Raw genomic sequence first — 288,358 nt, 5'->3', positions numbered from 1 at the left:
TTGACCAAATACCTAAAGCCAAGCACACCATTATTTTTCTTATGAAATTCTCAATAAGTTTGATGTGTCACATGACCCTCTTCCCATTGAAAAAAATAAAGTTGGATCCAAAATGGCCAAATTCAAAATGGCCACCAGGGTCACCACCCATCTGGAAAAGTTTTCCCCCTCCCATATACTAATGTGCCACAAACAGGAAGTTGATATCACCAACCATTCCCATTTTATTTAGGTGTGTCCATATAAATGGCCCACCCTGTATACAGCAGAGACTGTATCCTATGTGATGTATTATCAGCAATCTCAGTGTATGGTATATGATCTATACAGCAGCCTCAGTGTAACCTATGTGATGTATGCAGCAGTCACAGTATCTCCAATGTGATGTATAGAGAAGTCTGTGTCTCCTTTGTGATGTACACTGCTCAAAAAATAAAGGGAACACTTAAACAACAGACTATAACTCCAACTAAATCAAACTTCTGTGAAATCAAACTGTCCACTTAAGAAGCAAGACTGATTGACAATCAATTTCACATGGTGTTGTGCAAAAGGAATAGACAATAGATGGAAATTATTGGCAATTATCAAGACACCCTCAATAAAGGAGTGGTTCTGCAGGTGGGGACCACAGACCACATCTCAGTACCAATGCTTTCTGGATGATGTTTTGGTCACTTTTGAATGTTGGTTGTGCTTTCACACTCATGGTAGCATGCGAAGGACTCTACAACCCACAGAATTTGCTCAGGAGGTATGGCAGCTCATCCAGGATGGCACATCAGTGCGAGCTGTGGCAAGAAGGTTTGCTGTGTCTGTCAGCGTAGTGTCCAGAGGCTGGAGGCGCTACCAGGAGACAGGCCAGTACACCAGTAGACGTGGAGGGGGCCATAGGAGGACAACAACCCAGCCGCAGGACTGCTACCTCTGCCTTTGTGCAAGGAGGAACAGGAGGAGCACTGCCAGAGTCCTGCAAAATGACTTCCAGCAGGCCACAAATGTGCATGTGTCTGCACAAACGGTTAGAAACTACTCCATGAGGGTGGTATGAGGGCCTGATGTCCATAGATGGGGGTTGTGCTCACACTGAGCACATGTGACAGACGTGACAGAGTCTGGAGACGCCGTGGAGAGCGATCTGTTGCCTGCAACATCCTTCAGCATGACCGGTTTGGCAGTGGGTCAGTAATGGTGTGGGGTGGCATTTCTTTGGAGGGCCACACAGCCCTCCATGTGTTCGCCAGAGGTAGCCTGAATGCCATTAGGTACCGAGATGAGATCCTCAGACCCCTTGTGAGACCATATGCTGGTACGGTTGGCCCTGGGTTCCTCCTAATGCAGGACAATGCCAGACCTCATGTGGCTGGAGTGTGTCAGCAGTTCCTGCAAGATGAAGGTATAGAAGCTATGGACTGGCCCGCCCCTTCCCCAGACCTGAATCCCATTGAGCACATCTGGGATATCATGTCTCGCTCCATCCACCAACGTTGGACCACAGACTGTCCAGGGGTTGGCGGATGCTTTTGTCCAGGACTGGGAGGAGATCCCACAGGAGACCATCTGCAACCTCATCAGGAGCATGCCCAGGCATTGTAGGGAGGTCATACAGGCACGTGGAGGCCACACACAATTCTGAGACTCATTTTGACTTGTTTGAAGGACATTACATCAAAGTTGGATCAGCCGGTAGTGTGTTCTTCCACTTTAATTTTTGGGGTGACTCCAATTCCAGGCCTCCATTGGTTAATAAATTTGATTTCCATTGATGATTTTTGTGTGATTTTGTTGTCAGCACATTCAACTTTGTACAGAACAAAGTATTCAATGAGAATATTTCATTCATTCAGATCTAGAATGTGTTATTTAAGTGTTCCCTTTATTTTTTTGAGCAGTGTATACACAGCAGTCTATGTATCCTATGTGATTTATACTGCAGACCTCCCACTGATTGAGTACTATAAACATTACATGAGCGGTGATGAACTTCCCACTTTAAGGAGACATACATTGAAATATACATATGCGTTTGAAACAATTTACTGCTGCGAGCAATTTTTTTTCAAAATTTGGTCAAGTGTGCTCCAGACTGACCGACACAAATCTGGAAAAGCAATTGCAAGTAGCAGCATCATTAATACCACCTAACATCACACATCTTACCAAAGAGAAGCATTCCAGCCACCATATTAAATGTGAGTTATTTAAATATTTGACGAAATATAGCAGGCTAATATTTAAGATGATTATTTTTTATGGCCTGCGAATGATGTAATAAATATCCACCTCCCCCTGCTAATCTCCCTCTTTTTACCTGCATGCCGCATGCTGTTTAAAGAATATCCATATACATTGGAATAAAGGACTTTTAGCCATGATGATCTGTTGTGTGCTGCTTTTCTATGCTTTTCTTTGCAATAAATATCCAAAAGGCCCATGACGATAAAAGGTTTTCCAATCCTGCCATTGGGCATAAATTGTGCACAGGAACAATTCAGGATGTTTATAGAAGTGTTTCATTTCTTTTGTGTACTTTAAGGACATTACCCCAGTTTATTGCAATAAGATCAACTTCCTGAAATGTATTGCTTTTGCAGCCCATCTACTAAACATATTATTAAAGGATAAGTGAAAACTCATTATTTTGTGATAAATATTACGTAACTCAACCCCAAAGCACATATTTGATACACTGTCTGGCCTATTGGTTCAAATTATGTTTAAAAATGTTCCCCCCTCCCCCTCTTGTTGGGTCCTACACCAGATACGAAAGATAAGTGTCTTTTATCATTGTACAGTTACGTCATATGTTGGCTCCCTGTCTTTGATGCAGGCTCAGGAACTGAGCGTACTCACAGTGTGCATGAGATTTCTTTGAATTGCTCTACTTTACTGGAACTGTAAGGCGCTGCATTTTTGACTCAGCGAAAATACGCAACTCATTGTGGGGACAAAGCCTCAAAGAGGTATGAAATGACAAGTCTACACTCACTCTATGTGACTTCAGACTTGTGAATCCTCCCAGCACAGGCACTTCACGCTGTGAGAATTCTCTGATACCAGCATCGGGAGGGGCAGTCACATGACCGCAAGTATGCGATATGGACACTTCTGGTCAGAACCCGACCACACTGTTTCTAGCCTTGTGCAATCCTCTTGTATTGAGCATAACGGAAACAGTCTAGTCTGGTTCTGGCCAAGAGTAAGTATATTGCATACTTGCAGTCACGTCACCACTGTTCCTAGCACTGACACCGGAGAATCCTCACAGCGTGCAGTGCGCTGGGAGGACTCACAAGTCTGCAGTTACATAGAGTGATTGCAAACTTAATATTTTAGACCGGACAACCCCTTTAAGGTCCATTTAGATGAGCTGATAATCAGCGAATGAGCGTTTATGAGAATGATTGTTTCTGATTATCAGCCCATGTAGACATTTCGATGATCCCCCAACAAATTAGCTAAATCAGGGATGTCAAACTCAAATACACAGAGGGCCATAATTAAAAGCTTGCACACAGTCGCGGAACAACCTAAAATTGTTCTAAAAAACAATGTCTACAATTGAAGAAGTTTTTCCTTATCAAATATAACGATGGAAACAAACTTAAAGTGGTTGTCCTATGAACAAATTAAAATTAAATTAACAGATCTTAAAATAAAATATTGGAATAATATAATATGTTATGTTAGAGCAGTGAAAAGCATATGGCCCAATGGCTAATTTAAATATGTAATAACAATGGATAAAAACCTTGAACACAGATGATAAACTATGATGCCAACAATAGTGCCTTCCAAATAGGTAAAAATAGTAAGATACCCCCACAGTGAATTCCTTTTCATGCATGGTATGATGACCCTGCACAGCCCTACGCACAGTATAATGGCTTCCACATAATCCTCCATACATTATACAGGGCCCCAAATAGTCCTCCATGCAGAATAATGGCCCCACATAGTCCTCCATACAGTATAATGAGCCCCACATAGTCCTCCATAAAGTATAATGAGCCCTGCATTGCCTTCCATACAGCATAATTGGCCTCATATAGTTCTCCATACAGTATAATGGGCCCTACATTGCCTTCCATACGGAATAACGGGCTTACATAGTGCTCCATACAGTATAATGGGCCCCACATAGTTCTCCATACAGTATAATGGGCCCACATAGTGCTCCATACAGTATAATGGCCCCACATAGTTCTCCATACAGTATAATGGCCCCACATATTGTTCCATACAGTATAATGGCCCCACAAAGTCCTCCATACAGTATAATGGGCCCTACATTGCCTTCCATACAGTATAATAGGCTCACATAGTGCTCCATACAGTATAATGGGCCCACAAAGTCCTCCATACAGTATAATGGGCCCTACATTGCCTTCCATACGATATAACAGGCTTACATAGTGCTCAATACAGTATAATGGGCCCCACATAGTTCTCCATACAGTATAATGGCCCCACATAGTGCTCCATACAGTATAATGGCCCCACAAAGTCCTCCATACAGTATAATGGGCCCTACATTGCCTTCCATATGGTATAACAGGCTCACATAGTGCTCCATACAGTATAATGGGCCCACAAAGTCCTCCATACAGTATAATGGGCCCTACATTGCCTTCCATACGATATAACAGGCTTACATAGTGCTCAATACAGTATAATGGGCCCCACATAGTTCTCCATACAGTATAATGGCCCCACATAGTGCTCCATACAGTATAATGGCCCCACAAAGTCCTCCATACAGTATAATGGGCCCTACATTGCCTTCCATACGGTATAAAAGGCTCACATAGTGCTCCATACAGTATAATGGGCCCACAAAGTCCTCCATACAGTATAATGGGCCCTACATTGCCTTCCATACGGTATAACAGGCTCACATAGTGCTCCATACAGTATAATGGGCCCCACATAGTTCTCCATACTGTATAATGCCCCCACATAGTTCTCCATACAGTATAATGGCCCCACATAGTGCTCCATACAGTATAATGGGCCCCACAAAGTCCTCCATACAGTATAATGGGCCCATGTACTACTCCATACAGTATAATGGGCCCACATAGTCCTCTATACAGTATAATGGGCCAAAATAGTTAACCATATAAAATAATGGGCCCCACATAAAAAAAAATGCTCACCTCTCCTCGTTTCCCCGCTGCTCCAGTCTCTGCAGCCCATATTCTGATTCTCTGCACTGTTCAGCACAGCGTGCTGTTGTAACGCTAATTGCGCCTGCTGCGCTGAGACATCAGATGCAGAGGGAGAATGATGGCGGAGGCAGCGTCAGCTGACACTCCCTCCATCATCATTACTATCAACTGTACCAAGGGCCCGCCCGCTGTCGTGGGCCAAATATACTCACCCTGCACGCTAGATTTGGCCCGCAGGGCACAGTTTGACATGTGTGAGCTAAACGCTTGTTGTTGGTGATCGGATCGTTTATGCCGGCATATAAATCATACTTATCAGCAGTTCATCAGGGGTTGTAAACATGAGATGTGCTGCCGATAACATGATGCTATATGGAGACAGAACAATTGTATTAATGATCATTCTGTTTCCATCAGTATTCATAGACCCGTGTTTACAGACCAGTAAGCTAGCGCAAATAGACATGTGTATTATCATAGATTCGACCAAAAGAGATGTCAAGAAGATGTTCCACAAAATAAAACTGTAGATTGTCTCTGTGATGTGCTCAATATGAAGAAACTCATACAAAGAAAATGGAATTAGTGATTCATAGTTTCATCCTGCTATTATTATTATTGTTTAGAAAAGATAAAAGCTATTAAAGCATACGTTTAAGCCCCCGTCTCACATAGCGATATCGCTAGCGATATCGCTGCTGAGTCACGGTTTTGGTGACTCACCAGCGACCTCACCAGCGATGTCGCTATGTGTGACACTTTGCAACGATCAGGCCCCTGCTGTGAGGTCGCTGATCGTTGCAAAGTGTCCTGGATCATTTTTTGGTCGTTGGCCTCCCGCTGGCCAGCACACATCGCTGTGTGTGACCAGCGGGACCAACGATCTGGCTGGTAACCATGGTAAATATCGGGTTACTAGGGGCACGCGCGCACTTAGTAACCCGCTGTTTACCATGGATACCACTCTGCTACGGTGCACGGAGGCTCCCGCGCACCGTAGCAGAGTGGTATCCATGGTAAACAGCGGGTTACTAGGGGCACACGCGCACTTAGTAACCCGATGTTTACCATAGTTACCAGCCTGCTCCTGCTTGCAGCAGGCTGGTAACGGGAGCAGGACATCGTGGAACGATTCTTTCCACGATATCGCTGCTCCCCTGATCGCTGGTGAGCCTGCCTGTTTGACAGCTCACCAGCGATGTATTAGCGATGCAGCAACGATCCCTGACAGGTCGTATCGTTGTCGGGATCGCTGCTGCATCGCTTAGTGTGACGGGGCCTTTAGTCCGCGAAGCGCACTGCTACCTACACTACATTGCATTAGAGCACTTGAAGTTATCCGAGTCTGGAATATAAAGAAAAGCTATTTTAGGAACACATTATCTGTAGCAGCCTCATTACTATTCAAGTTCTAAATGTTTGTAAGAAAACAATTAACCTTCATGCTCAAAGACACTATAATAGCATAGCTTGAAAAATGAACGTTTTAAGGTCTACACATTGCTTTAGTATTCCACACTCCCTAAAATTGTGCAGCAAAACTACTTGTTCTACCACAAGTTGCTGCTGTTTTTCAGTGTAATTATTGGCCCTGCAGTTTTTACAGGTGACACTTTTTAACTTTTCACTTCTAAAAACCTCATAAACCAATAACTGCATTGCAAAACAGAGGCAACTTGTATCACACACACTATATTCTTTACTCTGCAATGTGTGAACCTAATCTGATTATTACTCCAAACACAGCACTGTAAGGCCCCGATCACACATCAGTATTTGGTCAGTATTTTACATCAGTATTTGTAAGCCAAAACCAGGAGTGGAACAATCAGAGGAAAAGTATAATAGAAACAAGTCACCACTTCTGCACATTTCACCCACTTCTGGTTTTGGCTTACACATACGGTTGTGAAATACTGACCAAATACTGAATGTGTGAACATGGCTAAAGGATAAAACAGAGGCCACCTGGGTGTACAACCACTGTAACTTTAGAATTGATTATTAAGTATAGAAATTTTTTCTGCAAAATAGCTCAAACGGTTTTGGAAAGTGAAACAGCTGTTTTCATAAAAAATCAGGTGCCAATTATATATTCAATTAACCCCTTGAAGACATCGGCCATAAATATACGGCACCGCGAGAGGTGGTACATTCCTGCAAACTGCCATACATGTACGGCATGACGATCGGACGGGCTCACGCCGAGCGTTGGTGCAATCAAATGCTGATGTCAGCTCTATATAAGAGCTGACACCCTGCAGCAACACCCACGATCAGTGGTAGAGCCAATCACCGACCTGAAACCCCTTTGATGCCGCTGTCAATAAAGACAGCGACATCGATCGGCATTGCAAAGGGGGGTAGCTCCCGCTATACTTTGATCGGCACAACGAAATTGCGAGCCGAAAGATGACTGCGGGGTCCCCCAGGGGTGGTGGCCTGTAAGCTCCTGCTCAGATCAGGAGCTGACACGCCTCCTCCCTGTCTGCGATGCGCTGAGCTAATGCTTTGCAATGCAAAATCATTGCAGAGTATTAGATCAGCAATCAGGGCAGAGAAAGTTGATGTCCCATCCTGGAACAAGGTAAAAAAAAAAAAAAAGTTTAAATTGTAAAAATATCTAAAAAAAACTAATCATAGAATAAAGAATAAAAAAAAATGCAAAACTATTAATCCAATAAATACATATATTTATGTAAAAACAAAAATAAACAAATAAAGCAAACATATTTGGTATCACCGCGTCGAGAAAGACCTGACCTATAAAACTGTCCTACTAGTTAACCCCTTTAGTGAACACCATAAAAAAATTAATAAATAACTTGGTGAAAAACAATGCTTTTTCATCATACTGCTGAACAAAAAGTCGAATGTAAATAAAAATGGTATCTCTGAAAACATCATCTTGTCCCGTAAAAAAATAAGCTGCTCTATCAAAGGGGAAATAAAAAAGTTATAGCTCTCAGAATAAAGCGATGCAAAAACAATTATTTTTTCTATAAAAAAGTTTTATTATGTAAATACGCCAAAACTTTATAAAAAATTATATAAATGTGGTATCGTTGTAATCGTACTGACCCGAAGAATAAAGGTGTCTTATCACTTTTACCACACGGGGAACAGCATAAAAAAATCCTGAATTACTGTTTTTTGTTTATTCTGCCTCCCAAAAATCGGAATAGAAAGTGTCGTCACTGCATTCTGGGTCTTCTATCCTTTGGATTACGGTATCGGAGAGAATGAGACACAGGACAGGATGTTTGTGTCTAAACATGCTCTAAACTTTATTACAAAACACAGGGCTAATATACACCCTGAAGGCAGGAAACGGATTTACCATATATGGTTCGATTATACAGTTTAGCTGAACAAGCGAAAAAGCTAGCTTCTGTATGCTTTAAATATTTAATTAGACGTATCTGGTTAGCAAGGCCACGTTATCTTCTTGTAAGAACACATTATTGCTACAAGAAGAAACATCTGGCCAGGGAGGACACGTTATCTTCTTAGCAAGGACACACTATTGATACAAGAAGGAACATTTCAGCTTGCTGTTGTTTTCACCTAAAATAACTGTCAGACTTATATAGCATAGATGGGGCCTTTAAACTTGAGGGACTCCATCTTCTGCTATAACATTCCATCCTTTTGTTCCTTCATTTATCAATACGAATCTCTATATTTTCTTTTAGTACAACACTGAATACACATTAGAAAAAGCTTAAAAACCAAATAAACCGCAAGACACATTAGCAAAACCTGTAAAATAGCTTGTACTATACCAGCCAACCACCCACCGATACCTTTAAACCAATTTGCGGGATTTAGAAAGGAAAATCTCTGTGTGGAATTATTGGCCAAAGTATCTGAACAGTTCACCCAAAAGTTTATCTCTTCCCGTGAGACTGGGACAGCGAGAAAGGGTATGCTGGTGGATGTCACAGGGGCATGTGTACATATCCAACAATTAGCAATGGTCTGGTTTTGCTTCTTTTAGTCTATCGATTAGAGCAAGATGGTGTCTAATGAATCTATTGTCATCTCCATCCATGGTGCCTAACGTAGTCCATGCACCTGTGGTCGCAAGGATGCAGGTAAGTATAAACAATGTCATCATTCTTTGTCCGCTGGTTCTCCTAGTATCTTTTTGCAATGGGACGCGTGGATCCAGGCCTCTTTTCCCTCTAGCTTAACGGCTGTGCTTGTGGTCAGCAGAACTTGAAAGGGTCCGTCAAACCGTGGATCTAGGCTTTTCCTCACCTGTCTTTTTATAACCACCCAGTCTCCAGGTTGCAGCGTATGGCTGCTAGAGTCTTGATCTGGATCTGGAAGAGAACTGAAGACATTATCATGTACTTGCTTAATCTTTTTGTGTAAAGCCCTCACGTAGGAACTTAGCACATGGTTATTCATTTCTAATGCTTGCGGATAGAAACACCCTAGGCTGGGTACGTTGCCAAACAATATCTCATATGGAGAGAGTCCAGTCTTTCTATTGGGCGTGTATCTTACTGAAAACAGAGCAAGCGGTAAACAGTCCGGCCATGGTTTTCCTGTCTCAGCCATGGCTTTCTGAATTTTTAATTTCAATGTCCCATTCAGTCTTTCCACTTTACCACTACTTTGCGGGTGATATGGGGTGTGGAATGCTTGTTGAATTCCTAGAGCTGACATGACTTCATTCATTATTTCACCTGTGAAGTGTGTACCTCTGTCACTCTCAATTACCTCTGGTACCCCATACCTGCAGACCACTTCCGCAAGCAGTTTCTTTGCGGTTGCCGCAGCCGTGGCTTTGGCAATTGGGAAAGCCTCTGGCCATCCTGAGAACAAATCAATACAGACCAACACATATTCCCATGATCCTGACTTTGGCAGCTGAATATAATCAATTTGCAGTCTCTGGAATGGATAGAGGGGCCGGGGGGTGTATTTGAGTGGTGTTTTAACTACTCTACCCTGATTATGTGTAGCACATATCATGTACCCTTGTACCAGGTTTTCAATACAGGTGGAGAATCCTGGTGCCACCCAATGTTTCTGCATCACACTCATCACACCCGTTTTAGATTGGTGTGTCGGCCCATGTAGCATCTGGGCAGCTGCTGGGTACAGTGCCCTTGGAAGGCATCGTCGTGTCCCTTTCCCCCATACCCCATTTGCTTCATTCAGGCATGCACCTTCCTTTAACCACTTATCAACCTCCTCCTTTTGAGCCTGAGCCTGCATTTGGGATAAGATGTCCTCCGACACAAAGGGGTTTTTAGGGGCACTTAACTGACGTACTGTTGACCCTTGTTGCGGCTTACAGGCTGCTGTTTTTGCCGCTGCATCTGCCATCGCATTACCTCTGCTTACCTGGTCGGTGCGTCTGGTATGTGCTCTTACCTTTATGACAGCTACCTTTTTGGGTAGTTGTAGTGCATCAATTAACTGCTGGACCGCATCAGCATTCTTAATGGGGTGTCCTGCTGCCGTCAGGAAACCTCTTGACTTCCATATGGGACCAAAATCATGCGATATACCGAATGCGTACCTAGAATCTGTGTAAATGTTAACAATACTACCTTCAGCTAGTTTACAGGCCTCGGTTAGGGCCCTAAGTTCGGCCTCTTGAGCCGATTGGTGTGGGAGCATTGGTTCTGCCTTGATTAGTGCATTGAGGGAGACAACTGCATATCCAGTATGGAAGGTACCTGAATCGTCCTGATGACGGGATCCATCTACAAAAAAATTCAAAATCTGCATTTTGTAATTCATGTTCAAATACAGTAGGTAAACCTGCCGTTTCTTGTGCCATTATTTGTACACAGTCATGAGGAACTTCCTCTCTTGGATCTTCCCTAAAAAGCACAGTACCTGACCCCTCCTTCAGATCCGAGAGAGGTATTTAAGTTGCTGGGTTCAAAGTAGTACACCTCTGTAAAGAAACATTGGGAGGCATTAACAGTGCACATTGTAACCTAAGATGACGTGCTGCTGAGAGATGAGCGGGTTGCACTTGGTTCAATATAGTGTAGACATCATGAGGTGTTAGAACGGTGAGCGGGTGGTCAAGAACAATGTCTGCGGATTTATGGAGTAATAGTCCAACAGTATGTAGAGCACGTACGCAGGATGGTGCACCTCTGATTACCGCATCTAATCTGCCACTAAAATAGGCAACAGGTCGCTGATTATCACCGTGTGTTTGAGTTAAAACTCCTGCTGCATGTCCAGCTTGCTCGTGAAGGTACAGAGTAAATGGGAGCTCATAATTAGGGGTACCCAAAGCTGGAGCAGCCAAAATACGGTTCTTGAGAGAATAAAAACAGTCTATTGCCTCTGGTGTTAGTACAAAAGGTGTTGGGGTAAGACAGTCATAGAGGGGCTGCATTAAAACAGAGACGGCATGAATCCACTGTCTGCAATAGGAAACAAGTCCAAGAAAAGTTCTGAGGGCTGCAACATTAATGGGGACGGTGAATGCCTGTACTGCTTGTTTGCGTGCATTTATTAAATGATGAGCTTCTGGTGTAATGCAATGTCCCAAAAAGGTGACTAAAGATTTACAAAACTGAAGCTTATCTTTCGATGCCTTGCAGCCAGCGTGATAGAGAAACAACATAAGTGTAACGGGTCTGGGAGGCGGAACCTCTGAGCTACTATACAAGGGGGCAGTCCTTGTAAGGGAGCGGGTGGCGACCAGGGAAGACGGGCAGGAGGTCACAGCAGGTGACCGGGACAGTCTCTGAGTGAACGGGCTGGAGGTCACGGCAAGTGACCGTGGCAGTCTCTGGATGAACGGGCTCATGGTCACGGCAAGTGACCGGGGCAGTCTCTGAATGAACGGGCAGATGGTCACGGCAAGTGACCGGGGCAGTCTCTAGGTAAAGGGTTGGTACGACCTGTGGCGGCTGATGATAGACGTGAGCTCCCAGGTGAGCAGGCGAGAGTCTCTGGATGAACGGGTGGTCACAGCATGTGACGGCGGAGCCTCCAGGAAGACCAACAGACAGGCGGCAGATGAGCGCTCCCAGGTGAGTGGGCAGAAGTCTCTGGACAGGCAGGTGGTCACAGCACATGACGGCAGAGCCTCCAAGTAGGCTAGCAGGCAGGTAGCTGGTGTGTGCTCCCAGGTGAGCGGGCAAGCTGGTCCATAGACAGACTGACAGCAGTTGGAAGGCAGACCGTCGGACCTCAGGCAAGCAGGCAGGTGGCTGATGTGCGCTCCCAGGTGAGCGGGCAGGCTGGTCCTTAGACAGACTGACAGGAGTAGTAAGGCAGACCGTCGGACCTCAGACTAGCAGGCAGGTAGCAGATAATCAGGCAGGAATCTGGCAGGTAACTGGCAGGTAACTGGCAACGGGACCTGAGGGCTGAAGCAGAGTAGTGAACAGTGCAACAACATTGCTCGGGCACCTCCATTTTGGAGGAGGTGCCTTATATATGGTGAAGTCCTCCGGCCATTGGCCGGGGACTCCTTAGGATGGCGCGCGCGGCCCCTTTAAGAGGGAGGGAGAGCGCGCGCGCCCTAAGCACAGTGGACAGGAAGGAGCGCGCTCTGCCAGCAGAGCGGGAGGAGGACGCCGGGCACGGAGCAGGGAGGTGAGGGGAACAGCGTCCCTGCCTAGCAGAGGGCAGGGACGCCGGCGCTACAGTACCCCCCCCTTTAGGCCCCCCCTTTTTTAGGCCAGACAGAAATTTAGCTAGGATAAGAGGGGCATGGATGTTCTCCCGGGGCTCCCACGTTCTCTCCTCAGGACCAAACCCCCTCCAATCTACTAGAAAAAAGGTCTTTCCTCTTACCCTTTTGGTGGTCAGAATGTTCTCTACCTCAAACTCGTTTTCAGCAGAAACCGGAGCAGGGGGCGTACCTGTAGACTTGGAAAAAGAGTTAAGTACCACAGGTTTGAGGAGAGATACATGGAAGGAGTTAGGGATCCGTAAGTTGGCCGGGATTTTTAATTTATAGGCCACCGGGTTGATCTGACTGATGACCTCCAGAGGACCGATGAACCGAGGCCCTAACTTGTAAGAAGGTATCTTGAGTCGGACATATTTAGACGAGAGCCAGACTTTATCTCCAGGATGAAATTGTGGAGGATCCAGGCGTTTTTTGTCAGCGTGTCTTTTCATTCGTTCGGACGACTGGAGGAGTGCGGATCGGGTACTCTCCCAAATGGAGGAAAATTTGCTAACGAGAGATTCCGCAGCCGGGTTGTCCACAGAGGTGGAGACAGGAAAAGGAATCCGAGGATGCTGACCGAAGACTACAAAAAACGGGGATTTGGAAGAGGATTCGCTCTCGTGATTGTTATAGGAGAACTCGGCCCATGGTAGGAGATCCACCCAGTCAGAATGATGGGCATTAACGAAGTGCCGGAGGTAACTGGTCAGGTTCTGATTGATCCGCTCCACTTGACCATTAGACTGTGGGTGGTAAGCGGAAGAGAAGTCCAGGGTGACGTCTAGCAGTTTACAAGTGGCTCTCCAGAAACGTGAGGTGAACTGTACCCCACGATCCGACACGATGTGGAGGGGCAGGCCATGAAGACGGAAGATGTGGAGGATAAAGTCTTTAGCCAGCTCGGGTGCAGACGGGAGACCAGGCAGGGGAATAAAGTGAGCCATCTTGGAAAAGCTGTCAGCGACCACCCAAATGACCGTACAACCGGCAGAGACGGGGAGATCAGTTATGAAGTCCATAGCAATATGCTGCCAGGGGGCAGCAGGCACAGGAAGCGGAAGAAGGCGACCGGCTGGCAGGTGTCTCGGGACTTTGTTGCGGGCGCAGGACACACAGGCAGAAACAAAGTCTATTACGTCCTTGTGCAGGGTAGGCCACCAGTAGTGCCGGGCAATAAGCTGGAGGGTCTTTTTCTGACTGGCATGGCCAGCTAGTTTAGACGAGTGACCCCAGTGTAGGATCTTCTCCCGATCAGGTACTGATACGAACGTCTTACCGGGAGGGAGACGATTTAGGCTCACGGGAGCCACCTGCATTACTCTGGCGGGATCGATGATATGTTTAGGTTCTTCCTCGAGATCGGACACCAGAAAGAATCGGGACAAGGCATCTGCTTTGACGTTTTTGTCAGCCGGGCGAAAATGAAGAACAAAATCAAAGCGAGCAAAAAAACAAGGACCACCGGGCTTGGCGCGGGTTAAGTCTCTGGGCATGCTGGAGGTAAGCCAAGTTCTTGTGGTCAGTGTAAATTATTACCGGGTGAAGAGCCCCCTCGAGTAGGTAACGCCACTCCTCCAATGCCAGTTTGATGGCCAATAACTCTCGGTCTCCTATGGAGTAGTTGCGCTCAGAAGAGGAGAAGAGTTTGGAGAAGAAGCCACAAGTTACCATTCTCCCGGAAGATGATTTTTGAGTAAGTACCGCTCCGGCTCCAGAGGAGGAGGCGTCAACTTCCAGGAAGAACTGCTTGTTGCCGTCCGGGCGATGCAGCACCGGGGCGGAAGAGAAGGCCTGTTTTAGGGAAAGAAAGGCCTCCTCTGCTTCGGGTGGCCACTCTTTGGGATTAGTGCCCTTACGGGTGAGCGCGGAAATTGGTGCAGTCCGGGAAGAGAAGTGTGGTATGAAGAGGCGGTAGTAGTTGGCAAAGCCCAGGAATCGCTGAATGGCCTTCAACCCCTCCGGTCGAGGCCATTTCTCGATGGCAGACAGTTTCTCTGGATCCATTCGTAGGCCGGTCTGAGAAATAATGTAGCCCAAAAACGGAAGCGAGGTCTGCTCAAAGAGGCATTTCTCGTATTTAGCGAAGAGGTGATTCTGCCTGAGCCTGAGCAGGACCTGACGAACGTCCCTCCGGTGAGTCTGGAGATCCGGAGAGAAGACCAAGATGTCGTCCAGGTACACCACTACGCAGGAGTAGAGAAGGTCCCGGAAGATGTCATTGACCAACTCTTGAAAGACGGCAGGAGCGTTACAGAGACCAAAGGGCATTACCAGATATTCATAGTGGCCGTCCCGGGTGTTGAATGCCGTCTTCCATTCATCCCCCTGACGGATACGAACCAGGTTGTACGCCCCACGGAGGTCCAGTTTGGTGAAGATTCTAGCCCCCCTCAGACGATCAAATAACTCCGGAATGAGCGGAAGGGGGTACTTATTCTTCACCGTGATCTGGTTAAGGCCTCTATAGTCTATACAGGGACGGAGAGAGCCGTCCTTCTTTTTGACGAAAAAGAAGCCTGCTCCCGCCGGGGAGGTAGATTTCCGGATGAATCCCCTGGCCAGATTCTCCTCAATATATTCGGACATCGACCGGGTCTCAGCAGCGGATAAAGGATAAATACGCCCACGGGGAGGAGTAGTACCAGGTAACAGGTCGATAGGGCAGTCGTATGGTCTATGAGGAGGTAGTGTCTCTGCCTCCTTTTTATTAAAGACATCAGCATAAGACCAATAAGGAATCGGAAGTCCAGGTAGATTAGCTGGGGTAGGAGAAGGACGGACGGGATGGACGGGAACCAGACAGGTATTATGGCAGTCCTGTCCCCAGCGAAGGACTTCTCCGGTCTGCCAGTCAAGCACGGGTGCATGTCTCTGGAGCCAAGGTAGGCCTAGCAAGAGGGCGTGAGAGAGTCCAGGCAGAACATGAAAGGAGATACTCTCAGAATGCAGCATTCCCACCTGCAGAGTAATGGATTCGGTGATGAGTTGGATGGGGCGAGGTAAGAGGCCCCCATCCACGGCAGCAACAGACAAGGGTACAGCCAGAGGTTTGGTGGGGATGCGGTATTTCTCTACCAGGGACTGTGAAATAAGATTCCCGGCTGCTCCAGAGTCAAGTTGGGCTAGTTCGAAATAACGGTTCTCCCCGCAGACGATTGAGACTGACAGCAGCAGAGATGAAGAGGATTTATTCTTGTCTAGGTTGACCTCTCTGAGCGAACCTAGACACAGGCGTTTCCCGACCTCTCCGGGCAGGCACGGATCCGGTGCTCCTTACTGCCACAGAAGAAGCAGCTCCCTTCGGCACGGCGTAAGTCCTGACGGGTTTTGACCATCTTGGTCTGGTCAACCTGCATAGACTCAGGAGAGTGTACCTGGGTAGAGACGGAGGGAGTGACGGGTTTCTGAAAAGTAGGAGCTAGACATGGTAACCTCCTCTCACGGGTGACCTCTTTGGCACGCTCCTGGAACCGTAGGTCAATCCGGGTGGCAAGTTCATCTTTAATACGGCCGGACAGACCCTCCCAGAAGACGGATACCAGAGCGTCGTTATCCCAGGCCAGCTCGGAGGAAAGGGTACGGAACCGTATGGCATATTGGCCCACGGTGAGACTTCCCTGACGGAGGCGTAGCAGTGATGATGCGGATGAGGTCTTCCGTCCGGGTTCGTCGAAGACTTTCCGGAAAGCCGTGAGAAAAGCAGGCAAGTTGGACACCAGGGGGTCTCCTCTCTCCCATAGAGGATTTAGCCAGGCCAGGGCCTCCCCGGTGAGATGGGACATGATGAATGCAATTTTGGCCCGGTCGGAGTTAAACTGGTGGGACAATAGTTCAAAGTGCAGGGCGCACTGATTTATGAAGCCCCGAGCCTGGGCGGAGTCGCCTCCGAAGCGAGGAGGTGCAGAAAGCCGGGGTCCGGGGTAGGATACCATGGTATTAGTGGGCAGCGGAGCTGCCGGATTGCGAGACATGGCACTGGCGGAGGTTGCTGGTGGAGCAGTCAGAGTGTCCAGGCGAGTATTGACATTCCGCAGGTGACCCAGGATGGACTCCTGTTGGGACCTTTGACGGGACAGTTCATGACACAGGTCCGAGAGCGAGGGAGCTTGGGTGCCACCGGGTTCCATGGCCCGAGCAAACTGTAACGGGTCTGGGAGGCGGAACCTCTGAGCTACTATACAAGGGGGCAGTCCTTGTAAGGGAGCGGGTGGCGACCAGGGAAGACGGGCAGGAGGTCACAGCAGGTGACCGGGACAGTCTCTGAGTGAACGGGCTGGAGGTCACGGCAAGTGACCGGGGCAGTCTCTGGATGAACGGGCTGATGGTCACGGCAAGTGACCGGGGCAGTCTCTGGATGAACGGGCAGATGGTCACGGCAAGTGAGCGGGGCAGTCTCTAGGTAAAGGGTTGGTACGACCTGTGGCGGCTGATGATAGACGTGAGCTCCCAGGTGAGCAGGCGAGAGTCTCTGGATGAACGGGTGGTCACAGCATGTGACGGCGGAGCCTCCAGGAAGACCAACAGACAGGCGGCAGATGAGCGCTCCCAGGTGAGCGGGCAGAAGTCTCTGGACAGGCGGGTGGTCACAGCACGTGATGGCAGAGCCTCCAGGTAGGCTAGCAGACAGGCAGCAGATGAGCGCTCCCAGGTGAGCGAGCAGGAGTCACTGGACAGGCAGGTGGTCACAGCACGTGACGGCGGAGCCTCCAGGTAGACTAGCAGGCAGGTAGCTGGTGTGTGCTCCCAGGTGAGCGGGCAGGCTGGTCCTTAGACAGACTGACAGGAGTAGTAAGGCGGACCTCAGACTAGCAGGCAGGTAGCAGATAATCAGGCAGGAATCTGGCAGGTAACTGGCAGGTAACTGGCAGGTAACTGGCAACGGGACCTGAGGGCTGAAGCAGAGTAGTGAACAGTGCAACAACATTGCTCGGGCACCTCCATTTTGGAGGAGGTGCCTTATATATGGTGAAGTCCTCCGGCCATTGGCCGGGGACTCCTTAGGACGGCGCGCGCGGCCCCTTTAAGAGGGAGGGAGAGCGCGCGCGCCCTAAGCACAGTGGACGGGAAGGAGCGCGCGCTGCCAGCAGAGCGGGAGGAGGACGCCGGGCACGGAGCAGGGAGGTGAGGGGAACAGCGTCCCTGCCTAGCAGAGGGCAGGGACGCCGGCGCTACAATAAGCGATATAGTTGCACTATGACATTGTTTCCTGGAGGGGGCACAAATGAGCAGGTCATCGACATATTGCAAAACAACGATATGTGGTTCAGACCATCCCTCCAGTATTTCCTGCAGACTTGCAGTGTACATTGTGGGTGAATTCTGGGCACCCTGTGGCAACACTGTCCAAGTATATTGACTACCCTGGAATGTAAAAGCAAACAAGTACTGGCAGTCAGGATGTAATGGTACACTGAAAGATGCATTTGCCAAATCGACCACTGAAAAACAGAGAGAGTTAGAAGGTATCTGTGACAGGAGAGTATGCGGGTTGGGCACAACTGGTGTTAGAAGTTCTGTGGCTTTGTTAACCAACCGGAGGTCATGGACCATTCTATATGCGGCTGGTTGTCCTGGCACACTCTTTTTCTTTACTGGGAACAGGGGAGTGTTGCAAGGGGACTGGATTTTGACTAGGACGCCCCTGTGTAGTATCCCCCCGAGCTAAGGGGATACTGCCTCTGTTGAGGCAAGATTGCTCCTGGTTTTAATTTCACCATTACTGGTTGAACTCTTAACCTACCAACATCTGTTTTGTCTGAGGCCCAAAAATCATGTGGCACAGCATGCTCCAATATCGGGGGAAACTCATTTGTCTCTTCTATGCTGGCAATATCTAGTGACATAATTTTGCAAAGGGTACTTGGTTTTAAACCTGGGGTCATGGTGACGGTGCCATCGGGATGATACTCAATATGTGCTTGTAATTGGGACAACACATCATTTCCCAAAAGGTTACATTGGCCTCGGGGCGATACCATGAGCTGGCTATGTACAGTAGCTCCTTGAATTTGCAGGGGAATTCTCTTGGTGACAGGAAGCAGGACAGACAGGGAATTGAAAGGGGTGGCAATGACATGATGTGAAAAATCAGTGTCAGTGTATGGCCAATCACCTTGCGTAATTACTGAATTGTCGGCCCCCGTATCTACTTGGAAATCGATTTCATGTCCCCCTGGTAGGTTCACCTGCACTGTACAACTGGGAGTTGGGGGTAAGGAGATGAGGGGGTTCATGTGCAAGCTACCCTCATCCTATGGGGGCGTTGTTTGGTCGGCTGGAGGACCCGTACTCTGAGCATTTGGATACGGGTTGGTCCTACAGTTCTTTCTAAAATGTCCTGGCTTTTTACATCCATAACACAGTTTCTGTCCTCCTCCTTCAGTCCGTCCTCTGCCTCTGTTGTTTCTGGGGGTCGTCTCTACTATATGTATTCTGGCAGCTCTTTTTGCCTGCGCTATGTCATGCTGTGCCCCCTGAGCTAATCTAGCTAAATCTTCTGCCTTCACTGATCTCCAGTCCGGTCTACTTGCTTTTACCTTCTCTGCAATCTCTTTCTTTAGTCCATTCATGAAAGCACTTGCTAATACCCTCTCACTAGTCTTATTCCCGGGGTTGAACCCCATTTCTGACCAGGTTTTCTTTAGTGCATAGAAATAATCCTTAGGATCTTCCTCCTTCCCCTGCACTCTATCTTCTAGTGTAACTTTCTTTTCTGCTTGCCTGTCTTGACATGCTTTTACCAACGCTTTTGCGTACAGAACCCCGGCTGCTGCATCATTAGCCTCCGCTACATCAGGGCCCGTTCTACTGTCATATTGTTTATAAGTTTCGTCCGTCAGTCTGTCATACCGAGCTTCATCTGCCAATTTCCCCTTAATTACCCCTTGCAGATCTATTCTAGTGGCATGGTACGTATCCTGTATGGTGGTGATCATTCTAGCGAAACCCATAGGGGACTGGGACGGATCCGGCAGCTGGGAGATCAGTGCCAACTGCTCTGAGGGACTCCATGGTCTATACATTAACATTGTATGAGCTTCCTGACCTGGAACCACTGCATCCCCCCCTGCTGCTGCTGCTGCTCCCGGTGCTCCTGGCACAACTACCGTCCTCATTGGGAATAGACTAGCTGGGTGGGGTCTCGGTCCTCCACATGCCACACAGATGTCTACTGTCAAGGGGTTCTGCTGTCCACATCTGGGGCAAACCCAACAATTGGGTTCCTGAGAATTCTGGTACTGGGGTGGGGGTGACGTCGGGAGCGGACAGGGAGGAAAATCTGTCATTCCAGTTTTTGTCAGTCTGTAACATCCGTCTCCTAGTTCTTCAATCTTTCCTTCAAAATAAGCGCATGCATTCATCCATACATCCACTGTCCCTAACAGACCCTTATCTTTCAGCCATCCATGATAGGAGTTAAAGAAGGATTTCCATTTCTCTCCATTCATCTCTCCATTCTCATTCATTCACGCTTTACACAATATTTTGTCAATTCCAATCAGTGCCTGTTTCCCTTCTCTGCGTACTACTAAGTCTTTGGCTATAATGCCTTCCTTGGCATTTTGGTTCCCCATTCTTTTGGTTCTCCTCACCTAGAAGAGACTCCTCAGTCACTTAGACAATGGTCACTTAGACAATGGGCCACAAAGGTTTCTGAACCATTCCACTACTAGCCTTCCAGGACTTATACGCCAACCAGAAAAACAGACCAAAAACACCAATTCCGAGACACACCCACAACACAATCATTGGATCCATACTTTCATTCTTAAGTTCTCCAAAGGATAGAAGGCAGGACTGTCAATTTGTCTGAGGGATTCTACTGGTTCAAAGGGACCTGAGCTTGACAACAATCTGTGAATTACTTAAACTTTATTACAAAACACAGGGCTAATATACACCCTGAAGGCAGGAAACGGATTTACCATATATGGTTCGATTATACAGTTTAGCTGAACAAGCGAAAAAGCTAGTTTCTGTATGCTTTAAAATATTTAATTAGACGTATCTGGTTAGCAAGGCCACGTTACCTTCTTGCAAGAACACATTATTGCTACAAGAAGAAACATCTGGCCAGGGAGGACACGTTATCTTCTTAGCAAGGACACGCTATTGATACAAGAAGGAACATTTCAGCTTGCTGTTGTTTTCACCTAAAATAACTGTCAGACTTATATAGCATAGATGGGGCCTTTAAACTTGAGGGACTCCATCTTCTGCTATAACAAAAGCGATCAAAAAAACATTATGTGACCAAAAATGGTGCCAATAAAAATGTCAACTCGTCCCACAAAAAACAAGCCCTCACATGACTGTCAGCAGAAATATATAAAAATCATAGCTCTCAAAAAATGGGGATGCAAAAGCTTGTTTGAAAAATAACATAGTAACATAGAAACATAGTTTGTAAAGCCGAATAAAGACTTGCGTCCATCAAGTTCGACCTGTTAGTTCTGTAATTGCTAAAGTTGATCCAGAGGAGGGCAAAAACCCCAAATGATTTGGCCAATCTTCACCTGAGGAAAAATTCCCTCCCGATTCTGAAACCAGCAGTCAGAATAAATCCCTGTATCAACCTACTATTTTATTTTATTTTTAAGTATATGCTGAAATCTGCCTGGTATCTAGAAATGCATCCAGTCCCCGCTTGAACTGGTGTAGTGAATCCGACATTACCGTCTCCTCACTCAGTGAATTCCATATTCTCACTGCTCTTACCGTAAAGAACCCCTTCCTATGCTGGTGCTGAAACCTTTTCTCTTCCAGTCTTAGTGAGTGCCCTCTTGTTACCGTAATATCCCTCCTTTTGAACAAATCCCGGGCAAGATCTCTATACTGTCCCCTAACATATTTGTACACATTTATTATGTCCCCCCTCAACCTTCTCTTTTCCAGGCTGAATAGTCCTAATTTTGCCAACCTCTCTGGGTATTGCAGTCCCTCCATTCCCTTTATTAATTTTGTTGCCCTCCTTTGTACCTTTTCAAGCTCATTTATATCCTTTCTATATATTGGGGCCCATAACTGAGCACAGTATTCCAAGTGTGGTCTGACCAGTGCTTTGTACAGTGGAAGAACAATGTTCTCATCCTTTGCAGCTATACCTCTTCTGATACATCCCATTACCCTGTTTGCCCTTACAGCAGCGGCCTGACTTTGGGCACTCCAATTTAGTTTGCTATCAATCAAGATGCCTAAGTCCTTCTCCATCTCTGAATTCCCCAATGATTTCCCATTCAGTGAGTACTGGTGACTTCCATTTTTCCTTCCCATATGTATGACCTTACATTTCTCCTCGTTAAACCTCATTTGCCATTTAATGCTCCACCTACCCATCTTATCCAAATCCCTCTGTAGGTCTGCACTGTCCTCTTTTGTATTAATTGTTTTACATAACTTTGTGTCATCTGCAAATATTGATATTTTACTATTTATCCCGTTGACTATGTCGTTAATAAAGATATTAAATAACATTGGGCCTAGTACAGACCCCTGTGGTACCCCACTAGTGACGCTTACCCAATCTGAGTATATTCCATTTATAACCACCCTCTGCCTTCTATCCTTTAGCCAGTTAGCTACCCACTTGCAGACATTTTCCCCCAGCCCCATCATTCTCATTTTGTATACCAACCTATTATGTGGCACGCTATCGAACGCTTTTGAGAAGTCGAGATACACGACATCCACTGGTTCCCCCTGATCTACTCGAGAGCTAACCTCCTCGTAGAAGTCAATCAGGTTTGTTTGGCAGGAGCGATTCCTCATGAATCCATGTTGGTTCGGGATTTAAAGATTATTAGCATCAAGATGCTCCGTAATTGCCTCTTTAATGAAGCTTTCAAAAATTTTGCCCACAACGGACGTCAGACTCACCGGCCGATAGTTTCCGGCGTCACTTTTCGCTCCCTTTTTGAATATTGGCACTACATTCGCCTGTCGCCAATCAAGTGGCACAGACCCAGTCTCAACAGAGTCCTTAAATATAAGATATAACGGTCTGTCTATCACATTACTTAGTTCCCTTAGTACCCGTGGGTGTATGCCATCAGGTCCTGGTGATTTGTTTATTTTAATGTTACTGAGGCGTTTCTGTACCCCAGCTTGGGTTAGATTTGTCATACTTAGTGGAGGATTAAGTTTGTCACTTCTCATTTCTCCTGTTAGTTTGATTTCCTTTGTGAAAGTTGTCGAAAAAAATTTATTTAATAGATTAGCTTTATCCTCATCTTTCTCTATGATTTTGCCTTCCTCACTTTTTATCGGTCCAATATTATCCGATTTAATCCTTTTACTATTTATATACGTAAAGAACAGTTTGGGATTTGATCTACTTTCCCTAGCAATACGTCTCTCTGTTTCCTCCTTCGCTATTTTTATTTGTTTTTTACAGGTTCTCGTTTTTTCCTTGTAACACATTAGTGCTTCCTTACCGTTTTCCTGTTTTAATCTCTTGAATGCCTCTTTTTTGCTATTTAACGCCCCTTTTACGTTCTTGTTCAACCATATTGGTTTCCTCTTATTTCTGGCCCTTTTATTCCCATACGGTATATATCTCTCGCACTGAGTATTCAGAATTCTTTTGAAGGTTTCCCATTTACTATTCGTATTCCTTTGATTAAGAACTTTGTCCCAGTCAATAAGTTGAAGGCTTTCTTTCAGCTGATCAAACTTCGCCCTCCTAAAGTTTAATGTTTTTGTTGTTCCCTTATTGATAACCCTACTGAAGGGCATTTTGAAGTCGATAATATTATGGTCGCTATTACCTAGGTGCCCCCCTATCTGTACCTCAGTTATTCTATCAGGCCTATTAGTCAATATTAAGTCCAACACTGCCTTCCCTCTCGTTGGTTCCTGCACTAGTTGGGAGAGATAATTATCCTTAATATTTGTCAAGAACCTTTTTCCTTTCTGAGATCTACAGGTTTCTGTTTCCCAGTCAATATCCGGGTAGTTGAAATCCCCCATTACAATCACTTCATTATGTTTTGCTACTTTGTCTATTTGTCCTAATAGCAGATTTCTCATTCTCCTCTGTTATATTTGGTGGCTTATAGCAGACCCCCAGTAATATTTTATTATTATTTTTAGTTCCCTCTATCTCTACCCACATGGACTCGACCCCCTCTTCTCCCTCTCCTATATCTTCCCTTAGTCTGGGTTTTAGACATGACTTTACATATAAGCAGACTCCTCCGCCTTTCCCCTGTTTCCGGTCCCTTCTAAATAAACTATAATCTAATAAATTTACCGCCCAGTCGTAGCTATCGTCTAGCCAAGTCTCTGTTATACCTACGCTGTCATACCTCTCCTCCGATATAAGCGCCTGCAGCTCATCCGCCTTATTGGTCAGGCTTCTTGCGTTGGTCAGCATGCAAGATAAAACTTTGGGGTTATTTAGCATCCTATTCTTCTCTAACGATCTAACTGTACTATCCCCACCCCCCTCTCCACCCTCATTATATTCACTTCTCCCCTTCCCCCTTGCTTGCCTCACATCCCACCTATTTCCTTGGTTCCCCCCCGTCTCTAGTTTAAAAACTCCTCCAACCTATTAGCCATCTTCTTCCACAGCACCGCTGCACCCTCCCCATTGAGGTGCAGCCCGTCCCTACGGTAGAGCCTGTAGCCGACCGCGAAGTCGGCCCAGTTCTCCATGAACCCAAACCCTTCTGCCTTGCACCAACTCTTTAGCCACTTATTCACCTCCCTAACTTCCCGTTGGCGCTCCTGTGTGGCTCGCGGGATTGGTAGTATTTCTGAGAAAACTACCTTGGAGGTCCTTGCCCTAAGCTTCCTACCTAGGTCCCTGAAATCATTTTTAAGGACCCTCCATCTACCACTCACTTTGTCATTGGTGCCGATGTGGACCATGACCGCTGGGTCTTTGCCAGCCCCACCCAGTAACCTGTCAACCCGATCCGCGATGTGCCGGACTCGAGCGCCAGGGAGGCAGCACACCGTTCGGCGATCCCGGTCTTTGTGACAGATTGCCCTGTCTGTCCCCCTAATAATAGAGTCACCCACTACCAGAACCTGTCTTGCCTGCCCTACACTTCCCCTCTCCCCCTCATTACTGGAGCATACACTCCCCCGGCGGTCAGAGGATCTGTCGTGCTCCAATAATGCCGGTTCTGAACCAGCCTTCCTATACTTCTTCCCTCTATCCCTCCTAACTGTTATCCAGCTCACATCTCTCGCAGCAGTATGGATCCTCGAGCGGTTGCTCACGGAATGCATACATTGCGCAAGATGTACACTGCACGGCTCCGGCCAACATGGACGTCATTCTAAATATGGGGATACAGTCAGTATATATATACAAGTACAAAACACAATTATTTATATATAGTTGTATGGACGGGGATCAATTAGTGATGTGCAAGTGTATCAATTAGATATCGGCGGGGGATCAGTTAAGTATCAAGTATGGACGGGGGAATCAGATAAGTAGGTCAGGTGGATTAATTAAGTAAAAAGTAAAGTAAAGAAAGAATGAAATACAGTCAGCAATTCAGTCCTAAGTCCTCCCTTCCAAACTCCCTGAATCCAAAGTCACTGAAAAACAAGTCACACACTTACTTTCGTTCGCACTTACGCTCCGGACACACGCAGCTCGTTCACACTCGCAAACTAAGAGATTTAAAGAGTTTTTTTTGTTTGTTTTTTTTGGCGCTTTTTTTTAAGCGTCTTTTAATGTGTGACAGCAGCCAAACATAAAAAAAACTGTATAAATCTGATATCGCTGTAATCGCACCGGCCCGAAAAATATACTGCAGAAGAAACGTCATTGAAAAAATAAACAGCAGGTAAAAAATTGGTTTTATTTATTTTTATTCTGCCTCTCAAAGATCGTAGTAACTTAAGGCTCGGCTCACATTTATCCTGCGCTCTGCACTGAGCGCTTACACCGGGGTTTCCATGTAAATCTCTGAAATACGTGATTCATACATAGTTACATAGTTACATAGTTTTTAAAGTTGAAGGAAGACTAAGTCCATCTAGTTCAACCCATAGCCTAACATGTTGATCCAGAGGAAGGCAAAAAAAAAACATGTGGCAACACTAAGCTCCACATTGGGGAAAAAAATTCCTTCCCGACTCTATACGACAATCAAACTAGTTCCCTGGATCAACGCCCTATTAAGGAATCTAGTATTTATAACCTGTAATATTATACTTTTCAAGAAAGGCATCCATGCCCTTCTTAAATTTTAACAGTGAATCACTCATTACAACATCATGCAGCAGAGAGTTCCATAGTCTCACTGCTCTTACAGTAAAGAATCCCCGTCTGTGATTATGTTTAAACCTTCTTTCCTCCAGACGTAGAAGATGACCCCTTGTCCCAGTCTCTGGCTTCAGAGTAAAAAGATCAGTAGAAAGGTCTTTGTACTATCCCCTCATATACTTGTACATAGTAATAAGATCACCCCTAAGCCTTCTTTTTTCCACAGTAAATAACCCCAAGTGTAATAACCTGTCTTGATATTGCAGGCCCCCCAGTCCTCTAATAACCTTGGTCGCTCTTCTCTGCACCCGCTCTAGTTCAGCTATGTCTTTCTTATACACCGGAGACCAGAACTGTACACAGTATTCTAAGTGTGGTCACACTAATGACTTGTATAGAGGTAAAATTATGTTTTCCTCATGAGCATCTATGCCTCTTTTAATGCATCCCATTATTTTATTTGCCTTTGCAGCAGCTGCCTGACACTGGCCACTAAACGTGAGCTTGTCGTCCACCAATACACCCAGGTCTTTTTCAGTTACAGTTTTGCCCAGTGTTTTACAATTAAGCATATAATTCTACATTTTATTTCCTCTGCCCAAGTGCATTACCTTACATTTATCCCCATTAAAGCTCATTTGCCATTTATCAGCCCAAGCTTCTAGTTTACATAGATCCTCCTGTAATATAAAATTGTCCTCCTCTGTATTGATTACCCTGCAGAGTTTAGTGTCATCTGCAAATATTGAAATATTACTCTGTATGCCCCCTACAAGGTCATTGATAAATATGTTAAAAAGAAGCGGGCCCAATACTGACCCCTGTGGTACCCCACTGTTAACTGAGACCCAGTCTGAGTGTTTTCCATTAATAACCACCCTTTGTTTCCTATCACTGAGCCAATTCTTAACCCACATACATATATTTTCCCCTATCCCCATTGTTCTCATTTTATGTATCAACCTTTTGCGTGGAACCGTATCAAAAGCTTTTGAAAAGTCCATATACACAACATCCACTGCATTTCCTTGGTCCAGTTCCGAACTTGCCTCCTCATAAAAACTGATCAGATTAGTTTGACAGGAACGGTCCCTCGTAAACCCATGTTGATATTGGGTCATGAGGTTATTCTTCTTTGGATACTCTAGTATAGCATCTCTTAGGAAACCCTCCAGGATTTTACCCACCGTAGAGGTTAAGCTTACCGGCCTATAATTTCCAAGTTCGGTTTTTGTCCCCTCTTTGAATATTGGCACCACATTTGCTATACGCCAGTCCTGTGGTACAGACCCTGTTATTATGGAATCTTTAAAGATTAAAAATAATGGTCTATCTATGACGTTACTTAATTCCTGCAGTACTCGCGGGTGTATCCCATCTGGGCCCGGGGATTTGTCAACTTTAGTGATTTTTAGACGCCGCCGTACTTCCTGCTGGGTTAAGCAAGTGACATTTCATGGAGAATTTTTGTTATCACTAATCATGCTTTCTGTCATGCGATTTTCTTGTGTAAATACGGTTGAAAAAAAATCATTTAGCATATTGGCTTTTTCCTCATCCTCATCCACCATTTCACCCAGACTATTTTTAAGGGGGCCAACACTATCATTTTTTAGTTTTTTACTATTTATGTAGTTAAAGAATATTTTGGGGTTATGTTTACTTTCTCTGGCAATGATTCTCTCTGCCTCAATCTTTGCTGCCTTGATTTGTTTTTTACATAATTTATTTAAATTTCTATATTTATTTAATGCCTCATCACTACCTACTTGCTTTAGTTCTCTAAATGCTTTCTTTTTGTCACTTATTGCGCCCCTTACAGCTCTATTTAGCCATAGTGGTTTCCTCCTATTTCTAGCATATTTATATTGTGCACAGGTACTATTCAGGATGTTAATAAATGTCTCCCATTTGCTTTGTGTAGTTTTTTGTTTCATGATATCGTCCCAGTTTATTGCACTAAGATCATCTCTCAACCGTTGGAAATTAGCCTTCCTGAAGTTTAGTGTCCTTGTAACCCCTCTACTACACATCTTATTAAAGGTTACATGAAAACTTATTATTTTATGATCACTATTAGCCAAGTGGCCCCCAACTCGTATATTTGATATGCGGTCTGGCCTATTGGTTAATATTAGGTCTAGCAGTGCCCCCCTTCTTGTTGGGTCCTGAACCAGTTGTGAAAGGTAATTGTCTCTCATAGTTGTCAAAAACCTATTACCTTTGCTTGAACTACATGTTTCTGTCCCCCAATGTATTTCAGGGTAGTGGTAGATCCAGTATCTGGGCTTCCAAACGCACAACGTGCACACATCTCGCGCAGCAGTAAGCAACCCCGACCGGCTGTTCAAGGATTGCATACATGTGGCAAGATGTACACTGGATAGCATTGTCAATAATGGAGCTCATTTCCTAATGGGGATTGCAATAGACAGAATATTAAGTAAAAAGAAAAACAAAGAATTAATGAAATACACACAGCAATTCAGTCCAAAGTCCTCCCTTCCAAACTCCCTGAATCCAAAGTCACTGAAAAACAAGTCACACACTTACTTTCGTTCGCACTTACGCTCCGGACACACGCAGCTCGTTCACACTCGAAGATTAAGAGATTTAAAGAGTTTTTTTTTTTCCCTTTTCCAGCAATGCACCCTTCACCTCAATGCACTTCCAAAGGACTGGATGCCCAACCAGCTGCCCCTTATAAACCCTTAATTATGACCCATTCACCTTAATTAACCCCTTGTGAGTAAAGCTGCACCTCAGGATTTTAGTGCAATGTAGTTAACCCTTAAATACAAAGGTAGTAAACTAAGAAACTAAAACTGTAGTGAGAAAATAGGTTTTAAAAAGCCCAATAAAACTAAACAGGTAGAAAAGCACTCAGCAGGTCACAATGCAGCAACTCACCGCAATTCACACAGGTAATTTCTGCAGGATTCCCAAATACCTCTTCACTGAAAAACAAGTCACACACTTACTTTCGTTCGCACTTACGCTCTGTTCACACTTAGCTCGTTCACACTCGCAGATTAAGAGATTTAAAGAGTTGTTTTTTTTTCCCCTTTTCCAGCAATGCACCCTTCACCTCAATGCACTTCCAAAGGACTGGATGCCCAACCAGCTGCCCCTTATAAACCCTTAATTATGACCCCTTCACCTTAATTAACCCCTTGTGAGTCAAGCTACACCTCAGGATTTTAGTGCAATGTAGTTAACCCTTAAATACACAGGTAGTAAACTAAGAAACTGAAACTGTAGTGAAAAAATAGGTTTTAAAAAGCCCAATAAAACTAAACAGGTAGAAAAGCACTCAGCAGGTCATAATGCAGCAACTCACCGCAATTCGCACAGGTATTTTCAGCAGGATTCCCAAATACCTCTTCACTGAAAAACAAGTCACACACTTACTTTTGTTCGCACTTACGCTCTGTTCACACTTAGCTCGTTCACACTCGCAGATTAAGAGGTTTAAAGAGTTTTTGGGGTTTTTTGTTTTTTTTTCCCCTTTCCAGCAATGCACCCTTCACCTCAATGCACTTCCAAAGGACTGGATGCCCAACCAGCTGCCCCTTATAAACCCTTAATTATGACCTCTTCCCCTTAATTAACCCCTTGTGAGTAAAGCTACACCTCAGGATTTTAGTGCAATGTAGTTAACCTTTAAATACACAGTTAGTAAACTAAGAAACTAAAACTGTAGTGAGAAAATAGGTTTTAAAAAGCCCAATAAAACTAAACAGGTAGAAAAGCACTCAGCAGGTCACAATGCAGCAACTCACCGCAATTCACACAGGTATTTTCTGCAGGATTCCCAAATACCTCTTCACTGAAAAACAAGTCACACACTTACTTTTGTTCGCACTTACGCTCTGTTCACACTTAGCTCGTTCACACTCGCAGATTAAGAGATTTAAAGAGGTTTTTTTTTTTTTTTTCCCTTTTCCAGCAATGCACCCTTCACCTAAGTGCACTTCCAAAACCCCCTGCAGAAAATTCCGTATAATGGAGGCAGATGGAGACACTGTGGACGCCGTCTGGACATTCATCCAGCGGTGTCCATCTTTTTAAGTTTGCACATAAGCGTGATTGACCACAGTTTTGTGCACCTCCGAAAAGGACACCGCTGAACAGAGGTCAGACAGAGTACAAAGTAACTCTGCTGCCGCATTATACTGAATGGATCCCTCGGGGTTTCATCTGAACCACGTAATTCAGAGATTTAGATGGAAACCCCAAAGCACAGTAAGTGCTCAGCGTAGAGAACAGGATAAATGTGATCCAAAATGTTATGTAAAATGTTCCCAATAAAAGCTTCAACTCAATCCACAAAAAAAGCGAGTTCCCACTCAGATCCATCATCTGACAATGGAAATATAGGGTGCTACCACATTACTAATAATACAAAGGCTCTGGAAAGCGCTATAGCTCCTTGCTCCCCAAAAGAAATCCAGTGAACTCTGCACTCCCAAATCCTAATACCACCCTCCTTTCTGAGCCCCAGTGTGCCTAAACCGCAGTTAGCATTCATGTTTAGCATTTCTGTAACGATGACAGCCCGCTTAATTTACAGGTGCATGTCTCCAGAATCACGAGCTGGGCACAATGTATGGGCACTACAATGTACGGGCACTACACTGGCAGATATGCAATTTACACTCAGCAACATTCACTGCTGCTTGTTTCTGGCAAACACCCATGGAGTCAAAATCGTCACTACACCTGTAGATAAATTTCCAGAGGGGAGTAATTTCCAAAATGAGGTCACTTGAGGAGGGATTCTGCTCTTCTGGCACTTAGGGGCTCTGTATATAGAGACCGCAAACTATTTAACGATAATTTGTTCTCCAAAGTAGTCAAATAGTGCTTCTTCCCTCCCGAATCTTGCAGTGTGGCCAAGTAGTACAGTAGAGGCACATATGGGGTATTGTCATGTTCAGCAGATATTGTGTGACAATTTTTCGTGTAATTTTTACCCATTTCCCAGTGTGACAATGTAAAATCTGGGGCTAAAACTAAATTTTTATGGTAAAAATGTAATTATTTTTTTTTCACCACCCAATGGTGTAAGGTTCTGTGACACACCTGTGGTGTTAATATGCTAAAATTAAAAAAGGGGGAATCCAGCACCTTTAATCCAGAAAAATGTTCTGAATGAAGAAACAACATTTATTGAAAAAAATGTAAAAATGTTTCATATTAAAAAGCGCTGTGTCAGAAGCACGCGTTTCGAACACAAGGTTCTTAATCCTAGTTGTGCATGATTTTGGCGCCATAGAAGTTGTTTAAATAGGATCGAATAGAGGAAATGACGTAAGGAAGTGAATCAATTTTAAACATAATAAATATACATAATAGTAAATCAAAACCATCTGGTTTTCGACTGTTAAATTTTAAGATCCATGCTGCTTCCCTATATCGTAAACTCCATCCGTGCAAAACGCTGATGCACTCTGGATGTACAATATGAAAAAGAGTGTATTGCCATTGATTCTCATTTTGCAAAAAGAGGATATTCTGATAAGATATTACATTTAGCCAAAGATAAAGCAAATTCTAAAACTAGACAAGAATAGCTGGCACAAAATAAAAATAGTGGCAAACATAATTCAAATAATCTAGATTTTTTTTATACAAATTACAGTAAGACTACTATCAAATAGTTAATATTATTAAAAGAAATTTGCCTATCTTATGCACTGATGACAGTTTAAGGACAATTCTCGATCATGGATGCCGCTTTATATCCAAGAGGGGACTCACTATTGGAAATAGAGTTGCCCCTAGTGACCATACAAATTTAGATAATCATACTAATGCCCAAAATTGGCTTTCTATTAATGGTTCATACCGATGCGGAAAAAAGAGCTGCGGCTTATGTGTTTATATGCTTACTACTGTCAAATGCATTTCAACAAGAGGAAAAAAAGGAATACCCTATCAAAACTTTTATAAATTGTAGTAGCACCTATATTGTTTGTTATTACTTGTGACAAATGTCAGCTGCAATATGTAGGGTGCACTACAAGAACTCTCAGAAAGCACATTTCACAGCATACAGTGGTGGCCAAAAGTATTGGCACCCCTGCAATTCTGTCAGATAATACTCAGTTTCTTCCTGAAAATGATTGCAATCACAAATTCTTTGGTATTATTATCTTCATTTAATTTGTCTTCAATGAAAAAACACAAAAAGAATTGTCCTAAAGCCAAATTGGATACAATTCCACACCAAACCTAAAAAAGGGGGTGGACAAAAGTATTGGCACTGTTTGAAAAATCATGTGATGCTTCTCTAATTCGTGTAATTAACAGCACCTGTAACTTACCTGTGGCACCTAACAGGTGTTGGCAATAACTAAATCACAGTTGCAGCCAGTTAACATGGATTAAAGTTGACTCAACCTCTGTCCTGTGTCCTTGTGTGTACCACATTGAGCATAAAGAAAAGAAAGAAGACCAAAGAACTGTCTGAGGACTTGAGAAACCAAATTGTGAGGAAGCATGAGCAATCTCAAGGCTACAAGTCCATCTCCAAAGACCTGAATGTTCCTTTGTCTTCCGTGCGCAGTGTCATCAAGAAGTTTAAAGCCCATGGCACTGTGGCTAACCTCCCTAGATGTGGACGGAAAAGAAAAATTGACGAGAGATTTCAACGCAAGATTGTGCGGATGGTGGATAAAGAACCTCGACTAACATCCAAACAAGTTCAAGCTGCCCTGCAGTCCGAGGGTACAACAGTGTCAACCCGTACTATCCGTCGGCGTCTGAATAAAAAGGGACTGTATGGTAGGATACCCAGGAAGACCCCACTTCTTACCCTGAGACATAAAAAAGCCATGCTGGAGTTTGCCAAAACTTACCTGAGAAAGCCTAAAACGTTTTGGAAGAATGTTGTCTGGTCAGCTGAGACAAAAGTAGACCTTTTTGGCAAAAAGCATCAACATAGGGTGTACAGGAAAAAAAGATGCATTCAAAGAAAAGAACACGGTCCCTACAGTCAAACATGGCGGAGGTTTCCTGATGTTTTGGGGTTGCTTTGCTGCCTCTGGCACTGGACTGCTTGACCGTGTGCATGGCATTATGAAGTCTGAAGACTACCAACAAATTTTGCAGCATAATGTAGGGCCCAGTGTGAGAAAGCTGGGTCTCCCTCAGAGGTCATGGGTCTTCCAGCAGGACAATGACCCAAAACACACTTCCAAAAGCACTATAAAATGGTTTTAGAGAAAGCACTGGAGACTTCTAAGGTGGCCAGCAATGAGTCCAGATCTGAATCCCATAGAACACCTGTGGAGAGATCTCAAAATGGCAGTTTGGAGAAGGCACCCTTCAAATATCAGGGACTTGGAGCAGTTTGCCAAAGAAGAATGGTCTACAATTCCAGCAGAGCATTGTAAGAAACTCACTGATGGTTACCGGAAGCGGTTGTTCGCAGTTATTTTGGCTAAAGGTTGTGCAACCAAGTATTAGGCTGAGGGTGCCAATACTTTTGTCTGGCCCATTTTTGGAGTTTTGTGTGAAATGATCAATGATTTGATTTTTGCTTCATTCTCTTTTGTGTTTTTTTCCTTGCAAGCAAATTAAATAAAGATAGTAATACCAAAGAATTTGTGATTGCAATCATTTTCAGGAAGAAACTGGGTATTATCTGACAGAATTGCAGGGGTGCCAATACTTTTGGCCACCACTGTATATATGACTCGCAGAATAACACTACGCGAAGTCTATCAGGTGCTTCAAAGCACTTTGCTAATTGCCATAATGGAGATGTCAGTTCTCTGAGAGTGAATGGAATATAGAGGGTTTTTTCTCCTAAAAGAAGAGGAGACAGACTTAGGAGTTTATGATATAGGGAAGCAGCATGGATCTTGAAATTAAACAGTCGAAAATCAGATGGTATGAATATCAAAACTGATTTGATGTACAGTACAGACCAAAAGTTTGGACACACCTACTCATTTAAAGATTTTTCTGTATTTTCATGACTATGAAAATTGTACATTCACACTGAAGGCATCAAAACTATGAATTAACACATGTGGAATTATATACTTAACAAAAAAGTGTGAAACAACGGAAAATATGTCTTATATTCTAGGTTCTTCAAAGTAGCCACCTTTTGCTTTGGTGACTGCTTTGCACACTCTTGGCATTCTCTTGATGAGCTTCAAGAGGTAGTCACAGGAAATGGTTTTCACTTCACAGGTGTGCCCTGTCAGGTTTAATAAGTGGGATTTCTTGCCTTATAAATGGGGTTGGGACCATCAGTTGTGTTGTGCAGAAGTCTGGTGGATACACAGCTGATGGTCCTACTGAATAGACTGTTAGAATTTGTATTATGGCAAGAAAAAAACAGCTAAGTAAAGAAAAACGAGTGCCCATCATTACTTTAAGAAATGAAGGTCAGTCAGTCCGAAAAATTAGGAAAACTTTAAGTGTCCCCAAGTGCAGTTGCAAAAACCATCAAGCACTACAAAGAAACTGGCTCACATGAGAACCGTCCCAGGAAAGGAAGACCAAGAGTCACCTCTGCTTCTGAGAATGTTTATCTGAGTCACCAGCCTCAGAAATCGCAGGTTAACAGCAGCTCAGATTAGAGACCAGGTCAATGCCACACAGAGTTCTAGCAGCAGACACATCTCTTCAACAAGTGTTAAGAGGAGACTTTGTGCAGCAGGCCTTCATGGTAAAATATCTGCTAGGATCCACTGCTAAGGACAGGCAACAAGCAGAAGAGACTTGTTTGGGCTAAAGAACACAAGGAATGGACATTAGACCAGTGGAAATCTGTGCTTTGGTCTGATGAGTCCAAATTTGAGATCTTTGGTTCCAACCACCGTGTCTTTGTGCGATGCAGAAAAGGTGAACGGATGGACTCTACATGCCTGGTTCCTACCGTGAAGCATGGAGGAGGAGGTGTGATGGTGTGGAGGTGCTTTGCTGGTGACACTGTTGGGGATTTATTCAAAATTGAAGGCATACTGAACCAGCATGGCTACCACAGCATCTTGCAGGGGCATGGTATCCTATCCGGTTTGCGTTTAGTTGGACCATCATTTATTTTTAAACAGGACAATGACCCCAAACACATCTCCAGGCTGTGTAAGGGCTATTTGACCAAGAAGGAGAGTGATGGGGTGCTACGCCAGATGACCTGGGCTCCACAGTCACCAGACCTGAAGCCGATCGAGATGGTTTGGGGTGAGCTGGACCGCAGAGTGAAGGCAAAAGGGCCAACAATTGGTAAGCATCTCTGGGAACTCCTTCAAGATTGTTGGAAGACCATTTCCGGTGACTACCTCTTGAAGCTCATCAAGAGAATGCCAAGAGTGTGCAAAGCAGTCACCAAAGCAAAAGGTGGCTACTTTGAAGAACCTAGAATATAAGACATATTTTCAGTTGTTTCACACTTTTTGTTAAGTATATAATTCCACATGTGTTAATTCATAGCTTTGATGCCTTCAGTGTGAATATACAATTTTCATAGTCATGAAAATACAGAAAAATCTTTAAATGAGAAGGTGTGTCCAAACTTTTGGTCTGTACTATATATTTATTAGGTTCTGATTTACTATTATGTATATTTATTATGTTTAAAATTGATTCACTTCCTTACGTCATTTCCTCTATTCGATCCTATTTAAACAACTTCTATGGCGCCAAAAACATGCACAACTAGGATTAACAACCTTGTGTTCGAAACGCGTCAGTTGCATGATTCTGACACCGCGCTTTTGTAATATGAAACATTTTTAAAAATTTTCCAATAAATGTTGCTTTTTAATTGAGATAATTTTTTTCCAGATTAAAGGTGCTGGATCTCCCCTGTTTTCATTTTTGGATTCTTTACTTGTTGCTGATTCAAGTCTTTCGGTCCATGCACCATTGGAAAACCTTGATACAAAAGGACTGGGGAGTTGGATTACAAACTCTTTTGACTTTATTGGTGTTAACATGCTGACTGCAACCCTAGATTAATTCATTATGAGGTATACTTTATAAATGGGGTCACTTATGGGAGGTTCTGTTGTTCTGTCATCTCAGGGGCTCTGCAAATGTGACATGGTACCCTCAAACCATACCAGCAATGTGCACTACAATATGGCAATCATATGTAAAAGGAGGAAGGGGGAGGAGGAAAGGAGTTCGGCTCACCAAGTGCAGAAAAAATGTTACCTCTATAAATGAAGTAATAGCGACATTAAAAATATCTACGATCAACAAACATAAAAAATAAAATAGAAAGGGGGGGGACAACAGAGGGGGGACACAGGTCTACATATTTCAGATTCACAGTCCCTTAGTCCTGATAAAAAGACTAGGGGAGAAGAATAACACGGAGGCAATAGAGGGAAGATAAAGTGCATCTGGTACAGTTAAAGGTCCTTGTGCAAAGTAGCAAAATTGGGACCCAGTATTACGACAAGGGATATAACAAGGGAAGAAAAATCCGTCCCTATAGCCCTCTCTAAAGTGCTAATAGGTCCCCAAATGTAAATTATTGCTCACCCATACTGTATCCAGGAGTCGTGCGTCCCTCCGTGTCAAAGTGCAGCCCTATACTACCTGTGCTGCACTTTATTGGAAAAACTAATGTGCTTCATAAGGTCTGTTATGGATCTAATGGGTATATGCTTATTGATATAAGAACCGATTTTCTGATACATCTTATTCTTGGTGCACTTTACTGGAATAACCAATGGGGTTAATATGATGGCTGGTTTTTACTGTTTATAAAATTATTCCCACCTTATTTTCTGAATAACATTCTATATGAATTGGGAATTGATTTGACACTTGATTCTCTTTCTTTTTTTGAGAACTACATGCAAATCTGATTACGATACTGATGTTTACACCCACCAGGGGATGGGCATCTGATAACATGAAGTGTAGCACAAGTAGTAAGTGTGAACCAGGGTCCCAAGGGATAGACGCCGAGGAGCAGGGAGCACCACATCGCACATACTAGGGTGTCAACCTTCGCTGGCAGGCAGGGAATTTATTGGGGAATTCTAGGGTGATCTAGTCCCTACATATTATACTATACTAATTTGTTTCCCTTGAATACCATTTTTTTTATATATATTTGTACATTTTTCTGTTTGTTTTTGTATTTTTTGTGTACTATAATCTAATAAAGATGTGCATAAGGGTATACACCCACTAACTTGGTTTGTAAAGTTTTCGGATTTTAATTTAGTCATTAAAAGTTATATTTTAGGGGTCCATCTGTATGTGGTTTTATAAAGTTGATTGGGGCCCTACTTTTGAATTTTTTTCTGGTCTTATTTTTTCCTGTTACCCTTGAGAAAATTAAATATTTGGGGCTAAAGCAACATTTTTGTCGGAAAAATGTATTTTTTCATTTTCACAGCTCAATGTTATAAGATTCTGTGAAGCACCTGTGGGTTGAAGGTGCTCACCACATCTCTAGATAAGTTCCTTGAAAGGTGTAGTTTCCAAAATAGGGTCACTTTTTGGGAAAGATTCCACTGTTAACGCAGATCAGGGGCTATGTAAACGTGACATGGCGTCCGCTATCTAATCCAGGCAATTTTGCACTCCAAAAGTCAAATGGCGTTCCTTCTGTTCCGAGCCCTGCGCTCAAACATTAGTTTCCCCCCCCATATAGGGTATCTGTGTACTCAGGAGAAATTGCACACCAAATTTTGAGGTCCATTTTCTCCTGTTAATGTTGTGAAAATAAAAAATTTGGGACTAAAGTAACATTTTTGTGAAAAAAAGTAAAATGTTCATTTTTTTCCTTCCACATTGCTTTAATTCCTGTGAAGCACCTGAAGGGTTAATAAACTTCTTGAATGTGGTTTTGAGCACCTTGAGGGGTGCAGTTTTTAAAATGGTGTCACTTTTGTGTATTTTCTGCCATATAGGCCCCTCAAAGTCTCTTCAAATGTGATGTGATACCAAAAAAAAAAAAAAAAAAAAAGGGTTTTGTAAATTATGTTGGAAAAATGAGAAACTGATGATAAACTTTTAACCCTTATAATTTCCTGACAAAAAAAAATTATGTTTCAAAAATTGTGTTGATATAAAGTAGACATATTGGAAATGTTATTTCTTAACTATTTTGTGTGATATAACTCTCTGGTTTACGGGCATAAAAATTAAGAGTTTGAAAATTGACAAACTTTCAAAATTTTTGCCAAATTTCCAATATTTTCACAAGTCATATTGAACAAACTTTACCACTATCCTGAAGTACAATGCGTCACGAAAAAACAGTCTCAGAATCACTGAAATACATTGAAGTGTTCCAGATTTATTATCTCATAAAATTACACTGGTCAGAATTGAAAAAATGGGCCTGGTCAGGAAGGTGAAATTAGGCTTTGGAATGAAGGGGGGTAAAAAACTGTATTGGCTAAATGCTCCTGCCGTTTTTGGCTGCATCATGGCCATCCTCTCTGTTCTTACCCTTAGTGTTCATAGTCCCCTAGTTTGCTAGAAGTCTAATTACAATAATAGTACACCACCTCTCATTTATTATAGTAACCCAATCCAAATGGCAAAACATTATTTTCTTCTACAAAAGCTTTATGGTGTGAAAAGTAAACAAGAAGGGGCATGCCATTGTGCTCTACAAAGATAGCTCACAAGGTAAATAGGTCACTTAACAGAATTGTTGAAGTGCTTTTTTCATGCAATTTGACATGAATTCACCTTGCAGAACATGAATATTACACTTCATACATTTTAAAATAGATCTCTTTGGCCTGATGAGGCCATTGTAGTTACGTTGAAAGTCCAAGACAGAATACGTATGTAATGCTGATATTATGGTAAGCATAAAACTAAATTTACCTAAATTTGAAATGTAACATATAATAATACTAGAAAAACAATAAAATCCTCCAGCGGTAGCCAAAAATATAAAAAGTGAAAACTGTAGTAGTAGGTCACCAAATGATTAAGGCATTAAGATGAAACTAGTTGGTCTGTTTCTCCTATGTCCATTGGATCTCATTTGGTGACCTGCTGCTACAGTTTCTAATGTGATCAGTAAACGTCACTTTTTATATCTTTGGCTACCGCTGGAGGATTTTCTTGTTTTTCTGCTATTTGTCTCCACGTCCGAGACTGGGACGGCTCCTTGCGCTGATTAACAGATGAAGACTGCTAATCAACGTTTGGTGAGCTGACTATTCCTTTAGCCCATATTTCTCTCTGTTCTTTTTGTATATAATAATACTATACTGCACATATACACAAGTAATACTACAGCACACACATTCATAATACTGCTTATCGCTCCCATACTACAGTTATACCACACACATATAGAGTAATACTGCATGTTGCACACATATATACATTGCTTATAATCACAATCGTATATATACAGTACAGACCAAAAGTTTGGACACACCTCATTTAAAGATTTTTCAGTATTTTCATGACTATGAAAATTGTACATTCACACTTTACTGTTAGAGCCAGTTTCTTTGTAGCTCTTGATGGTTTTTGCAACTACACTTGGGGACACTTTCAAAGTTTGCCCAATTTTTCGCACTGACTGACCTTCATTTCTTAAAGTAATTGTAACGGGTCTGGGAGGTGGAACCTCTGAGCAACTATACAAAGGGGCAGTCCTTGTAAGGAAGCGGGTGGCTCCCAGGGAAGGCGGGCAGGCAGTAACGGCTAGTGACGGGGACAGTCTCTGGGTAAGAGGGCAGGAGGTCACGGCAAGTGACGGGGACAGTCTCTTGACAGGCGGGTGGTCACGGCAAGTGACGGCAAATGACGGGGACAGTCTCTTGACAGGCGGGTGGTCACAGCAAGTGACGGCTAAGCCTCCAGGTAGGCTAACAGGCAGGTAGCAGGTGGACGCTCCCAGGTGAGCGGGCAAGAGTCTCTGGACAGGCAGGTGATCACAGCAAGTGACGGCTGAGCCTCCAGGTAGGCTAACAGGCAGGTAGCAGGTGGACGCTCCCAGGTAAACGGGCAAGAGTCTCTGGATGGGCAGGTGGTCACAGCACGTGACGGCAGAGCCTCCAGGTAGGCTAGCAGGCAGGTAGCAGGTGGACGCTCTCAGGTGAGCGGGCAAGAGTCTCTGGACGGGCAGGTGGTCACAGCACGTGACGGCAGAGCCTCCAGGTAGGCTAGCAGGCAGGTAGCAGGTGGACGCTCCCAGGTGAGCGGGCAAGAGTCTCTGGACGGGCAGGTGGTCACAGCACGTGACGGCAGAGCCTCCAGGTAGGCTAGCAGGCAGGTAGCAGGTGAGCGCTCCCAGGTGAGTGAGTAAGAGTCTCTGGACAGGCAGGTGGTCACAGCACGTGACGGCAGAGCTTCCAGGTAGGCTAGTGGGCAGGTAGCAGGTGAGCGCTCCCAGGTGAGCGGGCAGACGGATCCATAGACAGACTGGCAGGGCTGGTAGGCAGACTGTCGGACCACAGGAATGTCAGCAGATAGACACATATCAGGCAGGTATCAAGCAGGAAACTGGCAGGTAACTGGCAGGTAACTGGCAGGTATCTGGTAACGGGACCTGAGGGCTGAAGCAGAGTGATAGGCTATGCAATAACATTGCTCGGGCACCTCCATTTTGGAGGAGGTGCCTTATATATGGAGAGATCCTCCGGCCATTGCCCGGGGACTCCTTAGGACGGCGTGCGCGGCCCCTTTAAGAGAGGGGAGCGCGCGCGCCCTAAGCACAGTGGCCGGGAAGGAGCGGGAGGAAGACGCCGGGCACGGAGCGGAGAGGTGAGGGGAACAGCGTCCCTGCCTAGCAGGAGGCCGGGACGCCGACGCTACAGTACCCCCCCCTTTAGGCCCCCCCTTTTTTAGGCCAGACAGAAATTTATCAAGGATGAGAGGGGCATGGATGTTCTCCCGGGGCTCCCACGTTCTCTCCTCAGGACCAAACCCCTTCCAATCTACTAGAAAAAAGGTCTTTCCTCTTACCCTTTTGGTGGTCAGAATGTTCTCTACCTCAAACTCGTTTTCAGCAGAAACCGGAGCAGGGGGCGTACCTGTAGACTTGGAAAAAGAGTTAAGTACCACGGGTTTGAGGAGAGATACATGGAAGGAGTTAGGGATCCACAAGTTGGCCGGGAGTTTCAATTTATAGGCCACCGGGTTGATTTGTTTGATAACCTCCAGTGGGCCGATGAACCGAGGCCCTAACTTGTAGGAAGGAACCTTGAGCCGGACATACTTAGACGAGAGCCAGACTTTATCTCCAGGACGGAATTGTGGAGGATCCAGGCGTTTTTTGTCAGCGTGTTTTTTCATCCGCTCGGACGACTGAAGGAGTGCGGATCGGGTACTCTCCCAAATGGAGGAAAATTCGCTAGCGAGAGATTCCGCAGCCGGATTGTCCACCGAGGTGGAGAAGGGAAATGGGATCCGAGGATGCTGACCGAAGACTACAAAAAACGGGGATTTGGAGGAAGATTCGCTCTCGTGGTTATTGTAAGAGAATTCGGCCCATGGTAGGAGATCCACCCAGTCTGAATGGTGGGCATTAACGAAGTGCCGGAGGTAACTGGTCAGGATCTGATTGATCCGCTCCACTTGACCATTGGACTGTGGGTGGTAAGCGGAGGAGAAGTCCAGGGTGACGTCTAGCAGCTTACATGTGGCTCTCCAGAAGCGTGAGGTGAACTGAACCCCACGATCCGACACGATGTGGAGGGGCAGGCCATGGAGACGGAAGATGTGGCGGATAAAGTCTTTAGCCTGCTCGGGTGCAGACGGGAGGCCCGGCAGGGGAATGAAGTGAGCCATCTTGGAAAAGCGGTCAGCGACCACCCAAATGACCGTACAACCGGCAGAGACAGGGAGATCTGTTATAAAGTCCATAGCTATATGCTGCCAGGGGGCAGCAGGTACTGGAAGAGGAAGGAGGCGACTGGCTGGCAGGTGTTTCGGAACCTTGTTGCGGGCGCAGGACACACAGGCTGAAACAAAGTCTATTACGTCCTTGTGCAGGGTAGGCCACCAGTAGTGCCGGGTAATAAGCTGGAGGGTCTTTTTCTGACCAGCGTGGCCAGCTAGCTTAGACGAGTGACCCCAGTGTAGGACCTTCTCCCGATCAGGTACAGTTACGAATGTCTTACCGGGAGGGAGACGATTTAGATTCACGGGGGCCACCTGCATTACTCTGGCGGGATCAATGATGTGCTTAGGTTCCTCCTCTAGATCAGACACCAGGAAGGATCGGGACAAGGCGTCAGCTTTGATGTTTTTGTCTGCCGGGCGAAAATGAAGAACGAAATCAAAGCGAGCAAAAAACAAGGACCACCGGGCTTGGCGCGGGTTAAGTCTCTGTGCACTCTGGAGGTAAGCCAAGTTCTTGTGGTCCGTGTAAATTATTACCGGGTGAAGAGCCCCCTCGAGCAGGTAACGCCACTCCTCCAGTGCCAGCTTAATGGCCAATAACTCTCGGTCTCCTATAGAATAGTTGCACTCAGAAGAGGAGAAGAGTTTGGAGAAGAAGCCGCAAGTTACCATTCTTCTGGAAGGCGACTTTTGGGTAAGTACCGCTCCGGCTCCAGAGGAGGAGGCGTCAACTTCCAGGAAGAATTGTTTGTTGCCGTCCGGACGATGCAGCACCGGGACGGAAGAGAAAGCCTGTTTTAAGGAAAGAAAGGCTTCCTCTGCTTCGGGCGGCCATTCTCTGGGATTAGTACCCTTACGGGTGAGCGCAGAGATTGGGGCAGTCCGGGAAGAGAAGTGCGGTATGAAGAGGCGGTAGTAGTTGGCGAAGCCCAGGAACCGCTGAATAGCCTTCAACCTCTCTGGTCGGGGCCACTTCTGGATGGCAGACAGTTTCTCAGGATCCATTCATAGGCCGGTCTGAGAGATTATGTAGCCCAAAAACGGAAGCGAGGTCTGCTCAAAGAGGCACTTCTCATATTTAGCGTAGAGGTGGTTCTGCCTGAGCCTGAGCAGGACCTGACGAACATCCCTCCGGTGAGTGAGAAGATCCGGAGAGAAGACCAAGATGTCGTCCAGGTACACCACTACGCAGGAGAAGAGAAGGTCCCGGAAGATGTCATTGACCAACTCTTGAAAGACGGCGGGAGCGTTACAGAGACCGAAGGGCATTACCAGGTATTCATAGTGGCCGTCCCGGGTGTTGAATGCCGTCTTCCATTCATCCCCCTGACGGATACGGACCAGGTTATAGGCCCCACGGAGGTCCAGCTTGGTGAACATCCTAGCCCCCCTCAGACGGTTAAATAATTCCGGAATGAGCGGAAGGGGGTATTTATTCTTCACCGTGATCTGGTTAAGGCCTCTATAGTCTATACAGGGATGGAGTGAGCCGTCCTTCTTTTTAACGAAGAAGAAGCCTGCTCCCGCCGGGGAGGTAGATTTCCGGATAAATCCCCGGGCCAGATTCTCCTCAATATATTCAGACATGGACCGGGTCTCAGCAGCGGATAAAGGGTAAATACGCCCACGGGGAGGAGTAGCGCCGGGTATCAGGTCGATTGGGCAGTCGTATGGTCTATGAGGGGGTAATGTCTCTGCCTCCTTTTTATTAAAGACGTCCGCATAAGACCAATAGGGAACCGGAAGACCAGGTAGATTGGCTGGGGTAGGAGAAGGACGAACAGGATGGACGGGAACTAAACAAGTCTTATGGCAGTCCTGTCCCCAGCGAAGGACTTCTCCGGTCTGCCAATCAAGCACAGGTGCATGTTTCTGAAGCCAAGGTAGGCCTAGCAAGAGGGCGTGAGAGAGTCCAGGCAGAACATGAAAGAAGATGCTCTCAGAGTGCAGCATTCCCACCTGCAGAGTTATGGATTCGGTGATGAGTTGGATGGGACGTGGTAAGAGGCCCCCATCCACGGCAGTGACAGATAAGGGTACAGCCAGAGGTTTGGTGGGAATGCGGTATTTCTCTACCAGGGACTGAGAAATGAGATTTCCGGCAGCTCCAGAGTCAAGTTGGGCTAGTTCAAAATAACAGTTCTCCCCGCAGATGATAGAGACCGACAGCAACAGAGATGGAGAGGGTTTACTCTTGTCTAGGACGACCTCTCTGAGCGATCCTAGACACAGGCGTTTCCCGACCTCTCCAGGCAGGAACGGATCCGGTGCTCCTTACTGCCACAGTAGAAGCAGCTCCCCTCGGCTCGGCGTAACTCTTGACGGGTTTTGACCATCTTGGTCTGGTCGACCTGCATAGGCTCGGGTGAGTGCGCCTGGGGAGTAGCGGGAGAAGTGACGGGTTTCTGAAAGGTAGGGGCTAGACATGGAAACCTCCTCTCACGGGTGACCTCTTTGGCGCGTTCCTGGAACCGGATGTCAATCCGGGTGGCAAGAGTTATTAAGTCGTCGAGAGTGGTAGGAATGTCCCGACCGGCGAGTTCATCTTTAATACGGCCGGACAGACCCTCCCAAAAGACAGACACCAGGGCGTCGTTATCCCAGGCCAGCTCCGAAGCAAGGGTACGGAACCGTATGGCATATTGGCCCACGGTGAGATTTCCTTGACGGAGGCGTAGCAGAGATGATGCGGATGAGGTCTTCCGTCCTGGTTCGTCAAAGACTTTCCGGAAAGCCGTGAGAAAGGCTGGCAGGTTGGACACCAGGGGGTCTCCTCTCTCCCATAGAGGATTTAGCCAAGCCAGTGCCTCCCCCGTGAGATGGGACATGATGAAGGCTACTTTGGCTCGGTCGGTGGAAAACTGGTGTGCCAACAGTTCGAAGTGTAGAGTGCACTGGTTAATGAAGCCCCGGGCCTGGCAGGGATATCCGCCAAAACGAGGAGGGGTGGAGAGGCGGGGACCGGGAAGAGATGCCATAGTGTTGATAGGCAGCGGCGGTGCCAGGGAAGTAAGTGTGCGAGTGGAGGCAGCTCCCGATGAGGTAGTCAATGTGTCCAGGCGGGAGTTAACACTTCGCAGGTGACTCAGGATGGACTCCTGTTGGGACCTCTGACGGGAAAGTTCATGACATAGGTCCGAGAGCGAGGAAGCTTGGGTGCCACCGGGTTCCATGGCCCGAGCAAACTGTAACGGGTCTGGGAGGTGGAACCTCTGAGCAACTATACAAAGGGGCAGTCCTTGTAAGGAAGCGGATGGCTCCCAGGGAAGGCGGGCAGGCAGTCACGGCTAGTGACGGGGACAGTCTCTGGGTAAGAGGGCAGGAGGTCACGGCAAGTGACGGGGACAGTCTCTTGACAGGCGGGTTGTCACGGCAAGTGACGGGGACAGTCTCTTGACAGGCGGGTGGTCACGGCAAGTGACGGCAAATGACGGGGACAGTCTCTTGACAGGCGGGTGGTCACAGCAAGTGACGGCTAAGCCTCCAGGTAGGCTAGCAGGCAGGTAGCAGGTGGACGCTCCCAGGTGAGTGGGCAAGAGTTTCTGGACAGGCAGGTGATCACAGCAAGTGACGGCTGAGCCTCCAGGTAGGCTAACAGGCAGGTAGCAGGTGGACGCTCCCAGGTAAGCGGGCAAGAGTCTCTGGACGGGCAGGTGGTCACAGCACGTGACGACAGAGCCTCCAGGTAGGCTAGCAGGCAGGTAGCAGGTGGACGCTCCCAGGTGAGCGGGCAAGAGTCTCTGGACAGGCAGGCGATCACAGCAAGTGACGGCTGTGCCTCCAGGTAGGCTAACAGGCAGGTAGCAGGTGGACGCTCCCAGGTAAGCGGGCAAGAGTCTCTGGACGGGCAGGTGGTCACAGCACGTGACGGCAGAGCCTCCAGGTAGGCTAGCAGGCAAGTAGCAGGTGGACGCTCCCAGGTGAGCGGGCAAGAGTCTCTGGACGGGCTGGTGGTCACAGCACGTGACGGCAGAGCCTCCAGGTAGGCTAGCAGGCAGGTAGCAGGTGAGCGCTCCCAGGTGAGCGGGTAAGAGTCTCTGGACAGGCAGGTGGTCACAGCACGTGACAGCAGAGCCTCCAGGTAGGCTAGCGGGCAGGTAGCAGGTGAGCGCTCCCAGGTGAGCGGGCAGACGGATCAATAGACAGACTGGCAGGGCTGGTAGGCAGACTGTCGGACCGCAGGAATGTCAGCAGATAGACACGTATCAGGCAGGCATCAAGCAGGAAACTGGCAGGTAACTGGCAGGTAACTGGCAGGTATCTGGTAACGGGACCTGAGGGCTGAAGCAGAGTGATAGGCTATGCAACAACATTGCTCGGGCACCTCCATTTTGGAGGAGGTGCCTTATATATGGAGAGATCCTCCGGCCATTGGCCGGCGCCCTAAGCACAGTGGCCGGGAAGGAGCACGCGCCGCCAGCAGAGCGGGAGGAAGACGCCGGGCACAGAGCGGAGAGGTGAGGGGAACAGCGTCCCTGCCTAGCAGGAGGCAGGGACGCCGACGCTACAGTAATGATGGCCACTCGTTTTTCTTTACTTAGCTGCTTTTTTCTTGCCATAATACAAATTCTAACAGTCTATTCAGTAGGACTATCAGCTGTGTATCCACCAGACTTCTGCACAACACATCTGATGGTCCCAACCCCATTTATAAGGCTAGAAATCCCACTTATTAAACCTGACAGTGCACAGCTGTGAAGTGAAAACCATTTCCGGTGACTACCTTTTGAAGCTCATCAAGAGAATGCCAAGAGTGTGCAAAGCAGTCATCAAAGCAAAAGGTGGCTACTTTGAAGAACCTAGAATATAAGACATATTTTCAGTTGTTTCACACTTTTTTGTTAAGTATATAATTCCACATGTGTTAATTCATAGTTTTGATGCCTTCAGTGTGAATGTACAATTTTCATAGTCATAAAAATACAGAAAAATCGTTTTGGTCTGTACTGTAAAACCTGACCAGCACCTCCTAGTGTCAACTGGTGCCAGCTGCCGCAACTATAAATGTATAAAGAAATAATGCAGCAGCACTCCATATGGCCAAAATACGTCTTAACAATGAAAATATTAAATCAAAACCGTTTTTTTTTGCCGATTTTTGCTCAGCAACAAGTACTTACAAAAAATGAAGGTTTTTAGCGCATAAATCGGCCAATTCATGTGTGCCCATGAAGTGTAACTACCTCTTGCCTGATTCTGCACTCCTCCCATTAACCAGCAGGTGATGCATAAACAGCTCTACTTGCCCTTTAATTGTAGGTGTTTTTAGCCCAGAAAAAGACATGTTTGTCCGTTTAGTTGTACTTGTTGCTGAGCAAAAATCGGCAAAAAAAAACGGTTTTGATTTAATATTTTCATTGTTAAGACGTATTTTGGCCATATAGAGTGCTGCTGCATTATTTCTTTTATTTTTATATATATATATATATATATATATATATATATATATATATACACACAGGTGCATCTCACTAAATTAGAATATCATGAAAAAGTTAATTGATTTCAGTTCTTCAATACTAAATGTGAAACTCATATTATATAGAGTCATTACAATGAGAGTGATCTATTTCAAGTGTTTATTTCTGTTAAGGCTGATGATTATGGCTTACAGCCAATGAAAACACAAGAGTCATTATCTCAGTAAATTAGAATACTTTATAGCAACAGCTTGAAAAATGTTTTTAAAATCCGAAATGTTGAACTACTGAAATGTATGTTCAGTAAATGCACTCAATACTTGGTCAGGGCTCCTTTTGCATCAATTACTGCATCAATGTGGCGTGGCATGGAGGCGATCAGCCTGTGGCACTGCTGAGGTGTTATGGAAGCCCAGGTTGCTTTGATAGCAACCTTCAGCTCCTCTGCATTGTTGGGTCTGGTGTCTCTCATCTTTCTCTTGACAATACCCCATAGATTCTCTATGGGGTTAAGGTCAGGCGAGTTTGCTGGCCAATCAAGCACAGTGATACTGTTGTTTTTAAGCTAGGTATTGGTACTTTTGGCAGTGTGGACAGGTGCCAAGACCTGCTGGAGAATGAAATGTCCATCTCCAAAAAGCTGGTCAGCAAAGGGAAGCATGAAATGCTCTAAAATTTCCTGGTAGACAGCTGCGCTGACTTTGATCTTGATAAAACACAGTTGACCTACATCAGCTGATGACATGGCTCCCCAAACTGTTATGTTCTGCTACCAGAGCTAAGGAAAGAGAGGAGATCTGTCCCTACGATAGAACTCAGCTTAATCCCTATGATGTAACAGGGAACCTGATCCTGCGATCAGACCTGCTAAAGTCCTAAGCTAGTCTGTACGGAGACCTATAGATATGGGGAAGGAATCCCTACAAGTACTAAGGACTGGGAGGAAAATGGGACACCTCCTAACAGAAATAGTAGCAGACAGACGAACAAACAAAATATATAGAACAAAGAGGTCCGTAGACCAAGCAAACTAACAGAGTAGATACAGAGCACAGGCTAGCTAGAAAGTAGTTATACAATGAAGTCCAGCAAAGCCAGAAGGGCGGAGCAGGATTAAATAGGCCAACAAGGTCATGTGACCAGCAAAGGAAAAAACCTAAGAGCAAGGTTCTAACAGTACCCCCCCTTCTAAGAGGATCCTCCGGATCCCCTAGGACCAGGCTTATCAGGAAATTTCCTGTAAAACGCTCTGATAAGTCTGGACGCGGAAACATCATCCGACCTCACCCAAGAGTTATCCTCGGGTCCGAAACCTTTCCAGGCCAAAAGATACTGCAAACTACCTCTATACCGTCTAGAGTTAAGGATGCGAGAAATTTCATATTCCCCGTCCTCCACCACCGGAGGAACAGAGGCAGAGGCGTCACAATCTGATACAACAGCTTTTTTCAACAGAGAGACATGAAATACCGGATTAATTCTCCAGGAGGTAGGAACCTCCAACCTAACAGCAGATTGGTTGACAACCTGAAGCATCTTAAAGGGCCCTACAAACTTGGGACCCAATTTCCTAGAAGGAATCCTCAACCGCAGATTCCTAGAGGACAACCAAACCATGTCACCAACAGCGAACAAAACCTCCTGTCGTTTCCTATCAAAGTAGTCTTTAGATTTTCTGTTAGCCTCCTGAAGATTACCACGCACATCCGTCCAAACTCTCTCCAAATCACCGGAAAAATTCTCCTCCTCAGGCACGGCAGATCCCAACTTGGAGAACGACCCAAACGACGGATGTCTCCCAGAACAACAAAAAAAAGGCGAACAACCAGCAGAAGAAGATGTATGATTGTTCAGAGCAAATTCAGCAAGTGGCAGAAACTCAGACCACCCCTCCTGATTGTCTGCCACAAAACAACGCAAGAACTGCTCAACATCCTGGTTTTTCCTTTCTGTCTGGCCATTAGATTCAGGATGATATCCGGACGAGAACGACAAATGAACTCCCAACCTGTCACAAAAGGCACGCCAAAAACGAGCCACGAACTGAGGACCCCTATCAGAAACAATGTCAGTAGGAACGCCATGAAGTCTGACAATTTCCTTGACAAAGGCCTTAGCGCAGGGCAGTTTGATGAAGGGAACCAAGTGACACATCTTGCTAAAACGGTCCACGACCACCCAGATGACAGTAAAACCCTCAGAGGGGGGAAGGTCAGTTATAAAGTCCATAGCCAAATGTGTCCAAGGAGCACTGGGAACCTCCAAAGGACAAAGCAACCCCGCAGCAGGAGTATGTGAGGACTTAGATCTAGCACATATAGTACATTGACGCACCCACTTAATGACTTCCTTCTGCCATCCAGGCCACCAAAAACTGCGACCCACCAGTCTCTTGGTCTCAGAGATTCCGGGATGACCTGCCAACCGAGATTCGTGACACTCAACAAACAAATCTCTCCTAAAGGTCCCAGGCACAAACAACCTCCCATGAGGAGTGTTAGATGGGGCATTCTCCTGTGCTTTAAGAATCTCATCTTCCAAAACGGAGTCCAAAGCAGCTATCACAACACCTTCTTGTAAAATGTTCTCCTCTTTCTCAGCACCGACTATGGGAGAAAAACTGCGAGACAAGGCATCCGCCTTAACATTCTTAGTACCAGGGATGTAAGTAACGGAGAAATTAAACCGCGAGAAAAACAGTGCCCACCTAGCCTGACGGGCATTCAGGCGCTTGGCAGCATCAAGATATATCAGATTTTTATGATCCGTAAGAACCTGAACGGGAAATTCCGCACCTTCCAAGAAGTGGCGCCAGTGTTCAAATGCGAGTTTAATAGCCAATAATTCCCGATTACCAATATCGTAATTCAGTTCAGTCTCCGAAAAAATTTTTGAAAAAAAGGCACAAGGATGTAATCCATCCCCGTTATCCTGAGACAATACTGCGCCAACCCCCAGAGAGGAAGCATCAACCTCAACCAAAAATGGCTTAGTCACATCAGGCTGCATAAGGATGGGAGCAGAGGTGAACCTCTCCTTGAGATACACAAAAGCTTCAATGGCCTCAGAAAACCACTGAACCGCATCAGCACCTTTCCTGGTGAGATCGGTCAGAGGTTTGACAATACTAGAAAAATTTTTTATGAATTTTCTGTAATAATTGGCGAAACCTAAAAACCTCTGTATCGATTTCAAACCAATAGGCCTAGGCCATTCCTGTACAGCTTGAACTTTAACCGGGTCCATCTCAAAACCTTCGCTGGAGATAATGTAACCCAAAAAACTAATTCTCTGTACAGCGAACTCACATTTCTCCAGCTTAGCAAAAAGCGAATTGTCCATTAATAACTGTAATACCTCACGTACGCTTCGCCAATGAGACTCCAGATCCGGCGAATAAATCAAAATAAATCAAAATGTCATCCAAATACACAACCACATTTTTGCCGATCAAAGGTCTAAGGATGTCATTAATAAGATTCTGAAAAAATGCAGGAGCATTAGTAAGACCAAAAGGCATAACCAGATTCTCAAAATGACCCACAGGAGTGTTAAAAGCAGTCTTCCATTCGTCACCCTCCTTCATGCGCAACAGATTGTATGCCCCCTTAAGGTCAATTTTAGAGAACCACTTGGCCCCCATTAACTGGTTAAACAGATCAGGAATCAATGGCAGTGGGTAAGGATTGCGTACAGTAATTTTGTTAATCTCACGAAAATCCAGACAAGGATGTAAACCGCCGTCCTTTTTTTTTACAAAAAAAAATCCAACCGCCACAGGAGACTTAGAGGGCCTAATGTGACCGGCGGCCAAACTTGTCTGTATGTATTCCTCCAAAGCCTTCCTCTCAGGAATAGTAAGGTTAAATAAACGACTTTTAGGAAGAGTCGCTCCAGGGACAAATTCAATAGAACAATCATAGTCTCTATGGGGAGGCAAAACCTGCGATTCCTTCTCAGAAAAAACTCTCCAAAAATCCTGAATAGGAACAGGCAATTCTCCCCTATCCAAAGCTGCAATACGCCCGTTACAACACTTGTCATAACATTTATGGCTCCAGGATTTAATTTCACTGGTAGACCAATCCAGTACAGGATTGTGAAATTTTAACCAGGGCAATCCCAATATTACTGGAGAAGGCAAGTTATTCAAAACTACCAAATCCAATTTCTCATGGTGAACACCATTAATAGTGAGAGGATATTCACAGACCTTGAGAGTAATATTCTTCAAAGGGGAACCATCCACAGAAACCACAGCAATGGGGGATGATAAAGGTTCGGGTTTTAAATTGAGTCTTTCCAAGAATCCCCCATCAATTACATTCAGAGTAGACCCACAATCAACAAACACCCGAAATTCCATTAATTTTTCCTGAGCAATCGTGGAAGCAGCTAAAAATACACCCTTGGAATTTAAACAGGCAATACGGGCATGACTGACCATTTTTTTTTCTTTCTTCATACGAAGCTCACAGCCTTTAATCAAATGACCAGATTTTCCGCAATAGAAACACAATCCTTCAGAAAATCTACGGTCTTTTTCTTGAGAGCGAGGTGCCACCGATCCAATCTCCATCGGTTCACCACTGTTAGTACACACATTCTCATAACCAGAAACTGACATAGCAGAGGATTTGCTCTCATTAACCCTTGCACGCAGTCTCCTATCCACCCGTATAGCTAATTGCATAGCCTGTTGGAAATCTTCAGGTGTAGGATAAGCAATTAGCAGGTCTTTAACCCTTTCATTGAGCCCAGCAAGAAATAGACTTTTCAGAGCAGAATCGTTCCACCCTGTTTGAGTAGACCAACGACGGAAATGAGTACAATATTTTTCCACATTACCTGATCCCTGTTTCAAACGTCTCAACTCAGTCTCGGCTGATGAGACACGGTCAGGATCATCATATAATAGTCCCAAAGCAGAAAAAAAACTATCCACTGATCTGAAGCATATATCACTAGGTTGCAAAGAAAAGGCCCACTCCTGAGGCTCTTTGCGCAAAAGTGACATTATGAACCCTATGCGCTGGGATTCATCCCCAGAGGACTTGGGTCTCAAACGAAAATACAATAAGCAAGCATTTTTAAATGAAAAAAATTCTCGGTGTTCACCAAAAAATAAATCCGGCAAACATACCTTAGGCTCCAAGAAATGTGCTCCAGGACACTTACTCACGTGCTGACGGAGCTCGGCCACCTCCAGAGAGAGTCCCTGCAGGCGATGAGCCAAATCCTGAACCGACACCATGATGGAACAGAAAAATCTTTCCTTAGAGAATTTGCAGGCTGGACTTACTGTTAGGTTCTGCTACCAGAGCTAAGGAAAGAGAGGAGATCTGTCCCTACGATAGAACTCAGCTTAATCCCTACGATGTAACAGGGAACCTGATCCTGCGATCAGACCTGCTAAAGTCCTAAGCTAGTCTGTATGGAGACCTATAGATATGGGGAAGGAATCCCTACAAGTACTAAGGACTGGGAGGAAAATGGGACACCTCCTAACAGAAATAGTAGCAGACAGACGAACAAACAAAATATATAGAACAAAGAGGTCCGTAGACCAAGCAAACTAACAGAGTAGATACAGAGCACAGGCTAGCTAGAAAGTAGTTATACAATGAAGTCCAGCAAAGCCAGAAGGGCGGAGCAGGATTAAATAGGCCAACAAGGTCATGTGACCAGCAAAGGAAAAAACCTAAGAGCAAGGTTCTAACACAAACCATCAATGATTGTGGAAACTTCACACTAGATCTCAAGCAGCTTGGATTGTGTGCCTCTCCACTCTTCCTCCAGACTCTGGGACCTTGATTTCCAAATAAAAATTGGAACTCTGTGACCTTGTGGATTGTGTTAATGACTGCCTTCTGGACATTTGTCAAGTCAGCAGTCTTCCCAATGATTGTGGAACCTACTGAAACAGACTAAGGGACCTTTTTAAACGGCTGAGGAAACCTTTGCAGGTGTTTTTTGTTAATCATTTTAATTTACTGAGATAATAACTTTTGTGTTTTCATTGGCTGTAAGCCACAATCATCAACATTAACAGAAATAAAAATTTGAAATAGATCAAATTTACAGTTTGTAATGACTCTATATAACATATGAGTTTCACTTTTTTTATTGAAGAACTGAAATCAATTAACTTTTTGATGATACTCTAATTTAGTGTATCCCCTGCTCAAAAAAAATAAAAGGGAACACTTAAACAACACAATGTAACTCCAAGTCGATAACACTTCTGTGAAATCTACCTGTCCAGTTATGAAGCAACACTGATTGTGAATCAATTTCTCCTGTTGTTGTGCAAATGGAACAGACAACTGGTAGAAATGATAGGCAATTAGCAAGATACCCCTATAAAAGAGTGGTTCTGCAGGTGGTGACCACAGACCATTTCTCTGTTCTCATCCTTTTTGGCTATTGTTTTGGTCACTTTTTCATTTTGCCATAGCTCTCACCCCTAAAAGTACAGTAGCATGAGGCAGTGTCTACATTACAACCCACAGAAGTTGCTCAGGTTGTGCAGTTCATCCAGGATGGCACATCAGTGCGAGCTGTGGCAAGAAGGGTAGCTGTATCTTTCAGCACAGTGTCCAGAGCATGGAGCAGATACCAGGAGATGTGGAGGGAGCCATAGGAGGGCAACAACCCAGCAGCAGGACCGTTATCTCCTCCTTTGTGCAAGGAGGAACAGGAGGAGCACTGTCAGAGCCCTGCAAAATGACTTCCAGCAGGCCACAAATGAGCATGTGTCTGCACAAACGGTTAGAAACCGATTCCATGAGGGTGGTATAAGGGCCCGACGTCCACAGATGGGGGTTGTGCTCACAGCCCAATACCGTGCAGGATGCTTGGCATTTGCCACAGAACACCAGGATTGGCGAAGTCGCCACTGGCGCCCTGTGCTCTTCACAGATGAAAGCAGGTTCACACTGAGCACAAGGGACAGACGTGACAGAGTCTGGAGACACCATGGAGAGCGATCTGCTGCCTGCAACATCCTTCAGCATGACCGTTTTGGCAGTGGGTCAGTAATGGTGTGGGGTGGCATTTCTTTGGAGGGCCGCACAGCCCTCCATGTGCTCACCAGAGGTAGCCTGACTGCCATTAGGTACCGAGATAAGATCCTCAGACCCCTTGTGACACCATTTGCTGGTGCGTTTGGTCCTGGGTTCCTCCTAATGCAGGACAATGCCAGACTTCATGTGGCTGGAGTGTGTCAGCAGTTCCTGCAAGATGAAGGCATTGAAGCCATGGACTGGCCCGCCCGTTCTCCAGACCTGAATCCGATTGAGCACATCTGGGACATCATGTCTCACTCCATCCACCAATGTCACATTGCACCACAGACTGTCCAGGAGTTGGCGGATGCTTTAGTCCAGGTCTGGGAGGAGATCCCACAGGAGACCATCCGCAACCTCATCAGGAGCATGCCCAAGCATTGTAGGGAGGTCATACAGGCTCGTGGAGGCCACACACAATACTGAGACTAATTTTGACTTGTTTTAAGGACATTACATTAAAGTTGGATCAGCCTGTAGTGTGTTTTTCCACTTTAATTTTGGGGGTGACTCCAAATCCAGGCCTCCATTGGTTAATAAATTTGATTTCCATTGATGATTTTTGTGTGATTTTGTTGTCAGCACATTCAACTTTGTACAGAACAAAGTATTCAATGAGAATATTTCATTCAGATCTAGGATGTGTTATTTGAGTTTTCCCTTTATTTTTTTGAGCAATATATATATTGTAAGGTAGCGCTATTCATCATGCTGGGGTACTCGCTTCACCGGGTCAATTAAAGCACACATGCAACGTTTTCCGGTAATATGTAGTCCAGCAGTTTATTACACATCATAAACCGCACATAACATAGTCCATCTCAGTGGCTCACAGGAATGTTACACATGTATCCTAGAGCCTTTTCAGTGGCAGCTATGCCCGCTTGGCTTCAAATACAGTCTTCAGCAAGGTACAGCAACAATATTCACTTATAGAGCCGATTTACCTTTGCCGGGTCTCAGCTGCTTCTGTCAGCTCGGTTCTGCCACAGCTGTGGCTTTAAGGCTTCCCAGATGTGGCCTCCAGGCCACGTGCCTTCCAAGGCTACTGGTATCTCAAACACAGGGATCCAGCCTCTGCCTTCCAGGCTAGTGAAGTCCCACACAGGGACCAGGCCTCTTGACTTCCAAGGCTACTGGTATCCCAAACACAGGGATCCAGCCTCTGCCTTCCAGGCTTCACCAGGCCTCTCTCTCTCTAGTTTCAAAAACCACCAGGATTTATATATCCTTTTCTGCACACAGGACCTGTGATTATGTCACAGTCATGTGATCAGTCACCTGAGGGGGAGGTAAATGGTCAGCCAGAACACACCCCCTGGACATTTTAGCAATGCAGCAAGCCGCTGCATTACAATATATATATATATATATATATATATATATATTATATATATATTTGTTATATATATACACATACATACATATACACATACATACATACAGGGTGGTCCATAAGTAGGTGGACAGAAAGTGTAATAAGGTTATGAAAGGGGAGATTTATCAAACATGGTGTAAAGTGAAACTGGCTCAGTTGCCCTTAGCAACCAATGAGATTCCATTTTTCATTCTTCATAGACTCTTTGGAAAATGAAAGGTGGAATCTGATTGGTTGCTAAGGGCAACTGAGCCAGTTTCACAGATCTAATTTTCACAGATAGATCTCCCCCAAATCTGCTTTATTTTCAGACAATTCAGATAACACATAATGGCAAATAATTTAAATACAGATCAAAGAAAATGGATTTTAACAGAGTATTGGAAATCTCAAAATGCTGAAACTGTTAGAGCAAATTGGGTTGAAACATTTGGTACTCAAGGTCCAAAGAGACAAACCATTTACCTCATTCGTGACAAATTCAATGCCACTGGCTCAATCCTTAATGCTCCAAAAACTGTTCGACCCAAAACAGTCTGTACACAAGATAATAAACAACTTGTTGCTGAAACATTTGTTCAGAGTCCAAAAAAGTCCACCAGAAGAGTCTCTTTGAATTGGGAATTTCACAAGCTTCTATCATGTGAATCCTGAAATCTATTGGGTGGAAAGCTTATCGTCCACGTCTAATTCATGGTTTATTGGAGGATGATCCAGACAGGCGGCTGCAATTTAGTGTTTGATAAATCTCCCCCTTCATGACCTTATTACACTTTCTGTCCACCTACTTTTGGACCACCCTGTATACATATATACTGTATATACATACACATACATACACACGCGTATATACTGTACATATGTATCACACACAAACACACAATACATGCATACTTTCATATACATTACTTACAAATACATACATAATAACATATGCAAAGATATTTCACATGCATACATAAATATTACAGAAAAAAAGAAAAAAAAAACAGACATGCAGCTGTCAGGTACACATGAATTGGCCAATTTATGCGCTAAGATTTCTCATTTACTTCTATTTTCTACAGCAGTAATGCTATTCATATTTCATACTTCATATTTATGTACTTAGCGTTACAGAGTGCTACTTTGTTAATTGTATATGGAGGTAGCTTCTCCTAGTAAGCACCTGTTCACACCTATTTCTTGTATTGGAAGTGCCCTCAGTTTTTTCTGTTTCTATATTTAAGCTTTGACTGAGCACTCCATCCCGATGCCGCAGGTGGTTTTAATTGCAGTAGGATCTTACTTCCCCACACATAAGCAGACGGATGTCCCTTAGAGAGGTATTCACATTGGTAGGGTCCTGACATCGAGAATCGCCTTATCACGGCTGTCAGGTACACATGAATTGGCCAATTTATGCTCTAAGATTTCTCATTTATTTCTATTTTCTACAGCAGTAATGCTATTCATATTTCATACTTTATATTTACGTACTTAGCGTTACAGAGTGCTACTTTGTTTGTTAATTACATAAATATCACATACTCACTTATCAGTGAACAGAGGAGAAAGACTCTGTGCAGACTCCTTCTTTAATGACATTTTATTTAAAAAAAAATCATATAAAATCAACATCCTTAGCATTGTCTTCACGTTTGGAAGAGATTTGGCAACTATTATGTATGTTCACACACCATCTTTTTCATGTGGATTGCGCTCAGAAACCCCCCTGAAAAAAATAAACATTCAAAAGAAATGAACAGAAAGTCATTTTAGAAATGCATATATTCAATTTTCTCTCTCTTGAATGACTTTTAAGCGCTTCAAGTTTCCAAAGTTTACAAAGCGTTTAAATAAAGTGAGCTGATCATTTTTCAGGTGTTTCCATTCTGAAGACGCTCTAATCTTTATACTACAAGTCAATAGGAAGACTAAAGGGCGCCTGGAAGACGACTGAGGGGGTCTAACTGTTTTGCCAGCGTTTTTGCTTCAAAAAAACGCTAACAGTTTCTTCATTGTTGAATGGAGTTAAAAAACGACTAGCATGTGTCTGTCAGTAAAAAAAAAACATAGAAATGCTATAAAATGATCAAAATTCAATCGATGGTCCAAAACATTGAAAAGCACTGGGGAATCGACTAAAAAATGCTAAAAAAAACACTTCAATGAAAAACAGAAGCCGGCATTTCCTAAAGGATCGGTTCACCCACCAGCCCACCGTTGTAGTGTAAGTTGTGGGCTGGTTCTCTTACTGTTGACATTCATCTCAAGCAGTAAATTGAGTCAAAGAGAACATATTATCAAAAAATTAATCATTGATTAAATCATAATTCTGTTTTAATTTTTTTTTTTTTTTAATTTTAGATTATTTTTTTAAATTTTCATATTACTATCTATAATAAATAAATCAGAAATTTTGCAATTTCCACACTTGCCTTTGGTGTGGGGCAATCTGTACTGTATGGCAATAATTATAAGGGAACCATGTCACATTATTTAGGCACTGTGTTGATTATAATTAAGGTATTACTGCACTAACGCTATTTATGTGGACAGCGTATGTACTATTTATATGAACAATGTGGGCAGTATTTATAAGGGTAACTTATGGCACTATTCTTATGGTCATTATACGCAGTACTGGATTATAGACTGTGAAATCACCTAGGACTGCAGGAGAGTCTATATCATTATTGCTTCTGAAGTTATTGACCATCACTCATGTCATCTCTCAGTTATCAGGAATGTGAAATTAGAAATCCCATTTAATTTAGAGGCTTGCTAGCTTGTAATTTTCCTTAGTATGGCTTATAATTCTGATTGTAAATCATTTGCAGACATATTATGGTATGATCAAGAGTTATATCTCACAAAGTATCACAAATAGGTGTAATACAAAATATTTTTTATAATGATATTTTATATACTGGCTCTACTCTTGTAATGCTCCACTGCAAAGCAATGTAAGCAGAACGGTTACAGCTGAGAACAGAGATATCTTGTCCTATTAAGTCTTGGAATTTTCTGTCCCTGATGCCCTTCAGTAAACATTTAAGAACCCAGAAGTTTCTTCATCGTATAAAATATGTATAGGACTTTGATCACAGTTTTTATAAAGCCACCAAAAGTTTCTAAACTTTTTAAAATTGCATGGCAAGTTTATTATTTGAATTTATTACAGTGACAGCACAATATGAGTCAATATTTGTAAAACGTTTAGTGCTTAGTAGACTTAAGAACTGGAACTTTATACATTTTTTCTAAGCTTCACAAGCAGTCAGTGTGTTCGTATACAGTACATTGAAAAATAATTCATACCCCATTAATTTTTCCACATTTTTTTCAGGTTACACCAGCAAACTTAAATGTATTATATTGGGATTTTATGTGATATACCAACACAAAATAGTAAGTATTTGTGAAGTGTGAAGGAAATGATACATTGGTTTTTAAATATTTTAAAAATATAAATCTGAAAATTGTGACGTGCATTTGTATTCAGCCCCCTGTACTCTGATACCCCTAAATAAAATCCTGAGTGACCATTTGCCACCAGAAGTCATATACCGTATTTTTCGGATTATAAAAAGCACTTTTTTAACCCCAAATTTAAGGGGGAAATGGGGGTGCGTCTTATAATCTGAACGCTTACCGGCGTTGGTGGAGCGGGGTCCCAGAGTCGCTGCTGCCGGAAGCTTCGACCTTCCGACAGATGTAGGAGTCAGGAGATGGCTGCAGGACCCACGCTGCGGGCCTCGCGCTGCTGGCCCTATGTTTGTAGCAGGAGGTGTTCAGTGGTGCGGGGGCTCTGCCGACATTTAGTAAAGCCGGAGCCCCGCACCTTCCATACTCTTCTGTGACACCCCAGGAGTCTGGTTGCCACAGTAATAGAGATATTATGTCTGAGAGCAAGTGGGAGGTTTCTCTGGTCAGGAGCCCTAAGCATGCAACATGGCCCACCCAGACCTGGGAGGGGAGGAATCTGCCTTTATAAACTGGGTCTGGGGCGGGATTAAGAGAGACAGAGCCTGCAGAACAAGCAGAGCAGTCAGAGCCTGGAGTAAAGTTCCAGACACAGGAAAAGATACATCAGGAGCTCTGTAGGAGCAGAGGCAGAATGCCAGGGGCTGTGAGCAGAGATATAGCTCGCCCTGGCTGAAGTTACTAAAACCGGACACAGGAGTCCGAAGCTGTGGGGACTGATATATACCCAGCAGCAGAAACCAGCCGGCAGGGGATTCCAGGTCCTCTGGCCATAGAAGCCCGGAGGCTCAGTCACAAAGAAGGGACCAGCGCCGCCATCCAGGAGCGGAGGCTAACAGAAGGCCCCAAGTCACCAGCCATACGGGTGAGCACCACACGGTATACTCAGGGACGTGGGCTACTTGTAACCGCTGACAGCAAGGTAGCCAGGAAGAGTGCAGACAGACGGGGAGGCCAACAACTCCACCTGGCCAGGGGAACTCCTGCTTGCTCGCAGACTGTCCAGGCCCCTTATACTAGCCAGTACTCCCGGGAGGGTCTGCCTTGTACCATCAGTAAAGACCCTGAACTGCACCTCACGTCTCTGTGATTCCTTGCCGCACCAGCACCATTAGCACTGGGACCCTCACACCATCACTCCCATCATCTCTCACATTAGCTGCCCTGAGGCAATACTTCTCCCATGGGGAGTTATCCCATACTCGGCTGCGCAAACAACATCAGCCTCAGCGGTCGGCAGCGCAGCGGCGGTCCCCACTGACCGCAATCCACGGGTGGCGTAGTCGGACATTTGCTATACATTAAGACTGCCACTGGTTTGACCACCCTGGGCACGGACCGGGTCACCGCCACACGGAGACTACAACCCCCAGCATTCTACAACAGGCCCGGTTCCGGGTTCCCCTGCACAACACAGGCCCAGAGGGCGCGTCAACTTTGGCGTAGTCGGCAGGATTTCGTGCCCGCAACCACCGGGTACTGCGTGCCTGAAAAAGAGACTTTTATACTTACCTGTGGTGAAGTTTCCCGCCGTCCGGAGTCGTTTCCCGCCGTCCGGAGCCGATTCCCGCCATCAGACGCCATCTTGGACCGTTTCCCACCGTCTTCTGCCTTCTTCCCGCCATCCGCAGCTGCTTCCCGCCTTCGGACGCCATCTTCGGGACGCCGCACGGGAAGAAGAGGGGCGTGGACGCCGAAAGCGCGCGAGATCCGAAGCTCCGCCCCACGCTCCGCCCCACACTCTGACGCTGCGCAAGGTCCTGGAAGGGAGGAAGAGCGATGCTGATGTCATCGGAGCGCGACGCCAGGTCCTCAACCCCGACGATCGACTGCGGAGCCGCGGCCTACGGAAGAAGAGCATCGCAAGGTAGGCCACGGTCCACTAGGGGGGAGGAGGATGCCAGATACCGAGGGGAGCTCCACTGCCACAGCCACCGCCAGCGCAACCGCTGCAGCAGTCATGCCATTCACCATGCCCTATATCCCGGGGGCAACCTGGCTACCCCAGTACTCAGGGGAGTCACATACTCTAAATGACTTTAGAGAAAGACTGGATAGCCTCTTCCAGGTGTACCCCCTCACAGAAGAGCAAAAAGTGAGCATCCTGGTGGCCCAATTAATCGGGGCAGCCCAAAGGGAGGTAAAGTCCTGGCCACCTGGGAGGAAGAGGACTGTCAGAGAAATACTAGCCCGGCTAAAAGACACATTTGATACCCGCACCTCAGCCGAAATAAAGCTCAGATTTTACGGGTGTAAACAGCGGGCACATGAGAGTATAAGAGACTATGCTCTAAACCTACAAGAGGCCCTGAGAGCCATTAAGCAGGCAGACCCTGACAGCATGGGAAATGAAGATAAGCTGTTAACTGAACAATTTATTGAGGGTCTACTGTGCAATGCCCACCGAACCCAGTTGCGGGCAATGGCCTTACAGGACCCTGACCTGGACTTTGCACAGTTCAAGGACAGAGCCATCCGGGTGCTCCGAGAACCGGCACCAGGTGGCGCTGTGACCCACAGGCGCCCTGCTATCACTTACCACCAGGAGACGGCGCCCTTGTCTGCAGGGCCTGTGGGAGCTGATGCGCAGGCTTTAAACAGTGACCCGGCTACAGACCTGCACCATCAGGTCCAAGAGCTGACTAAGAGCGTTGCCGCGCTAACCAGAACTGTGCAGTCTTTACAGGTCTCTTCTCCAGGAAAGATCCAGCTGGCATCAGGACCGGAGGACGTCCCGTGGCGCCGACTGAGGAGGACCCCACCGGCCAGAGGAAGACCCAGCGACAGATACAACGAGGACGGACGACCTATCTGCCGCCGCTGCAATCAACCCGGACATGTGGCAAGGTACTGTCATTTAAACGGGCACAACCTGGGGTAGAGGGCCAACCCCAAGGCATAAGACCATCAGGCCCATCAAACTGGCGTAATAAATACGTAGGGGGACGTCCAATCTTGCCTGTGGTACTGGATGGCATTCCTATGAGTGCCCTACTAGACACTGGGTCACAGGTGACCACCATCCCGTACGTGCTCTTTAAACAGTACTGGAATGACTCGGACATAACCCGCTACCCAGATGACGACCTGAGTATCATCGCCAGCAATGGTCAGCCCGTGCCGCAGGTGGGATTCAAAGAGGTGACCATTAAGATCGGTAAAGTCGAACTGGCGGCACAAGGACTGATTATAGTGGACATAGACCATCATGAGAGTCACCCTAGAATAACCTTAGGAACTAATGTGTTTGAAAATTGTCTTGCAGAGGTGATTCTCATTTTACAGCAGGTTGCCAAGAACGCCAGTTCCGGCCAGCAGCGTGTGCTCCAAAAAGAGATCCGGGCACTGATGAAGCGGCAACAGGTGGAACTATCTGGTGGTGAGATAGGTAGCGTGAGAATGTGTGACCCGTTCCCTATTGCCATGCCCCCAAAAAGTGAGATGATGATTTGGTGCCGGGCAGCTATTGGTCTAAGAGGTAGAGACTACCAAGCAATGGTAGAACCCGTCTACTCAGACAGTAGGCCCACCATTTTGACAGCACGGGGGGTGGTCGATGTATGCCATGGGAGGGTGCCCGTTCGCATCATAAATATCGGGGAGAGAGAAGTATACCTGCCCCGGTATGCCACGCTAGCCAAATTGTTCACCATAAACCAGAATTCTGTAAAGGCCGTGGAACCCTTGCCTCCATCTCAACCAGAGGAAGGTAACGGCTCTAAGAAACCAATGGAGGACTGGTGTCAGCAACTGCATTTGGGTACTGACTCCACTCCCTCACACCAGAAACAGGGAGTCTATCGGGTGGTTCGAGAGTACGAGAGAGTGTTTAGTAAACACCCGCTAGACTTCGGGCGAGTAAAGGGGGTAGAACACCACATCCCCACGGGAGACCATCCTCTCATAAAGGAGAGATACTGACCCGTACCCCCGGCACACTACCAACACGCCAAGGGGATGCTTAGAGACATGAAGGAGGCTGGGGTAATCAGGGACAGCTGTAGCCCCTGGGCAGCTCCACTAGTCTTAGTGAAAAAGAAAGACAACACCATGAGAATGTGTGTAGACTACAGGAAGGTCAACCATATCACACACAAAGATGCGTACCCGTTACCAAGGATAGAAGAGTCCTTAGCTGCATTAAAATCTGCTAACTTCTTCTCTACTTTGGATCTCACTAGCGGGTACTGGCAGGTTCCTGTAGCAGAGGCGGACCGGGAGAAGACCGCATTCACCACCCCGATGGGTCTCAGCGAATTTAACTGTATGTCGTTCGGGCTCTGCAACGCACCAAGAACCTTCCAACGGTTGATGGAATGCTGTCTGGGACACCGGAACTTCGAGACGGTCCTGTTATACCTGGACGATGTCATCGTCTATTCCAAGACCTACGAGGACCACCTGAAACACCTGGCAGAAGTGTTCGAAGCTCTGGCAAACAACGGCCTAAAGGTGAAACCCTCCAAGTGTCACCTCCTGAAACCAAAGGTGCAATACCTGGGACACGTGGTGAGTGCTGACGGAGTGGCTCCTGACCCTGATAAGATCACCGTGATTCAGGACTGGCCAAGACCCTCCAGCATAAAGGAAGTGCGGCAGTTCCTTGGGTTGGTAGGCTACTACCGAAGATTCATTCCCGGTTTCACCAAAATGGCAGCCCCTATGCAGGACCTCCTGATAGGTCAATCTCGGAAAGCCAAAAACCAGAAGCCGCCCTTTAGGTGGGAAAAGCTGGAAGAGGAGTCCTTCTGCCAGCTGAAGATGGCCCTCACGGGGGATGAAATCCTGGCATATCCAGACTACAGCCAGGCCTTTATCCTCCACACGGACGCAAGCAACATCGGGCTAGGAGCCGTACTGTCCCAGATCCAGCAAGGGAAAGAACGGGTAATCGCTTACGCCAGCCGAAAGCTACGGCCCACGGAGAGGAACCCTGAGAATTATAGCTCATTCAAGCTGGAGTTCCTGGCAGTAGTGTGGGCAGTGACCGAACATTTCAAGCATTACCTTGCCTCCTCCAAATTCACCGTGTACACGGATAACAACCCGTTGACACACCTGGACACTGCAAGGCTCGGTGCCCTGGAACAGAGATGGATGGCCCGCCTGTCCAACTTTGAATTCACCATCAAATACCGGGCAGGACGCTCAAATGCCAACGCGGATGCCCTGTCTAGAATGCCGAACTTACCGGACGTAGGGGAAGATCCAGAAGATCTGGAAGAAGTTGAGCTCCCTGCGTTCCACCGTCATGGGATTACCCTGTATTCCCACCGTGTGAAGGACAGGCGCTCCGTGACGTTCAATCCCTTGCCCCACTACAACTGGGCGGAGACGCAAGACAGTGATCCCGCAGTCCATTTGGTGAAGGAAATGCTGACCCAGGCCGATGCCCGTCTTGACCCAGATGCTCCGGAGGAGACCAAGCAACTGTGGAAGGAGAAAAGTAAGCTGTTCCTCTACAGGGAGAAGCTGTGCCAGAGAATGGTTAACTCTCGAACACATGAGTTGACCTGGCAGGTAGTGGTCCCAAGACGAGACGCGGCTATGGTTCTGGAGGCATACCACAATGGAGCAGGGCATTTCGGATGGAAGAAGCTGGAGTTCTTGTTGCGTGAACGGTTCTACTGGGTAGGCATGAGAGAAGCCATCGAGAGGTGGTGCAGAGACTGTGGCCCTTGCCACCTGAGAAGAAAAGACCGAGCCAGCCAGAAGACTCCCCTGCAGCCCATCATCACCAGACAGCCACTAGAACTGGTAGCCCTGGACCATGTGAAACTGGCTCCAAGCAGATCTGGGTATGTCTACGCCCTCACAATCGTAGATCATTACTCCCGGTTCCTGGTGGTGGTCCCGGTCAAGGACTTAACGGCTCAAACAGCAGCTAGAGCCTTCCAGCAGCACTTCTGCCATCCACACGGGTACCCGGACCAAGTGTTGACAGACCAAGGACCAGCCTTCGAATCGGAGGTCTTCCAGGAGTTCTGCAACCTGTATGGCTGCAAGAAGATAAGAACAACGCCCTATCACCCTCAAACCAATGGACTCTGCGAGAAGATGAACCAGGTGGTGATAGATCTGCTAAAAACATTGCCCCTGGAAGAACGCAGTCTGTGGCCTGAGAAACTGCCCGATCTGGTGGACCTGTATAACCACATCCCTGTAGGTTCCACCAACTGTACCCCGGCTTACCTAATGAGAGCAAGACCTGGTAAGCTGCCTATTGACCTGGATATGGGAGTCCTGACGCCTGAGGACACCTCGCCAGAGGCAGACTGGGATACAGAACGGCAGCAGCAGTATCGGAAAGTACAGGAGAGCGTCGAGCGAAGTCTGTCTCAAGCTAGAGAAAGGCAAGAGAAGGCTTATAACCAGTATGCTCCCGCTGTTCCCCTGGTACCTGGAGAGCAGGTCTTGAAGAGGAAGAGGCGGCTCCACAAGTTGGACGACCAGTGGGAGAAGGACCCGTACACCGTACTGCCATCAAGCCATGAGAACCCAAAAATCTGCGTAATCAGTAAGGATGGAGGAGAAACCACAGCCATTGTCTCCAGAGACCACCTGAAGAAGTGTCCCGAGCAGCTGCAAAGCCCTGAAGAAGATCAAGGAAACCCTCAACCCGCAGAGGAAAGGGAAGAAATGATCAGTACCGTACTCTGAGACTTCCCCCAGTCTTGGACACAAGTAAACGGCGCTGTCGTGGTACCCGTCCTCACCTTTCTCCAGCCAGCCCCGCAAGTGCCTACAGAGGAACCGGTAGAGCTGGAAGAGCAGCCGGCCCAAGAGGCAGAGGAGTCCACACCAGCAGTACAGGAGGATCAACCCTCTGCTAGTAGTGAGTCTGCCGTGCCCCTAGTGAGCCAAAGAGTGCGCAGACAGCTGCCCAGCTTGCCCATAACACCTCCTACACCCTGTAGTGCAGAACCAGTTAGTGAGCTCCGTAGGTCCACTAGAGTCACTAGAGGTCAGATGCCCGCTCGCTGGAGAATCTAAACTAATGCACTGTGAATTTATCTGTTAACTGTTTATGGTTTATGTTTGTTGCCTGTTATTAATTATGTTTCTCAGTTACCCTGCAGATTTTTATGGACTAACAGGTTATGGACAGTTTTGTAGATAGGTGCACCTTGGTGCCTCTTGCGAAGACGGCCGCGGAAGAGAAAACCTGTCTGGCGTGGCCTCCTTGCGGCCCAAAGTAGTTAGTCTACCCTTGCAGCCATGCCCAAGGCCAACGCAAGGGGTTTGCTTTGGACAGGTCCCCTACTTCGCTTAAAGCTTCACCTTGGGTGATATGGACACCCGGTTGCGGACACGCCGTGACCTTTAAAAAAAACTAAAGCTTCTTGTAAATATGCTATTGTGTTATTGTTATACCCTGTATTTATGTTTTAAAAATGTGTTTAGTCCCGGAGTACTAAAATTTACTAGGGGGGAATGTGACACCCCAGGGGTCTGGTTGCCACAGTAATAGAGATATTATGTCTGAGAGCAAGTGGGAGGTTTCTCTGGTCAGGAGCCCTAAGCATGCAACACGGCCCACCCAGACCTGGGAGGGGAGGAATCTGCCCTTATAAACTGGGTCTGGGGCGGGATTAAGAGAGACAGAGCCTGCAGAACAAGCAGAGCAGTCAGAGCCTGGAGTAAAGTTCCAGACACAGGAAAAGATACATCAGGAGCTCTGTAGGAGCAGAGGCAGAATGCCAGGGGCTGTGAGCAGAGATATAGCTCGCCCTGGCTGAAGTTACTAAAACCGGACACAGGAGTCCGAAGCTGTGGGGACTGATATATACCCAGCAGCAGAAACCAGCCGGCAGGGGATTCCAGGTCCTCTGGCCATAGAAGCCCGGAGGCTCAGTCACAAAGAAGGGACCAGCGCCGCCATCCAGGAGCGGAGGCTAACAGAAGGCCCCAAGTCACCAGCCATACGGGTGAGCACCACACGGTATACTCAGGGATGTGGGCTACTTGTAACCGCTGACAGCAAGGTAGCCAGCAAGAGTGCAGATAAACGGGGAGGCCTACAACTCCACCTGGCCAGGGGAACTCCTGCTTGCTCGCAGACTGTCCAGGCCCCTTATACTAGCCAGTACTCCCGGGAGGGTCTGCCTTGTACCATCAGTAAAGACCCTGAACTGCACCTCACGTCTCTGTGATTCCTTGCCGCACCAGCACCATTAGCACTGGGACCCTCACACCATCACTCCCATCATCTCTCACATTAGCTGCCCTGAGGCAATACTTCTCCCGTGGGGAGTTATCCCATACTCGGCTGCACAAACAACATTAGCCTCAGCGGTCGGCAGCGCAGCGGCGGTCCCCACTGACCGCAATCCACGGGTGGCGTAGTCGGACATTTGCTATACATTAAGACTGCCACTGGTTTGACCACCCTGGGCACGGACCGGGTCACCGCCACACGGAGACTACAACCCCCAGCATTCTACAACAGGCCCGGTTCCGGGTTACCCTGCACAACACAGGCCCAGAGGGCGCGTCAACTTTGGCGTAGTCGGCAGGATTTCGTGCCCGCAACCACCGGGTACTGCGTGCCTGAAAAATAGACTTTTATACTTACCTGTGGTGAAGTTTCCCGCCGTCCGGAGTCGTTTCCCGCCGTCCGGAGCCGATTCCCGCCATCAGACGCCATCTTGGACCGTTTCCCGCCGTCTTCTGCCTTCTTCCCGCCATCCGTAGCTGCTTCCCGCCTTTGGACGCCATCTTCGGGACGCCGCACGGGAAGAAGAGGGGCGTGGACGCCGAAAGCGCGCGAGATCCGAAGCTCCGCCCCACGCTCCGCCCCACACTCTGACGCTGCGCAAGGTCCTGGAAGGGAGGAAGAGCGACGCTGATGTCATCGGAGCGCGACGCCAGGTCCTCAACCCCGACGATCGACTGCGGAGCCGCGGCCTACGGAAGAAGAGCATCGCAAGGTAGGCCACGGTCCACTAGGGGGGAGGAGGATGCCGGATACCGAGGGGAGCTCCACTGCCACAGCCACCGCCAGCGCAACCGCTGCAGCAGTCATGCCATTCACCATGCCCTATATCCCGGGGGCAACCTGGCTACCCCAGTACTCAGGGGAGTCACATACTCTAAATGACTTTAGAGAAAGACTGGATAGCCTCTTCCAGGTGTACCCCCTCACAGAAGAGCAAAAAGTGAGCATCCTGGTGGCCCAATTAATCGGGGCAGCCCAAAGGGAGGTAAAGTCCTGGCCACCTGGGAGGAAGAGGACTGTCAGAGAAATACTAGCCCGGCTAAAAGACACATTTGATACCCGCACCTCAGCCGAAATAAAGTTCAGATTTTACGGGTGTAAACAGCGGGCACATGAGAGTATAAGAGACTATGCTCTAAACCTACAAGAGGCCCTGAGAGCCATTAAGCAGGCAGACCCTGACAGCATGGGAAATGAAGATAAGCTGTTAACTGAACAATTTATTGAGGGTCTACTGTGCAATGCCCACCGAACCCAGTTGCGGGCAATGGCCTTACAGGACCCTGACCTGGACTTTGCACAGTTCAAGGACAGAGCCATCCGGGTGCTCCGAGAACCGGCACCAGGTGGCGCTGTGACCCACAGGCGCCCTGCTATCACTTACCACCAGGAGACGGCGCCCTTGTCTGCAGGGCCTGTGGGAGCTGATGCGCAGGCTTTAAACAGTGACCCGGCTACAGACCTGCACCATCAGGTCCAAGAGCTGACTAAGAGCGTTGCCACGCTAACCAGAACTGTGCAGTCTTTACAGGTCTCTTCTCCAGGAAGGATCCAGCTGGCATCAGGACCGGAGGACGTCCCGTGGCGCCGACTGAGGAGGACCCCACCGGCCAGAGGAAGACCCAGCGACAGATACAACGAGGACGGACGACCCATCTGCCGCCGCTGCAATCAACCCGGACATGTGGCAAGGTACTGTCATTTAAACGGGCACAACCTGGGGTAGAGGGCCAACCCCAAGGCATAAGACCATGAGGCCCATCAAATTGGCGTAATAAATACGTAGGGGGACGTCCAATCTTGCCTGTGGTACTGGATGGCATTCCTATGAGTGCCCTACTAGACACTGGGTCACAGGTGACCACCATCCCGTACGTGCTCTTTAAACAGTACTGGAATGACTCGGACATAACCCGCTACCCAGATGACGACCTGAGTATCATCGCCAGCAATGGTCAGCCCGTGCCGCAGGTGGGATTCAAAAAGGTGACCATTAAGATCGGTAAAGTCGAACTGGCGGCACAAGGACTGATTATAGTGGACATAGACCGTCATGAGAGTCACCCTAGAATAACCTTAGGAACTAATGTGATTGAAAATTGTCTTGCAGAGGTGATTCTCATTTTACAGCAGGTTGCCAAGAACGCCAGTTCCGGCCAGCAGCGTGTGCTCCAAAAAGAGATCCGGGCACTGATGAAGCGGCAACAGGTGGAACTATCTGGTGGTGAGATAGGTAGCGTGAGAATGTGTGACCCGTTCCCTATTGCCATGCCCCCAAAAAGTGAGATGATGATTTGGTGCCGGGCAGCTATTGGTCTAAGAGGTAGAGACTACCAAGCAATGGTAGAACCCGTCTACTCAGACAGTAGGCCCACCATTTTGACAGCACGGGGGGTGGTCGATGTACGCCATGGGAGGGTGCCCGTTCGCATCATAAATATCGGGGAGAGAGAAGTATACCTGCCCCGGTATGCCACGCTAGCCAAATTGTTCACCATAAACCAGAATTCTGTAAAGGCCGTGGAACCCTTGCCTCCATCTCAACCAGAGGAAGGTAACGGCTCTAAGAAACCAATGGAGGACTGGTGTCAGCAACTGCATTTGGGTACTGACTCCACTCCCTCACACCAGAAACAGGGAGTCTATCGGGTGGTTCGAGAGTACGAGAGAGTGTTTAGTAAACACCCGCTAGACTTCGGGCGAGTAAAGGGGGTAGAACACCACATCCCCACGGGAGACCATCCTCTCATAAAGGAGAGATACTGACCCGTACCCCCGGCACACTACCAACACGCCAAGGGGATGCTTAGAGACATGAAGGAGGCTGGGGTAATCAGGGACAGCTGTAGCCCCTGGGCAGCTCCACTAGTCTTAGTGAAAAAGAAAGACAACACCATGAGAATGTGTGTAGACTACAGGAAGGTCAACCATATCACACACAAAGATGCGTACCCGTTACCAAGGATAGAAGAGTCCTTAGCTGCATTAAAATCTGCTAACTTCTTCTCTACTTTGGATCTCACTAGCGGGTACTGGCAGGTTCCTGTAGCAGAGGCGGACCGGGAGAAGACCGCATTCACCACCCCGATGGGTCTCAGCGAATTTAACTGTATGTCGTTCGGGCTCTGCAACGCACCAAGAACCTTCCAACGGTTGATGGAATGCTGTCTGGGACACCGGAACTTCGAGACGGTCCTGTTATACCTGGACGATGTCATCGTCTATTCCAAGACCTACGAGGACCACCTGAAACACCTGGCAGAAGTGTTCGAAGCTCTGGTAAACTACGGCCTAAAGGTGAAACCCTCCAAGTGTCACCTCCTGAAACCAAAGGTGCAATACCTGGGACACGTGGTGAGTGCTGACGGAGTGGCTCCTGACCCTGATAAGATCACCGTGATTCAGGACTGGCCAAGACTCTCCAGCATAAAGGAAGTGCGGCAGTTCCTCGGGTTGGTAGGCTACTACCGAAGATTCATTCCCGGTTTCACCAAAATGGCAGCCCCTATGCAGGACCTCCTGATAGGTCAATCTCGGAAAGCCAAAAACCAGAAGCCGCCCTTTAGGTGGGAAAAGCTGGAAGAGGAGTCCTTCTGCCAGCTGAAGATGGCCCTCACGGGGGATGAAATCCTGGCATATCCAGACTACAGCCAGCCCTTTATCCTCCACACGGACGCAAGCAACATCGGGCTAGGAGCCGTACTGTCCCAGATCCAGCAAGGGAAAGAACGGGTAATCGCTTACGCCAGCCGAAAGCTACGGCCCACGGAGAGGAACCCTGAGAATTATAGCTCATTCAAGCTGGAGTTCCTGGCAGTAGTGTGGGCAGTGACCGAACATTTCAAGCATTACCTTGCCTCCTCCAAATTCACCGTGTACACGGATAACAACCCGTTGACACACCTGGACACTGCAAGGCTCGGTGCCCTGGAACAGAGATGGATGGCCCGCCTGTCCAACTTTGAATTCACCATCAAATACCGGGCAGGACGCTCAAATGCCAACGCGGATGCCCTGTCTAGAATGCCGAACTTACCGGACGTAGGGGAAGATCCAGAAGATCTGGAAGAAGTTGAGCTCCCTGCGTTCCACCGTCATGGGATTACCCTGTATTCCCACCGTGTGAAGGACAGGCGCTCCGTGACGTTCAATCCCTTGCCCCACTACAACTGGGCGGAGACGCAAGACAGTGATCCCGCAGTCCATTTGGTGAAGGAAATGCTGACCCAGGCCGATGCCCGTCTTGACCCAGATGCTCCGGAGGAGACCAAGCAACTGTGGAAGGAGAAAAGTAAGCTGTTCCTCTACAGGGAGAAGCTGTGCCAGAGAATGGTTAACTCTCGAACACATGAGTTGACCTGGCAGGTAGTGGTCCCAAGACGAGACGCGGCTATGGTTCTGGAGGCATACCACAATGGAGCAGGGCATTTCGGATGGAAGAAGCTGGAGTTCTTGTTGCGTGAACGGTTCTACTGGGTAGGCATGAGAGGAGCCATCGAGAGGTGGTGCAGAGACTGTGGCCCGTGCCACCTGAGAAGAAAAGACCGAGCCAGCCAGAAGACTCCCCTGCAGCCCATCATCACCAGACAGCCACTAGAACTGGTAGCCCTGGACCATGTGAAACTGGCTCCAAGCAGATCTGGGTATGTCTACGCCCTCACAATCGTAGATCATTACTCCCGGTTCCTGGTGGTGGTCCCGGTCAAGGACTTAACGGCTCAAACAGCAGCTAGAGCCTTCCAGCAGCACTTCTGCCATCCACACGGGTACCCGGACCAAGTGTTGACAGACCAAGGACCAGCCTTCGAAGCGGAGGTCTTCCAGGAGTTCTGCAACCTGTATGGCTGCAAGAAGATAAGAACAACGCCCTATCACCCTCAAACCAATGGACTCTGCGAGAAGATGAACCAGGTGGTGATAGATCTGCTAAAAACATTGCCCCTGGAAGAACGCAGTCTGTGGCCTGAGAAACTGCCCGATCTGGTGGACCTGTATAACCACATCCCTGTAGGTTCCACCAACTGTACCCCGGCTTACCTAATGAGAGCAAGACCTGGTAAGCTGCCTATTGACCTGGATATGGGAGTCCTGACGCCTGAGGACACCTCGCCAGAGGCAGACTGGGATACAGAACAGCAGCAGCAGTATCGGAAAGTACAGGAGAGCGTCGAGCGAAGTCTGTCTCAAGCTAGAGAAAGGCAAGAGAAGGCTTATAACCAGTATGCTCCCGCTGTTCCCCTGGTACCTGGAGAGCAGGTCTTGAAGAGGAAGAGGCGGCTCCACAAGTTGGACGACCAGTGGGAGAAGGACCCGTACACCGTACTGCCATCAAGCCATGAGAACCCAAAAATCTGCGTAATCAGTAAGGATGGAGGAGAAACCACAGCCATTGTCTCCAGAGACCACCTGAAGAAGTGTCCCGAGCAGCTGCAAAGCCCTGAAGAAGATCAAGGAAACCCTCAACCCGCAGAGGAAAGGGAAGAAATGATCAGTACCGTACTCGGAGACTTCCCCCAGTCTTGGACACAAGTAAACGGCGCTGTCGTGGTACCCGTCCTCACCTTTCTCCAGCCAGCCCCGCAAGTGCCTACAGAGGAACCGGTAGAGCTGGAAGAGCAGCCGGCCCAAGAGGCAGAGGAGTCCACACCAGCAGTACAGGAGGATCAACCCTCTGCTAGTAGTGAGCCTGCCGTGCCCCTAGTGAGCCAAAGAGTGCGCAGACAGCTGCCCAGCTTGCCCATAACACCTCCTACACCCTGTAGTGCAGAACCAGTTAGTGAGCTCCGTAGGTCCACTAGAGTCACTAGAGGTCAGATGCCCGCTCGCTGGAGAATCTAAACTAATGCACTGTGAATTTATCTGTTAACTGTTTATGGTTTATGTTTGTTGCCTGTTATTAATTATGTTTCTCAGTTACCCTGCAGATTTTTATGGACTAACAGGTTATGGACAGTTTTGTAGATAGGTGCACCTTGGTGCCTCTTGCGAAGACGGCCGCGGAAGAGAAAACCTGTCTGGCGTGGCCTCCTTGCGGCCCAAAGTAGTTAGTCTACCCTTGCAGCCACGCCCAAGGCCAACGCAAGGGGTTTGCTTTGGACAGGTCCCCTACTTCGCTTAAAGCTTCACCTTGGGTGATATGGACACCCGGTTGCGGACACGCCGTGACCTTTAAAAAAAACTAAAGCTTCTTGTAAATATGCTATTGTGTTATTGTTATACCCTGTATTTATGTTTTAAAAATGTGTTTAGTCCCGGAGTACTAAAATTTACTAGGGGGGAATGTGACACCCCAGGGGTCTGGTTGCCACAGTAATAGAGATATTATGTCTGAGAGCAAGTGGGAGGTTTCTCTGGTCAGGAGCCCTAAGCATGCAACACGGCCCACCCAGACCTGGGAGGGGAGGAATCTGCCCTTATAAACTGGGTCTGAGGCGGGATTAAGAGAGACAGAGCCTGCAGAACAAGCAGAGCAGTCAGAGCCTGGAGTAAAGTTGCAGACACAGGAAAAGATACATCAGGAGCTCTGTAGGAGCAGAGGCAGAATGCCAGGGGCTGTGAGCAGAGATATAGCTCACCCTGGCTGAAGTTACTAAAACCGGACACAGGAGTCCGAAGCTGTGGGGACTGATATATACCCAGCAGCAGAAACCAGCCGGCAGGGGATTCCAGGTCCTCTGGCCATAGAAGCCCGGAGGCTCAGTCACAAAGAAGGGACCAGCGCCGCCATCCAGGAGCGGAGGCTAACAGAAGGCCCCAAGTCACCAGTCATACGGGTGAGCACCACACGGTATACTCAGGGACGTGGGCTACTTGTAACCGCTGACAGCAAGGTAGCCAGGAAGAGTGCAGATAAACGGGGAGGCCTACAACTCCACCTGGCCAGGGGAACTCCTGCTTGCTCGCAGACTGTCCAGGCCCCTTATACTAGCCAGTACTCCCGGGAGGGTCTGCCTTGTACCATCAGTAAAGACCCTGAACTGCACCTCACGTCTCTGTGATTCCTTGCCGCACCAGCACCATTAGCACTGGGACCCTCACACCATCACTCCCATCATCTCTCACATTAGCTGCCCTGAGGCAATACTTCTCTCGTGGGGAGTTATCCCATACTCGGCTGCGCAAACAACATTAGCCTCAGCGGTCGGCAGCGCAGCGGCGGTCCCCACTGACCGCAATCCACGGGTGGCGTAGTCGGACATTTGCTATACATTAAGACTGCCACTGGTTTGACCACCCTGGGCATGGACCGGGTCACCGCCACACGGAGACTACAACCCCCAGCATTCTACAACAGGCCCGGTTCCGGATTCCCCTGCACAACACAGGCCCAGGGGGTGCGTCACTTCTATTCGGGGACTCTGGGAAAATGGCTGTCAGAGACGGCGCATGCTCAGATTGAGATCTCATTCTCACATGCGCCTCCTCCGGCGGCCATTTTCCCAGAGTCACCGCATAGAAGAGTATGGAAGGTGCGGTGCTCCAGCTTTTACAAAATGTCGGTGGAGCCCCCGCACCACCGAACACCTCCTACTACAAGCATGGGGCCTGCAGCCATACCCAACTCCTGCCTCTGTCGGAAGGCAGAAGTTTCCGACAGCAGCTATCTCCTGCCTCCGAACACCCCGTCCTGCCTCGACCTTGCCACCTGGGACCCCGCTCCACCAACACCTCAGCCAGCCAAGGTAAGCTGATTATAACACACAACAGTTTATAAAAAAGACATTTTTTTCCTATTCTCCCCCAAATGTTGGGTGCGTCTTATAAACTGGTGCGTTTTATAATCAGCAAAATACGGTAATTTATTCTCAGTATAACCACAGCTGTTCTGGGAAGGCCTCAAACATTTGTTTGAGAACATTAGGGATCAAACAGCATCATTAAAATCAAAGAACACACTAGATAGGTCAAGTCAATTGAGGAGAAAAGTAGGGTTAAGGTTATAAAAAATAGCTCACGCTCTGAACATCTCCTGTTCAATCCATCATCCAAAAATGGAAGGAGTATAGCACAATTGCAAACCGAGCAAGACATGGCCATTCACCAAAACTGATATCAAAGCAAAGGGAGCACTAAGAGTAGCAGCCAAGAGGCTCATGGTCACTCTGGTGGAGCTGTAGAGATCCACAGATCATGTGGGAGAATCTATCCACAGAACAAACTATTAGTCATATACTCCACAAATCTGGCCTTTATGGAAGAGTAGCAAGAAGAAAGTCATTTTTGAAAGCAAGCCATAAGAAGTGCCTTTTGAAGTTTGCAAAAAGCCATATAGGGGACACAGCTAAAATGTGGAAGAAGGTCCTGTGGTCAGATGAGACCAAAGTAGATCTTTTTAAGCTAAATGCAAAATGCTATGTGTAGTGGAAAACTGACACTGCACATTACCCTGAAATAAACATCCCCACTGTCAAGCATGATGGTGGCAGCAGCATGTTGTAATGATGCTTTTCTTCAGCAGGGACAGGGAAGCTGTTCGGAGTTGATGGGAAGATGGATGGAGCTAAGTGAAAGGCAATCCTGGAAGAAAACATGTAAGAAGCTGCAATAGACTTGAGACTGGGGCTTAGGTTCACCTTCCAGCAGGACAGCGACCATAAACATACTGCCAGAGGTACAAAGAAATGCTTTAGATTACATCTGTCAAACTCCAGCCCGCAGGGTGATTATATTTGGCCCGTGATGCCGGCACCGTCTTCCACCAGTTAAAAGCAATGATGGAAGAGGGAAGCGATCCACTCCCTCTACCATCATTCTCCCTCTGCATCTGACGTATCGGCGCAGGTGGGGCAACGAGGTCACAGTTTTGCTCCTGCTGTGCTAAGCAGTGAAGAGCTTCAGAACACACGCTACAGAGGCCAGAGCAGAAACAGGCAGAGGTGAATATTTATTTTTTTATAATGTGGGGCTCATTAAACTGTATGGAGAACTATGTGGGGCCCAATATACTGTATGGAGGACTATGTGGGACCCATTATACTGTATGGAGAACTATGTGGGACCAATTATACTCTGTGGAGGACTGTGTGGGAATCACAGTTGGGGCATCATACTGTGTTAGGGTCACCATACTTTGCTGAAGGAGGATACAGTAGGGTCATCATAATATGCATGTGGAGGGCACTGTGGAGGAATTCACTTTGAGGGTATCACACTGTGTTTTGGGGGCACTTTTGTTGGCATCATACCTTATTATCTGTATTATTTATTAATTCAGATTTTTTTACCCTTTATTACATATTTAAATTAGGCCATTGGGTCATATGATTTTTACTGCTCTTACATAACATATTATATTATTCCAGTATGCCCCATTTGTGATTATGTGTTTATTTTAATCTAACAACTATCAATCAAAATGTACTTTGTTTGTGGAACAACCCCTTTAAGTTTGTTTCGATATAAAAAGGTTCATTGTTAGATTTGATGATAAAGGAAAATCTTCCTCAATTGTAGACATTTTTTAAATAAAGATCACAGTTGGCCCAGGCTTTGTCCAATTTTGGCCTTCTGTATATTTGAGTTTGACATCCCTGCTTTAGATCAAAGCATATTCATGTATTTGAATGGCCCAATCAAAGTCCAGACCTAAATTTTATTGAGAATCTGTGGCAAGACTTGAAAATTGCTGTTCACAGACGCTTTTCATCCAATGTCACTGAGTTACAGCTAGTTTGCAAAGAAGAATGGGCAAACATTTCAGCCTCTAGATGTGCAAAGCTGGTAGAGACACACCACAAAAGACTTGCAGCAGTAATTGCAGCAAAAGTGGTGCTAAAAAGTATTGACTCAGGGGGGCTGAATACAATGCACGTCACAATTTTCAGATTTATATTTTTCAAATATTTAGAAAACCATGTATCCTTTACACTTCATAAATATGTGCTAATTTGTGTTGGTATATAACACATAAACTCCCAATAAAATACATTTAAGTTTGTGGATGTAACGTGAAACAATGTGGAAGCATTCATGGGGTATGAATACTTTTTCAAGGCACTGTATTAAAGTGAATCTGTCACCAAGTTTTTGCTACCTATTCTGAGAGCAACATAATATAGAGGAAGAGACGCAGATTCCAGGAATCATGGTCTCTTCCTCTACATCAGGTGTGCACAAAATGTTTTGGTCCAAGGGCCTCATTATCATATTGAACCAATCCTAGGGCAGCAAAAAATTCTAAAGGGGTACTTACATGAATACATCATCAGAACCACCAACAGTACATTAATACATCATTAGAACTAAGTGTTGAGTATTTGAAGAAGATTTGGAGAGTCTTTGCTCCAAAAAAAACAAGCTAAGTTAAACAGAGTTTTGGGAGCAGAAACTCGTCAAATCTTACTCATAATCTTAAATGTCTAAGTCTTGAGGATTTTTAAGTTTTTATATAGCCATGAAGCACATTACTACATATGTACAAAATTAGAAACATCATCAGCACATGAGTGTGGTGCTAGAACCACCATCTGCACATGAATGTGGAGCCACAACCACCATCAGTACATGAATGTGACGCCAGACCACCGTCAGTGCATTAATGGGGTGCCATAACCCCTGTCAGTACATGAATGCGGCGCTAGAAACTACCGTCAGTACATGTACATGAATAAAGAGTCAGAAACTACCATCAGTATATGAATTTAGCACCAGAATCACCGTTAGTACATGAATACAGCGTCAGAACAACCATCAGTACATGTATATTGCACCAAGCATACATTTGTATTGCATGAACCCATAATTCCCAGTGAGTCCTTAAGAATGGTAAGGAGATACTGGGAGTTGTTGCTATTACTCATTATCAGACTGCGGGCCACACAGGAACCACAGTACTGATGAGACATAGTACATATCACAAATAAACATTTACATCCAATAATCTCAAAGTTTTGAGGCTTTTTAAGTTTTTATATAGCCATGAAGAACATTATGGATAACTACATGTGTACAAAATCAAAACCAGCAACAACACATGAGTGTGGTGCCAGAACCACCATCAGCACATGAATGCGGCACCAGAACCACCGTCAGTAAATGAATGCAGCACCAGAACCACCGTCAGTAGATGAATGTAGTGCCATAACCACTATCAGTACATGAATGCGGCGCTAGAAACTACCATCAGTTCATGAATGTGGTGTCAGAACAACCATCAGTACATGTACTGTACATAGCACCAAGCTTATTACAGCGATCAATTGCAATATCAGGTCAGACCCATATACAATTGTATTGCATGAACCTAAAATTCCCAGTGAGTCCTTAACAATGGTAAGGAGATACTGGGAGTTTTTGTTATCAGTCATTATCAGACTGGGGACCAGACAGTAACCACAGTACTGATGAGACATAGTACATATCAAAAATAAACATTTAAATCCAGGTACCCTATAGACGACATTTTCTCTTATTTGAGTCATTCTCCTTCTTTCCTTCTCTATTTTGTCCAAACGTCATGATTATATTCACCACCCAAAGCTAGTCTCTGCAGATTTCCCTTTCTCCATCTTCAGCAGCACTTCCCGACACGATGCCCATAAAAATGAAGTATCATTATTTCCTGACCCTAAATCAAAAGATCTCCCATGCTGTGTCCCTGAATAAATAATTGTCCCTCACCATGCTTCCTGCTAAAAATATCCCCCCACACACAATGCCCCTCTCCAAAATATCACCCCAAACTGCCCATTTTCATATCTCACCCACAATGCCTCTCTGCATAATATCCCCACTGCCCCACGCTATACTATGATCCCTTTCACAATCCTTCAATTGCCCCATAATGTGCTCCCTTGTCCCATAATTTATCCTCGTCGTAACCCAAACCCTTACCTCATCTCCCCCGGCACTCTCATCTAAAATGAAAGCACATTTCATCTTCGGCTCCTCCTGAAGCACTTTCCAGTGCCCACCACATCCTCACTATTTCTACGGCCCCGGCCCAGCAGCAGTGTGATGAGGTCAGTAGCGTGCTTACGACATCACGCCGCTGCAGGTCGGGCCGGGGCTGACAGTCGCCCTGCTCTGCCCCAGTTCCGCTGCAACACAGTACTGAAATGTATTTGCATCTTTTACATCATACTGCTCTCACATGGGGTAGCAAAAGCCTAGTGAAAAATTCCTTTTAAAAAGAACTCGTCAGCAGGTTTTTGTACCCAGACTAATATAATCTAATCACATAATTCCAAGGAATAGAAAAGAAGTGCAATTACAATCCACTACATATACAACAATTATTTATTAAACCACTTTTACAATTTATAGAAAACAATTAAAAGGCAAGATAACCTCAGGGAGCACACTAGATTCAGACAAATTAGAAATTTCTATAAAGCATAGCAATCTCAAATATAATATGGCATTGAAAACAATAAACCATGCTATTATATATATGTAGAAAGTGAAATGCTGCATAGGGTAAGTAATATTTCAACTAATATGACTTAAATTATTTTCACAAGTCAAAATGAGGGCATTATAAATTCTGACCATATTATGGTAGATGGACAATACAATGACTTAAAAAATTGTTCAGATATAAGTATGTCCAAAACAGAGTACACATGGCAGTTTCACCAATAATATTAAAGGAAGTGGTTCATAATATTATATATGTATATGAAGTCAGTGAAACCTAATGATACATAAGGCAATTCTAGGCTTAGATGGTATAGTAATTAGTATCTAAGGGATCATTTTGCCTAGTTGCCATAAACCCTCATGAAAACCTTGCAAAAGGTGAAAGAATCAATATGCCAAGAAAAGCAATCTGTAGATATAGATAATGGTTGGAATGGTAGATAAACAAATGCAAATCTGTCAGGAGGTAGCCTTACTAGTGATGTCCGGAGCCCCGATGCACGTTTCACCCTGCTTCCTCAGGGGGCATTTTCAAAATCCATGTTTCCATTTCACAAAAATCCCTTATCCAATTTTTATACTAATGAGCAGCAAGTACAGGGGGCTTGGCCCTACACTTACAGATGTGTGGCCTCTCTCACTGTTTCCTTTCCCGCATCCTGTCACTGACTGACAGCTTAATCTTCTCTCGCTGACCTGCTCACCCACCCAAGTTCTCACACAAGAGTGGCACATACACGTCTCAATAGTCTAGTTCCTGCAAAATCCTCAGGATCTTACTGCGCATGTGCCGCTTCAGGAATGAAGGCACTCATGAAAGATCTTGGGCAGGCTAGCAGGTCAATGGTGGGTAAAGAAGGAGAGAGGCCGAAGAACTTTAAGTGCAGGGTCAAGCCTCCTGTACTTGCGGCTCATTAGCATAAAATCAGACAAGGGATTTCTCTGAAAACTAAACTATGACTGGTAAAACGAAGGTATGGATTTAACATAGATGATATTAATTTGGAGTACAAAAACCTGTTTACAGGATCCTTTTAACAGAACAAGAAAAGGTGACACATTTTCATTGCAGGAGCAAAAAAACTTTCAGTGATGCATAAAACGCTGTTTATATTTTTTCTTTATTGCAGTGTTTTTAAGGAACAAAATACATCTGATAACTGCAATATAAAAATCTTTAACAAAATACACTTGATGTAATTCTTATAGAGTGTTAGAAAACAAAAATAGGTAAGTACAATGAATGTACTCGGTTCCATAGCTTTGATCAAACAGAATTACAGAAAAGGGAGTGTAATGTAGTTTGCAACAAGGTTTTCTATTCCACTTGCTACTTTATTAACTCTTTAATGACATGGGAATTTTACATTTTTTGCAGTTTCGCTTTTTCCTCACCTTCTTCCAAGAGCCATAACTTTTCATTTTTACATCAACATAGCTGTATGAGAAATTGTTTTATTTTGCAGGACAAGCTGTAGTTTTGAATGACACCATTTTAGTTTACATATAATGTACTGAGAATTGGGATAACATTTTCAAATGTGAGGAAATGGTAAAAATGCAATTGCATCGTTTTTTGTTTTCTTTTTACGAAGTTCATTGTGTGATATAAATGACCTGGAAATATGATTCTCCAGGTCATTTCAATTACGTTGACATCAAACTTGTATTGTTTTATATATATATATATATATATATATATATATATATATATATATATATATATACATATACAGTTATATGAAAAAGTTTGGGCACCCCTATTAATCTTAAGCTTAATGTTTTATAAAAATTGGTGTTTTTGCGACAGCTATTTCAGTTTGATATATGTAATAACTGTTGGACACAGTAATGTTTCTGCCTTGAAATGAGGTTTATTGTACTAACAGAAAATGTGCAATATGCATTCAAACAAAATGCTGTGTTCTGCATTAAAAGCATGTGTTTTGGGACTATGCAGATTTACCGCATCTAATGATTGTCCATTGGGACAATATGCACAGGAGACTAGCATCTCTGCTACAGAAATTGACATGCTGCGGCTTGGAAACCCACACCACAGGTGAGTTTATGCAACGTTAAAAGGAAGAAAAGTGGGCATGGGATGGGATTTCTATAAATCCCATCCACTGTGCTTGTAATGTAGAATGCAGCGTTGTGGTCGCAGCGAAAATACGCTGAGTTCAGAATGCTACTATTCCTGATCGTGGGCATGTAGCCTAACAAGGTTTCTTATGTTAGTTTGTATTATTGATTTCTGTAAAGTTTCTTGACAGTACAGTTATGATTTAACTAACAATATTATTACTTTCTAGATAGACATCCACGCGTCTTTTAAACAACTTTTGTGAATTAACCATGACAACTTCCTCCGTAATCTCACTTCTTTCCTTTAAACATAGTGGATGCTTTTTTCTAAATATACAGTCCTGGGAATAAACAGATCATTAGTCAGATTTTTGTATTGTGCGCATGTAAATTTATACAGTTGTGCTCAAAAGTTTACATACCCTGGCAGAATTTTTCCTTCTTGGCCTTGTTTCAGAGAATATGAATAATAACAAAAAAACATTTTTCTCCACTCATGGTTATTGGTTGGGTGAAGCCATTTATTGTCAAACTACTGTGTTTTCTCTTTTTAAATCTTAATAACAACCAAAAACATCCAAATGACCCTGATCAAAAGTTCACTCACATACCCTGGTAATTTTGGCCTGATAACATGCACAGAATTTGACACAAATGGGTTTGAATGGCGACTAAAGGTAACATCCTCACCTGTGACCTGTTTGCTTGTAATCAGTGTGTGTGCATAAAAGCTGAGTGAGTTTCTGGGATCCAGACAGACTCTTGCATCTTTCATCCAGCCACTGATGTTTCTGGATTGTGAGTCATGAGGAAAGCAAAAGAATTGTCAACGGATCTACGGGAAAAGGTAGTTGAACTGTATAACACAGGAAAGGAATACAAAAAAATATCCAAGGAATTGACAATGCCAGTCAGCAGCGTTCAAACTGTGATTAACAAATGGAAAATCAGGGGCTCTGTAAAAACCAAACCACGGTCAGGTAGACCAATAAGAATTTTGGCCACAACTGTCAGGAAAATTGTTTGGGATGCAAAGAAAAACCCACAAATAACATCAGCTGAAAATCATGACTCTCTGAAAACTAACGGTGTGGCTGTTTCAAGATGCACAATAAGGAGGCACTTGAAGAAAAATGGGCTGCATGGTCGAGTCGCCAGAGGAAAGCCATTACTGCGCAAATGCCACAAATTATCTCGCCTACAATACGTCAAACAGCACAGAGACAAGCCTCAAAATTTCTGAAACAAGGTAATTTGGAGTGATGAGACCAAAATTTAACTTTTTGGCCACAACCATAAACGTCAGATTTGGAGAGAGGTCAACAAGTAATTCACGGAGGTGAAACGCTGATGTTTTGGGGGTTTGTGAACTACAAAGGCACAGGAAACTTGGTAAAAGTTGAAGGAAAGATGAATGCAGCACGTTATCAGAAAATACTCGAGGCAAATTTGCACTCATCAGTCCAGAAGCTGCGCATGGGACATACTTGGACGTTCCAACATGACAACGATCCAAAACACAAGGCCAAGTTGACCTGTCAGTGGCTACAGCAGAACAAAGTGAAGGTTCTGGAGTGGTCATCTCAGTCTCCTGACCTCAATATAATTGAGCCACTCTGGGGAGATCTCAAGCTCGCTGTTCATGCTAGACAGCCCAGGAATTTACAGGAACTGGAGGCTTTTTGCCAAGAAGAATGGGCAGCTTTACCATCTGAGAAAATAAAGAACCTCATCCACAACTACCACAAAAGTCTTCAAGCTGTCATTGATATTAGAGGGGGCAATACACGGTATTAAGAACTGGGGTATGTGAACTTTTGATCAGGGTCATTTGGATGTTTTTGGTTGTCATTAAGAATAAACACAGTAGTTTGACAATAAATGGCTTCACCCAACCAATAGCCATGAGTGGAGAAAAAGTTTTTTTGTTATCATTCATATTCTCTGAAACAAGGCCAAGAAAGGAAAAATTCTGCCGGGGTATGTAAACTTTTGAGCACAACTGTACATAGTCATTACATCAATCCTAATTAGTCGTCTTGTTTCCAAACTAAATCATTCACATTTTGATCATTTATTTAGTACCGCAGTCCTTCCATTCCTTTTAATATGTTGGTTGCCAGGCTTTGAACCTGCTCAAGCTCAATTTTGCCTTTTTCATACATTGTCGCTCATAATTGCTCTCTCTAATTTATAAGCAGTGTCTCGAACACCACCTACTCTCTGCACACGTGACTCGTATGTGACTGCAAAGGGGCACTCCGCTTCTCACACTCACTCGTCCACTCACCTATCGCAATAGGCTGTTAATGAGCCAAGCGCATCCCACAGCCAGGTCACACATCCACACCACTCTTCTTGCTGACACCACTTGCTGTTTTGATAGGCTAACGAGACGCCTACCCTAGGTGGCACACCAGCAAAAATGCACACCCAACTTTCCCAAGCACCTGATAGGTACTCTTCTTGGACCCCGGCATACACAGAATAACACAACCAAGCTATTCTTTCCCTCTTTCAGGTTCTGAGTATGTTTAGAGCAGTAAGGAACATACATATCACATTTTAGATTTAATATATGACAAAAAGGTGCACACAAGACAAAAACAGTAACAAAAAGTAATAAACAATGTCCTTACATATAAGATTCGTGGGTGATTCTTCTCAGAGGAGTCACCACAAAAATTTGGGCAGATCTACAATTCACATTGTCTCTTCAGGTTCTATCAATGAGATTTTCTTGAGATGTTAAAGAGGGTCTCATGCACTCACGTCACACCTCACTCCTGGTCAGGTGAGAGGAGGATGGCTAATTGTATGCACGGAAACATGGAGGCAAAGACATGATTCAAATTGATCATATGATCATATTTTCCCACTGGAATCTCCTAGTAGAATAATATGACTGCCATGTTTCTGAGCATACTTACACCACACACAAACACCAAACACACTATCCTTCGGTTGCTCTTAATGTGGACCTGGTCACCCCATTTACCTAGCACCACTTCTCCCCACCATTGAGTTAGGATGAAATCCTATAATGATTCCTGCCCTATAATGATAATTTTTATTCCTATAGTGCTAACATATTCCGCAGCACTTTACATTTTAGAGGGGACTTGTACAGACAATAAAATACATTACAGAATAACAATCACATAAATCAACAGATACCAGGAAGAGAGAGGACCCTGCTCGCAAGCTTACAATCTATGAGGAAATAGGGGAGACACGAAAGGTGGATGGTAATAATAGCTTGTATTGTATGGTCAACCATCAATGTAATAAATAGGGTAATCACAGAACGCTGCATGAATCGGTCACCAACTAGTAGGTGTACAAGCACAGACACAGAGGTCTTAGTCTTAGGCTGCGTGCCCACGATGCGGATTTAATGCGTTTCCGCGGTTGCATTTCTGCCGCAAAAACGCATTAAAAATGTATGTTAAGTTGTCTGCCATGTTTCCCAATGATAATCCGCATGCGCTGTGCACATTCTGCGGAAATTTCTGCTGCGGATTATCATTGCGGAAAAATCCTTAGCACTACCATTAATTTTGCGGAATCGCGGCAAAATCACCGCCATTGACTTGCATTGAACCGCATAACATCCGCATGCATACATGTATGCATGCGGATGTTATGTGATTCAATGCGCGGATGGTACCCGAGTCTGGAGAAGAGGAGACTCTCCTCCAGACCCGGGTACCATAGTACCTGTAGTTAGAAAAGAAATAAAATAAAAAAAAAAAAAAACATATACTTACCTTCTGATGGCCCCCCGTCTGCTCCCGGCGGCACTGCTGGCTCTTCAGCTGCTCGCGGTGGTGTCAAAGGACCTTCCACGACGTCATTTAGTCACGTGACAGGTCACGCGACCGCTGACGTCGGCGGTCGCGTGACTCGTCACATGACTAAATGACGTCACGGAAGGTCCTTTTTAGAGCACCGCAAGCCGCCAAAGACACCGGACGCACATTAGAATGAGACAGGGGGCCATCGGAAGGTGAGTATAATGTTTTTCTTTACTTTTCAACATTTTTATTCTTTTTTTTTACTATTGATGCTGCATTTGCAGCATCGTAGATTGGTCACACAACATAAATCCATGCCGGTTGCATGGATTTATATAGTGTGACCAAGTTGTCAAGCACTTTTCCAAGTGATGCTAAAATCGCTTGGAAAAGCGCTTGACAACCCGCATGCGAAATCGCATGTTCAAAACGCTTCTACCTGGCAGAAAAACACATGTAAAATCCGCATGCGTTTTTTCTGCCAGGGAGATGCAGAAACGCTCCACAGCATTTCTGCATCGTGGGCACTTAGCCTTAGAGTGGTACATTTCTGAAAATTATTTGATCCTCAGACTCATATATTCCAGCATATACTATCTTGCACCTGATATCCATGTTCAGTCTGATCTGTGCAATTTATTAACTTGATTGTAAAAAATGCACAATTCTGCACAATATTAATTTTAGCACTTTGTAAAAAGCAGTTGATTATAAGGTTTTGATTAGCTGCTACTGATAAACTTGAGTTTAAATTAGCGAATAAAAACATCATTTGATTTTCATCCAGAAAAAGACGATTTTTTATCTGTATTGTCACCTGTATGGCATTCATTTTTATACATAAATGAATAAAATTTACAAAAACAAATAGTTTCCAATGTTGGTGATGGAAATGAATCCATTAAAAAATATCAGATGCTATATGGATGATTCATATACGATCCAATTTTTATTTTTTTTTGCACACCCATAGACTTCATTAGGCGAGTCTCATCCAAAATAGAGACGATACCAGTGTGTGTTGTGATATTTTTTTTCACATGGACACGGTCTGTATTAACCCCTTCACGACCTTGGATGTATAGACACGTCCAGGGTCGTGCCCCTGCATTTGGGCTTGCTCACACTGGCGTATAATACAGAGAAGTGCAATGCTAGAAAACATCGCATTGCACTATGACCAATGTTACTAAATGAGTAAGTGCTGATCTGTGAGTTTTTTCTCAGCTCGGACTGAGATCGCTGCGATTGTCTGTAAAAATCAGATCGCAATCGCCAATGCTGGTCAATGAGTACGAGAAAACAAATCGCTTTTCAATTTTTACGCACACATCTCAAAAGAAACTCGACAATTCATTAATACAGTAAATTCACAGCCTGAACCGTCAAAATAGAGAGATAGAATAGATATATGGATTGATTAGATGGATGGAATAGATATACACTGTGTTCCAAATTATTATGCAAATAATATTTTCTCAGATTTTCCCAAATTACCTATATGAATTGCAGTCATTGTAATTTTCCAGTCAAATAACTATTAGAGTACAATTGAGAGGTTTTTGTACAAACTGCCTATGATAACAGTATATTTTAAAAAAATAAAAAACTCAAACTGCACTCAAAATGCATGTTCCAAATTATTATGCACAGCAGAGTTTTCAACCTTTTCATTTTAATAAAGAACAAAAAAATGGTCATTTTTGAAATTATAAGCATTAGCAGGTTATTACAAACTGAAATCAAACAGTTTTCAACTCAAAACTTTATTCTAGGTATGTTACATTTGCACATAGGACCCCTTGTTCGAAAGGAGCTTCTGAACTCTCTCGTCCATTGAATTTGTCAGGTTTTGGAGGGTTTCTGCTTCAATTGTTTTGTATGAGGACAGAATACCCTCCCAGAGCTGTTGCTTAGATGTGAACTGCCTCCCGCCATCATAGACACTCCTTTTGATGATGCTCCAGAGGTTGTCAATGGGGTTGAGGTCAGGGGAGCATGGGTGCCACACCATAAGTCTGTCCCCTTTTATGCCCATAGCAGCCAGAGATGTAGATGTGTTATGTGCAGCATGAGACGGGGCATTATCATGCATGAAATGATCTCGATGGTCCAGATGGATGGAGTGGAGGATGGCTGGTTGATGGACACCCCATGCAAACACGGCTACGGCGCTAACAAGGAGGAGGTGGAGTAATGTTTTGGGCTGGAATCATGGGGAGAGAGATTGTCGGCCATTTTAGGATCCCTGAATGGGTAAAGATGAACTCCATAATGTATGTTGAGTTTCTCAAACAGCACTTCCTTCCATGGTTCAAGAAGAAGAACCGTGCATTCCGCAGCAAGATCATTTTCATGCATGATAATGCCCCGTCTCATGCTGCACATAACACATCTGCATCTCTGGCTGCTATGGGCATAAAAGGAGACAAACTTATGGTGTGGCACCCATGCTCCCCTAACCTCAACCCCATTGAGAACCTCTGGAGCATCATCAAAAGGAGTCTCTATGATGGAGGGAGGCAGTTCACATCTAAGCAACAGCTCTGGGAGGGTATTCTGTCCTCATGCAAAACAATTGAAGCAGAAACCATCCAAAACCTGACAAATTCAATGGACGAGAGAGTTCAGAAGCTCCTTTCGAACAAGCGGTCCTATGTGCAAATGTAACATCACCTAGAATAAAGTTTTGAGTTGAAAACTGTTTGATTTCAGTTTGTAATAACCTGCTAATGCTTATAATTTCAAAAATGACAATTTTTTTGTTCTTTATTAAAATGAAAAGGTTGAAAACTCTGCTGTGCATAATAATTTGGAACATATATTTTGAGTGCAGTTTGAGTTTTTTATTTTTTTAAAAATATACTGTTATCATAGGCAGTTTGTACAAAAACCTTTCAATTGTATTCTAATAGTTATTTGACTGGAAAATTGCATTGACTGCAATTCATATAGGTAATTTGGGAATATCTGAGAAAATATTATTTGAATAATAATTTGCAACACAGTGTAGTGGGGAAAAAAGTATTTACACTGTGTGCAGAATTATTAGGCAAATGAGTATTTTGATCACATGATACTTTTTATACATGTTGTCCTACTCCAAGCTGCATAGGCTTCAGAGCCAACTACCAATTAAGTAAATCTGGTGATGTGCCCCTGTGTAATGAGGAGGGGTGTTGACTAATGACATCAACACTCTATATAAGGTGTGCTTAATTATTAGGCAACTTCCTTTCCTTTGGTAAAATGGGTCAGAAGAGAGATTTGACGGGCTCTGAAAAGTCCAAAATTGTGAGATGTCTTGCAGAGGGATGCAGCATTCTTGAAATTTCCAAATTTTTGAAGCGTGATCACCGAACAATCAAGCGTTTCATGGCAAATAGCCAACAGGGTCGCAAGAAGCGTGTTGGCCAAAAAAGGCGCAAAATAACTGCCCATGAATTGAGGAAAATTGTAGCATCGGCGTCTCTGCCTCTTGCCAGGCAGAGACGCCGTCCCTCTCACCTCCCCGCTCCCCGCGCGGCGTCCTCCTGCGCTCTTCTTTCTGCAGCGGCCGGCGAGCGTTCTTTCCCGGGCACTGTGCTTAGGGCGCGCACGCGCGTGCTCCCTCTCTCTTAAAGGGGCCGCGCGCGCCGTCCTAAGGAGTCCCCGGCCAATAGCCGGAGGACCTCCCATATTTAAGGCACCTCCTCCAAAATGGAGGTGCCCGAGCAAAAGTTGTTGCACAGTTACTTATCTCTGCTTCAGCCCTCAGGTTCCGCTGCTAGCCTGACTCCTCATCCTGCCTGCCAGCCTGTTATCTGCCCGTTACCTGCCGAGCCTGCCAGCCCGCTCACCTGGAGCGCTCACCTGTTACCCGCCTGTTACCTACTGTGTCTGTCAGCCCGCTCACCTGGGAGCACCCGCCTGTTACCTGCTGTGTCCGCAGCCCGCTCACCTGGGAGCGCTCACCTGTTACCTGCCTGTTACCTGCCTTGTCTGTCAGCCCGCTCACCTGGGAGCACCCGTCTGTTACCTGCTAGCCTACCTGGAGGCTCTGCCGTCACTTGCTGTGACCACCTGCCTGGTAAACCTAGAGACTACTACTTGCTCTGCTGTCACGTACCGTGACCACCTGTCAGTTAACCAGAGACTTCTGCCTGCTTGCTGTGTCCATCCATCATACCGGTCAGTCCCAGCCATCTGACCCGTGGGAGCCACCTGCTCTCTTACAAGGTCGTCCCCAGAGTAGCACTTGGTCCCTCTGCCCAGATCCTCCCTGGTCACGGAGTCGTTAGCCGCCGTCCGACCAGGGTCGGTTCGGCTTGATACTTAGTTTCGCCCCTCTGGGTCCCTCCTTGCACCGCGGCACAGAGGTTCCACCACCCGGACCCGTAACAAAAATCAAGCATGAAGCTGCCAAGATGCCATTCGCCACCAGTTTTGACATATTTCAGAGCTGCAACGTTACTGGAGTATCAAAAAGCACAAGGTGTACGATACTCAGGGACATGGCCAAGGTAAGGAAGGCTGAAAAACGACCACCTTTGAACAAGAAACATAAGATAAAACGTCAAGAATGGGCTAAGAAATATCTTAAGACTGATTTTTCAAAGGTTTTATGGACTGATGAAATGAGAGTGACTCTTGATGAGCCAGATGGATGGGCCAGAGGCCGGATCAGTAAAGGGCAGAGAGCTCCACTCTGACTCAGACGCCAGCAAGGTGGAGGTGGGGTACTGGTATGGGCTGGTATCATCAAAGTTGAACTTGTGGGACCTTTTCGGGTTGAGGATAGAGTGAAGCTCAACTCCCAGACCTACTGCCAGTTTCTGGAAGACGACTTCTTCAAGCAGTGGTACAGCAAGAAGTCGGTATCGTTCAAGAAAAACATGATTTTCATGCAGGACAATGCTCCATCACATGCTTCCAGCTACTCCACAGCTTGGCTGGCCAATAAAAGTCTAAAAGAAGAAAAAATAATGACATTGCCCCCTTGTTCACCTGATCTGAACCCCATAGAGAACCTGTGGTCCATCATAAAATGTGAGATCTACAGGGAGGGAAAACAGTACACCTCTCGGAACAGTGTCTGGGAGGCTGTGGTGGCAGCTGCATGCAATGTTGATCGAAAACAGATCAAGCAACTGACAGAATCTATGGATGGAAGGCTGTTGAGTGTCATCATAAAGAAAGGTGGCTATATTAATGACGCGCCCCCTGGGCCTGTGCTGTGGTGCAGCGTTGCGCACGCGGGGAATACCCGGAGCCGGATCTGTTGGGGGTAGTAGTCCTCGTGGCGGTGACCCAGTCCGTGCCCAGGGTGTCAAACTAAATGGCAGTCTTTAGCAGTAGATGTTAGAGTGTTCGACTACGCCACCCGTTGAATGCGGCTATGAAGCCGCCGCTGCAGGGCAGACCGCTGAGGCCGGTGGTAAGGTTGTGCAGCGTAGCTGGTAGAACCCCCAACTGGAGGGGTATGGCCTCAGGGCAGCCGACGTGTTTGAAGGGGGTAGCAGGAACCACTCAGAGACTGTGCGGTGTAGTTCAGGGTCTTTACTGGTGACAAGATAGACCCTCCCGGAGTACTGGCTAGCGATCGGGGCCTGGTCAGTCCGTGAGCTGATGGGATCTCCCCTGGCCAGGCGGAGTTGTTGGCCTCCCCAACTAATCGTACTCTTCTGGCTACCTTGCTAGAGGCGGGTAAAAGTAGCCCACGTCCCTGAGTGTACCGTGTGGTGCTCACCCGTATGGCCGGTGACTCGGGGCCTTTTGGTAGCTTCCGCTCCACGTCGCAGTGCTGGTCCCTTGCGTGTGACCGTGCCTTCGGGTTTCTTGACCAGAGGACCTGAAATCCCCTGCCGGGCGGTTTCTGCTGCTGGGTAAGGATTAGTCCCCACAGCCTCGGACTCCGGGTCCGGTAAGAACTCTTCAATCAGGCCGAGCTCTACAGCTTCCAGCCTCTGATCTCTTTTAGCACAGCTCCCACAGAGCTCCTGATCTTTCTTGTTCCTAAAGCTGCTCCACTACAGACCAGACTGTGTCTCTGTCTGTGTTCTCTGCTCTTTCTCTCCCTAACCCTGCCTCAGCCCTAGTTTTATATAGGGGAAGTTCTTCCCCTCCCAGGACTGGGCAGGAGGTGTGGCATGCATAGGATGTCTGACCAGGAAACCTCCCACCTGCTCACAGATGTAATATTGCTATTACTGTGGAAATCAGACCCCTGGGGTGCCACATTCCCCCCTAGTGAAATTTAGTACTCCGGGACTAAACATATTTTTGTAAAACATAACAAGTAAAAACAGAAACAGTACAATAAAGAAAAACACATTAGGATGGTCACGGCATGTCCGCAACCGGGTGCAGTCTTTGAAGAAAACAAAGGTGTCCATTTCACCATGAGACCGGGAGCCGTAACCAGGTAGGGGTCTGTCCTGCCCCGAGTCCTTAACAGTCTTTAGTCCATTCCTGGGTTACGCTCCAACATATGTACAAAGGATTCCGGATAATCCCTAAACGACACCTATAAAATAACTAAAAATACACAATTATTTACAAGTAACAGAAAACAGGTAAATACAAATAAACAGTTTAAACACCTAGATCCTCCAACGTACGGGCAACTGGCCTTTAGTGACCCTAGTGGACCTACGGAGCTGACTGACTGGTCCTGAGCTACGGGTGGTAGGAGCTGTCAAAACTAAACTGGGCAGCTGTCTACGGGCTCTTTGCCTCACTAGGGGTACGGCAGGCTCACTATAAGCAGAGGGTTGATCCTCCTGGTCTGCTTGTGTGGGGTCTTCTGCCTCCTGGACCGGCTGCTCTTCCAGCTCTACCTGTCTCTCCGTAGGGACTTGAGATGCTGGTTGGAGGAAGGTGAGGACGGGTACCACAACAGCGCCATTGACTTGAGTCCAAGACCGAGGGAAGTCTCCGAGCACAGTACTGACCATATCTTCCCTTTCCTCTGCGGGTCGAGGGTCTTCTTGCTCTTCTTCAGGGCTTCGTAGCTGTTCGGGACACTTCTTCAGGTGATCTCGGGAGACAATGGCTGTGGTTTCTCCTCCGTCCTTACTGATTATGCAGACTTTCGGGTTCTCATCGCTTGAGGGCAGTACGGTGTACGGGTCCTTCTCCCACTGGTCGTCCAACTTGTGGAGGCGTCTCTTCCTCTTCAAGACCTGCTCTCCAGGTACCAGGGGAACAGCGGGAGCATACTGGTTGTAAGTCTTCTCCTGTCTTTCTCTAGCTTGACAGAGACTTTGCTCCACGCTCTCCTGTACTTTCCGGTACTGCTGCTGCCTTTCTGTGTCCCAGTCTGCTTCTGGTGAAGTGTCCTCGGGTGTCAGGACTCCCATCTCCAGATCAACAGGAAGCTTACCAGGTCTTGCTCTCATTAGGTAAGCCGGGGTACAGTTGGTAGAACCTACCGGGATGTGGTTGTATAGGTCCACCAGATCAGGCAGTTTCTCAAGCCACAGACTGCGTTCTTCCAGGGGCAATGTTTTCAGAAGATCTATCACCACCTGGTTCATTTTCTCGCAGAGCCCATTGGTTTGCGTAGGATAGGGTGTTGTTCTTATCTTCCGGCAGCCATACAGAGTACAGAACTCCTGGAAGACTTCCGCTTCAAAGGCAGGTCCCTGGTCCGTCAGCACCTGCTCCGGGTATCCGTGTGGACGGCAGAAGTGCTGCTGGAAGGCTCTAGCTGCTGTTTGAGCCATTAAGTCCTTGACCGGGACCACCACCAGGAACCGGGAGTAATGATCTACGATTGTGAGGGCGTAGACATACCCAGATCTGCTTGGAGCCAGGTTCACATGGTCCAGGGCTACCAGTTCCAGTGGCTGTCGGGTGATGATGGGCTGCAAGGGAGTCTTCTGGCTGGCACGGTCCTTCCTTCTTAGGTGGCACGGTCCACAGTCTCTGCACCACCTCTCGATGGCTCCTCTCATGCCTACCCAGTAGAACCGCTCACGCAATAAGAACTCCAGCTTCTTCCACCCGAAATGTCCTGCTCCGTTGTGGTACGCCTCCAGAATCATAGCCGCGTCTCGTCTGGGGACCACTACCTGCCAGGTCAACTCATCTGTTCGAGAGTTAACCATTCTCCGGCACAACTTCTCCCTGTAGAGGAACAGCCTACTTTTCTCCTTCCACAGTTGCTTAGTCTCCTCCGGAGCGTCTGGGTCAAGGCGGGCATCTGGCTGAGTCAACATCTCCTTCACCAGTCGGACGGCGGGGTCACTGTCTTGCGTTTCCGCCCAATTGTAATGAGGTAAAGGGTTGAACGTAGCGGATTGCTTACCCCTTACACGGTGGGAATACTGGGTAGTCCCATAACGGTGGAACGCGGGGAGTTCAACCTCTTCCAGTTCCTCTGGATCTTCCCCTACGTCCGGTAGGTTTGGCATTCTGGACAAGGCATCCGCGTTGGTATGGGAGCGTCCTGCCCGGTATTTAATCGTGAACTCATAGTTGGACAGGCGGGCCATCCATCTCTGCTCCAGGGCACCGAGTCTTGCCGTATCCAGGTGTGTCAACGGGTTGTTATCCGTGTACACGGTGAACCGGGAAGAGGCGAGGTAGTGCTTAAAGCGTTCGGTGACTGCCCACACCACTGCCAGGAATTCTAGTTTGAATGAGCTGTAATTCTCAGGGTTTCTTTCGGTGGGTCGCAGTTTTCGGCTGGTGTAAGCAATTACCCGTTCTTTCCCCTGCTGGATCTGGGACAGTACGGCTCCTAGCCCGATGTTACTTGCGTCGGTGTAGAGGATAAAGGGCTGGCTGTAATCAGGGTACGCCAGGATTTCATCCCCCGTGAGGGCCATCTTCAGCTGGCGGAAGGACTCTTCTTCCAACTTCTCCCATCTGAAGGGCGGCTTCTGGTTCTTGGCCTTCCTGGACTGGCCTATCAGGAGGTCCTGCATAGGAGCTGCCTTTTTGGTGAAACCGGGAATGAATCTTCGGTAGTAGCCTACCAACCCGAGGAACTGCCTCACTTCCTTTACGCTGGAGGGGCTTGGCCATTCCTTAACTGCGGTGATCTTATCAGGGTCGGGAGCCACTCCGTCAGCACTCACCACGTGTCCCAGGTACTGCACCTTTGGTTTCAGGAGGTGACACTTGGAGGGTTTCACCTTTAGGCCGTAGTTTGCCAGGGCTTCGAACACTTCTGCCAGGTGTTTCAGGTGGTCCTCGTAGGTCTTGGAGTAGACGATGACATCGTCCAGGTATAACAGGACCGTCTCGAAGTTTCGGTGTCCCAGACAGCATTCCATCAACCGTTGGAAGGTTCCTGGTGCGTTGCAGAGTCCAAACGGCATGCAGGTAAACTCGCTAAGTCCCATCGGGGTGGTGAATGCGGTCTTCTCCCGGTCTGCCTCTGCTACAGGAACCTGCCAGTACCCGCTAGTGAGATCCAAAGTAGAGAAGAAGTTAGCAGATTTTAAAGCAGCCAAAGACTCCTCTATCCTTGGTAAGGGGTACGCATCTTTGTGTGTGATACGGTTGATTTTCCGGTAATCTACACATATTCTCATGGTGTTGTCTTTCTTTTTAACCAAGACTAGTGGAGCTGCCCAGGGGCTACAGCTATCCCTGATTACCCCAGCCTCCTTAATGTCTCTAAGCATCCCCTTGGCGTGTTGGTAGTGTGCAGGGGGTACGGGTCGGTATCTCTCCTTTATGGGAGGATGGTCTCCCGTGGGGATGTGGTGTTCTACCCCCTTTACTCGCCCGAAGTCTAACGGGTGTTTACTAAACACTCTCTCGTACTCTTGAACCACCCGATAGACTCCTTGTTTCTGGTGTGAGGGAGTGGAGTCAGTACCCAGATGTAGTTGCTGACACCAGTCCTCCATTGGTTTCTTAGAGCCGTTACCTTCCTCTGGTTGAGATGGAGGCAAGGGTTCCACGGCCTGTACAGAATTCTGGTTTATGGTGAACAATTTAGCTAGCGTGGCATACCGGGGCAGGTGTACTTCTCTCTTCCCGATGTTTATTATGCGAACGGGCACCCTCCCATGGCGTACATCAACCACCCCCCGTGCTGTCAGAATAGTGGGCCTACTGTCTGAGTAGACGGGTTCTACCATTGCTTGGTAGTCTCTACCTCTTAGACCAATAGCTGCCCGGCACCAAATCATCATTTCACTTTTCGGGGGTATGGGAAAAGGGAAAGGGTCACACATTCTCACGCTACCAATCTCACCACCGGAGAGTTCCACCTGTTGCCGCCGCATCAGTGCCCGGATCTCTTTTTGGAGCACTCGCTGCTGGCCGGAGCTGGCGTTCTTGGCAACCTGTTGTAAAATGAAAATCACCTCTGCAAGACAATTTTCAATCACATTAGTTCCTAGAGTTATCTTTGGGTGACTCTCGCGCTTGTCAATGTCTACAATGATCAGTCCCTGTGCTGCCAGTTCGACTCTACCGACTTTAATGGTCACCTCTTTGAATCCGATCTGTGGCACGGGTTGACCATTGCTGGCGATGATACTCAAGTCGTCGTCAGGGTAGCGGTTTATATCCGAGTCATTCCAGTACTGCTTAAAGAGCACGTACGGGATGGTGGTGACCTGTGACCCGGTGTCCAGTAGGGCACTCATAGGAATGCCATCCAGTACTACAGGCAAGACTGGACGTCCTCCCACGTATTTGTCACGCCAGTTTGATGGGCCTGGTGATCTTATTCCTGGGGGTTGGCCCTCTACCCCAGGTTGTGCCAGTTTAAAGGACAGTACCTTGCCATATGTCCGGGTTGATTGCAGCGGCGGCAGATGGGTTGTCCGTCCTCGTTGTATCGGTCGCTGGGTCTTCCTCTGGCCGGTGGGGTCCTCCTTGGTCGACGCCACGGGATGTCCTCCGGTCCGGATGCCAGCTGGATCTTCCCTGGAGCAGCAACCTGTAAAGACTGCACAGTTCGGGTTAGCGCAGCTACGCTTTTAGCTAGCTCTTGGACCTGATGGTGCAGGTCTGGAGCCGGGTCATTGTTCAAAGCCTGCGCGTCAGCTCCCACAGGCCCTGCCGACAAGGGCGCCGCCTCCTGGTGGTAAGCGGTAGTAGGGCGCCTGTAGGTCACAACGCCACCCGGTGCCGGTTCTCGGAGCACCCGGATGGCTCTGTCCTTGAACTGTGCAAAGTCCAGATGAGGATCCTGTAAGGCCATTGCCCGCAACTGGGTTCGGTGGGCATTGCAATATAGTCCCTCTATAAATTGTTCGGTCAACAGCCTGTCCTCGTTTCCCACGCTGTCAGGGTCTGCCTGCTTAATGGCTCTCAGGGCCTCTTGTAGGTTTAGTGCATAGTCCCTTATATTCTCATGTGCTCGCTGTTTGCACCCGTAGAATCTAAGCTTAATCTCAGCTGAGGTGCGGGTATCAAAGGTGTCCTTCAGCCGGGTTAATATCCCTGCTACAGTCCTCCTCCCAGGTGGCCAGGACTTTACCTCCCTTTGGGCTGCCCCGGTTAGTTGGGCCACCAGGATGCTCACTTTTTGCTCTTCTGTGAGGGGGTACACCTGGAAGAGGCTATCCAGCTTTTCTCTAAAGTCATTCAGGGTATGTGACTCCCCTGAGTACTGGGGTAGCCAGGCTGCCCCCGGGATATAGGGCATCGTGAAAGGCATGACTGCTGCAGCGGTGGCGCTGGCGGTGGCTGTGGCAGTGAAGCTCTCCTCCGTATCCGACATCCTCCTCCCCCCTAGTGGACCGTGGCCTACCTTGCGATGATCCTCTTCCGTAGGCCGCGGTTCCGCAGTGGATCGTCAGGGTTGAGGACCTTCCGTCGCGCTCCTGTGACGTCGGCGTCTGCTGGGCTCCTTCCAGGACCTTACGCAACGTCCGGACGTGAGGCGGGGCTTCAGTTCTCGCGCGCTTTCGGAGTCCACGCCCCTCTTCTTCCCGCGCGGCGTCTTCAAGATGGCGTCCAACGGCGGGAAAACTCCACAGATGGCGGGAAGAAGGCAGAAGATGGCGTCCAACGGCGGGAAAACTGCACGGATGGCGGGAAGAAGGTAGAAGATGGCGCCGGATGGCGGGAAAACTTCACCACAGGTAAGTTTAAAAGTCTCTTTTCCAGGCGCGCAGTACCCGGTGGTTGCGGGCACGGGATCCTGCCGACTACGTCAAAAGTTGACGCGCCCCCTGGGCCTGTGCTGTGGTGCAGCGTTTCGCACGCGGGGAATACCCGGAGCCGGATCTGTTGGGGGTAGTAGTCCTCGTGGTGGTGACCCAGTCCGTGCCCAGGGTGTCAAACTAAATGGCAGTCTTTAGCAGTAGATGTTAGAGTGTTCGACTACGCCACCCGTTGAATGCGGCTATGAAGCCGCCGCTGCAGGGCAGACCGCTGAGGCCGGTGGTAAGGTTGTGCAGCGTAGCTGGTAGAACCCCCAACGGGAGGGGTATGGCCTCAGGGCAGCCGACGTGTTTGAAGGGGGTAGCAGGAACCACTCAGAGACGGTGCGGTGTAGTTCAGGGTCTTTACTGGTGACAAGATAGACCCTCCCGGAGTACTGGCTAGCGATCGGGGCCTGGTCAGTCTGTGAGCTGATGGGATCTCCCCTGGCCAGGCGGAGTTGTAGGCCTCCCCAACTAATCGTACTCTTCTGGCTACCTTGCTAGAGGCGGGTAAAAGTAGCCCACGTCCCTGAGTGTACCGTGTGGTGCTCACCCGTATGGCCGGTGACTCGGGGCCTTTTGGTAGCTTCCGCTCCACGTCGCGGTGCTGGTCCCTTGCGTGTGACCATGCCTTCGGGTTTCTTGGCCAGAGGACCTGAAATCCCCTGCCGGGCGGTTTCTGCTGCTGGGTAAGGATTAGTCCCCACAGCCTCGGACTCCGGGTCCGGTAAGAACTCTTCAATCAGGGCGAGCTCTACAGCTTCCAGCCTCTGATCTCTTTTAGCACAGCTCCCACAGAGCTCCTGATCTTTCTTGTTCCTAAAGCTGCTCCACTACAGACCAGACTGTGTCTCTGTCTGTGTTCTCTGCTCTTTCACTCCCTAACCCTGCCTCAGCCCTAGTTTTATATAGGGGAAGTTCTTCCCCTCCCAGGACTGGGCAGGAGGTGTGGCATGCATAGGATGTCTGACCAGGAAACCTCCCACCTGCTCACAGACGTAATATTGCTATTACTGTGGAAACCAGACCCCTGGGGTGCCACATTAATCACAAATTTTTTTGGTTTTTGTTTTTGCATGTCAGAAATGTTTATTTTCATCAGGTAAACCAATATCAGTGCACAACATTTAGAAATAAACAAGTGAGATGGGATTATATTTGGTTTTTATTAAGTTGCTTAATAATTCTGCACAGTAATAGTTACCTGCACAAAGAGATATCCTCCAAATCTAAAAAAAAAACACTCCAACTTCCAAAAGTATTAAGCTTGGATATTTATGAGTCTTTTGGGTTGATTGAGAACATAGTCGTCGATCAATAATAAAAATAATCCACTACAACAACTTACCTATTAATTCTGCACACAATGTAGTCAGCCACCAATTGTGCAAGTTTTCCCACTTAAAAAGATGAGAGAGGCCTGTAATTGACATCATAGGTAGACCTCAACTATGAGAGAAAATGAGAAAACAAATCCTGAAAATCACATTGTCTGATTTGGAAAGATTTTTTTTTCAAATTTTGATGGAAAATAAGTATTTGGTCAATTACAAAAGTTCATCTCAATACTTTGTTATATATCATATATATGTTATACAGTTATATGAAAAAGTTTGGGCACCCCTATTAATCTTAAGCTTAATGTTTTATAAAAATTGGTGTTTTGGATATATGTAATAACTGTTGGACACAGTAATGTTTCTGCCTTGAAATGAGGTTTATTGTACTAACAGAAAATGTGCAGTCTGCATTCAAACAAAATTTGACAGGTGCATAAGTATGGGCACCCTTATCATTTTCTTGTTTTAAATAATCCTACCTACTTTTTACTGACGTACTAAAGCATATATTACATATATCAAACTGAAATAGCTGTTGCAAAAACACCAATTTTTATAAAACATTAAGCTTAAGATTAAAAGGGGTGCCCAAACTTTTTCATATAACTGTACATGACAGAGGTCAATTTTTTCTGTAAGTGTTCACAAGGTTGGCACACACTGTTGCTGGTATGTTGGCCTATTCCTCCATGCAGATCTCCTCTTGAGCAGTGATGTTTTGGGGCTGTCACTGGGCAACACAGACTTTCAACTCCCTCCAAAGGTTTTCTATAGGGTTTAGATCTGAAGACTGGCTAGGCCACTCCAGGACCTTGAAATGCTTATGAAGCCACTCCTTTGTTGCCCTGACGGTGTGCTTGGGAACATTGTCATGCTGAAAGACCCAGCCACGTTTCATCTTCAATGCCCTTGCTGATGGACGGAGGTTTGCACTCAAAATCTCACGATAAATGGCCCCATTCATTCTTTCATGTACACGGATCAGTCGTCCTGGTCCCTTGGCAGAGAAACAGCCCCAAAGCATGATGTTGCCACCCCCATGCTTCACAGTAGGTATGGTGTTCTTTGGATGCAACTCAGCATTCTTTCTCCTCCAAACACGCCGAGTTGTGTCTACCAAACAGTTCTACTTTGGTTTCTTCTGACCATATGACATTCTCCCACTACTCTTCTGGATCATGCAAATGCTCTCTAGAAAACTTCAGATGGGCCTGGACATGTAATGGCTTAAGTAGGGGGACATGTCTGGCACTGCAGGATCTGAGTCCCTGGCAACGTAGTTATTATTATCTGCAACAAGTACTAAGGAAAGATAAGGGAAAACTGTCCCTACAATAAAACTAAGCTGAATCCCTACGATGTAGCGGGCTGCCTGTTCCTAGCGAACAAAGACCCTCCTTTGTCCTCGGCTAGTCTGAACGAAGACCTATAGCATAAGGGGAGGGGTCCCTAAACAGAGAAGTTGTTGCAGAATATAGTAACATAGTAACATAGTTTGTAAAGCCGAATAAAGACTTGCGTCCATCAAGTTCGACCTGTTAGTTCTGTAATTGCTAAAGTTGATCCAGAGGAGGGCAAAAACCCCAAATGATTTAGCCAATCTTCACCTGAGGAAAAATTCCCTCCCGACTCTGAAACCAGCAGTCAGAATAAATCCCTGTATCAACATACTATTTTATTTTATTTTTAAGTATATGCTGAAATCTGCCTAGTATCTAGAAATGCATCCAGATCCAGAACACAAAAAGACAAACAGACAAAAAAGTACTAGAGATCCCAGAAGGACCAAACGCACTGACAGAGAAAGACACAGAAGCACCTGGCTAGAGAAACAGTCAAACACTGAAGTCCAGCACAGCCAAAAGGGCGGAGCTGGAATATAAAGGCAGATGGTCATGTGACCGCAAAACACAAGATGGAAAAAACAAACATGAGGGTTCTAACAGTACCCCCTCTTTTATGAGGATCCTCCAGGCCTAACCGGAAACCTCTTGTGGAAAGCTTTAACAAGCCTAGGAGCAGAGACATCATCCGTCCTTACCCAGGAGTTGTCTTCGGGACCGAAACCCTTCCAGGAGACAAGATACTGTAATCTCCCTCTATGCCATCTAGAATTCAAGATACGAAAAATTTCATATTCGCCGTCTTCCACCACAGGAGGAACTGTGACAGTGGCATCCCTATCTGACACATCAGCCTTTTTCAACAAGGAAACATGAAACACAGGATTAATCTTCCAGGAAGCAGGGACATCCAACCTAACTGCAGACGGATTAACAACCTGAAGCACCTTAAATGGACCCACAAACTTAGGACCCAGTTTTTTAGAGGGAATCCTCAACCACAGGTTCTTTGAGGTCAACCAAACCTCCTTACGTTTCCTGTCAAAATACTTCTTGGACTTCTTGTTAGCATCTTGAAGGTTGCAATGTACATTAGTCCAAACTCTCTCCAAATCACCGGAAAAATTCTCCTCCTTCGGCACCGCCGACCCCAATTTGGATAACGAACCAAAAGACCGATGTCTCCCAGTACAACAAAAAAAAGGAGAACACCCAGCAGAGGAGGATGTATGATTGTTAAGAGCAAATTCTGCGAGAGGCAGAAACTCAAACCACACCTCTTGATTGTCCGCCCCAAAACAGCACAAAAACTGTTCAACATCCTGGTTCTTTCTTTCAGTCGGTCCATTAGACTCAGGATGATACCCAGACGAAAATGACAAATGGACTCCCAATCTGTCACAAAAAGCATGCCAAAAGCGAGCCACAAACTGAGGTCCTCTATCAGAAACAATATCCGTGGGAACGCCATGGAGCTTGACAATCTCCTTAACAAACGCCTTTGCGAGTGTCTTGGTGCAGGGCAACTTAATGAATGGAACCAAATGATACATTTAACTAAAATGGTCCACGACCACCCAGATGACAGTAAAACCCTCGGACACAGGAAGATCAGTAATAAAATCCATTGTGAGATGCGTCCAAGGTGCACTAGGAACCTCCAGAGTGCAAAGCAACCCTACAGCAGGAGTATGTGAAGCCTTTGACCTAGCACACAGAGTACATTGACCCACCCACTTGATGACTTCCTTCTGCCATCCAGGCCACCAAAAATTGCGACTGATAAGTCTCTTAGTCTCCGAAATTCCTGGATGACCTGCCAACCAAGACTCATGACACTCCACAAACAAATCTCTCCTAAAGGCTCTAGGCATGAACAACCTCCCATGAGGAGTGTTAGATGGAGCATCATCTTGAGCTTTCAGAATCCCATCCTCCAAAACGGAGTCCAATGCCGCCACCACAACTCCTTTCTGTAAAATGCTCTCCTCCTCCTCGGCACCGACCGTAGGAGAGAAGCTGCGAGATAAAGCATCGGCTTTAACATTCTTAGTACCAGGGATATAGGTAACAGAAAAATGAAACCGAGAAAACAAAAGTGCCCACCTAGCTTGACGGGCATTCAAGCACTTGGTAGCATCCAGATCAAATTCTTATGATCTGTGAAAACTTGAATAGGAAATCTAGTGCCTTCCAAAAAATGACGCCAGTGTTCAAACTCAAGTTTAATAGCCAGCAACTCCCAATTTCCAACATCATAATTCAGTTTGATTTCCAAAATTTTTTTCGAAAAGAAGGCACAAGGATGTACTCCATCCTTGTTCTCCTGAGACAAAACTGCTCCGACCCCCACCGATGAAGCATCGACCTCGACCAAAAAAGGCTTGGTCTCATCAGGCTGCATAAGGATAGGGGCAGAACTGAACCTCTCTTTCAGATACTCAAACGCTTCAATGGCCTCAGTAGTCCACTGGACCGTATTTGCACCTTTCCTGGTGAGATCGATCAGAGGCTTAACAATTACAGAAAAATTCTTAATGAATTTCCTGTAATAATTGGCAAAACCCAAAAATCTCTGTATAGATTTCAAACCAATAGGCTTAGGCCATTCTTGCACAGCCTGAACCTTCACCGGGTCCATCTCAAAGCCCTCGCTGGAGACAATGTAGCCCAAAAAACTAATTTTCTGCACAGCGAACTCACATTTCTCCAGCTTAGCAAAGAGTGAATTATCACTCAATAACTGCAAGACTTCACGTACACTCTGCCAATGGGACTCTAGATCTGGTGAATAAATCAAAATGTCATCCAAATACACAACCACATTCTTACCAATCAAAGGTCTCAGGATGTCATTAATAAGGTTCTGAAAAAATGCAGGTGCATTGGTAAGATCAAAAGGCATCACCAGATTCTCAAAATGACCTACCGGAGTGTTAAAAGCAGTTTTCCATTCATCACCCTCCTTCACTCGTAACAAATTGTATGCCCCCAGGAGATCAATTTTAGAGAACCAATTGGCCCCCACCAACTGGTTAAACAAGTCAGGAATTAACGGCAATGGGTAGGAATTGCGTACGGTAATCTTATTAATTTCACGTAAACCCCAGTCCTTTTTTTTAATAAAGAAAAATCCAACTGCCACAGGCGACTTAGAAGGTCTAATGTGACCAGCAGCCAGGCTCGTCTGTATGTACTCCTCCAAGGCCTTTCTTTCAGGGATAATCAGATTAAACAATCGACTCTTGGGAAGAGTAGCTCCAGGAACAAACTCAATGGCGCAATCATATTCCCTATGAAGTAAAACCCTCCAAAAATCTTGAATTGGTACTGGTAATTCCCCTTTTTCCACAGCCACAATGCGACCATTACAACATTTATCATAGCACTTAGGACTCCAAGACTTAATCACATTAGTAGACCAGTCCAGCAAAGGATTGTGCAGTTTTAACCAAGGCAATCCTAGAACGACCGGAGAGGTTAAATTATCTAAAACAACCAAGTCCAAAATTTCTTGGTGAACTCCATTGATAGTGAGAGGAAATGCAGCAACCTTGTGAGTAATACATTTCAAGGGAGTGTTATCAATTGCAATCACAGAAATAGGTGATGACAAAGGTTTGGATTTCAATTTAAGGTTTTCCAAAAACCCTTTATCAATCACATTAAGTGTTGAACCACAATCCACAAATACCTGAAATTCAATCAAATTTTCCTGCAAAGTAGTACTCCCAGAAAGAAATACTCCTGCAGAGCGTAAACAAGCTATACGGGCGTAACTGACCTTTTTTTTTTTTCTTTACTTAAACGAAGCTCACAATACTTAATCAAATGGTCAGCTTTACCACAATAAAGACACAATCCCTCGGCGAACCTCCGGTCTCTTTCCTGAGAGGGGAGCGACTTCGCCCCAACCTCCATCGGTTCTCCGCCGTCAGAGTAGATGTTCTGGGAACTAGGACTTAGCCTTACAGGAGTCTTTACCTCATTCTGTCTAAATCTCAGTCTCCTATCCACACGAACAGCTAATTGCATGGCATCCTGCAGAGTCTCAGGTGCGGGGAATGCAATTAGCAAATCCTTAACCCCTTCACTCAGACCAGCAAGAAATAGACATTTCAGAGCTGAATCATTCCTTTAACCTCTGAGGCCCATCTTCTAAACTGTGTGCAATAATTTTCAACATCACCTGACCCCTGATTCAAACGCCTGAGTTCTGCCTCAGCAGATGAGATTCGATCAGCATCGTCATATAATAGCCCCATAGCAGAAAAAAATTCTTCTACAGATCTTAAACATGAATCATTAGGTTGGAGAGAAAAGGACCACCCCTGTGGTTCTTTGCGCAAAAGTGACATAATAAAACCAATGAGCTGTGATTCATTCCCACAGGACCTTGGTCTCAAACGAAAATATAACAAACAAGCATTTTTAAAGGAAAAAAAAATCTGGCTGTTTACCATAAAAAACATCAGGCAGTCCTACCTTAGGTTCTACAAAATGCACTTCAGAACAGCTACTCACATGTTGCTGGAGTTTGGACACCTCCAGAGACAATCCCTGCAAGCGTTGAGCCAAATCCTGGACGGAAACCATACTGATCCCCGAATTTCTTTCCTTTCAGTTTTTTTGGGCTGGACTTACTATTATGATCTGCAACAAGTACTAAGGAAAGATAAGGGAAAACTGTCCCTACAATAAAACTAAGCTAAAAATGGGACACCTAAACAGAGAAGTTGTTGCAGAACACAAAAAAACAGACAAAAATGTACTAGAGGTCCCAGAAGGACCAAACGCACTGCCAGAGAAAGGCACAGAAGCACCTGGCTAGAGAAACAGTCAAACACTGAAGTTCAGCACAGCCAAAAGGGCGGAGCTGGAATATAAAGGCAGATGGTCACGTGACCGCAAAACACAAGATGGAAAAAACAAACAGGAGGATTCTTACAGTAGTGTGTTACTGATGGTAGCCTGTGTAACGTTGGTCCCAGCTCTCTGCAGGTCATTCACTAGGTCTCCCCGTATGGTTCTGGGATTTTTGCTCACCGTTCTTGAGATTATTTTGACCATATTGACCAAAAAATAAAAACACTGTGGCTCTGGGAACAAGGGGAGCAAAAAACGAAAATGCAAAAATGGAAAATCCCAGGGTTGCGAAGAGGTTAAGTTGGAGAACTTGCACAATTGGTGGCTGACTAAATACTTTTTTTCCCCACTGTAGATTTAATGTTGCATTTTAATGTCACAAGCCCCCTACATATAATAAACTAACACGCTTTAGTGCCTTTCCTGTGGCACTGAAGGGTGTTTAGCCTTATTTCACCTATTAAATAAATAATTTTAAAAAATGACACGAGGTCCCCCCATTTTTGATAACCAGCAATGGCAAAGCAGACAGCTGTGGGCTGATATTAATAGGCTGGGAAGGTCCATGGTTATGTGGCCCTTCCCAGCCTAAAAATACCAGCCGGCAGCCTCCCCAGAATTGGCGCATCCATTAGATGCACCAGTTTTGGCCCTTTGCCTCTGCTCTTTCTGACTTCCCTGGTGTGTTGGCAATCGGGGTAATGGGTTTATGGGGTTGATGTCAGAAGCTGTTGCTGACATCAATCCCTGGGATTAGTAATGGAGAGGTGTCTGTCAGACACCCCCATTACTAACCCCAAAGTCAAGAGAAATAAACACACACACAGAAAAATCCTTTATTTGTAAAAATCACTCCCCACTTTCCCTCTTTTATCCATTTATTAAAAAAATAATAATAATCCACACTAGTCCGCCATAATCCATAAAATGGAGGTTTCATGATGAACCCCGTCTTCTTCGTCCAGTGTATGGAACCCCGTTCAGAGAATGAAGCTCCACAGACTGGAGCATCAGCCAATGCCGGCTCTGCTGCTGAACACCGCGAGAACCCGGCTGCTGTGATGAGCAGTGAAGTCAGTAAGGTTACACAATACAGTTCACAACCGCCGGGTCACACAGAGGGCAGTGCGAGAGCCAGTATGATGAGTGGTGACGTTATTCATTAAATCAGCCATCATCTTCAGAGAAAGAAGCAAACACGACTTATGACGTACATCTATGTCATATATCGCGCAGTTTACATTTTCAGACAATTGAATGGGGCTTATAGAAATCTCATGCACACTATGCATTTTGTTTTTTACTCAGCATAAACGGATTTGCGGTGCAGGTTTAAATCTGCAACATGTCAAATTCTTTTGCGGGTACGATGATTTTTTTTTTTGTGTGGATTTTCCCCATAGAATTACATTAGATGTATAAAATCCACAAGTAACAATGAATATGGGTTTTTAGTGCATTTCTGCTGCAGAAAAACACAAAAAAACACTTGTAATCCACACATGACTGTGTCAATAAAGTTTTGTCAAAGGCAGATACAAAGAAGTATCAAAAGCAATGCAGCTTTATTTCAAATATCACATACCAAAATAAAAAAACAAACAAGTAACCTAATTTACCTAATAGGCGCAGAAATGTTGCAGAAAATCTGCACCATCAGAAACTCGCCAAATACTCATCATGGGAACGTAGCCTAAGGCTTTGGGGTCCACTTTTCTAGTAATGGAAAATCAGTTTCTAGTAATGGAAAACTTCTTTTAACCGCTTGGTGTTTTTAGAAACCTGAAGAGGTTAAAAGACATTCAAAAGGCTGAACATATGCACAGCACGTAATTTTTTCATAAAAATCCATATGTTCATTCTTTTGAGCATTTTAGTTAGCGCTAGGGGTGAGCGGACCCTGGACATTTGGGTTGTTGTACCCGACTCGAACTTTATTCCAAAGTTTGGTTTGGGTACCAGAATTGTACCTGAACTTGAACCAGAACCAGAAGAATTGAAAACAATGGGGACCCGAACTTTTTATCTGGAAAATAGTCTCTCTCTCCTTCTCTTTCTCTGGAACTCCAAACATTGCAACAGACTTTTGGGAGAAGTCTGTGTTCGGCAAATATCATCGGCACTAACTGTACGGTACGAACCCCGATCTTTTAAGTTTGGGTTCGCTCATCTCTAGTTAGTGCTTTTTCAGGTGAGTTTCAAAGTAGATTCTCCTGAAGAAGACATCATTTGCACATTTTTCTGGCAGTTTCCAGCTTAAATTAACGTTGTGAGCACATATCCTAACCCTAGAAGGCTACATTCCCTTGATTCCAATGAGCATTTCGTGAGTTTTGGATTTTGTAGACTTTTTGCACGTATTAGCTAAATTACATTATTTGCATTTTTTAATTGCATTTTTAAGTCCGCATTTTATATGCATTTCTACAGGGTTTTTGACAATGTGATTTTTATCTCTTTTTGGTATGTCATGTTTTAAAGAAAGCTGCTTTGTCTTTGATACTTCCTGGCATTTGCCTTTGACAAAACTTTATTGCTACAGTCAGGTGTTTATTACATGTGTTTTTTGTGCGTTTCCACAGCTTATGCGTTTTTTACTTGCAGATTTTCCTCATCTAATGCAATTTTATTGGGAAAATCCGCTGATAAAAATTAACGTGTAAGAGAAATTGACATGTTGTAGATCTCAAACTCGCTTCACAATTCAGTTTACACAGCAAAGCACAGTGGGCCTGATATTTCTATAAATTTCATCCACTTAGCTGGAACTGTACGATGCGGCATTTTTTGCACACCGAAAATAAGCAGCGTCAAAAAGTCAGCAAAAACTCATTGTGGGAACTTAACCATAACCAGGTTTTTACCCATGTGCATATAGTGTCCCTTAGTTTTGGCTTTCTGAGGCTCCAAGGCTTTTGCGAAGTCCAGATAAATCACATCAGCTACATAACCAATATGCAGATTTGCACATAGAAACACAACATGTTGGTTAGACACGACTTATCTTTCAGGAATCCATGCAAGTTGTCAGTTATATTTTATCTGCAATATATTTCTACAGGTCATCTCTTATAATGCCCTTAGAAATGTAGCACCCCATTGATTTACCGGATAGTAGTTGCCTGGATCCACCTTCTTACCTTTCTTAATCAGATCAGCCATCCTCCAATCCTGTGGCACCGACCCTGTTGCAAGAGAGTCTAAGAAGATGAGGTACAGCGATCTATACAGGGGTGGACATACCGCCGATGCAGCCAGTGTAGCTGCACCGGGGCCCGAGGTGGAAGGGGGCCTTTGCAGGATGGCTAATAATGAGGGCAATCTGGCCTGCTTCTCGGAGCCTGAGGCTCCGGGGGGCCCGTGGCCAGATTGCCTTCATCATGTGCGGTGGGCAGGGAGCGATCCCTACAGCTCCACTGCCTATAGGAGTAAATGGCAGCGGAGCTGCAATAATCCGTACTCTGCTTCCTGCCTGATGCTTTCTCCGTGACACTGGAGCGCGCGGCGGCTTGATGACATCAGTGACTGTGTCAGAAAGAAAGTTGCCAGCGACGACGATGCTGCGGGGGAACAGACGGAGAGGTGAGTGTTTTTTTTTTTCTTTCTAATACACTCCCACAGTGATTAGAATGGGGAGAGGACACAGTAATTGGAGTGGGGAGAGGAAAATGATGGGAGTAGGGGAAAGGACAGTGATTGGAGTAGGGGAGAGGACAATGATGGATGTTGGGAAGAAGACAATGTTGGGATGTGAGGGATTGGAATGGGAGTAAGGCGGACTTATAATGGATTTATGAATGGGGGAGGGGAGAAGGACGTAAGATATGGATGTAAAATGAATTAAGTAGTGGAGAGGATGCTAAGTCTATGATAGTGTTTTCCCCCATCTCACAATTCATTATGACACTATTAGGGACCTAAAATGTATTGGGGAGTGGGAGAGGAGGGGGTAAGGTGCATAGAACACTTTATATCTTGTTATGCATAGCATCATCCCTTACATAGCATATTCTTGTTAATTTTGTTATTCCCAATTCCCTCTTTTATCACATAGTCCTTTCTTGAAAGATATGAAATGACTGCTGATGGAGGAGCTGATGGAGCCGCCAGTGATGAGAAGACCAGTCAAATCAGTTGTCCCCATCAGAAAAGAAGCTTTCCCATGCTCCCATCAGCAGATCAGCAGTTATTGCATTATGTATCCAACAAGAGAGGATGATATGTAATAAAAATCAGGGCTCTATATAATCCGATATGTAAGGGACGGTGCTGCACAAGAGAAGGCACTGTGTAATAAGGGACGCTAATATACATAATAAAGGAGACTATGTAAGATATATATATCTGTAGCTTGTCGCCATAAAAGCAGGGGGGCCCAGACAGATATCTTGCACAGGGGCCCCAAGCTGTCAATGTCGACCCCTGGATCTATACATTTAAAGCGTTTTCCTCTTTGAAGACCTTAAATACTTGAAAGTACATGATATGAATGGGATTTGCTTAGAATGTGTGACAGAAAGCAAATTTGCTTTTTAAAGAGCTGTTAAGCCCCCAACAGTGCACTAGTCTGACAGCTCAGGCGGAAAAGTGTTCCATGTGCCTTCCATCTGTATGAAATGAGCAACAAAACAGCTGAGATACATATTAAAACTTTTCAAGCAGTGTGCAGCCTGCTGGCAGGAAAATACTTTATATATCTCTCTACAGTACAGATAGACTGTACTGCTATCACCTCCATAAGGAGTGAAGATGACTGCCCCTGTGGATTAAACCCCCCCCATTTCCCACAATAAAATAACCACAAAGTAGTAGTAGAGTATGGCAATCCTAAGTTCTGTAGGTGCTCGGATAAGGTCCCACTTCATTATACACTGCTCAAAAAAATAAAGGGAACACTTAAACAACAGAATATAACTCCAAGTAAATCAAACTTCTGTGAAATCAAACTGTCCACTTAGGAAGCAACACTGATTGACAATCAATTTCACATGCTGTTGTGCAAATGGAATAGACAATAGATGGAAATTATTGGCAATTATCAAGACACTCTCAATAAAGGAGTGGTTCTGCAGGTGGGGACCACAGACCACATCTCAGCACCAATGCTTTCTGGCTGATGTTTTGGTCACTTTTGAATGTTGGTTCTGCTTTCACACTCGTGGTAGCATGAGATGGACTCTACAACCCACAGAAGTTGCTCAGGTAGTGAAGCTCATCCAGGATGGCTCATCAATTCGAGCTGTGGCAAGAAGCTTTGCTGTGTCTGTCAGTGCGTAGTGTCCAGAGGCTGGAGGCGCCACCAGGAGACAGGCCAGTACACCAGGAGACGTGGAGCCATAGGAGGACAACAACCCAGCAGCAGGACCGCTACCTCCGCCTTTGTGCAAGGAGGAACAGGAGGAGCACTGCCAGAGCCCTGCAAAATGACCTCCAGCAGTCCACAAATGTGCATGTGTCTGCACAAACTGTTAGAAACCGACTCCAAGAGGGTGGTATGAGGGCCCAATGTCCACAGATGGGGGTTGTGCTCACAGCCCAACACTGTGTAGGACGCTTGGCATTTGCCACAGAACACCAGAATTGGCAAAGTCGCCACTGGTGCCCTGTGCTCTTCACAGATGAAAGCAGGTTCACACTGAGTACATGTAACAGACGTGACAGAGTCTGGAGAAGCCGTGGAGAGCAATCTGTTGCCTGCAACATCCTTCAGCATGACCGGTTTGGCAGTGGGTCAGTAATGGTGTGGGGTGGCATTGTGAAGGTTACACCAATTTAAGATACACTAGGTAACTGCTCTCCTCCAAATTAAAGATGTCTGAGTGCATGCAGATAAGCTAATTAACCAAATCTGCTAATCTGGTTGAAAAACTTCACTCAGAAACTGAACCACGCAAAATGAAATACTTTATTACGTAGACATGGGGTTAAATAGCATTCTCCTTCTAGGTGGGATTAGTAAAATTTATTGCTCTTTTCTAATAACTCGGCACACTGTAATTTGTCCATCTATGTATCTCTTGGTTTGAGTAACGCCTTAGGAATTCCGATGGAGGGGGTGAGTTCGCCCCTCAGCGCCATCTTTGCCAACTCGACATGAATCTCTCTGTTATCAGCCGTGCACATGCATACGTCATTCCCAGGAAATCATTTAGTTGTTTGTGTCTACAATTTAGAACAGAAGCTGTTAGTTATATATTCATTAACTATTAACATAATCCATGTGCATATACACATTTGCATACATACATACACATAGATTATTCCATCATCACTATATTGATTCACACTGATTAGGTAATCTATTAAAAGACACTAATTGATTTTCTATAATATATATTTTACCTTGACAAACCCCCCTAAAATCAATTATTTGCTTTTAATATCCATATGCTAAAAATCAGAGGGGGAGAAGAGATTGACCCTATGTTAGGGCTATTCTGGAACCCTACAATGTGACGGGCGCCTTGTCCCTTTTAGACGGACCCACTGGCGTTCCTAAATCTAACTCGTATGAAGACCTACAGGAAAGGGGTGGAGACCCTAAAAGATGTAGTGACTGGGTAATCGAGGGCCACCCCTAACACAGAAATATGGATATTAACTTTACAAACTCATTTACTTCCGGTAATCTCTCTGGTACAACACTTTTGTTCTAAGGGGAACTGTTTGTTCATAGATTTTGAGAGCCTTAGTAACTTTCCCTGTGGGGCTGGTATTGTCTGGGATATACGTACAACAATGCTCACCTATCATTTTGCATACCCCTCTTTTCTCTGCAAGTAACATATCCAGAGCTATTCTGTTTTGGAAAGCCATGGTAGATGTGGGTGCTAGTTGGTCAGCTATCCCTTGCAAGGCATCTTTGGTGTAATTGACAAATCTTTGTTGGTTATAATATATGTAATTTATCCAATCTACGTTCTTGTTAACGGTTATTATGGGTATTATGGACTGAAATCCCACCTTCACTTGGTCTCAGGCCTTGAATTCGTCTGGCACCCCCCTAAGCACTCCGAGAACATCAATATATATATATGTGGGTCAAAACTGCCTTTGGGGTTAACTTCTCTCTTGGCCCTGTATGTGCCTGTAAACGCAGCCTCCATTTCCTCTTTGGAATCAGATATAAGGTAAACAGACATTATTGCTTTAGTTATGGCACATTCCCCAGTCTATTTGCCCTCCAATCTAATCCTAATCTTCATGTCACCACATTCAAGGAAGTGTTGTACCAGAAAACTGGAATATCATTCTCTTTAGTAATAATTGCTTGGAATGCACGTGTTACCGTAACAAAGGCTTCCCCCCAGCTATTGTCATTAGATAAAGGAACATCAGGGTTGTGGGTCTGAGACCACTTTCTTGCAATGGGATGTGTGGACCCATGATGTTCGGCCTTCGTCCTTCAGCTGTAGGTGATGTAAGCAGCACTTGGTAGGGCCCTTCAAATCTGGCATCCAGTGTGCCTAGCACGTGATTCTTTATCCAGACAAAATCTCCAGGTTGGATGCTGTGAGTACCTGGTTCTAGATCTGAGTCTGGAATAGAAGAGTACACTGTAGCATGCGTTAGTTTTAACTCTTTAGCAAGTCCGACAACAAAATTCACAAGCTTCTCATTCTCTGAACTAAGCTGCTCTGGGTAATATCGACCCATTCTAGGTGGCCCCCCAAACGAGATCTCATATGGTGTGAGCCCTGTGGGTTGTCTCGGGGTATTTCGGACTGAGTATAGGGCAATAGGCAGCACCTCCGGCCATGGAAGTGACAATTCTTTACTGGCTTTAAGAATTTTTTTTTTTAAAGTGCCATTCATCCTTTCAACTTTGCCATTACTTTGAGGATGATAAGGAGTATGCAGGCCCACATCCACCCCAATCATCTCCCAGATTGATTTGGTAACTTCTGCAGTGAAGGCGGGTCCTTGATCACTTTCAATCACTTCTTGTTTTCAATCATTGTTTTCCTTCTTCCGTTACCGCATTCTGCCGGTCCACTTAAGTCCTGTGTGTCGGATTCTCTTCCAGTCTTTGCTCCTTTTCATCTTCCAACCCCAAATTTCTCATTCACGTTTCTTCCTCATCTCCTCGTTGTCTCTGACTTCTGGTGAGCACAAACACCTCCGTATCCCCCGACACCTCTGCTTCCTCTGGAAATATTGGTTCCATAGCTGCTGCTTTTGCTGTAATGTCAGCCCTTGGCTTCCTCTGAATTCAGCTTCCCATGAGCCTTAATTTTGATCACAGCCACTTGCCTAGGTAACTTCAGAGCTTCTAGCAGACTTCTCACTGCCGCTGCATTCTGGATTGGAGATCCACTGGCTGTCTTGTAGCCCCTCAGGGCCCATATCAGGCCAAAGTCGTGGGCAATCCCGAATCCGTACCTCGAGTCCATGTAAATATTGGCCATTCGTCTCTCTGCGCACTTGCAGGCTTCGGTCAGAGCATACAGTTCGGCCTCTTGAGCTGACATATAAGATGGCAGTGGTCCAGCAGAAACAACCGTTGGTGGGGACACCACCGCATACCCGGTATGGTAAGTTCCATATTCATCTGTGTATCTGGACCCGTCAGTATACAGTATCAGATCCGCTTTCAGGCAGCGGCTGCTCAGAGACAGTAGGTAGGTGAGAGGTTTCTGCCTTCATGACCTCAAAGCAATCATGGTCACTCGAATCAGGGTATTCATGGTCTTCTGAGGACCCCCCTAAGTCTTCAGGGCAGTCCCCCCTTGACAGAGGAAGCAGAGTGGAGGGGTTCAAGACAGTACATCGCCGAAGAACTATATTTTGTGGTAAAAGGAGCTCATATTGGATTCTGACACGACGTTGCATAGATAGATGGTTGTACTGGGTTTGTGCAAGGATAGCTTTGAAATCATGAGGGGCCAGTATAGTTGTAGGATGGCCAAGTACAACATCTGCTGTTCTGTGGAGGAGTTTTGTAGCTGCCAGCACTGCTTTGAGACATGTTGGAGCCGTTTGCGCCACTGGATCCAATTCACTGGAATAATATCCGATGGGTCTCATGTGGCCTCCATGTTTTTGTGCCAGAACTCCTAAGGCATGGCCACAGGCTTCAGAGACAAATAGAAAGAATGGAAATTCATAGTTGGGAATCCAATGTACAGGGGCTGAAATGATGAGTTCTTTCAACTGGTCTATTGCATCTTCAACTTCTTGGTCAAAATGCAGGTGAAGCTCAGAAGAGTGGACCCGATCATATAGAGGTTGCATGAGAGCTGACGCGTTAGGGATCCACTGCCTGCAGTATGTGACCATTCCCAGGAAAGCTTGGAGTTGTTTGACAGTTCTCGGGTACGGGGTGTCACGGATGGCAGTTTTCCGTTCTTCAGTGAGATGCTTGGTACCTTGGGATATGCAATGACCCAAAAACACAACTTTGGTACAACACCATTGTAGCTTTCGCAGAGTAACTTTGCATCCGATGGTGGCCAGAAATTGGAGCAAAGAATAGTTGAACCTGTGGCAAGTTTGGTCGTCTGGACAACAGAGGAGTAGATCATCGACATATTGTATCAATGTGACTTCAGGGTTCTCACTCTTCCAGGGTTGGAGACAGGTAGTTTAGGCCAGTGTGAAGTGATGAGGAGAGTTTTGAGCTCCTTGAGGCATAACGGTCCAGGTGTACTGTACTCCTCTGTGTGTAAAAGCAAAAAGATACTGACAGTCTGGATGCAGAGGCACACTGAAGAAGGCATTTACCAAGTCGATTACTGTAAAATGCGTTGCCTCAGGGGGAATTTCACTGAGTAATGTATGTGGATTTGGCACCACTGGGGTCTCCAGGATTGTAACTGCATTCACAGCTCTCAGATCTTGCACCATTCTGAATTTATCCAGTTCTCCTCTTGCAGTTTTCTTCTTCACTGGAAACAATGGAGTATTAGCAGGAGAACACAGGGAATTAATGCTCCTTTCTTATAGCAGGAGGTGGGCTTGTTTGTCTAGGAAATAGTTAATTCAGATTATCTTGTGAGGTCATCTGAGCGAGTCTGATCTAGCTGCGGCACTTTCCACAGCTCGGGTGAGAATTTGAGATTTATGATAGTCATTGCTGATTAGACTTATCTCCTCCAACATAGTTAATCTTCTATACTCCGGTATAGCTTGGACTATTGCTTGGGCAAAGGCTTGTATAGGAAATCCATTCATTCCAGAACTTATAACAGGAAGAGCAATAGAAGTAAGGTTCCTTGTTCCAACATAGTTCAGAATATTGTTGATTGTAGCTCTAAGTTGTGTCACACACTGGTCATGAGGATCTTCATCATACATATTCCGGGTGAAGTGTGTATTGATGCCTATATTCCGAGTGTGCCAAGATGGTCACCACCAGAAGGAAGCACACTACAGGAAGGGTGCGTCAAGATGGCCGCAACCAAAGGGACATCTGGTCAGAGGCCGAAGGTGCTGCAATGGGTGTAGCAACATGGCCGCTGCAGGAAGGGTTGGAACTTTGGGCGGACATAGGTATAACAGATGAGGATGGGGCACTAGGAGTGGCTTGGGTAGTAGCAAGGGGTGGGCCTCCTGGACGGGGCACGTGACATGCAACACAATAATTTGCTGACTGGAATTTGTACAGGTCCATCCCCCCGTCCGCCATTATCAGGCGGTGGCTGGAGAGCAGTATCTTGTAATACACATAACATGGCGTCTTTCCCTTATTGTCTGTATTTTCTTCCTCCACCCACCCCTTTTTTGAAAAATTCTCTGCTGTTCTGTATCAAGCCAAGGCTGTTTGCTATTCTAGCAGCTGTAAGGGGCCCTTATCTGGTAGCTCGCATATTTTAGTTAACTGTTTAAGTTTCTGCACATACTTTTTCCCTTCTTTCGACAAACTCAGCGCAACTTTTTTCCACATTTATTCACTTTCCAACAACCCATTATCTTCCTTGCTGCATGCAACATCACGTACTGTAATCTACCCCCACCCCCCCGGGTACAACCCACACAATGACATTACTCTTTTGGTTTTCTCTACATAATTCCTTCCTTCTCTTCTATTTCAACATATCCTTCATCACAAATCTCATGTGCAACTTTCCTAAGCTTTTCTAAACTTAAACACTTTCGGTGCATTCTTAAATGATCTTTTCCCCTCTCGACTGACCATGATAGTCATCACATCCTCTCCCTCCTGAAGGGGAGACACTTTTTTTCTGCTCCACGGAAACATTGATAAATCACTACTGCCTTTCGACTGACAAAGATCCTTGATTTGTGCACCGTACAAGTCCAGCCGGCCTCAGCTACTGTTCCACTGACTTCACCCCTCCCGTCGGGGGAGTCACGTACGGCTCTAGTTGAAAGGAGGAGAGCTCTCATCCGCAACTCTCCGGACACTCGATATATGTATATCTGCGTGCGTGTCCTACCCAATCTTCGATCACCTGCCGCGACTGAACCTAACAGTGTTCAGTCTCCTAAGGATCCTTGTCAGAAGTTAAGGAAGATTCATATACAGAGCAGCAGTTAGCCAGGAGCGACTACACCAGGGTTCTTGGAATCACACAGCGGGGACCCAGTCGCACGGGCTGTCCCTAAGGGCCAATCTAGACACCACAAACTCACCAGAGACCGCTCAAAATACGAGTAAGCACTACGGATTCATTAAATCTGCAGACTTACCATATTCAGTGATGAGAGTTGATCAGGCTCTCGCTTTGAGCAGTCCCGGCTCGTCCGTAGGTGGTCCGGTGATGGGCGCCTCAAGACCTAGAGTTCCCCTCGAGTGTGATCCGAGTCACGGCACCATTTGTGAAGGTTACACCAATTTAAGATACACTAGGTAACTGCTCTCCTCCAAATTAAAGATGTCTGAGTGCATGCAGAGAAGCTAATTAACCTAATCTGGTTGAAAAACTTCACTCAGAAACTAAACCTCGCAAAATTGCATACTTTATTACGTAGACATGGGGTTAAATAGCATTCTCCTTTGTAGGTGGGATTAGTAAAATTTATTGCTCTTTTCTGATAACTCGGCACGCTGTAATTTGTCTATCTATGTATCTCTTGGTTTGAGTAGCACCTTAGGAATTCCGATGGAGGGGGTGAGTTCGCCCCTCAGCGCCATCTTTGCCAACTCGACTTGAATCTCTCTGTTATCAGCTATGCACATGCATACATCATTCCCAGGAAATCATTTAGTTGTTTGTGTCTACAATTTAGAACAGAAGCTGTTAGGTATATATTCATTAACTATTAACATAATCAGGAGCGTGCATAGAAATCATGGGGCCCCATAGCAGAAGCTCTAATTGGGCCCCCCCCACAAAAAATAAATAAATATTTGTCTGTGTCACAGAAGAGCAGATCTCACAACTTTCCATCCTTTACACAGTAATTTTCCTCCTGCTGAAGTCCTAGATTCCTCTTTCATTGCTCCATAAAGTGTGATTCCAACAAAAGTGCCCCCCAAACACAGTATGATACCCCCATGGTGAATTCCTCCACATTAGCCTCCATGTGCACAGTATAATGACCCTATTGTACCCAACTTCAATTCCCAAGGCAAAGTATGGTGACCCCAACACAGTATGATCCCCAAACTGTGACCCCCAAAGCTCTCCATACACTATAATGTGCCTACATACAGTATAATGGCCCACACGAGCCCTCCAAACAGTATAATGGACCCCACACAACCCTTCACACTGTATAATTGCTTTCATACAGTATAATGGCCCCCCACATAGCCCTCAAAATATTATAATGGCTTCACAGCCTTCCATAGACTATAATACACCAACGATAATCCTCCATATAGTATAATGCGCCCCCCATAATCCTCCATATAGTAAAATGCGCCCCCCATAATCCTCCATATAGTATAATGAACTTCCCATGGTCCTCCATAGAATATAATGCACTCCCCATAGTCCTCCATACAGTATATTACACACCTCATAGGGTAAAATGCAGTCCCCATATAGTATAATGCACCCCACAGTCCTGCAGTATTATGGGCACCATGTACTCACTGATTTTAAAATACCATATATTTTAAATAAGCCAACCCGAGTATAAGCCGAGGCCCCTAATTTTACCACAAAAAACTGGGAAAATGTATTGACTTGAGTATAAGCCTAGGGTGAGAAATGCAGCAGCTATTGGTAAATATCCCCAGTCTGGTATGTGTGGCACCCCCTCATCCCCCAATCCTGGTATGTGTGGCCTCCCAAACCCTGGTATGTGTGGCCTCCCCAATCCTGGTATGTGTGGCCTCCCCAATACCCCCCCAATCCTGGTATGTGTGGCCTTCCCAGTCGCCCAATCCTGGTATGTGTGGCCTCCCCAATCCCGGTATGTGTGGCCTTCCCAGTCCCCCAATCCTGGTATGTGTGGCCTCCCCAACCCCCCCCAATTCTGGTATGTGTGTCCTCCCCAATCCCCCCCAATCCTGTTATGTGTGGTCTCCCCAATCCTGGTATGTGTGGCCTCCCCAATACCCCCCCAATCCTGGTATGTGTGGCCTCCCCAATACCCTCCCAATCCTGGTATGTGTGGCCTCCCCAATACCCCCCCAATCCTGGTATGTGTGGCCTCCTCATCCCTCAATCCTGGCATGGGTGGCCTCCTCCTCCCTCAGTCCTGGTATGTGTGGCCTCCTCATTCCCCTATCCTACTATGTATGGCCCCAATCACTGCACACATAAAATAATAAACACTTATACTCACCTTCCTTCCTCACCTCTGCTCCAGGGCTGAGTCCTGTCTGCTGCTGCTCATGTCGGCATCTGAGCAGCGCGCGCTCTCATAAGCCGAGGTGAGCTGCTGCCGGCACATTCACGCTTCTCCATGCCGGGACTATGGGCGTGGAGAAGCATGAATATGCTTTCTCTTTAGCAGCGGGCACTGACAGCAGGAGCCGGGACTCAGCGCTCCTCCTTGGCCGCTACTTAAGAGAATGAATATTCCCTCTTCTCCATGCCCATGGGAGCAGAGAAGAGGGAATATTCATGTCCCTTTAGCAGCGGGCCCACGTGGTAGCTGCAGCAGCGGCTACTGTGTGTGCTCCGCTCCTCCACCGCTGCAACCTGCTCCTCCGCCGCCGCAACCCGCTCCTCCACCGCCGCAACCTCCCTCCCACCAATACTCACCTATCCTCCTGGTTCCCACGCTGTTTGGGGCCCTCACGGGCCCCCTTCCAGTCACGGGCCCCATAGCAGTGGTGTGGCCTGCAGCCATTGGTGGTACGCCACTGAACATAATCCATGTGCATATACACATTTGCATACATACATACACATAGATTATTCCATCATCGCTATATTGATTCACACTGATTAGGTAATCTATTAAAAGACACTAATTGATTTTCTATAATATATATTTTACCTTGACAGCATTTCTTTGGAGGGCCGCACAGCCCTCCATGTGCTCGCCAGAGGTGGCCTGACTGCCATTAGGTACCGAGATGAGATCCTCAGACCCCTTGTGAGACCATATGCTGGTGTGGTTGGCCCTCCTAATGCAGGACAATGCCAGACCTCATGTGGCTGGAGTGTGTCAGCAGTTCCTGCAAGATGAAGGCATTGAAGCTATAGACTGGCCCGTCCGTTCCCCAGACCTGAATCCGATTGAGCACATCTGTGACATCATGTCTCGCTCCATCCACCACAGACTGTCCAGGAGTTGGCGGATGCTTTAGTCCAGGTCTGGGAGGAGATCCCACAGGAGACCATCCGCAACCTCATCAGGAGCATGCCCAGGCATTGTAGGGAGGTCATACAGGCATGTGGAGGCCACACACAATACTGAGACTCATTTTGACTTGTTTAAAGGACATTACATCAAAGTTGGATCGGCCTGTAGTGTGTTTTTCCACTTTAATTTTGGGGGTGACTCCACATCCAGGCCTCCATTGGTTAATAAATTTGATTTACATTGATGATTTTCGTGTGATTTTGTTGTCAGCACATTCAACTTTTTACAGAACAAAGTGTTCAATGAGAATATTTTATTCATTCAGATCTAGGATGTGTTATTTGAGTGTTCCCTTTATTTTTTGAGCAGTGTATATCATGTGGCAAAGAATCCGGCACTACAGGTGAATAATGTAGAAAAATTGTCTGGTCCAATAGAGTACGTAGGTAACGTTTTGGTCAGCCTGACATTTATCAAAACACACACTGTGAAAGCCATAATATACAGTAATATAATAAAAATGTAAAATAAAGTATATAAATATACAAGAGACATACCTGGCAACTAAGAATCTATAGAAAAAGCAGACCATATCATGTAAAGAAAAGTCTGTTCTTGAACAGTGACTCTTATGTATTAAAAGTCAGTAGGAATGTAAACAGGTTTATCAAAGGGTTAATGCACCAAACGAAATCCAGTAGAATAAGGCTGTGTGCCCACGATGAGTTTTTGACGCTGCTTATTTTCGCTGCGGTAGAAATACAGCTTCTTAGGTTATGTGCGCACGATCAGGAATTGCTTGCGGAAATTACCAGTTATGTGGAAGCCCCTATATTTCCATTGACAGATGACGGACCTGAGTGGGAACTTGATTTTTTGTGGATTGATTTGAAGCTTTTGTTAGGAACATTTTGGATCACATTTATCCTGCACTCTGGATAGACGTGATTCAGATAAAATCCCTGACGGGTCCATTTACTATAATGAGGCAGCAGAGTTACTCTGGACTCTCTCAGGCCTCTGTTCAGCGTTGTCCTTTTCAGAAGTGCACAAAACTGTGGCTGACAGCACTTTTATGCACGCCTAATAGGCAGACACTGCCGGATCACAGTCCAGACTGCGTCCACAGTGCCTCCATCTGCCTTATTATAGAGAATCATCCGCCGGGGGTTCCATCTGAATCACGTATTTCAGAGATTTACACAGAAACCCCGGTGTAAGCGCTCAGCGTAGAGCGCAGGATAAATGTGAGCCGAGTAGTGTTGAGCGAGTATGTTCTATTAATCCATTCGCCGAGTATGCTCGGGCCTAGCTCCGAGTATTTATAGCTGCTCGGTGATATGGTTGAATCGCTCCTGTGTGCATGATTTGCAACTGTTTGACAGTTTTATTAGATGTGAAGAATGTCTATTTCTTACACATTCCTCACATGTAATAAAACTGTCAAACAGTTGCAAATCATGCACACGGGAAAGATTCAACCATATCACCGAGCAGCTATAAATACTCGGAGCTCGCCCCGAGCATACTCGCTCAACCCTAGAGCCGAGCCTTACTGCGATCTTTGTGAGGCAGAATGAACAAATCATCAGCAGGTCAAGAATTGGTTTTATTTGTTTTTTATGCCGTTCCTCATGTGGTATAAGTGATTAGACAACTTTATTCTTCGGGTCAGTGCAATTACAGCGATACCAGATTTATATTGGGTTTTTATGGTTGGCTGCTGTTACACACTAAAAGACGCTTTTTTTTTGCAAAAACTAGTTTTTGCATCGCCATTAGTGTTGAGCGAGCACTAAAATGCTCGGGTGCTCGAAGCTCGGGTCGAGCTCGCTGTGATACTCGGGTGCTCGACCCGAGCAACGAGCCCAATGTTAGTCTATGGGAGACCCGAGCATTTTTGCGGCGGACCCCCGGCAGTCTTTTAAAAGCCTAACAAGTGCCCAAAACGATAGTGACAGTGCTCAAATGACATGGGGACATCATGGGGATCGTCCCAGGAAGCATTTCTGACCCCCAGGTCCCTGCTGTCAACAACGTGGTCAGAGGTATTAAGGGCTCACAATGAAACGTTCAAAAACGAAACTGAAACTGCTTTCCTGTGAAATATGATAAGGAAGTTCCTTTCCAGGGTAAAGACTTGTGTATAAGGTAAAATAAATAACCCAAAAAAAATACTCCTCCACACCTTGGGCTATGTTCACAAGTAGCATTTTTTATGCGTTTTTGCACTTCTGTATTGCTTTCAACCGAGACAAATGCATTCACCGGGAAATGTCATTTTAACATTTTACAACCTTATCTGGCCATGTGCTGTGTGACACATGCATACAGTGCTGAAAAGACATGGGAACAGCATAGGGAAGACCCCTGGAAGCATCTCTGACACCCAGGTCACTGCCTAAAAGTGTGCCCATCAGAAGTCATCCTTGCCGCATCAGAAGATGCAGACTTGCAACTATCCCCGTGCAAGTTCTTGTCCCAGGACAGTGTTCAATTGTACCTCCCCCATTCCTTGCAATGCAAGCGCAAATATGCAGCCAACCACCCACCCACTCTCAGGCTGCAATACCATACTGCTTGCTTGCACTAGAAATTGGGCCTTTAAGGAATGTGGAGGCAGAATCTGGCCACCACGTCATGGCTGCATTGGCGGCCTGGTATCCATACTCAGTCCCCAGCTGCCCGGCAGCCGGGTGTCCACACTCGGTCCCCAGCCGCCAGGGGGTGGCCGGGTGTCCATACTCGGTCCCCAGCCGCCCCACGGCCGGGTGTCCACACACGGTCCCCAGCCGCCTGGGGGCAGCCGGGTGTCCATAAATGGTCCCCAGCCGCCCCTATTTCTCCTGTCAACTTCTCCCCACACACTTTTCTTAGCCCGGCCTGCTTTAGGGCAGCATTGGACGAGCCCACCAGAGAACCAGACTCCTCCGGAGGGCCCTGGCTTCTCCATCAGGGGAGTTGAGAGTGCCAAGGTGAGGAGCATGATGATGATGATAGAAGTTAGTATCTGCTTTGTTTTCTTGGAATGCAAGCGCATGTATGTAGTAGCGGCTAGGCCTGAGGTGGTCAGCGTTTTGGCGCATATCCTACCTCCTCCGAGGATTGCTGGATGTTTTCCTGCTACTATCCCAGTTCTATGACTCCTGTTAAAACAAAGCTTCAGGTGATAAATGATGGATGAGGTAGTGGCAAAGGAGAAAGAGCAGGAGGAACAGGGACCATTCACATCAATATCAGGCCAGTCAACCACATATGTCTTGTAGGATATGTTTCTGTAACAAAAGGAGCGGTTCGGCTACACAGTTATAGGGCATACAGTGAGTGCAATGCCTACCAAAAATTTTGAGGCACTCCAATGCCCCTTGGAAATGACATGGAGGTCAGAGGGCCTTAACTAAACCGTTTTTTCCATTTATAGCAACTGGGTCTCCTGTACACTGTTGGCCTAAGCAGTGAATGGAAGGCTTTCCAAAAATTATGAGGAACTGGAACTGCAATGCCCCTTGAAACAGACGTGGATTACAGCGTACTAAAAATCTTCTACCCATTATTGGGGAGTGGGTCTCCCTTAGTTTTCGCCTTTGCATTGAAAAGCAAAACCTGACTAAAATTAGGAGAAAATGCAATGCCCGTTGGAAGAGTCGTGGAGGTTAGAGGTAATTAAAAACAACATTTCAATGCCCCTTGGAAGAGCTGTGGAGTTCAGAGTGGCTTAAGAAGACGCTTTTAATGCCCCTTTGAAGAGACGTGGAGGTCACAGTAGCTTAACAAGACTGTTTTAATGCCCCTCGGAAAAGACGTGGAGGTCCCAGTAGCTTAACAAGATGGTTTGAATGCCCCTTGGAAGAGACGTGGAGATCACAGTAGCTTAACAAGACGGTTTTCATGCCCCTCGGAAAAGTGGTGGAGGTCACAGTAGCTTAACAAAACGGTTTTAATGCCCCTTACAAGAGCCATACAGTACAGCATCTTAAAAACATTATTCCCATTATTGGGGAGTGTGTCTCCCATAGTCTTTGCTTATGCCTTCCAAGCAAAAGCTGCCAAAAATTAGGACGGAGGAACTTGCAATGCCCCTTACAAGAGCCATGCAGTACAGCATATTACAAACATTATTCCCATTATTGGGGAGTGTGTCTCCCATAGTATTTGCTTATGCCTTCCAAGCAAAAGCTGCCAAAAATTAGGACGGAGGAACTTGCAATGCCCCTTACAGGAGCCATGCAGTACAGCATATTACAAACATTATTCCAATTATTGGGGAGTGGGTCTCCCATAGTATTTGCTTATGCCTTCCAAGCAAAAGCTGCCTAAAATTAGGACGGAGGAACTTGCAATGCCCCTTACAAGAGCCATGCAGTACAGCATATTACAAACATTATTCCCATTATTGGGGAGTGGGTCTCCCATAGTATTTGCTTATGCCTTCCAAGCAAAAGCTGCCAAAATTTAGGACGTAGGAACTTGCAATACCCCTTACAAGTGCCATGCAGTACAGCATATTACAAACATTATTCCCGTTATTGGGGAGTGGTTCTCCCATAGTATTTGCTTATGCCTTCCAAGCAAAAGCTGCCAAAAATTAGGACGGAGGAACTTGCAATGCCCCTTACAAGAGCCATGCAGTACAGCATATTACAAACATTATTCCCATTATTGGGGAGTGGGTCTCCCATAGTATTTTCTTATGCCTTCCAAGCAAAAGCTGCCAAAAATTAGGACGGAGGAACATGCAATGCCCCTTACAAGAGCCATGCAGTACAGCATATTACAAACATTATTCCCATTATTGGGGAGTGTGTCTCCCATGGTATTTGCTTATGCCTTCCAAGCAAAAGCTGCCAAAAATTAGGAGGAAATGCAATGCCCGTTCGAAGAGTCGTGGAGGTTAGAGTTAATTAAAAACAACATTTCAATGCCCCTTGGAAGAGCTGTGGAGTTCAGAGTGGTTTAACAAGGAAAAGTGGTGGAGGTCGTAGTAGCTTAACAAGATGGTTTGAATGCCCCTTGGAAGAGACGTGGAGGTCCCAGTAGCTTAACAAGACGGTTTTAATGCCCCTCGGAAAAGTGGTGGAGGTCACAGTAGCTTAGCAAGACACTTTTAATGCCCCTCGGAAAAGTGGTGGAGGTCACAGTAGCTTACCAAGATGCTTTTAATGCCCCTCAGAAGAGACGTGGAGGTCCCAGTAGCTTCACAAGACTGTTTTAATGCCCCTTGGAAAAGTGGTGGAGGTCGCAGTAGCTTAACAAGACGGTTTGAATGCCCCTTGGAAGTGACGTGGAGGTCCCAGTAGCTTAACAAGATGGTTTGAATGCCCCTCGGAAAAGAGGTGGAGGTCGCAGTAGCTTAACAAGACGCTTTTAATGCCCCTCAGAAGAGACGTGGAGGTCCCAGTAGCTTAACAAGACTGTTTTAATGCCCCTTGGAAAAGTGGTGGAGGTCGCAGTAGCTTAAGAAGACGGTTTGAATGCCCCTTGGAAGTGACGTGGAGGTCCCAGTAGCTTAACAATACGGTTTTAATGCCCCTCGGAAAAGTGGTGGAGGTCACAGTAGCTTAACAAGACGCTTTTAATGCCCCTCGTGGAGGTCGCAGTAGCTTAATAAGATGCTTTTAATTCCCCTTGGAAAAGTGGTGGAGGTCGCAGTAGCTAAACAAGACGGTTTGAATGCCCCTTGGAAAAGACGTGGAGGTCCCAGTAGCTTAACAAGATGGTTTTAATGCCCCTTGGAAAAGTGGTGGAAGTCACCGTAGCTTAACAAGTCGCTTTTAATGCCCCTCGGAAAAGTGGTGGAGGTCGCAGTAGCTTAACAAGATGCTTTTAATGCCGCTTACAAGAGCCATACAGTACAGCATCTTAAAAATATTATTCCCATTATTGGGGAGTGGGTCTCCCACAGTCTTTGCTTATGCCTTCCAAGCAAAAGCTGACAAAAATAAGGACAGAGGAACTTTAAATAATGGCAACACGGACCACGGTCACACTGGTGGTATAGTGGTGGTGGAGGCTGAGGATAAGGAGAAGAACATAGAACAGCCGAAATGAGGAAGCGTATACCCATGTGTGGGTGTGAAGCGGTGCATGTGAATACACCTCCCGAAATAACACAGTGGATTTGACTTTATGTTACTCTGCTGTCATTTGGTGGTGATGAGAAGTCTGGCCCAATCCAGCCCTTGTTCATTTTGATAAGGGTCAGCTTGTCAGCATTGTCAGTTGACAGGCGAGTGCGCTTATCAGTTATAATTCCCCCAGCGGCACTAAAAACACGCTCCGATAACACACTAGCGGCAGGGCAGGCCAGGACCTCCAAGGCGTACAGAGCGAGTTCATTCCAAGTGTCCAGCTTGGATACCCAATAATTAAAAGGCACAGAGGAAACACGGAGGACTCTGGTACGGTTGGCAAGGTACTCCCTCACCATGTTTTGAAACTTTCCACTCCTTGTAAGAGTACCCCACGCCTCAGGGCCTGTAAGCTGGGCGGGTCTCAGAAAACTGTCCCAGAACGTTGACAGTGTTCCCCTGCCTCTGCTGGATTGGAGTTGCCTCTCTCTCGCTTGTACGCCTTGGTTGGTCAACGAACTGTGACCTCTGCCGCTAGCGGGTTCAGATGGGAATTTTTTTAACAGTTCTGCAGCAAGGGCCTTCTGGTACTGACCCATTTTTGTAGACCTCTCCACCTCAGGAATAAGAGAGTGAAAGTTCTCCTTGTAGCGGGGGTCTAAAAGTGTCACCAACCAGTAATGACTGTCATCCAACATTTTGACAACGCGAGGGTCACGGTTAAGGCAGCGTAACATAAAGTCAGCCATGCGTGCCAGACTGGTAACGGGCAAGACTTCCGTGTCCTCACCAAGATGACGACTGACCATGCTCTCCTCCTCCCCCTTGTCCTCAGGCCACCCACGCTGAACTGACGGTATGACAGTTGTACAGGTACTACCGTCTACAGCGCATGATACAAGCTCCTGTTCTTCCTCCTCCTCCTCCTCTCCCTCATTGTCCCCCAATGCACATTGGGATGAGATGAGGCTGGGCTGTGTGTAATCGACCGCTATGGCTTCTTGATCCATCTCATCAGACTCTGGCTGCAATGCCTCCTCTTTAATTCTCTGCAGAGAGCGTTGCAAAAGACAGACAAGTGGAATGCTGACGCTAATGATGGCGTCATCGCCACTCACCATCTTGGTGGACTCCTCAAAGTTTGTCAAGATGGTACATATGTCAGACATCCAGGTCCACTCCTGAGGTCTTATGTATGGAGTCTGACCTGAATATCGACAGCCTTGTTGCAGCTGGTACTCCACAACTGCTCTCTTCTGCTCACAAATCCTTTGCAATATGTGGAGGGTAGAGTTCCAATGTGTGGGGACATCACACACCAGTCGGTGTGACGGAAGCTGCAAACGCTGCTGCAACACAGCAAGGGCGGCGGAAGCTGTAGTCGACTTGTGAAAATGAGCTGACAGGTGGCGTACTTTGACGAGCAGATCTGGCAACTCGGGGTACGTTTTAAGAAACCGCTGAACTGCTAGGTTAAGCACATGAGCCAGGCATGGTACGTGTGTGATCTCGTCTCGCCTCAGAGCCGCCACCAGGTTACAGCCATTGTCACACACGACCATGCCTGGATCTAGATTCAGCGTTCTCAGCCACAGATCTGCCTGCTCTTTCACAGCTGTCCACAACTCACAAGCAGTGTGAGGTTTCTCACCTAAGCTTATGAGTTTCAGCACAGTCTTTTGCCGCTTGGCGGAGGCAGTACTGCAATGCTTCCAGCTTGTAACTGATGTGGTGATATCTGAGATGGAGGCTGAACATGAGGAGGAGGAGGAGGATGATGCGCAGGAGCTGTACACTGTGGGGGCAACTCTGACTGACATAGGGCCCACAATCCTCGGTATGGGGAGGATGTGTTCTGTCCCAAGGTCCGACTGGGTCCCGGCTTCCACTATGTTTACCCAGTGTGCCGTCAGGGAGATGTACCATCCCTGGCCACAAGCACTTGTCCACGTGTCCGTTGTCAGGTGGACTCTCCCAGTAACTGCGTTGTTGAGGGCACGGCAGATGTTTTGGGACACGTGCTTGTGTAGTGCGGGGATGGCACACCGGGCAAAATAGTGTCGGCTGGGGACCGAGTACCGAGGGACGGCCACTGCCATAAGGTTGCAGAAGGATTCCGTCTCCACCAGCCTAAAAGGCAGCATTTCCAACGCAAGCAGTCGTGAAATGTGCAAATTTAGGACTGTGGCCTGTGGGGCGTTAGCTGCGAATTTCCGCTTTCGTTCAAAGGTCTGGGATATGGAAAATTGAATGCTGCGGTGGGACGTGGATGTGGACGTTGATGCTGTTTCTTGAGAAACTGCCACAACAAGTGAAGACTGAGAGGAGGGGGCATCTTTGCATGCAGTATGGACAGGGGATTGCCTTGCACACACAACAGGGGGTTCTATTGCACGCACAACAGCGGAAGAAGCAGTGGTGACACCTGCTGACACTGGTCGTGGACCCTGGGGTTCACCCCACAAAGTCGGGTGCTTTGCTGTCATGTGCCTGATCATACTGGTGGTGGTCAGGCAGGTAGTTTTGTCACCCCTGCTGATGCTGGCATGGCAGGTGGTACAAATGGCCTTTTTGGGGTTATCAGCAGAGTCTTTAAAAAAATTCCAGACTCTGGAAGACCTACAGGTTGTACTGGCAACGTCCCTCATGTTGGTTTTACAGGGAACTGTTTCCCGCCTTCTGTGTGCGGCCACCACACTGCTTCTTCCTGCCTGTTGGGGTACTCTGCCTCCCTCACCCTGTGTGCTGCTGGCCTCGCTCTGCATGTCCTCCTGCCACGTTGGGTCAGTTACTAGATCATCCACCACCTCCTCCTCTTCCACTTGCGCACCACGATCCTCCTCCTCACTCCCTGGCAATTGTGTCTCGTCATCATCCACCTCTTGTGACAAATTGCCGTGGCTGTGCAAATATTTGGGCATCGCTACATGGGATCTCCTCTTCCACCACTTCAAGCGGAGCAGGCGAGGGGCACAAATCTGGAAATGGACCAGTGAACAGCTCTTCAGAGTGTCCAAGTGTGGGATCAGTTGTGTCTGACGACACTCGGCATGGTGGGAGGAAGGAGCATCAGGGTGAGGAGGAGTATGCGGTTGAGACTCACGGCTACTAAGAGTTGACCGTGTGGAAGACAGACCGGAGGTGGTGGTGCCCAGGTAACTGGAAGTATTATCTGCTAACCAATTAATAACCTGTTCACACTGATCAGTTCGCAATACTGGTGTTGTTCTGTGTTTCCCTAGTAATTCGCTCAAGAAGTGGGAGCGAGAAGATGTGGCTGTTGGTTGTGGCACATTTTCACCTTGGCCACGGCCCCGTCCACAGTTCTATTTCTCTGGCCTACACCCGACTCTTTTAAACAATCTGAACAATCAGGGAGAAACTATTACTGTTTTTCTTTACGGAAAAAAATACCAAAAGCTGAATAATAGAGATTTTTTACTGTGGAACAGCAAAACCACAGTTATAATTTACTGGTGTATACCAGACTTTTTAAAATATATATATATTTGCGGCTGAACAGTGAGCGACACACTCAAACTGTTTTTTTTTTAGATACAAACGGCCCAAAAGTGGATAATACAGAGGTTTGAACCGTGGAACTGCAAAACCACACTTGTATTTCTCGGGCCTACACCAGACTATTTTCAACAGATATATTTGTGTCTGAACAATCAGGAGACACTACTGTTTTTCTTTACGGCAAAAAATGCCAAAAGCAGGATAATACAGAGATTTGACCCGTGGAACTGCAAAACCACAGTTATAATTTACTGGTGTATACCAGACTTTTTTAAATATATATATTTGCGGCTGAACAGTGAGCGACACACTCAAACTGTTTTTTTTTAGATACAAACGGCCCAAGAGTGGATAATACAGAGGTTTGAACCATGGAACTGCAAAACCACATTTCTGTTTCTCTGGCCTACACCAGACTATTTTCAACAGATATATTTGTGTCCGAAAAATCAGGGAGACACTATTAGTTTTTTTTTTACGGCAAAAAATGCCAAAAGCAGGATAATAGAGATTTTTTTACCGTGGAACAGCAAAACCACAGTTATACTTTACTGGTGTATACCAGACTTATTTAAATATATATATTTGCTGCTGAACAGTGAGCGACACACTCAAACTGTTTTTTTTAGATACAAATGGCCCAAAAGTGGATAATACAGAGGTTTGAACCGTGGAACTGCAAAACCACACTTCTGTTTCTCTGGCCTACACCTGACTATTTTCAACAGATATATTTGTGTTTGAAAAATCAGAGACACACTTTTTTTGGGGGGGTGGGGGGCACCAAAAGGTTAATAAGATGGGTATTTGTACAGTGTGTGTAGCGCCGGCGTCCCTGCCCTCTGCTAGGCAGGGACGCTGTTCCCCTCACCCCTCTGCTCCGAGCCCGGCGTCCTCCTCCCGCTCTGCTGGCAGCGCACGCTCCTTCCCGGCCACTGTGCTTAGGGCGCGCGCGCGCTCCCTCCCTCTTAAAGGGGCCGCGCGCGCCGTCCTAAGGAGTCCCCAGCCAATGGCTGGAGGACTTCACCATATATAAGGCACCTCCTCCAAAATGGAGGTGCCAGAGCAATGTTGTTGCACTGTTCACTACTCTGCTTCAGCCCTCAGGTCCCGTTGCCAGTTTCCTGCCAGTTTGCTGTCTGATTCCTGCCTGATATTCTGCTTACCTGCCTGCTAGCCTGAGGTCCGACGGTCTGCCTACCGACTCCTGTCAGTCTGTCTAAGGACCAGCTTGCCCGCTCACCTGGGAGCGCTCCTCTGCTACCTGCCTGCTAGCCTGAGGTCCGACGGTCTGCCCTCCAACTCCTGTCAGTCTGTCTATGGACCAGCTTGCTCGCTCACCTGGGAGCGCACATCTGCTACCTGCCTGCTAGCCTACCTGGAGGCTCCGCCGTCACGTGCTGTGACCACCTGCCATTCCAGAGACTCCTGCCCGCTCACCTGGGAGCGCACACCTGCTACCTGCCTGCTAGCCTACCTGGAGGCTCCGCCGTCACGTGCTGTGACCACCTGCCATTCCAGAGACTCCTGCCCGCTCACCTGGGAGCGCACACCTGTTACCTGCCTGCTAGCCTACCTGGAGGCTCCGCCGTCATGTGCTGTGACCACCTGCCATTCCAGAGACTCTCGCTTGCTCACCTGGGAGCACACATCTACCATCTGCCTGCTAGCCTACCTGGAGGCTCTGCCATCACAGGTCGTACCTACCCTTTACCCAGAGACTGCCCCGGTCACTTGCCGTGACCTCCTGCCCGTTCATCCAGAGACTGCCCCGGTCACTTGCCGTGACCTCCTGCCCGTTCATCCAGAGACTGCCCCGGTCACTTGCCGTGACCTCCTGCCCGTTCTTCCAGAGACTGCCCCGGTCACTTGCCGTGACCTCCAGTCCGTTCACTCAGAGACTGTCCCGGTCACCTGCTGTGACTGCCTGCCCGTCTTCCCTGGTCGCCACCCGCTCCCTTACAAGGACCGCCCCCTTGTATAGTAGCTCAGAGGTTCCGCCTCCCAGACCCGTTACAGTTTGCTCGGGCCATGGAACCCGGTGGCACCCAAGCTCCCTCACTCTCGGACCTGTGTCATGAACTGTCCCGTCAGAGGTCCCAACAGGAGTCCATCCTGGGTCACCTGCGGAATGTCAATACTCGCCTGGACACTCTGACTGCTCCACCAGCAACCACCGCCAGAGCCATGACTCGCAATCCGGCAGCTCCGCTGCCCACCAATACTATGGTATCCTACCCCGGACCCCGGCTTTCTGCACCTCCTCGCTTCGGAGGCGACTCCGCTCAGGCTCGGGGCTTTATTAATCAGTGCACCCTGCACTTTGAACTCCTGTCCCACCAGTTTAACTCCGACCGGGCCAAAATTGCCTTCATCATGTCCCATCTCACCGGGGAGGCCCTGGCCTGGCTAAATCCTCTATGGGAGAGAGGAGACCCCCTGGTGTCCGACTTGCCTGCCTTTCTCACGGCTTTCCGGAAAGTCTTCGACGAACCTGGACGGAAGACCTCATCCGCATCATCTCTGCTACGCCTCCGTCAGGGAAGTCTCACCGTGGGCCAATATGCCATACGGTTCCGTACCCTTGCCTCGGAGCTGGCCTGGGATAACGACGCTCTGGTATCTGTCTTCTGGGAGGGTCTGTCCGGCCATATTAAAGATGAACTTGCCGGTCGAGACATTCCTACCACTCTCGATGACCTAATAACTCTTGCCACCCGGATTGACCTACGGTTCCAGGAGCATGGCAAAGAAGTCACCCGTGAGAAGAGGTTTCCACGTCTAGCTCCTACTTTTCAGAAATCCGTCACTCCCTCCGTTTCTCCCCAGGTACACTCTCCTGAGCCTATGCAGGTCGACCAGACCAAGATGGTCAAAACCCGTCAGGACTTACGCCGTGCCGAGGGGAGCTGCTTCTACTGTGGCAGTAAGGAGCACCGGATCCATACCTGCCCGGAGAGGTCGGGAAACGCCTGTGTCTAGGTTCGCTCAGAGAGGTCGACCTAGACAAGAATAAATCCTCTCCATCTCTGCTGCTGTCAGTCTCAATTATCTGCGGGGAGAATCGTTATTTCGAACTAGCCCAACTTGACTCTGGAGCGGCCGGGAATCTTATTTCACAGGCCCTGGTAGAAAAATACCGCATTCCCACCAAACCTCTGGCTATACCATTATCTGTCGCTGCTGTGGATGGGGGCCTCTTACCACGTCCCATCCAACTCATCACCGAATCCGTAACTCTGCAGGTGGGAATGCTGCATTCTGAGAGCATCTCTTTTCATGTTCTGCCTGGACTCTCTCACGCCCTCTTACTAGGTCTACCTTGGCTCCAGAGACATGCACCCGTGCTTGACTGGCAGACCGGAGAAGTCCTTCGCTGGGGACAGGACTGTCATAAGACTTGTTTGGTTCCTGTTCATCCCGCCCGTCCTTCTCCTACCCCAACTAATCTACCTGGACTTCCGATTCCCTATTGGTCATTTGCTGATGTCTTTAATAAAAAGGAGGCAGAGACATTACCCCCTCATAGACCATACGACTGTCCTATCGACCTATTACCCGGTACTACGCCTCCCCGTGGGCGTATTTACCCTTTGTCCGCTGCTGAGACCCGGTCGATGTCCGAATATATTGAGGAGAATTTGGCCAGGGGATTCATCCGGAAATCTACCTCCCCGGCGGGAGCAGGCTTCTTTTTCGTAAAAAAGAAGGACGGCTCTCTCCGTCCCTGTATAGACTATAGAGGCCTTAACCAGATCACGGTGAAGAATAAGTACCCCCTTCCGCTCATTCCAGAATTATTTGATCGTCTGAGGGGGGCTAGAATCTTCACCAAACTCGACCTCCGTGGGGCGTACAACCTGGTCCGTATCCGTCAAGGGGATGAATGGAAGACTGCATTCAACACCCGGGACGGCCACTATGAATATCTGGTAATGCCCTTTGGTCTCTGTAACGCTCCTGCCGTCTTTCAAGAGTTGGTCAATGACATCTTCCGGGACCTTCTCTACTCCTGCATAGTGGTGTACCTGGACAACATCTTGGTCTTCTCTCCGGATCTCCAGACTCACCGGAGAGACGTTCGTCAGGTCCTGCTCAGGCTCAGGCAGAATCACCTCTTCGCTAAATATGAGAAGTGCCTCTTTGAGCAGACCTCGCTTCCGTTTTTGGGCTACATTATTTCTCAGACCGGCCTTCGAATGGATCCAGAGAAACTGTCTGCCATCGAGAAATGGCCCCGACCGGAGGGGTTGAAGGCCATTCAGCGGTTCCTGGGCTTCGCCAACTACTACTGCCTCTTCATACCGCACTTCTCTTCCCGGACTGCCCCAATTTCCGCGCTCACCCGTAAGGGCACTAATCCCAGAGAGTGGCCGCCCGAAGCAGAGGAGGCCTTTCTTTCCTTAAAACAGGCCTTCTCTTCCGCCCCGGTGCTGCATCGCCCAGGTGGCAACAAGCAGTTCTTCCTGGAGGTTGACGCCTCCTCCTCTGGAGCCGGAGCGGTACTTACCCAAAAATCATCTTCCGGGAGAATGGTAACTTGTGGCTTCTTCTCCAAACTCTTCTCCTCTTCTGAGCGCAACTATTCCATAGGAGATCGAGAGTTATTGGCCATCAAGCTGGCATTGGAGGAGTGGCGTTACCTGCTCGAAGGGGCTCTTCACCCGGTAATAATTTACACTGACCACAAGAACTTGGCTTACCTCCAGCATGCCCAGAGACTTAACCCGCGCCAAGCTCGGTGGTCCTTGTTTTTTGCTCGTTTTGATTTTATTCTTCATTTTCGCCCGGCTGACAAAAACATCAAGGCGGACGCCTTGTCCCGATCCTTTCTGGTGTCTGATCTCGAGGAGGAACCGAAACACATCATCGATCCCGCCAAAGTAATGCAGGTGGCTCCCGTGAGTCTAAATCGTCTCCCTCCCGGTAAGACGTTCGTATCAGTACCTGATCGGGAGAAGATCCTACACTGGGGTCACTCGTCTAAACTAGCTGGCCACGCCGGTCAGAAAAAGACCCTCCAGCTTATTACCCGGCACTACTGGTGGCCTACCCTGCACAAGGACGTAATAGACTTTGTTTCTGCCTGTGTGTCCTGCGCCCGCAACAAGGTTCCGAGACATCTGCCAGCCGGTCGCCTCCTTCCGCTCCCAGTACCTGCTGCCCCCTGGCAGCATATAGCAATGGACTTTATAACTGATCTCCCCGTCTCTGCCGGTTGTACGGTCATTTGGGTGGTCGCTGACCGCTTTTCCAAGATGGCTCATTTCGTTCCCCTGCCAGGCCTCCCGACTGCACCCGAGCTGGCTAAAGACTTTATCCGCCACATCTTCCGTCTTCATGGCCTGCCCCTCCACATCGTGTCGGATCGTGGGGTACAGTTCACCTCACGCTTCTGGAGAGCCACTTGTAAACTGCTAGACGTCACCCTGGACTTCTCCTCCGCTTACCAACCACAGTCCAATGGTCAAGTGGAGCGGATCAATCAGATCCTGACCAGTTACCTCCGGCACTTCGTTAATGCCCACCATTCAGACTGGGTGGATCTCCTGCCATGGGCCGAATTTTCTTACAACAATCACGAGAGCGAATCTTCCTCCAAATCCCCGTTTTTTGTTGTCTTCGGTCAGCATCCTCGGATCCCATTTCCCGTCTCCACCTCAGTGGACAATCCGGCTGCGGAATCTCTTGTTAACAAATTTTCCTCCATATGGGAGAGTACCCGATCCGCACTCCTTCTGTCATCCGAGCGTATGAAAAGACATGCTGACAAAAAACGTCTGGATCCTCCTCAATTCCGTCCAGGGGATAAAGTCTGGCTCTCGTCCAAGTATGTCCGGCTCAAGATTCCTTCCTATAAGTTAGGGCCTCGGTTCATCGGTCCTCTGGAGGTCATCAGTCAGATCAACCCGGTGGCCTATAAATTGAAACTCCCGGCCAACTTGCGGATCCCTAACTCCTTCCATGTATCTCTCCTCAAACCTGTGGTACTTAACTCTTTTTCCAAGTTTACAGGTACGCCTCCTGCTCCGGTTTCCGCTGAAAACGAATTTGAGGTAGAGAACATTCTGGCCACCAAAAGGGTAAGAGGGAAGACCTTTTTTCTAGTAGATTGGAAGGGGTTTGGTCCTGAAGAGAGAACGTGGGAGCCCCGGGAGAACATCCATGCCCCTCTCATCCTAGCTAAATTTCTCTCTGGCCTAAAAAAGGGGGGGCCTAAAGGGGGGGTACTGTAGCGCCGGAGTCCCTGCCCTCTGCTAGGCAGGGACGCTGTTCCCCTCACCCCTCTGCTCCGAGCCCGGCGTCCTCCTCCCGCTCTGCTGGCAGCGCGCGCTCCTTCCCGGCCACTGTGCTTAGGGCGCGCGCGCGCTCCCTCCCTCTTAAAGGGGCCGCGCGCGCCGTCCTAAGGAGTCCCCAGCCAATGGCCGGAGGACTTCACCATATATAAGGCACCTCCTCCAAAATGGAGGTGCCCGAGCAATGTTGTTGCACTGTTCACTACTCTGCTTCAGCCCTCAGGTCCCGTTGCCGGTTTCCTGCCAGATTCCTGCCAGTTTGCTGTCTGATTCCTGCCTGATATTCTGCTTACCTGCCTGCTAGCCTGAGGTCCGACGGTCTGCCTACCGACTCCTGTCAATCTGTCTAAGGACCAGCTTGCCCGCTCACCTGGGAGCGCTCCTCTGCTACCTGCCTGCTAGCCTGAGGTCCGACGGTCTGCCCTCCAACTCCTGTCAGTCTGTCTATGGACCAGCTTGCCCGCTCACCTGGGAGCGCACATCTGCTACCTGCCTGCTAGCCTACCTGGAGGCTCCGCCGTCACATGCTGTGACCACCTGCCATTCCAGAGACTCCTGCCCGCTCACCTGGGAGCGCACACCTGCTACCTGCCTGCTAGCCTACCTGGAGGCTCCGCCGTCACGTGCTGTGACCACCTGCCATTCCAGAGACTCCTGCCCGCTCACCTGGGAGCGCACACCTGTTACCTGCCTGCTAGCCTACCTGGAGGCTCCGCCGTCACGTGCTGTGACCACCTGCCATTCCAGAGACTCTCGCTTGCTCACCTGGGAGCACACTTCTACCATCTGCCTGCTAGCCTACCTGGAGGCTCTGTCATCACAGGTCGTACCTACCCTTTACCCAGAGACTGCCCCGGTCACTTGCCATGACCTCCTGCCCGTTCATCCAGAGACTGCCCCGGTCACTTGCCGTGACCTCCTGCCCGTTCATCCAGAGACTGCCCCGGTCACTTGCCGTGACCTCCTGCCCGTTCTTCCAGAGACTGCCCCGGTCACTTGCCGTGACCTCCTGCCCGTTCACTCAGAGACTGTCCCGGTCACCTGCTGTGACTGCCTGCCCGTCTTCCCTGGTCGCCACCCGCTCCCTTACAAGGACCGCCCCCTTGTATAGTAGCTTAGAGGTTCCGCCTCCCAGACCTGTTACAGTGTGAAGGAGTAAAAAAAAAAAAAAAAAAAAGAGGATTTAGATGGAAAAAAAAGGATTGTTCCTGGCTCCCGACACCTGGAGCTAAGTCCAGCAATTTCAGCAACAGGAGCACACAGGACTGTAATGCAGCGTTTGCTGGTGTAACCACTGCGTCTCCTATACAGCCTGCCTGCCTGATATCTGGGATGGATATTAGTCCTGAGAAGGACTGTTTGCTTGATCTGGCAGCCTTTACAGACCCTACACTAACTATTTTGCAGGATATATCTCTCCCTAAATCAGCAGCGCTGTCCCTACACTGTCTGATTCGGAGCGACTGTGTCCAAGATGGCGGCGCCCGGTTTTAAATACTCGAGGTGACGCCGTGCGGCCAGCCAATCACTGTAATGCCCACAAACAGCATGGTTGCGGCATTACAGTGACTGGCTGGCAATCCCTGCATGTTCATTGGCTCTGTAAAGAGCGCCAAACATGCAGGGCGGAGACCCGAGCTCCCACCCGAGTAACCCGGAAATGCTCGGTGCTCGCCGAACATCCCGAGTAGCGTGATGCTCGGGCGAGTACCGAGCAGTGTCGAGCATGCTTGCTCAACATTAATCGCCATTAGTGATGAGTGAACGTGCTCAGATAAGGGCTAACCAAGCACGCTCGAGTCCTAACTGAGTATTTTCGGTGTGCTCGTATATTATGTTCGAGTCCCTGAGCCTGCATGATTTGTGGCTGTTAGACAGCCTCAACACATGCGGGGATTGCCTGTTTGTTAGGGACTCCTCACATGTGTTAAGGCTGTCTAATAGCCGCAAATCATGCATTCACAGAGACTCGAACATAACATTCGAGCACACCAAAGATAGGACTTGAGAGTGCTCGGTTAACCCCTTATCCGAGCACGTTCGCTCATTGCTAATCCCCATATTTTGAGAGCTATAATTTTTCCATATTTCGGCTAACAGAGTCATGTAAGTGCTTATTTTTGCGGGATGAGTTGACGTTTTTATTGGTAGCATTTTCGAGCACATGACATTTTTTGATCGCTTTCTATTTCAATTTTTGGGAGGCATAATGAACAGAAACCAGCAATTCAGGAATTTTTGAATCTTTTTATGCCATTCACCGTGTGGTAAAATTGATACGGCAGCTTTATTCTTCTGGTCAGTATGACTACAGCGGTACCACATTTATATCATTTTTTTTATATTTTGGTGCTTTTACACAATATAAACTATTTTATAAAAAAAATAATTATTTTTGCATCGCTTTATTCTAAGGGCTATGACTTTTTCATTTTTCTGCTGATGGAGTTGTATGGTGATTTGTTTTTTGGGGGACAAGATGACATTTTCAGCAGTACCATTTTTATCTGGTTTTATTCCACTTTTTGTTGTTTTTTTTTTCTTTACAGGGTTCACTAAAGAGGTTATCTAGCAAGACAGTTTTTATAGGTCGGGTCGTTCTGGATGCAGCGATACCAAATACGTGTACTTTTTTTGTTTATTATTTTTTTCACACAAAATATGTATTTATGGGTACAATATATATATATATTTTTTTATTATTATTTTGTGATTTTTAAAAAAATATTTTTATACAAAAAAATTTACTTTTTTTTTCATTTTTTTACTGTGTCCCAGTATGGGACTTTCACTTTTTGAAGGCTGATCGCTTATAAAGCATAGCAATGCAAGAGCTATGCTATGCCTTATAAACTGTCAGCTCTGCACTGACAGACAAACTTGCTACAGCATGGTGAAGCAAGTTTGCTAGCTCTGGTGACCTGGATGTTGTCATGACAACATTGGATCACCATGGCAACGATCGGGCCCCCGCGATGATGTCACCATGGGAATGATCAGGCCCCAGCTTCGTCCCTCTGCATGCATGCTAAAGGCTGCGATCAATATCACGTGCGCGCAAAATCACCTGAACGTATCCATACGGCCAAGGTCAGTAAATACCTACCAACATGGATGTATGGATATGTCCAAGGTTTTGAAGGGGTTAAACCATAATGTTTTGGTATCCATGAGAATGTGAGTATTAGTACAGTTTTATTAAATTAGTGATATTTGTAAAGTATATAATGCCTGACCTGATATGTGGGAAAGTACACAGTGCCATACCAACTCAATGCCCTACCAATGTGTAAAATTAAAGAATGACCTGCCAACTCAATGCCCTACCAATGTGAGAAAGTAAACAATAAACAAATGAAAATTGTTCCTAGAGCATAATAAATAATGATGTCCCCACACTGGAACAGAAAGTTTAACCAAAAAGAAAAATATGCACCAGGACAAAAGGTAATGATACAGATAATAAAGTTTATTATATTTTCTTGGTAAAGTACAAACCCTAAAAACAATGAAATACAAATAAATCCGGCAGTGCAGACAAAAACGAGAAATTGGTGAGTGAACAACTGAGGGAGCCCGAAATATAAACAGTATGGATCACATACCGCAGTTAAATATTACTTGTAGCATAGTTAAACAATATATATGAATAAGCATTCAATAGTGTCCATACAGAAATTGATTGATTGAGATATATAAATATATATATATCAATCAATAAGTAATGCACAGTTAATATCACTAGTAATAGACAAAGGTAATCAAAATCAGCAGAGCTCACCCACCAAATACTCATAAAGTAAAATTAAGTAAACAATGACTTACCAACTAAAAGTTCACAATGCCCTACCAATGTGTAAAAGTAAACAATGCCCTGCCAACTCAATATGCTACAATAATCGGTTAATCAGCCATCTTTAGTACAAGGATGATTAAACAACTGTAGAAAGGGAGGTCAGCGGATAAAATCCCAGCCTTTTAGAGCATTTGTGTGCAGGGAGGACATGGAGGTGGAAGCTCTGAGCTGTGTTGTCATGGGACGGAAAGAAAAAACCTTGTGTTGTTTGTTCCTGAAGTGGTTGGTTACCTGTAGCAACAAGGACTGTGCTATACGTTATGTTTTCTCCTGTTAGGCCAGGAAGGCCGTGCTTGTTTTTGCTAACATTGCTGCTGTTTATGCAGCACTCTTAATAATCCCAGCAGAACATTTAAAGAGAGTGTTCCTGTGTACCTCTCTGTGCAACCAAGTGAGCCGATCTACCACATAGCCTATAAAGTAAGCATAAATCACACCCCAACACAGTTCACACAACATGCTGCTACCACTCATCAAAGATACGGGGTGATGAGTCCCCGAAATGTGCTGCTGTCTGACATTCTAAAAGGTCACACAATTTCTGAAAGGCTATGGATTCTTTAAAACACAGAAGGACCAAAGTTATTAAAGTTTTTTGCTTTAATATAAAAAATACAGTTCTTACAAGAAAAGGTATAAAAAGCTAAAAATAAAAATGACGCACAAATATGCATAACAGTTATAAAATAAAAAGGGAGAAACAACACAAATACCTAAACTTTTCCATCTAAAGTTATTCCTCTGTTTCTTTGGGGGAAGGAGAACTGAATTACGGTCCTATGGCCCTGGGCTCCCATTTCTAGGACAGCCTAGATTATGACATTAAAATTTCTGGATGAATAAGTAATCAAGGGGAAGTCAGAACTCTGGCTGCTCTCACCCCCTTTTCCTTTCTTATACGTTCAAAATCTGGGACAGTGAAGCCGACGCTGATTGGGCGCAGAGTTCAAGTGACATAACAAACTCACATGAGCCCCGGGAGAGCCAGTGCCGACACCACTGGAAAGGCACCGCCATGGGATGTAAATAAGTGTTTTTATTTTAAAAGGAGACAATACTCAGATTGAGAAGTGATTGTCCTAATAGTGGAGAACCTCTTTAATTCTTCACTGTCCTAAAAACCAAAGATTATTGAAATAAAAAGGGTTGTCCCATCTCACACATATATGATGATAGATAACACCACTGGTTTCCACGTTGTTCAATACTGGGAATGGAGAGTACCAAATATTAATATCCGTCTAAAGATTTCCATTGTTTATGTGTTAGCTACCGAGTCACTTCTTAAAGAGGTTGTCCACCTTTGGGGACAATTTTTTTTCTTACTCAAATGCATGTAATTGGGGTTAAAATGAATTTTTGCACTTGAGTTCCATAAAAAATGTTGCACCGTTTGCCTTCTATAGTCTTTCTGTTGCATTGTCTGTTGCTGGCTTCAAAATCAGATATCAGCGTTGGCCACATTATCTTTATTTTATCAGATTTTTTTATTTTATGTTGGGGGACATGACTTTGTGTACATTACTATTGTATAGGTATGACAGATTGTTTCTCCTGCTTTTGTTAGTGCAGCTTTCCTCACAGACTGCACTAGTCTCCTGTCCATAAAATGGCTGCTGGTGGAGGAGCATGTGTCCATCAGCCTCTTCCAATAGAAAAACATCTAGAATGTGGAATCTGCTTTTCTGTTGGAGGAGGCTGATGGACACATGCTCCTCCACCAGCAATCCACGAGGAAAGCTGCACTAACAAGAGCTAGAGAAATAAAAACTGTCATACATATATAATAGTAAGTGCAACAAAACAGGATTTTTAGTTACTCATCGTAAAATCTGTTTCTCGGAGCCTTCATTGGGGGGGACACAGGAAACCATGGGTGTATGCTGCTGCCACTAGGAGGCTGACACTAATGCACAAAAAAGGTTAGCTCCTCCCCAGCAGTGTACACTCCACCGACTGGCATTAAGTTACTCAGTTAGTGTACAAGCAGTAGGAGAAGCAACATTAAACAGAGAGAAATACGAAAAAATTCAAACTGTAACATAACAATAACAGTTTTTAAGGCTGTCAAAATGGGAGGGTGCTGTGTCCCCAAATGAAGGCTCCGAGAAACAGATTTTACAGTGAGTAACCAAAAATCCTGTTTTATCTATCGCTTCATTGGGGGACACAGGAAACCATGGGATGTCCCTGGGGAGGAAAACAGCAGTAAATAACTTCATTTAGGTCGGAGAACTAACCACTTCAGCCTGCAGGATTTTCCTACATAGCCTGGCATCTACCGAGGTGTGAACCCTGTAAAACTTGGCATACGTGTGGATAGAGGACCAGGTTGCCGCTTAGCAAAGCGTAGGGCGAATGCCCTGTGACGAACCGCCCAGGAGGCGCCCACCAATCTGGTAGAGTGGGCCTTAATCCCGGGAGGAGGAATCCTGTTCTTACTCCGGTACGCCTCCAGGATTTCCCTCCGGATCCAGGGAGCAATTGTAGCCTTGGAAGCTGGGAGGCCTCTTCGCGCTCCCTCAGGGATAACAAAAAGGGAATCTGTCCTCCTGAGGGGAGCGGTCCTAGCGAGGTAAACCCGAACTGCTCTGACAAGGTCCAACCTATTCAGAGAACGTTCCAGAGGGTGAGACGGAGTCAGACAAAAGGAAGGGTGGACAATATCCTCATTAAGGTGAAAGGTGGAAACTACCTTGGGGAAGAAAGAAGGCACTGGTCTCAAGACAACCTTGTCTTGGTGGAGGATCAGGAAAGGGGATCAACAGGAGAGAGCCAACAACTCTGATACGCGCTGGATGGTAGTGATTCCGACAAGGAAGGCGACCTTCCAAGAAAGAAGAGACAGAGACACTTCTCGCAGAGGTTCAAAGGGGGGACTCCTAAGAGCCTCCAGGATCAGGTTGAGATCCCAGGGATTGACTGGTAGTTGGTACAGAGGGACTGCGTGAGCCACTCCCTGAAGAAAGGTTTTTACCTGAGAGCGAGAAGCTAAATTCTTCTGAAAAAGGATAGAAAGCACAGAGACTTGGCCCTTCAAAGAGCTGAGAGGAAGTTCCGCATCAAGGCCGGCCTGAAGAAAGGCTAAAAATCGATGGGAGAATCTCTTAGGTGCGGTGTGATTGCTCTCACACCAACGGAAAAAAGTCTTCCAGGTCCGATAGTATACCCGAGACGATGAAGTTTTCCGAGCCCGGATCATCATCTGAACTACTCGTTCTGAGAAACCCAACCCTCTCCATACTGCGGTTTCAACAGCCACGCCGTCATATCGAGTGACTGAGAATTCCAGTGGAAGATGGGACCATGGGAAAGCAGATCTGGCCTGTTTGGAAGCTTCCAAGGGGCATCTGCGATAAGATTGACGACCCCCGCATACCCGGATCTCCTGGTCCAATCCAGGGCGATCAGGATGACCGGCACCCTTTCTGTCTTGATCTTCTTCAGCAAACGGAGAAGAAGAGTAAGCAGTGGGAACAGATAGGGTAGAGAGAACTGAGGCCAAGGTATCGCTATCACATTGACTCCCACTGCAAGGGGGTCGCGAGATCTGGAGACGAACTGCTTCACCTTCCTGTTCAATCTGGACGCCAGGAGATTCACATCCGGAGTGCCCCACCTCAGACAAATCTGAAGAAAGACCTTCTGATGTAGAGACCATTCCCCCGCCGCGAGAACCTCGCGACTGAGAAAATCGGCGACCCAGTACTCTATGCCGGGAATATGCACTGCGGATATTGCTGGAACCCTGCTCTCTGCCCAAAGCAGGATCTTGGAGACTTCTGCTAATGCCAAGGGACTCCTGGTCCTCTCCCTGGTGGTTGACATATGCCACCGCAGTGGCCTTTTCCATCTGAATTCGGATTGGTAAGCCTCTGAGGAGGTTCTGCCAGTGACGAAGGGACAGGAGAACGGCCCTGATCTCTAGGATGTTGATCGGCAGAGAGGACTCCTCCTGCGAACAATGACCCTACTGGACTGTAAGGTTGCAGAATACCGCTCCCCAGCTGAGGAGACTGGTGTCCGTCGTTACCACCTGCCAGTGAACTGGGAGAAAAGACCGACCCTAAAGAGTGAGGGGGGAAGACAGCCACCAGGTCAGGGATGTCCTGAACTAGTGTGAGATCTGAATTGGATGGTCCAGAGAGAGAACAGACCTGTTCCACTGTGAAAGAATCGCTTGTTGAAGCGGCCTGTTGTGGAATTGCGTTAAGTGAATTGCTGTCACCATCCTTCCCAGGACCGCCATCGCCTAGCGGAGGGATGAAGGTCTAAAGGCCTGAAGGGAACGGACCCTGTGCTGAAGGGCTGTCCTTTTTTCCCTCAGGAAGAAAGACCATGGCCTTAAGGGTATTGAATAGAATGCCGAAAAAGACCAAACGTTGGGAAGGAACAAGACGAGATTTCTCTCTGTTGACCAGAGACGCGACAGAGTATCTAGGGTGATGGAAAGACTTTCCTGGGTTGAGGGAGAAGGATGGAGCTTTGACAAGAATGTCATCGAGATAGGGAATGACCACTAGGCCCCTGACTCGAAGAAGGGCCATTACCGCTGCCATTATCTTTGTGAAGACCCTGGGAGCGGTAGAAAGGCAAGGTGACGAACTGGAAGTGGTCCTGATGTACTGCAAAGCGCAGGTACCTCTGGTGCCCCGGAAAGATAGGGACATGGAGGTAGGCATCCTGGATGTCTATACACGGTGTTCCAAATTATTATGCAAATAATATTTTCTCAGATTTTCCCAAATTACCTATATGAATTGCAGTTATTGTAATTTTCCAGTCAAATAACTATTAGAGTACAATTGAAAGGTTTTTGTACAAACTGCCTATGATAACAGTATATTTAAAAAAAAATAAAAAACTCAAACTGCACTCAAAATGCATGTACCAAATTATTATGCACAGCAGAGTTTTCAACTTTTTCATTTTAATAAAGAACAAAAAAATGGTCATTTTTGAAATTATAAGCATTAGCAGGTTATTACAAACTGAAATCAAACACTGAAATCTCGCTCTGCTCTGACTCTTTGCTCGCTGCTCCGGCAGTCTCGCTCTGCTCTGACCCTTTGCTCGCTGCTCCGGCAGTCTCGCTTTGCTCTGACACTTTGCTCGCTGCTCCGGCAGTCTCGCTCTGCCCTGACCCTTTGCTCGCTGCTCCGGCAGTCTCGCTCTGCTCTGACCCTTTGCTCGCTGCTCCGAGCAAAGGGCGAAGGCGGACCCTTTCTGTTTAGTCATTTTAAGTCCAGGATAGAACTGACCTGTCCTTCTTTGGAACCACAAAGGGATTCAAACAGGATCCTGTGAAACGTTCCTGTGGCTGGACAGAAACGATGACGCCTGACTTGAGAAGGGAAGCGATAGCCGCGAAAGAACCTGGAACCAGGGAAGGATCCCTTGGAGGCCGAGATTCGAAGAAGCGGTCTCGGGACCGTGAAACGAAATCTATTTTGTATCCTGAAGATACAACTTATCTGACCCAGGCATCCTCGACGGAAACTAGCCAGACGTCCTTGAAATGCAGAAGACGACCGCCCAGCTTGAAGGAGTCCCTGGGCGTGAGTCATGCAGAGGAGAACCTACCAGATCGGGCCCTGGAGGATCTGCCTTGCGCATTGCGGGGATGCGATGACGGTTTTGGCTTAAAGGAAGCCCTTTTTTGGACTTGGCGTGGCTGCAGCCTTTCCCAGCGAGAGGGTTCATCCGTGGATGAAAAACGCCGAAAGGGCCAAAAAGAGCGAAACCTACGCTTTGGGGGAGAATAACGAGGTTGCGCCTGAGGAAGGAGAGAGCTCGTCCATCCCATGGCGTCCTTAATAATCTGGTCCAGCTTGGTACCAAAGAGCCTTGATCCCTGGAAAGGTAGATTGGTGAGGGACTTCTTAGGATAGGTCCACTTGCCACGCTTTTAGCCAGATGGTTCTGCGTATTGCCACCATGTTACTGGCGGCTTGGGCGGCGCATGAAGCGGTATCCAGAGAAGCCAACACTAAGTACTTCCCTGCATGAGATATCTGGTCCGCCAAATCAGCTAACTCCTCAGGCCAAGCTCCAAAGAGGATGCCTTGATGGAGTTGCTTAGCCCATGCAGAGATGAACATTGTCACCCATGTGGTGGCAAAGGCAAGGCACAGTACAGTTCAGTTCTGAGTAAGGTCAGGGGCAAAGGGATACAGGATGCCAAGACGTTTTCCTCTCTGAAAGCGTCTGGTCGTGTATTCTCACTGCCTGGAGAGGACCTCTTCAAATTCCTTATGGCTAGCAAATACCTTAGGGGTTGGTCTGGACCTTCTAAATGAAACCGCCTGTTCTGCGGGTTCTGTAGCGGAATCCTTAATGCTAAAGTTCTGGTTGACTGCGATAAGGCTCTGAACTATGTCCCGCATGTTAGAGGCCTGGTCAGAATCCAAGTCAGAGTCAGGATCGGTGACCATGCCATGAAGAAGAACCTGCCCGCTGGGAATGACCAGGGGGAGTGAGGGAGCGAGAGGAAGACCTGGAATGGTCTTCCTCCCTGGATTGCTTACAGCCAATCTTGGCTGGCTGAGCCGGGGGTTCCGGTGATCTGCTGGCGGTGGCAGGAGCAGAGGTAGGAAATCTGTCCAGCGCAGATACCAGGTCTGAGATATCCTGGTAAGGTCTGCGACCGACTGGGGCAGGGAAGTCGCCCACCCCGAGATCGCGGGTACACTCTCTCCAGATGCAGTGGGGGCCTCCTGAGTAGCGGGAGGATTGCTGCAGTCCTGACAGAGGGAAGAAGTCTGACCTGAAGGGAGTTTGCATTTACATAAAGAACAGACAAAGTGCTTTAGTAGAGTAGTAGAGGCCGGAGGGCAAGAGCGCTCTCATTTAGACTTAGACATGATAGGAAAGGAGACATTGCCACTAATGCCAGAGGTTAGGGGACAGGAAAGAGCAGGGGAGAGTGTCAGTCTGCAGTGCAGAGCTTACCCGCAAAGGTGATGATCTCCAGCAGGATGCAGCCTAAGGTCACCCTGGGAAAGTCAGGATGATAGCAGGGCTCAAGACGACCGCAGGTATCAGGGAGACCAAAGGTGGTACAGAGCAAATGTGGGCCACCAGGATGCCGGCAAATGGCGGTTATAAAGAAGTAGGAGGAAGGGGCGGGCTTCCTGAACAAAATAGTGTGCGGAGTTCACACCACTGGAGGGGGCGTGCCTAACATGGGTGAGCAGGAAGCCCCTGCAATATGCCGGAGGAAGGGCGGGAACAAGCGTTGACGGAGTGGCCATAGTGGGTGGGAGAAAAGCCCGCGCAATGAAACACTGCGGGGGGCGGAGCCAACCGCCACAACTGGGCTGTGCCAAAGCCGGGGCCTAGATTAGAAAGTGAGGCTGCGGGAGAAGGGGGGTGCGGTGCGGAGGCCCGAAAAAAGGCTGGCCGGAAGAAGCCCAGAGCCGACACCAAGGTGCACAGGGGCAAGGCCGCTGCAGAGGAGCTGCTTAAATGGGACACATAGCCGGGGGCAGTTACTGCAGGGAAGCGCCTGTCTAAGGACAGACCTGCTGCAGGGGGACACAGGCCTAGAGACAGACCTGGTGAAGCGGGACATGGACCGGACATGGACCTACGGACAGACCTGCTGCAGGGGGATGGACCTAAGGACAGACCTGCTGCAGGGGGACAGTGCAGGGGAGCAGGGCAGAAGGGACCCCTGTGTAAACAATCGCCTATAGAATAAAAGAAAGCTTCTTGAATCTTCTGTCTTCTTTATCTTCCTCTTTCTTCATCTTCCTCTTACTTCTCCTCTACATGGGAATTACAGTGTGACCGTCGCACACTGTATCCCTCCAGAGGTACTCCGAGAGAAAAACAATCTGAAAAAAAAAAAAAGGGAGAAATTACAAGAAAACGCCGAAAACCGAGGTAGATCTGGGTCTAGTAATAGACCCGTGTCCACCTCCTACTGATACTAAGCTAAACCGAGTAACTTAATGCCAGTCGGTGGGGTGTACACTGCTGGGGAGGAGCTAGCCTTTTTTGTGCATTAGTGTCAGCCTCCTAGTGGCAGCATCATACACCCATGGTTTCCTGGGTCCCCCAATGAAGCAATAGTTTTCTCTATGTACCCAACAAATCTGTTAAAGATAAAGTTATAACCCCTTTAACATTCCCATACGCTTCTGCCAGAATTTCTTCAACCGTTTATAGCGTAGCAATTAAACAAAGTTCCTTTTACTACTTCCATGTGAGCTTGAGATTTCCTCCTAATGCTAAGTTTACACAATCATATTTTCGGTCCATGTAACAACGAATCACATACAGACCAAAGTTAGCCTGATTCATGGACCAGAATAGTGCATGCACTAAGTAGGCAATGTCTGTACCCGTTGGCTCCGTGGAGACACATATGGAGCTGGTCATGTCAGTGGCAGCGCTCATCTACACTTAGCCTAACAGCTCATACTCACTTGCAAGTAAAACGGACGAGTGCAATCTGATAAAACATCGGATTGCACTCGGACCAATGTTAATCAGAGTGACATCTCATCTGCGATTTTTTTCTCAGCTGAAATCGGGCTGAGAAAAAAAAATTGCAGCATGCTGCGATTAGTCACGTATCGCAGACGAGACTCACCAATGCAAGTCAATGGGTGCGTGAAGAAAATCGCATGGCACTCGGACCATGCGAGTGCCGTTTGATTTCCACGCACCTGTCTCTTCAAAAGCCAGCAACTCAGCCGCATACAGTTACAATAAAACGGTACTCGACAATTTAGAATAGAAAGAATAGATCTACACACATAGATAGAAAGATGTCAGTCACATATATAATTAGTACAGTGACTGTGGTGGTTACTGTACTTGTCATTTATTGTTAAAGAATTTCTTAAAAAAAAAATTGGCGTGGGGTCCCCCGCAATTTTATTAACCAGCAGAGGTTAAGCAGACAGCTGGGGCAGATGTTTGAAGCCTGGGAAGGGGGTAATACCCTCAGAGCTTCCCAGGCTACTAATAGCAGCCCCCAGCTGAATACCTAGCCTTTACTGGCTATTAAAAAGACGGGACCCCAAGAAAAAATGATGCGGGGTCTCCCTGTTTTAACAGCTGGCAAAGGCTAGGCAGACAGCTGGGGACTGGTATTAATAGCCTAGGAAGGGGCCATGAATATTGGTCCCCTCCGAGGCTAGAAACAGGAGCCCTCATCCGCCTCAGAAATGGCACATCCATAGGATGCGCCAATTCTGGCACTTAGCCTCGCTCTGCCCACTGCCCTGTAGCGGTGGCAGTGGGGTTATAGGGCTGAGGTTGATGTCAGCTTATAATGCCAGCTAACATCAAACCCAGGTTAGTACCCAATAGTGGAAGTAAAATGTGAAATAAATACACCCACACCGTGAATAAAATATTTTATTTGAAATAAAGACACAGGCTCCTTTAATATTCTAAACACAACCCTACTTACCATTACGCCCATTCCATCTGAATCCATTGTCCCCCGAAATAAAAGTAAAATAATAAACCAACCTCATCCTTACCTTTCCGATGTGAAGAACAGAATCCATGTGTCCAGCGACGGCTCCAGCTTTGCTACATCTAGATGGCATGTCAGACCAAATAAAAATCATGAGCTCAAAGGAACTGCCCAAGGAGCTCAGAGACAGAATTGTGGCAAGGCACAGATCTGGCCAAGGTTACAAAAGAATTTCTGCATTACTCAAGGTTCCTAAGAGCACAGTGGCCTCCATAATCCTTAAATGGAAGAAGTTTGGGACCACCAGAAGTCTTCCTAGACCTGGCCGTCCAGCCAAACTGAGCAATCGTGGGAGAAGAGCCTTGGTGAGAGAGGTAAAGAAGAACCCCTAGATCACTGTGGCTGAGCTCCAGAGATGCTGTAGGGAGATGGGAGAAAGTTCCACAAAGTCAATTATCACTGCAGCCCTCCACCAAACAGGCCTTTGTGGTAGAGTGGCCCAACGGAAGCCTCTCCTCAGTGCAAGACATATGAAAGCCCGCATAGAGTTTGCTCAAAAACACATGAAGGGCTCCCAGACTATGAGAAATAGGATTCTCTGGTCTGATGAGACGAAGATAGAACTTTTTGGTGATAATTCTAAGCGGTATGTGTGGAGAAAACCAGGCACTGCTCATCACCTGCCCAATCCCAACAGTGAAACATGGTGGTGACAGCATCATGCTACGGGGGTGTTTTTCAGCTTCAGGAACAGGACGACTGGTTGCAATTGAAGGAAACATGAATGCGGCCAAGTACAGAGATATCCTGGATGAAAACCTCTTCCAGAGTGCTCTGGACCTTAGACTTGGCCGAAGGTTCACCTTCCAACAAAAACAATGACCCTAAGCACACAGCTAAAATAACAAGAGTGGCTTCAGAACAACTCTGTGACCATTCTTGACTGGCTTAGCCAGAGCCCTGACCTAAACCCAATTGAGCATCTCTGGAGAGACCTGAAAATGGCTGTCCACCAACGTTCACCATCCAACCTGACGGAACTGGAGAGGATCTGCAAGGAAGAATGGCAGAGGATCCCCAAATCCAGGTGTGAAAAACTTGTTGCATCATTCCCAAGAAGACTCATGGCTGTACTAGGTCAAAAGGGTGCTTCTACTCAATACTGAGCAAAGGGTCTGAATATTTATGACCATGTGATATTTCAGTTTTTCTTTTTTAATAAATTTGCAAAAATTTCTACAATTGTTTTTTTCAGTCAAGATGGGGTGCAGATTGTACTTTAATGAGAAAAAAATATGAACTTTTTAGAATTTACCAAATGGCTGCAATGAAACAAAGAGTGAAAAATTGAAAGGGGCCTGAATACTTTCCGTACCCACTGTATTTCACATTTTACTTACACTATGGGGTTAGTAATGGGGGCGTCTTATAGACGCCTCTCCATTACTAACCTGGGCTTGATGTCAGCTGACATCAACCCCAACCCTATAACCCCACTTACCACCACCACAGGGCAATGGGCAGAGCGATGCTAAGTGCCAGAATTGGCGCATCCCATGGATGCGCCATTTCTGGGGCAGCTGAGGGCTGCCGTTTCTAGCCTAGGAGGGGGCCAATATTCATGGCCCCTTCCTAGGCTATTAATATCAGTCCCCAGCTGTCTGCCTAGCCTTTGCCAGCTGTTAAAATAGGGGGACCCAACGTCACTTATTTGGGGGTCCCCCATTTTAATAGCCAGTAAAGGCTAGGTATTCAGCTGGGGGCTGATATTAGTAGCCTGGGAAGCTCTGTGGGTATTGTCCCCTTCCCAGGCTTCTAACATCTGCCCCAGCTGTCTGCTTAACCTCTGCTAGAGTATAAAATTAGAGGGGATCCCACATCAATTTTTTTGTTAATAAATTCTTTAATTTAACAATAAATGACAAGTTCAGTAACCAGCACAGTCACTGTACTAATTATATATGTGACGGACATTTTTCTATCTATTCTATGTGTGTAGATCTGTTCTTTCTATTCTAAATTGTCAGGTACCACTGTGTTGTAACTGTACAGGTTGATGAATTGCCGGATTTTAAAGAGACGGTGCGTGAAATTCGGACCGCACTTGCATGACACTCGTCCGTTTTTTCGGTCCAGAAAACTGAACTTTTTTTTCACACATATGGGTACGAGCCCTAAATCTGGTCTTTTGTGCCACCATACTTATCAATGTCATGCTTGTTCAAATGCCATTTTATGTGACTCTACAGTTTACAGGGCCTGTACAGTTTCTTGCTAGACCAAAACTCCCTGACTTCTCATTTCTGCTATTTCCCACTGATCAATGGAAGAATTGGAATCCTCTCAGAAAAATTACAGACAAAACTGCATTACATCAGATTAGAGTGAATATTCCCTGACATATGGTGATATGGTGAGGTACTTATAATAGTAGATATATAATTATTACTGAGAGTTTTATCATGTACAATCCTATGACCTTTGCACTTGACCTGCAATGAGCTGTGAACTTATCTTTTTCTTAAGTATATGGATAGAAGATAATTAACGGTAGACAAAGCTTTGAGAAAAAATGGTCAGATTATCTGCTATTTCATGCTTTCAAATAATATTCTGCATGTAAATACATTTATGCCCAATAAAGACAGAAGTATTCCAGGAGTGTAAGAAGCAAAACGCTCGTCCATTTAATGAATGATCTTTCATGCAGCACATAAGATCATGGTTCTCGGCGTTACATCCTCTTGTGTAAGGCTATGTGCCCACGATGCAGAAATGCTCCGGATTTTTCCTGAGCGTTTCTGCATCTCCCTGGCAGAAAAAACACATGCGGATTGTACATGTGTTTTTCCTGCCAGGGACATGCGGATGTGAAGCGTTCTTCACATGCATTTCCACATGCGGGTTGTCAAGCGCTTTCCAAGCGATTTGAGGCTGCGTGCCCACTATGCGTTTTTCAAGCATTTTTTATGCGTAATTTCCGCAGTGGAAACGCTTTAAAAACGCTTAGTAATACGTGCCCCATGGTCCCCAATGATAATCCGCATGTGCTGTGCACATGCTGCGGAATTTTCCGCTGCGGATTATCATTGCGGAAAAATCCGCAGTATGTCCATTATTTGTGCGTTTCTGCATGCGGATTTGACTTCACAATGCATTTGAAAAACGCAATTCAAATTCGCATGTAAAATCCGCATGTAAAAACGCGTGTAAAATCCGCATGCGTTTTTACTGGCAAGGACATGCAGAAACGCTGCGGAAATTTTCTGCTTCAATTCTGCATCGTGGGCACATAGCCTCAGCATCACTTGGAAAGTGCTTGACAACTTGGTCACACTATATAAATCCATGCAATCGGCATGGATTTATATACTGTGACCGTAAAGAATGGTATAAAAGAAATATATACTTACCTTCTGATGGCCCCCAGTGTCTTTATCCGATGCGTCCTGGCTTGCCGGCAGCTCGCGGTAGACTAAAGGACCTGCAGACGTCAGCGGTCGCGTGACTCGTCACATGACTAAACGACATCATGGCAGGTCCTTGAGTCCACCGCAAGTTGCCGGCAAGCTGAGACAAGGACACCGGCGGCCATTAGAAAGTAAGTATAATATTTATTTTTTATTTTATTCTTTTTTTTTTTTTTTTTTTACAGGTACTATGGTACCCGGGTCCGGAGGAGAGTCTCTTCTCCTCCAGACCCGGGTACCATCCGTACATTGAAACGCTTGGATTCCGCATGTACAGATGCAGTGATGCAGATTCCATGCGTTCCAATGCAAGTCAATGGCAGCAAAAACGCCGCGCTTCCGCAAAATAATTGGTAGTGCTGCGGATTTTTCCGCAAAGATAATCCGCAGCGGAAATTTCCGCAGCATGTGCACAGCACATGCAGATTATCATTGGGGGACATGGCAGGCCTTCTACCAAGCGTTTTTTAAGTGTTTCTGCAGCGGAATTGCCGCTGCGGAAACGCTTAAAAACCGCATAGTGGGCACACAGCCTTACACAGGACTCGTACTGCCAAATACAATGGCAGCCTATGCGCACTGAGTGATCTACTAGAGTGCTCGGTGGGAATCGTTTACTTTGGTCTGAGAATGAAGCAGATTTGTTATAAAATATATAACAAAGTTGCTTATTTTCACTTGTACTATTGATTTCTGAAATATAAATGAAAATGATAGTTACGCTTTAATTTCATAGCCTTGGCTTATCTTAAGGAGTCATCACCTCCCTTCCATTGCCCTCCTGTAACTTTGCCTTACAGAGGTGCGTCAGTGCTCTGGGAGTGTACAGAACAAACAAGGTGAGCACTACCATTATATAGGGATCCACTCTCCAAGTGCTCCAACAAGGTGAGGGTCACCAATAAAGTATTCATTTTTATTAAGAAACAGGATACCAAATAAATCACAATTAAAAGCATTTTTCCTCCTGCTATGTTGCACTTGTCCTTACTTTACTTATGCCTGTTTATTTGGCTTATTAATCCACTACCATTTATGTTGTACATTGGCACCCGACCATAGGTATAATTTTTCATGCTCCGATCTTCTCTGCTGTGGTTCACTTTACATCTGACCATCCCCCTGGACTGTGGACACCTTGCTTCAGGTTTCTTCTCACTTACCGTATACCATTTAAGATACAGTCTAGGGCATTGTTTAGTCCATTTATTCATTTTTAACATAACATAACTATTTACATCTTTTACTTAGACGTTCAGTGCATTAATAGGGGATTAGCTATAGTATGATAACCCAGACAACCTCTTATACACTTTATTATGGCCCCCACGTCTCCTTATATATAGTATGAGGGCCCCCACAACCTCTTATAAACTTTATTATGGCCCCCACTTCTTTATATATAGTATGATGGCCCCCACAACCTCTTATAAACTTTATTATGGCCCACACAGCTCCTTATATATAGTATGGTGAACCCCATAACCGGATAATATAAAAAACAATAAAGATTATACTCACCTTTCCTGATTCCTGGTATGGCAGCCTCCATCTCCTCTTCTGACTTATATGGCGGGCCTACAGAGGTGGCCCGATGCAGTTATACTGCCTGCGTGGGCACACTGAAGTCTTGGTAGCTGCAGGCCTATAGTGGTCTGCGGCGTAGGAGACAGACAATAATAGGGCAGGGAGCAGGTTGCTCGCTGCTTTATCACGGAATCGAACCGTGCCGGCGTCATTACCTACAGATAGGACACAATCAAAAATGTGTAAAATGTAACATTATAGATGTTATATATAGTATGGTCCGGCGGACACATAGTATAGGACTATTTCTATTTTGTGTGCATGTTGACTCTGACACAGTTCAATGCGGTGGTCGCAGGAGATCCGGGTGTCGGGGCACGAAGTTTGGGGCCAGAGCTCCGGATCTTTGATGCTAGCAGTTCCCCTGAAAACCACTATGGATAGCAGGTATTAACTGAAAGTGGAGGGAGCACCGAAATTAATTGGCTGTGTAGTAAAGGGAATCTGTCCACCCAAACTTACAGTATAACCTATGCACATAGCCTTGTACAGGATTTAGCCTAAAAAAAAATTGCAGCTTTAGAGATCTAATCGCTGCCTCCGTTCTACAGTGACTGAAGTGTAATCCAATATGCCACTTAAGGTGCTCGATGCATCCTGGGTGTGGCAAGAGGCTCAGCGCACCATGATGCCCATGGATTTTACGTGTCCTGGCTATATCCCTGACAAGGTAGTTTGATTAGCTTATATCATCAGTCAGGGCTCACAGACTCCTCTTAAAGTCCATTTAAACGTGTTGATTTTGGAGGATTCACATATACAAGTTTATCGGTGCTCATTTTCTGGCCTGATGAAAGATCTTGACCTGCACGTGCCAACTTCGGCACCATTTTATCGAAGACCCGAAGACCAGATGTGGAATCACACACTGCAAATCCGTCACCCACCCAGTGATAGCGGCGTGAAACTTCAAAACGGAGGCAGGTGACTGAATAGTCAGTGAGTAGTAACACAGGAGGCAGGCGGAGGCGCCGGAGCAGAAGAAGACGACCCAATGCCGCCAGCTCCGCTCTGATGCACCGAAGACATCATCAGAACAAAACTTAAAACCATGATTAAAAAAGGAACACTGATTGGATTCCTTCAACAAAGGTATCAATTTAATCAGCGTAATAGTGCCATTATGGCCATACCAATACTTTAAAGTGTTAAATCCTGTAGACGAGTTGTCTTTAACGTTCCTTGAGGTCTCTGCAGACCCCAGAGCATAATAAACTAAGAAAAAATGAATAGCTGGCTGGGGACTATAGAGAGATCTGACTAGTGAGGAGAAGCCCCAGGCTGGCTTTCCTCCGCCCAATCCAAGAAGACTGACATGTCTCTCCTTAGGTACACAAATGGGGAGAGACCTGTCAATCATTCAGATCAAGGCAAGGTCAGCTTTTCAGATTAAAACATAACTGACAGCAAAAACGCAGCTGGAAGTTCGGATGGGATAAATCTGGTGACAGGATCCCTGTAAAAATATACTTTACAGAAGCCGCAAGGACCATAAACAGCAGTTGATGACTCGCTGATATACAATCATAGATGTGGAAATGTAAAAAAAATTTACATAAAAAAAAATCTATTTAGGTACTTCGGTTCTGATGACAGGTTCTCTTTTGATTTGCCCTAGAAGCATGTAATAAAGAGGGGTCACTCAGTGTCCTGTATTTGATCATGGGAGTGGGACACTGCACCAAACACGCAGTGTGAACATGCCAAGTTGCTGTTTTTGTAAGTTTGCCCACTGACAAAGACATGAACAGTCTATAATTTTAAGGGTAGGTTAATTTTAACATTGAGAGATAGAATATCCAAAAAGAAAAATCAAGAAAATCACATTGTATAAATTAGATACATTTTTTTGCATTTTGCAGTGAGAAATAAGTATTTGATGCCCTACAAACCATTATGAGTTCTGGCTCTTACAGACCAGTTAGACGCTCCTAATCCACTGGTTACCTGCATTAAAGACAGCTGTCTTACATAGTCACTAGTGATGAGCGAGTATGTTTTGTTAACCCTTCCGTCGAGTATGCTCGGGCGAGCACCGAGTAGTTACAGCTGCTCGGTGATATGTTTGAATCACTCCCGTGTGCATGATTTGCAACTGTTTGACAGCTTTAATACATGTGAGGAATGTCTATTTCTTACACATTCCTCAAATATATTAAAGCTGTAAAACAATCACGGGAGTGATTCAAACATATCTCTGAGCAGCAGTAACTACTCGGTGCTTGCCCGAGCATACTAGGCGAAAGGGTTAACAAAACATACTCGCTCATCACTAATAATCACTTGTATAAAAGACTCCTGTTCATTGACTCAATTAATCAGTCAGACTCTAACCTCTACAACATGGGCAAGATCAAAGAGCTTTCTAAGGATGTCAGGGACAAGATCATAGATCTTCAAAAAGCTGCAATGGGCTACAAAACCATAAGTAAGACGCTGGGTGAGAAGGAGACAACTGTTGGTGCCATAGTAAGAAAATGGAAAATACAAAATGACTGTCAATCGACATCAATCTGGGGCACCATGCAAAATCTCACCTCGTGGGGTATCCTTGATTATGAGAAAGGTGAGAGATCAGCCTAAAACTACACGGTTGGAACTTGTTAATGATCTCAAGGCAGCTGGCACTGAAGGCCCATCTACACCTTTCTGACTACAGGCTTGTCTGATGCAATATTAGTTGGTGATACTGCACGTTTGGCTTTTATTTTGCAAAAGTGGAAATGATTGTTTGAATATGACTATTGTAGTATTGTTGTCACCTTTATTAGAGAAGGGTTTGACCGAAACCTCGACTGACATTGGTGTGTGACATCACAGTGATTTATATGTATGCCATCTCGCCCTATTTGCATTGTATACACTGACATAGCTGCATGTGACGTTTGCAGGTTTGCCCCCATATAATATTCTGGGTTCTGTGCAATATTGGCCACTAAAGACATTTTCTAATATTAGCCTGTGAGGTTATATGGATTTTTTCTTATTTATTCTTATGATCATGTTGAAAGGTTCCCAAAGTAGATGGATGCATAATCAGTGGACTCTCCACTAGATTTTTTTACTTGGGTTTTAATGTTTTTGGCATGTTCACGACTCTGTATATGTGTCTATATATATAAAAATAAATTGATGTATTTTTGCACTTCTCTATATACTATTTGAGATACACATACATATATATATATTTTTTTTTTTGTAGGTGATCACTGCTCAGTTACATGCAGTCTTTTCTTCTTTGCCACATGTAAGGCACCTGGGACCGCAATCACCAAGAATACCATTGGTAACACATTACGCCTTAAAGGTTTAAAATCCTGCAGTGCCCACAAGGTCCCCCTGCTCAAGAAGGCGCATGTGCAGGCCCGTCTGAAGTTTGCCAAAGAACACCTGGATGATTCTGTGAGTTAGTGGGAGAAAATGCTGTGGTCAGATGAGACAAAATTTGAGCTTTTTGGCATTCACACAACTCACCGTGTTTGGAGGAAGAAGAATGATCAGTACATCCCTAAGAACATTGTCCCAACCATGAAGCATGGTGGGGGAAACATATTTTGGGGGTGCTTTTCAAAGGGGACATGATGACTGCACAGTACTGAAGAGAAGATTGATGGGGTTATGTATCGCGAGATTTTGCCCAACAACATCCTTCCCTCAGTAAGAGCATTGTAGATGGGTCATGGCTGGGTCTTCCAGCAAGACAATGACCCAAAACATACAGCCAAGGCAACAAAGGAGTGGTTCAAAAAGTAGCACGTTAAGGTCATGGAATGGCCTAGCCAGTCTCCAGACCTTAATCCCATAGAAAACTTATGGAGAGAGTTGAAGCTCTGAGTTGCCAAGCAACAGCCTCAAAATCTGAATGATTTAGAGATGATCTGCAAAGAGGAGTGGACCAAAATTCCTCCTGACATGTGCGCAAACCTCATCATCAACTACAAAAAACGTCTGACTGCTGTGCTTGCCAACAAGGGTTTTGCCACCAAGTATTAAGTGTTGTTTGCCAGAGGGATCAAATACTTATTTCTCACTGCAAAATTCAAAAAAATGTATCTAATTTATACAATGTGATTTTCTTGAGTTTTTTGGGGGGATATTCTAGTTCTCAATGTTAAAATTAACATACCCTTAAAATTATAGACTGTTCATGTCTTTGTCAGTGGGAAAACTTACAAAAACAGCAAGGGAGCAAATACTTATTTCTCCCACTGTATGTGTGACCGATCTCCCTAGCTTCCACAGAATGCTAAAGAAGAGAACATGCAAAGTCCATAGTATTATGCACAGGGTGAAAGGGACTGTCCACTTTTGGGAACAATTTCATTTTTTTTTGGGCTCAAAATAATTTTGGAAATTGGGTTTCAATTAAAATGTGCCTGTGTGTTGCACTGTCTATGGCTGGCTGCAGAATGAGTTATTTAGTTTGCTCACTTATATAGCGCCATTAATTCCACAGCGCTTTACAGATATTATCATTACTGTCCCCACAGGGGCTCACAATCTAAATTCCCTATCAGGATGTCTTTGGAGTGTGGGAGCAAACCTATGCAAACATGAGGAGAACATACAAACTTCTTGCAGATGGTGTCTTTGGTGGGATTTGAACCCAGGACCCCACAACAATGTAATAGTGCTAACCACTGAGGAGCCACTGCCCTGCCCTGAGTTAACTGAGAATCCATCACTGAGCTCGTCCTCAGTCTTAAAGGGTCTGTTCCCGGGTGCAGCTTAGTATTAAAAAAAACAAAGCCTGCTGTACTCACCTTACCCAGGTCCAAGGGAAACTCTACGCCATTGCTCTTGTGTATGGCATTGCCTGCTGTGCAGACGTCACATGGACAGTACTGCAGCCAATCAGTAAGCTCAGCGCCTCTGCCAGTATAGATGGAACGCCCCTGTCAGTACTGCTGAGCTCACTGATTGGTTGCCCCAATGTCGATGTGATGTCAGCACTGAAGCCATTGCCAAACATTGGGAGCAGCGGTGGAGAGTCGCTGATGGACCCGGTGAAGGCAAGTTCAGCGCTGTTTGGTGTTTTTTACACTAAAAAGTGCCCAGGAACACATTAATTAAAAGGAGACCACGGTTTTAAAGTCTTAAGACAGAGCTTGTAGATCTTCTCTCAGCTGATTTATGGCCACAGACCACATAGTCACATGGACTGTGCAGAGACGCATCGGGCCTGTAAAAGCCAATCAGGGCAACATTTGTAATGAAACTCAATTGGAAAAATGATTTTAAGCCCCAAATACATGAATTTAGAGGAAAGAAAGAGCTGTGCACACTAGATGGCCGCCCCCTGTAATAACCGAGCTCCTCAGTGTACACAAGGGGGCAGCATCTCCTCCCCACTGGAAACAGCTGGACCCCACAATCAGGCAGCAGTGTATGTGCTTCTGACTCAGTCATGCACTGCCCCCTGCAGGTGAAAACAAAGACTGACGACTACATAGAAATTGGACAGAAATATTCCAGCATCTCGCTGCATAGAACAGACTTTCCACAGCCCTGTGACCTGCGCAGTGTCCGCCTTCATATAAGCCACAGGAAAGACTTCTTCACGCCACAATTCGCACTGCCAAGTTTGTCCCTTGCAGCGTTCCGTACACAGGCACAACGGAACATACCATTTTTACTTTATATCGGGAGAAGCATTGTAGGGCACGTTTATAATGCAATTAGATTTACGTCTGTAGCTATCACTTCTCTAAATATGTCACGCGTTCCACTTCAACTCCAGCTATGAATGTATTATGTTTTATCTAAGGAATGAAATAATGAAAACTCCGAATGGTATAGTCCGGCCTAGATGACGATCCTGACACGTCACTGCAGGGATGAACCAATCAGCGTTTGGCTCGAGGGAAATTCAAACTTACACCGTTGCTGGCAGCTGGGACGGGAGAGAGAGAGAAACTGTCCCTGGTGGCGACATGTCTGTGGAGGACGCTGTGAAGGTGTGCCTGAGGGTCCGGCCGCTCAACCTGAGGTAACTGCCAGTAATGGCGCCTCGCCTGCTTATATGGAGCCGGGGGTAGGCTGCCACTTATCGCTGAGCCCTGGTGTGCGGCCCGGGAAGCGTCACTGCCTAATCCTGTCTGTCACCTAGAGCAGAGTCCCCCAACTCCACTCCTCAAGACCACCAACAGGCCATGGTTTCAGGATTTCCTTCGTATGGCCCAGGGGATAATTCCATCAGCTCCACAGGCAATAATTCCATCACCCGAGCAATACTAAGGAAATCCTGAAAACATGACCTGCTGGGGAGCCCTGACCTAGAGCATGCCGTGCTGTCTGTCTGCAGGCCGTGTATCATGGCGGAGGGGTGGGGTTGTGGTATGATATAGCCGGTGCTCTCAGAACTAAAGGGGAATTCTGGGACTTTACCATTAATGGCCTGTCCTTAGGATAGGTGATCAATGTCTGACCGGTGGGGTGCGACACCCGGCCCCCTGTCTATCAGCCGGGGCTGCCCAGCTCTGTCAATGGGATAGTGGCTGCGGCCGAACACTGCACATCCGCCCTGTTCACATCAATAGGAGGATGTTCAGTGCCCGCCGCAGCCACTATTCCATTGATGTGAATGTGCTGCTTACACTTGAACAACTGATCGGCAGGGGAGCTGGATGTCACATCCGCACTAGTGTTCAGCGAGCATGCTCGACACTGCTCGGTACTCGCCCAAGCATCTCACTACTCGGGATGTTCGGCGAGCACCGAGCATTTCCGGGTTACTCGGGCGGGAGCTCGGGTCTCCGCCCTGCACGTTTGGCATTCTTTACAGAGCCAATGAACATGCAGTGATTGCCAGCCAGTCACTGTAATGCCGCAGCCATGTTGTTTGTGGGCATTACAGTGATTGGCTGGCCGCACAGCGTCACCTCGAGTATTTAAAATTGGGCGCCGCCATCTTGGACACAGTCCCCCCGGATCAGCCAGTGTAGGGTCAGTGCTGCTGAGCTAGGGAGAGATTTATACTCTGAAATAGTTAGTGTAGGATCTCTAAAGCCTGCCAAATCAAGCAAACAGTCCTTCTCAGGACAAATTCCGTAGTCAAAACAGGATTAGCTGCGCATTTCGAACACTCCAACCTGCGTTTTATCAAAGGCTTTGAAAAAGAACGCAGGTTGGAGCGTTCGAAACGTGTAGCTAATTCTGTTTTGACTACGGAATTTGTTTTTATGGAATAATGAATTGTCTGCTGTGCTTCAGAAGCTGGAATCCTTTCCTTTTTTCTTGCAATTTACCGGCGAGTGGTTCCCCGTTCATTCCTTGCTTCGGGACACCTGAGTCAGGGTGAGCTGGAGTTTTTGTTTCTTTTTTGGCTTAAAAAATTCTGTGTGCCAGCTTTCTGAGGGATCAGACTATGGCTGCTTATTGAAGTCTATGGAAAGGGAAAGTGGGGGAAAAACGATATGGAGGTTTCTGGTATGTGTTTTATCTCGCCCCAGTGCTGGATTCACAGCACTGGGGCGAGATAAAAGTTAATGTCAATCTACGATTTTTGTTTTAAGTAAGAGCAGTCTGAGCTGTCCAATGGTGTCATAGTCTAGCTTGCTTACAACTGATTTGTATAGATAGAATATATATATTTCTTTATCGCTTCATTGGGGGACACAGGACCATGGGTGTATGCTGTTGTCGCTAGGAGGTTGACACTAGGCAAAAAAAAAAAAAGGAATAGCTCCTCCTCCGCAGTATGCACCTGCCTACAGGCACCAAGCTCACCAGTTTAAGCTTAGTGTCTGTAGGAGGTAGACCTGGATCCTAACTGATCCAACCCTGTTGTGTTTTTTATTAATCTTTGTTCTTTATTTTTCAGATGCAGCTCTTCAGGGTTAACAGGGAACACTGCGTCCCCTGTTATCCCCATTCTCAAGCGACCGAGAGAGCAGTGTGGCATTTCCCACATTGCCCACACTCGGACCCGCTGGGCAGGACCTATCCCCTGTCACCTCCAGGTGTCTCAGGGTGATTCCAGTGGCCAGTCCTTGCCTATTCCCTACCCCAGCCCCTTCCTCGGAGCGGCCTGGGAGGGAGACGGTAGTCACTGCGGTGACCTTCCCCCAGATTCTGGGGTCGACACCATCTCCTGCACTGTCCAGGACCAGTCAGTGCGGGAAGGAAGAAGAGCCAGGATCCCCCCTATCCACGGAGGACCTCCTGTGACCATCCTCAGAAGGGGAGAGGAAGAAGAGGCATCGGGACCTCTAACAAAGGTAATCCCTCCCACTCCTGCTGCCTTACAACCTCAGCCCCCCAGGTCCCTCAGAACACTGGATATGGCACAGAGTTGCCTGCCACCGGGTCCTGTAAATCCCGTGGATTATTAATGGGGGCATCATATCTCCACCGATGCTCATTTACCAGTAGCGCTTCCCTGGCCACGCCCCCTCTCCTCGCATCTTCATGGCGTCCCCCTCAGCATGGCGTCCCCCACAACCCCCCCTGTCTTTTTCCCTTTTGCGCGGCAAATTTGCCCGCGCTTTCTCCGTCGGGGGGGCGTCTCGGGTGGGGTGTTCCTCTTACTGGCGGGTATACGCCCCTTCTGGAAATCGGCCAATCAGGACCGAGGAGCAATATGACACTTCCGCCACGCCCACAGTTCTCCCGGGGACCTATCAGCGGTTAGGTTCTTAAGCCCGTCCCCATTCCATCTGCCTATCAGAGCCTCGGCTCCCCTAGGTTACTCAGGGCAGCACGCTCTGCTCCTGCCCTGCACCGCCCCTCTACGCTGCTCTCTGTTCTGGCTCCGGCAGCATCACTCTGACTGCCTCATCACCGCAGCCCTGCTCCCGTCTCCGCAGCTCCGGAGTTTCCGACGGGGGATACGGGACCGTGCACATTCCAGACCTGGTAGGCCCTGCTCTGGCACCTACACACACCCTTTCCTGTCCACAAGCTCCCTCCTCTGCAGTATTCCTGGTTAGGCACATATGCCCAAACACAGGGAGCTTTCTGTCTGTCCCGCTCACACAGTCACATACTACGCCTGTGCTCTTTGCAGTACTAAGTGGTCCGTGGGTCTGACAACTGCTTTCTACTCGACCTGCAAGCCTCCCACCATGCTGGCACCCCAAGATCCCCCTGCCGCTCAGGACGAGGTAACTCTCCCTCCTACGGACTGTTGCTATGTCCCAGTCTGTCTCTGACCTCACCAAGGTATCTCAATCTCTGGTGCAGGTCCTAGAACGCTTGCCCATGCTATCCAAGGCCACCAGTGCTCCGAACTTTCCCACGGACGATTCGCTGGCACCCCTGCCCCCTCCTAAGGGTAGACCAAGGGCACGTTCTCAGAAACGGACTCACACAAGTTCATCTTCCAGCTCTCCAGACTCCAAATTGCTTCCTGCATCTCACACCTCTTCCCCAGAGGTCGCTCCGGGATCAGACACGGCATCAGATTCTGACTCTGGATCCGACACGGACGAATATTCTAGAATCGAAGACATGGTTGACAGCCTTATATCGGCTGTCAATCAGACTCTGCATGTTAAAGAGGACGAGAGCCCTTCTCAGGACTACTCCATTTCCTTCAAGAGAATCAAGTGCCCGGCACGCACCTTTTCTAACCATTCAGAATTTGATGGTGTCTTTCAGAAACAGTGGGAGCATCCGGAAAAGCGCTTCACTGAAAAGAAACAGACATGGTATACCCCTTTTAACCACGACCTCGTCAGCAGATGGATGGAGTCCCCTTCTGTGGATCCTCCTGTCTCTCTGCTAAGACGGTACTGTCTCTTCCAGACGGTTCCTCTTTCAAGGACACTACGGAAAGACAGGTTGAGGCCTTGGCTAAGTCAGTCTTCGAGGCTGCTGGCACCTCCCTTTGTCCTTCCTTCACCTCAACTTGGGTATCAAAAGCAGTCTCCGCATGGGCCAAGCAGCTTAGGCAGGGCATCCTCACGGGGGCTTCCCCAGACGATCTGGCTGACCTAGCGGATCAGATCGCCCACGCAGAGAAATACCTGCTCACGGCGTCCCTTGGCGCCGCTACCTGTTGAGCCCGCGTCTCTAGCAATATCATCGCTTTACCTAGAATTCTTTGGCTGAAGGCTTCGAACGCCGACCCGGCCTCCAAGAAATCACTAACAAATCTCCCGCTTCAGGGCTCCAGACTGTTTGGGTCTAAGTTAGACCAGATCATCTCTGATGCCCCTGGGGGCAAGGGCACTTCTCTTCCCCAGCCGAGACCTTTATAGAAGGCTATGGAGGAAACTCAGTCAAAAGTTGTTTCCTTACAAAATGAAAATCTTGAAGCTGAAAGGCAACGTCTTGATCTTCAGCAGCAAATCGAAGGCATTGTGCAGGAGCGGAATCATCTGAAAAGCATACAGCAAAGATGCGTCTCTGAAATGGAGCAAGAAACTCACAGACTATAAAGATCAGGTACTTTTATTTAAACCTTAGAGGACCTTTCACTTGCTTGGAAAAATGGAGTTAAATACTTTGTTAAAATCAATGATCGCCCCTGATTTTTCTGCTTTATTTCATTTTTGCGCTTCATCACCCCATTTCAGAGATATTCACATCTGTGGCTTGTGGTGTACAGTATGTGAAATTTCAGCTTGCAGACCAACTGGGAATTGATTTTATTTGATTTTTGGGATTTTTTTTTCTCTCAGGGTGTGCATTTTCATCCCTCCCTCCCAGATGCTGCCTTTCACAGAAACTTAAAAAAAAAAAAACAATTAAGTTAACAAGTGACTGGTCTTCAAAGTTTTTTTTTTGTTTGTTTGTTTTTTCCAGAGTTGTCAGTGTGCAAAGGGTGTATTTGATGAAATAATAGAAAAGTAATTTTAACCCCAATATCACAACTATGGCATCTGAGCAGCCTGACAGAAGGGGAATGTTTTCATGTTATGGCTGTAAATAGATTTTGGTCATAAAGCAGAATTTATTTTAGATAAAAATATATATAAATATATCATATTACTCTGTCGCCTCATTGGGGGACATAGGACCATGGGTGTTATGCTGCTGTCCACTATGAGGCGACACTATGCATAATCTGAAAAAGATTAACCGTGGCTCCTCCTCTGCAGTATACACCCCTGGACGGCGTCAGCCTTCTCCAGTTTTTGCTTAATGTCGCATAGGAGGCACACCTAAAACTTTTATTCCGTTTTCTCCGACGGGATTACAGATGAAGAAAAGTGGTTCTCCTGCGAGACTCCCGGCATGGCTCCTTCCTCTGCCCCCTATTACGGGGTGCACAGTTGAAGTCGAGATGGCTATTCCCCATGTCGCTCCTTCCCCAGCCCCTCGGGTGCTGGTTCGAAGTCGAGACCCCCCTCCTTCCCCAATTCCTTTTGGTTTCTGGGTTGAGGTCGAGGCGAGGATAAAGCCCCCTGATGGTGACAGCAGCACCCTCCCTAATCCCCCTCTGGGGGGCATTAGGTTGAAACGCCTCAGGTAGGGCCTGTACAGGCAGCACACTGCAGCTGAATCCAGGGACCCCAGCCCTGCTGTGGGCTCCTGTTGGGGCTGGGGTGAGTGCAGGCAGGCATGGCACAGCACAGGCACAGGCCTCCCTGCGCCTTGTCTCTGCGGCAGCACCAGCTCTATGGTGCCTCAAGGGGACTCTTCTCAGGGCCCCCCTTCCGCTTATATCCACACCGCTATCCTGCCTTTAAATCCGGGGGGGTCCGGTTCAGATCCGGCCCCCTCCCGGACTTCCGCGCCGGCCTGGAGCCCCTTTGGGCATCAGGCATCTAATTTAGACCGCGGCTTCGGCCTAGCCAAAGCCGCCACCTCCTCTCCGCCCCCCCCGGTCCGCCCCCCGGATGACAAATATGACACTCTACAGTGTCATAGAGGAGGCGGATCCAGACTGAAAGGGCGCGGTTTCACAAAGCAACTGCCGCCCTCTTCAGCTCTCTGCCCCCCATCTTCCTTAAACTTTACTCCGGCGGCCATTATCTGCTGCAGGATAAGGAATTAACCCTGCAACTACCGGTTGGCAGATACAGACCGGGCCCGCCAGTCTCCGGGGAGGCACAGGACTGTGGATCTTCGGCGCTGAACCTAGGGGCACACTGGTGGGGTAAGATCACAGCTCGAGTTCATCCTCAGCTGTGAATCAATTATTTCTTATAAGCTCCTCTGCATAGTAGGGCCCTCTGCATAGCCACCCTGTACACTATGCCGGACTCAAGCCCCAAGAAGCCCCTGCCAATGCTTCGGGTCTAATGCCACGCAGGAATGGGTCACTCAGATGTCGCAATCTACGACGCAGTCTATAGATAACCTAACCTCCACTTTGCTTTAGGCTCTGCAGCGTCATGCCTCGGCTATGAACGCTACCCAGCAAAGGGAGAGCTCGACTTGGGCTGCCCAGCAAAGGGAGAGCTCGACTTGGGCTGCCCGGCAAAGGGAGAGCTCGACTTGGGCTGCCCGGCAAAGGGAGAGCTCGACTTGGGCTGCCTGGCAAAGGGAGAGCTCGACTTGGGCTGCCCGGCAAAGGGAGAGCTCGACTTGGGCTGCCCGGCAAAGGGAGAGCTCGACTTGGGCTGCCCGGCAAAGGGAGAGCTCGACTTGGGCTGCCCGGCAAAGGGAGAGCTCGACTTGGGCTGCCCGGCAAAGGGAGAGCTCGACTTGGGCTGCCCGGCAAAGGGAGAGCTCGACTTGGGCTACCCAGCAAAGGGAGAGCTCGACTTGGGCTACCCAGCAAAGGGAGAGCTCGACTTGGGCTACCCAGCAAAGGGAGAGCTCGACTTGGGCTACCCAGCAAAGGGAGAGCTAGACTCAGGTGCATGACGACCCAGGCACATCCACGTCTAGGTCAGGACGCAAGCGGACCTACACTTCACGTTCATCTGCGTCATTCCATGACACGGTCATCCCCTTCTAGGGAGAGACACCGTAATTCCAGGTCATTTAGACCGTCCCCTACCAGGGACAGACAATGCACATCTCCGCAGCGATCCCCGACCAGAGAAGGCCTCCGCCCCGGTTCATCCAGCAGGAGATGCCTTAGCGATACACAGGATTCGGAAGACATCTGTGATTCCGACTCTGACAAGGAAACTGAAGGGTCCCTGATCCCAATCCCCCCTAGCAATACAGCGCTAGTTGAGGACGTAATCTCATCCATCCATCGGGTGCTGGACATTTCTGATCTGCCCCCGGAGGCACCAGAACATTTCCTTCGAAGGAGCTCTGAAGCCACCTAAGATCTCTTTGACCACCCACAGTTTAAATCGATCCTTAAATCGCAAATATCTGGAGGCGCGGTACCCCTTCCCACAGGAGGTCACCAAGGAATGGACAGACCACCCAAAGTGGATCCCCCAGTCTCTAGGCTAGCACCACAGTCACCCCTCTCACTGCCAGATAGCTCAACCCTCAGGGATGCAGCAGACCGGCAGGTGGAACGCAAGGTTCGTTCAATTTTCAAGGCTGCAGGGGCCTCCCTGGTTCCCGCGTTCGCTTCAGTTTGGGGCTGCCAAGGCCATCCTGGCTTGGCCCCAAAAATTTACAAGCTGGCCTCCAAGCATTTGCTCCTGAGCTGTCGGACCAAGCGGTTCAAATAGCAGTTGTAGCAGATTACATGCTTCATGCAGATCTGGATTCAGCAAGGGGTGCAGCGGGAATAGCATCAAACGCCATCACGATTCGGCATATCCTCTGGCTGCAAGAATGGAAAGCAGACGCAGCCTCAAGGAAGTCCCTCACGTGCCTCCCGTACCTCAGTGGTCGACTTTTTGGCGAACAGTTGGACATGATGATATCCAACGCCATCGGGGGTATGAGTACCTCTCTCTCCCAACTGTAACCCAAACGCACTTGCATGAAGTTTAACCAAACTCGATTCCGATCCTTTCGGAACTCTTCAGGCTGGTCCGTCTCGCGTCCAGCACAAAATAGCAACCTTTTCCCCGCGCAAGGACAACTCGCGGTCGGTGCAGAAGTCGGACAAGACCTGGCAGTCAAATGCAGGCCAGTCAAAGTCCAAAGGAGGAAAATATCTGATTTCCTCATCATGACTCACGGACTCCGGGAGACACCCCACCCGTAGGCGGCCGACTTTTGCTCTTTCACCAAGTCTGGCTGCCTATTACAGAAGACAGGTGGGTCAGGGTACTAGTGTCTTCGGGATACAAGATAGAGTTCACTTCCAACCCAAGGGTTCTACTCCAATCCATTCGTAGTCCCCAAGAAAGGAGGCGGCGTACGGCCCATACTGGACCGAAAACAGCTCAACAAATATGTACGGGTACGTCACTTCCGCATGGAGTCGGTCCATCATTGCGTCCATGGAGAAGGGAGAATTTCTCGCCTTCATAGACATACAAGACGCATATCTGCATATACCAATTGCACCTGCCCATCAGAGATTTCTCAGGGTCGTAATCGACCAGGACCACTACCAGTTAATGGCTCTTCCGTTCGGACTCGCCACAGCTCCCAGAGGGTTTACCAAAGTCATGGCAGCCACCATGGATGTTCTGCACTCCAGGAGTTCGCACCCTCCTCAACAAACCCCCTCGATCTCCGTTTTGCCATGAGAGTCCTCGACAGGATGATGGCGACAATAGAAGCAGTCCCGTTTGCCCAGCTTCACCTCAGGCCTCTTCAACTAGCCATCCTCAAGTCATGGGACAGGAACCCCTTTTTCTCTCGACAGGGAGTTCCAGCTGACGACGTCAACCAGGAGGTCCCCGCACTGGTGGCTCAAGCCAGCCTCACTAACAAAGGGGAAATCCTTTCTCACGGGTCAATGGAAAGTTCTGACCACCGACGCGAGCCTGACGGGTTGGGGTGCGGTACACCTAGACCACAGAGCACAGGGCAAGTGGTCCCCAGGAAGCGTCCATGCCCATCAACATCTTGGAAATTTGTGCCATGCTCCTGGCGTTGAGAGCCTTCCATCACTTACTGGCAGCCTCTCACATCAGAGTACAGTCGGACAATGCCACGGCTGTAGCATATGTGTAACACCATGGGGGGACCCGCAGTGCCCAGGCGATGCGAGAAGTGACACACATTCTCCACTGGGCGGAAGACACAGGTTCGGTTCTCCCTGCGGTCCACATTCTGCGTGTGGACAACTGGGAAGCAGACTTCCTCAGCCGGCAAGCAATGGCGGGAGAGCGGTCTCTCCATCCCGAAGGTTTTCGCCAGATCTGCCATCGCTGGGGGACTCCGGACGTGGACCTAATGGCATCCCACTTCAATGCCAAGGTCTCCAGCTTCATGGCCAGAACACACGACCCGCAGCGCTAGGAGCTTACGCCCTGGTTCAGGACTGGACCCAGTTCCAGCTCCTGTACATTTTTCCACCTCTCCCCCTGATATCCAGAGTGGTGAGAAAGATCAAGCAAGAGGGAGTTCCAACCATCCTAATCGCATTGGACTGGCCCAGACGTACATGGTACGCAGACATCGTACAGCTCACAGCAGACGTCCCCTGGCGTCTCCCCGACCACCCGGATCTTCTGTTACAAGGTCCGTTCTACCACCAGAACCCAGGGGCCCTCAATTTGACAGCGTGGCCATTGAGACCTGGGTTCTAACCCAGTTAGGGTTGTCGCCGGACGTCATTGCAACTATGATCAGGGCACGGAAGCCAACCTCTGGAAAGCCTTCTTTACCTAGTGCGCATCTCGTGGCCAGACCCCATTCCCTTATTCCCTCCCCAGGGTACTTGGTTTTCTTCAATCGGGTCTGGAGGCCAGACTGTCCCTGACCTCCCTTAAGAGCCAGGTGTCAGCTCTCTCAGTGCTTTTTCAGAAGTGCATTGCTAACAAGCCGCAAGTAAGGACATTTCTTCAGGGGGTTTCCCGATTGGTTCCCCCCTACAGACGACCACTAGAAACGTGGGACCTCAACCTGGTGCTGTCAACATTGCAGTAAACACCTTTTGAACCCTTTAGTGAAGTCCCACTCCACTTTCTATCCCAGAAAGTGCAGGGTGTCTGAACTGACAGCACTCTCCTGCAGGCGGCCCTTCCTGTTTTTTTACCAGGACAAGGTAGTTCTCTGTACGGTACCATCCTTCCTTCTGAAGGTTGTGTCCAACTTCCAGCTCAATGTGGAAATTTCACGGCCATCTCTCTATCCGGTCCCGGGTTCATAGAGTGCAGAAGGCTCTGCATACTCTTGATCTTGTCAGGGCATTGGGTATCTGTGTCTAGGACTGCGCCCTTCCGGAAGTCTGATTTCTCTTTTCCTTCTACTGGAAGGCGGCCGCAAGGGTTCGCCAGCTTCCAAAGCTACCCTTGCCAGGTGGATCAGATCCAGCATACAAGAGGCCTACCGCCTCAAAAATTCTCCTCTTCCAGCAGGAATTACGGCACACTCTACACGTGCGGTAGGGGCCTCCTGGGCCATTCAGCACCAGGCTTCGGCACAACAAGTGTGCGAGGCAGCCACCTGGACTAGTCTACACATGTTTACCAAACACTACAGAGTTCATACCCAGTCCTCAGCAGACGCGAGCCTGGGTACATGTGTTCTGCAGGCAGCGGTGCCCCAATTCTAGGGGCCTGTCTACACAATATTCGTCCATTGCTTCCCACCCAGGGATTACTTTGGGACGTCCCATGGTCCTGTGTCCCCCAATGAGGCAACAGAGTAAAGGAGATTTTTGTGTACTGTAAGGCAGCGCTAGTCATCATACTGGGGGACACTCGCCTCACCGGGTCAATTAAAGCACACATGCAATGTCTTTCCGGTATTTCACAATGCAGCAGTTTATTATTTATCATAAACCGCTTATCACACATATAATGTCCACGAGCCTTTCCAGTGGCAGCTATGCCCACTTGGCTCCAGTTACAGCCTTCAGCAAAGTGACTACAACAATGTCCATATAACGCACCGCTTTTATCTTTTGCCTTGTCTAAACGGTTTCGTTCTGCCACAGCTGTGATCAGTCATGTGATCAGACCTTCTGTGTGCACAGGACCTGTGCGATGTCACAGTCATGTGACGAGTCACCTGAGGGGGAGGTACATGGTCGGCCTAAACAAACCCTGAACCATTACAGTAATGCCGCTGCATTACATATCACCCCCCCCCCCCCTGTTCAAACTTGTGGGGCTGAACACATAATATACACAATCACCTCAACCCACAGTTCACACAGAGACCATGTACTTGTCAATTGCGCTGTTCAGCCCCTGGAACATTAGTCAACGACATTAGCCCATTCCTTAGGGATCTACCATCTGTCAGTGTCACTGACTTCGTCGGGTCACCTTTCCAGGTTGTAACCTTGTCAGACCTCCCCCACTCCCAGCGGTCAGTCATAACCTTGTCAGACCTCCACCGCTCCCAGCGGTCCATACAGCAGTGTGACTCACATGCCTTGGTATCTAAGGTCCGGTTAGACTCTGTACTGTCCCGTACTCTATTGGGTCGTTTGTATGGGCCTCTCAAACCTGAGTTACTGGAGGTCTCACTACCTCTAAACCCACACCCACTACTCTCAGGACATCTTGAAAGGTCCCTAACTTCAGCTATAGCTGTTCTGTTATTTAGGGGGCCCTTTCTCTGTCTGGTCTCACAATTTCTAGACGGCTGCCATCTTCTGCTGCTCAGATGATGCTGTCTATCCACTCGCAGTCTAGCGAGATTCAACTGTTCTACCTCTCGCAGGTAGGTCACTCGGTACTCCATCAGCATGCGCATATATTCCAGGATTTCTTACGTTCCTAGAGCGGAGAATGACACCATGCCGTCTTCATCTGGATTCCAGTCCTGACGATCACGTGGACTGCTTACTTTCACCACACCAGACTTCTTTACCATCATCTGCATGGCTCGGCCATTTCTCCCAGCGAGCTTTCTCACCAGAACATGAGGCACCCGGATGACCTCTTCCGCAGACTGTGAGCTTTTCTCATAAGCTCCAGTTGTCTAACGGCTTGTTCCTTCTTCAACTGGAGAAACCGCGTCGTGCGAATACATCGCCAGTGCATGTCACTTTGGATCGCCACTTTCTTCACTGTGACTTCGGTCGTGGACAGGACCACCAACTGTTTAGCTCCTGAGGTCGAGTACACCTTACAGGCTCCCACGGCCTTCTTAAACTCTTCATGCATGAACTCACTGGTGCATTCTTCTCTCAAATCCTCGGTACAAACCGAGAGGTTTTTTGTCTCACCAGTGGTCTCCAAAAGATCATCTAGCTCAGGTTTCAGAGGCAACTGACTTTCAGCTTCTCCACCCTGTATGCTTCCCCTGAGCTGACTCACAGCTACAAATTCAAGAATTTTAGTCTTGACCACTTCCAACTCATACTTATCTTCTGTTAAGACATTCTTAGCTCTCCTCAGGTCATGGTATAAGGGAGTGAGTGCAACTTGTTTGCCTTTTTCCTTCTCCAAGAGGCCTCGTTCACTGAGTGATACTTTGCTAGGCGACCTTTGAGGTCGAAAACCTGTTCCTCTAGCTCCACTACTCGCCTCTCAGCAGCCCATCTCTGAAGCTCTTCCTGCTTCAACTGCTCCTTTAACAGTAGAGTTCTCTCAGACCTCTCTGTCTCCAATGCGCCCACTTGGCTCTCCACAGCCAGTCTCTCAAGCTTCTCTTGCTTCAAATGGGCTTGTAGCATCTCCTTGATCTCGGCTCTTACTTCCACCGAATCACCCGAGCTCGTATTATCCGAGGAGGTATCTGTTTCATACCTCCCATCTTCAGTGACCAACTCCTGGCCCTGTTCTGTGGCTTCTCCGATAGACTCCATCTTTTTCTGCTCAGCTTCCATCTTGCTGATTCTTTCCTTAAGGCACATCTCTGCCCTCTGGAGATTATCACAGAACGTCTGCAGCTCCTTCACCTGAGCTTCCAGACCTAGGGTCTTTCTGCGGAGATCATCATTTTCATCATGGGCATCCGGCAGAGTGGTCTCAACCACTTGGCGCATGTGCTCTGCATCCGCCTTATCATCCTCTAGTTTTTCTTTAACCCTGAGGAGATCCTCATAGTCTCTCTTAATTTGTTGCTGTTCCCCACTGCGTTCACCATATTCCTTCTTGGATTCACACAGCTCCCGGTTGAACTATTCGCGCAGTCGTTCTAGGTTTTGTTCACGCCCAGAAACTTCATCCTGCAGCGCCTCCTTCTCACGCTTCAACTGCAAAACCTCCTCCTTGGTTTTGTGGCGGTCCTCCCTAATTTCCTGGAATTTCCTTCCATTGGTTAATTTCCTCTTTGCTTCCCTCCAGGTCTCGCTGTAAGTTCCTCACAACCTGGTATATTTTCTGCCGTTCAGACTCCAGGCTCCGCTGGTCTGAGGACACAATCTCCAGGTTTTCCCATAGTTGCTGCACGTCACTCTTGATGCTGCTGCCTGATAGGCTCCAGCTCTTGGTCATAGCTGGCCTCCTCCTCTTTCAGGGCTGTCAGATCCTGATCCTTCTGTCTCAGTACTGTACCGGAGGTTGCTATTGGCAACGTCACCTCCTCTTCTGCCTCTAAAGGAGGATCCACACTTGAAACAAAGGCACACAGCATTACATTTTCTTTTTTTTCACTTGGCCCTTGCGCCGTCGTCGAGAGGGGGACTTTCTCTCCTCGTCTAACCCCTCCTGACTGAACTCTCCTTCTACTTTTGTAGTGTCACCGTCAGCTACGGAGTCTGTCACTCCCCATGGTGTTGTGGACTAACAGGTCACCTCCCACTTTGACGTCAACCCCTTCTACTGGAGCTACCCCGTTATCAACGGTCAAATTGTCATTTTTAGGGGTACCAACCCACAACCAATAACAAATTTTGGTTTTCTATACTCCACACTTTTGTGAAAATCCGCCCCCTTTTGAGACTCCGCCCCCTTTCGGACACACACACACACACACCTGTAGGGGAATTTTTACAAAAAAAATCAACAATAGTCTTAGGACTCAGTTCACAACATCTCTTACCACCTCCCCGAGCACTCTGGGACAATACTGGCGCCCGCGGAGAGTTCACAGAATGGTCCACTGCCGCCATTCTATACGGTGCCTAAAGCTCCTGCCGTTCCTGCACCATGTCCTGTAAACGTTTCTCAAATACCTGCTGCGGTTTTAATCGCTCAGTAGCTTCATTTTCTTTTGCTGCTCCGTTCACAGCCATCGCGGTACGCTGTTCACACTAGAACTTCACACCCCTCTCCCCGGAAAAATTTTCGTGGCCCCGCCGAGCCACAGCAAACCAGGTTTGAGTGGGAGGACAATTTTCGTAACCCCGCCGAGTTACAGCAAGATGCTTGTATCCACACTCGTCGTCCTGTGCCGTTGCCCCCTAGCAGCCGGGCTGCCGTTGCCCCCTAGCAGCCGGGCTGCCGTTGCCCGCATTCTCCAACCACATGTAAGGCAGCGCTAGTCATCATACTGAGGGACACTCGCCTCACCGGGTCAATTAAAGCACACATGCAATGTCTTTCCGGTATTTCACAATGCAGCAGTTTATTATTTATCATAAACCGCTTATCACACATATAATGTCCACGAGCCTTTCCAGTGGCAGCTATGCCCACTTGGCTCCAGTTACAGCCTTCAGCAAAGTGACTATAACAATGTCCATATAACGCACCACTTTTGCCGGGTCTTAACGGTTTCGTTCTGCCACAGCTGTGGCTTTAAGGCTTTCCCAGATGGGGGTCTCAAGCCCTCGTACCTTCAAAGGCTAATGATATGTCTTCACATATGACAACCAGCCTCTGCCTTCCAGGACTCTTATCTTCCAAACCTCTTGCCCTCCAAGGCCACTGGCATCTCTTACACCTCAGGATCCAGCCTCGACCTTTCAGGCTTCACCAGGCTTCACTACACGGTGTCCCACACAGGAACAGGCCTCATGCCTTTCACACCCTGTCTCAAAATCACCAAGGTTTATATATCATCCATTGCACACAGACAGGACCTTGCTGATGTCACAGTCATGTGATCAGACCTTCTGTGTGCACAGGACCTGTGCGATGTCACAGTCATGTGACCAGTCACCTGAGGGGGAGGTACATGGTTGGCCAAAACACACTCTGGACCATTACAGTAATGCCGCAGCCGCTGCATTACAGTGCTCACCGTAAAATGTCTTTCTCTTAGCCTTTAATTGGGGGACACAGCTCCCACCCTGTTGCCCGTTCCGGGCCGTTATGTTGAGTTCTCATATTGTCTTTGTTTGAGCTCGTGCATAGTTGCCTTCTTATAGGCAGGGTTATGTTATCCATGTTACGTTCCTCCTATTGCTTTTGCACAAAACTGGAGAAGGCTGATTCTGTCCAGGGGTGTATACTGCAGAGGAGGAGCCACGGTTAATCTTTTTCAGAATATGCATAGTGTCGCCTCCTAGTGGACAGCAGCATAACACCCATGGTCCTGTGTCCCCCAATTAGAGGCTAAGAGAAAGAGATATTACGGTGAGTACACAAAAATCTCATATGTACAGTTATATGAAAAAGTTTGGGCACCCCTATTAATCTTAAGCTTAATGTTTTATAAAAATTGGTGTTTTTGCAACAGCTATTTCAGTTTGATATATGTAATAACTGTTGGACGCAGTAATATTTCTGCCTTGAAATGAGGTTTATTGTACTAACAGAAAATGTGCAATCTGCATTCAAACAAAATTTGAAAGGTGCATAAGTATGGGCACCTCAACAGAAAAGTGACATTAATATTTAGTAGATCCTCCTTCTGCAAAAATAACAGCCTCTAGTTGCTTCCTGTAGCTTTTAATGATTTCCTGGATCCTGGATGAAGGTATTTTTGACCTTTCCTCTTTACAAAACAATTCCAGTTCAGTTAAGTTTGATGGTCGCCGAGCATGGACAGCCCTCTTCAAATGATCCCACAGATGTTCAATGATATTCTGGTCTGGGGACTGGGATAGCCATTCCAGAACATTGTAATTGTTCCTCTGCATGAATGCCTGAGTAGATTTGGAGCGGTGTTTTGGATCATTGTCTTGCAGAAAGATCCATCCCCTGCGTAACTTCAACTTTATCACTGATTCTTGAATATTATTGTCAAGAATCTGCTGATACTGAGTGGAATCCATGCGTCCCTCAACTTTAACAAGATTCCCAGTGCCGGCATTGGCCACACAGCCCCAAAGCATGATGGAGCCTCCACCAAATTTTACTGTGGGTAGCAAGTGTTTTTCTTGGAATGCTGTGTTTTTTTTGCCGCCATGCATAACTCCTTTTTTGTATGACCAAACAACTCAATCTTGGTTTCATCATTCCACAGGACCTCCTTCCAAAAAGAAATTGGCTTCTCCAAATGTGCTTTTGCATACCTCAGCCGACTCTGTTTGTGGCGTGCTTGCAGAAACGGCTTCTTTCGCATCACTCTCCCATACAGCTTCTCCTTGTGCAAAGTGCGTTGTATAATTGACCGATGCACAGTGACACCATCTGCAGCAAGTTGATGCTGCAGCTCTCCGGAGGTGGTCTGAGGATTGTCCTTGACTGATCTCACCATTCTTCTTCTCTTCCTTTCTGATGTTTTTCTTGGCCTGCCACTTCTGGCCTTAACAAGAACTGTCCCTGTGTTCTTCCATTTCCTTACTATGTTCCTCACAGTGGAAACTGACAGGTTAAATCTCTGAGACAGCTTTTTGTATCCTTTCCCTGAACAACTATGTTGAATAATCTTTGTTTTCAGATCATTTGACAGTTGTTTTGAGGAGCCCATGATGCCACTCTTCAGAGGAGATTCAAACAGGAGAACAACTTGCAAGTGGCCACTTTAAGTAGCTTTTCTCATGATTGCATACACCTGGCTATGAAGTTCAAAGCTCAATGAGGTTACAAAACCAAAAAAAGTGCTTTAGTAAGTCAGTAAAATGTAGGTAGGAGTATTTAAAACAAGAAAATAAGGGTGCCCATACTTATGCACCTGTCAAATTTTGTTTGAATGCAGATTGCACATTTTCTGTTAGTACAATAAACCTCATTTCAAGGCAGAAACATTACTGTGTCCAACAGTTATTACATATATCAAACTGAAATAGCTGTTGCAAAAACACCAATTTTTATAAAACATTAAGCTTAAGATTAATAGGGGTGCCCAAACTTTTTTTTTATAACTGTATATACAGTACAGACCAAAAGTTTGGACACACCTTCTCATTTAAAGATTTTTCTGTATTTTCATGACTATGAAAATTGTACATTCACACTGAAGGCATCAAAACTATGAATTAACACATGTGGAATTATATACTTAACAAAAAAGTGTGAAACAACTGAAAATATGTCTTATATTCTAGGTTCTTCAAAGTAGCCACCTTTTGCTTTGATGACTGCTTTGCACACTCTTGGCATTCTCTTGATGAGCTTCAAGAGGTAGTCACCGGAAATGGTTTTCACTTCACAGGTGTGCCCTGTCAGGTTTAATAAGTGGGATTTCTTGCCTTATAAATGGGGTTGGGACCATCAGTTGTGTTGTGCAGAAGTCTGGTGGATACACAGCTGATAGTCCTACTGAATGGACTGTTAGCTGCTTTTTTCTTGCCATAATACAAATTCTAAGTAAAGAAAAACGAGTGGCCATCATTACTTTAAGAAATGAAGGTCAGTCAGTGCAAAAAATTGGGAAAACTTTGAAAGTGTCCCCAAGTGCAGTTGCAAAAACCAACAAGCGCTACAAAGAAACTGGCTCACATGAGGACCGCCCCAGGAAAGGAAGACCAAGAGTCACCTCTGCTTCTGAGGATAAGTTTATCCGAGTCACCAGCCTCAGAAATCGCAGGTTAACAGCAGCTCAGATTAGAGACCAGGTCAATGCCACACAGAGTTCTAGCAGCAGACACATCTCTTCAACAACTGTTAAGAGGAGACTTTGTGTCGCAGGCCTTCATGGTAAAATAGCTGCTAGGAAACCACTGCTAAGGACAGGCAACAAGCAGAAGAGACTTGTTTGGGCTAAAGAACACAAGGAATGGACATTAAACCAGCGGAAATCTGTGCTTTGGTCTGATGAGTCCAAATTTGAGATCTTTGGTTCCAACCACCGTGTCTTTGTGCGATGCAGAAAAGGTGAACGGATGGACTCAACATGCCTGGTTCCCACCGTGAACCATGGAGGAGGAGGCGTGGGGGTGCTTTGCTGGTGACACTGTTAGGGATTTATTCAAAATTTAAGGCATACTGAACCAGCATGGCTACCACAGCATCTTGCAGCGGCATGCTATTCCATCCGGTTGGCATTTAGTAGGACCATCATTTATTTTTCAACAGGACAATGACCCCAAACACACCTCCAGGCTGTGTAAGGGCTATTTGACCAAGAAGGAGAGTGATGGGGTGCTACACCAGATGACCTGGCCTCCACACCAGACCTGAACCCAGTTGAGATGGTTTGGGATGAGCTGGAGCGCAGAGTGAAGGCAAAAGGGCCAACAAGTGCTAAGCATCTCTGGGAACTCCTTCAAGATTGTTGGAAGACCATTTCCGGTGACTACCTCTTGAAGCTCATCAAGAGAATGCCAAGAGTGTGCAAAGCAGTCATCAAAGCAAAAGGTGGCTACTTTGAAGAACCTAGAATATAAGACATATTTTCAGTTGTTTCACACTTTTTTGTTAAGTATATAATTCCACATGTGTTAATTCATAGTTTTGATGCCTTCAGTGTGAATGTACAATTTTCATAGTCATGAAAAAACAGAAAAATCTTTAAATGAGAAGGTGTGTCCAAACTTTTGGTCTGTACTGTGTATATATATTATATAAAATTATACACATATTCATTCTTGTGCATAAAAATGAGGTGGAGGCAGCTAGCTATATATTCTAATATAGCTGGGAGTAAAATATCATTGGTAACCATGCACTTGGACTCAAAACAAAAGGTCCAAATAAGCTTAACAATCAATCAAGGTTATGCCTAGCATGTCCATTTTCCCTTTTTGATATCTTTTTTATTAAAAATGTTGCAGAACACTGAAGATGACAACTTGAGAAATCAAACATTGAGGAAAAGCTTCTTAATGTTGAGCAACACATGGCAATCATGACAAATGAAAGCCGTCAGCTGAGGGCCACAATTCAGAGTCTGCAGTCAGAAAGGGACCAGCTGAAGGAAGATCTAGGGGAGAATGTACAATTGGTAAGCATTGGCTTTTTACATTTTTTGTTTTGGGGTCTTTGTTTTTTTTTTTACAGTTTGTGTAAGCATTTACGATCACTGGCTGAGGAGCCTGTGATATGTATAGTTAATTAATAATTTTAGGGTGATTCTTCCAATCAAGGCAACCGGTCACCAGTTTTTACCCCACTCAATGTCCACTACTAGTTTGTAGTACGAGGATAACCTTACTAAATTGTGCACCTATATGCATTTTTCTTTGTGTGTGTTTTTGCATTTTTTCCATTTCTTCCTGCAAATGCCACAATGGTGGTCTGCCCTTTCTGGCTGGAATACGTCATCTCAATCCAACTCTGAAGACCTCACGTGTATGTGCAGTACACCCATGAAGCTCGTTTTATTACATGTGCTGGATGCAGATGGACCTGCTTGGGAGAACGCGTCTCCGCTGGAGGGATGTCTATGATACCAAAGAGAAACTACCTCCATAAGATAAAGCTATACTGATTTTGTGTTTCTGCATTTTATGTTCAGTAACATCATGAGCTCCTATGAATTAGTAGTGGTGGTTTAATGTGGTAAAAGATCTTGACATGGTTCCTTTAAAGGGAATCTGTCAGCAGGATGATGCTATGTAATCTGAAGACAGCATGCTGTAGGGGCTGAAACACCGATTTACAGCTATGCCTCTCTTATCAAGCTCCATGGTTTTGTTTGCTTGCAATGATTGTTTTAGCACCTGGATCTTATTGCTGGGATACAGCATAGCATGGATGCTAGTCAGACGCGCCCCCTCCTGTGATGGGCAGCTCACTGTCTACAGACATAGTATATACAGAGCCAGGTGTGGGTGGGGGAAGCTTTCTCAGCTCTGCACCCAGTAATCTAAGTGATACATCATTGGATTCAGGGTCTCTTTGCCTACATCATGGTGCTCTTAGATGAGGTAGCCAAATCCTGCTGACAGACTCCCTTTAAATACAGCAAGTTGCCTTAGAAACTGCTCACAATTCTGTGAGTCTTCTTGTTTCATCTTCCTTAGTCTATAGAAACGCAGGATGATCTTAGAAAGGCACAACACAATCTTAAGGAGCAGATGGTAGAAGAGCTAACCTGTAAAATTGAATCTTTAGAACAAAAGGTATGGTGTTTATATTAATACTACATTCTCGGTTCATATTCCGCAGATGATACAACCTCTTTTGTCTTTTTACTTTTTTCCCCTCTACCAGTCGTCTTCAGTTGAGAACCAATTGCAGGAAACCATTTTGCTTTTGAAGGAAGCCATTAGTGAGCGAGAGATTATTGTGCTGTCAAAGGAGAAACTGCAATTAGAACTGAAAGATCTTCACAATGAAATCGAGACCAATAAATTAGCTCTGGACAAGTCTGAAAAAGAGGGATCTGAAGCTGGCCAAAAAATACATGACCTCACTGCTCAACTGAAAGCTGCGTCCGAGAAGTGGAACCAAATGCGGCTGACAAATGAGGAGTTGCTAAAATTGGTAATTTACAAAAATGAAACCAGTAAAGCTTTTTGCAATGTTACATTAACCCTTTCGCTACCAGTACAATTGTCACACTTTGGGCATAACCCTCCCTCCCCCTGAATTGTAGAATAAAATCAAATTATTCCACCACACTAATATCTCCTGAAACACCCTGAAAATGCAACCTCACACTTTACTTCCAAGGGTGCCTTAATTCAGTTTTGCATGAAAACATGGGCCTCAATTCATCACTGCCTTTTTTTATTTTATTTTTTTTTTTTTTCAATTCTTTATTTTAATTTTGCAGTACAGAAGAAATACTATGCAACACAGAGACACATATCAATGCTAAAAGTAGAGAAGACAAAATCACTGCAGTGCACAGACTTAATACAGTAAATACAGTATTTAACAGTTTTCTCTTAACAAGCAGAGAAATAATATTAATCGAAACAGTTCAAAACAAAACATTCCCAAATACAGGAGATTATCAATAAAGCGTAGCTCATTCCTAGAAATTAAATAATTCTAGAGATATACCGAAGTTAAGTATACATTAGAGAAATCTGCAATTCTCGTCCCTCGCTAAACCAATGCCCGAAGGGCAACATACTCCCAGATCACCCTACCAGAATTGGCTATATATGTGAAAGGTTGGTATTGTGATACACAACACCTAAACAAGAATTTGATACTCAACTGACCACTGTAGGGCCCCCCAGACACCCACGGACTAAGAAACAATGCCCCCCATATATTGTATCCACGGGGCCCAGATCCTCTTAAACTTCTCATGCGACCGGGAATCCCAACTCGTCCGTTCCTCCAGCCTAAATAGGTCTCTTATTTTACATTTCCATTCATCTAAGCTTGGTGGGGTTTGCTGCTTCCACTTGAGGGCTATCAATTGTTTTGCGGCCCCTAACATCAATGGAGCCAGCTCATGCTTTTTAGGGTGGAAGTTATTTGTAGGAAGGGACAAAAGTACTTCTACTACCGTCAAATCCGCAACAAGTAATTTGAGAAAACGCATAACCCCAAAAACCTCAGTCCAAAATTGTCGAAGGGCCGGACAATACCAAAAGACATGGGACAAAGTACCTCTCGACCCCTCACACCTCCAGCATTGAGGAGAACTAGCTAGTCCGAAATGATAAAGTTTATCCGGTGTGTAGTACCAACGCGAGAGCAATGTGTACGCCACACACCGTGAAAAACCATGTGAATTGAGGCATATCATTTGTTTGTCTTTTGGGGAGAGTTGAATATTCAATTCAGATTCCCAAGAGTGTAAGAATATCGGTGGGGCATTATCTATCATGTTTGTGAGATTTGAGTAAAGTTTAGAAACAATTTTCGGAACAAGATGGTTAACTTTTGTTAGAATCTCAAGCCAAAGCCAATTAGTGTGGGGTTGAGGTAGTTTTTTGATCAAGTTCATATAGTGAGCAATATGTGAGTGTTGTAGAAAATTGAGGGCTTTTCCCCGCAGCCAATGGCCAACCGCTAACACACGGAATTTTCCCCTGAAGCAGATGTGAAATGGGTTTAAGTGGTAAGGATCTGTAAAATCCGGAGAGAAGAGGTAAGGTAGAAGTCCCATGGGTATTTTATCTAGAAAATTACAAGATGGTGCCTGCCGATATATTCAGTGCTTCAGATTTATCCAGGTTGATCTTAAAGTTGGAGAGTTCTCCAAATAGGGAGAAAAGCTCCAAAATCTTTGGGACTGCTATTTTTGGGTTGGACAAGAGAAGCAAGAACTCATCCGCAAAGGCAGCCGCATTCAACTCTAAATGGTTGATCTTCAACCCCTCAATCCCTGGCTGTTGTCTGATTGCTGAAAACGTCACCTTGTTCCGCAAAAAAAAAAGCCGCCATATAGCACCATCAGCCGAAAAATAAAAAAGTTATAGCGCTCAGAATAAAGCGATGCAAAAAAAATATTTTTTCTATAAAATTGTTTTATTGTGTAAAAGCGCCAAAACATAAAAAAAATACAGTAAGTGTAGTATCGCTGTAAACGTACTGACCCAAAGAATAATGCTGCCTGATCACTTTTACCACACGCAGAACGGCATAAAAAAAAAAACCTCAAAAAACAATTCCTGAATTTTTGGTTTTTGTTAATTTTACCTCCCAAAAAACAGAATAGAAAGCAATCAAAAAATGTCACGTACCCAAAAATGGTACCAATAAAAATGTCAACTCGTCCCGCAAAAAGCAAGCCGTCACATGACTCTGTCGGCCGAAGTATGGGAAAATTATAGCTCTCAAAATATGGTGATGCAAAAAAAAGCGTCTTGGTGTGTGACAGCTGTCAGTCATAAAAACCCAATATAAATCTGGTATCTCTGTAATCGCACCGACCCGAAAAATAAAGTAATCTAATCAGTTACATCACACGAGGAACGGCGTAAAAAATAAATAAATCCAATTCGTCACCTGCTACTGATTTGTTTATTATGTCTCCCAAAGATCGCAGTAAGGCTCTGCTCACATTTATCCTGCGCTCTGCCCTGAGCACTTACACCAGAGTTTCCGTGTAAATCTCTGAAATACGTGAATCAGACAGAACCCATGATGGAAGATTCCCTGTAATGAGGCAGATATAGGCCACTGTGGATGCCATCTGGCCTGAGATCCCACGGTGTCATTTGTTTTAGGCGTGCATAAAAGTGCGGTTGGCCACAGTTTTGTGCACTTCTGAAAAAAAGGACACCGCTAAACAGAGGCCAGACGGAGTCCAGAGTAACTCTGCTTCCTCATTACAGTGAATGGATCCCGCAGGGGTTTCATCTGAATTACATCACTTGGAAATTTAGATGGAAACCCCGATGTAAGTGCTCAGCCTAGAGCACCGGATAAATGTTACGTAAAATGTTCCCAATAAAAGCTTCAACTCAGTCCTCAAAAAAAGCTAGTCCCCACTCATGTCCGTTATCTGTTAAAAATATAAGGGACTTCCAAGTTACTGGTAGCAGAAAGGCTCTGGAAAAGCGAAATGGCCCTTGCCCCCCAAAAGAAATTCAGAAAATTTTGTGCTCCCAAATCCAAATACCTATTCTACAATAATTTGTTCTCCAATTGTCAAATAGCGCTCCGTCCCCCCCAGATCTCGCCGTATGGCTAAGCGGTACGATACAGCCACATATGGGGTATTGCCACGTTTAGGAGAAATTGTGACACATTTCGGCACCATTTTTACCCATTGCCCTGTGTGAAAATGTAAAATCTGAGGGTAAAACATTTTTTTGTGGTAAAAATATAATTATGCTTTTTTTCACTGCCCAATGGTATAAATTTAAAAATTAAAAAATACTCACTACTTCCCTAGATGAATTCCTTGAGAGGTGTAGTTTACAAAATGGGGTCACTTGTGGGGGTTTCTGCTGTTTCGGCATGTCAGCGACTCTTCAAATGTGACATGGTGTCTGCTGCCTATCCCAGCCAACATAGCGCTCCTTTCTCTTCCGAACCCTGCCGTACACCAAAGCAGTGGTTTTCCCCCACATATGGGGTATCGTACAATTTCTCCTGAGTACGCCAACAAATTTCATGGTGCAATTTCTCCTGTTACCCTTATGATAATGCAAAATTAAGGGATGAAAAACGTTTTTGTGTGAAAAATGTTTAAATTTTATTTTTACAGCTCAATATTATAAACTTCTGTGAAGCACCTTGGGGTTCAAGGTGCTCACCACACATCTAGATAAGTTCCCTAAGGGGTCTAGTTTCCAAAATGGTGTCACGTGTGGGGGGTTTCCACTGTTTAGGCACATCAGGAGCTCTCCAAACGCAAAATCGTGTCTGCTAATTATTCAAACAAATTTTACATTCAAAAAGTCTAATGGCGCTCCTTCCCTTCCGAACCCTGCTGTGCGCCCAAACAGTGGTTTTCCCTCACATATGGGGTATCAGCGCGCTCATGAGAAATTGCACTACAAATTGTGTATTCCATTTTTTCCTGTTACCCTTGTGAAAATAAAAAAATTGGGTCTAAAGTAACATTTTTGTGAAAAAAAGTTTAAATGTTCATTGTTTTCTTCCACGTTCCAAAAATTCCCGTGAAACACCTGAAGGGTTAATAAACTTCTTGAATGTGGTTTTGAGCACCTTGAGGGGTGCAGTTTTTAGAATGGTGTCACTTCTGGGTATTTTCTGTCATAAAGACCTCTCAAAGTCACTTCAAATAAGATGTGGTCCCTAAAAAAAATATTTTTGTAAATTTTGTTGGAAAAATGAGGAATTGATGGTCAACTTTTAACCCTTATAGCCTCCTAACAAAAAAAAATTTTGGTTCCAAAATTGTGCTGATGTAAAGTAGACATGTGGGAAATGTTATTTATTAACTATTTTGTGTGACATATCTCTCTGATTTAAGGGCATGAAAATTCAAAGTTTGAAAATTGCAAAATTTTCGCCAAATTTCCGATTTTTTTCACAAACGCAAGTGATATCGAATAAATTTTACCACTATCATGAAGTACAATATGTCACGAAAAAACAGTCTCAGAATCAAGGGGAATCCGTTGAAGCGTTCCAGAGTAATTACTTCATAAAGTGACAGTGGTCAGAATTGTAAAAATTGGCCCGGTCACGAAGGCAAAAACAGGCTCTGGCGCAAAGTGGTTAATATATTGCAATCATCATATTATATAGCACTGTGTACTTACAATTGCTCATTTTACCTTTCTACTCAGCTAATTCTTCTGTTTTCCATTAGTCTGAGATAACAACATGATTAAAAACTGATTTGCTGAATCCTTCCATGTAGAAACAGGAGGTCCATTTTCCCTGCATGAGTCATAAGTAAATGCAAAGTCCCCAGCAGGGAGGAGGAAGGAGCTGCTGTTTCAGGAGTTGAAGGGGAAAATGATAAATGCAGGGACAAGAGACTTCCTGTTTCTACATAGAGCAAAGAAAAGAATTAGCTGGGTAGAAAGGCTAATGAGCAATTGTAAGTACCCAGTGCTATATAATATGATGATTGCAATATATTAAGAGGATAAAAACTTTGATGGGAGGAGGAGTGCTTCTTTAAGTAAATTCTATATGTGCTCGCCTGGTGTGGTATTTTTTAGAACGCAAGTCTCAAAAAACCAGTTCATGACAGTTCACGGTGCTGGTGCATTATCTCACGACGCCACTCCCTTAAGGCAATAAAATTTAGGACCCACTAAGGTTCGCTGTGACGTGGCAGTGGGCTTCATACAGTCTGATCAGAATGTTCAGTAATGTATATTTTTGCCTAGCAGCATTAGATCAATGTATAATTTTTTTGGATGTGCGGTCAATGCTTTTTTTTTTTTTTCTCTTTAGCATATATGTTTAGTTTATACAAGCCATTTGGGCGTATAGGTGTCTATAGGCACAAATCTACATAAGCCTCAGAATTACATAATTCTGGACTATACCTGTAACCAATCGAGTCACTGAATCAATGAAGTGCCCTGCTTAGACTCAGGGGAGATTACAGGGGCAACTGATCTCACCACTCTCAGTGTAGATAGCTTGATTTTAAGAGTGTCTGACTGTTTCCACCCGTTTATAGGAATGATGTTTAATGGTATTTTTCACCCTTTAGTTAACAGAAATCCTAGATGTGGCTCAAGAGGCTGAAGATGAGCTTCAAGAGGCTGAAGATGAACTTCAGCAGCAGAGACAGAGAGTGGAAAAGCTGAAAAATGAGATTTCATTGCTTGAAGAAAAGGTATGAATTCCCCACCGTAAATCACAGAGTAGCAGCCATATTTGCAAGGATGTGCTTGCTCATTTTTTTTTCTTTCATCTCCACAAAGTCCTCTTTGCTAGAGGGGGAATTGCAAGAGAAGATTCAGATCTTGGACAAAGCTGCTGAAGACAGATGTGTTTTTGACCTGGCCAAACAAAATCTGACTACTGAATTGGAGCAGGTTGTGGAGGCTTTGAAGAGCAAGGAGTTTGTCTTGAAAGAAGCTGAGAAAGAAAAAGCAGCATCTTCTCAGAAAATACTTGACCTCACCGCAGAGATGGAAAGTATTACACAAGAAAGGGATGAACTGCAGAATTCCAGACAAAAGCTGGAGGAGGAGGTATGTTTCATAGAACTGTGCAATTTGGACACAAGGGAAAAGGGGATAACTTTCTTTAGAGACTGTCCTGTTTACACCATTTTCTTGAGCACTACATGATGTCGGCCTCCCTGACAAGGTCAGCATTGAATGAAGTTTTAGTTGCCAGAAGAAGAGAACAAAAACAAACATATGTACCTTGATATGAGCTCTTGGAGTGCCTAAGGGCCGGGTACACTGTTACATCCGCCTCAATTTGCATTCAGAGCACTTGGTCATATCTTGATTGACAGCGCTCAAGGGAGCGTTCCCAAACTCAGTCAGCGGCTCTGCACCTCCACACAGACCCTGCAGGAGACGCACTCAGTGTTGGCATAACCCCTGTCTGCAATACAGTATAGAGTGGAGGCGGCAATGACAATGAGCGGAGGTGCGGAGCCACTCGCTGAGATAATGTAACGTTCACTTGAATGCTGCCAAGATATGATTAAGTGCTCTGTATGCAAATTTAAAGGGGTGTAATAGTGCACTGAATAATTGGCCACGCCAAGGGTGCACCAAAGCCCCTCATTTGTATTACAGAATAGACTTTAGTGATTTAGTTGCCAGAATTGAAGGCCTCTACATGGCAGGTTTTTTTCCCCCTGCACATTAAACTTGGATGCAGTCTGTGGTTATAAATCAGCTGAGGGGAGATTGGGAGAAGACAGGTAAAAGAGTAGGCTTTCACAATTACTGGATCCCCTATTTATAGTCGTCACCCATAAGTTACATGGGTTGGCTTTCTTTTACATAAATTCCTTCTATGGTGTTCGACTGGCGTCATTTTAAGTTTCTGTCTAAAATTATCGTTTTTAAAATGCACCAACTTCCTTCTGGGAGGAAAAAAAATGTTTTAGTAGTATGATCGTAATTTTCTCACTAGATTTAGTGAAACTTCTGCAGTTTTCCAGAAACAGATAAGCTTTTGGGGTCCCAGGTACTGAGATCCCACTGGTGTTTAGTAGCGGAGCAAAGTCCTCTTTTAAATCTCATGGTATTTCCTTGGCTTTTCCAAAATGTACTGTCATGGATTTTTTTTTTTCCTCTGAAATCTGACTTTCTTGCCCTGTTTCAATATCAGGCTGAGAAATTAAGAGCGGAAATGCAGCAGCCTGGGCTGTGAAGTCGGTAAGCCAAACCTGCGACTCCTCAATTTCCCTTACACCGACTCCGACTCCCACATATATTGCTTATATTTAAGTGAAAAATTTATTGTAGTACAATGTGAACATCAGACATTTAATAATTTTTATGATACAATAATCAAGATATTTAGATAGAATATAATGATGGATAGCTGGAGGGATAGATGGATGGAGGGATAGAGTGTGATAGACGGATGACAGCTACAGACAGCAATAGCACATAATAATCACCTACCATATTAGCATTAGTTACCTTCCTGTGACAGAGATGAGCAGTAGTACTTTCACTTTCTCCAGCTCGGGGCCCAGGAATTGGATCCTGTGCAGGGCAGGCTCCCCTCCCCCTCCTCTTTCTGCTGAAGACTGCAGAAGACAGGACAGAGGAGGGGAGATTGCCCCCTGCAGACGGGAGCCCTGCAGCATACAAGTGAGCTTTGATAGGTGTGTGCCCCTGCCTCTAGGGTGGGGGGGGGGAGGCAGCTGTCCCCCCTTGCACCTCGCTGGCTACGGCCATGATTCACACACAGCGTTTTGCAGTAAAATGCAGTGTCTCTGGGCATCCCAGCAAAGTCAATGGGTTTCAAGATATGACATTCATACACATCGTTTTGTGAGGATCCGTTTTTGGGCTCAAAAACGGATCCTCACAAGTAATGAGCATGTCCGTTTGTTCAGCGTTTTTCTAATCTGCTTTTGCTATTGAAAACATTATGAGCTCAAAAACCTTTCAGGTGTTGCGGTTTTTTAAAAAGCTGATCTGCTTTTGCAGCTGAAAAACGTATCCTCATAAAATGCAGCAAAAACACTGTGTGTGAATGTAGCCTTAGATCAGGAATTGAACAGCCATTTATAGGACATTTCATAACTTTCCCAAATTCCTATGAAAAAATATTCCCCACAAACTGCATTGATCTACTGCACCCAATTTATTATATATTTTTGGAGTCGGTCCATTTTATACCGACTCCGACTCCACAGCCCTGGCAGCAGCTAAGACATGAGCGTAACCTCTTAACCGATGAACAAGTTAGGAAGACTTTCCAGCTCATTTAATTGGTTACTGAGCTCCAACAACTGCAAGAGAAGATGTGTCTCAGTGAGGCCTCCACCAAACAAATGAAGGCTGATAACGTTGCAGTACTCGAGCAGCTGCAGCAGTGTGAACTGGACGTGCCGTCTCTTCACCAAGAACAGGAGCAGTTCCAGCAGTTGCTCCAGAGAGTGCGAAGTGAAAAGGAAAATATATATGGCAGCTTGCAAGATCAAGAAAAAGCAGTTAGTATACCAGCCATCCAAGTTACTACCTCAGTAGTAGAAAATGATCATCTACCATAAATGGATTAAATATGCAATGTTATTTCTTCACTTTTATGAATTAAATTGAAAAGTTCACTGGTTGTATATGGAAATTAAGTGAACCTACTAGATATAAGTTATCAAAATTTTACACATTTTTAAATTTGAAATGTTGAAACTTAAATGTAGCTTTGATTTAAAAAAAAAAAAAAAAGTTGCTGGGTTGAGGTATCCCCCATTGAGTGCCCACTCTTAAAGAGGACCATTCACCAGCTTGATCATGTTAAATTGGCCACATCTTGGCATAGTGGCTGCAGAGCTGACTAAAACTTAGATTTTAATTTCTCCTCTCCATTGCGGAGATAGTCTTGTAAAGTTTTCAGGTTATAATTTGTTATAGTTCAACTTGGCGTTACCAGAGATTTGTCTCTGAGGGCGTGTTCTTTTCTCCCCTGCACAACACTGCCTGATTACGATTGGTCAACATCAAGCAGTGGAAGAAGTACACGCCCCCCAGAGACATCTGTGGTAATGTCCAGAGGGAGATGATACAAATTGGGTCCTCCTTAAGTCTTTGCTTTGACCTATTTCTGTGTTTTGCTTGTAGTAGCTTTTTTGAATATAAGAAACCCCTAAATTACATTTCCATAAGTCCACATGCTAATAGTGTGTTCCTTTACAAACGCACTCATTTTAAAACTATGTAAACATGACCTTATGTGGTTGAGTTTGTGCACAATTTCTGCAATGTAGAGAGGAAAGAAATGAAGACTTTTGTGAATTGAGGGAGGCTATACCACATGGTTAAACTGACTCTCGTGCCTTTTCCTCTAAAATCCCAGTTTCTCAGGTGTAAAGACGCAATGTTAACTCTTGATTGTTGTTAGGTTGCACAGGTACAAGATGAATTGATAACCTCTCAGACAAAACTCCAAACTGTGACAAAGGAGCGTGATGAGAGCCATGCGCATCTACTTGAGAAGGTCAATGAAGTAAAAGAAAGGTTACAGGAAATCTCTTCTTTGCAAGAGCAAATACAGCAACTGCATGAGGTAATCTAACACAAGGAACCTGACATGTTGAAGATGCTATAGAATTGGAGGAACTGGAGGAATGATTCAGCATTTTTGTGTGGAAAGTTTCAGTAAACCTTGCATTTTATTCATTGAAATCCCTGGTGTTTGTAGGGATGGCGTCCAATGGGCGGTCCTATTCAGTGATTGACAGCAAACTCTGCATGTACAGTCATACAGGGAAGACTGTCAATCACTGAATAGGACCGCCTATTGGACTCATCCCTACAAACACCAGGGATTTAAATGAATTAAATGCGAGTTATACTGAATCTTTTCCTACAAACCTATATATCATTCTGCTCCGCTTCATACCATGCTATCTATAGAGCGGACTGAATGTATAACACGACAGGTACACTTTATTTTTATGCTTTTAAGCAGGTGTTTCATCTAATATACTCAGGACATCCTATCAGTATGTCATATCACTTTATTATCTGTGGAAGTACAACGTCTGGGATCTTGCTGATCCTGGGGAAGATGAGACTTCAGTGGTTTCCCTGCACAGGGTGACCAGGGCGCTGCTCTGCAGGCAAAGACTGAAGGAGCCCCCAGTGTTGAATCTGCATTGTGGCTTCTTCATATTTGAGATTGTTGGGTTTCCCAGAGACTTCACTCTCATGATCATATAGTAATTGCATACAATAACAGTGTGCCACCATTTCTTCAGGTTGGAATACCCCATTATAGGTTTGTTTTTAAATTGTATATGTTTTCAGGACAGTGATTCCTAAGTTACTGAGATTTGTTAGAATGACCAAATGTAATCTATAATGTTGGATTGTGTTTCTTGTGCTGAATGTTTAATGCTTTTAATCCAGAAGGTGGAAGCAGAGCAGAGGAAGAACTTTGACTTGTTAGAAGAGGTGGATTTCCTGGAGAAAAAAGTCAGAGCTCTGCATCAAATGCAAAATGAGCCTGTGCAAGAAGAGGATGAACTAGCTGAGCGTACTGAAATTCTGGAAGGAAAGAATCAAGAGTGGAAGGTAATAGAACTGGTCAGGTTGTAAGACATTACTTGCTGTGAGTTGGCTGAATTAAATGTGACAATTTTATCTCTAATTTATTTTTATTTTTTTTAAGGATCTCATGGGTAAAATTTACACAGTTTATTCAGATCATCACAGCTCACTGAGTAACCTCTCTTGTGAACTCCAAAGTATGACCCAAACTCAAAATCAATCCATGAGCGCTATAATAGAATCCCTCTCATCAACTTCCTCTAGGACGTTTGGAAATCTACAAACTGAACATGTCAAGCTAAATTCTGAAATGCAAATGCTGCTCTATAAGTTTAAGGTATAGTTCTGGTCTGCAATGATTTAAGGGTTGTGCTATGCCAGTCTAGGGAGGTATGGGTTGTGTTATGCCAGTCTTGGGAGATACGGATTTTCCTTGAAGAGATTCAGCCAACACAGATATGGAGTGTTTTGGGCAAAATTCCCTGGGGAAAAGTATTTTATTTGTGCATTATTCACAGGCAGTCCAGATAGTAGGTTCTATAAAGTCACATCCAGTTTTTACACTGCTGGAATATGTAGGTTACACACTGATCAGTTAAATAAAGTTGGCCTAAAGAGAGTTTTTGGTAACTTTTTTTTTTATTTCTTTCCCGTAGGGTCTATATAAGAACGCCGCTGTCGAGGAAACACATTACAGTTCAGTCAAAGACTTTGAGAATGAATTATGTGTTCTGCAAAAGAAAAATGATCAGCTCCTTCTACAGTTCCAATCGCTTGAACAATGTGGCTCAAAATGGTCAGATACTTTGGCGGAGGAGCTCAAGGACTGCGAAATTGAATTTATAACTGAACTGATATATAAGAAAGACGATGTGATAAAGGTGCGTATGCCACTTGACAACGTTTTACAAGTTTCGCTTGGCCACGTTGGGATATTTAATAGTTAATTATTTCCATGTCTAGAATGTTGAAGATGGCTTTTCTGAAGTCAAGGTGCTTCTAAACGGTATGGAAAATGAGCTTAAACAAGAACTGAAATGCAAAGAAGAATTTATTGAATGGCTAAGTGAATTCCAAGGCTTACATTTTGATACCAAAAAGCTCAACGACGGCGTACTTCAAGAGAACAGGCGGATTACTGGAGTAATTCAGAATTTAACCAAGAAACTGAAGGTAAATCTGAATTTTACTAAAATTATCTTTTCAAATATATATGTTTTGTAGGGATTCCTCACAAGTCTTCACAAACAAGAAGCAGCCTTTCCTTGGCACAAAGGTGAAAATAAAACACAGTCCTCTGTTCAACAGACACAGACTCCCCTCTTTAACGCACAGGCAAGACTCTCCCCAGCAGACTGCATATAAAGCCGGAGACACAGTAGCGTATGGCATTGGAGGCGATAAGCTAATGACCCTCGGCTCCTGCTCTGCTGCAAGTGTGAGCCGAGTGTCAGTGCTCTGTGCTCCGATCCTCTCGCATTTGAGGATCGCAGCACAGCTGCTGAGAATTTAATTTCTCCATCTCCTCTGTTGCTGGCGTCGGCGGGAATCGCCCTGCATTTGTGGGGGAGGGGGTATGCAGTGCGATGTTTCACACCTACCCATAGACTTGTATGGGTGCGTGCGATCCGACTTGCGGTTGCAGTCTCAGCATGCTGCGATTGTTTTTGCATGCCGTATCTGCATGAGAAAATAATCTCAGATGTGTGAGCTTCACTATAGGGTAACATTTGGGGCGAGTGTAATCCGATTATTATTATTATTATTTATTTTATTTTTATATCTGATTGCACTCGTTGCATCGTAAGTGGAAGCGAACCCTAACACAAGTTTTTATTTTTTATTATTATTATTTTTCCTCCTTCAACACAAAGTCCCCAATGAGGCTGTGTGTGCTGCCTTAAATAGCCAGTTCCAAATCCTGGAATTGGAGATACTGGAACAGCCAATCCCTACGGCTCTAATGGCCTCTCCTAAAACCTGGACCCATTAAAAGCTCCTCTTGGCACAATACGTGCTGCAGCCTGCTTCTTTGGGTCCTACATCACCAAAGCTTGGCACCTCAGAGCCTTCATTGGGGTACACAGGAGATCGTGGGTGTATGCTGCTGCCACTGGGAGGCTGAATTTGGGCAGAAAAAGTTAGTTCCGCAGCAGCAGAATTCAGCCACCAACTGGCACAAAGCTAATCCGTTGGTGAGAAAGCAGTAGAAGAAGCAGCGAGTGTAACAAATTCAAACAAGCGAGGATGCAGTGTCTCTGGGTACCCAAAATCCTCTTTAATCTATCGCTTCACTGGGGGACACAGGAGACCATAGGACTTCCTAAAGCAGTCCCAAGGGTGGAAAAAAGAACACTCAGAACCATCTAATACTGAGCGACTGCCGCTAGCCAAACCTTCATACCCAAGCTCACGTTAGCCGAGGCATAGGTATAGATTTTGGTCTTTCTTAAATACCTTTGCAAGGTTCTACAGTTAGCAGCCTTGCAGAGCTGCAATGCAGAGGCTTGATGGCAAGCAGCCCAGGAAGCCCCCGCTGCATGGATAGAGTGGGCCTTTACCCCAGATGGAGGCTGTGTATTTTGTGCTTGATACGCTTCCAGGATGGCAGAGAGGATCCAATGAGCGATGGTGGCTATAGAGGGAGGAATCCCTCTGCTGTCACCCTCAGGAATCACAAACAAGGAATCTGAGTGTCTGAAAGATGCTGTTCTGGAAAGATTGAGATGTAGAGCTTTAAGCCGATGAAGGGATCTGAGAGACTGACCTAAATGAAGCAAGCGAGAAGGACATGGGGGTTGTCTTTGCACCAGCGAAAAGGGAGGAATCTGGCTTCCTTGCTTTAATCATGGTCTGAAGAAACGGTCATCTCTTAGGTCAGCTGCTTCAACAGCCATGCAGTTAAATTGAGGGAGGGTGAATTCTGGTGGAAGAGGGGTCCCTGGAATGAAGGTCTGGATGATCTGGTAGCTTCCACAGGGCATCTGCGATGAGGATAACCACTTATGGTTACCAAACTCTTCTGGGCTAGTCAGGAGCCATGAGGATGAATGGTACCCCTTCCGCTTTGATCTTCTTGATGAGCCTGGGGTTCAGTGGCAGGGGTGGAAATGGATACACAAGGCTTAACTGGCCACAGAAGAACCAGGGCATCTGAGCCGATCGCAAGAGGGTTGACAGACCTGGACACAAAACGAAGGACCTTGTTGTTCACACTGGATGCCATCTGGTCGATGTCGGCTGTGCCCCACCATTTGACAGATCTGCCTGAAAACCAATGGGTTCAGGGACCACTTGCCCGAGGAGATGCCCTTGTGGCTTAGAAACACGGCGGCCCAGTTGTTTTATCCAGGAATGTGTACTGCTGCGATCATTGGCACTTTTTGTTCTGCCCACGCCAGAATACGAGAGACCTCGGACAGGATTGATCTGCTTCAAGTTCCGCCCTGATGATTGATGTATGCGATGGCCTTGGTACTGTCGGACTGGATGTGCGCCGGGCGGCCCACTAGGCAGGGCTGTGGAGTCGGTAAGCCAAACCTCCGACTCCTCAATTTCCATGACACCAACTCCGACTCCCTCATACATGGCTCATGTTCAAGTGACAAATTTACTGTAGCACAGATAGGTTATGGCCATATTTGAACATGGAGACCTTATGGAGAGGGGTGCTCGCTATAGAAAGCAGCCTTCTCGGTCAAGGTAACCTCTTCTCCCTTCTAATATGTCCTGGGATAGAGGAGCATAAACATGTAGTCTAGAGCAGCTTTACATGGCAAGGAAACTAATTGCACAGCACTGGCTCAGACTGCACTGACAACTTCAGAATTTGTTAATAAAACATATTGGCAATTTGTCATGGAGAGGGAAATACTGTATAGCTAAAACCAAATACTGAGTCCAAGTTTTAAAGAAATTCTCATGTATTTTATTTACAGATAATTGCTCAGTCTAAAACAAAGCAAGACACCATGCAGTACCTCAATACTCTGAAAACAGACTTGCGTGAAAAGAAAGAAAAAAATCTGGATTTGATGCAAAGGATGCAGAAAATTGCCCCATCTGGTGATTGTAGCATGCTAGAGGAGGAAAACGCACGTTTGCGTGAAACACTGAAAAATGTTCAGGGGGAATTAAAGGTATAGTATTTCTAATCACTAGTAAAAAGAAGTCCTGCCTAGACCCTGCTTGTGCTAGCCTTTACTGGACAGTGCATGGGTTAATATGTCATCAATGGTTATAGGTTGTTCACTTTTCCTGACCCTACACCATAGATGGCCTCAACACTCATATTAGTGAAATCTTATGCTAATCCATTTATATTATACAGAATAGTTGTATACTGGCATGTATTCCCCCCCGTTCCTAATAGAAGCTACATTTAATTTTGCTTGGAGCTTAAAATATAAATGTGGGTTGGGTAGGAGTATGGGATTCTGGAGAGTAGTGCAGCAAGATAACATAAAACACACCAGATTTCAGTGTTCTGAGCAACAATCCTTAGGGTTTGTTCACACGTTGTGCATTTTTCTTTGTGTGTTTTTGCATTATTTTCTGCAAATGCCACAATGGTGGTCTGCCCTTTCTGGCTGGAATACGTCATCTCAATCCAACTCTGAAGACCTCATGTGTATGTGCAGTACACCCATGAAGCTCGTTTTATTACATGTGCTGGATGCAGATGGACCTGCTTGGGAGAACGCGTCTCCGCTGGAGGGATGTCTATGATACCAAAGAGAAACTACCTCCATAAGATAAAGCTATACTGATTTTGTGTTTCTGCATTTTATGTTCTGTAACCTCATGAGCTCCTATGAATTAGTAGTGGTGGTTTAATGTGGTAAAAGATCTTGACATGGTTCCTTTAACCCTGCTATTCTCCTGGTTACCACTTTACACTTGTTATCCTCCGGTCATTTTTGACCGGACCTAATAAAGTCTTGATTTTTAGCTAATTTAAGTGTTTTAATTGAATAATTTTTGCAGTATTATATTGTATGTGAACCTGGTTGTTTATAAACAAATGAAAAATGGAAAGAAAAACTTACTTTTTATTTTGTGTCAAAACATTTAACATGGCTTGATTGGAATATTTATGCATATTGTATATTTGCACATACAAAAATAATTATTCATCCAACTGTAAACTATAACTAATAACAATAAACTAAATGTAATTATATTATTTTCCAGCAAAAAAAATTAACAGTTCAGTTTTTTTTATGTAAAATGATAAGTCACATGGTGCAAAATTTACTGTTCGTAATTGTCACAGGTATAATTGACATGTCTTTTGCATAAATATTTTCCACATCTGTAACATATCACATTTGATTTGTGATTACTTGGTGTTGGACAGAAGTCGCATCGTTTCCTTTTTAGGCTGGTTGCGTTGCTGGTGGCGTCCGTGGGTATTGTAGCAGTGCTGGTGTAAGCTGTTGGTTCACTTTCTTTAGCATGCTGTTGGATCCTGTGGACAATGGCTGCTGCTCCATCAGCTCTGGGTGTTACCTTTCGTTCTTCAATATATGGGCTAACCAGTGATTTTCCCAACTCCTCTATAAAAAGTCTTCTCTTATATAGTATAATTTTGTTCCAATTTGGGTCTATTTCCTTCCATAGCACGAATTCATTGTATGCTGACACATCAAGCTTATTGTAAAAAGTCACCATTGGCCACCGTTTTGTTTTGCGCTTACAGGTGTATCAACAGCCCCTTTTGTAGCATTATATTCTAAAATGATGTTCGGTTTTCTGTCATCTCTATTACTGATTTCACTATCATGATGCATTGTGCTCATCAGAATTACCTGCTTATGTTTTTTTGGGACGTAAGAAACAACTGTGGTATCCTTAGTAAAATAAAACCTAAAACTATAAATGTCTCTCTTACTGAGAATACCTTGCGGCAGTAATGGCTTATTTTTTCTAATAGTACCCAACATGGTCATTTTTCTTTTCATCAACATCTGCCCTAATTGATATGATGTAAAAAAATTGTCGCATGTGACATTTTGTCCTTTGAGTCCCTGGGTCAAATCCAAGACTACTCGCATGCCTTGATTTTTTTCGGCTCTTTCTCCAGCTTGTTTTCCTATGTATGCCTGTGCATTTGGAGCGTACGCACTTTTGCTGTCGCACAGAGTCAACATTTTGATGCCGTACTTTGCAGGCTTACTTGGAATATACTGCCTGAACGGACACCTACCTCTGAACGAGACTAATTGCTCATCTACAGTCACATTGTCACCAGGATTATAAAATATTTGTAGATTTTCTACCCATTTGTTCCACAAATCTCTAATAGGGTCAAGTTTGTCTGTGGCTCTTCTTTCAATTCGATTGCTTTTATTATCAAAACGAAGGACTCTTGAAATTTTATGAAATCTTTTCACCGACATTGTGGCCCTAAATATGTGGCGACCAGTTTCTGAATCCCATAAACTACTGGTTGACTCACCTTATGACCTGTTGACTCCTGCTAACAGTAGGAATCCTATGAAAGCATTTAGAGCTGTCAAATCTAAAGTATTCCATTTCTCGCCATAAACTTGTTGTCCCTCAATGTTGGACATTTGGATTATGATGTTTTGTATGGTAATATTTATAAACAATTTGAATGCAGATAGTATGTCATCAATTCTTGATATAGCATACCTGGTAGGACCATGTGTACCTTTTATGACATCTTTAGAAGACATTCTACCAGACAGTAAAAGGCTGGAGGTTCCAAATGACATCTTTGTTCTTTGAAGGGATTTCTTGGATCCCACTAGTTGTCTGGGTTTCCTCATCAGATTCCACTTCAGAATCAGATTGCTCTGCATTGGATTCCCCATCACTTATGTGGTCCTCCTCTTCTGACACATTCTCAGGCGGGGCATCATCATCAGAATTAGAGGCGTTTACAAAGTCCTCCAAATCTTTTTCAGTCATTATATGTTTTCTCATTAGGCAAAGAGGCAACACTCTGGAATGAAAACATAAAATATACATAAAAAATAATAATACAATGAGAGAACAAACTATTACCAGTTTTACAACAATAAACACAATTAGGGCCCCATCACACATTGAGAAATCCCCTGCGATTGTGATGCTGGAGCATCGCAAACAAGACCATATAAGCATGCACTCATTCTATCAATTGCTGCTTTACACTATACCATCTAATCAAAAGAATTGAATACTTTGACAATAAAAAAAAAATAGTTTATCTGCTTCATACCTGTAAAGATGATCCTTTAGAACTCTGTTGTCAGTATATGTCCTTTCTGCTCTCTCTCCAGCTGGACTGAAAATGAAACTGGATAGACTACTATGGCAATTGTCTACTGATGGGATAAAATAAACCCCACCCCCACCCTTTAGGATAAGAGCTCAGAGTAAAGCAAACACACTTTTCAGACAGAATTTATTAGTACTCTTTAAGGTCAGCATTTCACAGAAATTAGATCAGGGAACACAAGTAAAAAAAGAGAATATGTTCATTTACAATATGAAATGTTGAGAACTGAATTGAACTATTTTACAGGAACAGCAGGGTAAAAATATTTGGCACATAACTATACTGGAAGGTAATCCATCAGCAGTATTGTAATGAGAAAATGTATGTATGTGTAAATCTGCATGGACCAAAAGGACCTAAATAAATTGATAAATAGTAGTAGATGTAATATATAGTCCAAAATGAGATTCTAGCTCCTTTATTTTACTCATAAAATGGCTGGAGATCACTATAAAAGGCTATCTGTCATTTTTGACCGAAGAGTACAAGTGTATAAAAAATTGTGGAGCAAAAAGTAAACATAAAAAAATATATATAACAATACGCATAGTAAGAACCCCTCAAATGAGGAATAGTCAATCAACCACAAGTTTCAGAACCTCATCTTGCATATTTTAAAAAATATTAAAGTTCAAAATCGGTCATTTTTGACCGAAGACAACAGCAGGGTTAAAGGGAATCTGTCAGCAGGATGATGCTATGTAATCTGAAGACCGCATGCTGTAGGGGCTGAAACACTGATTTACAGCTATGCCTCTCTTATCAAGCTCCATGGTTTTGTTTGCTTGCAATGATTGTTTTAGCACCTGGATCTTATTGCTGGGATACAGCATAGCATGGATGCTAGTCAGACGCGCCCCCTCCTGTGATGGGCAGCTCACTGTCTACAGCCATAGTATATACAGAGCTAGGTGTGGGTGGGGAAAGCTTTCCCAGCTCTGCACCCAGTAATCTAAGTGATACATCATTGGATTCAGGGTCTCTTTGCCTACATCATGGTGCTCTTAGATGAGGTAGCCAAATCCTGCTGACAGACTCCCTTTAAATACAGCAAGATGCCTTAGAAACTGCTCACAATTCTGTGAGTCGTCTTGTTTCATCTTCCTTAGTCTATAGAAACTCAGAAAGGCACAACACAATCTTAAGGAGCAGATGCAGATGGTAGAAGAGCTAACCTGTAAAATTGAATCTTTAGCACAAAAGGTATGGTGTTTATATCAATACTACATTCTCGGTTCATATTCCGCAGATGATACAACCTCTTTTGTCTTTTTACTTTTTTCCCCTCTACCAGTCGTCTTCAGTTGAGAACCAATTGCAGGAAACCATTTTGCTTTTGAAGGAAGCCATTAGTGAGCGAGAGATTATTGTGCTGTCAAAGGAGAAACTGCAATTAGAACTGAAAGATCTTCACAATGAAATCGAGACCAATAAATTAGCTCTGGACAAGTCTGAAAAAGAGGGATCTGAAGCTGGCCAAAAAATACATGACCTCACTGCTCAACTGAAAGCTGCGTCCGAGAAGTGGAACCAAATGCAGCTGACAAATGAGGAGTTACAAAAACTGGTAATGGACAAAAATGAAACTAGTAAAGCTTTTTGCAATGTTATATTAACCCTTTTGCTACCAGTACAATTGTCACACTTTTGGCATAACTCTCCGTCCCCCTGAATTGTAGAATAAAATCAAATTATTCCACCACACTAATATCTCCGGAAACACCCTGAAAATGCAACCTCACACTTTACTTCCAAGGGTGCCTTAATTCAGTTTTGCATGAAAACATGGGCCTCAATTCATCACTGCCTTTTTTATTTTTAAAGAAGCACTTCCATATACTTTATTATCCTCTTTAATATATTGCAATCATCATATTATATAGCACTGTGTACTTACAATTGCTCATTTTACCTTTCTACTCAGCTAATTCTTCTGTTTTCCATTAGTCTGAGATAACAACATGATTAAAAACTGATTTGCTGAATCCTTCCATATAGAAACAGGAGGTCCATTTTCCCTGCATGAGTCATAAGTAAATGCAAAGTCCCCAGCAGGGAGGAGGAAGGAGCTGCGGTTTCAGAAGTTGAAGGGGAAAATGATAAATGCAGGGACAAGAGACTTCCTGTTTCTACATAGAGCAAAGAAAAGAATTAGCTGGGTAGAAAGGCTAATGAGCAATTGTAAGTACCCAGTGCTATATAATATGATGATTGCAATATATTAAGAGGATAAAAACTTTGATGGGAGGAGGAGTGCTTCTTTAAGTAAATTCTATATGTGCTCGCCTGGTGTGGTATTTTTTAGAACGCAAGTCTCAAAAAACCAGTTCATGACAGTTCACGGTGCTGGTGCATTATCGCTGTGGAGGTGGTTAGCGCACGACGCCACTCCCTTAACCGCTTCGCGACTTCTCACTGTAGATAAACGTTGGCGCTTGCTGGGCTCTGTGCAGCGCCGGCGTTTAAAAACGGTGGGTGGTCTCGCAGCGCTCAGGACCCCCAGGGTCCTGCAAGCGCTGCGTTTGCGGTGCAGAGCGATATCTCTGACAGGGGACATCATCGGGACCTGATTGGATCAGGTCCCAATGATGTTAACCCTTTGCTATGTTCTATATGCCGCGATCTATAGTGATCGCGGCATATAGAAGATAGACAGAGGAGAGGGGGTCGTCTTACTTACCTCTCCGAAGACCCCTGATACCTTCCAGGACCTGATGTTGCTATGGCAGCTGGAGGTCACATGACCGCCTCCAGCTCTGCCATATATGGTGTCCTGCCTGGCTCAGCCTGCAGCTGAAGCCTGGCAGGAGACTCTGACTGTGAAACAGCGAAGATCTCATGTAATGTAATACATGTCTATTACATTACATGAGATCAGTGATCAGAAAAATAAAAATTAATGTCCCATACAGGGACTAAGTAAAAATGTAAAAAAAAAATGTTTTTAAACTGTTTAAAAAAATCACAAAATAAATAAAAACAACTAAATAAAATATTAAACCAATAAATCCGTATATTTATGCAAAAACAAAAAAAGTACACATATTTGGTATCGCCGCGTCCGAAACAACCCGATCTATAAAACTGTCACACTAATTAACTCCTTCTGTGCACACCGTAATAAAAATAAATAAAAAACGGAGCAAAAAAATATGCTTTTTCATCATATCGCCAAACAAAAAGTGGAAAAAAATGCGATCAAAAAGCAAAATGGAAATAAAAATGGTACCGCTGAAAACGTCATCTTGTTCCGCAAAAAAAAAGTCGCCATACAGCTCCATCAGCCGAAAAATAAAAAAGTTATAGCGCTCAGAATAAAGCAATGCCAAAAAAATATTTTTCAATAAAATTGTTTTGTGTAAAAGCGCCAAAACATAAAAAAAATATACAGTAAGTGTAGTATCACTGTAAAGGTACTGACCCGAAGAATAACGCTGCCTGATCACTTTTACCACACGCAGAACGGCATAAACAAAAACCTCAAAAAACAATTCCTGAATTGTTGGTTTTTGTTAATTTTACCTCCCAAAAAACGGAATAGAAAGCGATCAAAAAATGTCACGTACCCAAAAATGGTACTAATAAAAATATCAACTCGTCCTGCAAAAAACAAGCCGTCACATGACTGTCGGCCGAAATATGGAAAAATTATAGCTCTCAAAATATGGTGATGCAAAAACTAGATTTTGCAAAAAAAAAGCGTCTCTTAGTGTGTGACAGCTGTCAGTCATAAAAACCCGATATAAATCTGGTATCTCTGTAATCGCACCGACCCGAAGAATAAAGTAATCTCATCACTTATACCACACGAGGAACGGCGTAAAAAATAGATAAAACCAATTCTTCACCTGCTACTGATTTGTTTATTATGTCTCCCAAAGATCGCAGTAAGGCTCTGCTCACATTTATCCTGCGCTAAGCGCTTGCACCAGAGTTTCCGTGTAAATCTCTGAAATATGTGATTCAGCCGGAACCCATGACGGAAGATTCCCTGTAATGAGGCAGATATAGGCCACTGTGGACACCGTCTAGCCTGGGATCCCACGGTGTCATTTGTTTTAGGCGTGTATAAAAGTGCGGTTGGCCACAGTTTTGTGCACTTCAGAAAAAAAGGACACCGCTAAACAGAGGCCAGACGGAGTCCAGAGTAACTCTGCTGCCTCATTACAGTGAATGGATCCCGCAGGGGTTTCATCTGAATTACATCACTTGGAAATTTAGATGGAAACCCCGATGTAAGTGCTCAGCCTCGAGCGCCGGATAAATGTTACGTAAAATGTTCCCAATAAAAGCTTCAACTCAGTCCTCAAAAAAAGCTAGTCCCCACTCAGGTCCGTCATCTGTTAAAAATATAAGGGACTTCCAAGTTACTGGTAGCAGAAAGGCTCTGGAAAAGCGAAATGGCCCTTGCCCCCCAAAAGAAATTCAGAAAATTTTGTGCTCCCAAATCCAAATGCCTATTCTACAATAATTTGTTCTCCAATTGTCAAATAGCGCTCCGTCCCCCCCAGATCTCGCCGTATCGCTGAGCGGTACGATACAGCCACATATGGGGTATTGACACTTTTAGAAGAAATTATGTGACACATTTCGGCACCATTTTTACCCATTGCCCTGTGTGAAAATGTAAAATCTGAGGGTAAAACATTTTTTTGTGGTAAAAATATAATTATGCTTTTTTTACTGCCCAATGGTATAAATTTAAAAATTAAAAAATACTCACTACTTCCCTAGATGAATTCCTTGAGAGGTGTAGTTTACAAAATGGGGTCACTTGTGAGGGTTTCTGCTGTTTCGGCACGTCAGCGACTCTTCAAATGTGACATGGTGTCTGCTGCCTATCCCAGCCAACATGGCGCTCCTTTCTCTTCCGAACCCTGCCGTACAACAAAGCAGTGGTTTTCCCCCACATATGGGGTATCGGCGTACTCAGGAGAAATTGCACAACAAATTTCATGGTGCAATTTCTCCTGTTACCCTTATGATAATGCAAAATTAAGGGATGAAAAACGTTTTTTGTGGGAAAAATGTGAAAATTTTATTTTTATGGCTCAATATTATAAACTTCTGTGAAGCAGCTGGGGGTGCAAGGTGCTCACCACACATCTAGATAAGTTCCCTAAGGGGTCTAGTTTCCAAAATGGTGTCACTTGTGGTGGGTTTCCACTGTTTAGGCACATCAGGGGCTCCCCAAATGCGACATAGCGTCTGCTAATTATTCAAACAAATTTTACATTCAAAAAGTCTAATGGCGCTCCTTCCCTTCCGAACCCTGCTGTGCGCCAAAACAGTGGTTTTCCCTCACATATGGGGTATCAGCGCGCTCAAGAGAAATTGCACAAATATTTTGGGGTCCATTTTTTCCTGTTACCCCTGTGAAAATAAAAAAACTGGGTCTAAAGTAACATTTTTGTGGAAAAAGTTAAATGTTAATTTTTTCTTCCACATTCCAAAAATTCCTGTGAAGCACCTGAAGGGTTAATAAAGTTCTTGAATGTGGTTTTGAGCTCCTTGAGGGGTGCAGTTTTTAGAATGGTGTCACCTTTGGGTATTTTCTGTCATAAAGACCTCTCAAATGTGATGTGGTCCCTAAAAAAATGGTTTTGTAAATTTTGTTGGAAAAATGAGAAATCGCTGGTCAACTTTTAACCCTTATAGCCTCCTAGCAAAAAAAAATTTTGGTTCCAAAATTGTGCTGATGTAAAGTAGTCATGTGGGAAATGTTATTTATTAACTATTTTGTGTGACATATCTCTCTGATTTAAGGGCATGAAAATTCAAATTTTGAAAATTGCTAAATTTTCGCCAAATTTCTGTTTTTTTCACAAATAAACGCAAGTGATATCGAAGAAATTTTACCACTATCATGAAGTACAATATGTCACGAAAAAACATTCTCAGAATCAGGGGGATCCGTAGAAGCTTTGCAGAGTAATTACTTCATAAAGTGACAGTGGTCAGAATTGTAAAAATTGGCCTGGTCACGAAGGCAAAAACAGGCTCTGGTGCGAAGTGGTTAAGGCAATAACATTTAGGACCCACTAAGGTTCGCTGTGACGTGGCAGTGGGCTTCATACAGTCTGATCAGAATGTTCAGTAATGTATATTTTTGCCTAGCAGCATTAGATCAATGTATAATTTTTTGGATGTGCTGTCAATGCTTTTTTTTTTTTTTCTCTTTAGCATATATGTTTAGTTTATACAAGCCATTTGGGCGTATAGGTGTCTGTAGGCAGAAATCTACATAAGCCTCAGAATTGCATAATTCTGGACTATACCTGTAACCAATCGAGTCACTGAATCAATGAAGTGCCCTGCTTAGACTCAGGGGAGATTACAGGGGCAACTGATCTCACCACTCTCAGTGTAGATAGCTTGATTTTAAGAGTGTCTGACTGTTTCCACCCGTTTATAGGAATGATGTTTAATGGTATTTTTCACCCTTTAGTCAACAGAAATCCTAGATGAGCTTCAAAAGGCTCAAGATGAGCTTCAAGAGGCTGAAGATGAGCTTCAAAAGGCTCAAGATGAGCTTCAGCAGCAGAGGCAGAGAGTGGAAAAGCTGAAAAATGAGATTCCATTGCTTGAAGAAAAGGTATGAATTCCCCACCGTAAATCACAGAGTAGCCGCCATATTTGCAGGGATGTGCTTGCTCATTTTTTTTTTCTTTCATCTCCACAAAGTCCTCTTTGCTAGAGGGGGAATTGCAAGAGAAGATTCAGATCTTGGACAAAGCTGCTGAAGACAGATGTGTTTTTGACCTGGCCAAACAAAATCTGACTACTGAATTGGAGCAGGTTGTGGAGGCTTTGAAGAGCAAGGAGTTTGTCTTGAAAGAAGCTGAGAAAGAAAAAGCAGCATCTTCTCAGAAAATACTTGACCTCACCGCAGAGATGGAAAGTATTACACAAGAAAGGGATGAACTGCAGAATTCCAGACAAAAGCTGGAGGAGGAGGTATGTTTCATAGAACTGTGCAATTTGGACACAAGGGAAAAGGGGATAACTTTCTTTACAGAGACTGTCCTGTTTACACCATTTTCTTGAGCACTACATGATGTCAGCCTCCCTGACAAGGTCAGCATTGAATGAAGTTTTAGTTGCCAGAAGAAGAGAAAAAAAACAAACATATGTACCTTGATATGAGCTCTTGGAGTGCCTAAGGGCCGGGTACACTGTTACATCCGCCTCAATTTGCATTCAAAGCACTTGGTCATATCTTGATTGACAGCGCTCAAGGGAGCGTTCCCAAACTCAGTCAGCGGCTCTGCACCTCCACACAGACCCTGCAGGAGACGCACTCAGTGTTAGCATAACCCCTGTCTGCAATACAGTATAGAGTGGAGGCGGCAATGACAATGAGCGGAGGTGCGGAGCCACTCGCTGAGATAATGTAACACTCACTTGAATGCTGCCAAGATATGATTAAGTGCTCTGTATGCAAATTTAAAGGGGTGTAATAGTGCACTGAATAATTGGCCACGCCAAGGGTGCACCAAAGCCCCTCATTTGTATTACAGAATAGACTTTAGTGATTTAGTTGCCAGAATTGAAGGCCTCTACATGGCAGGTTTTTTTCCCCCTGCACATTAAACTTGGATGCAGTCTGTGGTTATAAATCAGCTGAGGGGAGATTGGGAGAAGACAGGTAGAAGAGTAGGCTTTCACAATTACTGGATCCCCTATTTATAGTCGTCACCCATAAGTTACATGGGTTGGCTTTCTTTTACATAAATTCCTTCTATGGTGTTCGACTGGCGTCATTTTAAGTTTCTGTCTAAAATTATCGTTTTTAAAATGCACCAACTTCCTTCTGGGGGGAAAAAAAATGTTTTAGTAGTATGATCGTAATTTTCTCACTAGATTTAGTGAAACTTCTGCAGTTTTCCAGAAACAGATAAGCTTTTGGGGTCCCAGGTACTGAGATCCCACCGGTGTTTAGTAACGGAGCAAAGTCCTCTTTTAAATCTCGTGGTATTTCCTTGGCTCTTCCAAAATGTACTGTCATGGATTTTTTTTTTTCTCTGAAATCTGACTTTCTTGCCCTGTTTCAATATCAGGCTGAGAAATTAAGAGCGGAAATGCAGCAGCCTGGGCTGTGAAGTCGGTAAGCCAAACCTGCGACTCCGACTCCTCAATTTCCCTTACACCGAATCCGACTCCCACATATATTGCTTATATTTAAGTGAAAAATTTATTGTAGTACAATGTGAACATCAGACATTTAATAATTTTTATGATACAATAATCAAGATATTTAGATAGAATATAATGATGGATAGCTGGAGGGATAGATGGATGGAGGGATAGAGTGTGATAGACGGATGACAGCTACAGACAGCAATAGCACATAATAATCACCTACCATATTAGCATTAGTTACCTTCCTGTGACAGAGATGAGCAGTAGTACTTTCACTTTCTCCAGCTCGGGGCCCAGGAATTGGATCCTGTGCAGGGCAGGCTCCCCTCCCCCTCCTCTTTCTGCTGAAGACTGCAGAAGACAGGACAGAGGAGGGGAGATTGCCCCCTGCAGACGGGAGCCCTGCAGCAAACAAGTGAGCTTTGATAGGTGTGTGCCCCTGCCTCTAGGGGGGTGGGGGGGAGGCAGCTGTCCCCCCTTGCACCTCAATGGCTACGGCCATGATTCACACACAGCGTTTTTGCGGATCCGTTATTTGCAGTAAAATGCAGGGTCTCTGAGTATCCCAGCAAAGTCAATGGGTTTCAAGATATGACATTCAGACACATTGTTTTGTGAGGATCCGTTTTTGGGCTCAAAAACGGATCCTCACAAGTAATGAGCATGTCCGTTTGTTCAGCGTTTTTCTAATCTGCTTTTGCTATTGAAAACATTATCTATGAGCTCAAAAACCTTTCAGGTGTTGCGGTTTTTTAAAAAGCTGATCTGCTTTTGCAGCTGAAAAACGTATCCTCATAAAATGCAGCAAAAACACTGTGTGTGAATGTAGCCTTAGATCAGGAATCGAACAGCCATTTATAGGACATTTCATAACTTTCCCAAATTCCTATGAAAAAATATTCCCCACAAACTGCATTGATCTACTGCACCCAATTTATTATACATTTTCGGAGTCGGTCCATTTTATACCGACTCCACGACTCCGACTCCACAGCCCTGGCAGCAGCTAAGACATGAGCGTAATCTCTTAACCGATGAACAAGTTAGGAAGACTAACCAATTAAATGAGCTGGAAACTGAGCTCCAACAACTGCAAGAGAAGATGTGTCTCAGTGAGGCCTCCACCAAACAAATGAAGGCTGATAACGTTGCAGTACTCGAGCAGCTGCAGCAGTGTGGACTGGACGTGGCGTCTCTTCGCCAAGAACAGGAGCAGTTCCAGCAGTTGCTCCAGAGACTGCGAAGTGAAAAGGAAAATATATATGGCAGCTTGCAAGATCAAGAAAAAGCAGTTAGTATACCAGCCATCCAAGTTACTACCTCAGTAGTAGAAAATGATCATCTACCATAAATGGATTAAATATGCAATGTTATTTCTTCACTTTTATGAATTAAATTGAAAAGTTCACTGGTTGTATATGGAAATTAAGTGAACCTACTAGATATAAGTTATCAAAATTTTACACATTTTTAAATTTGAAATGTTGAAACTTAAATGTAGATTTGTTTTTTTGTTTTTTTTTAAAAAGTTGCTGGGTTGAGGTATCCCCCATTGAGTGCCCACTCTTAAAGAGGACCATTCACCAGCTTGATCATGTTAAATTGGCCACATCTTGGCATAGTGGCTGCAGAGCTGACTAAAACTTAGATTTTAATTTCTCCTCTCCATTGCGGAGATAGTCTTGTAAAGTTTTCAGGTTATAATTTGTTATAGTTCAACTTGGCGTTACCAGAGATTTGTCTCTGAGGGCGTGTTCTTTTCTCCCCTGCACAACACTGCCTGATTTACGATTGGTCAACATCAAGCAGTGGGAGAAGTACACGCCCCCCAGAGACATCTGTGGTAATGCCCAGAGGGAGATGATACAAATTGGGTCCTCCTTAAGTCTTTGCTTTGACCTATTTCTGTGTTTTGCTTGTAGTAGCTTTTTTGAATATAAGAAACCCCTAAATTACATTTCCATAAGTCCACATGCTAATAGTGTGTTCCTTTACAAACGCACTCATTTTAAAACTATGTAAACATGACCTTATGTGGTTGAGTTCGTGCACAATTTCTGCAATGTAGAGAGGAAAGAAATGAAGACTTTTGTGAATTGAGGGAGGCTATACCACATGGTTAAACTGACTCTCGTGCCTTTTCCTCTAAAATCCCAGTTTCTCAGGTGTAAAGACGCAGTGTTAACCGGTTCCCGACCGCCCACTGTAGATAAACGTCGGCGCTTGCCGGGCTCTGTGCAGCGCCGACGTTTAAAAACGGTGGGTGGTCTCGCAGCGCTCAGGATCCCCAGGGTCCTGCAAGCGCTGCGATTCCGGTGCAGAGCATTAGCTCTGACAGGGTACATCATCGGGACCTGATTAGATCAGGTCCCAGTGATGTTAACCCTTAGCTGTCTTCTATATGCTGTGATCTATAGTGATCGCGGCATATAGGAGACAGCAGGAGGAGAGGGGGTCGTCAACTTACCTCTCCGAAGACCTCCGAGTCCTTCCAGGACCTGGGGTTGCTATGGCAGCTGGAGGTCACATGACCGCCTCCAGCTCTGCCATATATGGTGTCCTGTCTGGCTCAGCTGCAGCTGTAGCCAGACAGGAGACTCTGACTGAAACAGTCAGGGAAGATCTCATGTAATGTAATATATGTCTATTACATTACATGAGATCAGAGATCAGAAAAATAAAAATTAATGTCCCATACAGGGACTAAGAAAAAATGTGAAAAAAAGTAAAAAAAAAGTTTTTAAACTATTAATAAAAAAATCACAAAATAAATAAAAATAAATAAATAAAATATTAAACCAATAAATCCGTATATTTTTACAAAACCAAAAAAAGTACACATATTTGGTATCGCCGCGTCCGAAACAACCCGAGCTATAAAACTGTCACACTAATTAACTCCTTCTGTGCACACCGTAATAAAAATAAATAAAAAACGGAGCAAAAAAATATGCTTTTTCATCATATCGCCAAACAAAAAGTGGAAAAAAATGCGATCAAAAAACAAAATAGAAATAAAAATGGTACCACTGAAAACGTCATCTTGTTACGCAAAAAAAAAGCCGCCATACAGCTCCATCAGCCGAAAAATAAAAAAGTTATAGCGCTCAGAATAAAGCAATGCAAAAAAAATATTTTTTTCTATAAAATAGTTTTATTGTGTAAAAGCGCCAAAACATAAAAAAATACAGTAAGTGTAGTATCGCTATAAACGTACTTACCCCAAGAATAATGCTGCCTGATCACTTTTACCACACGCAGAACGGCATAAAAAAAAAACTCAAAAAACAATTCCTGAATTGTTTGTTTTTGTTAATTTTACCTCCCAAAAAACGGAATAGAAAGCGATCAAAAAATGTCACGTCCCCAAAAATGGTACCAATAAAAATGTCAACTCGTCCCGCAAAAAACAAGCCGTCACATCACTCTGTCGGCCGAAATATGGAAAAATTATAGCTCTCAAAATATGGTGATGCAAAAACTAGATTTTGCAAAAAAAGCGTCTTTTAGTGTGTGACAGCTGTCAGTCATAAAAACCCGATATCAATCTGGTATCTCTGTAATCGCACCGACCCGAAGAATAAAGTAATCTAATCAGTTATATCACACTAGGAACGGCGTAAAAAATAAATAAAACCAATTCTTCACCTGCTACTGATTTGTTTATTATGTCCCCAAAGATCCCAGTAAGGCTCTGCCCACATTTATCCTGTGCTCTGCACTGAGCACTTACACCAGAGTTTCCGTGTAAATCTCTGAAATACATGATTCAGCCGGAACCCATGACGGAAGATTCCCTGTAATGAGACAGATATAGGCCACTGTGGACGCCGTCTAGCCTGGGATCCCACGGTGTCATTTGTTTTAGGCGTGCATAAAAGTGCGGTTGGCCACAGTTTTGTGCACTTCTGAAAAAAAGGACACCGCTACACAGAGGCCAGACGGTGTCCAGAGTAACTCTGCTGCCTCATTATAGTGAATGGATCCTGCAGGGGTTTCATCTGAATTACATCACTTGGAAATTTAGATGGAAACCCCGATGTAAGTGCTCAGCCTCGAGCGCCGGATAAATGTTACGTAAAATGTTCCCAATAAAAGCTTCAACTCAGTCCTCAAAAAAAGCTAGTCCCCACTCAGGTCCGTCATCTGTTAAAAATATAAGGGACTTCCAAGTTACTGGTAGCAGAAAGGCTCTGGAAAAGCAAAATGACCCTTGCCCCCCAAAAGAAATTCAGAAAATTTTGTGCTCCCAAATCCAAATGCCTATTCTACAATAATTTGTTCTCCAATTGTCAAATAGCACTCCGTCCCCCCCAGATCTCACCGTATGGCTAAGCGGTACGATACAGCCACATATGGGGTATTGACACTTTTAGAAGAAATTGTGTGACACATTTCGGCACCATTTTTACCCATTGCCCTGTGTGAAAATGTAAAATCTGAGGGTAAAACATTTTTTTGTGGTAAAAATATAATTATGCTTTTTTCACTGCCCAATGGTATAAATTTAAAAATTAAAAAATACTCACTACTTCCCTAGATGAATTCCTTGAGAGGTGTAGTTTACAAAATGGGGTCATTTGTGGGGGTTTCTGCTGTTTTGGCATGTCAGCGACTCTTCAAATGTGACATGGTGTCTGCTGCCTATCCCAGCCAACATGGCGCTCCTTTCTCTTCCGAACCCTGCCGTACACCAAAGCAGTGGTTTTCCCCCACATATGGGGTATCGGCGTACTCAGGAGAAATTGTACAACAAATTTCATGGTGCAATTTCTCCGGTTATCCTTATGATAATGCAAAATTAGGGGATGAAAAACATTTTTTATGGGAAAAATGTGAAAATTTTATTTTCACGGCTCAATATTATAAACTTCTGTGAAGCAGCTGGGGGTGCAAGGTGCTCACCACACATCTAGATAAGTTCCCTAAGGGGTCTAGTTTCCAAAATGGTGGCACTTGTGGGGGGTTTCCGCTGTTTAGACACATTAGGGGCTCCACAAATGTGACATGGCGTCCGCTAATTATTCAAACAAATTTTACATTCAAAAAGTCAAATGGCGCTCCTTCCCTTTCAATCCCTGCCGATCGCCCAAACAGTGGTTTTCCCTCACATATGGGGTATCGGCGTGTTCAGGAGAAATTGCACAACAAACTTCATGGTGCAATTTATCCTGTTAGCCTTATGATAATACAAAATTAGAGAATGAAAAAGATTTTTTGTGGGAAAAATGTGAAAATTTTATTTTTACGGCTCAATATTATAAACTTCTGTGAAGCAGCTGGGGGTGCGAGGTGCTCACCACACATCTAGATAAGTTCCCTAAGGGGTCTAGTTTCCAAAATAGTGGCACTTGTGGGGGGTTTCCACTGTTTAGTCACATTAGGGGCTCCCCAAATGCAACATGGCGTCCGCTAATTATTCAAACAAATTTTACATTCAAAAAGTCAAATGGCGCTCCTTCCCTTTCAAACCCTGCCATGCGCCCAAACAGTAATTTGCCTCCACATATGGGGTATCAGCGTGTTCAGGAGAAATTGCACAACAAATTTCATGGTGCAATTTATCCTATTACCCTTATGATAATGCAAAATTAAGGGATGAAAAACGGTTTTGTGGGAAAAATGTGAAAATTTTATTTTTACAGCTCAATATTATAAACTTCTGTGAAGCACCTTGGGGTTCAAGGTGCTCACCACACATCTAGATAAGTTCCCTAAGGGGTCTAGTTTCCAAAATGGTGTCACTTGTGGGGGGTTTCCACTGTTTAGGCACATCAGGAGCTCTCCAAACGCAACATGGCGTCTGCTAATTATTCAGACAAATTTTACATTCAAAAAGTCTAATGGCGCTCCTTCCCTTCCGAACCCTGCAGTGCGCCCAAACAGTGGTTTTCCCTCACATATGGGGTATCAGCACGCTCAAGAGAAATTGCACAAAAAAATTTGGGGTCCATTTTTTCCTGTTACCCCTGTGAAAATAAAAAAAATTGGGTCTAAAGTAACATTTTTGTGAAAAAAGTTAAATGTTAATTTTTTTTTTCCACATTCCAAAAATTCCTGTGAAGCACCTGAAGGGTTAATAAAGTTCTTGAATGTGGTTTTGAGCACCTTGAGGGGTGCAGTTTTTAGAATGGTGTCACTTTTGGGTATTTTCTGTCATAAAGACCCCTCAAAGTGACTTCAAATATGATGTGGTCCCTAAAAAAATGTTTTTGTAAATTTTGTTGGAAAAATGAGAAATCGCTGGTCAACTTTTAACCCTTATAGCTCCCTAACAAAAAAAAATTTTGGTTCCAAAATTGTGCTGATGTAAAGTAGACATGTGGGAAATGTTATTTATTAACTATTTTGTGTGACATATCTCTCTGATTTAAGGGCATGAAAATTCAAAGTTTGAAAATTGCAAAATTTTCTAAATTTTCGCCAAATTTCCGATTTTTTCACAAATAAACGCAAGTTATATGGAAGAAATTTTACCACTATCATGAAGTACAATATGTCATGAAAAAACAATCTCAGAATCAGGGGAATACGTTGAAGCGTTCCAGAGTAATTACCTCATAAAGTGACAGTGGTCAGAATTGAAAAAATTGGCCCGGTCACGAAGGCAAAAACAGGCTCTGGTGCGAAGTGGTTAACTCTTGATTGTTGTTAGGTTGCACAGGTACAAGATGAATTGATAACCTCTCAGACAAAACTCCAAACTGTGACAAAGGAGCGTGATGAGAGCCATGCGCATCTACTTGAGAAGGTCAATGAAGTAAAAGAAAGGTTACAGGAAATCTCTTCTTTGCAAGAGCAAATACAGCAACTGCATGAGGTAATCTAACACAAGGAACCTGACATGTTGAAGATGCTATAGAATTGGAGGAACTGGAGGAATGATTCAGCATTTTTGTGTGGAAAGTTTCAGTAAACCTTGCATTTTATTCATTGAAATCCCTGGTGTTTGTAGGGATGGCGTCCAATGGGCGGTCCTATTCAGTGATTGACAGCAAACTCTGCATGTACAGTCATACAGGGAAGACTGTCAATCACTGAATAGGACCGCCTATTGGACTCATCCCTACAAACACCAGGGATTTAAATGAATTAAATGCGAGTTATACTGAATCTTTTCCTACAAACCTATATATCATTCTGCTCCGCTTCATACCATGCTATCTATAGAGCGGACTGAATGTATAACACGACAGGTACACTTTATTTTTATGCTTTTAAGCAGGTGTTTCATCTAATATACTCAGGACATCCTATCAGTATGTCATATCACTTTATTATCTGGGGAAGTACAACGTCTGGGATCTTGCTGATCCTGGGGAAGAGGAGACTTCAGTGGTGCGGTTTCCCTGCACAGGGTGACCAGGGCGCTGCTCTGCAGGCAAAGACTGAAGGAGCCCCCAGTGTTGAATCTGCATTGTGGCTTCTTCATATTTGAGATTGTTGGGTTTCCCAGAGACTTCACTCTCATGATCATATAGTAATTGCATACAATAACAGTGTGCCACCATTTCTTCAGGTTGGAATACCCCATTATAGGTTTGTTTTTAAATTGTATATGTTTTCAGGACAGTGATTCCTAAGTTACTGAGATTTGTTAGAATGACCACATGTAATCTATAATGTTGGATTGTGTTTCTTGTGCTGAATGTTTAATGCTTTTAATCCAGAAGGTGGAAGCAGAGCAGAGGAAGAACTTTGACTTGTTAGAAGAGGTGGATTTCCTGGAGAAAAAAGTCAGAGCTCTGCATCAAATGCAAAATGAGCCTGTGCAAGAAGAGGATGAACTAGCTGAGCGTACTGAAATTCTGGAAGGAAAGAATCAAGAGTGGAAGGTAATAGAACTGGTCAGGTTGTAAGACATTACTTGCTGTGAGTTGGCTGAATTAAATGTGACAATTTTATCTCTAATTTATTTATTTTATTTTTTTTAAGGATCTCATGGGTAAAATTTACACAGTTTATTCAGATCATCACAGCTCACTGAGTAACATCTGTTGCGAACTCCAAAGTATGACCCAAACTCAAAATCAATCCATGAGCGCTATAAAAGAATCCCTCTCATCAACTTCCTCTAGGACGTTTGGAAATCTACAAACTGAACATGTCAAGCTAAATTCTGAAATGCAAATGCTGCTCTATAAGTTTAAGGTATAGTTCTGGTCTGCAATGATTTAAGGGTTGGGCTATGCCAGTCTAGGGAGGTATGGGTTGTGTTATGCCAGTCTCGGGAGATACAGATTTTCCTTGAAGAGATTCAGCCAACACAGATATGGAGTGTTTTGGGCAAAATTCCCTGGGGAAAAGTATTTTATTTGTGCATTATTCACAGGCAGTCCAGATAGTAGGTTCTATAAAGTCACATCCAGCTTTTACACTGCTGGAATATGTAGGTTACACACTGATCAGCTAAATAAAGTTGGCCTAAAGATAGTTTTTGGTAACTTTTTTTTTATTTCTTTCCCGTAGGGTCTATATAAGAACGCCGCTGTCGAGGAAACACATTACAGTTCAGTCAAAGACTTTGAGAATGAATTATGTGTTCTGCAAAAGAAAAATGATCAGCTCCTTCTACAGTTCCAATCGCTTGAACAATGTGGCTCAAAATGGTCAGATACTTTGGCGGAGGAGCTCAAGGACTGCGAAATTGAATTTATAACTGAACTGATATATAAGAAAGACGATGTGATAAAGGTGCGTATGCCACTTGACAACGTTTTACAAGTTTCGCTTGGCCACGTTGGGATATTTAATAGTTAATTATTTCCATGTCTAGAATGTTGAAGATGGCTTTTCTGAAGTCAAGGTGCTTCTAAACGGTATGGAAAATGAGCTTAAACAAGAACTGAAATGCAAAGAAGAATTTATTGAATGGCTAAGTGAATTCCAAGGCTTACATTTTGATACCAAAAAGCTCAACGACGGCGTACTTCAAGAGAACAGGCGGATTACTGGAGTAATTCAGAATTTAACAAAGAAACTGAAGGTAAATCTGAATTTTACTAAAATTATCTTTTCAAATATATATATTTTGTAGGGATTCCTCACAAGTCTTCACAAACAAGAAGCAGCCTTTCCTTGGCACAAAGGTGAAAATAAAACACAATGAGGCTGTGTGTGCTGCCTTAAATAGCCAGTTCCAAATCCTGGAATTGGAGATACTGGAACAGCCAATCCCTCCCGGCTCTAATGGCCTCTCCTAAAACCTGGACCCATTAAAAACTCCTCTTGGCACAATACGTGCTGCAGCCTGTTTCTTTGGGTCCTACATCACCAAAGCTTGGCACCTCAGAGCCTTCATTGGGGTACACAGGAGATAGTGTGTGTATGCTGCTGCCACTGGGAGGCTGAATTTGGGCAGAAAAAGTTAGTTCCGCAGCAGCAGAATTCAGCCACCAACTGGCACAAAGCTAATCCGTTGGTGAGAAAGCAGTAGAAGAAGCAGCGAGTGAAACAAATTCAAACAACCACAACAAGGGAGGATGCTGTGTCTCCCAATGAAGTTTCTGAGAAATTTTACAGTGGGTACCAAAAATCCTCTTTTATCTATCGCTTCACTGGGGGACACAGGAGACCATAGGACTTCCTAAAGCAGTCCCAAGGGTGGAAAAAAGAACACTCAGAACCATCTAATACTGAGCGACTGCCGCTAACCAAACCTTCATACCCAAGCTCACGTTAGCCGAGGCATAGGTATAGATTTTCGTCTTTCTTAAATACCTTTGCAAGGTTCTACAGTTAGCAGCCTTGCAGAGCTGCAATGCTGAGGCTTGATGGTAAGCAGCCCAGGAAGCCCCCGCTGCACAGATAGAGTGGGCCTTTACCCCTGATGGAGGCCGTGTATTTTGTGGTTGATACGCTTCCAGGATGGCAGAGAGGATCCAATGAGCGATGGTGGCTACAGAGGGAGGAATCCCTCTGCTGTCACCCTCAGGAATCGCAAACAAGGAATCTGAGTGTCTGAAAGATGCTGTTCTGGAAAGATGGAAATGTAGAGCTTTAACCCCCTTTAAAGCCCATGACGTACTAATACGCGTCTGTGTCCTGGGCTTTAAGAGTCTGACCCGTATTAGTACGTCATCGTGATCGCGCGCGCACACAGGCTGTGCGGGCGCGATCGCCGCCGGGTGTCAGCTGATTCACAGCTGACACCCGGTACTATGTGCAGGGAGCGGTCCTGCACCGCTCCCAGCACATTAACCCCCGCAATGCTGCGATCGAAGTCGATCGTAGCATTGCGGTGGCAAGGGGAGTTGATCGCAGATACTCACCTCCTCTTCCGGCCTCCAGCGCTGTCTGCCGCGGCTTCCCAGGTGTTGCCATGACGACCCGATGTCGTCATGACAACATCCGAGTCACCAGACAGCAGGAAGATTGTTTGGACATGCGCAGTGCATCTCCAAACTATCTTCTCCCTGTCCAGCGGTGACAGCCTGCATGGCACAGGGATGGTGCTGCATTCCTGTGCCATGCAGGCGATCAGAATAAAAAAAGTGAAAGTCCCATGGTGGCACAAAGTAAAAAAACTCCCAGAAAGTGAACAAAATAAAAAAAAAAAAAAAATTGTAAAAATATTAAAAAAAATAAATAAAAAAAATAATCCACTAAAAATAAAAATAGAATGTACCCATCAATAAATATTATTATGAAAAAAAAACCAAACAAACAATAAAAGTACACACATTTGGTATCGCCGCGTCCGTAACGACCTGACCTAGAAAACTGTTCCACTAGTTAACCCCTTCAGTGAACACGGTAAAAAATAAAATAAAAAACAAAGCAAAAAACAATGCTTTATCATCATACCGCCAAACAAAAAATGGAATAACACACGATCAAAAAGACGAATATAAATAAAAATGGTACCACTGAAAACGTCATCTCGTCCCGCAAAAAACAAGCCGCCATACAGCTCCATCATCCGAAAAATCAAAAAGTTACAGCTCTCAGAATAAAGCGATGCAAAAAAATAATTTACTGTGTAAAAGCGCCAAAACATAAAAAACTATATAAATGTGGTACCGCTGTAAACGTAGTGACCCGAAGAATAAAGCTACCTTATCAATTTTACCACACGCGGAGTAGAATAAAAAAATGTAAAAAAACACAATTCCTGAATTGTTGGTTTTTGTTTATTCTGCCTCCCAAAAGCTGGAATAGAAAGCGATCAAAAAATGTCACATGCCTGAAAATGGCACCAATAAAAAAGTCTACTCATCCCGCAAAAAACAAGCCGTCACATAACTCTTGTCTGCCAAAATATGGCGATGCAAAAACTAGATTTTACAAAATATGTGTCTTTTAGTGTGTGACAGCTGTCTATCATAAAAACCCGATATGATTCTGGTATCGCTGTAATCGCACCGACCCGAAGAATAAAGTAATCTCATCACTTATACCGCATGAGGAACGGCGTAAAAAATAAACGCTAGGGCTGGAGTTGCGGTTGTGCTAATGTTAGGGTTGGGGTTGTTTTTTTTTTTTTTCAAAAGTAAAAAAAAGATGACGATATGGCAACTAGTGTTGAACGCAAGTGCTCACTACTTGAGTTTGCATCGGGTGCTCGGGTATGCACTGAGTATCGCGGTTGCTTGAGTCTCCGCCCCATATGCTTCGCGGCCAAAAAAACCTCGCGGGGATTGCCCGCCATGCACGAGCGATCCCCGCATGTTTTTTTAGGGGTGTCTAATAACCGTGAAACATGTGGGCGGGGACTCAAGCATTTCACTTGAGCACCCGTGATACATGGTGCATACCTGAGTACCCGATGCAAACTCAAGTAGCGAGCACTTGCGCTCAAGAGTAATGACAACTTATTCAATATGATGACCTAATGTTATCAAATTCTGTGTCGTACCTCTGGGTTCAAAATGTTCGCTATACCCCTTAATAAAATCCTTGAGGGGTATAGTTTCCAAAATGGGGTCACTTGTGGGGGAGCTCCACTGTTTAGGCACATCAGGGGTTCTCCAAACGCGACATGGTGTCCGCTAACAAATTGAATGGAAAATCTGCTCAAATTGTTAGCGGACACCATGTTGCGTTTGGAGAGCCCCTGATGTGCCTAAACAGTGGAGCTCCCCCACAAGTGACCCCATTTTGGAAACTAGACCCCCCCAAGGCACCAATCTAGATGCATAGTGAGCACTTGGAACCCTCAGGTGCTTCACAAATTGATTCGTAAAAATGAAAAAGTGGAAAAAAAAATACTTTTTCATTTTTACGAATCAATTTGTGAAGCACCTAGGGTTCCATGTTCTCACTATGCATCTAGATAGGTGCCTTGGGGGGTCTAGTTTCCAAAATGGGGTCACTTGTGGGGGGTTTCCACTGTTTAGGCACATCAGGGGCTCTCCAAACGCAACATGGCGTCCGCTAATTATTCAAGCAAATTTTACAATCAAAAAGTCAAATGGCGCTCCTTCCCTTCCCAGCCCTGCCATGCGCCCAAACAGTGTTTTTTCCCCACACATGGGGTATCTGCTTGCCCAGGGTAAATTGCACAACAAATTTTGGGGTCCATTTTTTCCTGTTACCCCTGCGAAAATAAAAAAAATTGGGTCTAAAGTAACATTTTTGTGAAAAAAGTTAAATGTTAATTTTTTTCTTCCACATTCCAAAAATTCCTGTGAAGCACCTGAAGGGTTAATAAAGTTCTTGAATGTGGTTTTGAGCACCTTGAGGGGTGCAGTTTTCTGTCATAAATATCCCTCAAAGTGACTTCAAATGTGATGTGGTCCCTAAAAAAAATGGTTTTGTAAATTTTTTTGGAAAAATGAGAAATCGCTGGTCAACTTTTAACCCTTATAGCTCCCTAACAAAAAAAAATTGGGTTCTAAAATTGTGCTGATGTAAAGTAGTCATGTGGGAAATGTTATTTATTAACTCTTTTGTGTGACATATCTCTCTGATTTTAAGGGCATAAAAATTCAAATTTTGAAAATTGCAAAATTTTCGCCAAATTTCCGTTTTTTTCACAAATAAACGCAAGTGATGTCGAAGAAATTTTACCACTATCATGAAGTACAATATGTCACGAAAAAACAGTCTCAGAATCAGGGGGATCCGTTGAAGCGTTCCAGAGTAATTATCTCATAAAGTGACAGTGGTCAGAATTGTAAAAATTGGCCTGGTCATTAACGTGCAAACCACCTTGGGTTGCAAAGGGGTTAACCCGATAAAGGGATCTGAGAGACAGACCTAAATGAAGCAAGCGAGAAGGACATGGGGGTTGTCTTTGCACCAACGAAAAGGGAGGAATCTGGCTTCCTTGCTTTAATCATGGTCTGAAGAAACGGTCATCTCTTAGGTCAGCTGCTTCAACAGCCATGCAGTTAAATTGAGGGAGGGTGAATTCTGGTGGAAGAGGGGTCCCTGGAATGAAGGTCTGGATGATCTGGTAGCTTCCACGGGGCATCTGCTATGAGGTTAACCACTTCTGCGTACCAAACTCTTCTGGGCTAGTCAGGAGCAATGAGGATGACTGGTACCCCTTCCGCTTTGATCTTCTTGATGAGCCTGGGGTTCAGTTGCAGGGGTGGAAATGGATACACAAGGCTTAACTGGCCACAGAAGAACCAGGGCATCGGAGCCGATCGCGAGAGGGTTGACAGACCTGGACACAAAACAAAGGACCTTGTTGTTCACACTGGATGCCATCTGGTCGATGTCGGGTGTGCCCCACCTTTTGACAGATCTGCCTGAAGACCGATGGGTTCAGGGACCACTTGCCCAAGGTGATGCCCTTGTGGCTTAGAAACACGGCGGCCCAGTTGTCCAATCCAGGAATGTGTACTGCTGTGATCGTTGGCACTTTTTGTTCTTCCCACGCCAGAATACGAGAGACCTCGGACAGGACTGATCTGCTTCAAGTTCCGCCCTGATAATTGATGTACGCGATGGCCTTGGTACTGTCGGACTGGATGTGCGCCGGGCGGCCCAGTAGGCAGGGCTGTGGAGTCGGTAAGCCAAACCTCCGACTTCTCAATTTCCATGACACCAACTCCGACTATGACTCGGGAGCGAGAGTGGAACTGCACAAAAGGCATCGCTTCTATTGAGGCGATCAATATGCCCAGCACTCTTATGCAGACCCGAAGTGGACATGACGATGGGCATCTGAGGGAGAGAATCGCAAGAAGAAAGGAGGAAACCGTTTCTTCATGGAGGAAAACTCTCGCACGGGGAGTATCGAAAATCGTGCTCAGAAAAACTAGGCATTGGGTGGGGATCAGAGACTACTTCACCCTGTTGATGAGCCAGCCAAGGCGAGAAAGCGTGTGGAGTCAGCTGCAAGTTCTCAGGACGGGACCTTGATCCGAAGGTCGTCAAGGTAAAAGATGACTAGGATTCACTTGGGACAAAAAAGGGCCATGACTGTCACCATGACTTTCGTGAAGACCCTGGGCCTAGAGGCTAGGCCTAAGGGGAGCGCCGTGAATTGGAAGCGAGAATCCTGAACTTTGAAACTGTGGAATCTTTGGTGTGAAGCACGGGGAGATTGAGAGTGGGGAGCCCAGGGGAACTCCCAGCTAGACAAACCTGAACCCCACATAAGGGACCCTCATCCCTGCCCCCTAGGGGAAGGCTTAGGGAGTCTGTTGTAATACTGTGCCCTAGGGAAGTTGAGCCCAGGAACCCCACCCCGGGGGCTGGAGTTCGTGGCAAGGACTGGCCGCTCTGCGACCCTCTTGATGTGTTGGGGGTGGTGGGGTCCTGCCGTGTAGACTTGAGAGGCTACAATGTGGATCAGACCAAACTGTTTTCTTTGTTGCCCATAATCACAAGCTGAATCTGAATTAGAAAAGGGAAAAGATTAATACAATACAAGAAAGCTCTAAGGTAGAAACTGGTATAGAGAGATGGATGGAGCGCTAGAGATATAGACTGACAATAATAATCACTTACACTTCCTCACCTCCAAAGTGTAATGACCTTACGACCCCACATATCAATACTAAAACCTGTCCTCTAAATAAAAAATGTTGGCTTTGTGAACTAAAAAATAAGTTATGATTCTTGGTGAATTTGCGTTTCTTTTTTTTTTGCTTTTTTTTCCCCTTCCTTTCTTCCAAATTGGAAAGCTGTTAAAGTTAACTAGTTGCCAATGAATGGTGATGAGTATGCTAGTCTTAAGTGCTAGGAAGTTGCCACATCATGATGAACATACTTGTCTTGCTAAAGGCACCGTCAGTGCTAGCCCATACAATCAAAAAGGGTAGGCAACCACATACACAGTAGCAATCCTTCTTAATGGTGGTGAAAATGTCAAATTTAAAAAGTTTTGTATGAAATAAAATACCTGATCTATTACCTCCCACCGCCAATGAATAAATCTTTATTTAAATGGGGCTTATGACACAATATACACATAATGTATCACAGACCGAACACTGTACAAAAGATCATTTAGCTTTTTGCCAAAATTTTGCATAATTTATGATCAATGTGGAAGTACTAAATGCGGCACTTCTCGAGTAGTGGGAGGAAGATATTGACCCCATTGAGGAGGGCCACTTGCAGGAAATTTTATTTAGGGCTGTATCTGTATACGCTGTGTCCCAAGTGCACAGAAGACAGACCTCTTACATAGGTTATGGCCATGTCTGAACATGGAGACCTTATGGAGAGGGGTGCTGGCTATAGAAAGCAGCTTTCTCGGTCAAGGTAACCTCTTCTCCCTTCTAATATGTCCTGGGATAGAGGAGCATAAACATGTGGGCTAGAGCAGCTTTACATGGCAAGGAAACTAATTGCACAGCACTGGCTCAGACTGCACTGACAACTTCAGAATTTGTTAATAAAACATATTGGCAATTTGTCATGGAGAGGGAAATACTGTATAGCTAAAAACAAATACTGAGTCCAAGTTTTAAAGATATTCTCATGTATTTTATTTACAGATAATTGCTCAGTCTAAAACAAAGCAAGACACCATGCAGTACCTCAATACTCTGAAAACAGACTTGCATGAAAAGAAAGCAAAAAATCTGGATTTGATGCAAAGGATGCAGAAAATTGCCCCATCTGGTGATGGTAGCATGCTAGAGGAGGAAAACGCACGTTTGCGTGAAACACTGAAAACTGTTCAGGGGGAATTAAAGGTATAGTATTTCTAATCACTAGTAAAAAAGAAGTCCTACCTAGACCCTGCTTGTGCTAGCCTTTATGGGCAGTGCATGGGTTAATATGTCATCAATGGTTATAGGTTGTTCACTTTTCCTGACCCTACACCATAGATGGCCTCAACACTCATGTTAGTGAAATCTTATGCTAATCCATTTATATTATACAGAATAGTTGTTTACTGGCATGTATTCCCTCCCGTTCCTAATAGAAGCTACATTTAATTTTGCTTGGAACTTAAAATATAAATGTGGGTTGGGTAAGAGTATGGGATTCTGGAGAGTAGTGCAGCAAGAGAACATAAAACACACCAGATTTCAGTGTTCTGAGCAACAATCCTTAGGGTTTGTTCACATATTGTGCATTTTTCTTTGTGTGTGTTTTTGCATTATTTTCTGCAAATGCCACAATGGTGGTCTGCTCTTTCTGGCTGGAATACATCATCTCAATCCAACTCTGAAGACCTCATGTGTATGTGCAGTACACCCATGAAGCTCGTTTTATTACATGTGCTGGATGCAGATGGACCTGCTTGGGAGAACGCGTCTCCGCTGGAGGGATGTCTATGATACCAAAGAGAAACTACCTCCATAAGATAAAGCTATACTGATTTTGTGTTTCTGCATTTTATGTTCAGTAACATCATGAGCTCCTGTGAATTAGTAGTGGTTGTTTAATGTGGTAAAAGATCTTGACATGGTTCCTTTAAAGGGAATCTGTCAGCAGGATGATGCTATGTAATCTGAAGACAGCATGCTGTAGGGACTGAAACACCGATTTACAGCTATGCCTCTCTTATCATGCTCCATGGTTTTGTTTGCTTGCAATGATTGTTTACCAGTACGTCCATCATAACGGCACGATAGGAGTTAAGTCCTCTGTTCCTCTAGGGACAGGAAACACATGAGAGGTTAAAAGCCCCCCCCCCCCCCCCCCATCACACCCTCAGTGTTTTTCCTGTCCCTAGCAGGACAGGACACTATGGAGAGGTTCTCCGAAGATAAGAAGTTACCTGAGAGCCAGGGAGATTGGGGGGGTCTGAGAACTCTCCCCTTATTTCGGTCCAGAGGCTCCCTGCTGATACCCCTTTGCGGGGTCCCTCAGCCAGAATACCGCCGCTTGCCGCTGTATCCCCGGGACAGGGGGCTCTGAGCGTTGCGCTATCCCACCGGCTGAATGGCCGGCGTGCACTCCACGGAGGAGCATGGTGCATGGCTTCCGGCGGGAGGCGGAGTCATCAGAGCGAACATCCGCTTTGGGGCCGGCGTGCGTTCCAGGGTGGAGCGCACACCGCTTCTCCTTCCGGCATTGAGAAGAAAGGCTTCGGCACCAAGAACGCACCGGTGCCAGGAGGCAGTGGTGAGCCTCCAGGGCATTAAGAATAGCGATCATCGTTGGGGGCGTGGCTACCACCTGGATCAGGTAAGACCCTATAAAAGGGTACACCTCAGCCACACACACACTGACACCATGGAAGCTAATCCTTCACGGTCAGAAGCCCCTTCAGAGTCCCTGGGCAGTGTGAGTACAGCCTTAGGCCCTTCTCTGGATAAATCAGAGTATTCTAGGACAGGTTTTTATAGTAAATCTCCGGTGTGCTTTTATATTTTTTTATGGATTAGGAGAGGGGAACCCAGAGGTCTGGATCTTTTTCCAAAAAATCAAGACGATGTGTAGACTGTAATACGAAGCTTCAGGACTCATATAAAAAGCGGCTGTGTAAAAAATGTATAGCCGAGGTCCTAAAGGAAGAAAAAATGTCCTTTTTGACGGATATAAAATCTATGATACGTGAGGAGGTCCAGAGTACAGTCTCGAGCCTCATGCCTTCCCGTACACAGCCGTCACCCCAAATAGTTCAACCCTCTCCTCGCCAGAAAAGATCTAGGTGGGAGATGGAAGAGGTGTCTGAGGAAGGAGAATATTCAGACTCCGCATCAGAGCACAGTCTAGAAGAGGATGAGGATCGCTTCTCTCAGTTACCCTCACAAGAGAGAAAGAAATATGTCTTCTCTACGGAACATACGGATGAAGTTTTAAAGTCCGTCAGGCGTACTATGAACTTGGAGGACACTCAGGTCTCCCACTCCAGACAAGATGAAATGTTCACAGGTCTGAGAACTCAGAGAAATAAAGTGTTCCCTGTAAATGAGCATTTAAAATCAATGATTATGGAGGAATGGGAAGAAGTGGAGAAAAGACTCATTGTGCCAAGAGACTTTAAATCCCGTCTTCCTTTCAATCCGGAGGACATCAAACTTTGGGAGGAAATCCCTAAAATAGATGTTCCAATAGCGAAAGTGGCTAAGAAAACATCCATCCCCTTTGAGGATTCTTCTTGCCTCAAGGACGCAATGGATAGGAAGGCAGAGAGCATGCTCAAGAGGAGTTGGGAGGCCTCAGCAGCCATAATTAAGTCAAATATCGCTGCCACTTCAGTGGCAAGATCCATGTGCCTTTGGTTGGACGAGCTGTCAGATCAAATTAGATCGGACTCCCCTGTAGAGATGCTATCAGACTCTCTTCCCATGTTAAAGCTGGCAACGCAATTCATGGCTGATGCCTCGGCCGAATCGGTCAGATTCGCAGCTAGATGTAGCGTATTATCTAATACAGCTAGACGGGCGATATGGCTAAAGACGTGGTCGGGGGATAGCCACTCAAAGAATAAACTGTGCTCAATTCCCTTTTCGGGTGCTCGGGTCTTTGGTCCAGTGTTGGACGAGATCCTAGAAAGAGCATCCGACAAGAAAAAAGGATTTCCCGAGGATAGGGTTAAAAGATACCGGCCCTTTCGTGGACCCCTTCGATCCCCTAAACGTGATTACAGGGGTAAGGGTAAGACGGGGAGATGGTCTTACAGGAAGGGAGGAAAGGACAGAGCAAATCAGGTCGCCTTTGGAGCCCCAGCTAGACCATGACGCCATTGGAGTAGGGGGCAGGCTTCTTTTCTTTCAGGACAAGTGGGCGTCCATTACAAAAAATCAATGGATTCTACGTTCCTTAGGGGAAGGTTTCAAAATAGACTTGTCCCATGCCCCCCCTCGTCGTTTCCAAATCACTCGTCCTCGCTCCCCCATAGATCTCAAAAGTCTATGGCAGGATATATTAGTCCTTCAATCCCTACACGTGGTGAAACAGGTCCCCCCTTCAGAGCAGGGTTTAGGCCATTATTCCTCCCTCTTCTCGGTGTTAAAACCCTTGGGCAAACGCCGTACGGTTATAAACCTCAAGCCCTTAAACCAGTGGGTGGAATACAAAAGGTTTAAAATGGAAACTATAAAAACCAGCATTCCATTGATAGAGAAGGGATCGGTAATGTGCACCCTAGACCTCAAGGATGCATATTACCATGTTCCAATTCACCCAAGTCACCAGCAATACCTAAGGTTCGCTCTAGAGCAGGGGGACACAGTACACCACTTTCAATTCACTTGCCTACCCTTCGGTCTGTCCTCGGCCCCCCGAATATTCACAAAGGTTATGACAGAAGTAGCGGCCTTCTTAAGAACACAGGGGATTATAATCATCCCTTACCTGGACGATATATTGTTGGTGGCAGAGTCAGAGTCTCTCCTTCTCAGACAACAGGAGCATACGATCGAAACCCTGGAATATTTGGGGTGGAACATCAATTGGGAAAAATCAAGCCTCCATCCAAGTACTACAAAAGTATTTCTAGGGGTACTCTTAGATTCCAGTCTTCAAAAGTCCTCCTTGCCCCAGGAGAAAAGAGAAAAAATAAAACTGGAAATTTACTACTTCGAGAAACGGAAGACCACCTCAATCAGATACGACATGCGGATTTTAGGACTGATGACCTCATGCATTCCGAGCGTGAAATGGGCACAGGCCCGTTCAAGGCCGTTACAGAAGTCGATCCTGTCAGTTTGGAACAGACGACCATCGGGGTTAGACAAGAAAATGAGACTGTCAAGAGAGTTAAAAAACTCCCTTTCCTGGTGGACAGACCCTTCAAACTTAGAAAATGCAGTAGACTGGATCCTTCTTCCTTCAATCCAGATCCATACCCATGCCAGCCAAAAAGGCTGGGGAGCAAGCATAGGAAACAGATATCTACAAGGGATGTGGCCCAAAGAGATGCAACACAGGTCGTCAAATTTCAGGGAGCTAAAGGCGGTCTGGGAGACTTCAAAGATGTCAGCATTTGCTCAGAGGAAATCATGTAAAAATTTTCTCAGACAACTGCACCACCATCGCTTTTCTTCGTCGACAAGGAGGTCCAAGAGGGAAATGGTTACAATCCTTGGTGTCAAGAATTTTCCACTGGGCGGAGAGAAATGTCCTTTCAATATCGGCTATTCATCTAAGGGGGTCCGAAAATGTGGTAGCAGACTTTCTCAGCAGAGCAAGAGTTGGGCCCTCAGATTGGGAGCTGAATCCGGAGGTGTTTCATCAAATCATACAACGATAGGGCACCCCGTTCATGGACCTGTTCGCAACAAGAAAAAACAGGAAGCTGCAGTGCTTTTTTTCCTTGCACCCAGCCGACAGCCCAGAAGGAATAGATGCCCTTTCTCAATCATGGGGGACAAAACTGGTGTACGCCTTTACTCCAGTCCCTCTCATCTCAAGAGTACTAAGGAAAATCCAACAGGAGAGGGGAGCTCTTATTCTGATAGCGCCCTACTGGCCCAAAAAGAGCGGTGGATCTCTCATTCAGACTCCCAGCCAGGAGAGATCTTCTATTGCATGGTCCCTTGTTACATCCGAACATCCAATTCCTCCAATTGACAGCATGGAACCTGAGAGGCGGATCCTAGCCTCTAACGGCCTTTCCCATCGGGTAATTACAACTCTACAAGCCTGTAGGAAACCAGTAATGTCAGCCATCTATACTAGGATTTGGAAAACAGTTCTGTAGCTTTGCAGGTCAGTCTGTGGGAAATTCGGATCCAACTGGCACCTTAGTCACTGAAACGCGAGATATCTGAAGGTGTTTAGGGACTTCTATGGTGATCTATATAATTCGAAGTTAAGTAATACGGGAGATGACATAGACCAATTCTTGAGGGGAACCCAGATATCTAAACTTAGTGAACAGGCTAGGGATAGCTTGGAAGGCCCCCTGACGGCGGAGGAGATGGAGGAGGCTCTGGCTTCAATGGCAAATAATAAAGCCCCAGGAGCAGATGGCCTTCCAACAGAATTTTATAAACATCTTAGAGATATACTATTGCCAAAATTGAAGGATGTGTTTCTGGAGGTGGGAGAATTACCGGAGTCAATGCGGGAGGCTACAGTAGTGCTTTTGCCCAAGGCAGATAAGGACCGGACACAGCCAGATTCGTATAGACCCATATCTCTACTACCAGCTGATATTAAAATCTTAGCTAAAGTATTGGCTAACCGATTAAGCCGTGTAGTTTCTAGTATTATACACTCAGATCAGTCAGGTTTTATGCCTGATAGATCAACGGCCATTAACTTGAGGCGATTATTTGTTAACATGCAATTGGCCGCTGACAATGTTGGGCATAGAGTTGTAGTCTCACTGGACACACGAAAAGCCTTTGATAGTGTGGAGTGGAGCTATCTCTGGCGAGTTCTCCAGCTGATGGGATTTGGTCCGGTTTTTGTGGCCTGGGTAAAGTTATTGTATACGCGCCCTGTAGCTAGAATAAGAGTAAATGGGGAACGATCAGATAAATTTGATTTGACAAGAGGAACCAGGCAGGGCTGCCCCCTCTCCCCGCTGTTATTTGACCTGGCTATAGAGCCATTGGCTTCTGTAATGAGACAGTCAGACGTGGTAAAGGGATTTCGGTATGGAATGGTTGAGGAGAAGATATCGTTGTACGCAGATGATATTTTATTATTATTACAGGACCCTCAAGTTTCATTACATGGCGCAATAGCTGTCATCAATAGATTTGGCCTGTTATCTGGGTTACAAATTAATTGGGATAAATCTCATATTATGGAAATGGATACCCTGGATGGCTTAGATGTTGAACAGGTGGAACGTACACAACTTAAATTAGTACGAGAGTTTAAATATCTTGGAATTACAATATCACTACCAGTGAAGGAGTACCTTCAGTTGATTGTATACCCGATAATTGGGAAATTAAAAGATAAAGCATCTACGTGGAGCAAAATGCGCCTCTCGGTGGTGGGACACACCAATCTTCTTAAAATGGTGCTGATGCCCAAATTGCTATATGTTTTACATAACTCCCCTGTGTGGATCCCTCGGTCGGTGTTCCAGCGTATTAATTCAAAATTCTGGTTTGGGGTGGAGGACAACCCAGGATTAAGCTGGAGACTCTCCAGAGGCCGAAAGAAGAGGGGGGGGTCTCGCCTTACCAAACCCGTGGATATACTTCTTGGCAGCACAGTCCCAGCATATTAGAGGGTGGGCACTGAAGGCGGTGAAGGGAACTATCCAGGCGGTTTTGGAAGCTCATCTTAAAAAGAGTCCATTGGTGGTGGGCCTAGAGTCGGGACTTTTTGGGAAGATAGGCAGGTCATTTCATTTATTAGACAGACACAGTTATCAGTATACACAGGTTAAAGATGCGTTTATTAAGCAAAGGAAAATCAAGAACCTGTCTGTTCAAAAGGATATTGTTATTGACTATATTTGTATGGGGGGATGTACAGCAGGCGTCATATCTAGGGTGTATGCTGATCTGCTTCACACCTTTCTATTGAAATATCCTGTTTTGGCGAGGGAGAGGTGGGAAGCAGATGTTGGCACCATTGAAGATGACAGGTGGGAATCCATTTTGGAATATATTCCTAAGTTGTCTCTAAATGAACCTGCCAGAATGTCCCAGTTACTTCTTGTACATAGAGCATATAGATCACCCGATTTTTTGTTCAGGATAGGGGTACGGGAGAATTTGGATTGCCCAAGATGTGGGTCAGAAAATGCTGATATGTTATGTGGAGTTGCCCAAGGCTTGCAAACTATTGGTCTGCAGTAACAGGCCTAATTGAAGGACGATATCACTGTATAATTCCTAGGGATCCGGTAGTTTGCTTGCTGGGATATGTGGAAGAACTTGTGGGGAATGATGTCACAAAACTGGCAATTGCCAGACTCTTATATGCAGCTAGGAAAATAATAGCTAGGTATTGGGTGCGACCGGAGCCTCCCTCTAGACAGGAGTATATAAGGCAGGTGGAGTATGTGGTACGAATGGAGGAAAAAATTTATTTAAAAAGGAAAAACGCCAAACTCAGTGACAACCTATGGGCACCATGAAAGGTGTGTTAATGTTAATGCTTTTGGAGGAAAGAATCCGATGACTACATTGCATTATAAAATACATTGTAATGATTATAAGATGTTGAAACATATGTTATATAACGATAAGGGTTTATTGTCGTCCGTAAAAGGGGAGGGAGGGTGGGCGAGGGGTTCTTTTCGATAATAAGAAAATGTGAAATTATTGTACTGAAGATGTATTTTATTATTCTATCTATAAATGAATAAAAATGTATCTGATTAAAAAAATATATATTTTCTGAGTCGGTCCATTTTATACCGACTCCACGACCCCGACTCCACAGCCCTGGCAGCAGCTAAGACATGAGCGTAACCTCTTAACCGATGAACAAGTTAGGAAGACTAACCAATTAAATGAGCTGGAAACTGAGCTCCGACAACTGCAAGAGAAGATGTGTCTCAGTGAGGCCTCCACCAAACAAATGAAGGCTGATAACGTTGCAGTACTCGAGCAGCTGCAGCGGTGTGAACTGGACGTGCCGTCTCTTCGCCAAGAACAGGAGCAGTTGCTCCAGAGAGTGCGAAGTGAAAAGGAAAATATATATGGCAGCTTGCAAGATCAAGAAAAAGCAGTTAGTATACCAGCCATCCAAGTTACTACCTCAGTAGTAGAAAATGATCATCTACCATAAATGGATTAAATATGCAATGTTATTTCTTCACTTTTATGAATTAAATTGAAAAGTTCACTGGTTGTATATGGAAATTAAGTGAACCTACTAGATATAAGTTATCGAAATTTTACACATTTTTAAATTTGAAATGTTGAAACTTAAATGTAGCTTTGATTTAAAAAAAAAAAAAAGTTGCTGGGTTGAGGTATCCCCCATTGAGTGCCCACTCTTAAAGAGGACCATTCACCAGCTTGAGTATGTTAAACTAGCCACATCTTGGCATACTGGCTGCAGAGCTGACTAAAACTTAGATTTTAGCCGCTTCCCGACCGCCCACTGTAGATAAACGTCCGCTCTGCCTGGGCAAAATTTCAGATTTTTTCAAAATAAAGTGATATCGAAGAAATTTTACCACGATCATGAAGTACAATATGTCACGAAAAAACAATCTCAGAATCAGGGGAATCCGTTGAAGCGTTCCAGAGTAATTACTTCATAAAGTGACAGTGGTCAGAATTGAAAAAATTGGCCCGGTCACGAAGGCAAAAACAGGCTCTGGCGCGAAGTGGTTAATTTCTCCTCTCCATTGCGGAGATAGTCTTGTAAAGTTTTCAGGTTATAATTTGTTATAGAGATTTGTCTCTGAGGGCGTGTTCTTTTCTCCCCTGCACAACACTGCCTGATTTACGATTGGTCAACATCAAGCAGTGGAAGAAGTACACGCCCCCCAGAGACATCTGTGGTAATGCCCAGAGGGAGATGATACAAATTGGGTCCTCCTTAAGTCTTTGCTTTGACCTATTTCTGTGTTTTGCTTGTAGTAGCTTTTTTGAATATAAAAAAAACCCTAAATTACATTTCCATAAGTCCACATGCTAATAGTGTGTTCCTTTACAAACGCACTCATTTTAAAACTATGTAAACATGACCTTATGTGGTTGAGTTCGTGCACAATTTCTGCAATGTAGAGAGGAAAGAAATGAAGACTTTTGTGAATTGAGGGAGGCTATACCACATGGTTAAACTGACTCTCGTGCCTTTTCCTCTAAAATCCCAGTTTCTCAGGTGTAAAGACGCAATGTTAACTCTTGTTTGTTGTTAGGTTGCACAGGTACAAGATGAATTGATAACCTCTCAGACAAAACTCCAAACTGTGACAAAGGAGCGTGATGAGAGCCATGCGCATCTACTTGAGAAGGTCAATGAAGTAAAAGAAAGGTTACAGGAAATCTCTTCTTTGCAAGAGCAAATACAGCAACTGCATGAGGTAATCTAACACAAGGAACCTGACATGTTGAAGATGCTATAGAACCTGGAGGAACTGGAGGAATGATTCAGCATTTTTGTGTGGAAAGTTTCAGTAAACCTTGCATTTTATTCATTGAAATCCCTGGTGTTTGTAGGGATGGTGTCCAATGGGCGGTCCTATTCAGTGATTGACAGCAAACTCTGCATGTACAGTCATACAGGGAAGACTGTCAATCACTGAATAGGACCACCCATTGGACTCATCCCTACAAACACCAGGGATTTAAATGAATTAAATGCGAGTTATACTGAATCTTTTCCTACAAACCTATATATCATTCTGCTCCGCTTCATACCATGCTGTCTATAGAGCGGACTGAATGTATAATATGACAGGTTCACTTAAATTTTTATGCTTTTAAACAGGTATTTCATCTAATATACTCAGGACATCCTATCAGTATGTCATATCACTTTATTATCTGTGGAAGTACAACGTCTGGGATCTTGCTGATCCTGGGGAAGATGAGACTTCAGTGGTGCGGTTTCCCTGCACAGGGTGACCAGGGCGCTGCTCTGCAGGCAAAGACTGAAGGAGCCCCCCGTGTTGAATCTGCATTGTGGCTTCTTCATATTTGAGATTGTTGGGTTTCCCAGAGACTTCACTCTCATGATCATATAGTAATTGCATACAATAACAGTGTGCCACCATTTCTTCAGGTTGGAATACCCCATTATAGGTTTGTTTTTAAATTGTATATGTTTGCAGGACAGTGATTCCTAAATTACTGAGATTTGTTAGAATGACCACATGTAATCTATAATGTTGGATTGTGTTTCTTATGCTGAATGTTTAATGCTTTTAATCCAGAAGGTGGAAGCAGAGCAGAGGAAGAACTTTGACTTGTTAGAAGAGGTGGATTTCCTGGAGAAAAAAGTCAGAGCTCTGCATCAAATGCAAAATGAGCCTGTGCAAGAAGAGGATGAACTAGCTGAGCGTACTGAAATTCTGGAAGGAAAGAATCAAGAGTGGAAGGTAATAGAACTGGTCAGGTTGTAAGACATTACTTGCTGTGAGTTGGCTGAATTAAATGTTACAATTTTATCTCTAATTTATTTTATTTTTCATTTTTTTTAAGGATCTCATGGGTAAAATTTACACAGTTTATTCAGATCATCACAGCTCACTGAGTAACATCTGTTGCGAACTCCAAAGTATGACCCAAACTCAAAATCAATCCATGAGCGCTATAAAAGAATCCCTCTCATCAACTTCCTCTAGGACGTTTGGAAATCTACAAACTGAACATGTCAAGCTAAATTCTCAAATGCAAATGCTGCTCAATAAGTTTAAGGTATAGTTCTGGTCTGCAATGATTTAAGGGTTGTGCTATGCCAGTCTCGGGAGGCATGGGTTTTGTTATGCCAGTCTCGGGAGATACGGATTTTCCTTGAAGAGATTCAGCTAACACAGATATGGATTTTTTTTTTTTGCAAAATTCCCTGGGGAAAAGCATTTTGTTTGTGCATTATTCACAGGCAGTCCAGATAGTAGGTTCTATAAAGTCACATCCAGCTTTTACACTGCTGGAATATGTAGGTTACACACTGATCAGCTAAATAAAGTTGGCCTAAAGATAGTTTTTGGTAACTTTTCTTTTATTTCTTTCCCGTAGGGTCTATATAAGAACGCCGCTGTCGAGGAAACACATTACAGTTCAGTCAAAGACTTTGAGAATGAATTATGTGTTCTGCAAAAGAAAAACGATCAGCTCCTTCTACAGTTCCAATCGCTTGAACAATGTGGCTCAAAATGGTCAGATACTTTGGCGGAGGAGCTCAAGGACTGCGAAATTGAATTTATAACTGAACTGATATATAAGAAAGACGATGTGATAAAGGTGCGTATGCCACTTGACTACTTTTTACAAGTTTCGCTTGGCCACGTTGGGATATTTAATAGTTAATTATTTCCATGTCTAGAATGTTGAAGATGGCTTTTCTGAAGTCAAGGTGCTTCTAAACGGTATGGAAAATGAGCTTAAACAAGAACTGAAATGCAAAGAAGAATTTATTGAATGGCTAAGTGAATTTCAAGGCTTACATTTTGATACCAAAAAGCTCAACGACGGCGTACTTCAAGAGAACAGGCGGATTACTGGAGTAATTCAGAATTTAACCAAGAAACTGAAGGTAAATCTGAATTTTACTAAAATTATCTTTCCAAATATATATATTTTGTAGGGATTCCTCACAAGTCTTCACAAACAAGAAGCAGCCTTTCCTTGGCACAAAGGTGAAAATAAAACAGTCCTCTGTTCAACAGACACAGACTCCCCTCTTTAACGCACAGGCAGACTCTCCCCAGCAGACTCCATATAAAGCCGGAGACACAGTAGCGTATGGCATTGGAGGCGATAAGCTAATGACCCTCGGCTCCTGCTCTGCTGCAAGTGTGAATCGAGTGTCCGTGCTCTGTGCTCCGATCCTCTCGCATTTGAGGATCGCAGCACAGCTGCGGAGGAGGCTGAGAAATTAATTTCTCCATCTCCTCTGTTGCTGGCGTCCGCGGGAATCGCCCTGCATTTGTGGGGGAGGGGGTATGCAGTGCGATGTTTCACACCTACCCATAGACTTGTATGGGTGCGTGCGATCTGACTTGCGGTTGCAGTCTCAGCATGCTGCGATTGTTTTCGCATGCCGTATCTGCATGAGAAATAATCGTAGATGTGTGAGCTGCACTATAGGGTAACATTGGGGCGAGTGTAATCCGATTATTATTATTTATTTTATTTTTATATCTGATTGCACTCGTTGCATTGTAAGTGGAAGCGAACCCTAACACAAGTTTTTTTTTTTTTTATTATTATTATTTTTCCTCCTTCAACACAAAGTCCCCAATGAGGCTGTGTGTGCTGCCTTAAATAGCCAGTTCCAAATCCTGGAATTGGAGATACTGGAACAGCCAATCCCTCCCGGCTTTAATGGCCTCTCCTAAAACCTGGACCCATTAAAAACTCCTCTTGGCACAATACGTGCTGCAGCCTGCTTCTTTGGGTCCTACATCACCAAAGCTTGGCACCTCAGAGCCTTCATTGGGGTACACAGGAGATCGTGGGTGTATGCTGCTGCCACAGGGAGGCTGAATTTGGGCAGAAAAAGTTAGTTCCGCAGCAGCAGAATTCAGCCACCAACTGGCACAAAGCTAATCCGTTGGTGAGAAAGCAGTAGAAGAAGCAGCGAGTGAAACAAATTCAAACAAGCACAACAAGGGAGGATGCAGTGTCTCCCAATGAAGTTTCCGAGAAATTTTACAGTGGGTACCAAAAATCCTCTTTTATCTATCCCTTCACTGGGGGACACAGGAGACCATAGGACTTCCTAAAGCAGTCCCAAGGGTCTAAAAAAGAACACTCAGAACCATCTAATACTGAGCGACTGCCGCTAACCAAACCTTCATACCCAAGCTCACGTTAGCCGAGGCATAGGTATAGATTTTGGTCTTTCTTAAATACCTTTGCAAGGTTCTACAGTTAACAGCCTTGCAGAGCTGCAATGCAGAGGCTTGACGGCAAGCAGCCCAGGAAGCCCCCGCTGCACGGATAGAGTGGGCCTTTACCCCAGATGGAGGCTACACGTATTTTGTGCTTAATACGCTTCCAGGATGGCAGAGAGGATCCAATGAGCGATGGTGGCTATAGAGGGAGGAATCCCTCTGCTGTCACCCTCAGGAATCACAAACAAGGAATCTGAGTGTCTGAAAGATGCTGTTCTGGAAAGATGGACATGTAGAGCTTTAACCCGATCCAATTTGTGGGGGGACTCTTCCCAAGGATGCACTGGGGATGGACAGAAGGATGATAGGACGATGTCCTCATTAAGGTAGAAGGGAGAAGACCACCTTGGGGAGAAAGCTGGGAACAGGTTTCTCACTACTGTGTCCTGATGGAGGACAAGGAAGTGTGAACAGCAGGATGAGGCCGCTAGATCAGAGAAGCACCTGATGGAGGTTATCCCCACGAGGAAGGCAACCTTCCAGGAGAGCGAAATATCCCAAAGGGGGGGACCCTTGAAGTGCGTTCAGGACCAGATTGAGGTCCCAAGTATCCACACAAGGACAATGGGGAGGAACCGAATAAGCGACTCCCTGCAAGAAGGTCTTGACCTGGGAGCATGAAGCCGGATTCCTCTGGATTAGGATAGAAAGTACAGAGACCTGACGCTAAAGGGATCTGAGAGACAGACCTAAATGAAGCAAGCGAGAAGGACATGGGGGTTGTCTTTGCACCAGCGAAAAGGGAGGAATCTGGCTTCCTTGCGTTAATCATTGTCTGAAGAAACGGTCATCTCTTAGGTCAGCTGCTTCAACAGCCATGCAGTTAAATTGAGGGAGGGTGAATTCTGGTGGAAGAGGGGTCCCTGGAATGAAGGTCTGGATGATCTGGTAGCTTCCACGGGGCATCTGCGATGAGGTTAACCACTTCTGCGTACCAAACTCTTCTGGGCTAGTCAGGAGCCATGAGGATGACTGGTACCCCTTCCGCTTTGATCTTCTTGATGAGCCTGGGATTCAGTGGCAGGGGTGGAAATGGATACACAAGGCTTAACTGGCCACAGAAGAACCAGGGCATCGGAGCCGATCGCGAGAGGGTTGACAGACCTGGACACAAAACAAAGGACCTTGTTGTTCACACTGGATGCCATCTGGTCGATGTCGGGTGTGCCCCACCTTTTGACAGATCTGCCTGAAAACCGATGGGTTCAGGGACCACTTGCCCGAGGAGATGCCCTTGTGGCTTAGAAACACGGCGGCCCAGGAATGTGTACTGCTGCGATCGTTGGCACTTTTTGTTCTGCCCACGCCAGAATACGAGAGACCTCGGACAGGATTGATCTGCTTCAAGTTCCGCCCTGATGATTGATGTACGCGATGGCCTTGGTACTGTCGGACTGGATGTGCGCCGGGCGGCCCACTAGGCAGGGCTGTGGAGCCGGTAAGCCAAACCTCCGACTCCTCAATTTCCATGACACCAACTCCGACTATGACTCCCTCATACATGGCTCATGTTCAAGTGACAAATTTACTGTAGCACAGATTCATCTCAGCTAAAAGTCTAGCCCCTTAGATCAGGAAAAGGAAAGACATTTATAGGACATTTCATAATTTTCCCAAATTCTTATGAAAAAAATATTCCCCACAAACTGCATTGAACTACTGTACTCAATTTATTATATATTTTTAGGAGTTTAGTCGGTCCATTTTATACGGACTCCAACTCCACCAAAGTGGACACCGACTCAGACTCGACAGCCCTGCCACTAGGAGATCCTGCCCGTGCAGGAGAGCAAGATAGATGTCCCGCAGTTCCAGGATGTTGATGGGAAGTGAGGACTCCTGAGCTTTCCAGTGGCCCTGCTCTGTTAACTGATGAAACACTGCCCCCCCACTCAAGCAGTCTGGTGTCTGTCGTGATGATCTGCCAATTTAAAGGGAGAAATGACTTCCTACGGTAAGTGAGGGACTGTCTTACTGACAGAGAAAGGAGGTTAAGGCGCGTGTTGGGAGTGCACGTTGAAGGGAGCGAGAGTGGAACTGCGCAAAAGGCATCGCTTCTATTGAGGCGATCAATATGCCCAGCACGCTTATGCAGACCCGAAGTGGACATGACGATGGGCATCTGAGGGAGCGAATCGCAAGAAGAAAGGAGGAAACAGTTTCTTCATGGAGGAAAACTCTCGCACGGGGAGTATCGAAAATCGTGCTCAGAAAAACTAGGCATTGGGTGGGGATCAGAGACTACTTCACCCTGTTGATGAGCCAGCCAAGGCGAGAAAGCGTGTAGAGTCAGCTGCAAGTTCTCGGGACGGGACCTTGATCCGAAGGTCGTCCAGGTAAAAGATGACTAGGATTCACTTGGGACGAAAAAGGTCTATGACTGCCACCATGACTTTCGTGAAGACCCTGGGCCTAGAGGCTAGGCCTAAGGGGAGCGCCGTGAATTGGAAGCGAGAATCCTGAACTTTGAAACTGTGGAATCTTTGGTGTGAAGCCCGGGGAGATTGAGAGTGGGGGAGCCCAGGGGAACTCCCAGCTAGACAAACCTGAACCCCACATAGGGGGGAGGGATGAGGGTCCCTTAGGGGAAGGCTCAGGGAGTCTGTTGTAATACTGTGCCCTAGGGAAGTTGAGCCCAGGAACCCCACCCCCCGGGGCTGGAGTTGGTGGCAAGGACTGGCCGCTCTGCGACCCTCTTGATGTGTTGTGGGTGGGGGTGGTGGGGTCCTGACGTGTAGACTTGAGAGGCTACAATGTGGATCAGACCAAACTGTTTTCTTTGTTGCCCATAGTCACAAGCTGAATTTGAATTAGAAAGGGGAAAAGATTAATACAACACAAGAAAGCTCTAAGGTAGAAACTGGTATAGAGAGATGGATGGAGAGCTAGAGATATAGACTGACAATAATAATCACTTACACTTTGGCATTCCTCATCTCCAAAGTGTAATGACCTTACGACCCCACATATCAATACTAAAACCTGTCCCCTAAATAAAAAATGTTGGCTTTGTGAACTAAAAAATAAGTTATGATTCTTGGTGAATTTGCGTTTGTTTATTTTTGCTTTTTTTTCCCCTTCCTTTCTTCCAAATTGGAAAGCTGTTAAAGTTAACTAGTTGCCAATGAATGGTGATGAATATGCTAGTCTTAAGTGCTAGGAAGTTGCCACATCATGATGAGCATACTTGTCATGCTAAAGGCACCGTCAGTGCTAGCCCATACAATCAAAAAGGGTAGGCAACCACATACACAGTAGCAATCCTGCTTAATGGTGGTGAAAATGTCAAATTTAAAAAGTTTTGTATGAAATAAAATACTTGATCTATTACCTCCCACCGCCAATGAATAAATCTTTCTTTAAATGGGGCTTATGACACAATATACACATAATGTATCACAGACCGAACACTGTACAAAAGATCATTTAGCTTTTTTGCCAAAATTTTGCATAATTTATGATCAATGTGGAAGTACTAAATGCGGCACTTCTCGAGTAGTGGGAGGAAGATATTGACCCCATTGAGGAGGGCCACTTGCAGGAAATTTTAACGTACCACAACATTCTTTGAAGCTCACAGGTTATTGCACTTTTATCTATTACATCAGGCATACAACTCCTCTCCCCCACCCCCAAATTTTATTTAGGGCTGTATCTGTATTCGCTGTGTCCCAAGTGCACAGAAGACAGACATCTTACATAGGTTATGGCCATGTGTGAACATGGAGACCTTATGGAGAGGGGTGCTGGCTATAGAAAGCAGCTTTCTCGGTCAAGGTAACCTCTTCTCCCTTCTAATATGTCCTGGGATAGAGGAGCATAAACATGTGGGCTAGAGCAGCTTTACATGGCAAGGAAACTAATTGCACAGCACTGGCTCAGACTGCACTGACAACTTCAGAATTTGTTAATAAAACATATTGGCAATTTGTCATGGAGAGGGAAATACTGTATAGCTAAAAACAAATACTGAGTCCAAGTTTTAAAGAAATTCTCATGTATTTTATTTACAGATAATTGCTCAGTCTAAAACAAAGCAAGACACCATGCAGTACCTCAATACTCTGAAAACAGACTTGCATGAAAAGAAAGCAAAAAATCTGGATTTGATGCAAAGGATGCAGAAAATTGCCCCATCTGGTGATTGTAGCATGCTAGAGGAGGAAAACGCACGTTTGCGTGAAACACTGAAAACTGTTCAGGGGGAATTAAAGGTATAGTATTTCTAATCACTAGTAAAAAAGAAGTCCTACCTAGACCTTGCTTGTGCTAGCCTTTACTGGACAGTGCATGGGTTAATATGTCATCAATGGTTATAGGTTGTTCACTTTTCCTGACCCTACACCATAGATGGCCTCAACACTCATGTTAGTGAAATCTTATGCTAATCCATTTATATTATACAGAATAGTTGTATACTGGCATTTATTCCCTCCCGTTCCTAATAGAAGCTACATTTAATTTTGCTTGGAACTTAAAATATAAATGTGGGTTGGGTAGGAGTATGGGATTCTGGAGAGTAGTGCAGCAAGATAACATAAAACACAACAGATTTCAGTGTTCTGGGCAACAATCCTTAGGGTTTGTTCACACGTTGTGTTTTTTCCGTGGGGAAAATAAACTTCAATGTTTTATTGTACCAGCAAAGTGAGAGGATTTCTGAAATCTCATGCACATGCTGCTTTTTTTTGTCAACTTTCAATGTGTTTGCTGCGGTTTTCACCTATTTAAATGAATGAGAAGAAATGGGTGACAAATGCACTTGTATGCAGTGTTTTTCCTGCCATCACGCCAAACACTATGTTGTAAACATTTTTTAGTGTGTACGTCCCTCTCTAACTCTTTGGCATGTCATATTGGAAGCATTAGTTATCTGGTTTATTAAGCCGGTCGGCCACTTTTTCTTGTTGGAGCACATCTCTATTTATTCAGTATAGAGTATGTGCTTGGCATGCTATAAACGAGGTTATTAATGGTTGTCTAAGGAATGTTCAGCCATGCACTTGGACACGTAAATCATCAAGATCCACTGCTGCCAGCTTCCATTGCATTGCCAACCAATGACGTCCCAGATGTGCTCGATGAGAGACAAGTCTGGAGACGCTGCAGGCCATGGTAGCATGTTTAGGCCATTCTGGCTGCTCCAAGGAACACTAGATAAATACAGCCTGGCGTTGTATTGGAAAATTGGCCGTGCTGCAGGTTCTACGATTGACCCATTCTGTAATGCAAGTGATATTTGAAATCGGATTTACTATATCAAACCTATGGCATCTGTGTCTACACAAACCATCAGGAGGCGTTTGCACGACATTGGGCTACGAGCCATAAATCCAGCTATAGATGTACCATTGGCCTTAAGTCACTGCTCTCAGAGGCCATCATAGTGCAGAGCAAGACGGCAATGGAGGCTGAATGTATGTCTATCCTCTTCGGCGATGAGTCCTGCTTTTGCCCTTGACACAATGATAGCTGGAAATGAGTTAGGAGACTACAGGAGCAATGCCATGAAGGTGCTATGTTTTCCGCAATACCATGATTTTACCACCTTAGCAATATGAATGTTGAGTGTAGGTAGCAGGTAGTCCTCCCTATTTTTGAGCGGTCTGTAAAGTTTCAATTATCGTATTAAATTAGTATCAATTACACACAGATTCTTTCCATATGGCTACTTCTATAAGGTTACTAATTGAGTTTCCATTATATTTCACTCATTATAATTCAAATGAAGTGGTATTTCTAATTATCCTCTAATGTGGTTAACTATTTTGTAGAACTGCATTATTACACTAATCTTCATTCTGCTCACTTGCCTGTATAAGGAATCATAGGGACTTTGCATTGCGAGTGGTTCTTTTCCAGTGCATAGTTTACAAGTGTGGCAAACTAAATCATGCCTGCCAATAACATTTGTGGGTGCCCTAGAAATGATATTTTTTGTTGGGGTTTTACTGAAAATGCAGGGCCGGATCCAGGACTTAGAAAAGCAGCTGAGTGCAGTCGAAGCAGATGCAAAACAAAAAGAACAAAGGGCGCTACTGCTCGAAGACAAGCTGCGCTCCAACGTCGCAGAGTCAGAGCTTTATGAGCTGCAAGTTATTGTGAAAGAAAAAGAGCAGCTTCTCCAGGCAGTACAGAAGGAAATACAGATGCTCCGGGTAATATCTACATTACCGGAATGTATTTTAATAGCTGCTTTATTAACTATTGCTTAGCTGTATTGTTAGAGGTACAAATTATAAGCAAACTGATGAGCTCTAAGATTGGGCTCCTATAAGGAGAGTAAGACCTAGTTTTCCTTAGAGGTTGTCCACTACTTTTAACATTGATCCATGGGATAAGTCCTCAATGTCTGATCAGTGGGGGTGTAATATCCGGCACCTTCGCCAATCAGCCGTTCTCGGAGGCAGCTGAAAGTGCACAATTTACGAAGCTGCTCTATCTACTGATTGTGGCTGTACCAGTTCAATTTACCCTCAATACCCTCTGACGTGGGGGTGGAAGTGGCATTGTGCAGAGCACGGCTATGCTAATGCTTCAGTCACAAAATGCCGCATTAAAGAGAGAAATTGGACAGTACAAGAAAAAAGTCCATCAGCTTTCAAGGTATGGCTGCTATATCTCATGCTCCTTAATCTACCCGTTATAAGTCTGGTAGGAGTTGGGAACTTGTTCTCCAACCATGGATCAGAAGTGTTTCTAAACTGCACTAAAAAGATATCTCCTCCAATAACAGCAACAAAAACCAGCAGGTCCTTCTTAGAATGCATTATATACAAAGGCAGTGCCACAGGAAGAAGCACTAATACAACTGATATGGTCAGACTCCTGATGTGCACTTCCTTCTTTCAATAAGACTAAAGTTGTTGGCCATATCTATTTCAAACCCAATGATTTTGGTGGGATTGGTCGACCATCTAATATTTATGGGGTCCTCCAGACTCTACCTGTATGGCAGTGTCTTACTCCCCTCTTCCTCGTAAATGCATGGGCACTTAGCTGAGCTGTGTGAGAGAAGCCTGAAGAGATGGCCAACAATTATCTAATATTAATATGGAACTCCCAACTTTTTCCTGGCAGTAGATGTCAATGAAGATGATGATTGGGCATGTTGGATTTCATCTTTCCAATCGTTAGGTTCACTGGCAGATGAAGTGTCTGGCGGTGACTTTCACTGTGTGCAATTTCGTTTTTCTTTTTTTTTTTCCCATATTAAGATCCGCCAAGTTTCCCTGCCTATAGGGAAACAAGGTGGCCACCAACACCTCTAATTGGTCCAGTATATGACATGCAACCACGTTTCCACAAAGCTTCCACTTTATTTTACAATCACCCCACCCAACACTTTGTGTCAGCCATCTCCAGAACATACTAATATCCCCCACTCCTCCAATTCAGTCTGTTCTGCAGCAGAGCCGTATAAGTGCTACTTATTCAGCGGTCCATTCTCTAGACCTCAAAGCAGGGCTTATATTCCAGTATTTATTGTCTAGAGAAAATGGTCGTAAAGTCTCCCTGTCCTCCATTTAGTATTTATAGGAGAACTGCCAAAGGCTTTTTAAAAAGGCCCATTAATGTGAAATTGAGGTTTACTCTGTCACCTCATTGGGGGACACAGGACCTTGGGTATTATGCTGCTGTCCACTAGGAGGCGACACTATGCATAATCTGAAAAAGATTAACCGTGGCTCCTCCTCTGCAGTATACACCCCTGGACGGCATCAGCCTTCTCCAGTTTTTGCTTAGTGTCGCATAGGAGGCACACCTAAAAGTTTTACTCCGTTTTACAGATGAAGAAAAGTGGGTCTACTGCGAGACTCCTGGCATGGCTCCTTCATCGGCCCCTAATTACGGGGTGCACGATTGAAGTCGAGATGGCTATTCCCCATGTCGCTCCTTCCCCAGCCCCTCAGGTGCTGGTTCGAAGTCGAGACCCCCCTCCTTCCCCAATTCCTTTTGGTTTCTGGGTTGAGGTCAAGGCGAGGAAATAGCCCCCTGATGGTGACAGCCAACCTCCCTAATCCCTGCCTGGGGGTATTAGGTTGAAACGCATCAGGTAGGGCCTGTACAGGCATGAATCCAGGGACCCCAGCCCTGCTGCGGGCTTCTTTTGTGGCCCGGGGGGAGTGCAGGCAGGCATGACACAACAGAGGCACAGGCCTCCCTGCGCTCTGTTTCTGCGGCAGCACCAGCTCTATGGTGCCTCAGGGGGACTCTTCATATACCCCACCGCTATCCTGCCTTTAAATCCGGGGGTGTCCAGTTCAGATCCGGCCCCCTCCCGGACCTCCACGCCGGCCTGTAGTCCCTTTGGGCATCAGGCATCTAATTTAGGTCGCAGCTTCGGCCTAGCCGAAGTCGCCACCTGCTCTCCCCGGCCCGCCCCCCGGATGACAAATATTACACTCTACAGTGTGATAGAGGGGGTGGATCGAGACTGAAAGGGCACGATTTCACACAGTTCTGCTGCCCTTTTCAGCTCTCCGCCCCCCTTCTTTCTTAACTTTACTCCGGCGGTCATTATCTGTTGCAGGATAAGGGAAGAGCAGCCAGTCTCCGGGGGGCACAGAACTGTGGATCATCGGCGCTGGACTGGTGGTATAAGATCACAGCTGGAGTTCTACCTCGGCTGTGACTCCATTATCCTTATAGGCTCCTCTGCAAGCCACCCCTGTAGGGCCCTCTTATGCATAGCCACCCCAGTGCACTATGGCGGGCTCAAGGTCCAAGAGAACCAGGCAGGACTGCTATTATGCACTCTGTACAGCCTGCAGCAATACTGTCCCCAGTGGCAGCACGTACCCCCACTGCCAGGACTGCATCCAGACTACTGTGCCAGAGCCCAAGAAGCCCCTGCCAATGCTTCGGTGCCTAATGCCACGCCAGAATGGGTCACTCAGATGTAGCAATCTATGACGCAGTCTATAGATAACCTAACCTCCACATTGCTTCAGGCTCTGCAGAGTCATGCTTCGGCTATGAACGCTACCCAGCAAAGGGAAAGCTCGACTCAGGGACATGTCGACCCGGGCACATCCACGTCTAGGTCAGGACGCAAGCGGACCCACAGGTCACGTTCATCTGCGTCATCCCATAGCACACGGTTATACCCTTCTAGGGAGAGACACCGTAGTTCCAGGTCATCTAGACCGTCCCCTACCAGGGACAGACAATGCAGTTCTCCGCAGCGATCCCCGACCAGAGAAGGCCACCACCCCGCTAAACCCAGCAGGGGACGCCTTAGCGATACACAGGATTCGGAAGGAATCTGTGATTCCGACTCAGACAAGGAAACTGAAGGGTCCCTGACCCCAATCCCCCCCCCCCCTAGCAATACAGCGCTAGTTGAGGATGTAATCTCATCCATCGATCAGGTGCTGGACATTTCTGATCCTCCCCTGGAGGCACCACAACACAAGATTTCCTTTTGAAGCTGTTCTGAAGCCGCCTAAGGTCTTCTTTGACCACCCAGAGTTTAAGTCGATCCTTAAAAAGCAGTTCTCACAGCCTGAGAAGAAGTTTACCAATCGCAAATATCTGGAGGCGCGGTACCCCTTCCCACAGGAGGCCACCAAGCAATGGACAGATCCACCCGAAGTGGATCCCCCAGTCTCTAGGCTAGCTGCACAGTCACTCCTTTCACTGCCAGATAGCTCAACCCTCAGGGACGGAGCTGACAGGCAGGTAGAACGCATGGCTCGTTCAATTTTCGAGGCCGCAGGGGCCTCCCTGGCTCCCGCGTTCGCTTCAGTTTGGGCTGCCAAGGCCATCCTGGCTTAGGCCCAAAATTTACAAGCTGGCCTCCAAGTATCTGCTCCTGAGCTGTCGGACCAAGCAGTTCAAATAGCAGTTGTAGCAGATTACATGCTTCATGCAGCTCTGGATTCTGCAAGGGGTGCAGTGGGGATAGCATTAAACGCCATCACGATTCGGCGTATCCTCTGGCTGCGGGAATGGAAAGCATACGCAGCCTCAAAGAAGTCCCTCACGCACCTCCCGTACCTCAGTGGTCGACTTTTTGGTGAACAGTTGGACACAATGATATCCAACGCCACCGGGGGTAAGAGTACTTCTCTCCCCCAACTGAAACCCAAACGCACTTACAAGAAGCGTAACAAACTCGATTCCGATCCTTTCGGAACTCTTCGGGCTGGTCCGTCTCGCGGCCAGCACAAAATAACAACCGCTTCCCACGCAGGGACAACTGGCGGTTGACACAAAAATCGGACAAGACATGGCAGTCAAAAGTAGGCCAGTCAAAGTCCAAAGGAGGAAAACCTCAGACTTCCTCCTCATCATGACTCACGGTCTCCGGAAGACACCCCACCTGTAGGCGGCCAACTTTTGCTCTTTTATCAAGTCTGGCTGCCTATTACAGAAGACAGGTGGGTCAGGGAACTAGTGTCTTCGGGATACAAGATACAGTTCACTTCCAACCCACCAAACAGACTCTTTCTTTCTGTTCCCCCAAAACCGCCAGCCAAGGCTCGTGATTTCCGCCAAGCGGTCTTCTCGCTTCTTCAAGCAGGAGTCATAGTACCGGTCCCTGCGGCCGAGCGCTTCCGAGGGTTCTACTCCCAATTTAGTCGTAGTCCCCAAGAAAGGAGGCGGCGTACGGCCCATACTGGACCTAAAACAGCTCAACAAATATGTACGGGTACGTCACTTCCACATGGAGTCCCTTCGGTCCATCATTGCGTCCATGGAGAAGGGAGAATTTCTCGCCTCCATAGACATACAAGACGCATACCTGCATATACCAATTGCGCCCGCCCGTCAGAGATTTCTCATGTTCGCAATCGACCAGGACCACTACCAGTTCGTGGCTCTCCCGTTCGGACTCGCCACGGCTCCCAGAGTGTTTACCAAGGTCATGGCAGCCATCATGGACGTCCTGCATTCCAGAGGCATAGTAGTCATTCCATACCTGGACGATCTCCTTATCAAGGCTCCCACCTTCAAGGACTGTGAGCTCAGCGTCTCAATCACAATCGACACTGAGTCGCCTGGGCTGGTTAGTCAACCTACAAAAGTCATCACCAACCCCGAGTTAGTCTCTGACCTTCCTGGGAATGCTATTCAACACCTTCAGGGATCTAGTGCTCCTTCCCAAGGACAAGGCACTGCCTCTCCTTCTAGGAGTTCGCACCCTCCTCAGCAAACCCCCTCGATCTCTCCGGTTTGCCATGAGAGTCCTTGGCAGGATGGTGGCGGCGATAGAAGCGGTCCCATTTGCCCAGCTTCACCTCAGGCCTCTCCAACTAGCCATCCTCAAGTCATGGGAAAGGAACCCTTTTTCTCTCGACGGAGTTCCAGCTGACGTAGTCAACCAGGAGGTCCCTCCACTGGTGGCTCAACCCAACCTCACTAACAAAGGGGAAATCCTTTCTCACGGGTCAATGGAAGGTTCTGACCACCGACGCGAGCCTGACGGGTTGGGGTGCGGTACACCTACAAGACAGAGTGCAGGGCAAGTGGTCCTCAGTGGAAGCGACCATGCCCATCAACATCTTGGAAATTCGTGCCATCCTCCTGGCATTGAGAGCCTTCCATCACTTACTGGCAGCCTCTCACATCAGAGTACAGTCGGACAATGCCACGGCTGTGGCATATGTGAATCACCAAGGGGGGACCCGCAGTGCCCAGGCGATGCGAGAAGTGACACACACATTCTCCACTGGGCGGAAGACACAGGTTCGGTTCGCTCTGCGGTCCACATTCCGGGTGTGGACAACTGGGAAGCTGACTTCCTCAGCCGGCAAGGAATGGACTCGGGAGAGTGGTCTCTCCATCCCGAAGTCTTTCGACAGATCTCCAACTTCATGGCCAGAACACACAACCCGCGGGCACTAGGAGCGGACGCCCTGCTTCAGGACTGGACCCAGTTCCAGTTCCTGTACATTTTTCCACCTCTCCCCCTGATATCCAGAGTGGTGAGGAAGATCAAGCAAGCCCTCTTGATCCAACCATCCTAATCGCACCGGACTGGCCCAGACGTACATGGTACACCGACATCGTACAGCGCACAGCAGACGTCCCCTGGCGTCTCCCCGACCGCCCGGATCTTCTGTCACAAGGCCCGTTCTACCACCAGAACTCAGGGGCCCTCAATTTGACGGCGTGGCCATTGAAACCTGGGTTCTAACCCAGTCAGGGTTCTCGCCGGATGTCATTGGAACCATGATCAGGGCACGGAAGCCAACCTCTGCTAAGATTTATTACCATACCTGGAAAGCCTTCTTTACCTGATGCGAATCTCGTAGCCAGACCCCATTCCCTTATTCCCTCCCCAGGGTACTTGGTTTTCTTCAATCGGGTCTGGAGGCCAGACTGTCCCTGGCCTCCCTTAAGAGCCAGGTGTCAGCTCTCCCAGTGCTTTTTCAGAAGTGCATTGCTAACAAGCCGCAAGTAAGGACATTTGTTCAGGGGGCTTCCCGATTGGTTCCCCCCTACAGACGACCACTAGAAACGTGGGACCTCAACCTGGTGCTGACAGCATTACAGGAAACTCCCTTTGAACCCCTTAGGGAAGTCCCACTCTGCCTTTTATCCCAGAAAGTGGTTTTCCTGGTGGCAATCACCTCGCTACGCAGGGTGTGTGAAATGACAGCACTCTCCTGCAGGCGGTCCTTCCTGGCTTTTTACCAGGACAAGGTAGTTCTCCGTACGGTCCCATCCTTCCTTCTGAAGGTTGTGTCCAACTTCCACCTCAATGAGGAAATTTCACTGCCATCCCTCTGTCCGGCCCCGGTTCATAGAGTGGAGAAGGCTCTGCATACGCTTGACCTTGTCAGGGCATTGCGTATCTATGTATCTAGGACTGCGCCCTTCCGGAAGTCTGATTCTCTTTTCCATCTTCTGGAAGGCGGCCGCAAGGGTCTGCCAGCTTCCAAAGCTACCCTTGCCAGGTGGATCAAATCCATCATAAAAGAGGCCTACCGCCTCAAAAATTCTCCTCTTTCAGCAGGTATTACAGCACACTCTACACATGCGGTAGGGGCCTCCTGGGCCATTCAGCACCAGGCTTCGGCACAACAAGTGTGTAAGGCAGCCACCTGGACTAGCCTACACACGTTTACCAAACACTACAGGGTTCATACCCAGTCCTCAGCAGACGCGAGAATAGGCAGACGTGTTCTGCAGGCGGTGCTACCCCAATTATAGGGATCCGTCTACACAATATTCGTCCATTGCTTCCCACCCAGGGACTGCTTTGGGACGTCCCAAGGTCCTGTGTCCCCCAATGAGGCAACAGAGTAAAGGAGATTTTTGTGTACTCACCGTAAAATCTCTTTCTCTTAGCCTCTAATTGGCGGACACAGTTCCCACCCTATTGCCCGTTCCGGACCGTTGTTATGTTGAGTTCTCATATTTTTTGAGCTCGTACATAGTTGCCTTCTTATAGGCATGGTTATATTATCCATGTTACGTTCCTCCTAATGCTTTTGCACAAAATGGAGAAGGCTGATGCCGTCCAGGGGTGTATACTGCAGAGGAGGAGCCACGGTTAATCTTTTTCAGATTATGCATAGTGTCGCCTCCTAGTGGACAGCAGCATAACACCCATGGTCCTGTGTCCCCCAATTAGAGGCTAAGAGAAAGAGATTTTACGGTGAGTACACAAAAATCTCCTTTTATCGCTCCACCTCAGCCTAAAAACAGCTGGCTGATATTTCTTGCCTTTACAACCTGCAGTCTTTAGGGTCTAGTTACGGCCTTATAATTGGGGCCTGATGTTATAAAGGCTTACACACGGAGAGCAGTAACAACTTGCATTTTCTGTCGAAACCACAATTTAGATGTTGAAATGTTTCTTTTCTTGTGTACTCCCTCCTTTTATAGGAATATACCCTCTTGTGAAGATGAAGTTAAAAAGTTGAAGGAGCCATCACTGAAGACCCCTACTCAGGGCCGGCGTCAGCACCCGGCGTACCCGGGCAAGTGCCGGGGCCCTGGAAAATCAGAGGGGCCCACCGCCCACTCACTGTCGGGGCCCTGGCCGCTCTCTCACTGTCGGGGCCCTGGCTGCTTCCTCAGCACCTGTTCAGTGACGCATGCGCTGCTTTATTGCCGGCACTACCCCAGACATGGCCGCGCGCTGTGCGGCTGTGTCTGCTAGTAATGACACGGCAGGGTCGACGGCGCTGCACCTTTAATTGTGCTTGTGTGTCGCCCCTGCCGCGTCATTACTAGCGGACACAGCCGCACAGCGCGCGGCCATGTCTGGGGGAGTGCCGGAAATCAAACACCGTCGGAGGTCCTGCACAGATGGGGGGGAGCGGCCCGGACCCGACATCAAGTGGGCCCCTCTGATGGTCCAGGGCCATGATGTCTGTGACACGCCGGGGGCCCTGCACTGCCCCATACCTGAGGAGCTGCTGGACAGGACACTGGACCGGGGACAGGTGAGTGAGGCTTCCCCAATCCCCATATTAAAAATATTTGTAATGGGTCTGTGTGAGTGCATGTATGTGAATGTCAGTGTGTATGACTGTGTATATATATTTGTCTGTTTTATATATGTTTTTAAGAATTTGTGTAAAAATGTGTGTATGTCTGTATGTGTACATATCTGTGTACCATGTGTGCGTGCGCATGTCTGCGTTCCGTGTGTGCGTGCGCATGTCTGCGTACCGTGTGTGCGTGCGCAATGTCTGCATACCGTGTGCGTGCGCATGTCTGCGTACCGTGTGTGCGTGCGCATGTCTGCGTATGTGAAGGATGAGGTGGCAGGCTGGGCCCTGTGTACTATATATATATTTCTCCGCCGTATCTGTGCATCATGAATCGTGTATGTGTTAAAAGGGCCCACTGAGACTCTTTCGCCCGGGACCCAGAAAAACCTGGAGCCGGCCCTGCCCCTACTACCCTCCTTAGTTCATTGCATAGTCATGAAGTCGTGGGTCATAGAGCAACACTAGTGTCTCCTCCACGCAAGTCTGAGATACCAACCAGCCATATAGCTTCCCTGGCCAAAACTACGATACATGAAGACAATCCACGTCTTCTAAGTAAGATTGATGTCCACAAACCTAAACCAATGTCTCCAAATAAGATGGAGCGACACAGTGCTCCAGCCATGTCTCCGGATAAAACCAGGCTTTATGGAAAGCGGCCTTTTTCTCCACTGAAGACTGATGGCCCTTTGCTCAGCACTTTAATTGAATCACCCCATAAAAAACTAACTTGCAAGGAAAAGTAGACTCTCCTAAAGAGAAATTCTTTGATGCAAGATCGAAATCTTTACCTTACAGCCCGGGTAAGTTTTTTGATAACTCCACCCTTGGCACGTTACCAGGTAATTAATGTGATGTCTGAGCCCCTTATGTCTTTGGTCATATGGTTTTATACACAGTATGCGGTCATCTCTTCATACCCCTGAGACCCATTTAAATGTTTTTAAATGTGTATAAAAAGCAGTCTGATGGGGCAGTAAGCCTACAAAAGTATTGTTTTTTGTGGTTGTATAGCTGACTTGACAATCCAAGTTAAACCTTGTACTAAAAACTTTCCTCATTTTAGGGCAGCCTAAAGTGATCTCTTTATACTAGCTTTCTTTTGATATTTCACCACTAAAAGCTAGTACAGCGAAAATGAAAGGGGTAGTTCTTTGTGAAGGGGTTGTTCTGTCTCAAAAGAAAAGTCTGCAGTCACTGTGCACATGGTCATGATTCGGCAGTCTATAGTCCCAATGTGCACACTGTCCACTCACACCGGTAATACCAGGGAATCCTGACAGTAGCTTGATGCATGTATGTGATTTGCGTACCTATGGTCACATGCCATCTAGTCGCACCCAGCCTCTCAAAGGGGAATTGAGTGAATTGAAGGAGTCTAGTCAGCTTGTGACCCCAAGTATATATATTGCATGTGTGCAATCACGTGACTGCTAATATCTCTGCAGCAGAGAGGTAAAATAAAAAGTTCAGTGGACAAAATATTTGGTACCTAATGAGTTATCAGGTAGGTTTCTCCGTTTTCAATTGGGGCCATGTACTCACACACTAAGATATTATGGGGGCAAGATCTTTTTTTGCCGAGTTTCAGCCTACTTGTGATTTGGCCAATTTCATAAATGGGGGTGAAGTACACGCCCCAGTGAAAACTGATAACTTATATTTGTGGGGGTCGTGATGACATTCCACTCGTCCTCCAGTCACTCCAAATTCAAACTATGAGCATGGGTCAACCATTCAAAGAATGAGTCAGACAACAAGCTGGTTCAAACTCAGAGCATGCTCAAAAGACTACTACAGACAACGATCTCAGCAATGTTCTGTGTTTATTTTTTACATGCACAAACCTAAATACACTACATAATGGGAGGGGAAAGAGGTTGTCCGGAGCGGGGTAAGCCATGAAAGTCCAGTGTCTGGCCACTCCTGATTGGTCCACATCTCCTTATCTCAGTCTCTGGGCAGATATTGCAGCCGTCAGCTTATAATCTTGTTTCGTTTCTCTGAAATAAGTCTTGGCAACACTGGAACTGTCTTAGTTTAAGTTTCGATTTGAGTAATATGTAGCAAGGAAAGCTTATTGTTATAAGACACAAAATGGTGGTTAGTACATTAGCAAAAAAGCGTATAAAAGTTACAAAAGTATAAAAGTTGCAAAAATATATATTCTCTTTTACCCCGACATTCCCCCCCTAAACACTAAGCTTTCCCTTGCTTTGGGGCCTTTGAGACTGTCCATGTGTGGGGAGAGGGGAGGTGGATTTCTTCACCCAATCATCTTAGAAGCTGCCCCCTTATGGGACGCCCCCAGACAATCGAGCCCTATCCTGGGTGACACATGGAGTTCTCCCAACTGTCCCTAAACTAAATCTCTCAATTGGACTTTGTCATGGGGGGGCTGGTCAGGCTTGTTCAAAGGAGTGTATTTCTCCATATCTTCTCTTGATTCAGAAAGGTCCCGGAGGTTGGGACAGCATTGGTTATAGCTTTCCTGTATAAGGGGACTATGCAGCACAGGACCACCAGGCCCAATACTAATAGACCTCCCATTACTAGACAAACTTGTTGGAGGAATCCCTTGAGCCCTCCCAACCAACCTGAGAAGAAGGAGGTATCTACCCCTGTGTGGTAGCTGTCCACCCTGGGACAGACAGTAAGCATATGGAAAGGATATAGAAGAAGGTAGTCATCTTTTATAGGCTCGTTCTGTCTCTCTTGCAGTGGGAGGCGTGAATCCAGGTGCTCTTGCCCTCAAGCTTCAGAGCCGTCGGGGTGGTGAGAAGCACAGTGTACGGTCCCTCGAACTGCGGCTGGAGGCAGTCTTTCCGGACAAACTTCTTCACATACACTAGATCGCCTGGGATGAAATCATGTACTGCATCACCTGTAGATTCTGGGAGAGAAGCAGATACTGGAGAGCGGGTGTTAGTCAATTCTCTAGACAAGGCAATCACAAATTTTACCACTCTATCATGTGTTTCAGACAACTCTTGGGGCCTAATCTCTCCTATCTTGGGCGGGGCCCCAAACAGAATTCTATAGGGAGTCAGCCCATGTTTGGCCTGAGGAGTGTGTGTGATGTGATACAATACTATGGGGAGTGGGTCGGGCCAGGGGAGGGGATGATCTTAGGTCATTTTCAAGAGCTGGGTCTTGAGTGTGGAATTCATTCTCTCCACTTTGCCTGAACTGGCAGGATGGTATGGAGTGTGGAGGCCCAAATCTGTTCCCAACATGTTCCAGAGTTCTTCGTAGATATTTGCTGTGAAAGCTGGTCCTTGATCCGATTCTATGACTTGGGGAACTCCAAATCTGCAGGCAATTTCGGTGATCAGTTTCTTGGCTGTGACTTTAGCAGTCATGTTGACAACCGGGTAGGCCTCGGGCCAGGCTGAGAACATATCCATGGCTACCAAAACGTACTCCTATTTTCCTGCTTTAGGCATTTGGATATGGTCGACTTGTATTCTCTGCCAAGGGTAGTCTGGTTTAGCCAGGTGTTGGAGAGGGACCCGTGCCGTACACGTTGGGTTGCAGGTAGCGCAGACAGAGCAGGATTTTGAGTACGCAGTCACAGTGGAAGAGATTCCGGGTGCAAAGTACAGTTTCTTGATACATGCCAAGGCTTGATTCTTTCCTCTGTGTGTAGGCCCGTGAGCCCATGCTGCCACAGCTGAGTACATGCGTCTAGGCAAGCAAGGCTTCCCATCCACTTGGTAAAGAGTCGAGTTGACCTTTGAATCTTTGCGACTTGCCAGCACGGCTCCTGCCGCTTTCCATTGCTTAACTTCTTCAGTGGGGGTCTTCCTTTGTTCCTCACACAATTTTTCTTCAGGCATCCTGACCCCCCTGGATTCCACTCGTGTCTCCGCTGGACTTGTATGGTCTTCCGCCGGCTGTTCTTTGGCTCTTGCTCTAGTGAGCGCCACAGCTACGGTTTGCAGGGTCTCCCCCATCTCTTCTTCCTTTTCCTGCCACTTTGATGACACATTCTCCACTGCTGCAGTCTTGGCTGCTTGGTCAGCTAGGTGGTTGCCCCTGGCTTCCCTGGAATCTAGTCTTCCATGAGCCTTGACCTTGATAACAGCAACCTGAATGGGTAGTTCCAGGGCCTTCATTAGGGCCTTAATCCATGAGGCATGTTTCACTGGTGTACCTGCAGCTGTGATGAATCCTCTAGACTTCCATAAGAGTCCAAAATCGTTGCAAATTCCATGTCCATACCTGGAATCGGTATATATATTCGCCGTTGTTCCTGCTGCCAAGTGGCAGGCCTCTGTGAGAGCTACAAGTTCAGCTTCTTGTGCAGACATGTATGGTGGTAGAGCTTCAGCCTTGAGGACTGTTAGGTCTGTTGTGACAGCATATCTCGTGTGGAACTTCCCTTGAGGGTCTGCGAAACGGGATCCATCAGTCCATAGGTGCAAGGCAGGGTCTGCGAGCGGATGTGCCACCATATTCTCTGGAGAAGAAGTCTCTTCCTGCAAAATTTTTATACAATCATGAGGTTCCACCAATGGACCTTCACCCTCTTCACCTTCCCCCCCTAGAAGGTGGAAGCAAAGTGGCAGGGTTGATAGTCAGACATCTGATAAATGTTATATTGGAAAACAACAATAGGGAACACTGCAGCCGCAGGTGTCTTTGGTTGGTTAGATGTTTCGGAGATGTTTGTTGCAGAACAGCCGAGAGATCATGGCCAGCCTGTATAACTAGATCAGGGGTCTCAAACACGCGGCCCGCGGGCCGCATGCGGCCCCTAAGGCTGCTTTATGCGGCCCGCAGGCACAGACCCCTTGACGATCCCGACCTGGTCCAGGAGGAGCCGCTGACAGCAGCGATGAATTGCCACACAGAGACTGTTTCCCAGCACTGCATTTCCAATGCCAGCCGCTGGCCAATCAGAGGCCAGCAGCTGATATCTGCGTGTCGGCGCAGCGAGTATGACGTCATTGCCATATGCAGATGTCAGCTGCTGGCCTCTGATTGGCCGGCGGCTGACATTGGAAATGCTGTGCTGGGAGACGGTCTCTGTGCGGCAATGCAGCGCTGCTGTCGGCGGCTCCTCCTGGACCAGGTCGGGATCGTCAAGGGGTCGGACTCTGTGGTGCCTGCGGGCCACATCTGCAGGAAGGACGCCGAGGGAACGGAGGACAGGTGAGAATCATCTTTTTTTTTTTCTATTTTATGTGTGTGAAGAACAGCACAGGGGGCACATAGCCACAAGAGGGGACCTGAATGGGGCACATAGCCACAGGACGGGGACCTGGATGGGGCACATAGCCACAAGAGGGGACCTGGATGGGGCACATAGCCACAAGATGAGGACCTGGATGGGGCACATAGCCACAGGACGGGGACCTGGATGGGGCACATAGCCACAGGATGGGGACCTGGATGGGGCACATAGCCACAAGAGGGGACCTGGATGGGGCACATAGCCTCAAGATGGAGACCTGGATGGGGCACATAGCCACAAGAGGGGACCTGGATGGGGCACATAGCCACAGGATGGGGACCTGGATGGGGCACATAGCCACAGGATGGGGACCTGGATGGGGCACATAGCCACAGGATGGGGACCTGGATGGGGCACATAGCCACAGGATGGGGACCTGGATGGGGCACATAGCCACAAGAGGGGACCTGGATGGGGCACATAGCCACAGGATGGGGACCTGGATGGGGCACATAGCCACAGGATGGGGACCTGGATGGGGCACATAGCCACAAGAGGGGACCTGGATGGGGCACATAGCCACAAGATGGGGACCTGGATGGGGCACATAGCCACAGGATGGGGACCTGGATGAGGCACATAGCCACAAGAGGGGACCTGGATGGGGCACATAGCCACAGGATGGGGACCTGGATGGGGCACGTAGCCACAGGATGGGGACCTGGATGGGGCACATAGCCACAGGATGGGGACCTGGATGGGGCACAGAGCCACAACATGGGGACCTGGATGGGGCACATAGCCTCAAGATGTGGACCTGGATGGGGCACATAGCCACAGGATGGGGACCTGGATGGGGCACAGAGCCTCAAGATGTGGACCTGGATGGGGCACATAGCCACAGGATGGGGACCTGGATGGGGCACAGAGCCTCAAGATGTGGACCTGGATGGGGCACATAGCCTCAAGATGTGGACCTGGATGGGGCACATAGCCACAAGATGGGGACCTGGATGGGGCACATAGCCACAGGATGGGGACTTGGATGGGGCACATAGCCTCAAGATGGGGACCTGGATGGGGCACATAGCCACAAGATGGGGACCTGGATGGGGCACATAGCCACAGGATGGGGACCTGGATGGGGCACAGAGCCACAAGATGGGGACCAGATCCACAAGAGGGGACCTGGATGGGGCACATAGCCACAGGATGGGGACCTGGATTGGGCACAGAGCCTCAAGATGTGGACCTGGATGGGGCACATAGCCACAAGATGGGGACCTGGATGGGGCACAGAGCCACAAGATGGGGACCAGAGCCACAACATGGGGACCTGGATGGGGCACATAGCCACAAGATGGGGACCTGGATGGGGCACATAGCCACAAGATGGGGACCTGGATGGGGCACATAGCCACAAGATGGGGACCTGGATGGGGCACATAGCCACAAGATGGGGACCTGGATGGGGCACATTGCCACAGGATGGGGACCTGGATGGGGCACATAGCCCCAAGATGGGGACCTGGATGAGGCACATTAATACAAGATGGGCGCCAGGATGGGGAACGTTGCCACAGGATGGGGACCTGGATGGGGCACATAGCCACAGGATGGGGACCTGGATGGGGCACATTAGTACAAGATGGGGACTTGGATGGGGAACATTACTACAAGATGTTTTCCATTATTACTATATGATGCTAATTGTAAGACAATATTACTGTATGTGGCCGATTGGGGGAAATAAAATTGTAAAAAAAATAAAATAAAGCATGAAAAAATATTGGGCACTAAAAATGCTGTTTTATATGTAAACTAAAGTAAACACAAAAAAGTGCACGTTTATTATCGCCACATCCATAACGACCCAAGCCATAAAAAAATAAACACGGCAAAAATGTTCAAAAGGTGTATACAAAAAAAATGGTATCACTAAAAATGTCACATTGAACAAAGAATGCGGCCCCCCAAATTCAAATTTTTTCCATGTGCGGCCCATATACCCAGCCGAGTTTGAGACCCCTGAACTAGATCATGTCCAAGGACGATATCAGCTGACTTGTCAAGGAGGATGTGAGCAGCGTGGACCGCCTTAAGGCACGTGGGGGCAGTTCGGGCGACAGGGTCCAGGCGGGCTGAGTAGTAGCCCAAAGGCCGATACTTATGATCATAGCGTTGTGCTAGAACTCCAGAGGCATGACCTTCCGATTCCGAGACAAAAAGGTGAAATGGCTGAGTATAGTCTGGTAAGCCCAAGGCCGGGGCAGAGACAACAGCCTGTTTAAGGCGGTCAAAACATAGTCTGTGTTGATGAGAAACACGTGGATCTTCAGCATGAAGCCAAACTGAGCCTTCATTCTTGAGACAGTCGTACAGAGGTTGCATGAGCTTTGAGGCATCAGGGATCCATTGCCTGCAGTAAGTGATGAGGCCAAGGAAAGTCTGCATAGCGGAATAGGTGGTTGGGAAGGTGATATCCATGATGGCTTGCTTTCTTTCTTCAGTCAGATGTCTAGCACCTTGTGATATACAATGTCCGAGGAAAATGACCTTGGGCAGACACCATTGGACTTCGAGACTTTACAGTTAGCTGAGTGAAGAAACCAGAGAAGGGATGCTGACATCTCTGGCAAATTTTCTTCAGTGCCACAGAGTAAAAGATCATCCACATACTGTAGAAGGGTGACCTGAGGGTTCTCTTGAACCCATGGCTCCAGAATAGACTTCATAGAATGAGTGAATTGGTTAGGAGAGTTCTGGGCTCTTTGTGGAGTCCTGGTCCATGTAAGCTGTGCTCCTTGAAAGGTGAAGGCAGAAAGAAACCACGAATCTTCATGTAAGGGTATACTGAAGAAGGCGTTGGCCAGATCTAACACCGTAAACAAGGTGGCCGTTGGAGGCACCTGAGACAAAAGGGTGTTTGGGTTGGGTACCACTGGAGTTTCTAAAATGGTAGCTGCATTGACGGCTCTGAGATCCTGAACCAACCGGTATCTTGGAGGCTCTCCTGGAGCGGTTTTCTTTTTTACAGGAAAGAGGGGTGTATTGCATGGAGAAACACATCTGACAAGGACTCCTGATTCCAGGAGGGAAGCGACTTGGGTACCCAAGCTTTGTTCTTGTGCAGCCTTGAGGGGGTATTGTGGCAACCGTGGGTACCTATGTCCAGGCTTGAGGTGTACTCGGACCGGGGGAACCTGCAGGAGGCCGACGTCCTCTGGCCCACTGGACCACAGAGAGTGAGGGAACTGTGAGGTATCAAGAAGAGTGTGAGGTTGTATGGTCATCATCATGAGAGGGAAGGCTTTAAGAACACAGCGGTCTTCAGTCCCTTGTTCGGAATGAGGGTCCCGCAAAAGAAGCTCCATACCATGGTTTCCGAAGGTAATTGTTGCCTTCATCCGCTCTAAGAGATCGGCTCCCAACAGATTGACAGGGCAAGTTTCAGAGACCAAGAATCTTGTGAGTACTCCGGTGAACGGTCCTGCAGACACAGGGACTGTGAGTGGAGAGGAAATATGTTGGCCTTCCACCCCAACACAGGTGAGGGTATCCGGTGATAGGGATACAGAAGGAGGGAGCTGTGCAGAGGAAATGACAGATGTGGCCGCCCCAGTGTCCACCAGGAACTCTAGTGGTTGATGGTCCACCTGTAAAGTGACAGTCCCACAGGCGGCCGTGAGATGCGTAGCCGGGAAAGTGGACACTGGTTGACCGGGCCGTCATTGGCGTGGGTGAATGGTTCACGGGAAGGTCCATGGTTGTGTGGACCGTCATGAAACGAGCGGTCATGGTACTGTCTGCGGGTTGGACAGTCTCTGAGAATGTGATTAGGGCTACCACATTCCCAACACAGCATGCGTCCTTCAGAATCACGAGAATGTCTCTTGTCTCTAGGTGGCCCCCGGTCATTTCTTCTGTCTTGTTTTCTATATGTGGGAGGAGTATCATCACCTGTGCCTTTAACCATTACTCACTTGATTCCATGTTGGTTGCTAAGGGGTGGGTAGCTTTCTTGAGCTTGATATACCATGGCAGGAGCGGTTTTCTTCTTTGGCTTGGTATCCTTTTCCATTTTTAGCATTGATTTTTGGAAAGCTTTAACGATGTCCACTGCGTCGTTGAAAGAAGAAGAACGAATCTCGGGCCGTACTCTCAGGACTTCATCTCTGCGAGCGTCTTGTAGGCCATCTACTAGGGCCTGAACCAACAGGGCGGCCTGCGTCTTGACGTGAGGACTGTATCCGAGATCCTCAAAATGCATGCTGAGTCTTGCAGCATATCTTTCCACAGATTCATCAGGGTCTTGTTGAACATCTTGTACAGACCCAGCTTGATCTGACAAGCGATTCTGAGCCCAGGCTTTTAACTGTTTCATGTATTCTAGGCCGGATTCATACGTACTAAGGGATCCTGCTTTTGTGGAATCCATGGCCTTTTGAAAGCTCTCCGTTTTCGGCTAAGTGAGTCTGGCATTCTGCAGCCAGAGTAGAACCAGCAGCAAGGGAAATTTTGCGAGCCAATCCTCCAACATGGCTCATACAGGTGTTTGCAGGGTTGACTATGGCCCCCACCCGATGTGTAAGGATGTCACCATAGCCTATTGACAGAGTGACAGGGCGTCCTGATGGGTCTACTAGATTACGGGAGCGGCAGGGGTCCCAGACTTCTGAGGGGCTGGGGGGTGGTGTTCTTTCAGCGGTTGCTTGGAGCAAGGGCCGGAGTACGGGTAATGGATGTGGGGTGGAGGATGCCATAGGAGACGTATGGGGTAAAGGAGGGGGGGCTGGAGTATCTTGAGCCCATCCCTCATCTGGCTCCGTATCGTCTTGAGTAACAGTATGTTGGCGGAGGGAGAGCAGTCTGGCCTGAAATTCTGGGGAGTTGAGGAGGATATCCCCAGGGTTGTGAGTGACTCCCATAGGAAACAGGGGAAGCGTCTCAGCATCGTGGACTGGAGCAGAGGGTGTCACATTAGTTTCAGATGGGTGCTCTGGGACTGCGGGCTTTTCCACCTGTGCTGGTGGCTGGTAATATGCATCGGACGGATCTAGTAGTGGATATAGGCCAGATTGGGGCTTTCCGGGCCTCCCACAACAAGTAAGAGGTGTAGCAAGATGGCCGTTGGAGGGAGGAGGTGGAGTGGGATTGTTCTTGGAGGCAGGCTGGGCATCGTGCCATGGGCGGCCCGCCCCAGAGACACAGCAGAACTCCGCCCAGGGTGGGTTTTGCCCTCCACACCCCCGACACGTCCACCCCTCCGGTGATTTGTTGTTGGTACCATTATAGGGCGGTGGCTGAGGGCTCGGTGTAGTGACAGGCATCAAAGGTGCAACGGCCATTTTGGGGGCACATAACAAATCACAGTCTGCAGCTTTCATGTATCCGAACAAAGGCTCGGCATTCTCTGTTCCCCCCACACCATCTACTTCTTTCCAGCCTTCAGACTTCAAATCACTCGCTACTCTAAGATGTGCTTGAGCCTGGTGCAGAAGTCCTCACCCAGCTTTCCCAATTTCTGTGTAACACATTCTTTCTACACTGAAAGTTAAAGCCTGCCTGTACTGGATAAGCTTATCATGTTATACAAATTCCTAACATTCTTCTTGCCTTCTTGCCTTCCCGTAACTCCACTAATTGGCTTAACTCCCACAGCAGCATTCCGCAACTTACGAGATCTTTCAAATTTAAATATACGCAACATTTTCTTATAGAATGCAATGATCTGTCGCGACTCAGATCACTGGTGCAGTCCACAGGTCGCCACTCCTCAGTGTAGAGCACACCTCAATACACTGATGAGATAGAGAGACACCTCAATCTAACTCCTTTCCTAGCCTTGAATGGCGACTTTACAGTGCGACTCACCACGGCACCCTGACTACAGGTCACCACCCGTCAGTGTAGAGACACCTCAATACACTGTTGAGATAGAGAGACACCTCGATCTATCTCCTTTCCTACCACAGCACCACCCGACAGTGTAGAGACACCTCAATACACTGTTGAGATAGAGAGACACCTCGATCTATCTCCTTTCCTACCACAGCACCACCCGACAGTGTAGAGACACCTCAATACACTGTTTCCTAACCTTGACTTTACAGCAGTCTCTGTGTTAGACGAAGAGCACTCCTCAATTCGTCACAGATTCTTTCTCCCTTACACTACAATTCAGGAATGCTTTGAAACTTCGACTATCAGTTACGGGAGGCAGCTATCTAAGAAAAGTACAGTGACCGGGGGAGGAGGAGGTGGTGTGCACACGAGCACGCGCAGGCATGCGACGTCACTCGTTTTAACACTTGCTGGTTCAGGACGTGGTGCGGGACGCCTGAGGTCTCACCACTCGACCGGTCACCCACCCAGATCCAACCTGACAACCCAACAGGAACCGCTGCGGCTGACACACAGGCAAGTGAGACATATAAAATACATCTCAACTTACCGTGTTCGATGGAGGTTGATCAGGCCTCAAATTCAGCCACCGCGGTCACCACCAGGGAAGTCAGCAATATGGGTCCGGGAGGGCGGCGTACCGCTAGCCACGCCGCACGTTGAGCGCCATTTGTGGGGGTCGTGATGACATTCCACTCGTCCTCCAGTCACTCCAAATTCAAACTATGAGCATGGGTCAACCATTCAAAGAATGAGTCAGACAACAAGCTGGTTCAAACTCAGAGCATGCTCAAAAGACTACTACAGACAACGATCTCAGCAATGTTCTGTGTTTATTTTTTACATGCACAAACCTAAATACACTACATAATGGGAGGGGAAAGAGGTTGTCCGGAGCGGGGTAAGCCATGAAAGTCCAGTGTCTGGCCACTCCTGATTGGTCCACCTCTCCTTATCTCAGTCTCTGGGCAGATATTGCAGCCGTCAGCTTATAATCTTGTTTCGTTTCTCTGAAATAAGTCTTGGCAACACTGGAACTGTCTTAGTTTAAGTTTCGATTTGAGTAATATGTAGCAAGGAAAGCTTATTGTTATAAGACACAAAATGGTGGTTAGTACATTAGCAAAAAAGCGTATAAAAGTTACAAAAGTATAAAAGTTACAAAAATATATATTCTCTTTTACCCCGACATATTAAGTCCAAGTGAGTTAACTCATTAGCTGCCAAATACTGTGGTCTCTAAAATCTCCGCATTCTGCTCTGCAGCCCCTATTGCTTGTTTCCAATTCAACATAAAACATTTGGTGAAAGGTCCTCTTTAAGGCTAGGGCTATAGGAATACAATTCTAAGCAATAAGATGAAAGGGTATGTATCAGATTAATTAAAAATGGATTCCCTGTGTCATTGACAGATCTCTGTATGCCATCTTCAGATGATAATCCTAACGAAGAATCTGGTAATGGTTGTCAGATGGTTTACTTTGTACTCTTTATGTCAAGACCTCACCCATGGCCTAAGGCTGCTGCACACGCACCCATAGTCTTTTATCCACACAAATGTTTTTTAAAACTGATCCCTGAGACCAATTCTCATCCGTTTTGCAAATCAGACTGTGCCATGAAGGTGTATGGAGATCATTACAATTAGATGACCTCCTTTATCGTCTTTGTTTTATCCATTTTAACTGATCCATTGCGGAGTCATTGCTCTATCTGCTTCAGCCTTTAACCGGTTCCCGACCGCCCACTGTAGATAAACGTCGGCGCTTGCCGGGCTCTGTGCAGCGCCGACGTTTAAAAACGGTGGGTGGTCTCGCAGTGCTCAGGACCCCCAGGGTCCTGCAAGCACTGCGATTCCGGTGCAGAGCGTTAGCTCTGACAGGGTACATCATCGGGACCTGATTAGATCAGGTCCCAGTGATGTTAACCCTTTGCTGTCTTCTATATGCTGCGATCTATAGTGATTGCGGCATATAGGAGACAGCAAGAGGAGAGGGGGTCGTCTTACTTACCTCCGAAGACCTCCGTTTCGTTTGAGGACCTGGGGTTGCTATGGCAGCTGGAGGTCACATGACCGCCTCCAGCTCTGCCATGTATGGTGTCCTTCCTGTCTGGCTTCAGCCTGTATGTAGCTGATTCCAGACAGGAGACTGAAACAGTCAGTGAAGATCTCATGTAATGTAATATATGTCTATTACATTACATGAGATCAGTGATCAGAAAAATAAAAATTAATGTCCCATACAGGGACTAAGTAAAAATGTAAAAAAAAGTTTTTAAACTATTAAAAAAAAAAATCACAAAATAAATAAAAATAAATAAATAAAATAATAAACCAATAAATCCGCATATTATTACAAAACCAAAAAAAGTACACATATTTGGTATCGCCGCATCCGAAACAACCCGAGCTATAAAACTGTCACACTAATTAACTCCTTCTGTGCACACCGTAATAAAAATAAATAAAAAACGGAGCAAAAAAATATGCTTTTTCATCATATCGCCAAACAAAAAGTGGAAAAAAATGCGATCAAAAAGCAGAATAGAAATAAAAATGGTACCACTGAAAACTTCATCTTGTTCCGCAAAAAAAAGCCGCCATACAGCTCCATCAGCCGAAAAATAAAAAAGTTATAGCGCTCAGAATAAAGCAATGCAAAAAAAATATTTTTTTTTCTATAAAATTGTTTTATTGTGTAAAAGTGCCAAAACATAAAAAAAATACAGTAAGTGTAGTATCGCTGTAAACGTACTGACCCGAAGAATAACGCTGCCTGATCACTTTTACCACACGCAGAACGGCATAAAAAAAAACTCAAAAAACAATTCCTGAAGTGTTTATTTTTGTTAACTTTACCTCCCAAAAAATGGAATAGAAAGCGATCAAAAAATGTCACGTACCCAAAAATGGTTCCAATAAAAATGTCAACTCGTCCCGCAAAAAACAAGCCGTCACATGACTCTATCGGCCGAAATATGGAAAAATTATAGCTCTCAAAATATGGTGATGCAAAAACTAGATTTTGCAAAAAAAGCGTATTTTAGTGTGTGACAGCTGCCAAACATAAAAACCCGATATAAATCTGGTATCTCTGTAATCGCACCGACCCGAAGAATAAAGTAATCTAATCAGTTATATCACACTAGGAACGGCATAAAAAATAAATAAAACAAATATTATTCACCTGCTACTGATTTGTTTATTATGTCTCCCAAAGATCGCAGTAAGGCTCTGCCCACATTTATCCTGCGCTCTGCGCTGAGCACTTACACCAGAGTTTCCGTGTAAATCTCTGAAATACGTGATTCAGCCAGAACCCATGATGGAAGATTTCCTGTAATGAGGCAGATATAGGCCACTGTGGACGCCGTCTAGCCTGGGATCCCACGGTGTCATTTGTTTTAGGCGTGCATAAAAGTGCGGTTGGCCACAGTTTTGTGCACTTCTGAAAAAAAGGACACCACTAAACAGAGGCCAGACGGAGTCCAGAGTAACTCTGCTGCCTCATTATAGTGAATGGATCCTGGAGGGGTTTCATCTGAATTACATCACTTGGAAATTTAGATGGAAACCCCGATGTAAGTGCTCAGCCTAGAGCGCCGGATAAATGTTACGTAAAATGTTCCCAATAAAAGCTTCAACTCAGTCCTCAAAAAAAGCTAGTCCCCACTCAGGTCCATCATCTGTTAAAAATATAAGGGACTTCCAAGTTACTGGTAGCAGAAAGGCTCTGGAAAAGCAAAATGGTCCTTGCCCCCCAAAAGAAATTCAGAAAATTTTGTGCTCCCAAATCCAAATGCCTATTCTACAATAATTTGTTCTCCAATTGTCAAATAGCACTCCGTCCCCCCCAGATCTCGCCATATGGCTGAGCGGTACGATACAGCCACATATGGGGTATTGCCACTTTTAGAAGAAATTGAGTGACACATTTCGGCACCATTTTTACCCATTGCCCTGTGTGAAAATGTAAAATCTAAGGGTAAAACATTTTTTTGTGGTAAAAATATAATTATGCTTTTTTCACTGCCCAATGGTATAAATTTAAAAATTAAAAAATGCTCACTACTTCCCTAGATGAATTCCTTGAGAGGTGTAGTTTACAAAATGGGGTCACTTGTGGGGGTTTCTGCTGTTTTGGCATGTCAGCGACTCTTCAAATGTGACATGGTGTCTGCTGCCTATCCCAGCCAACATAGCGCTTCTTTCTCTTCCGAACCCTGCCGTACACCAAAGCAGTGGTTTTCCCCCACATATGGGGTATCGGTGTACTCAGGAGAAATTGTACAACAAATTTCATGGTGCAATTTATCCTGTTACCCTTATGATAATGCAAAATTAGGGAATGAAAAACATTTTTTATGGGAAAAATGTGAAAATTTTATTTTTACGGCTCAATATTATAAACTTCTGTGAAGCAGCTGGGGGTGCAAGGTGCTCACCACACATCTAGATAAGTTCCCTAAGGGGTATAGTTTCCAAAATGGTGGCACTTGTGGGGGGTTACCACTGTTTAGGCACATTAGGGGCTCCCCAAATGTGACATGGCGTCCGCTAATTATTCAAACAAATTTTACATTCAAAAAGTCAAATGGCACTCCTTCCCTTTCAAACCCTGCCATGTGCCCAAACAGTAATTTGCCTCCACATATGGGGTATCGGCGTGTTCAGGAGAAATTGCACAACAAATTTCATGGTGCAATTTATCCTGTTACCCTTATGATAATACAAAATTAGGGAATGAAAAACATTTTTTGAGGGAAAAATGTGAAAATTTTATTTTTACGGCTCAATATTATAAACTTCTGTGAAGCAGCTGGGGGTGCAAGGTGCTCACCACACATCTAGATAAGTTCCCTAAGGGGTATAGTTTCCAAAATGGTGGCACTTGTGGGGGGTTACCACTGTTTAGGCACATTAGGGGCTCCCCAAATGCGACATGGCGTCTGCTAATTATTCAAACAAATTTTACATTCAAAAAGTCAAATGGCACTCCTTCCCTTTCAAACCCTGCCATGTGCCCAAACAGTAATTTGCCTCCACATATGGGGTATCAGCGTGTTCAGGAGAAATTGCATGACAAATTTCATGGTGCAATTTATCCTATTACCCTTATGATAATGCAAAATTAAGGGATGAAAAACGGTTTTGTGGGAAAAATGTGAAAATTTTATTTTTACAGCTCAATATTATAAACTTCTGTGAAGCACCTTGGGGTTCAAGGTGCTCACCACACATCTAGATAAGTTCCCTAAGGGGTCTAGTTTCCAAAATGGTGTCACTTGTGGGGGGTTTCCACTGTTTAGGCACATCAGGAGCTCTCCAAGCGCAACATGGCGTCCGCTAATTATTCAGACAAATTTTACATTCAAAAAGTCTAATGGCGCTCCTTCCCTTCCGAACCCTGCCGTGCGCCCAAACAGTGGTTTTCCCTCACATATGGGGTATCAGCACGCTCAAGAGAAATTGCACAAAAAAATTTGGGGTCCATTTTTTCATGTTACCCCTGTAAAAATAAAAAAAATTGGGTCTAAAGTAACATTTTTGTGAAAAAAGTTAAATGTTAATTTTTTTCTTCCACATTCCAAAAATTCCTGTGAAGCACCTGAAGGGTTAATAAAGTTCTTGAATGTGGTTTTGAGCACCTTGAGGGGTGCAGTTTTTAGAATGGTGTCACTTTTGGGTATTTTCTGTCATAAAGACCCCTCAAAGTGACTTCAAATATGATGTGGTCCCTAAAAAAATGTTTTGTAAATTTTGTTGGAAAAATGAGAAATCGCTGGTCAACTTTTAACCCTTATAGCTCCCTAACAAAAAAAAAATTTGGTTCCAAAATTGTGCTGATGTAAAGTAGACATGTGGGAAATGTTATTTATTAACTATTTTGTGTGACATATCTCTCTGATTTAAGGGCATGAAAATTCAAAGTTTGAAAATTGCAAAATTTTCAAAATTTTCGCCAAATTTCCGATTTTTTTACAAATAAACACAAGTTATATCGAAGAAATTTTACCACTATCATGAAGTACAATATGTCACGAAAAACAATCTCAGAATCAGGGGAATACGTTGAAGCGTTCCAGAGTAATTACTTCATAAACTGGCAGTGGTCAGAATTGAAAAAATTGGCCCGGTCACGAAGGCAAAAACAGGCTCTGGCGCGAAGTGGTTAAAGGATCAGAAAAAACAACACATGAGCGAAATGATCCGTTTAACAGATGGAAAAACAAATACTGATGTGAATGTCGCCTGACAACTGGTCTCCTCTTGTCCCCACTACCATATGGAGGGCACGGAGAATGTTTGTATTTTTATTTAGATTTTAATTTTTTATCGTCCTTACTTTCCCAGTTACTCTTATTCTTTTTTTTTTTTTTTTTTTTTTTTAAATTGTAATAGTTTATTTGTATTTAATATAAGTAACTGGCTCAGAAAAAAAAGGTGTAATTGGGTGTTATTACTGGCACGGGTCTAATATTTTAGTTGTGCAATACCACCTTGTATATGTGGATCCAGTGGTTTCTGATGCCTTATTGTTTTGAATGTTACAGAAGGTTTGGTCTTGACATAAAGCAGGTGATCACACTGGGTGTATCGTACAGGTGGAGTGGGTTATCTTACACTTTTTGAGCACATGTTACTGAAAATATGGGTAGTTCGAATAGAGCCAAAAATTCATCATTTTACGATTTATTGAAGCCCCTTTTCTGACTCTTGTCTTGTATCAGCTGACACTTTATCCGTCAAATCCTTCAAAATGGCATATTAGTTTCATGAAATTGGCACAAAATGAGCAATGCTCTTTTAGTTTTGTTTCTAACCAGTTCTTGAAAATTTTTAGAATAAAGTTCTAAATCCTGAAAACTCACACGTTTTGTCCAAAAATTTGCACTAAATAAATTCAGTCCAGGCAGGGACTGAAGTGAGATGCGCTAATGCGAAATCTGGTAAAAGTCGCATTTTAGTTCTGTCTAAAATATCTGAATAAGCAAAGTTGTTGAGGAAAAATAAAAAACAAACTACCAAAACACAAAGTCTCTTAAAAGCAGCAAATTATTTAAAAAAAAAAAAATGGAGAAACAACAACAATGAATCAGGGCCAATATCTTGCAAAACATTGAGCTTTACTCAATTGAGGTGCATTAATCAAGGCCCCAATTAATCAGTTCCTTTCCATTTGTCTTGTGGTATTAGTTTCCGTTTATACGCCGGCGCACTTGATTCATGAATTTGGTGCAAAATCAAAAATGGTCTTTCTTCCAGTATTAAGTAGCCTAAAATGCACAAAAAAATCTTGTGTGCTCAAAAATACACCAGGGGGATACTGGAGTGAAGTTGCACCAAATTCAGCAAGTCGCAATTGATGACTCGGGCTAAAACATCTGGAATTTCTAGACACTGCCCGCAAAGCAGAAAGCAAAAAAATCCAAGAGAGCACATACAAAATAACTTCAAAAAAGGCGCAAATAGTGAATTGGGAGAAAACTGAGAAAAAAGGTGCAAAGCACACACAACTAAACAAGAGACGCAAAGGCAGTGATGAATCGGGGCCCAAGTTTCTGATAATAGTTCATTTACAAAGGCAATTGCTTCCTCTACTTAAGAGAGCTTTCCACTACAGGCCAACCCCTTATCTGTTAACATGCCCCACATACAAGTAAAAAACACTTGGGCCCCAATTCATCAAGACCGGCGTGAGGAGATGGCTCTTAATGAATCTGGAGCGTTGGATGAGTGGCGTGGGCCTCGCAACAAATCCTATTCCAGTCCCTGATGGTGTAAGATTTGTAGAGTAGTGAAAGCCACCACTTGTCCTGAATTTGAGTGGGGATCTCCACTCTCCAGCTTCACCTGCTTTTTCAGAGCTGGGTGAAAATGTCATAAGTCAAGTTGTGCCAAAGTTTTATGCGAATTTTCAAAGCTTTTAAACACCAGAATACTGACTTAATGGCTTTGATGAATCGGGCACATACTCTCCTCCTGACTTCTGCCATTCCAGTGATGATGGTGCGGTATCTGGAATGGTACCATCATCACTGGAGTGGCAACAGTCTGGAAATTGGTGCAGATTGGTTTGTTTTTTTTGGTGTTTTTTGTTTGATTTGTGTTTTTTCTTCTCGTTATGCTAATCTTTATAAGCTAACACGTGTCCCTTTTTCTTTGTAGATCTTGATTTTTCTGCTGGAACTACTGCTGATAGTGCCATCAATGACTGGTGGGATCGAACTGGAAAAACTGACAAGCCAAATGACTGTAAAACATCTTGAGCTTCTGCCCACAAGCCATTCTGGGACATTTAGTCACTGATTACAACAGTGTTTGTACAATGTTTGTGTACTGGAATTTTAGGGGTTTTTTTTACTAATCATTGCAGAAGTTAATGGTCTTAAATATAGGAATCTGTAAATATATTTTCCACATTGATAGATATCTATTTTAGCTTTTGTCTGTCCTCTTTTCTGATCTGTTATTAATGTTTAATAAAGTGTAATGTTTGAATGCGGCTCTTCTTTTATTGCATTATAGCACATTATTTAAAAGAAAAACTTCTGAATAAAAGTACATGAAAGGACTGAAACATCTTAGGCTGTGTGCCCACGATGCGGATTTAATGCGTTTCCGTGGCGCCATTTCTGCCACGAAAACGCGTTAAAAATGCATGTTAAGTTGTCTGCCGGGTTTCCCATTGATAATCCGCATGTGCTGTGCACCTGCTGCGGATTATCATTGCGGGAAAAAAAGGGACGTGATTTAAACTTTTATATATATTTTTTAATATTTTTAAACTTTTTTTTTTTTTTTTTACACTTTTTGCTTGCTTCAATAGTCTCCATAGGAGATTAGAAGCAGCAGCTGTCCGATCGCCTCTGCTACATAGAGGCGCTGAGCCGATCGCCTCTATGTAGTAGAAATGCTCACTTGCTATGAGCGCCGACCACTGGGCGGCGCTCATAGCAATCAAGACATGACAACCACAGGGGTCTGCTGCAGACCCCGAGTTGTCATGCTAGCCCATCGGTGACCCACGATCACGTGACTGGGTCACCTATGGGCGAGGCCTAGGACACGCTTCCCAGAAGCGCAAGTTAAATGCCGCTGTCAGAGATTCACAGCGGCATTACTGATTAACAGCTGCGGGTGGATCGCGATTCCACCCGAGGCTGTTGCGGGCACATGTCTGCTGTATAAATCAGCTGACATGTGCCCGGTTCAGCGTGGGCTCATGTCGGAAAGGGGTTAAACATGCCCTGTGGACAAAACGCACATGTATTGCACACTTAAAGCTAAAAATGCTGCATCGCCGCAAAAAAAAAAAAAAAACTTGATTTTTAAACTGTTTTGGCAATGTGGTTTTCCGAGTAGTCAACAGCGCATTTAACGACTCAGCCCAGATTTCAGGGTTGTGAGAAAATCTGGACTGTTTTCATCCCTTCCTAGCCAGGTGACTTTTTTCATTTTACTTTTTCATTTTGTGTTTTCCCTCCATTCCAAAAGCCCTAACTTTGTTTTTTGGGAGGTCACCAAACATTCAGGTGTTTTGTTTTTTTCCTCATGGTGAGCTGCAATTTTTATTTGCACCATTTTTTATTTCATGCAAAGTTTTGAACGCTCATTATTGCACGGGTGTAGTGACTGGAAAAACCTCCTTGCTTCACTACAGGCCTCATGAATTTAGAAAAAAATATATATTTAGAAAAATAGATGGTGCACACAGTGAAGTTGTGACATGCGTTATTAGTGACCGCATTTGTAGTTTGATTAACAGTGGGGAGAGTTAGGGTAAGTGCACACACGTTGTGTTTTGCTGCGTATTTGCAGCAGATTTTTATGTAAATTTTCAGCTGCGTCTAGCAGTACCGGCAAAGTTTATGAGAAACCAGAATTCACTGTTCTCGCATGTTGCTTTTTTGTTTGCTGCGCATTTTCTGAGATTCTTTCAACGTTTTTTCAGCAGAAACGTGCGTATTTTGTTGCGTATTTTGCTGTGTTTTTCACTCATAGGAAGTAATGGGTGGTCAAAAATACGCAGAAAATATGCGCATTTTTGACGCAGCTAATCTCCTGCCAGAGAAAAGTTATCAGCAGATTTGGTGCAGAAAACACACATGTGTGCACTTATCCTTAAGATTGTTTAGCCCCTCCCACTCTGGGCTAGTCCTAAAGAGAAGAGACAGTTTCCTGTCAGAACTATAGCGCTCTGCTTACAGTGAAGCAGACCTAAGGTCTGACTAGTCAGCAGAGCAGCGTGATGTGGGTGTCCCTGACTTGAGTGGAAACACAGTGGATAGCGAGATTTAGATCAGAGACAAGGAAAAGTGACAAAAATGCAGAGTGATGCACAGGAGACTGGTCCTGGACAACTAGCGGTATGGCCCAGAGTTAGCAACATAGAGAGGTAACTGGTCAGGGCTGAACTGAGAACGTGAGACAAAGAGAGGACTCGGGGCGGAAAGTCCAAGGTGTCAGCAAATGGAAGCTAAGTCAAGACTGTGAAGAATATTTCAGATATAATCCCATGTCAATCATTGTGCCCTGTTTGGCGGGGGATTATAGAAGTCTACAATGTACAGCTGTAACCGGACACTTTTGCAGCTAAATAAGAAGGGAAGGTGCTGAGAGACAGTGAGTGGAAAAAAAAAAGCACCTTCTGCTGTGGAGCTGCCACAGGAAGACCTCCTGTGGACCCCAGCCATGCGGCATGTCCTTTATGTCATACAAGTATAGTTCAATACAGAGTTATGGGAATACGATAAATCCCAGCGATACACCAAATACATTTTTGGAATCACACGAACAGGAGGAATGTCACCCAAGCTTCCAGCACAGTCTAGCACGTAGCGATGAGGATATACACGGCACAGCCTTTCGGAAACCCCTAAGGCCACAGTGTTTGGTCTTCCCACATAGCGGGGGGCCCAGCTGGATCTGATGATACCAGAACCGGCTCCCTAGGGCCGTCCATTAACCCCTTTAAAGCCCATAACGTACTAATACGCGTCTGTGCCCTGGGCTTTAAGAGCCTGTCCCGTATTAGTACGTCATCGCGATCGCGCGCGCACACAGGCTGTGCGGGCGCGATCGCTGCCAGGTGTCAGCTGATAGTACCGGGTGTCAGCTGTGACAATGTGCAGGGAGCGGTCCCACACCGCTCCCAGCACATTAACCCCCGCAAAAGGTTGGGGTTGTTTTTTTTTTCAAAAGTAAAAAAAAAAAAAGATGACGATATGGCAACTAGTGTTGAACGCAAGTGCTCGCTTCTTGAGTTTGCATCGGGTGCTCGGGAATGCACTGAGTATAGCGGGTGCTCGAGTCTCCGCCCCATATGCTTCGCGGCCAAAAAAACCTTGCGGGGATTGCCTGCCATGCATGTTTTTTTTGGGGTGTCTAATAACCGTGAAACATGCGGGCGGGGACTCGAGCATTTCACTTGAGCACCCGTGATACATGGTGCATACCTGAGTACCTGATGCAAACTCAAGTAGCGAGCACTTGCGCTCAAGAGTAATGACAACTTATTCAATATGATGACCTAATGTTATCAAATTCTGTGTCGTACCTCTGGGTTCAAAATGTTCACTATACCCCTTAATAAAATCCTTGAGGGGTATAGTTTCCAAAATGGGGTCACTTGTGGGGGAGCTCCACTGTTTAGGCACATCAGGGGCTCTCCAAATGCGACATGGTGTCCGCTAACAAATTGAATGGAAAATCAGCTCAAATTGTTAGCGGACACCATGTTGCGTTTGGAGAGCCCCTGTGTGCCTAAACATTGGAGCTCCCCCACAAGTGACCCCATTTTGGAAACTAGACCAGCCAAGGCACCTATCTAGATGCATAGTGAGCATTTGGAACCCTCAGGTGCTTCACAAATTGATTCGTAAAAATGAAAGCATACTGTCCCCTTCTCAGCTCTCAGCCCACCACCTTCTCCACGGCGGCCATTATCTTACCCTTCAGTTACCGGTCAGCAGCTAGTCGCTGGGGGGCATAGAATCGTGGATCTACGACGCTGGACTTAAGAGGCACATTGGTGGGGTAAGATCACAGCTGGAGTCTCCCACTCGGCTGTTAATTCTATAAGCTTCTCTGCATTGCTGGCCCCCTCTGCATAGCCACCCATGTATACTATGCCGGGCTAAAAGTCCAAGAGAACCAGGCAGGATTGCTATTATGCACTCTGTACAGCCTGCAGTAATACTCTCCCTAGTGGTGTATCCACATTGCCAGGACTGCATGCAGACTGCTGTGCCAGAGCCCCATGAAGCACTTGCCAATACTTCGGTGCCTAATACCACACCGGAATGGGTCACTCAGATGTCGCAATCTATGACGCAGTCTATAGATAAGCTCACATCCACATTGCTTCAGGCTCTGCCGAGTCATGCCTCGGCTATGAACACTACTCAGCAAAGGGAGAGTTCCACTCGGGGACATGATGGCACGGGCACATCCACGTCTAGGTCAGGACGCAAGCGGACCCACAGGTCACGTTCATCTGCGTCATCCCATACCACATGGTCATCCCCTTCTAGTGAGAGACACCGTACTCCCAGCTCATCTAGACCGTCCCCTGACAGGGACAGACAATGTAGATCCCCACAGCCATCCCTGACCAGAGAAGGCCTCCGCTCCGGTTCTCCCAGCAGGAGTCGCCTTAGTGATACACAGGATTCGGAAGACATCTGTGATTCCGACTCAGACAAGAAAACCGAAGGGTCCCTAATCCCTATTCCCCCTGGCAATACAGTGCTAGTTGATGATCTAATCTCATCCATCCATCGGGTGCTGGACATCTCCGATAAACCCCTGGAGACACCAGGACTTAAGATTTCCTTTGAAGGAGTCCTGAAACCGCCTATGGTCGTCTTTGACCACCCAGAGTTTAATGCGATTCTTAAAAAGCAGTTCTCACAACCTGAGAAAAAGTTTACTAATCGCAAATATCTGGAGGCGCGGTACCCCTTTCCACAGGAGGTCACCAAACAGTGGACAGATCCACCTGAAGTGGATCCCCCAGTCTCCAGACTAGCAGCACAGACACTCCTTTCACTGCCAGATAGCTCAACCCTCAGGGCTACAGCAGACCGGCAGGTAGAACGCATGGATCGTTCAATTTTCGAGGCCGCAGTGGCCTCCCTGGCTCCCGCGTTTGCCTCAGTTTGGGCTGCCAAGGCAATCTTGGTCTGGGCCCAAAATTTACAAACTGGACTACAAGCATCTACCCCTGAACTGTCGGACCAAGCGGCCCAAATAGCAGTTGTGGCAGACTACATGTTCCATGCAGCTCTAGATTCTGCAAGGGGTGCAGCGGGGATATCCTCAAACGCCATCACAATTCGGCGTATCCTCTGGCTGCGGGAATGGAAAGCAGGTGCAGCTTCAAAGTCGTCCCTCACACACCTCCCGTACCTCAGTGGTCGGCTTTTCGGTGAACAGTTGGACACAATGATATCCAACGCCACCGGGGGTAAGAGTACCTCTCTTCCCCAACTGAAGCCCAAACACAATTACAAAAAGCGCAATCAAGCAAGATTCCGATCCTTTCGGAACTCTTCGGGCTGGTCCGTCTCGCGACCAGCACAAAATAACAACCGCGCTCCACGCAGGGACAACTCGAGGTCGACGCAAAAGTCGGACAAGACCTGGAAATCAAGGGCAGACCAGTCAAAATTTAAAGGAGGAAAATCTCCCATTTCCTCCTCATCTTGACTCATGAACTCCGGAAGACACCCCACCTGTAGGCGGCCGTCTTTCGCTCTTTAACCAAGTCTGGCTGCCTATTACAGAGGACAGGTGGGTCAGGGAAATAGTGTCTTCAGGATACAAGATAGAGTTCACTTCCAACCCGCCAAACAGATTCTTTCTGTCTGTTTCCCCAAAACCGCCAGCCAAGGCTCTTTCCTTCCACCACGCGGTCTCCTCGCTTCTTCAAGCAGAAGTCATAGTACCCGTCCCCACGGCCGAGCGCTTCCAAGGGTTCTACTCAAATTTGTTCGTAGTCCCCAAAAAAGAAGGCAGCGTACGGCCCATATTGGACCTAAAACAGCTCAACAAATATGTACGGGTAAGTAATTTTCACATGGAGTCCCTTCGGTCCATCATTGCGTCCATGGAGAACGGAGAATTTCTCACCTCAATAGACATTCAAGACACATACTTACATATACCAATTACACCCGCTCATCAGAGATTTCTCAGTTTCGCAATCGACCAGGAACACTACCAGTTCGTGGCTCTCCCGTTCGGACTCGCCACGGCTCCCAGAGTGTTTACCAAGGTCATGGCAGTCACCATGGACATCCTGCACTCCAGAGGCATAATAGTCGTTCCATATCTGCACGATCTCATCAAGGCTCCCACCTTCAAGGACTACGAAATCAGCGTCTCAATCACAATTGACATTCTGAGTCGCCTGGGCTGGTTAGTCAACTTAAAAAAGTTATCACCAACCCTGAGTCAATCTTTGACCTTCTTGGGAATGTTATTCAACAACCTCAAGGGTCTAGTACTCTTCCCCAAGGACAAGGCACTACCTCTCCGTATAGTAGTCCGCACCCTACTTCGCAAACCCCCTCGGTCTCTCCGGTTTGCCATGAGAGTCCTTGGCAGGATGGTGGCGGCAATAGAAGCGGTCCCATTTGCCCAGATTCACCTCAGGCCTCTCCAACTAGCCATCCTCAAGTCATAGGACAGAAATCCTTTTGCTCTCGACAGGGAGTTTCAGTTGACGTCGTCAACCAGAAAGTCCCTGCACTGGTGGCTCAAGCCAACCTCACTAACAAAGGAGAAATCCTTTCTCACGAGTCAATGGAAAGTTCTGAACACCGACACGAGCCTGATGGGTTGGGGTGCGGTACACCTACACCCATAGAGCACAGGGCAAGTGGTCCCCAACAGAAGCGACCATGCCGGTCAACATCTTGGAGATTCGTGCCATTCTCCTGGCGTTGAGAGCCTTCCATCACTTTCTGGCAGCCTCTCACATCAGAGTACAGTCGGACAATGCCACGGCTGTGGCATATGTAAATTACCAAGGGGGGACCCGCAGTGCCCAGGCGATGCGAGAAGTGACACACATCCTCCACTGGGCGGAAGACACAGGTTCGGTTCTCTCTGCGGTCCACATTCCGGGTGTGGACAACTGGGACGCAGACTTCCTCAGCCGGCAAGGAATGGACTCGGGAGAGTGGTCTCTCCATCCCGAAATTTTTAACCAGATCTGCCATCGCTGGGGGACTCCGGACGTGGACCTAATGGCATCCCACTTCAATGCCAAGGTCTCCAACTTAATGGCCAGAACACACGACACGCCGGCGCTAGGAGTGGACGCACTGGTTAAGGACTGGACCCAATTCCAGCTCTTGTACATCTTTCCACCTCTTCCCCTGATATCCAGAGTGGTGAGGAAGATCAAGCAAGAGGGAGCTCCAACCATCCTCATCGCACCAGACTGGCCCAGACGTACGTGGTACGCCGACATCATGCAGCTTACAGCAGACATCCCCTGGCGTCTTCCTGATCGTCTGGATCTTCTGTCACAAGGCCTGTTCTACCACCAGAACTCAGGGGCCCTCAATTTGACGTCACCGCAACCATGATCAGAGCACGAAAGCCAAACTCTGCAAAGATTTATTACCGTACCTGGAAAGCTTTCTTTACCTGGTGCGATTCTCGTCACCGGACCTTATTCCCTCCCCAGGATACTTGGGTTTCTCCAATCGGGTCTGGAGGCCAAACTGTCTCTTGGCTCTCTTAAGAACCAGGTGTCAGCTCTCTCTGTGCTGTTTCAGACGTGCATTGCTAACAAGCCGCAAGTAAAGACATTTCTTCAGGGGGCTTCCCGATTGGTTCCCCCCTACAGACGACCACTAGAAACGTGGGATCTCAACCTTGTGCTGACAGCATTGCAGGAAACACCTTTTGAACCCCTTAGGGAAGTCTCACGCCGCCTTCTATCCCAGAAAGTGGTTTTCCTAGTGGCAATCACCTCGCTACGCAGGGTGTCTGAACTCACAGCACTCTCCTGCAGACAACCCTTCCTGGCTTTTTACCAGGACAAGGTAGTTCTCCGTACGGTTCCATCCTTCCTTCCGAAGGTTGTGTCCAACTTCCACCTCAATGAGGAAATTTCACTGCCATCCCTCTGTCCGGCCCCGGTTCATAGAGTGGAAAAGGCTCTGCATACGCTTGACCTTGTCAGGGCATTACAAATCTATGTGTCTAGGACTGCGCCCTTCCGGAAGTCTGATTCTCTTTTCCTCCTTCTGGAAGGCGGCCGCAAGGGTCTACCAGCTTCCAAAGCTACCCTTGCCAAGTGGATCAAATCCACCATACAAGAGGCCTACCGCCTCAAAAATTCTCCTCTTCCAGCAGGTATTACGGCACACTCTACACGTGTGGTAGGGGCCTCCTAGGCCATTCGGCACCAGGCCTCGGCGCAACAAATATGTAAGGCAGCCACCTGGACTAGTCTACACACGTTTACCAAACACTACAGGGTTCATACCCAATCCTCGGCAGATGCGAGCCTGGGTAGACGTATCCTACAGGCAGCAGTGCCCCAATTATAGGGGCATGTCTACACAATATTCGTCCATTGCTACCCACCCAGGGACTGCTTTGGGACGTGCCATGGTCCTGTGTCCCCCAATGAGGCGACAGAGTAAAGGAGATTTTTGTGTACTCACCTTAAAATCTCTTTCTCTTAGCCTCTAATTGGGGGACATAGCTCCCACCCTATTGCCCGTACCGGGCCGTTGTTACGTTGAGTTCTCATATTTGTTTTTTTTCTTGAGCTCGTACATAGTTGCCTTCTTATAGGCATGGTTATGTTATCCATGTTACATTCCTCCTACTGCTTTTGCACAAAACTGAAGATGGCTGACGCCGTCCGGGGGTGTATACTGCAGAGGAGGAGCCACTGTTAATCTTTTTCAGATTAAGCATAGTGTCGCCTCCTAGTGGACAGCAGCATAACACCCCATGGTCCTGTGTCCCCCAATTAGAGGCTAAGAGAAAGAGATTTTACGGTGAGTACACAAAAATCTCCTTTTTTGGCTGATGGTCTGCTTCATTGAACTCTTCACCTGGAGTTGCCAGCATCATGCGGCCTGCAAGGGCATAGCTCCCCAATGGGCAGAACCCACACACCCAGCCAGGACCCCCATCTTCAGGCAGCGTGAAAGACTAGTACCTTGCCCACGGCTCTGCCTCGTGTCACATTACAGTACTACTCTATATTGAAAGAGCAGATACTACCATTACTCCGTGCCTTGGTAGTAGTGCACTTTTCCAACATTCCACTATTGCATTTCTGAAGAACAGGATGAGAGCGATTCAGTAGCCAAGTAGGTCTCCCGATTTGAGCCCAACCGAACACCTATGGGTAATTCTGAAGGGGCAAGTTCAGCATCACTTGCAATACTCGTATGCCGCCAACTTGTTCATTCAATACCTAGAAAACTTGGTGCTGTCCTTCAAAAACCATGGAGATCATACAAAATACTAGATGTAGTTTTGATGTGTGGTGTATTCATTTTTGCATCAATTAATTTGTGTAAAACTGCAGATTTTGTAATGAAAGCTATATTAACCTAACTTTCATGCTATGGGTTAAAAAAAAGGTCCTATAAAACTCAGCCCTGTCAAAATTTGAGAAATTGTTCTTGTGTTCAGTGAGATATTGATTAAAATCTTACTTCTTTTGAAATGGGGTGTACCCATTTATCCTGAGCAGTATGTGTGTGTGTGTGTATATATCTCTATCAGTGATAAAATATATATAATCAATGAAGGAAATAATTTTGATCCCTTGCTGTTTTTGTAAGTTTTCCCACTGACAAAGACATGAACAATCTATAATTTTAAGAGTAGGTTAATTTTAACATTGAGAGATAGAATATCAAAAAAAAAATAAAGAAAATCACATTGTATAAATTAGATAAATTGTTTTGCATTTTGCAGTGAGAAATAAGTATTTGATCCCTCTGGCAAACAACACTTAATACTTGGTTGCAAAACCCTTGTTGGCAAGCACAGCAGTCAGACGTTTTTTGTAGTTGATGATGAGGGTTTTGCACATGTCAGGAGGAATTTTGGTCCACTCCTCTTTGCAGATCATCTCTAAATCATTAAGATTTTAAGGCTGTCGCTTGGCAACTTGGAGCTTCAACTCCCTCCATAAGTTTTCTATGGGATTAAGGTCTGGAGATTGGCTAGGCCACTCTATGACCTTAATGTGCTTCTTTTTGAGCCACTCCTTTGTTGCTTTGGCTGTATGTTTTGGGTCATTGTCTTGCTGGAAGATCCAGCCACGACCCATTTTTAATGTCCTGGCGGAGGGAAGGAGGTTGTCACTCAGGATTTTACGGTACATGGCTCCATCCATTCTCCCATTGATGCGGTGAACTAGTCCTGTGCCTTTAGCAGAGAAACACCCCCAAAACATAATGTTTCCACCTCCATGCTTGACAGTGGGGACGGTGTTCTTTGGGTCATAGTCAGCATTTCTCTTCCTCCAAACACAGCAAGTTGAGTTAATGCCAAAGGCTGTGTGCCCACTATGCGTTTAAGCGTTTCCGCAGCAGCAATTCCGCTGCAGAAACACTTAAAAAACGCTTGGTAGAAGGTCTGCCATGTTCCCCAATGATAATCCGCATGAGCTGTGCACATGCTGCGGAAATTTCCGCTGCGGATTATCATTGCGGAAAAATCCTACATACAGCACTACCATTAATTTTACGTAAACACGGCGTTTTCGCCGCCATTGACTTGCATTGGAATGCGTGGATTCCGCATCACTGGATCTGTACATGCGGAATCCATGATTTTCAATGTGCGGATGGTACCCGGGTGTGGAGAAGAGGAGACTCTCCTCCGGACCGGGGTACCATAGAACCTGTAAAAAAAAGAATAAAATAAAAAATAAATATTATACTTGCCTTCTGATGGCCCCCGGTATCCTTGTCTCTGCTTGCCGGCAACTCGCGGTAGACTAAAGGACCTGCGCTGACGTAATTTAGTCATGTGATGGGTCACGCGACGCTGACGTCGGCAGATCCTTAAATCTACCCCGAGCTGCCGGCAAGCAGAGACAAGGACTCCGGGGGCCATCAGAAGGTAAGTATATATTTATTTTTTACCATTCTTTTACGGTCACACTATATAAATCCATGCCGTTTGCATGGATTTATATAGTGTGACCAAGGTGTCAAGTACTTTCCAAGTGATGCTAAGATCGCTTGGAAAGCCCTTGTCGACCCGCATGCGGAAATGCTTGTGAAGAACTCTTCACTTCTGCTTGTCCCTGGCAGGAAAAACGCATGTAAAATCCGCATGCATTTTTTCTGCCAGGGAGATGCAGAAACGCTCAGGAAAAATCCGGAGCATTTCTGCATCTTGGGCACATAGCCAAAGAGCTCAATTTTTGTCTCATCTGACTGTAACGGGGCCCAGGGTGACAGTCATGGGCGAGCATCGCTTCTTTGACACCCCGGCCCGCTACAGGAAATAGTGTACTGTGTGGATGCATGTGCAACGATGCTTTGAGATCTGAGATCTCCACAGTCCCTGTTAATGCGCTGGGTGCAGAACTTTCCCGTTTAACCCTCTCAGTCAAGAAGCCAAACCAGCTGTTATAAACAGTGTTCTTTTTATGTACAGTCAAACAGGTGAACATAGAGTAACAAGTTATGCATTCTTCATCACTTGCCACACAGTACTCAGGCTCCATTCTCAGAGTTACAGTCTGCACTTTGTTTCTGGCAACAGGTACGGCACAGTAGTGAGGAGAGATCTTAAATGCCTGCATTTTCTTAGGGGTAGAGTCATACGGGTCCACGTGTGTCGCTATGCCCTGATCCCCTGTGTCCTTGCTTATATCAGTCCCAGGGGCCGCTCGTAGAGACATGCTCCCTATTTCAGTACCCACAGCAGGGCGATGTCTTATCCCAAGGTCCCTTTCTCGCTGGACAGTACGCTTCAGTACCCACAGCAGAGTGCTATCTCATCCCAAGGTCCCCTTTCTCGCTGGACAGTACGTTTCCTGGACTTCTAAGCTTTGCTCCTGCAGGTTTCCCCACTTGCCTGTGTCGTCCTGCTGCCTCTGTAACTAGATCCTTGTCCTCATGAGCCTTGTAGTTCCACACCAGGAACGAACTGTCTTTACTCTTTCTCTTACTTTTCTAGACTGACTAAAATGGATCCCTTCTCCCAGAAGCCACAAAGCTCCCTCCCATTATGGGCTGTACTTCTAATTAACCCTCAAACTGTCTTTGTGCCTGATGTCTGTATCTGGGCAGATTTCACCTACACTCTATACCAGAGTGAAAAGAAAGAGAGTGACATCTTGTGGCCTCCGGTCAACACTGCAGTCCATAGGGAAATAACCATTAAATACATAGCAGTAACATGTAAAATACATTCAACCAACAGAAATATCAGAGGAGTGAGATGCCATCCTCACCACCCTTACATGACCACAGCACCTTCTCCCAATAACTCACAGAATCATCCAGGTGTTCATTGAGAAACTTCAGACGGGCCTGCACATGTGCCTTCTTGAGCGGGTAATGCAGGATTTTAAACCTTTAAGGTGACTGTGGTCCCAGCTGCCTTGAGATCATTAGCAAGTTTTTCCCGTGTCGTTTTAGGCTGATCTCTCACCTTCCTCGTGATCAATGATACACCACGAGGTGAGATTTTGCATGATGCCCCAGATCGATGTCGATTGACAGTCATTTTGTATTTCTTCCATTTTCTTACTATTGCACCAACAGTTGTCTCCTTCTCACCCAGTGTCTTTCTTATGGTTTTGTAGCCAATTCCAGCTTTGTGCAGGTCTATGATCTTGTCCCTGACATCCTTAGAAAGCTCTTTGGTCTTGCCCATGTTGTAGAGGTTAGAGTCTGACTGATTAATTGAGTCTGTGTACAGGAGTCTTTTATACAGGTGACTATGTAAGACAGCTGTCTTTAATGCAGGTAATGAGTGGATTAGGAGGGTCTAACTGGTCTGTAGGAGCCAGAACTCGTAATGGTTTTTAGAGGATCAAATAATATTTTTTTGCATTTTGCAGTGAGAAATAACTGTCTAATTTATACAATGTGATTTTCTTGTTTTTTTGGGGGGGTATTCTATCTCTCAATGTTAATATTAACCTACCCTTAAAATTAAAGACTGTTCATGTCTTTGTCAGTGGGCAAACTCACAAAAACAGCATGGGATCAAATAATTATTTCCTTTACAGTATACATAGATTAAGAGCAGCACCAACAAACAAAAATTTCAGGGTGCCTGTCCTCCAGGCATGTACCAAACCTTTTATCTAATCTTGAAAAAATGAAGACCGCACTCCTTCTTGGAAAATATTGATTCATTAGCTCAAAAGAGCTCTGGCAACGTTTTGGCTCAGTGTGTGAACGGACAGGGTATATAACAATACATACATTTATAATTTAATTATACAATTAAAGTGCTGTGCATGATTCTTTTAAAAGACATAACATACATGATTCCATAAAATGACACTAGAGCACTGTAATGCAGCTCATAATTTCATCAATACACAATCTGTGTTCCCATTATATTTTCTAAAGTAGTTAATTAGATATTAATAACAGGTGTCCACAATTACTATAACAAGACTCACCACACCGAATTATCATCCGAATACCGGTGTCTTGTTACAACAACTGCACATGTCAAAGTAATCGTTGCAGGGAGCGTCTTCGATGGGCGGATGTACCAACCGCGCCACCTTAGATGTGGTACGGACCATGCACAGCCATTGCGTATGTGCTGATTCTGTGCTGTCTGGTCGTTACAGGATCAGGTTTCTTATCCACACACGGCACCGACCAGACAGCTCAGAGCTCGGGCTCAGTCAGCAAATCGCTACCTGTATGCTGTAATAGGCAGCCTCCTGTCATTACTGCTCTGACACATCCAGGCTGGGACTGGCCCCATCCCCAGTGGAGTATATATTAACAAATCCTATACCTGTTATATATAAATACAAATGTACAAAACATGTTTAGGTTGTTTTTTATTTAAGTGGTGAAAAAAAAATCCAAAGTGTGCTAAAAAAAAATAAAAAAAAGGCACCATTTTCCGAGATCTGTAGCGTCTCCATTTTTCGGGATCTTCAGGATCTGGGGCCGCCTGAGGGCTTATTTTTTGCATGCCGAGCTGACGGGTTTTTTTACTACTATTTTGGGGTAGATCCAATGTTTTTATCGTCTGTTTTATTGCAATGTTGCTGCGACCATAAAAACATAATTCTGGCGTTTAGAATTTTTTTGTCATTACGCTGTTTACGAATCGGATTAATTCTTTTTTTATATTGATAGATCGGGCGATTCTGAATACGGCGATACCAAGTATGTGTGTGTATGTGGGGCTTATTTTTTATTATTTTATTTTGAATGGGGCAAAAGGGGGTGATTTAAACTTTTACAGTTATATGAAAAAGTTTGGGCACCCCTATTAATCTTAAGCTTAATGTTTTATAAAAATTGGTGTTTTTGCAACAGCTATTTCAGTTTGATATATATAATAACTGTTGGACACAGTAATGTTTCTGCCTTGAAATGAGTTTTATTGTACTAACAGAAAATGTGCAATCTGCATTCAAACAAAATTTGACAGGTGCATAAGTATGGGCACCCTTATCATTTTCTTGTTTTAAATACTCCTACCTACATTTTACTGACTTACTAAAGCACTTTTTTTGGTTTTGTAACCTCATTGAGCTTTGAACTTCATAGCCAGGTGTATGCAATCATGAGAAAAGCTACTTAAAGTGGCCACTTGCAAGTTGTTCTCCTGTTTGAATCTCCTCTGAAGAGTGGCATCATGGGCTCCTCAAAACAACTGTCAAATGATCTGAAAACAAAGATTATTCAACATAGTTGTTCAGGGGAAGGATACAAAAAGCTGTCTCAGAGATTTAACCTGTCAGTTTCCACTGTGAGGAACATAGTAAGGAAATGGAAGAACACAGGGACAGTTCTTGTTAAGGCCAGAAGTGGCAGGCCAAGAACAACATCAGAGAATAAGAATGGTGAGATCAGTCAAGGACAATCCTCAGACCACCTCCAGAGAGCTGCAGCATCAACTTGCTGCAGATGGTGTTACTGTGCATCGGTCAACTATACAACGCACTTTGCACAAGGAGAAGCTGTATGGGAGAGTGATGCGAAAGAAGCAGTTTCTGCAAGCACGCCACAAACAGAGTCGGCTGAGGTATGCAAAAGCACATTTGGAGAAGCCAATTTCTTTTTGGAAGAAGGTCCTGTGGACTGATGAAACCAAGATTGAGTTGTTTGGTCATACAAAAAGGCGTTATGCATGGCGGCAAAAAAACACAGCATCCCAAGAAAAACACTTGCTACCCACAGTAAAATTTGGTGGAGGTTCCATCATGCTTTGGGGCTGTGTGGCCAATGCCGGCACCGGGAATCTTGTTAAAGTTGAGGGACTCATGGATTCCACTCAGTATCAGCAGATTCTTGACAATAATGTTCAAGAATCAGTGACAAAGTTGAAGTTACGCAGGGGATGGATCTTTCAGCAAGACAATGATCCAAAACACTGCTCCAAATCTACTCAGGCATTCATGCAGAGGAACAATTACAATGTTCTGGAATGGCCATCACAGTTCCCAGACTTGAATATCATTGAACATCTGTGGGATCATTTGAAGAGGGCTGTCCATGCTTGGCGACCATCAAACTTAACTGAACTGGAATTGTTTTGTAAAGAGGAATGGTCAAAAATACTTTCATTCAGGATCCAAGAAATCATTAAAAGCTACAGGAAGCGACTAGAGGCTGTTATTTTTGCAAAAGGAGGATCTACAAAATATTAATGTCACTTTTCTGGTGAGGTGCCCATACTTATGCACCTGTCAAATTTTGTTTGAATGCAGATTGCACATTTTCTGTTAGTACAATAAACCTCATTTCAAGGCAGAAACATTACTGTGTCCAACAGTTATTACATATATCAAACTGAAATAGCTGTTGCAAAAACACCAATTTTTATAAAACATTAAGCTTAAGATTAATAGGGGTGCCCAAACTTTTTCATATAACTGTATATTTTTTTAATTTTAATATTTTTAAAAACATTTTTTTTAAACTTTTTCCTTGCTTCTATAGTCTCTATAGGAGACTAGAAGCAGCAACTGTCCGATCACCTCTGCTACATACAGATGAGCAGCAGATCACCTGTATGTAGCAGAAATGCTCCTGTACTATGAGCGCCGACCACTACGTGGCACTCATAGTAATCTTTACATAACAACCACTGGTGGCTGCTGCAGACCCAGGGTTGTCATGACCACCCATCGGTGACCCGCGATCACGTGACGGGGTCACCGATGGGCGGGGCTAATGCCGCGCTTCCGGCGCGGCAATGCTAAATGCCGCTGTCAGAGATTGACAGCGGCATTTAACATGTTAACAGCCGTTGGTGGATCGAGATTCCACCCGCGGCTGTTGCGAGAGCATGTCAGGTGTAATAATCAGCTGACATGTGCCCGGTTCAGTGTGGGCTCAGCGCCGGAGCCCTCACTGAAGCGGGGGTGCTGGCCTGGGGCGTACTAATATGCCCTGGGCCAGTAAGGGGTTAAAACAAGTCAAAATGAGGCTCAGTATTGCGTGTGGCCTCCATGTGCCTGTATGACCTCCTTACAACGCCTGGGCATGCTCCTGATGAGGTTGCGGATGGTCTCCTGTGGGATCTCCTCCCAGACCTGGACTAAAGCATCCGCCAACTCCTAGACAGTCTGTGGTGCAACGTGATGTTGGTGGATGGAGCAAGACATGATGTCCCAGATGTGCTCAATCGGATTCAGGTCTGGGGAATGGGTGGGCCAGTCCATAGCTTCCATGCCTTCATCTTGCAGGAACTGCTGACACACTCCAGCCACATGAGGTCTGGTATTGTCCTGCATTAGGAGGAGCCCAGGGCCAACCGCACCGGCATATGGTCTCACAAGGGGTCTGAGGATCTCATCTCGGTACCTAATGGCAGTCAGGCTACCTCTGGTGAGCACAAAGAAATGCCACCCCACACCATTACTGACCCACTACCAAACCGGTCATGCTGAAGGATGTTGCAGGAAGCAGATCGCTCTCCACGGTGTCTCCAGACTCTGTCACATGTGCTCAGTGTGAACCTGCTTTCATCTGTGAAGAGCACAGGGCGCCAGTGGCGACTTTGCCAATCCTGGTGTTCTGTGGCAAATGCCAAGCGTCCTGCTTGGTGTTGGGCTGTGAGCACAACCCTCATCTGTGGACGTCGGGCCCTCATACCACCCTCATGGAGTAGTTTTCTAACCGTTTGTGCAGACACATGCACATTTGTGGCCTGCTGGAGGTCATTTTGCAGAGCTCTGGCAGTGCTCCTCCTGTTCCTCCTTGCACAAAGGCGCAGGTAGCGGTCCTGCTGCTGGGTTTTTGCCCTCCTACGGCCCCTTCACATCTCCTGGTGTACTGGCCTGTCTCCTGGTAGCGCCTCCAGCCTCTGGACACTACGCTGACAGACACAACAAGCTTTCTTGCCACAGCTCGCATTGATGTGCCATCCTGGATGAGCTGCACTACCTGAGCAACTTCTGTGGGTCTCGTAATACCACGAGTGTGAAAGCACAACCAACATTCAAAAGTGACCAAAACATCAGCCAGAAAGCATTGGTACTGAGATGTGGTCTGTGGTCCCCACCTGCTGAACCACTCCTTTATTGAGGGTGTCTTGATAATTGCCAATAATTTCCATCTATTGTCTATTCCATTTACACAACAGCTTGTGCAATTGATTGTCAATCAGTGTTGCTTCCTAAGTGGACAGTTTGATTTCACAGAAGTTTGATTTACTTGGAGTTATATTCTGTTGTTTAAATGTTCCCTTTATTTTTGTATGAGTGTGTTTCATATATATATATATCGTTATATACTGATTTATTGATATGGACAGCTATATCAATTATGCCTTCTAATAGTTTTGAAAAATCTCCCCCTAGTGTCTAAAGCCTCATACACAGTGTAGCGTCGGCGTCCCTGCCCTCTGCTAGGCAGGGACGCTGTTCCCCTCACCTCTCTGCTCCGTGCCCGGCGTCCTCCTCCCGCTCTGCTGGCAGCGCGCGCTCCTTCCCGGCCACTGTGCTTAGGGCGCGCGCGCGCGCTCTCCCTCCCTCTTAAAGGGGCCGCGCGCGCCGTCCTAAGGAGTCCCCGGCCAATGGCCGGAGGACTTCACCATATATAAGGCACCTCCTCCAAAATGGAGGTGCCCGAGCAATGTTGTTGCACTGTTCACTACTCTGCTTCAGCCCTCAGGTCCCGTTGCCAGTTACCTGCCAGTTACCTGCCAGATTCCTGCCTGATTACTTGCTACCTGCCTGCTAGTCTGAGGTCCGACGGTCTGCCTTACTACTCCTGTCAGTCTGTCTAAGGACCAGCCTGCCCGCTCACCTGGAAGCGCACATCAGCTACCTGCCTGCTTGCCTGAGGTCCGACGGTCTGCCTTCCAACTCCTGTCAGTCTGTCTATGGACCAGCTTGCCCGCTCACCTGGGAGCGCACATCTGCTACCTGCCTGCTAGCCTACCTGGAGGCTCCGCCGTCACGTGCTGTGACCATCTGCCTGTCCAGTGACTTCTGCCCGCTCACCTGGGAGCGCTCATCTGCTACCTGTCCGCTAGCCTACCCGGAGGCTCTGCCGTCACGTGCTGTGACCACCCGCCTGTCCAGAGACTTCTGCCCGCTCACCTGGGAGCGCTCATCTGCCGCCTGTCTGTTGGTCTTCCTGGAGGCTCCGCCGTCACATGCTGTGACCACCCGTTCATCCAGAGACTCTCGCCTGCTCACCTGGGAGCTCACGTCTATCATCAGCCGCCACAGGTCGTACCAACCCTTTACCTAGAGACTGCCCCGGTCACTTGCCGTGACCATCTGCCCGTTCATTCAGAGACTGCCCCGGTCACTTGCCGTGACCACCAGCCCATTCATCCAGAGACTGCCTCGGTCACTTGCCGTGACCTCCAGCCCGTTCACTCAGAGACTGTCCCGGTCACTTGCCGTGACCACCAGCCCGTTCATCCAGAGACTGCCTCGGTCACTTGCCGTGACCTCCAGCCCGTTCACTCAGAGACTGTCCCGGTCACCTGCTGAGACTTCCAGCCCGTCTTCCCTAGTCGCCACCCGCTCCCTTACAAGGACCGCCCCCTTGTATAGTAGCTCAGAGGTTCCGCCTCCCAGACCCGT

At 45.9% G+C, this 288,358-nt stretch overlaps 1 protein-coding gene across 7 annotated transcripts; it reads left to right on the top strand.

Annotated features, from left to right (window-relative positions):
* The first annotated feature begins 160,041 nt into the window (after nucleotides 1–160,041).
* Nucleotides 160,042–269,465, top strand: LOC141153938 (uncharacterized). 7 transcript variants are annotated; one of them, XM_073639241.1, is made up of 29 exons: nucleotides 160,042–160,221; nucleotides 179,107–179,276; nucleotides 180,298–180,396; nucleotides 180,488–180,760; nucleotides 186,333–186,458; nucleotides 186,547–186,819; nucleotides 190,169–190,333; nucleotides 191,179–191,343; nucleotides 191,441–191,656; nucleotides 191,976–192,200; nucleotides 192,283–192,492; nucleotides 195,258–195,458; nucleotides 199,902–200,174; nucleotides 205,056–205,202; nucleotides 205,292–205,564; nucleotides 213,405–213,569; nucleotides 214,420–214,584; nucleotides 214,685–214,900; nucleotides 215,219–215,443; nucleotides 215,526–215,735; nucleotides 222,652–222,852; nucleotides 231,849–232,013; nucleotides 232,866–233,030; nucleotides 233,134–233,349; nucleotides 233,671–233,895; nucleotides 233,978–234,187; nucleotides 239,564–239,764; nucleotides 241,514–241,708; nucleotides 249,393–249,645. In XM_073639241.1, the coding sequence occupies exons 2-29, from the start codon at nucleotides 179,172–179,174 to the stop codon at nucleotides 249,408–249,410; spliced, it is 5,328 nt and encodes a 1,775-aa protein (XP_073495342.1). In that variant the 5' UTR covers nucleotides 160,042–160,221; nucleotides 179,107–179,171; the 3' UTR covers nucleotides 249,411–249,645. The 7 variants fall into 7 exon arrangements, with proteins under 7 accessions (XP_073495342.1, XP_073495359.1, XP_073495367.1 ...); XM_073639249.1 differs by lacking the exon at nucleotides 160,042–160,221 and adding an exon at nucleotides 162,165–162,451 and having other exon boundaries at nucleotides 249,393–249,646; XM_073639258.1 differs by lacking the exons at nucleotides 241,514–241,708; nucleotides 249,393–249,645 and adding an exon at nucleotides 269,260–269,465.
* Nucleotides 269,466–288,358: the final 18,893 nt, after the last annotated feature.

Source organism: Phyllobates terribilis, unplaced genomic scaffold (genome assembly GCF_046119375.1).
Source record: "Phyllobates terribilis strain yellow unplaced genomic scaffold, ASM4611937v1 Scaffold_1__5_contigs__length_1240528914, whole genome shotgun sequence".
NCBI lineage: Eukaryota > Metazoa > Chordata > Amphibia > Anura > Dendrobatidae > Phyllobates > Phyllobates terribilis.
This window is presented reverse-complemented; position numbering and strand designations above follow the sequence as displayed.

Excerpts from the sequence above, each read along its gene's own strand:
- LOC141153938 (XM_073639249.1), top strand. The coding sequence starts at position 179,172 with ATGGCAATCATGACAAATGAAAGCCGTCAGCTGAGGGCCACAATTCAG. Across the intron at positions 205,203-205,291 it reads TTCCATTGCTTGAAGAAAAG|TCCTCTTTGCTAGAGGGGGA; the intron begins GTATGAATTCCC and ends ATCTCCACAAAG. Across the intron at positions 213,570-214,419 it reads AAATACAGCAACTGCATGAG|AAGGTGGAAGCAGAGCAGAG; the intron begins GTAATCTAACAC and ends CTTTTAATCCAG.